The sequence below is a fragment of the Dendrobates tinctorius genome, unplaced genomic scaffold, assembly GCF_039654945.1.
Source record: "Dendrobates tinctorius isolate UK_male_01 unplaced genomic scaffold, ASM3965494v1 ptg000231l, whole genome shotgun sequence".
Taxonomy (NCBI): domain Eukaryota; kingdom Metazoa; phylum Chordata; class Amphibia; order Anura; family Dendrobatidae; genus Dendrobates; species Dendrobates tinctorius.
In genome coordinates this window covers 5862558-6150915 of record NW_027361898.1, presented here as the reverse complement: position 1 = coordinate 6150915, position 288358 = coordinate 5862558, and the positions used below count along the sequence as shown (strand labels likewise).

Sequence of the window (288358 nt, the reverse complement as noted above, 5' to 3'; positions counted from 1 at the left end):
TAACCCACGTCCTCTGTGTTCCCTTTTTCTCCTACGTTCCGTACTTGTCTTTCTGTCATATGGAAGCTCAGGCTTAAGCTCAATGTCTTTCTCCTTCTTTCCTCAGATCACTGAGGCAGCTTCAGCACTCCTTCCTCCATCCCTCTTCCAGGGATCCCCACTCCTCTCCGAGTGGCTTCCTCTCTCCTACTCTCTGACCGGCTGACTGACCTGTAATCCTAAACCATCCCGCTCTCTTATGTGTTCTCAACTCCACCCACCTCCCAGCACGTTTGGTGGTTCCCTGCTTGGAACACTAAAGGTGCTCTGCCTCTCTCTAGGCAAGGAGCCGCAATGTGGTTTTGCTGAACTACTCTGTTGTGTGGGGTGCGAGTGTTGGAGCATGGTAAGGAGCCCCCAACTTACCTGGATGGTGGGGCACCACACCTTAGGAGAAGGTGCAGTACCTCTGTGGCGACTGAGCTTCAGGGACGCCACACTAGCATCAAAAGTCCCAAGAGAAAAAATACTGGCAGATATGTATCTTCTGCATGGGGCAGCATCTTTTTTGACAGACACCTCGGCGGACAGCTAGGGCGGCAGGATTATCAAATGCCGCCAGACTCGCGTTGTTGCTTAAAGGCTGTCCAGGTGACCTACAGTCTAAAGCTAAACTGTGCTCTCTCCCCTACGATGGTCGTTTTTTATTCGGGAAAAATTTAGATGATATCTTGGAGAAAGCAAGCGATAGAAAGAAAGGCTTTCCCAGATTCCCGGAAGATCAGAGAAGGCCGCCCTTTCGGAGAGGAAGATTCAACAGGGGTCATCCTCCGGCGGATAGAAGATGATGGGAAGATAAAAAAAGGAGTCCTGACTTATGTTTGGTGGAGGCACCTCCACTTCAAAAAAATCCCCTCAATGATGCCAGCATTCCGCTAGGGGGGAGTTTGGCACTCTTTTCTCAAGGCTGAGGAAAGATCTCCTCCAATACCTGGATCCTAGGCATCATAAGAGAAGGCCTGAAGATCCCCTTTATTCGCCAGCCAAAAGCAACGTTTGTCGTTACCCATATCAGGAAAGCAATCGAAGAGCAGCTGGCCTTAGAATCAGAAATCCTGAACCTGGTAGACAAGCAGGTCCTTTCCGAAGTCCTGAACATACAGGAGGGAACGGGGTTCTATTCCCCCCTTTTTCTGATAAAAAAAACAGATCAGTCGTTCAGGACAATCATAAACCTCAGTGGCCTCAATCAGTGGATAAAAAAGTCAGACCTTCAAGATGGAATCGGTAGCTACAGCCATAAAACTGCTACATCAAGATTGTTTTATGGCCGTAGTCGATTTAAAGGATGCATACTATCACATCCCCATCCACCCAGGTTAACAAAAATACTTGAGAGTGACTGTAAGAGAATGGTCAGCCATAATATACTGAGCGGCCATGTTGTCTCTAGCAGCCATTTTGTTGAAAGTTGTAAAGGAATCTACTTCTACAAAAGAACTAATAGATGGAGGATGGCAAAATGAGATCATGTCTCCTAGCAACCTCAGCCGATGTGCGTAGAGGAAGATTGGATCAATCAATAGGGTCACAGGTCACCAAATATATGGCCAGTATGCTTATACGTGATAGTGTGGTAGCGAAGTGTAGAGTAGTTAAAATGTCAGGATGTAAGAATTTATGGACATAGATTGGAGACAATGATAAGATTTTAGGACAGTAGCCATAGATACCAATGACTTATGGGTTTTAGTGTTGCTTGGAGAAATGTTAATTAATATCTTCGTATTATGTCATTATATTCTCTTTTCTAAACCACGTTTCTGTAGATTACCATGAAAACTCCTTAGAATTATAATGTTAACGCCCTCTGCGGCAAAATGCAGCTTTCTTTGTTCTGATAATGTATAAGAAGCCCCTGTTACTGTCGATCGGGGCCATTCCATCGCCATCATGCCACTGTGCCTCACCATGGCCAGGGCACAGAGCCTTATCATCGCCAGACTTCCTAGCGAATCTCTGCCTGTCTGTATTCCTGTTTTTGCCCGCATATTCCAACTCCTCTGTTATTCTGTATCTGTTTTGCCGTGTATCTCCGAATAAACCTTCAACCTCAGCTTGATAAGAGATCGTCTGTGGAACTTCTTCCCGACTCTTCCAGCTCTCAATAGAACTTTTTCTTACAAGTGGCGATTGCCAGCCAGGAGGAGCGGCTCCGGAGAGCTGCCTCCAGAAGAACCACCGGAAGAAGCCGCAGATGAGGGCTTGGAGGTGGGAAGAGGGAGAGAAAAAATAAAAGAAACGCGTGTGGCCACACGTGAAACCGATCAAAGTAAGCCAGCCTGAAGGAGAACCTCTCGTGATCGCTCCGAGACCGCCTGCCCGAGTTTTTTATAATAAAACCACGGACAAAAAAAAAGACTATAAAAAGATGAGTAACTAAGAAGAAGCTATCTACAAGGACGTGAGAATTTTTTTGTGTGCCCGGTAGCAAGAAGCTTTAAAAGGGCGTGGGGAGACGCCTGGCAAGCTAACGAGTGAGGCTGGAATCACGGCTGCACCTCTTTTGATATCTGGTCGACCCCCAAACAGCCGGCAGGAGGTCTTCCATTCGAGAGAGGTGTGAGTATCTAACTTTGCTTAAATTGCATTTGTTGATACTAGAACAGAGTAAAACTCGTCCTTGTAGACCACTGTAAATATGGAGTGGTTACGGAAGCAGGCAGAGAAATATGCTGGCACACCCCAGCTGGAGGGGGTTAATGTGGGAACCACGTGGTTAAATTGTATGCGATGGCTTACCACAGAGAACAGGGAACTAGATAGAAAAAATTTGCTAGGTTAAGCTAATAGCCAAGTAGTGGCTTTGTGTAAGACAGTCATAACTTTTGATCAGGCTCTTGATAGGTAGCTTACACAACAATATGTTAACATGATCACCCGGGGAGGGGCAGCGTATAGGGAGAGATTAGAAAGCTGAGTGAGATGCTGGAGCTAGCATGGAAGCACAGAGAGGAGGGGTGCGAGCAGCAGCAGCTGAGAGCAGTTATGTCACAGATGGACACTGCAGCTTCGAGACACAGTGCTGATGTAAATACAGTTGTAGACTGGAGAAGAGAGTTAGGAGAATGAGTGAAGTAGTACATAACAAGATATAGTGTCCCAACAGCTCCAGCTTATGCAGACACAGTTGAGGAAAGATATATTGTCCCGACAGCTCCAGCACATGCAGACCCTAGGTTAGGTGTGATGCTGCTTCAACCCCGAGAGAAAAAATCCCAGGCCAAATGTTCCTGGTCCATCTTAAATTTATTAAAAAAAAATGTTGCCTAATTGGGAGGAAAGTGTTTTGTTAGGACGATGCAATCCGAGGTGAAGGGTGATGAGCCTAATGTTTTTGCGTGCCATTCTCCTCGGGGTGTATCTGCTGATTCCGGGAGGCCAGGAGTTCCGGGGGGGTACGGCCAGCTGCCGAGAATGGGCAGGTCCCGTTCGGCAGAGCCCCCACGGGATCCCATGAGAGGTCCTCCCTTGTGTTATTTTTGTGGACATCTGGGACATGTTAGACGTTTTTGTCCCAGCCTTGTGCCAGGGATTGTTCCCCGAGAACCCCGGGCACTATTTAACCCCCAAAAGACCCGGGAGTTCTCTAGACCACCTTTCGGAGTTAGACCTCCGTATCCAGCAGTGAATGACCCTAGGCAGTATCAGCAGTACAACGTTCTTCAAATGGTTAACCCAGTCTCACAGGAGCCTTCTGCTCCTGCTCCCTCCCCAATAGCTTTCACTCATCCGCGCCCGGAGGTCCATGCTATTCAGGGAGGGGTCACTCCTCCTCGTCCCTATGCTCCGCTGATCACGGAGCTACAGGAACATGAGGACCAGACCCTGACTAAGGATCTCTTTGGGGCGGAGGTGGCGGCTGTTGGACGGAAGCCGTGTTCAGATGGGGATGATAGATTTTTCGGGCTTCCCACGGCAGGTAACACTGATTGATGGAGTGCCCCCCCGTTCCCCTTACCCTCCTCGCCCCCCTTTCCCTGGGCGGGGACGGTAGACCTTATGTCAGAGGGAGAATAGAGGGGCTGCCTTGGGAAGACATCCTCATCGATACAGGAGCCTCAGTTTCAATAACATGACACAAATTGCAGTCACCCCCTGGACTGCCTGAGACTACACTTTTGTAGAATTTGAGGACTCCTGTATTCAAGCAGTAAAAAGTCGTCCAGTAAACCTGAGATTTCAGGACACAGGGGGATCGAAGCAAAGGGGTCTTCAATGCGCTTTTTGGGTAAACCCACAGTTACGGTACACTATTTTGGGAACTGATGTTTTGGGAGCAATGGGAATTGTTGTTGATTTATGTAACAAAGTCTTGTGGCGGAACAAAGAAGCCACTATCTGTTCTGTAATTGTCCCTGTGGAGGAGGAGGAGGAGGAGAGTCATAAATTACCCATTGCTAGTTTCGGATTAGGTGCTAATGAAAATGTTGAAAACACTGACAATGATGCTTTAAAGAATGAATTGAAGCAAAAGTTCCCTGAATTGTGGATCTCAAAGAAAACTGATTGTGGGTTAATGCAAACTCAGGTTAAAATTGATGGTGAAAAACTGCCACCTTTCCAGCGCCAGTATCGTATTCCGGAGGACGCAATCCCTTACATAAGGGTAGCAGTCAGTGAATTGGAGAAACAAGGTGTGGTTGTGAAAGGTAATTCTCCATGTAACAGTCCTATTCTACCTGTAAAAAAGGAAGATGGCAGTTTTCGAATGGTAGTAGACCTGAGACTTGTAAATAAGTACACTCCCTCAGCTGCTCACCTTGTTGCATCTGTCCCTGAAGTTATGTCGCAGCTGAGGAGTGATTGTAAAGTATTTTCTGGTTTGGATATTGCACATGGCTTTTTCTCAGTACCCCTAACACCTGAATCTGCACTCCGCTTCGCATTCACTTTTGAAAATGTGCAATACTTGTTCACGTGGCTGCCCATGGGATTTCACAGTTCTCCTGTGTACTTCCATCAGGCATTAGCTCTGGTGTTAGAACCCCTGGGTTACGGAGACAAAGTCTTACAGTATGCGGATGATCTATTGATTCAAACTGTCGATGAAGGTGAACACAGAGAAACCCCTGAAAATGTTTGTCAGGCTTTACAAGAGGCAGGACTCAAAATGAGTCTAGATAAAGTACAATTGATGAAATCAGAGGTTAAATTTCTGGGTGTGTCTGTCTCAGCAGAAGGAAAGAAGCCCATGCATGATAGGGTTAAAGCTATTCAGGCTGTCCCCATACCAACTAACATTACTGAACTCAGAAAATTTTTGGGTCTTATTAATTTTTCCAGAGAATTCATTGAAGATTTTGCTTATTTGGCTAAACCACTGTATGATTTATTGAAAAATGTTGATAATGACTTTGACCCTGTTAATGTAGAAGGAGCAGCCTTACAGGCTTTTGAGGGATTGAAGCGCGCCCTTACGGCAGCTACTGCGTTGATTAACCCTGACCCTTCCCAGCCTTTCTACATTCAGACTCACACCGGTGATATCTCTATTTCTTCTGTGCTCCTACAAAAATGGCCCAAAGAAAGCCCAGAAGTGTCTAGTCAGTTGTATGCCCTAGGTTATTACTCCAGGTTGCTGACCCCAGTGGAAAAAGGATTCACTCAGTGTATGAAGCACCTACTGGGCGTGCACTGGACTATGAATCAAGTGAGACATATAGAGTGGGATTCGCTCCTTTAATTCTACAAACCCCGCATGTCACCTTAAAAACTTTGCTGAAGGGAAAAGCTTCAGGTATTAATTCACAGAGAATGGCCCAATGGATCATTGATTTTGAGACTAGAGACTTACAAGTCGAAGTGGGTGGGAAATATCACTTAGCCCAGATGATGCAGTATGCAGGAAAAAGTCACGATTGTCAAATTGAACAGGCTGTTACTCCCTCTCCCTTCCGAGCAGACTTTCAAGAGGGAATCCCCTGTGCCTATATTGATGGAGCTCGCTATTGGCATGAGGGGCATTACGTCACAGGCTTCGCTGTGTGGTTTCCAGCTAAGCCATTGCTGCTGCAGTATAAACTCCCAGGTCATTTCTCCGCTCAAAGAGCTGAGTTGGAAGCAGCTTTACAGGTCATTCTCGTGTGTCCAGAACCAATGAATATTTTTAGTGATAGCGCATATGTCGTGTCATCACTCACTCTGTATCTTAATGTATGGGCCCTGAGGGGGATGGTTGATTCTCAAAATAGGCCCTTGCAGCATGCAGAAATTCTTAAACAAATTGAGAAGTGGGGCAAAGAATTCCCAAAATTATGGTTTTTCTGTAAGATTAGAGGACACCAGAGGCTGATTCCTGATCCCCACATCCTTGGCAATGCATATGTAGACCACGCAGACAAGGAGGCTGCACTCACAGGCGATGACAAATATCCTCAAGAAATCATCGCTGCAGTCACAAAACAACCCCGTGAGCCCCCCCTTGTCTTTTCTCCTCTGCAAGATCTCATAAAGGCACAGGAGAAGGATGGAGACTCATCCCTGTTCAATTCCCTCGAGTCCCTGCCCATTGAGGGGGAGTGCTTGTATTACAAACGAGTTAATGATAGATTTGTGCCTTACATCCCAACTACAATGATTAAGTCTTTGCTCAAATTTTCAAGCTAAAAAGGTGACTAAAATGGTTCATATCAATCAGTGTAGACTTCTTAATTATTTTACCGAGATTTCTGGTAAGGACTGATACTCCACTCTTTTTTCTATTTTTCTCCAGGTCCGCTGAAGATTTTCATATTCGACTCCTGGGACCATGAACCTATTGGATGATCAGGAGAAGATGTTTCACACTATACAGTGGGACTCTGATAGTGTGAGAGGGGGAGAAGATCAGGAAAATCCGGAAGACAAAGAATGAGAAGAAAAAGACCAAAAGACTTAACTATTGTGCAGCTTATTTTTTTTCGGGACTATTTGAATTATTTTTTATGTGTTTGTGCTATTTTTAGGGACTTTTGCCTTACACACACGTGCATAAAGTGCTGAATTACCTCAATATTCTTATTTTCAGTAATTCACCCATGAATATTACAGTCCTGTATGTTGTACTCTGAATAGAGTACAAGAGGGGGACTTGTAAGAGAATGGTCAGCCATAATATACTGAGCGGCCATGTTGTCTCTAGCAGCCATTTTGTTGAAAGTTGTAAAGGAATCTACTTCTACAAAAGAACTAATAGATGGAGGATGGCAAAATGAGATCATGTCTCCTAGCAACCTCAGCCGATGTGCGTAGAGGAAGATTGGATCAATCAATAGGGTCACAGGTCACCAAATATATGGCCAGTATGCTTATACGTGATAGTGTGGTAGCGAAGTGTAGAGTAGTTAAAATGTCAGGATGTAAGAATTTATGGACATAGATTGGAGACAATGATAAGATTTTAGGACAGTAGCCATAGATACCAATGACTTATGGGTTTTAGTGTTGCTTGGAGAAATGTTAATTAATATCTTCGTATTATGTCATTATATTCTCTTTTCTAAACCACGTTTCTGTAGATTACCATGAAAACTCCTTAGAATTATAATGTTAACGCCCTCTGCGGCAAAATGCAGCTTTCTTTGTTCTGATAATGTATAAGAAGCCCCTGTTACTGTCGATCGGGGCCATTCCATCGCCATCATGCCACTGTGCCTCACCATGGCCAGGGCACAGAGCCTTATCATCGCCAGACTTCCTAGCGAATCTCTGCCTGTCTGTATTCCTGTTTTTGCCCGCATATTCCAACTCCTCTGTTATTCTGTATCTGTTTTGCCGTGTATCTCCGAATAAACCTTCAACCTCAGCTTGATAAGAGATCGTCTGTGGAACTTCTTCCCGACTCTTCCAGCTCTCAATAGAACTTTTTCTTACAGTGACTCTCTATATCCAGGGCATGCTCAGGCATTTTCAATTCAGGGCTCTTCCATTTGGCATATTTATAGCCCCGAGGGTCTTTACCAAAGTCGTAGCGGAGATGACAGCCTTCCTCCAAATTCACAACACAGTCATAATACCCTATTTGGACGATTTCCTAATAGTGGACAGCTCAGAAGACCACTGTACCGGGTGACCGACACCCTACAGGAACTAGGGTGGATGATAAATTTCAAAAAATCGAGACTACAGTCTGTCATGATCCCAGTGCAGGTTTTTGAGCTGCACGTCAGGGGTTAATGTCTGGAGCTTAGTGCAGGTTTTGACCTGCACACCTGGGGTTAATGATTGTGGCCTCTCTTTTATTCAGGGAGAGCTTCTTAAACCCCTGGGAAGCTCCAATCCCTGTCAGTTATACTTTTGCCTTTGGCCGAGTGTGGTGACCTTTGTGTGCCTGTGCCTGTTCATTGCTATAGCTTGTTTATATGGTTCTGACCCGGTTCTGTTCCCAGTTGTGAGTTTGCCTGTTGATTCTGTACTGCGCTACCCTCTCTGTGTATGACTCATTGCCTGTGACCTGACTACTCTCTGCTCGCCCCTCTTATACCTTCCAGCTATCTCTGTGTATGACTCATTGGCTACGTCCTGACTATCCTCCCTGTCTATGCCCCTTGGTAACTTTGTCCCGCAGTTACCCTGCTAGGAGTTCTCTTGCAGCTCCTAGCTCTCTGGAGTTTAGGCCACGCCCACAGCAGTCACGTGCTTCAGGTCCTGCTGTTCTGAAGTACGCATCTACTCGGCTGCTGCCCGCTCCACAGGTATCTTTGAGCACAGTTCGCTTTACTCAGGACACGCACACTGGCTCAGTGAGCAAGTTCAATGCGGTGTTCTTGACACAGCCCCTGAGAAAACAGACCTTTCTAGGATTTATCCTGGATTCAGAGCAGCAAGCTTGTCTGCTACCGGACACCAAGATAGAAAAGGTTGAGAAGGTGACCTTGGCGGCCCGAGACCAACCTCATATGACACTGAGAAACGCAATGTCTCTACTAGGTACCCTGACGTCCTGTATTCCAGCGGTCAGGTGGGCATAATTTCACACCCGACAGCTTCAGGGGGAGGTTCTGTCAGCACAAAGATCGCTGAGAGGGCATTTAGAAGGAAGACTGGAGCTTTCCTTAGAGGTCAGAGACTCTCTCAACTAGTGGCTAGACAGGACAAACTTGGCTTCAGGAATGCCATGGGACAGACATACAACCGATATAATACTGACAGACGTGAGCTCCTCGGGGTGGGGGGCACACCTAAGGGGTCATGTGGCCCAGGGTTCCTGGAGGCCTCAAGAGATGGGCGCATCTTCCAACCTGAGAGAACTGTGGGCAGTGAACAAAGCCCTGTGCCACTTTATTTCTCTTACTCAGGAGCCGCAATATCCGGATCATGTCGGACAACAAAGTAACAGTGGCGTACATCAATCACCCGGGGGGGTACAAGATCATGCTCCCTAATGAAGGCAGTCAGCGACATTTTGTACAGAGCGTAACAGCACCTACACTCCCTAACAGCATTGCACATAAAGGGGGCAGAAAATATAGAGGCCGATTTCCTGAGCCGCAATACTCTGAGGCAAGGAGAATGGGCTCTATATCGGTCTGTTTTTCATAAAATAATACAGCTTTGAGGGAAACCAGTGATAGACCTCTTTGCCAACAAAAACAGGCAAGTAGAGAGGTTTTGCTCACTAAACCCAAGAGAAAGCCAAGGGCAGCGGACGCATTGCAGATTCCGTGGGACTTCAGACTAGCCTATGCGTTCCCCCCCAGTGGCCCTGATCCCAACAGTAGTCAGAAAGATCAGGAATGATCAAGCCAGGGTGATCCTAATAGCCCCATTTTGGCCAAAAAGGCCCTGGTTCGCTCTGCTACGAATGATGTCCCTCTCAGATCCATGGGTTCTGCCAGAAATACCGGACCTACTAGCTCAAAGTCCAATATTCCACACTCAGGTCAAGGGATTCCATCTAGCGGCATGGAATTTGAAAGGTCGCTTCTAAGGGATAGAGGATTCTCTCCCGGGTTGGTGGCCACCCTGCTAAAGAGTAGGAAGCCGGTGACAACTAATATCTACGGCAGAACATGGAATAAATTCCTGCAATTCCTAGGTAAGCCGTTAGAACAAGAACCCTCGATTAGTGCCATCTTGGAGTTTTTACAATCAGGATTGCAGCTGGGGTTAGCGATAAACACTCTTAAAGTTCAAGTATCTGCACTAGGTGCGCTCTATAACTGCAACTTGGCAGCAAATAGATGGGTAGCCAGATTTATCAAATCCTGCCATAGGTCTAGGCCTATCCCAATACCGAGAATAGCCCCATGGGATTTAAACCTGGTACTAGAGAGCCTATACAACTACCCATAAAATATCTTACCTTAAAAACGATCATTTTAGTGGGCCTTACATCAGCCCGTAGAATAAGCGACTTGCAGGCTCTCTCAGTGAATCCACCCTATACACAAATTTTTCAGGACAGGGTGGTATTAAAAACGGACCCTGCTTATCTACCTAAGGTAGTATCAGATTTCCATCGAAGTCAGGAGATTATCCTTCCATCCTTTTGCGAAAATCCAAAGAATACAGGGGAGGAAAAATTCCATAATTTGGACGTTAAGAGAGCCCTGCTAGAATATATATCTGTCACTAGCCAGTGGAGGAGGTCCCAGTCCGTATTCGTAGCTTTTCAGGGTGCCAGGAAAGGCTATGGGGTTTCAAAAGGGACTATTGCCAGATGGATTAGGGAGGCCATTAGTGTAGCCTACTCAGTTTGTGGTGTTCTGATTCCTGACGGGATCAAGGCTCATTCCACCAGAGCCGTGGCGACCTCCTGGGCTGAAAAGGCAGAGGTATTGATTGAACAAATTTGTAAGGCCGCTACCTGGGCCTCACCTTCAATCTTCTTTAAGCACTATATATTAAACCTATCCTCCTCGGCTGACTTAACCTTTGGTAGAAGGGTGCTACAAGCGGTGGTCCCTCCCTAAGGTGTTTCGAAGTCTCCAAAAATCTCTCAGGTGTGCTGTCATGGGTGAAGGGAAAACCACCATGGTTAGAATCATAGAATAGAATCGTAGAGTTGGAAGGGACCTCCTGGGCCATCTGGTCCAACCCACTGCTCAAAGCAGGATTCGCTAAATCATCCCAGTCAGATGTCTGTCCAGCCTCTGTTTGAAGACTTCCATTGAAGGAGAACTCACCACTTCTCGTGGCAGCCTGTTCCACTCATTGATCACTCTAACTGTCAAAAAGTTTTTTCTAATATCTAATCTGTGTCTCCTCCCATTCAGTTTCATTCCATTGCTTCTAGTCTTTCCTTGTGCAAATGAGAATAAAGTTGATCCTTCTACGTGAAAGCCCTTTAGATATTTGCAGACAGCTATTAAGTCTCCTCTCAGTCTTCTCTTTTGCAAACTAAACATTCCCAAATCCTGCAACCTTTCCTCATAAGACAGGGTTTGCAGACCGGTCACCATTCTGGTCGCTCTTTTCTGAACTTGCTCCAGTTTGTTGATGTCTTTTTTAAAATGTGGTGCCCAAAACTGGACACAATATTCCAGATGAGGTCTGACCAAAGAGGAGTAGAGGGAAATAATGACTTCACGTGATCTAGACTGTATGCTTCTGTTAATACATCCTAGAATTGCATTTGCCTTTTTTGCTGCTGCATCACACTGTTGACTCATATTCAGTCTGTGATCTATTAGTATACCCAAGTCTTTTTCACATGTGCTGTCACTTAGCCCTATTCCTCCCATTTTATATATGCTTTTTTCATTTTTATTGCCCAGATGTAGTACTTTGCATTTCTCCCTGTTAAAAACCATTCTGTAAGTTGCTGCCCACTTCTCCAGTTTATTTAAATCTTTTTGAATCCTCTCTCTCTCTTCTCTAGTATTAGCTATCCCTCCTAGCTTTGTGTCATCAGCAAATTTAATCAGTTTACCCTCAATTCCTTCATCTAAATCGTTGATAAAGATGTTGAACAATACAGGGCCCAGGACAGAGCCCTGTGGTACCCCACTTGAGACATTCTTCCAACTGGATGTGCAGCCATTTACGACCACTCTTTGGGTCCGATCACTAAGCCAGTTATGAATCCACCTAACAGTTGCCTTGTCCATTCCATACTTAGTCATTTTTTCAATAAGGATTGTATGAGATACTTTGTCAAATGCTTTGCTGAAGTCAAGATATACTATATCTACAGCATTTCCTTGATCCACCCAATCAGTGATACCGTCATAGAAGGAAATTAAGTTAGTCTGACATGACTTATTAGTTACAAACCCATGCTGACTCTGTTTAATCACTTCATTCTTATCCAGGTATTGACATACATGTTGTTTAATAATTTGTTCAAAGATCTTTCCTGGTATAGAAGTCAGACTCACCGGCCTATAGTTGCCTGGGTCCACCTTCTTCCCCTTTTTGAAGATAGGAACAACATTTGCTCTTCTCCAGTCTTCTGGCACTTCTCCTGTTCTCCAAGAATTTTCAAAGATTATGGAGAGGGGTTCAAAAATTTCTTCTGCTATCTCCTTCAGTACTCTGGGGTGTAATTCATCTGGACCTGGAGACTTGAATTCATTTAGGTTAGCTAAGTGTTTCCTCACTATCTTTCTGTTTATAGATATCCTGGATTCTTCTATTCCCTTAATAGGACAGTGAATAACAGTTGATGTTACATTTCCTTTCTGAGAGAAAACAGATGCAAAATAGGAATTTAAAAGTTCAGCCTTCTCAACATCCTGTCTTACCATTTCATCATTTTCATCCTGTAAAAATCCTATAGCATCTTTGACTTTTCTTTTACTTTTGACATATCCCCAAAATCCTTTATTATTGCTTTTGACATCTTTTGCAAGCCTCAATTCATTTTCAGCTTTAATAATCTGATTTGTGCCCTGCAGGTTCTGCAGACAGCATTATATTCTTCTTTAGATATGCCTCCCTCTTTCCATTTTATAAACATTTTTTTCTTCCTTTTTAGGATGTGCTTAAGTTCTGTGTTCATCCATCCTGGTTTCCTTAAATGCTTCCTATTCTTCCCTCTTTTCGGAATTGTTAACAACTGTGCTTTGAGAATTTCATTTTTCAAGATTTCCCATCCTTCCTGGACATTTTTGTCTTTAAGGATATCCAGCCATTGGATCCCTCCAATTCTCTTTCTGAATCCTTTAAAATCTGCCTTTCTGAAATCTAACCTTGACGTCTGAGTCTTCACAGGTCTTCCGCCTCTAGTTATCCAAAATTCTAAAATAGCATGGTCGCTACCTCCTAGGGTCCCAGCCACTTTTACCTCCTCAACCATTTCCTCCCTGTTTATAAGGATTAGATCCAAGGTAGCAGTTCCCCTTGTTTTCTCCCTTACCTTTTGGAAGATAAAGTTGTCAGCAAGAGAGGATAAGAATTTCCTTGACCTGTTAGTTTTGCCTGAGAGAGATTCCCAACAAATGTCTGGATAGTTGAAATCTCCCATGACAACTATGTCATATTTTTTGGAGAACTTGGCCATTTGATGCATAAAGAGTTCATCCATATCTTCAGCTTGCACAGGCGGCCTGTAGTAAATGCCTACAATGGTGTCCTTTCCATTGTTCTGTCCTTGTATTCTTACCCAAACAGTTTCTACAGAACTCCCAATCTCTGAAGCTTCAATCTCTGTGCACATATACGCGTTTCTAACATACAATGCGACACCCCCTCCTCGTTTATCAAGTCTGTTTCTTGCAAATATGTTGTATCCTTCTAGTCTTGTATTCCAATCATGTGTATTGTCCCACCAAGTTTCAGTGATTCCAATGACATCATATTTCTTTTCCTGTGTTAGTAGTTCCAATTCTCCTTGTTTGTTGCCCATGCTTTGTGCATTAGTATAGAAACATTTTAGTTTGTGATTGGCTTCTCTTTCTCCAATATTTTTATTAATTAGATTCTTTCGTCTTTGTTCTTCCTTTCCACTTCTAATAGCAGAGTTCTCAATAGCATTTGTCAGGTGTATGGCTTTTTCTGGTCTTTTGCTTCCCTTCCCATGTTGTTCTAGTTTACCGGTAGCCGGTTTTTCCGGAACCCATGACAGCACCCGTATATCCCCCCCTTTTCACCATATGGGTGTGTGTCAAGGGGTCCTTCTCCGATACCACACAATCAACAGAGCGAGGGAAGGGTGAACAATCCCAAGACCTTTATTACAGGCAAAATTAGAAGTTCCATAAACAATCCACCACACTGAGGATACAATAGTCCAGAACAAGAACGTAGTCCAGTAACAGGATAAAATGTCCAGAGAGACGAGATTCCAAAACTCTAGCACCAGAGGATAAAATGGGTCCTTCTCTCTGAAGTGCAGTCTTTACACGATCGTCTCCACACAGGAACTGACTTGACCAGCTCCTGTCCTCCCCACCCCCTTCCTTGTGTCCAGGGGTAGTAAAAGAGGTTGGGGCAGTTTCCAGGCCTCCCAGAGGAGAACAAAGGAGCCTTGGGATTAAAGAACTACAGGGGGTCATCAAGAGACAGATACAGTCAGGCTATAGACATACAAGAAAAACACTCTGAAAATAAGTGAAATAGAAATATACACAAAATGATATCCACATAGCCTATCACACCATCACAGTGTGCACGATTAGTAGGGTGCATTTGTGTGATGTGGTGTTGGATTAACATGTAACTAACTGGGAAGTCCTCTCATGCTCTGTAACCAACTGAAGCGGGGAGAGGTGCCGCCCCTTATATCTCAGTAGGTTCCGGTCCTGGTGGGGCGGATCCCTCTCTCAGGTGTGCTGTCATGGGTTCCGGAAAAACCGGCTACCGGTAAGTAACCATGGTGGTTTTTTATCTTGAGTCACTGTGAAATGCTCAAATACAGCTGACTTCATAAGATGCTTCTTAGACATTTTTTAATTATGTAAATTCCCTCTAAAAATAATCTTGTCCTGTAAAAAAAATAAGGTATATTGAAATTTTTGCAAGAATAGGGAATCATGCACTGTATAATTTAGGATAGAAATAAAAACAATCTTTGCATAAATCAGTAGGACAGATGGTAAGTATAAAGTTTGTAAAGTATGTTGTTAGATAGTTCAGAGTAAAGCTATGTCAGGCACAGCTCACTAAATGCTTCACATCATATTTCTTCACGGTCTATGAAGAGGGGAGGAGGGAGTATGTTTGTGCTGAATCATATTACAGAACACACACACACATATATACAGTCATATGTAAAAGTTTGGGCACCCCTATTAATGTTAACCTTTTTTCTTTATAACAATTTTGTTTTTTGCAACAGCTATTTCAGTTTCATATATCTAATAACTGATGGACTCAGTTATATTTCTGGATTTAAATGAGGTTTATTGTACTAACAGAAAATGTGCAATCTGCATTTAAACAAAATTTGACCGGTGCAAAAGTATGGGCACCCTTATCATTTTCTTGATTTGAACACTCCTAACTACTTTTTACTGACTTCCTGAAGCACTAAATTGGTTTTGTATCCTCATTAAGCTTTGAACTTCATAGCCAGGTATATTTTGCATCGGTCAAATTTTGTTTAAATGCAGATTGCACATTTTCTGTTAGTACAATAAACCTCATTTGAATCCAGAAATATAACTGAGTCCATCAGTTATTAGATATATGAAACTGAAATAGCTGTTGCAAAAACAAAAATTGTTATAAAGAAAAAAGGTTAACATTAATAGGGGTGCCCAAACTTTTACATATGACTGTATGTCCTCATCGATCCTGTTACTGTATTTCTGAATTTGAGATGTTAGAAATCAGTTTTTCCCCTTATATTCTATGTATAGTGTATATAAGTCATCAGAGCAGCTAACTTCTCCAAACAGGCGCTAAGAGGAAAAACAAACTAAAACAAGCATACAGAGACAACACATACTGGACTATTGATTTATGCACAGTTTATTGAAAGTATAGATATGCTGTTGGGGAGTTTTTTGAGTCAAGATCAAGAATTTTTTTTCGAAGGGAATGCTATGTTTAGAAAAGAGATGGACTAAATGTATAGACTTGTTAGGAGACTATGTAGAAAAATAATTTTTTTTTTTACTATATTCATTGTGTTTATTATTGATTATCATTACTTTTGGATCGCCCCTTGTATTTAAGAAGTACTTACCTTAATCCTGCTTTCCTGTTCACTCCAGAAGTTCTGAGATGAATATAGGTTTTCCTTCCCGGCGTGTTTATTTTTTTCCCCTTATCTGTAGAGGAGGAGCTTCACTACTTATGAACATAAACTGTAGTACAGATTCATCTCAGCTAAAAGTCTAGACCTTATATCAGGAATAGGACAGACATTTATAGGACATTTCATAACTTTCCCAAATTCTTATGAAAAAAATATTCCCCACAAACTGCACTGAACTACTGTACCCAATTTATTATATATTTTAGGAGTCGGTCCATTTTATACCGACTCCGAATCCACCAAAATGGACTCCAACTCCGACTCCACAGCCCTGAATTGCCCTCAAGGTACTCAAAACCACATTCAAGAAGTTTATTAATCCATCAGGTGCTTCACAGGAATTCATGGAATATGGAAGGAAACGCTAAACATTAATTAACTTTTTATCACTAATTTTTCTTTGGACCCAATTTTTTTTTTTACTTTTACAATGGACCATACAATTTGTTGTGCAATTTCTCCTGAGCATGCTGATATCCCATATGTATGTGCGTGTGTGTGTGTGTGTGTGTGTGGGGGGGGGGGGGTAAACCACTTTTTAGCACTCGGAAGGTAAGGAGTGCCATTTGACTGTTCAAATGTGAACTTTGCTGGTATAGTTGGCGGATGCCATGTCGTGTTTGGAGAGCCTCTGATATGCCTAAACAAACAATAGAAGTCCCCACAAGTGGCAACATTTTGGAAACTAGACTCCTCAGAGAACTTATCTGGATGTATATTGAGCACCTTGAACCCCCAGGTACTTCACAGAAGTTTATAATGTTGAGCCATGAAAACAAAAATCATGTTTCTCACAATGCTTTTAGCCACAAATTTTGCATTTTCATAAGGGTAACAGGAGAAAATGGACCCCAAAATTTGTTGTGCAATTTATCCTTTGTTCACCGATACCCCATATGTGGTCGAAAACTACTTTTGAAGCATAGTGCAAAGCTCAAAAGGGAAGAAGCACCATATTACAGTGCAGGTTTTGCTGCACATGTTTGAGGGTGCCGTGGCACATTGGCAGAGCCCCTGAGTTGCCAGAACAGCAGACCTGCAAAACCCCCACAACAGACCAAATTTTACAAACTACACCTCTCAATTAATTAATCTAGTGGTGCAGTGATCATATTGACACCACGGGTGTGTCAAGAATTTTATGCCAATGGGCAGTGAAGAAAAAATAACTTACATTTTTACCACCAAGATTGTGTGTTAGTCCCAAATTTTACATTTTCATACTGGGAAATGGGTAAAAATGGCACAAACATTGTCCCACAATTTCTGCTGAATGTAGAAATACCCTATATATAGCTCTACAGTACTGCTTGGCCAAATTGAGACTCGAGAGGAAGGGATGGCCATTTGCCTCCTGAAGCACAAATTTTCCTAAAATAGTTTGCAGACTCTATATACAGAGACCCTAAGTGCTAGAAAACTAGAATTCCCCTAACTTGCCCCGCTCAAGTGACCCCATTTTGGGACTTTATCTACATGTATAGTGACTATTTTGACTCAATGGGTATTTTCCAGAAACCAGTCGTAGTGGAATTTGCTGAGTGACAATTGCAAACTGCTATTGTAGTGATCAGTACTAGGGATGATCTAATAGCTTCGGCTAAGAGCTTATCCGAATAACTATAGCGCTTACCGAATAACTGCCTCAGTGCTCCTGATAATCAGCTGTTCGGCGCCGCAGCTGCATATGTCGTGGCTGTGTGACAGTCACAACACATGGATAGCCTGTTTGTTGGGCTCTTCATGCATGCATGTGTTGTGTCTGTCACAAAACCGCAACACAAGCAGCTGCGTCGCTGAACAGCTGATTATCAGGAGCGCTCCAGGTTACCGAGGCAGCTATTCGGATAAGCGCTTATCCAAAGCTATTCGATCATCCCTAATCAGTACGTTATGCCCAGCTCATGTTTCTGGAGACACACTGCCATAAATTAGGTGGGCTCTCATCGCTATAGAAATGCCAAACGTGGGCGCTAAAGTGTGGTTTAGGAACACTGGGGCTCAGAAGGGAGGAGGGCATTTGGATTTAGGAGCACAGAATTTGCTGAATATCTTTTGAGGGGCGAGGAGCCATTTAGCTTTTCTAGAGCCTTTGTGCTACCAGTAACGTAGAAGCCCCCTATATTTCCGTTAACAGATGAGTGGGGACTTGCTTTTTTTGTGGATTGAGTTGAAGCTTTTATTGGGAACACTTTACATAACATTTAGGATCACATTTATCCGGCACTCTACGCTGAGCACTTACTGTATGATGTGACAGATAAAACCCCAGAGGGATCCATTCAATGAGGCAGCAGAGTTACTCTGGACTCAGGATGGTCTCTGTTCATCGGTTTCCTTCTTTCCAGAAGCGCACAAATCTGTGGTCAACTGCACTTTTATGCTCTCCTAAAAGGACCGACACTGATGAATCACAGGTCCCATGGTGTCCACAGTGCTTCCATCTGCCTCATAGAGAACCTTCCGCCAGGGTTCTATCTGAATTGTGTATTTCAGAGATTTACATGGAAAACCCCGGTGTAAGCGCAGAGTGCAGGATAAATGTGAGCTGAGCCTTACTGCGGTCTTTGGGATGCAGAATGAACAAATCAACAGCAGATGAAGAATTAGTTTTTTTATGCTGTTCCTCCTGCGGTATAAGTGATTAGACAACTTTATTCTTCGGGTTGGTGCCATTACAGGGATACCAGATTTATATCGGGTTTTTATGTTTGGCTGCTGTCACACACTAAAAAACTCTTTTTTATTGCAAAAACTAGTTTTTGCATCCCCGTATTTGACAGCTATAATTTTTCCATATTTCGGCTGAAAGTCATGAGACGACTTCTTTTTTTGCAGTACAAGTTGATGTTTTTATTGGTATCATTTTCGAGCACATGCCATTTTTTGATTGCTTTCTATTCCGATTTTTGGGAGGTAGAATGGAAAAAAAAAACAGCATTCAGGAATTTTTTTGTGGGTTTATTTTATACCGTTCCACATATGGTAAAATTGATAAGGCACCTTTCTTTGGGTCAGTACGATTACACCAGAAGCAACCAGTAATAACCCCTAAAATATAGCTTTTAATCCAATAACTAAAAACATTAGCGGAAATGACTAAAAGAAGGAGGGGTAGAGGACAAAAATGAAGGGTAATAAAGATACTATTTTAGTTCTCTTCAGTTATCACACAGTATGGGCCACCAGCTAAATTGCCCTAGTCAGCCCTAGTTTAACCCTTCCTAGCCGCAGAGGTTGGCACCCTAGTTGTAGACGATATGGCGCCCCCGCTCAACGTCGGTATACCTAATGACCCCTATGCCTCCCTACTAGAGTTGAGCGAAACGGGTCGAAAAAATTCAAAAGTCGCCGACTTTTGGCAAAGTCGGGTTTTATGAAACGAAACCCGACCCTAGGATGAGGTCGGCCACGAGGTCGGTGACTTACGCGCCAAAGTCGCGTTTCAAAAGTTTGTTTTGCGCTCTTTTTCAGCCAATCAGGATCCACGGACACGGTGGGCAACGTGATGACCTAGGCACGGGTCACCACCATCTTTCAGAAGGGCATGCAAGTGATTGGCTTGCTTTGGTGGGCGTCACAGGGGGTATAAAAGGGCGTGCACGCCGACCGCCATCTTACTTCTGCCGATCTTAGTATAGGGAGAGGTTGCTGCTGATTCTGTAGGGAGAGCGTTAGGCAGGGAAGAAGACAAAAAAACTGCTTCTGCTGCTAGCGATTTGGCCTGCACAACACACAAGTCACTGTGTGTGCAGTGCAAGGGGAGGCTATATAGTGGTGTATCAGTGGTGTTGGTTGTTGGGCTGCCTTTTAAGGCTTCCTGACACGCTGGCATTGCTGTTTACCCACTGCTCCGCAAACTGCTTTTTTAAAAGCAATCCAATCTCCCTTATCCTCTAGTCACTTTTGTCACAGCTGTGCCATCGAGCGTGTCACATAGCGCTCAGATATCAGTGGGCCTCACACAATCCACAAGTGTCCAGTGTCCAAAAGTGCGCGCAGAGATTCAAAATCTCCATTATCCTCTCGTCACTTTGGTCACAGGCAGCTGTGCCATCGAGCGTGTCACATAGCACTCAGATATCAGTGGGCCTCACACAATCCACAAGTGTCCAGTGTCCAAAATTGTGCGCAGAGATTCAAAATCTCCATTATCCTCTCGTCACTTTGGTCACAGGCAGCTGTGCCATCGAGCGTGTCACATAGCGCTCAGATATCAGTGGGCCTCACACAATCCACAAGTGTCCAGTGTCCAAAAGTGTGCGCAGAGATTCAAAATCTCCATTATCCTCTCGTCACTTTGGTCACAGGCAGCTGTGCCATCGAGCGTGTCACATAGCGCTCAGATATCAGTGGGCCTCACACAATCCACAAGTGTCCAGTGTCCAAAAGTGTGCGCAGAGATTCAAAATCTCCATTATCCTCTCGTCACTTTGGTCACAGGCAGCTGTGCCATCGAGCCTGTCACATAGCGCTCAGATATCAGTGGGCCTCACACAATCCACAAGTGTCCAGTGTCCAAAAGTGTGCGCAGAGATTCAAAATCTCCATTATCCTCTCGTCACTTTGGTCACAGGCAGCTGTGCCATCGAGCGTGTCACATAGCGCTCAGATATCAGTGGGCCTCACACAATCCACAAGTGTCCAGTGTCCAAAAGTGTGCGCAGAGATTCAAAATCTCCATTATCCTCTCGTCACTTTGGTCACAGGCAGCTGTGCCATTGAGCCTGTCACATAGCGCTCAGATATCAGTGGACCTCACACAATCCACAAGTGTCCAGTGTCCAAAAGTGTGCGCAGAGATTCAAAATCTCCTTTATCCTCTCGTCACTTTGGTCACAGGCAGCTGTGCCATCGAGCCTGTCACATAGCGCTCAGATATCAGTGGGCCTCACACAATCCACAAGTGTCCAGTGTCCAAAAGTGTGCGCAGAGATTCAAAATCTCCATTATCCTCTCGTCACTTTGGTCACAGGCAGCTGTGCCATCGAGCATGTCACATAGCGCTCAGATATCAGTGGGCCTCACACAATCCACAAGTGTCCAGTGTCCAAAAGTGTGCGCAGAGATTCAAAATCTCCATTATCCTCTCGTCACTTTGGTCACAGGCAGCTGTACCATCGAGCGTGTCACATAGCGCTCAGATATCAGTGGGCCTCACACAATCCACAAGTGTCCAGTGTCCAAAAGTGTGCGCAGAGATTCAAAATCTCCATTATCCTCTCGTCACTTTGGTCACAGGCAGCTGTGCCATTGAGCCTGTCACATAGCGCTCAGATATCAGTGGGCCTCACACAATCCACAAGTGTCCAGTGTCCAAAAGTGTGCGCAGAGATTCAAAATCTCCATTATCCTCTCGTCACTTTGGTCACAGGCAGCTGTGCCATCGAGCGTGTCACATAGCGCTCAGATATCAGTGGGCCTCACACAATCCAAAAGTGTCCACTGTCCACAAGTGTGTGCAGAAATTCTAAATCTCCCCTGTCCTATAGACACCTTGTACCTTGTTTTACATTACTATATAGTTTGTTGGATTTTGTCTACATTTCTACCAAAAATGAGGAAGGCTGGTGGAAGAGGCCGTGGAATTGGGCGGGGGTTGGCAGCTGGTAATGATGGTGTTGGTGGTGGATCTGATGGTAGTGGCAAGAGCAAAATAGGACCGAATGCAGGAGGTGCTGACCCTGCGTCATCGTCTGTCTACATAAGGCCTCGAACGCTTAGTTTTCTAGGAGTTGGCAAACCGCTTTTAAAGGCAGAGCATCAGGAAAAAGTTTTGTCTTACATTGCTGACAGCCTCCAGCTCTATCGCCTCCTCTTCTTCAGTTGTAAAAAGTAAAAGCACTGAGTCGTCATTGGAGGCTCATGTTCATGAACCACACCTTTCCTTGTGTCCTTCACCCCAACCAAGATTGAAGGATGACGCAGGCCATACTACTGATTACTCCATGGAGCTGTTTTCACATACCATGCCTGGATTATCAAGTCAAATGGTGAATTACCCAGGCCAAGATGAATCTGACATGGAGTGCACTGATGCACAGCCGCTGATGGATGATTCTGCTGGTACATTCACTCAGAGCACTACATTGTCCTCGCAGTGTACAGAGCCAGATTTTGACCCTGATGAGACTCAGGTGCCCCTTCCCGCACACTATACCACCATACACGGTGACACAGAGAAAGGTGCACATGACATAGAAGAGGAGGTGATGGATGACCCAGTTGTTGACCCAGATTGGCATCCATTGGGGGAAGAGGGTGCTGCTTCCAATAGCTCAGATGAGGAGCATCCACAGCAGACATCGACATCGCAACAGCTGTTATCTGGCAGGCCCGGAGCACTCCAAAGACAGGTTCCAAACATCAAAAGAGTTGCTGGACAGCTTGTCCAGAGGGTCAAAAGATCACAGCGTGCTAGGCCGCAAAATGTCTGCCAAAGTAGGAAGAGTGCAGTGTGGCACTTTTTTGAACAAAATCCTCATGATCAGGCCAAGGTTATCTGTAAGAAGTGCGCAAAGACCTTTAGCCGAGGGAAAAATCTGAAAAATTTGAATACCAGTTGCATGCTTAGACATTTAACCAGCATGCACTTGCAAGCGTGGACACAACACCAAACCTCAAGTGCCACATGTGCAACTGATCACAACGAAGGTAGTCAGCAACGCTACATTGTTTCCCCCACTGTAAGCCCACCGGTTAGCACAGCAGCAAATGTTGAGGTGTCGTTGCAAGGCCACAGCAGTCAGGGAATCCCACTGTTATATCAACGAAAGACTGATTCTAGGCCATCAGAAAGAACACCAACTCCATCACCATCATCAACCCTCTCTCAGTCCGCCCTGTCCACCACTACTTCCTCCATATGCAGCTCTCAAGTCCAGCTCACCCTCGCAGACACTATGAGTAGGTCAAGAAAGTACTCAGTCTCTCATCCGCGTACACTGGGTTTGAACGCCCACATTGCCAAACTAATCTCGTTTGAGATGATGCCCTTTCGGTTGGTGGAAAGCACAGCTTTCCGCGAACTCATGGCCTATGCAGTACCACGCTATGACCCACCCAGTCGCCACTTCTTCTCTCGCAAAGCCATCCCAGCCCTCCACCATCATGTGAAAGACCGCATTGTCCATGCACTCAAGCAGTCAGTGAGCGGAAAGGTGCACCTCACAACTGATGCATGGTCCAGTCGGCATGGCCAGGGCCGTTACGTGTCCATCACTGCGCACTGGGTTAATGTGGTGGATGCAGGGTCCACAGGGGACAGCGGTGGTGGGACAGTGCTGCCTAGCCCACGGTATAGGAAACAGTTGGCTGTAGGCGTTCGACCCTCCTCCTCCTCCTCCTCCAGAAGCGAAAGCTCGTCCACAGAGCGCAGTCGTACGAGCACTCCATCTGCAGCTGCCACTGTTGCACACGATGTGTCCCCCTATCGAGCAGCTAGTGGAAAGCGTCAGCAGGCTGTGTTGCAGATGATGTGTTTGGGCGACAGACACACCGCCGAGGTGCTGGCCGAGTACTTGAAGCGACAAACTGAGTCATGGCTGGGCAGTGTACATCTTGAGGCAGGCAAGGTAGTTAGTGATAACGGGCGTAATTTTGTGGCAGCCATAGCCCTTTCAAAACTCAGCCACATACCTTGCTTGGCTCACACCTTGAACCTGGTGGTGCAGTGCTTCCTCAAAAATTATCCGGAGTTAACAGCCCTGCTCCAGAAGGTGCGAAGACTGTGCGCGCACATCCGCCGGTCGCCTGTACACTCCGTTCGTATGCAGAAGCTGCAGCGATTGCTCCACCTTCCCAACCACCGCCTCATTATCGACATTGCAACAAGGTGGAACTCCACCCTGCACATGGTGGAGCGGCTGTGCGAGCAGAGGCAGGCCATAATGCATTTGTGGGAGGATACACGGCCAGGCACTTTGAGAGCAGACATGGAGTTGACAGGCGTGCAGTGGTCGAAGCTGAAAGACCTTTATAAAGTCCTTCAGTGTTTTGAGGAATGCACACGGCTGGTAAGCGCAGACGACGCCATCCTAAGCATGAGCATCCCACTTATGCGTCTGCTCATGCAAACTTTGACGCACCTTAAGGAGCAGGCGTCTGCAGCCAATGTTGATGAGGAGGAAGAGGAGGAGGGAATCCTTGATGACATTCAGCCATTGTCTGCTCAGGGACCTCTCCTGGACGAGGTGGAGGAAGAAGAGGAGGAGGAGGAGGATGATGGGGATGATTACTTAGGGGAGGAGGATGCATCTCATGGGGCAAGTGAAAATGTTGGCGTGGCAAGGTCTGGTACAGGGTTTGTGCGTGACTGGAGGGATGTGGATTTGCCAGAAAGTGCTCCTCCACCCAGCACTCGCAGTGCATCATTGACACCGGGAACATTGGCCCACATGTCAGATTATGCCTTGCGGATCCTAAAAAGGGACCCCCGCATTGCCAAAATGATGAACGATGACGACTACTGGTTGGCCAGCATCCTGGATCCACGCTATAAAGGCAAATTACAAAACATCATGCCACAGGAGAACCTTGACCTAATATTGGCTAATAAACAAGCAACTCTGGTAAATCGGTTGCTTGAGGCATTCCCAGCACACAGCAGCGGTGATGGTTCTCACACGAGCCGTACGGGCCGGGGGCAGCTTGGCAGAGGTGTTCGTGGTGCACACAGCAGAAGTGGCGTTGGAGACAGGGGTTTCATGACAATGTTGTGGACTGATTTTTCAAATACCGCTCACACAACTGGTAATACTGCATCGACGGAAAGTGACAGGAGACAGCAGTTGTCAACTATGGTTACAAACTACTTTTCCTCCCATATCGATGTTCTCCCACACAGGTCATTCCCCTTTGACTATTGGGCCGCTAAACTGGACACCTGGCCTGAATTGGCCCAATATGCCTTACAGGAGCTCGCTTGCCCAGCTGCAAGTGTGCTATCGGAAAGAGTCTTCAGTGCAGCTGGATCAATCCTGACAGAAAAAAGGACCCGTCTGTCAACCCAAAATGTGGATGATCTAACCTTCATTAAAATGAACCACGCATGGGTTTCCAAGGATTTTGTCCCACCTTCCCCTGATGACACATAGGGTGACAGAAAAATGGCTTGCTTTGGTCCACCTCTTCCTGGTACTTCACCTATTTCGCCTTTTGCATCAGCTGAATGTCCAACATTAACATATGCCACTTTCTAAAACTCCCTAACTGTGCTGCCTCCCCCCCCATGGCCGGGGTCACCACCTAGCGCACGACACCGTGCGAGTGCCGTTGCCCTGGACAGGTGGGTAGGCCGACTCTTGGGCGCGGGCACTGGCACAGGGTCCCTCATAGTGCAATCAAGTGTCTCTGACGGTGGTGGTGCACACCCGCCATCAGACACACCGCTGTACTATGAGGGGCCCAGTGCCAGTACCGACGCCCACGAGTGGGCCCCCCTTGCTTGGGCAGGGCCCCAGCATTTGCAATCTTTACCTCTCCCTGCTCCTCCGCTGTGTAATCTGGGCCGTCAAATCCATACTGTGCCTGACACCGTCTGAGCCTGCCTCCTGAGACATATATTTTGAATGTGTACGCTATCCATACATGTTATCCGGGGATACGGTACCCTTTCTAACCTTTGTGCAATCACGTGCAATCCATACTGGGCCTAACACCGTCTGAGCTTGCCTCCTGAGACATATATTTTGAATGTGTACGCTATCCATACATGTTATCCAGGGATACGGTACCCTTTCTAACCTTTGTGCAATCACGTGCAATCCATACTGGGCCTAACACCGTCTGAGCCTGCCTCCTGAGACATATATTTTGAATGTGTACGCTATCCATACATGTTATCCGGGGATACGGTACCCTTTATAACCTTTGTGCAATCACGTGCAATCCATACTGGGTCTAACACCGTCTGAGCCTGCCTCCTGAGACATATATTTTGAATGTGTACGCTATCCATACATGTTATCCGGGGATACGGTACCCTTTCTAACCTTTGTGCAATCACGTGCAATCCATACTGGGCCTAACACCGTCTGAGCCTGCCTCCTGAGACATATATTTTGAATGTGTACGCTATCCATACATGTTATCCGGGGATACGGTACCCTTTCTAACCTTTGTGCAATCACGTGCAATCCATACTGGGCCTAACACCGTCTGAGCCTGCCTCCTGAGACATTTATTTTGAATGTGTATGCTATCCATACATGTTATCCGGGGATACGGTACCCTTTCTAACCTTTGTGCAATCACGTGCAATCCATACTGGGCATAACACCGTCTGAGCCTGCCTCCTGAGACATATATTTTGAAAGTGTACGCTATCCATACATGTTATCCGGGGATACGGTACCCTTTCTAACCTTTGTGCAATCACGTGCAATCCATACTGGGCCTAACACCGTCTGAGCCTGCCTCCTGAGACATATATTTTGAATGTGTACGCTATCCATACATGTTATCCGGGGATACGGTACCCTTTCTAACCTTTGTGCAATCACGTGCAATCCATACTGTGCCTGACACCGTCTGAGCCTGCCTCCTGAGACATATATTTTGAATGTGTACGCTATCCATACATGTTATCCAGGGATACGGTACCCTTTCTAACCTTTGTGCAATCACGTGCAATCCATACTGGGCCTGACACCGTCTGAGCCTGCCTCCTGAGACATATATTTTGAATGTGTACGCTATCCATACATGTTATCCAGGGATACGGTACCCTTTCTAACCTTTGTGCAATCACGTGCAATCCATACTGGGCGTGAGAACGGCTGGCGAGCTGTTAAGCAAGCTACAGCACCTGTCCAGACAAGTACAGGGATTCCCTAGCGAGGAGACTTATTTGATTGTTTTCAATGTTGGGACAGCAATTTTTGGGGAGCACTATACTCTGGAGAATGATAGATGGGGCCCACCATACACTGGAACATTCCAAAGGTGGACATCAGACACTGGAGCAGCATTTACAGGGCCCATTATACACTAGAGCATTAGAAATGGGGCCCATTATGTTTGGAGCATTATTTGGGCCCATAAGACAGTGGAGCTTCATCCATGGGGACCAACATATACTGTAGCATTATGTGGAGCTCATCATATACTGTTTCAAACATTATATGGGACCAATGATTCTGTATGGAGAAATAGATGGGCCTCGTCATGAGATGTAAAAAGTGAGGTATTTTTCATTGTACTATACCGCTATTTCTCCGCCGTATCGGAGCATGATGAGTTGTGGTATGTGTTAAAGGGGCGCTCTTTCGCCCAGGGCACATGAAAACCTGCAGCCAGCCCCCCCCCCACAACTTTAGCCAAATAACCCCCATTTTTCAGTGCGTAACTTATATTATGAAGTTAATTAAGGTTGACAAGCTTAAGTAAGAAGAATTGATGCTTTTGGCATTCAAATGGGCACTGTAGGTGTGTTTCCTGTCCTCCTCTCACTGCCGACTTTTATTCCCCATTGACTTACATTGGGTTTCGTGTTTCGGGACGACCCCGACTTTTCCCTATAATCGGACGATCTTGCTCGACCCGACTTTTGGAAAAGTCGGGTTTCACGAAACGAAACGCGACCCTAAAAAAACAAAAGTCGCTCAACTCTACTCCCTACATATACAAAAAAGGGGACACAAAAAAGAAAAACACACACACACTTATAATACCGAAAAAATGAAGAGACATAAATGGTCTCATAGATAATACTAGAATGCTATGAACTTATCTCGTAGTAATTCTGATGATATGATATAAAACCCCCCCAAAAAACTTATCTCGTAGTAAAATGAATGATAGATGGGGTTAATATCAAAACGAGCAGCTTAGAGAAGGACTTATCTCGTAGTCACAAAAATACTAATAAGCTGCAAATGGCAGACCCAATTTACCAAATAGCAAAATCAGTAAAAAACCGGCTACAAGAAAACTCAATGAAAAGCATATATGATAATTTATTTGTCCGGATCCCCGGACAAACATTAGAAAATGGTACAAAAATTGCACATTAAAGGCAGTAAAAATGCAGCCTATGTAGCACATGCGGCGGCCGTTACCTTGAAAATAAGGGTAAGAATCACCCTATTTCACAAGAATCCAAAAACCAGCTCAAATCCAATATCTGTGCATAAAGCAAAAAAACACCAAAAATGTGCTACCCAATTCATCTCAGATTATAAAATGTGGTACACCGATGTTCAAGTAGCAATGCATATAGAGTGTAAACCAACAGAGCATAATTGCTCAATAAATTGAATCTAATAGATAGTACCACAGAGGGATCTGCCAAAAATAATGTACAACATTATACTTATCAGCCACTTGATGCATATGGAAACCCGACGCGTTTCCCCCTCTTAGTCCGCTGAGGGTTCATCAGGGGTCAAAAAGTGGGATCTCATTACCCCTGGCCGAGAGAGCAATATAGTGTGCGGCTTACTCCAAGCGCATTCACCGCCATTGTTTAAAGATTCTGCGCTGGTATAGAACGCCCACTTCTGGTCACCGTAATCCAAGATGGTGGTCTAAACCGGAAGGGATCCATATTGAGGACGAACAGTGCTCAGACATGCTGTCCAATGCAGCAGCCACCTGAATGACGTAGACAGCGTGCACCCTACTAAAAGGCACTGACAGAAACAAGAATTAACAAATTAGTGCCTAAAACCAAATAATTAGATAGAATAATACATCCTTCTCGCTGGAGATAACAGATTCCGCAAATAATATGCAGAAAATCTTATAGTCTAAAAAGAGTATAATTAATTATAGGATGAAATGCTAATTAGGTGCGCGTAACCATCCATACGAATTCAAAAAATAACCTCATTGTTCAGAGCACCTAGTTCCTTGACAAAATCGATAGAAAAAATCCTCAATGGCGTGGAGTAGAATTAATGTATCCCTGGATAGAGTAAATAAAAAAATAAATGACAAATAATCACCAGTGGTAATAATATACTGACCCAATCATCAAAAACACTATAAAAAGCAGGCTGGGAAAATGTGAAAACAACTGATTATAGATAACTACTAAAATTTAGCTGTTCATTAAGGCCTTTTGGGCTCTGTGATTCAAGCCAAAAAATCCAGCATGTCTCACGCTGTAGGATTCTATAATCCCAATCTCCCTGTCTGACTGCGGGCTGCACTCTCTATATAACACGAAAATTGATATGTTTATCATCACCTCCATGTACCATATTGACATGACAGGCTAAGGGGGTATCTCTTTTGTGTCTAATATCCCCCAAATGTTCACCTATGCGGACACGTAATTCACGCTTCGTTTTGCCAACATAATCAAGGGGGCAGGTACAAGTACACAAATATACAACTCCAGCGGTTTTGCAATTTGCAAAACTTTTCATTTCATAAAACCTCTTTGTATAGGCACTGCAAAAGGTGTGAGATACACAAATATATTTACAAAAACTGCAGTGTCCACACTTAAAAGTGCCTGTTGCTCTATTCCGCAGCCACGTTTCCTCTCTTTTCTGAGGCTCCAAATGGCTGCCTACCACCCGATCCTTTATCGACCTACCCTTCCTAAATGTAACTGATGGACCCGGAGTGATACAATCACATATGTCATTATCCATTTTCAGGATAGACCAATACTTCTCCAGAATGTTCATGACTTTACCGGATTGATCATCGAAGGTCCCTATCAGTCTAGTGATTGTATTAGAATCCTCCCTTGCCCTCGGAGCCAACAAGGACATCCTGCTTACTTGTTTGGCTTCCTCTTATCGTATATCATTGCTTCTTTGTATAATATTCTAATAAAATTCACTATTTTTGCAAGATATTCCACTTGAGTGTGCGGTGAATCTGAATTCTATTGATTTAGGCCCTTCATGGTCCGTTATGCCAGCACCTCATAAAACTCTTACAGTGTGCCGGCTAATTTCTGTATTTACTGCCTCTATCAGTAGCATTGGAGAGCATGAAGACACATGGTCTAAATTGTTGGTATCACTCGTTTAAGGACAGAAAAACCCACATTGGTGACAGAAATAACTTGAATCTGACAAAAGTAATAATAATAAATAAAAAAATCTATGAAAATTAATGCTTTTCAACCATGCTTCCATAGAATTTTATTTTAAATAAAACTCATGAAATAGGCTTGAACAGAAATGATGGTACCCCTGAAATAATGTGACAAAAGGGACATGTTATACCCAATACTTATACCATACCATTGTAACCATTGTACCTTATTAATATTTCTTCTTTATTAAAATGTGTGAAGAAGAGGTATTAATCAAATGTGATGGTGTAGTCAGGATCAAAAACACATTTCCCCCTTTATACCGAAAAATATCGTTTAATGAAATAATTCATTTATCAAAACCAAAATTAAAAATAATTAATTTATAAATTGTGTAAATTTTATACTTGCTTTATACCATTTATTTGTCTGAAGATGTGTAACCATTAAAATTAATTTGAATATCATAAAATTATCCTTTGGAAAAATTAATTTAAATGTAGATTTTCTTCATAAACCATTTTGATGTGCTATTGCACTTATCCACAATTAACTAAATCAAGAAATAATTACTAAAGAAATATAGAAATATATGTTGTGTAGATAATATTTCATAATGTATCTTAATATTCTAATAATTTAGCTGATCTGAATATTTCTTATAAAGACAAAGTCTTTTTTCCCTAACATACATAGTCTTGAGGCCTCTTTCATACATCAGACGTATCACATTACTCCTTAGCAGCTGCTCATACATGCATCTGTCATCCGTCACTCAGACTATGTCACTTATAAGTTCAAGCCGAATTTCACATACAAAGGTTTGAATACATGAATATAACCCAAAAAATCATTGTCCTAATTATCAATGTGCATTGTAAACTATTAAATTTAGTATCTTAATATTTCTTTGAATATTCCCCAAATACATATAACATACAGTATATGTTGTATTAGCTATACTTGAAACTTTAGGCCTGGGAAAAAAAAATTCCTTTCACTAGTAAAGGCTGGGATCAAAACCAAAAATTATTTTCACTAAGGAACAGGGACATGGTATACCTATTATTAGAACAAGGTTCAGATTTCACATGCTGTGTTTGTCATGTCAAGCCATGCAGTAAAGACATACACACAAAGCACATTTAAGATGCAGTTAGTTATTTTCTTTTAAATGTTAAATACATGAAATCATGCAATTATTGTAACTTCCTGTGTAAATAAAGGCATAAATCCATGTAAGAGAATTTTTCCCGATTAAGTCCTGCTTTGAAATGAAAATTCTAAGGAAAAATAAAGATAAGGATAATATCATATTCATAATTCTAAATATTATTACTGGAGTAGATTTTAATTTTCACTAAAAATACAGTTCAACAATCTCTACGTACTTATACAAACACTCTATATATACTGTATGAATATGTATATCTACAAAACTATAGAACTACAGAATTATACTCTATAAAATAATTACATATAACTGACTAATACATTGTATAACACTTTTACACAACATTTTATTATTATTATTATTATTATTTATTGTTATAGCGCCATTTATTCCATGGCGCTTTACATGTGAGGGGGGTATACATAAAAACAAGTACAATAATCTTAAACAATACAAGTCATAACTGGTACAGGAGGAGAGAGGACCCTGCCCGCGAGGGCTCACAATCTTCAAGGGATGGGTGATAATACAGTAGGCGAGGGTAGAGCTGGTCGTGCAGCGGTTTGGTCGATCGGTGGTTACTGCAGGTTATAGGCTTGTCGGAAGAGGTGGGTCTTCAGGCTCTTTTTGAAGGTTTCGATGGTAGGTGAGAGTCTGATATGTTGTGGTAGAGAGTTCCAGAGTAGGGGTGATGCGCGAGAGAAATCTTGTATGCGATTGTGGGAAGAGGAGATAAGAGGGGAGTAGAGAAGGAGATCTTGTGAGGATCGGAGGTTGCGTGCAGGAAAGTACCGGGAGACGAGGTCACAGATGTATGGAGGAGACAAGTTGTGGATGGCTTTGTATGTCATGGTTAGGGTTTTGTAATGGAGTCTCTGGGCAATTGGGAGCCAGTGAAGGGATTGACAGAGGGGAGAAGCTGGGGAATAGCGGGGGGACAGGTGGATTAGTCGGGCAGCAGAGTTTAGAATAGATTGGAGGGGTGCGAGAGTGTTTGAGGGGAGGCCGCAGAGCATGAGGTTGCAGTAGTCAAGGCGAGAGATGATGAGGGCATGGACTAGGGTTTTTGCAGATTCTTGGGTGAAGAATGAACGGATGCGTGAAATATTTTTGAGTTGAAGTCGGCAGGAAGTGGAAAGGGTTTGGATATGTGGTTTGAAGGAGAGATCAGCATCAAGGATTACTCCGAGGCAGCGAGCTTGTGGGACTGGGGAGAGTGGGCAGTCATTTACTGTAATTGATAGGTTCGTAGGGGGGGTCACGTGAGATGGGGGAAAGATGATGAATTCTGTTTTGTCCATGTTGAGTTTCAGATATCTAGTGGAGAAGAAGGATGAAATAGTGGACAGACATTGAGGGATTCTGGTTAGTAGGGAGGTGATATCTGGTCCAGAGATGTAGATCTGTGTGTCATCAGCATAAAGATGATACTGAAAGCCATGAGATTCTATGAGCTGTCCCAGGCCAAAGGTGTAAATAGAGAACAGCAGGGGCCCTAGGACTGAACCTTGTGGGACTCCGACAGATAGGGGGCGAGGTGAGGAGGTGGTGTGTGAGTGGGAGACGCTGAATGTCCGGTCTGTTAGGTATGATGAGATCCAGGAGAGGGCCAAGTCTGTGATGCCGAGGGATGAGAGGGTCTGTAATAATAGGGAATGGTCCACTGTGTCAAAGGCAGCCGACAGGTCCAGGAGGAGGAGGACAGAGTAGTGTCGCTTGCTCTTGGCAGTTAAGAGGTCATTGGTGACCTTAGTAAGGGCAGTTTCAGTGGAGTGGTGTGACCGGAAGCCAGATTGTAAGCGGTCGAAGAGGGAGCAAGAAGAGAGATGGGAGGACAGTTCAAGGTAGACGTGTTGTTCCAGTAGCTTGGAGGCGTATGGGAGAAGTGATATAGGGCGATAGCTAGATACAGAGGATGGGTCAAGAGAGGGCTTTTTGAGGATAGGTGTGATGGAGGCATGTTTAAAGCTTGAGGGGAAAACACCAGTTGTTAGTGATAGGTTGAAGAGATGGGTTAGGGTTGGGATGAAGACTGTGGTGAGGTTTGGGATGAAGTGGGATGGGATCGGGTCGAGTGCACAGGTGGTGAGATGTGATCTTGAGAGTAGAGTGGAGAGTCGATCTTCTGTAATGGTGGAGAAGTTGGTTTTGAAGGTGGAGGGCTGGGAAGTCGGGAGGAAGGGCTCTGGGGGTTGTTGACCAAAACTGTCCCTGATGTTATCAATTTTCTGCTTGAAAAATGAGGCAAAGTCTTCAGCTGAGATGAGTGGGGAGGGAGGAGGTGCTGGGGGGCGGAGGAGAGAATTGAAGGTGTTGAATAACTGTTTAGGGTTGTGAGACAGGGAGGATATGAGAGATGAGAAGTAGGTTTGTTTAGCTGTGGCGAGTGTGGTCTTGAAAGTAGTGAGGGACTGTTTGAATGCGATGAAATGCTCGTTGGAGTGGGATCTTTTCCATCTGCGCTCAGCAGCCCTGGAAGCTCGCCTCAGCTCTTTGGTCAGGCTGGTGTGCCAGGGCTGTCTGTTGATTTTGCGAGTTTTGGTATGTGTAAGTGGGGCAGCGGATTCCAAAGCTACAGCTATTGTGGTGTTATATAGAGCGGCAGCGTCATCCGCATTGTGTAAGGAACTTATATCTGTAAGAGGGAGGAGGGATTCGGAGAATGAGTGTAGGTCAAGGTGTTTAAGATTCCTGCGAGGGTGTGAAAGTTTGTGGGGTGGGGATTGTAGACATGGAGTGAAGAGGGAAGAGAATGTGAGCAGGTTGTGGTCAGAGAGAGGAAGAGGTGAGTTAGAGAGGTTAGATAGGGAGCAGAGGCGGGTGAAGATGAGGTCCAGTGTGTGGCCATCTTTGTGGGTGGCTGTAGAAGACCATTGAGTGAGGCCGAAGGAGGAAGTGAGAGATAGAAGTTTAGTGGCAGCTGAGAGGGAAGTGTCAATGGGGATGTTGAAGTCGCCCATGATGATAGTAGGGATGTCCGCGGAAAGGAAATGAAGTAACCAGGTGGTGAAGTGGTCAAAGAAGGTGGTGGCTGGCCCTGGGGGGCGGTAGATGACAGCCAGTTGGAGGTTGGAGGGGGAGTAGATGCGCACAGAGTGCACCTCAAAGGAAGGGAGGGTAACAGAGGGTGGCAGTGGGATTGGGGTGAAGGAGCAGGTATCTGACAGGAGAAAACCAACTCCTCCACCATGTTTGCTGCTGGGGCGGGGGGTGTGAGAAAGGTGGAAGCCGCCATACGAAAGTGCAGCAGGAGAGGCTGTGTCAGAAGGGGTGAGCCAGGTTTCGGTGATGGCGAGGAAGGAGAGTTTGGTAGTAACAAAAAGATCATGGATGTAGGAAAGCTTGTTGCAGACAGAGCGAGCGTTCCACAGAGCTCCTGTTAGTGGGACTGGGGAAGCGGGGGCTGGGTGAATGGGTATAAGGTTGGAGAGGTTACGGAAGGTTGTGATAGAGCGTGGATGGGAGGTAGAAATGACTGTGGGAATGTGGTGAGGAGGACCAGGATTTGGAGAGATATCACCAGCAGTGAGAAGGAGCAGAAAAAGTGTTAGCAGGTGGGAGCAGGAGAGGGCATGAGGGGGCTGTCTGTGTTTGGAGACAGAGGATTGTATGTTAAGGAACGATGGGGAGGATTGAAGAAGAGATGAACAGTTCCTTACTAGGAGTAGGGATTAGGGGAATTAGCAGAAAGTGAAGGATTATTGGGGTGAAAGTGAAAACAAACAGAAACATTGTTTACAGTGACTGTGTCCAATTACCTTCAGTTCCCTTCTGGTTCAATTCTGGTTTTAATTCTTAAATTAATCTTCACACTTCTAGCACACACTTATAGCAATCACAATGCAGACTGAAGTCTATGCAGACTTGTACTCTGCAATATATGTACAACTAAGTGCAGTCAGGTGTGAAGCAGAGAGGAGTGGTCTCTGCTCATCTTGGCCAGACAATTAAGAGTGGACCAGATGTATATGATCAAGCCAGAGTAAACAAGGTCATAAATAACACTGGGGTAAGCTGGGGTTAGCTGAAAGGCATACCATGTGAATGCTAGGTGCAGAGGCAAGTCTATGTGCAAAGCTGGGTGACGCACTGTGTGTCCTTCATAGACAGACAGACAGCAGGAGAGCAGGAGAGCTGGGTGGATGGACATACCATGTGAATGCTAGGTGCAGAGGCAAGTCTATGTGCAAAGCTGGGTGACGCACTGTGTGTCCTTCATAGACAGACAGACAGCAGGAGAGCAGGAGAGCTGGGTGGATGGACATACCATGTGAATGCTAGGTGCAGAGGCAAGTCTATGTGCAAAGCTGGGTGACGCACTGTGTGTCCTTCATAGACAGACAGACAGCAGGAGAGCAGGAGAGCTGGGTGGATGGACATACCATGTGAATGCTAGGTGCAGAGGCAAGTCTATGTGCAAAGCTGGGTGACGCACTGTGTGTCCTTCATAGACAGACAGACAGCAGGAGAGCAGGAGAGCTGGGTGGATGGACATACCATGTGAATGCTAGGTGCAGAGGCAAGTCTATGTGCAAAGCTGGGTGACGCACTGTGTGTCCTTCATAGACAGACAGACAGCAGGAGAGCAGGAGAGCTGGGTGGATGGACATACCATGTGAATGCTAGGTGCAGAGGCAAGTCTATGTGCAAAGCTGGGTGACGCACTGTGTGTCCTTCATAGACAGACAGACAGCAGGAGAGCAGGAGAGCTGGGTGGATGGACATACCTGTCGGAAGAATAGAGATGCTTGTTAGAGTGCGATGGTGGCAGGTAGCAGGGCACAGTCTGTATTCATCCTTCTGGTTTTAATTCTTAAATTAATCTTCACACTTCTAGCACACACTTATAGCAATCACAATGCAGACATTTAATTACATTTTTAGCCAATTCTTAAACCCAATCTTATTTCTCTGTAAAAAATGTCCTGAAAAATTCTTGCCATTTTGAAGCTAACGGATTGATTCTCTGAGCAGCTCCGATAATGGAACTTCAGCTTACAGCCCATGATGTCACTCACCACCTGCTTCTGTCTGTCAAATTCCGCCATCTTTTTTACAGAAAGAAGATCAGAACTTTGAATTTTTCTTAACTCAATCTGTGAAGTTTTTTCGGTGGTCTGCATCATTTCATACGGCATAAAGCAAATATGTGATTTTCTTCGTTCTTCAGAGATTTGATTGCGGGGATAACTCCATTTAGAAGACTTTGATACAGGCTTCTGATAAGATTTTACTCTACCTGTCTTTACAAAATTAGCACAATTTATCCTCCTTTCACGATTCTCATGTTTCCTAGCAAAATCAAGGGATTGCGCACATTCAAATAAAGAATCCTTTTGTGACGCAATAACATGAGATGCAGGATTTAGAAACCCAAATTTGTTTACAAAACTCTTTATCATGGACTGTTTTGACATTTTCAAAGAGCATTCTGTACAAGCGATCAAATATGGACATGAATGTAAAAGTACATTCTTTCCAACCAATCCTTAATTTTTGAAGAATATCAATATCTGGATACTTTTCTTTTGATGCACAAAAAATCAGAATTTTTAATCTGTCTTTATCATTTAAGTTCACATGTGTTTCACCAGATATCCTTAAAGATAACCGCCTGGAAAAGGTTACAGGGATCCACATTTTAAACAACTGTTTTTTTTCCTCATTAGTCAAATCAAATTTGTCAACACAGCTTTCAAAAACCTCAGAGTTTCTACAAACATGGATTTTGTTATTGTATGCAGGAATGATTCTGCATAATTTTAACAAATTTTTCCTAACTTTAATTTGGAGTTGGGCCTCTGAGTGGTCTATTTTTAGTGGTACGTCTTTCCCTTGTACGGCATCTACGTCAGTTATGAAGTCTCCTCCTACTTCTCAATCCTGTTCCAAGTCTGCAAGGTCACCTTGAATGGCTGCTACTTCCTGTAACTGTTTCTCCACATTACAGTGAATCTTAGGAACATCAATATTTTCCTTTACACAATCATTTTTGGATTTCTCTGACACAAGTTTGTGAAATACATCAACCATTTGTAAAATATTTTTCAATTTCTCTCTTTCTCTATTAAAGGACACCAGCTTAGAATCTAACTTTAGATTTTCCATTCCACATTCTGCATATAAGCTGAGCCATAAAACGTCTAGATTAGGCTTGTCTACAGACATAAATTTCAGTTTACTCTGTTTAGAAAAAGATGTAATGACATCCATGTTTCTTACCTTGAAATATCTCAGCTTGTAGTTCCTTTGATGGACAACGCTGGGCTCTTGTCTTCACACGTCTACCTTCAGCACGTCTGGCACTTGTAGTACTTCTCAATCCATCTGGCAATTCTTAGTCCTCACTTCTAGGTTCTGCCTGATTCTTGTGACTTGTACATAGTAGTGGAATTCCTGATAACTTGCACATCTGACGTTAGCAAAGCTCTTTAAAATTCCCCCTTGGGCAAGTTGAGGGAAATCTGCAAAAAAAAATACAAAAATTCAGATATGGCTGGCTCTCCAGTGTTAAAAATACATATTCTTGTATATTATTCAGGACTTGTTACCAGATGTGATACTCTAAAATATGACAATGTTCTTATAAAAATGTAGTGGCTTATTTGGATTCTTCCACCAAAAAAGATTATTACAGAAAAACATAAAATTAGGTGAAATGATTATAAAGTGATTGTCCATTTGTTCATAGCTAAGCTTGTATCCTTCTTTTCCTGGAACTCCGAATGGTAAACGGCCTCTGTCTCTGTTAAGAGCTTCTCTCGAAGTCATACATGGTGATTCAGTTACATACCAGCTGTTCATTCAATGTAGTGTCCAAACAGTGATGTCCCTTCTGATGGTAGTGAAGGAGAGCCCCCCCTAGAGTAAGTCCCAACATATACAGTCATATGTAAAAGTTTGGGCACCCCTATTAATGTTAACCTTTTTTCTTTATAACAATTTTGGTTTTTGCAACAGCTATTTCAGTTTTATATATCTAATAACTGATGGACTCAGTTATATTTCTGGATTCAAATGAGGTTTATTGTACTAACAGAAAATGTGCAATCTGCATTTAAACAAAATTTGACCGGTGCAAAAGTATGGGCACCCTTATCATTTTCTTGATTTGAACACTCCTAACTACTTTTTACTGACTTCCTGAAGCACTAAATTGGTTTTGTAACCTCATTGAGCTTTGAACTTCATAGCCAGGTGTATCAAATCATGAGAAAAGGTATTTAAAGTGGCCACTTGCAAGTAGTTCTCCTATTTGATTCTCCTATGAAGAGTGGCATCATGGGCTCCTCAAAACAACTCTCAAATGATCTGAAAACAAAGATTATTCAACATAGCTTTTCAGGGGAAGGATACAAAAAGTTGTCTCAGAGATTTAACCTGTCAGTTTCCACTGTGAGGAACATAGTAAGGAAATGGAAGAACACAGGTACAGTTCTTGTTAAGCCCAGAAGTGGCAGGCCAAGAAAAATATCAGAAAGGCAGAGAAGAAGAATAGTGAGAACAGTCAAGGACAATCCACAGACCACCTCCAAAGACCTGCAGCATCATCTTGCTGCAGATGGTGTCACTGTGCATCGGTCAACAATACAGCGCATGCATAACGCCTTTTTGTATGACCAAACAACTCAATCTTTGTTTCATCAGTCCACAGGACCTTCTTCCAAAATGTAACTGGCTTGTCCAAATGTGCTTTTGCATACCTCAGGCGACTCTGTTTGTGGCGTGCTTGCAGAAACGGCTTCTTTCGCATCACTCTCCGATACAGCTTCTCCTTGTGCAAAGTGCGCTGTATTGTTGACCGATGCACAGTGACACCATCTGCAGCAAGATGATGCTGCAGGTCTTTGGAGGTGGTCTGTGGATTGTCCTTGACTGTTCTCACCATTCTTCTTCTCTGCCTTTCTGATATTTTTCTTGGCCTGCCACTTCTGGGCTTAACAAGAACTGTACCTGTGTTCTTCCATTTCCTATGTTCCTCACAGTGGAAGCTGACAGGTTAAATCTCTGAGACAACTTTTTGTATCCTTCCCCTGAAAAGCTATGTTGAATAATCTTTGTTTTCAGATCATTTGAGAGTTGTTTTGAGGAGCCCATGATGCCACTCTTCATAGGAGATTCAAATAGGAGAACTACTTGCAAGTGGCCACCTTAAATACCTTTTCTCATGATTTGATACACCTGGCTATGAAGATCAAAGCTCAATGAGGTTACAAAACCAATTTAGTGCTTCAGGAAGTCAGTAAAAAGTAGTTAGGAGTGTTCAAATCAAGAAAATGATAAGGGTGCCCATACTTTTGCACCGGTGAAATTTTGTTTAAATGCAGATTGCACATTTTCTGTTAGTACAATAAACCTCATTTGAATCCAGAAATATAACTGAGTCCATCAGTTATTAGATATATGAAACTGAAATACCTGTTGCAAAAACCAAAATTGTTATAAAGAAAAAAGGTTAACATTAATAGGGGTGCCCAAACTTTTACATATGACTGTATATCCGTCTGTTAGAGCACGTGGTCTATATATATATGGAGTTGACATTTACCATGAGCTAAACTTACATATGTAGTGGAGTTGACATTTACCATGAGCTAAACTTACAGAAATAGCATGTAGTGTCAGCGAAAGCAATGCATTCAGTACAGAACTGAGTGTAATAAGAAATTAACAACCGATTAATATTTAACATAGACAAACCGGGTTCAATAGCCAGAGGGAAACGCAGTATCCAAGAGCACAGACTAAAGAATGGTCAAATACAAGCTGAAGTCAGCAAAGCCGAACAGGAACGCAGTAACCAAGGGCACAGATAAGGAGGGCACTAAGAGGGGAAGCAAGAGTTCAGAACTAGAGAAATAGCAGAGGTACAGAATCAGAGCACAGACACAAAATGAGGGACAAGCCAGATTATACACAGGACAAGCACACGGGAACAAGCGGTATACAAAGGTATAACAAGGTCAGCTGCTCAGCCGAGGACATAACTATCACTGACAAAACCCCCACAGGAGAGCGGGTTAATATATCCCTCCCAAACCAAAAGGAGGCCAGCAAAGTTTTCTCCGTAAAGCCCAGGACGGGGAAAGGAATTTGCATCCAGAGCCATGAGACAGGGCCCGCCATCATTGAACTGTAGTGAAGTTCAATGTTTGTTGGTCCAGGGGCCAGATAAATGTCCTTGGCGGGCCGCACGTGGCCCGCGGGCCCTAGTTTGAGGACCCCTGCCCTAGACAGTTCAGCAGGAGTCAACACACTGTCCCAGCCATAAGGGGAGAGGATGTTCTATGCATTTCCACCTTTTCCTCTGGTCCCGAGGGTTCTCGGGAAAGTACAGGAGGAAAGGGCGAAGATTGTTTTGGTGGTGCCCTTCTGGCCGAATAGAAGTTGGTTCCCTCTACTGAGGAAAATGTACAGTCATTGTGCCCATACAAAAGTATTAACCCCCAGTCAGGCAATGATCTCACCTTTGAGTTTCCCATTGTTCTGGGAATCCACCCTCTGAGGGGATTGTGCAAAAATTTCCTGAAGAATGTGGTAAAGGAAAGACATATATATCTTTGTACCGTGTTAGCCAGTAGATAGAAGAATATTTAGAATTGAGAGTCCTCAGTGGTTGATACCTTTTAATGGCTAACTGAAAAGATGGTAACAAATTGCAAGCTTTCAAGACTACTCAGGTCTCTTCATCAGGCTAGACTAATACAAAATCTGAAGAATCACATATTTATACACAACACAGCACAGAAAGAAATAATGCAATAGATGAGACAAGTGACGTGAAGCTGAACTATCATTATGGGAGAGTGATAAACAGTTGTAGTCATAAATATTAGAGCAGTTCATAGATAAGGAGTGTGAAAGTTTTATAGTCCCCTGATTGGGGTCTGGTTCTGTGTGGTGTGATGCGCCCATAAGGTCTGAGGGGCAAATTCCTTAATTGATGTAAAAAGACAAATTCATGCGACACATTCATTCCTGCACTGAGTGTGTCAAAGGTTGTCATCAGTTTATACTCCCAGAACCTTCTGTCTCTCTGAGATTTGAAATCACCTTTCAAAGCAAGTAATTTCATGTCTATGGTGCTGTGATTCGGCATACAAAAGTGTTAGGCCACAGGTAGATCTATTCTTTTTTCTCTTACTGTGTGGTGATGAGAATTCATCCTTGTTCTAAGCTTTTGCCCTGTCTCCCCTACATACAGACCCCCAGTTGGACTTTTAGTACAAATAATTAAGTACACCTCATTAGATGTGATGCAGCTGAACGTGCCTGGGATCTTGTAGTCCTGATGTGAGTTGAGGATCTTTATCTTGTCCGTGGTCATTATAAATGGACAGGTTTTACATTTTTTCTGGTTGCAAGGAAAGGTTCCTGCAGCTGTTGGAGAGGACAGGAAGCTTCTGATAATGATGATTCTTAAATTTGGGGGCTGCCTAAAACACAGTAGTAGGGTGTCTGGAAATATGGATTGCAATCAGGCATCTTTTTGAAGTAAAGGTTGGAACTTCCTTGCAGCTCCCTTAGCACCTTCAGATTTGGACTGTAGGTGACTACTAGAGGCACCTGGTTATTTTCTTCTTTAGCTTTGCAATGTAAAAGGTGATTCTTTGATATTCTAGTGGCTCTTGTAATCTCCTTTTGAATTATTCTTAGATGGTAGCCCTGATTCAAAAAGGTCTTTCTGAGGCGACCAAGGTGTTCATTTCTATCCATGGGGTTGGAACATATACGATTGTATCTGATGGCTTGGCTGTTGACAATAGAGATTTTTATGTGTTTTGGATGGAAACTGTCCCATTTGAGGTATGTTGGACGGTCGATTGGCTTCTGATACAGGGATGTCTCTATTTCATTGTTCTGTAGCTTGATTTTGGTGTCCAAAAAGTTAATTTCAGTGCTCTAGTAGGTGAGTGTTAGGTTGATGGTGGGATGAAATTGATTTAACTGTACATGAAACGTCTTTAGCTGTGGCTCAGGCTCCGTCCACATGACTAAAATATCATCAATGTAGCGGTAGTAAGCCAGAGGCCTGTTGAAAGAACATGAGGACAAAAAGTCACTTTCAAGTTTGGCCATGAAAAGATTTGCATACTGTAGAGGCATTTTACTTCCCATTGCTGTGCCAGTCTCCTGTAGATATATATAGTTGTCAAATTCAAAGTAATTGTGGGTGAGGATGAATTTTATAAATTTCACCATGGATAGAGATGAACACCTTGGTCGCCTCAGAAAGACCTTTTTTAATCAGGGCTACCATCCAAGAACAATTCAAAACCAAATTACATGAGGCACTAGAATATCAAGGAATCACCTGTTACATTACAAAGCTAAAGAAGAAAATAACCGGGTGCTTATAGTAGTCACCTACAATCCAAATTTGGATATGCTAAGGGGAGCTGCACGGAAATTACGACCTTTACTACAAAGAGATGCCCGATTACAATCCAATTTTCCAGACCCCCCAATTGTGTTTTAGGCAGTCCCCTAATGTAAGAAGCATCATTGTCGGAAACTCCTTGTCCTCCCCAACAGCTACAGGAACCTTTCCTTGCAACCAGAAAAAATGTAAAACCTGTCCATTTATAAAGACCACGGACAAGATAAAGAGCCCAACTCACATCAGGACTACAAGATCCCAGGTACTTTCAGCTGCATCACATCTAATGTGGTGTACTTAATTATTTGTACTAAATGTCCAACTGGGGGTCTGTATGTAGGGGACACAGGGCAATGTTATGAATGAGTCACCGAGGAAAAACAAAAACATGCTAAGCCACAGAAAACCAGAGAGGTTGGTAACTAAGCGGATTGCAGACCCCTGATCCTATCCACACAACTAGCAGTAGCCGTGGAGCGTACCTACGATGATCCTAGACGCCTCGTCACAGCCGGAGAACTAAATAAGCCTAAAGCAAGAAAAGGGGAAATCTAAACTGCCCCAGAGCAGACCCCAAAGCAATAGACAGCCCCCAAACATGTATTGTCGGTGAGACAAGATGAAAACACAAACACAGATAGAAAAATAGGCTGAGCAAACGATGGGGCCCACACTAACTAGAAAGGACAGGAAAGGAAAGATGCTGTCTGCAATCACGCACAAAACCCTGCCAAAAAATGTCCAACACTTTCTGATAACAAAATCCCTGAATTCGCTAGACTTCAATTCCCTATATCAGCACTCTGGTATATTCTGAAGACAGAGCAAAAAAGAGACCAATCTGATCAGGGACAAAAAGCAAACTGGCATAAACAGAGACATAAGCATGGAAATTCAGCACAGCCCCAGCAGGGGCTGGCTGACCACAAAACAGAGTAAACCAGACCAAATCTCATGTGAAAAAATAGCAGAGCACACTTAGCTTGAGAAGGCTGGAACAGAACTGGAAACCAGAACCACAAGTCAGGAAAAAATCACCAGCACAAAATTAGGGAGTCGGCTGTCTTAAATCCAGTCAGAGACTCCTGATGTCCACTCACAGTCCTCCTCCTCAGGTGGCAGGTCTCTGCCATTTAGATCAGCTTCATTACCTACTGTCACCACTAGAGGGAGACCGGATGGAGAACTCACAACTTCTCTGTCAACACAGCCAGCTTCACCACCCTCACCAGAAGTAAGCCAGAAAATGAGTTCACAACAGGGCAAAAGCTTAGACCAAGGGATTAATTCTCATCGCCACACAATAAGAGAAAAAAAATGGATCTATCTGTGGCCAAAGACTTTTGTATGCCGGATCACAGCACCATAGACATGAAACTACTTCCTTTGAAAGGTTATTTCAAATCTCAGAGAGACAGAAGGGTCTGGGAGTATAAACTGATGATGACCTTTGACACACTCATGCAGGAATGAACGTGTCACATGGATTTATGTCTTTTTACACCAATTAAGGAATTTGCCCCTCAGACCTTATGGGGGCATCACACGACACAGAACCAGACACCACTCAGGGGATTTTAAAACTTTCACACTCCTTATCTATGAACTGCTCTAATATTTATGGCCACAACTGTTTATCACTCTCCCAAAATGATAGTTCAGCTTCACGTCACTTGTCTTATCTATTGCATTATTTCTTTCTGTGTTGTGTATAAACATGATTCTTCAGATTTTGTATTAGTCTAGCCTGATGAAAAGACCTGAGCAGTCTCGAAAGCTTGCAATTTGTTACCATCTTTTCAGTTGGTCATTAAAAGGTATTAACCACTGAGGACTCTCAATTCTAAATATTCATCTGAAGAATGTGGTTGATTTTTTGGAAGAAATAAGTGGCCAGATTATCAGCGCTGAGGTTGGTTACCAGGGCTTGTAATTTAGGGCTCAGGAACAAGTGGAAGGTTTCAAAGAAGTCGTTTTGAATTGTTAGCTAGTAATGTGGGTGGTAAAGTAGACTTGTTTGGCCAGATGGAGAGCAGAGTTAGGCCGAGGTCAGATTTGCGAGAAACTCGCACTAGTCTCGCATCTCAATACCCGGCACTGCCCCCGGCATTCGGGATGGAGTATGCTGCTGTATGTCTTTCTATGCAGCCACACACTCCGGTCCCGAGTGCTGGCGGCAGTACCGGGAATTGAGATGCGAGACTCGTGCGAGTTTCTCGCAAGTCTGACCCCGGCCTTAAAGAGAATGTCATCAGGTTTGACCGATATGAGATACAGCCACCATTTTTCAGGCCTGATGTACAGCAATCTATAATGCTGTATATCTGCCCACAACCCAACCTGCAAGATCTGTAAGACAAGAAAAAGAGCTCTTATTATACTCAGATGTGGGGCAGTCTCGTCAGAGGGATGGAGCTGGTCCAGAAACCACTGGAGCCATAGGCGGAGGAGGACATGACTTGAGGATGGGTGGACCTTTACTCCTGCAGCTTTTTTGGTATAGTGGTGTAGATTTTAAGCACAAGTGATATTGCTTTCAGAGTAAGAAGCACAGTATGTCTGTGCCTGGTGGGTTACTGTGAGGAGGGTGGGACTTATATAGAAGAGGAAATCTGTGTCTCTCCCTCTTTCTTACACAGGAGGAACAGGAGGAAACATGTCTGCAGTTTCAGGAAGTATAATACTGGGGTTATCACTTCACATTACAGATGATAGGAACACATTCACCTCAGACATCATGCACTAGTGTAGTATCAGCTCCTACATTATGTATGGGATCAATATTACCTCAGCAATTCATGTAGCTGCCATGTCCCTCGTGTGCATGCTACATTTTCCTCACAGACTGTGAGACAACTTCTGTGTGACCTCCCTGCAGACATGTTTGATATGCTACTCTGCATTCACCTCAGACATTGTGTAGCGTGTAGTATCAGCTCCTACATCATATCTGGGATCAAGATTACCTCAGAAATTCATGTAGCTGCTATGTGCCCTCACTTATTGCAGAGGCAGGTTTTGTGTGACCTCCCAGCAGACGTTTCTGATATACCACATTACTGCTGTATTATACAGAGTCTTCATGAATTCTGGGTATATGTATGATAGGACAGAGCAGGGACACATACAGTGTCTGCCATTACTATGGTGGAGCTGAGCAGTCACATGTATTAGAGACACTGGTGAGAGGAGCAGTCGGGGGATGGTATATGTATGATGATGAGAGGCTGCACTTTATGTTAGTGCACTATATACTGACCCTGCTGTGTGATGATTATCCCCCCTTCCCAGTTATGGAGTCTGATGATCTGTATGTGACCTCATCTCTTATGTACTGTGAGGCTGGGTGTACAGATCCAGTGTAACCAGGTTACTCACTATATGTGGTATATGTGTAAAGGCTCTATTCCTGTGCTGTATACTTAACCTGTACCACAGGTCTGTGTACATATCACTCCTCACTATGCTATATGCGGATCATGCTGGGTATAGACATCCTGTGTCTCTAGGTCATTTTCCTGTACATATAATCTGGACATGACGTCCAGCTTAGTGCTTGATTTCTGTAGCTATGGCATTGGCAGCCTTTAGTTCTCTTATGTTACATGCTGTCCTGCCAGATATATCCATTCTGTTTCTGTATATTATCCCCCTCGTATGTTGCATGATCAGAGTATACCCACCAAGAGCTTATTTTATATTACCTAAGTTGGTGGATAGCACAGGCCTGAATGGATTATGTATTATCATGTGTAAAATAAATAAACGGGGAGTAACTCGGCACATTTGAGTGGGCACTAATAACAGCACATGGCATGCAGTGAGTGGGCACTAATAACAGCACATGGCGGGCAGTGAGTGGGCACTCCTAGTGTGAGGCTGTACATTGCTCTGGAGGACACATCATGGGCCCAGTTTTCAGCCCTGTCTCGTCTATTGTAATTGTATGTGGTAGAGTGACTGACTGGGATACAGAACTTGCAGTTTTCTGCACACACACCTATGGCTGCAGGCAGCTTATATTAGACCTACATGTTTCTTACCATTTATGTGCAGCTGGTGATTAGAGTCTGTATGTAACTGCTGTAGAGGAGCAGGCGGCTTCTCATTTATTGTTAAAGCGTATAACACAGCATTGCCCATCTCTATTTCTGGACCTTACAATGGGATATTTTCCATTATTAACCTGTTGTATACATTGGTTGTAAACCTGCATGGTGTTCACCCTCACTTATCCCACATCTTGTGCGGTTGGAGGGGTCCTTGAAGTTGGTTAAATATGGTCTGGGGGATCCAATGGGATATGGTTTCCTCCTTTTGGAATTTAATATGGTTCTGGATCTGGTGAAAGGTGGAGGAGAGTTTCGGCAAGGGTTTGTTGGATCCCCAGGAAATTCAAATGAACATTGGAACCCTTGTGGTTATGGTGCTCCCGAGCTAGTGGGGTAACGGCTGGGAGTAATTGTTGGTACATTTTATGTTCACTTTATGTTTGGTAATCACCGGATTTTGGGAGCTTCAAGGACTCCTACCAGCGTGTTAATATTATTTATGCTTTGATGTTTTATTGTATGTTTGTTTTAATAATGGCGTGAATAATAATTTAAAAAAAAAGGGATTGGTGTATACCCACCAAGTGCTTATTTTATATTACTTAAGATGGTGGATAGCACAGGCCTGAGTGAATTACCTAGAGCCTGTTGGTTGGGGGGTCCTTGAAGTTGGTTAGAAATTGGTCTGGGGGATCCATTGGGATATGGATTCCTCTTTTTGGAAGTTAATATGGATCTGACCTGGTGAAAGGTGGAGGGGAGTTTCGACAAGAGTTTGTCGGATCCCCAGGAAATTCAAGTGAACATTGGAACCCTTGTGGCTATGGTGCTCCCGAGCTAGTGGGGTAACAGCTAGGAGTAATTGTTGGTACATTTTATGTTTGGTAATCACCATATTTGGGAACTTCAAGGACTCCCCCCAGCGTGTTAATATTATTTATGCTTTGATGTTTATTTTATGTTTATTTTAATAAGAACATGAATTAAAAATCAAAAAAAACAAACAGTTATTTGTTTTCTTTTTAGTGGGTCCTTGAAGTTATTTATAAATTGGTCAGTAGGGGTAACCATATTATGTATGGACCTCTGGGCTGGGGTTCTTGGAGTTGACGCTGAATCAGCGAAAAGGAATTGGAAGTTAAAATTCTGGATAGTTAAAAATTGTTTCGGTGGATCTGGCTTTTGGTTACAGCTCTGGACGGGGTTTTACCTGGGAGCTTTTGGTGGTTGGACTTCCCGGAATGGGATGTTTGGTGCCCTCGAGCTGGTGGTTTACGGCTGAGGGTAACGTGGAGTTTTAGGTTCTTGTGTTTTTGCCAAATATTTAGCCAGAATTTTTGGGGCTCCAAGAACCCGCCTCATGTCGTATAAGATTGTTTATTTAATACTTATTGTAAATGTTTATGTTATTTGTTAATAAACTGGCCGCTGACCCCCCTGGGTTTGGAAGGTAACCATTTCAAGTATGGCACCCTGGTTTTGAGGGTAATCATCTCAGGTATGGCCCCCTGGTGTGGAGGGTAACCATCTCGTGTATGGCCCCCTGGTGTGGAGGGGGTAACCATCTCGGGTATGGCCCCCTGGTATGGAGAGGTGACCATCACGGTATGGCCCCCTGGTCTCCAGAAGCATTTATATTTTATAGGACCCTGTTAGGGTAAAGTCCCTGGGGTCATGGCAATCATATTTTGCATGCCTACAGAATAAATTGGCTCCTCTGAGCCAGGAACAGCGGCTGGAGGGGAGAAGAGAACAAGGTTGTCGTCTGGACAATGCAGTTATCTAGTGCATGAAACTGAAGAGCAATGTACCTAATATGTGTGCCCTTGAGTCAGTGGGAGTGACTAAGGGTAAAGTAATCAAGTGCATTAACATGAAGGGCAATATGTCTATTCCTGATGCCCTTGAGCGGGTGGGAGCGGCTAAGGGTATAATCTAGTGCATTAACACAAAGGGCAGTATGCCTATTCCTGATGCCCTTGAGCCAATGGGAGCGGCTAAGGGTATAATCAAGTGCCTTAACACAAAGGGCAGTAAGCCTACTCCCGGTGCCCTTGAGCCAGTGGGAGCGGCTAAGGGTAATCAAGTGCATTAACACGAAGGGCAATATGCCTATTCCCAATGCCTTTGACCCAGTTGGAGAGGTAAACAGTAAATATTATCAAGTGCATGAAAAACAATTAACAATGGCGTGGCAGGGTTATTAATAATGCCTTTGTAGACTTTTTCTGCTTTAGGTTTATTTAAATTACTACTTCCAGATATTCTGAACATTATTTTATGGTCGGTTATAATGTTGATGTTATATTGTGTATAGTTTTTAATTACTCCCTATTTATAATATCTTTCTATTGATATGTTCATCACTTTTCGGGTAGTGATAGTAAGTGGGTTTAAGAAATTTTACTGCACAGCTACTGTAAATAATGGTGGTTTCTAGAACTAAAATCTGTGAATTGGTGAATTATTAGATCTGGCTACAATACATGCGGTATAATAGTTTTTTGAGGCATGACAGATGTCATTATACAGGTATTCAGATTGTGGCTACGACCTTAATTATGGTTTACTTTCCACATTCCCCATTATGGAATCCTCATTGCAGGATGTTTAGCAACTGTTATTTTGCTGTAGTTACCGTATTATTGATCATAACTTGGTAGCATGGCATTGATAAAATTAATCTGTCGGAGCTCTGGAATTTTAATTTTTATTACTTGTGTGCACAGTCTTTCCATAGCATGTAGAAATGGTTGATGACTTTATTAGGCATGGTTGATGGGGGTCGAGTCCATTTAAGTTGTCAAATGGCCTCTCTGGTGGCGGTTTAGGAGTCAGGTGGAAGTTGCAGGGAAGTTAAGGTGGACTCATTTTAACTAATAGAGGATGTAAAACTTCATGGTGGTGACCAGGCTCGGCTTTGGTGGCCAGCCTCAAGGACGTTGTAATGGTAACGTCAATCAGGGGCGGGCACAGTGGTTAAGCACAGGAGTGAGGATAATAGGGTCATTGGTGCCCTGAAAGTTTACTGGCTCTGCTTGAATGGAAAGCCAGTGCGTACCGCCCCTTTACGGCTGTCTGTCCTGGTTCTGTATGTCAGACAGCTGGGGATATTACAGTACTTGTGAATTCCAATGTACTAGCACTTCACCTGACTCCTACTGTGATTGTTTTAATCCTGTGATTTAAATAAAGCTGTGGCCATTTTGACAACCAAAATAATGTGTTGTGTATTTATTCTAGTGCCTAGGTTTACTGTAGTTATGGTGGTTTTAAGATGGAGTGGGGGTCCGTCCCATAGCCACAAGTCATGGTCCAGGCACCTCCTTTCTTCTTGCAATGCCATCCTCCTTCTTGGTTCATGTGGATGACACGTCCCTACGTCATCCACACAGGGTCCCCAACATCGCACTCCTACGCAGGCGTACTTCTCTGCCTTGAGTAGTGCAGAGGAGATTATTGCAGTGCGCATGTGTCGGGGGAGCTTTCACCTTTCCCAGCGCCTGCACACTTCAGTACTTTGCTCTGGTCAGTGCAGAGAAGTATGACTGCGCATGGGCGCAATTCCGTTGAGACTGTGTTGATGACGCAGGGACGTGGCATCCACACAAAGCAAGAATAAGGATTTTGATAGTCAATGGAAAAACTGCAGTAAAAAACACTGAAATAATTCTCATGTTGTATGTTTTTTTTTTTTTTTTAAAGCAAGGAAAGAATGCACCATTTGAACGGGATTTTAGACATTTAATTTATTTTTCTGTTCCTGTAAAATGCTAGGGCGAAGGGGGGAGGCACAAAAAACACACAAAACAAAGGCATTAAAAACGTTACACATGAGAAAATTCTAAAGATATGCATCTCCTAAGCATAAATGGAATGCTGGGAGGTGTAGATTTGTAATTTTTTTTAGGGTATTTCCCTTTATACTTTCCTCAAAGATTTATTTGTGCATAGTAAAAGCTTTCAGCATGGCTTGAGTGATCAGACTGGGTATCCCAGTGTCTCATTGCAGTAATTTTTTAATATCCAGGCTAATTTGCAGGTGACAGCATAATTTAGAATGTTTCAGGCTTCATCAGCATTAACGTGCAGCGTTTGGGTGGATCAGGGTTTGGCCTATTCTGCCCCAGATTTCAGCTTTATCCGAATGAGGTCATCTTGCCACGGAAGACTGGTACTTAAATTTTTATGTGAATGTGCAGGAAAGACCTTTGTTTATTCTGGATATGATTATCCAGTGAGAATGGTGCAACAAAATTTTAAGTGTTGATTTAAAGGGAACAAAAGACAGAATCTGGTGTCTGGTAAGCAGCCAGAATGATATAGAGTAGAAGGAGCTTTAATAAAAAACATCTATTAAACAGATAACTTTTTACACATGGAGTCTATGGATGCCAGAATAGAGAGTATGGCATTCATTACAGGCATACCTAAGGGTATGTGCATACGATCAAGAATTGCTGCCGTTTTGATGCTGTGTATTTATGCAGCATCAAAACCGCAGCAGCCAGATGTTACAGCATAATGGACGGGAATTTTTAGAAATCCCATGTCCACTATGCATGTATGTGCGCCTGTGGATCACCCGCAAAAACTGACATGCAGCGCGTCTTTCAAGACCGCAGCACATCAATTTCTCTTGCAGAGACGCTAGTCTCCGCAACAGTAACTTCATCAATATAATGCTCTGAATACGGTAAATCCCCATGGTTCAGTGAACACACGTGGATTTACCTGCGTTCAACAGTAAGCAGCGAAAATACGCTGCGTCCAAAGCCCTGCTACTTTCGGATCGTGGGCACATAGCCGTAAACCTGTATGTCATGGGCTTTTCATGATGGATCCATTAAACATATGTTATTAAGACTATGGGCGACTAATCCGTTATATGGATTCCTAAGCAGAAGCAGCTTTCAACCAAAGGCTGAAATGGCATCCGCTATACAGAATCATCATGGAAATCCATTCAATGGATCCATATTACATCTATTTTGGACAAATCACAGCTTCCCTGTACCTTATACATCAAGAACTTTTTCCTGGTGTACACATTATAACGAGGCAAGAATGCATGATGTGAATAAACCTTATTCCAAACACAATCCTTCCATGTGTGATTATGCATACAGAGATATCTGTCAAACGTTGAGTAAGACCTCCCACTCAACAGTCTGCTCAGTCCCTCCTCCCCTGCAACATGCTGCCCACAAATAGGGTTAAAATGTAAAATATGTAGAAGTTACTGAAATGTGTACAGTATACTGATGCAGATCTGCCAATGGGGCATCAGGAGTCAACATAGTAATGGCAAAACTTCTACAACCATCCTAATCTTTGATGAAACCTCAGAAAAATAATGACTGATCCAAAAGAAGATGCAGAGGATTAGAAATAATCTTGTGGCTGCTATACTCCAACAGAACTGAATAGGGGGCACAGCAGACTAAAAGGGTACATGCATATGTGATATTACAGCTGCAGCCTTCCTGAAGAGGAAATCTGAAATATTATAGTTAAGAAAATGGTGTGATTAAAGGGAATCTGTCAACTATTTTTTCGTATATAAGCTGCAGCCACCGGCATCAGGGGCTTATCTACAGCATTCTGTAATGCTGTAGATAAGCCCCTGATGTAACCTGAAAGATAAGAAATACAAGTTATATTATACTCACTCGGGGGTCTGGTCCAATGGGAGGCGTGGTCCGGGTCCGGCGCCTCCCATCTTCTAGCGATGACCTCCTCCTCCTTGCTTCTGTCGCTCTCCTGCGCAGGTGTACTTTCTCTGTCCTGTTGAGGGCAGAGCAAAGCACTGCAGTGCGCAGGTGCTGGGTCTCTCTGACCTTTCCCGGCGCCTGCGCACTTCAGTACTTTGCTCTGCCCTTAACAGAGCGTGACCGAAGCAAGGAGGAGGATGTCATCGCTAGAAGATGGGAGGCGCCGGACCCGGACCACGACACCCATTGGACCGGACCGGACCCCCGGGTGAGTATAACATAACTCGTTTTTCTTATCTTTCAGGTTACATCGGGGGCTTATCTACAGCATTACAGAATGCTGTAGATAAGTCCCTGATGCCGGTGGCTGCAGCTTATATACGAAAATATAGGTGACAGATTCCCTTTAAGCAGCAAAAGGTGCATTTCAAGGGGTGAAATCTGCAGCATAAATTCACGCTTTAGATCTTAAATCTGCAGCACTGTGATTTTACGCTGCTGATATCCTTTGCAGCAAGTGCATGATATTCTTTATATCCATTAAACAATGAAGAAAACGCTAGCGTTATTTTAACCCCTTAACGTCCATTGAAGGGCATAGCCCATCATGGCAGGCTATGCCAGTCATTCCTTTGAACTACTACTGCGTGTAAACACGCAGTGGTAGTTCAGTGCCGACAGCTGTCATAGACAGCTGAGAGGCACGGCAAGGGGTGCAGGGACCCTTGCAGTCAGTCCCCGCACCCAGCGCCCTGTGATTGGTCGTCAATATGACTGACCAAACACAGCGCGATCGGGAAGGAGATGCTGAAATTTCAGCATCTCCTGTCCGATAAGTGCAGGAGCTTAGCGCTGCAGTGGCTGAGCTTCCTGCACTTAGAGCCAGGAGCGGCGCCTCCGCTGCCTCTGGCTGTTAACTTCCTGATTGCTGTGATCGAGCGTTCTGGGGGAGGCAGAAGGTTGGGGGCTTCCTCTGCCTCTGATCGGCATCTGTAAACGCGGGGACCGATCTCAGCCATGATGACCCGGGCTTACAGCATGGTCTCAGCAGCTTTCTCCATAGGTATAATACATTGCAATGCTGGAGCATTGCAATGTATTATACCTGCAAATCAAAGTAAAAAAAAGTGAAAGTCCCATAAAGGGACAAAGTAAAAAAAAACAACTTTTTTCCAAAAAAATGTGTAAAAAAATATTAAAATAAAAATATAAAAAAATTCCCTAAAAAATACACATTTTTATGTAAAAAAAAAAAGAAAAGAAAAAAATGCACGTTTGGTATCGCCGCGTCCGTTAAAATACCATCTATAAAAGTGTCACACTAGTTAACCCCTTCAGTGAATGCCGTAAAAAAAAAACACAAAAAGGTAGCAAATTATACTTTTTCCAAGCGGTATCATCATACCGCTTGGAAAAAGTGGAATAAAACATGATAAAAAAAACCAAGTAGTGGTAAATATAGTATCACTGAAAGCGTCATCTTGTCCCGCAAAAAACAAGCCGCCATACAGCTCCATCAGCGGAAAAATAAAAAAGTTATAGCTCTTAGAATAAAGTGATGCAGTAATAATTATTTTTTCTATAAAAGTTTTTGTTTAAAAAAGGCCAAAACATAAAAAAAAAGATATAAATGAGGTATTGTTGTAATCGTAGTGACCTGACGAATAAAGCTGCCTTACTAATTTTACCACACGCGGAACGGAGAAAAAAAAACTATTTCGGAATTGCTGGTTTTTGTTCATTCTGCCTCCACAAAAATTGGAATGGAAAGCGAACAAAAAACATTATGTGCAAGAAAATGGTACCAATAGAAATGTCAGCTCGTCCCGCAAAAAACAAGCCTGCACATGAATCTGTCGGCCGAAATATGGAAAAATTATAGCTTATTAAAGATAATTTTTGTGGAACAAAATATTATTTTTTAATTTTCACAGCTCTACGTCAGGGGTCCCCAACCGCCGGTCCGCGGCCCAGCACCGGGCCACTGCAGTGCCCTTGCCGGTCCGCGGACACAAGGGGAGCCGGGGGCGGTCAGTGGCGTAGCGGGGGCTGGGGCGGCGCGCAGCAATTCTTAAACTGTGTGTAGCGGCGGGCAGGGAGCGATCAAGCAGCTCCGCTGCCTGCAAGAGGGAATAGCAGGAGCGGAGCTGCAAGGACCCGTCCACTGCGTCCAGCTTCCTGCCCGCCGCCCGCGCTTCCTGTCTGACTGACACAGAGAGGAGCGCGGCCGCTGCTGTGTCAGAGCGAGGAAGCGCGGGCGGCGGGCAGGTGAGCGGAGAGAGGTGGTGTGTGTGTGTGTGTGTATAATGTGAGTGTGTATGTAAGTCTCTGTGTGTGTGTGTGTGTGTGTGTGTGTGTATGTGTGTGTCTATGTGTGTTGGTCTGTGTTTGTGTAGCCTGGCCCTGGAGGAGATGGGGACATGAGGAGAAGACCGTGAGGGGAGTGATGGAGAGATGGCAGTGATGGGGTGCAGGCAATGATGGGGAGAGGGGAGTGATGGGGTGAAGGCAATGATGGGGAGAAGGGAGTGATGGGATGAAGGCAATGATGGGGAGAAGGGAGTGATGGGGTGAAGGCAATGATGGGGAGAAGGGAGTGATGGGGTGAAGGCAATGATGGGGAGACAGCAGTGATGGGGTGAAGGCAATGATGGAGAGATGGCAGTGATGGGGTGAAGGCAATGATGGGGAGAAGGGAGTGATGGGGTGAAGGCAATGATGGGGAGAAGGGAGTGATGGGGTGAAGGCAATGATGGAGAGATGGCAGTGATGGGGTGAAGGCAATGATGGGGAGAAGGGAGTGATGGGGTGAAGGCAATGATGGGGAGAAGGGAGTGATGGGGTGAAGGCAATGATGGGGAGAAGGGAGTGATGGGGTGAAGGCAATGATGGGGAGACAGCAGTGATGGGGTGAAGGCAATGATGGGGAGACAGCAGTGATGGGGTGAAGGCAATGATGGAGAGATGGCAGTGATGGGGTGAAGGCAATGATGGGGAGAAGGGAGTGATGGGGGTGAAGGCAATGATGGAGAGATGGCAGTGATGGGGTGAAGGCAATGATGGGGAGAAGGGAGTGATGGGGTGAAGGCAATGATGGAGAGATGGCAGTGATGGGGTGAAGGCAATGATGGAGAGATGGCAGTGATGGGGTGAAGGCAATGATGGGGAGAAGGGAGTGATGGGGTGAAGGCAATGATGGGGAGAAGGGAGTGATGGGGTGAAGGCAATGATGGGGAGAAGGGAGTGATGGGGTGAAGGCAATGATGGGGAGACAGCAGTGATGGGGTGAAGGCAATGATGGAGAGATGGCAGTGATGGGGTGAAGGCAATGATGGGGAGAAGGGAGTGATGGGGTGAAGGCAATGATGGGGAGAAGGGAGTGATGGGGTGAAGGCAATTATGGAGAGATGGCAGTGATGGGGTGAAGACAATGATGGAGAGATGGCAGTGATGGGGTGAAGGCAATGATGGGGAGAAGGGAGTGATGGGGTGAAGGCAATGATGGGGAGAAGGGAGTGATGGGGTGAAGGCAATGATGGGGAGAAGGGAGTGATGGGGTGAAGGCAATGATGGAGAGATGGCAGTGATGGAGTGAAGGCAATGATGGGGAGAAGGGAGTGATGGGGTGAAGGCAATGATGGGGAGAAGGGAGTGATGGGGTGAAGGCAATGATGGGGAGAAGGGAGTGATGGGGTGAAGGCAATGATGGGGAGACAGCAGTGATGGGGTGAAGGCAATGATGGAGAGACGGCAGTGATGGGGTGAAGGCAATGATGGAGAGATGGCAGTGATGGGGTGAAGGCAATGATGGGGAGAAGGGAGTGATGGGGTGAAGGCAATGATGGGGAGAAGGGAGTGATGGGGTGAAGGCAATGATGGAGAGATGGCAGTGATGGGGTGAAGGCAATGATGGGGAGAAGGGAGTCATGGGGTGAAGGCAATGATGGGGAGAAGGGAGTGATGGGGTGAAGGCAATGATGGAGAGATGGCAGTGATGGGGTGAAGGCAATGATGGGGAGAAGGGAGTGATGGGGGTGAAGGCAATGATGGAGAGATGGCAGTGATGGGGAGAAGGGAGTGATGGGGTGAAGGCAATGATGGGGAGATGGCAGTGATGGGGTGAAGGCAATGATGGGGAGAAGGGAGTGATGGGGTGAAGGCAATGATGGGGAGAAGGGAGTGATGGGGTGAAGGCAATGATGGAGAGATGGCAGTGATGGGGTGAAGGCAATGATGGGGAGAAGGGAGTGATGGGGGTGAAGGCAATGATGGAGAGATGGCAGTGATGGGGTGAAGGCAATGATGGGGAGAAGGGAGTGATGGGGTGAAGGCAATGATGGGGAGATGGCAGTGATGGGGTGAAGGCAATGATGGTGAGAAGGGAGTGATGGGGTGAAGGCAATGATGGAGAGATGGCAGTGATGGGGTGAAGGCAATGATGGGGAGAAGGGAATGATGGGGTGAAGGCAATGATGGGGAGAAGGGAGTGATGGGGTGAAGGCAATGATGGGGAGAAGGGAGTGATGGGGTGAAGGCAATGATGGTGAGATGGCAGTGATGGGGTGAAGGCAATGATGGGGAGAAGGGAGTGATGGGGTGAAGGCAATGATGGAGAGATGGCCGTGATGGGGTGAAGGCAATGATGGGGAGATGGCAGTGATGGGGTGAAGGCAATGATGGGGAGAAGGGAGTGATGGGGTGAAGGCAATGATGGGGAGAAGGGAGTGATGGGGTGAAGGCAATGATGGAGAGATGGCAGTGATGGGGTGAAGGCAATGATGGGGAGAAGGGAGTGATGGGGTGAAGGCAATGATGGGGAGAAGGGAGTGATGGGGTGAAGGCAATGATGGGGAGACAGCAGTGATGGGGTGAAGGGAGTGATGGGGTGAAGGCAATGATGGAGAGATGGCAGTGATGGGGCGAAAGGCAATGATGGGGAGAAGGGAGTGATGGGGTGAAGGCAATGATGGAGAGAAGGGAGTGATGGGGTGAAGGCAATGATGGGGAGAAGGGGGTGATGGAGCACTCATTCAAAACCTATGGTGAGTTGAGTCACATTATAAATGTTATTTAATTATAAGTATGCACTGCTACACTACAACCATGTCCATAGCCCCGCCCCCTTATGAAAAAAGCCCCGCCCCTGCCACACCTCCATCCCCGCCCTGCCGGGCCATGGAAGAATGGTCTTGCTTGAAACCGGTCCCTGGTGCAAAAAAGGTTGGGGACCACTGCTCTACGTTATAAACTGTGAAGTGCTTGGGGGTTCAAAGTGTGCTCACCACTAGTGATGAGCGAGTATACTCGCTGCTTTTCCCAAGCATGTTCGGGTGTCCTCCGAGTATTTTGGTGTGCTTGGAGATTTAGTTTTTGTTGTCTCAGCTGCATGATTTGTGACTTGTAGACAGGCTGAATACATGTGGGAATTCCCAAACAAACAGGCATTCCACACATGTATTCAAGCTGTCTAGCATCCTAGGATAGGGCGCTTTTTTTACGGCTGCTTATGCTCTCCATAGGTCTGACCAACCGCAGGTACTATTTAGGACCAATGTAACTTTGTGCATAGGTCTGGGGTGTTTATCATTCCTGGTGGCCAGCATATTGGAAGAGCCCAGGCATCTTACTTTAACTACCCTAATTTTAGGATATATCGGTACTTTTGAATCCTTTTTTGGCCTATAAAGAATTAATTTATATCTGTGACTTTTCACCATATGCCCAACATGTTATAATGTGGAAGCAGGGTGCCCATGTTACGATCTAGGGTATTCCGGTCACCTTATGATGCTCATACACTTTTGTTAATTGTTTCTGCTCACCCGTACTCTATATCTATGTTTCTTGCATATTTATGAATTTTTTTGTCATTTTTGTAATAAATAAAGGTTACTATTTTTCTAAACTGGCATAAACTCCATTCCCTTCTGAGCTCTGCCATGCACCCACTCAGTGGTTTATCCCCACATGGGGTATCAGCGTACTCAGGACAAATTGCACAATAACTTTTGGGGTCTTGTTACCCTTGTGAAAATAAAAATTGGGGGTGAAAAAATCATTTTTGAGTAAAAAATGATTTTTTAATTTTACGGCTCTACGTTATAAACTTCTTTGAAGCACTTGGGGGTTCAAAGTGCTCACCACACATTTAATCAGTTCCTTGGGGGGGGTCGTCTAGTTTCCAAAATGGGCTCACTTATGGGGGGTTTCCACTGTTTAGGTACATCATGGGCTCTCCAGTCCAAACGTGACATGGCGTCCGCTCTCGATTCCAGCCAATTTGACATTCAAAATCTCAAATGATGCTCCTTCCCTTCTGAGCACTGCTGTGCGCCTAAAGATTGGTCTTCCTCCACACAAGGGGTATCGGTGTACTCACGAGAAATTGCACAACAAATATTGTGGTTCATTTTCTCCTGATACCCTTGACAAAATAAAAAAAATTGTGTACTAAGAAAAGTTTTGGGGAAAAAAAGTTAAATGTTCATTTTTTCCTTCCACATTGCTTCAATTCTTGTGAAGTACCTAAAGGGTTAATAAACTTCTTGAATGTGGTTTTGAACACCTTGAATGGTGCAGTTTTTAGATTGGTGTCACTTTTGGGTATTTTCTGTTATATTGACCCCCCAAACTCACTTCAAAAGTGAGGTGGTCCTTAAAAAAAAAATGGTTTTATTCATTTTGTTGTAGAAATGAGAAATCGCTGGTCAACTTTTAACCCTTATAACTTCCTAGCAAGAAAAATTATGTTTTCCAAAATTGTGCTGATATAAAGTTGACAAGTGGGAAATGTTATTTATTAACTATTTTGTGTGACATCACTCTCTGATTTAAGGGTACAAAAATTAAAAGTTTGGAAATTGTAAAATTTGTGAAATTTTTGCCATATTTCCATTTTTTCACAAATAAACACGTCATATCGAAGAAATTTTACCACTAACATGAAGTACAATATGTCATGAAAAAACAGTCTCAAATTCAGCGGGATCTGTTGAAGCGTTCCAGAGTTATAACTTCATAAAGTGACAGTGGTCCGATTTCAAAATTATGGCCTGGTCATTAACCTACAAAGTGGCTTGGTCCTTAAGGGCTTAAGTAAAAACACTAGGAAAATGTCTCACAAGACGCCTGGCATCTTTTTAACTTTATTATTTACTTTTTTTACAATGTATCGAGCGCCTTCCTAGCAGAAAATGGCAGATCTATGGCAAGTAAAATCCCTGAAATATTCAGATCTGTAGAATAAAAATTTTTGGGGAAAACTGTAATGAAAACAATTTGTTGTAAAGCGATAAGATCATATCTAGTCCTGTCCTATGAACAGTATGTTTCCAAGAACTGATAGTCCTTGGCAAGCTTGCCATACAGTAAACATATAAGACCACATCTTCATGATCAGGAATAGCAATGTTTTTGAGGCTGTGTCCAAAACACTGCGTTTTAATTGCCACACTTGTTTGTTATGTGGATTCATGGACTATCGTCTCTGATACAGAAAATCGACATACCTGCACTACAGGTGAGTTTACGCAGCAGTAAATAGAAGCACAGTGGGCATGAGATTTCTATAAGTCCCATCCACTGTGCTTGTAATGTAGAACGCTGCTATTTCTGATCCTGGGCACATAGCCTAATATTGTCATATGGTGTGTTAACACAGTTCCCTACAGTAGTCTGTGCATAGGTGCTGTCCTCATTTTGAAACTAATGTTCATTGCGATAGTGTCGGCTTCTTGCTTAATTTCTAATTGTACTCTGTAACTATCTTGGATATTTGCATATGAAATCACACTCCCCAAATCCAGGATAGCCAATCATCTGAAGAGTAGATTTGTTAAATCTTTATACGATTTACCATTAAAGCTCTTTGGGCCTTGTTTCTGCCAGGAAACTTTTTATGCTTTGCTGAATTTGTGAAACCTTATTATTAAATTAAACATATTTTATTTACTGGTGTAGTTCACATTAGCCCATTACATAATCTCAAGTCTGTTAGACCAGAGGTATCTAAGCTTATGGCCAGGATCACACATGCGATAAACTTGGACAAGTCTTGCATCTTAATACCCGGCACTGCTGCCAGCATTCAGGAGCGGAGCGTGCCACACGCTCCGCTTCCGAGTGAGGGCAGCAGTGCGGGGTATTAACCCCTTAATGACCGCCGATACGCCTTTTAACGGCGGCAGTTAAGGGTGCTTAAACCACAGCACCATTAATTCACGGCGCTGTGGAGAAAGTAAATAGCGCCCCCCAGCGTCGGATTTTCTCCGGGGTCTCGGCTGCCGGAGGTAGTCGAGACCCCAGAGAACATGATTCGGGTCGGTATTAACTGACCCTACTTTTGCTATCGCCGTTATTAACCCTATAACGGCGATCGCAAAAAAAAGCAACAATTTTGCATTTAATTTCTCTCTCCTCTGATATGATTGCACATCAGAGGAGAGAGAAATAGGGTCCCCGATTCCTCCCCGGTACCTCCCCGTGGTCCTGGGTCCCCTCCCGGTGGTCCTGGGTCCCTCCTGCCTCCTCCGGTGGGTGCCGCCATCTTGGTCCAGGAAGAAAATGGCGGGCGCATGCGCAGTGCGCCCGCCGCGAATCTGCCGGCTGGCAGATTACATTCATTAATTTTGATCACTGTGATAGTTTATCACAGTGATCAAAATAAAAAAATTGTAAAAACAAACCCCCGTTTATCACCCCCTTAGTTAGGTACATATAATAAAATATAGAAAATATATTTAGTTTCAATTTTCCAATAGGGTTAGGGTTGAGGTTGGAATTAGGGATAGAATTAGGGTTAGGGTTGGAAATAGGGTTAGGGATTAGCATTAGGGTTAGGGATTAGCATTAGGGTTAGAGCAAGAATTGAGGGGTTTCCACTATTTATCAACTTTGGGGGTCTAATTTCTCCTGTTACCCTTGGGAAAATAAAAAAAATTGGGGGCTAAAAAAAAAATCACTTCTGTGAAAAAAAAGGATTTTTTTATTTTCACGGCTCTGCGTTATAAACTTCTGTGAAGCACTTGGGGGTTCAAAGTGCTCACTTCACATCTAGATAAGCTCCTTGTGGGGTCTAGTTTCCAAAATGGGGTCAATTGTGGGGTTTTTTTTTAACTGTTTAGGCACATTAGGGGCTCTGCAAATGCAACATGATGCCCGCAGAACATTCCATCAAAGTCTGCATTCCAAAATAGCGATCCTTCCCTTCCGTGCTCTCCCATGGGTCCAAACAGTGGTTCCCCCCACATATAGGGTATGGGCATACTCAGAACAACTTTTGTGGTCTAATTTCTCCTGTTACCCTTGTAAAAATAAAAATTTGGGGGCTAAAAAGTCATTTTTGAGGAAAAAAAATGATTTTTTATCGTCATTGCTCTGTGTTATAAACTTCTGTGAAGCACTTGGAGGTTCACCTTAAGGGGTCTAGTTTCCAAAATGGGGTCACTTGTTGGGGAATTCCACTGTTTAGGCACATCAGGGGCTCTCCGAATGCAACATGGTGTCCGATCTCAATTCCAGGCAATTCTGCGTTGAAAAAGTCAAACAGCGCTCCTTCCCTTGTGAGCTCTGCCATGTGCCCAAAAGGTGGTTTACCCCCACATATGGGGTATAGGCGTATTCAGGAGAAATTGCACAACAAATTTTGTGGTTCATTTTCTCTTTCAACACTTGTGAAAATAAAAAAAATTGGTTCTAAAGTAAATTTTTTGCAAAAAAAGGTATTTTTTTTCCTTCCACATTGCTTCAGTTCCTGTGAAGCACGTAAAGGGTTAATAAACTTCTTGAATGTGGTTTTGAACACCTTGAGGGGTCTAGTTTTTAGAATGGTGTCATTTTTGGGTATTTTCTGTCATGTACACCCCTCAAAATGACTTTAAATATCATGTGGTCCCTAAAATAAATGGTTTTGTAAATTTTGTTGTAAAAATGAGAAATCGCTGGTCAACTTTTAACCCTTATAACTTCCTAACAAAATAAAATTTGTTTCCAAAATTGTGCTGATGTAAAGTAGACATGTGGGAAATGTTACTTATTAAGAAATTTGTGTGACATATCTCTGATTTAAGGGCATAAAAATGTAAAGTTTGAAAATTGCAAAATTTTCAACATTTTAGCCATATTTCCATTTTTTTCATAACTAAACACAAGTCATATCGAAGAAATTTTACCACTATCACGAAGTAAAATATGTCACGAAAAAACAGTCTCAGAATCAGCGGGATCCGTTAAAGCGTTCCAGAGTTATAACCTCAAAGTTACAGTGGACAGAATTGTAAAAATTGGCCTGGTCATTAAGCTGCAAAATGGCTCTGACACTAAGGGGTTAAGATGCGAGACTCGTCCGAGTTTCTCGCATGTGTGATCCCGGCCTCTTTGATACTGTGCTGCTGAGCCAGTGTATCTAAACTCATCATGTACAATACAGTCTCAGAGAACCTTACATATCAGTAACTCAACAAACCAAGGACAAATCTTTAAAACCTGTCTGATTCCCAGGGGACAATGGACACATGGTGATGGTCACTATACATAGTAGCTGCTATGAGAACCCAGCAGCAATCGTAATATAGACCCAGTAAACTGTACTCTTATGTTGTCTGCAAGTAGAGCAATCTACACACAGGCTGCACATTACATTGGGTCAATGTTTATTATAAGAAAAACACTGCATTATATTTTATGTTCAACAAAATTCCAAGGCAAAAGTGCATATCAAGAAAAAAATGTGCATGGTATAGCTAAATGTAGTCAACCATGTCAGTGCACAAATGGACAATGGAAGGAAAAAGGACAAATCGGAAATTAAAATAATCCACGACGAAAAAAAAACGAAAGAAAAGTCCAATATTCAAATTAAGACAAATTTTTATTTCAAAATACAAATAACTAAAGGAAGGGGTGGGAACAAAATACCAAAAGTAGGGGCAACACTGGGAATCAATTGCACCAATATATTGCACATAAATATAGTGTGGCTTTAGAAATTTATAAAATATAGTATCATCCGTAAAAATTAGTAGGCCACAAAAATAAATAGATAAAATCTTAATATTCAAATATTATGTGCATATATAAATATAAAGTGCAAATGCAAAACACAATTCGTGAATGGGCTAAGGCACACAGCAATACAAAGTGCAATGCATATGTAAATATAAAGTGCAAATGCAGAAAAAACATTCATGAAAGGGCTAAGGCACACAGCAGTAAAAAGTGTAAATGCAACTAATAGTTCATGAAAGGGCTGAGATATGCAGCAGTACAAAGTAATCAGACATGTATCACAACAAATAGTGAGGACTAGTTCAATTATATATGCTCAATGGCAAGTAATCATGAATGCTGGTATATGTCACTGCAAACAAAATATATTTTCAGACTTTGCCCAAAGTGCACCCAGTCAATACCTTATGCCCGTATGTGCAGGATCCCCAGGATGCGCCCAACCCCGACTCACGTTTCGGCATCTGCATTTGTCAGGGGGTGGTGTCATCCAAGAGAGGATAAGTATGTATGAGATGAGTGGCCAATGGGAGCGGGTGTTGTGCGGCGCACCATGGCATCCGACGTCACAAGGAGGTCCCGCCCAACCGGCCCACGTGATCCCCGAGGCCGCGAACAACTATCGCAGCGCCGAGGGATGTGGATACGGCAGGCAGAGGCTTCTGGAACGCAAACGCCGGCGTGTCTTCCACTCGGCCCTCTGTCATTGCTGGGCCTAAACCACGTGACCTGCAGGTCCTAGAAGATACAAAGAGCAAGAAAAGGAAAGGTCCTAGTGACAAAACTATATATTATATGATTGGAAAAAAGTGGCCATTGATAAAAGGTCCTACATAAACAGGAAAATGATATAAATAATACATAAATATTGCGATATGATGTATAGCATCACAAAACGTGGAAAAATAGTATAAAACAAGGGAAATAAGAAAATAATAAATAAGGCACAGAATAATTAAAGATAATTATAAGTGAGGAAAAAGAAATAACAAAATAGAAAACAAATAAATATAAAATAAAATGAATAATAAAAATAAGAAAATAGACAATGGAAAATAAAAATAAAATTAATAAAAAATTAATAAATAATAATAATAGATATAAATTAAAATAATAAATAATTCAATAATAATATATAAAAAATAATAATAGAAGATAAATAATAATAGCTATGACAGAAATAACCAAACAACATTGTTACATAAAAGGGTGCATCAAAAGCTCATTGCAAGTAAATACAGATAGCATAAAAAATCAGTGAATTCACATAATATATAATAAATTTATATAATAAATATATGTGTAATCCTAAGGTCATACATAAAACATATACAAACATAAAATAAAGTGCATACCAAAAAATTGAAAATCAAGGATTTTATATGGAATAAAGTGCATAGTGCATAATGGTGAATGGTATAAGAAGTGATCAACTTTTCCCTTTCTATTTATTATCTTCAATCCTAAGTGGAATGCTTCCCCAATCGTACTAGAAACCAGGAACAAAGGACCAGAAAGCCTCCTACAGGGCTGCCACTAGGAATTTCAGGGCCCCATACTGGCAAAATTTTCAGGGCCCCCTTTAGACTCCACCCAGGCTCCACCCCGCAAACTGTCCACAGTCCCATCACCCTCTCTTGGAAAAACTCCACTTCTCATCAATCACACATTAACAGTTCCCATCACCAGATCACACATATAGCCAGCAGCTTTTGTTTTGGCCAAAAGATTTTTTAAGCCGCCATCCCAACACTGTAGACACTTTTGGCCAAGCTCTACTCTACGCTAACCTATTAAATATTTGTTAAAATATGCAATACAATTTAGGTATATTTTTAGTTATTTTTCAATTTTTAAAATGAACAATAATATCACATACAAGGGACAAATGCCACCGCATCATGTCCAGACCACATATTACCACCACATAGTGACCTATAATACCACAAACAAGGAACAAATACCGCCACACCATGACCAGACCACATATTACTACCATAGTGTCCGAATAATATCACATACAAGGATCAAATACCACCGCACCATGACCAGACCACATATTACCACCACAAAGTGACCAAATAATAGCACATACAAGGGACAAATACCGCAACACCATGGGATGAATGCTCATCGTCACACAATAAGAGAAAAAAGAATGGATCTACCTGTGGCAAAACATTTTTGTATGATGGACCACAACACCATGGATATGAAATTACTGGTATTGAAAGGTAACTTCACATCTCAGAGAGAGCGACGTGTTTGGGAGTATAAATTTATGACAACCTTTGACACTCTCAGTGCTGGAATGAATGTGTCGCATGGATTTATGTCTTTTTACATCAATTAAGGAATTTGCTTTCAAAACATGGTGGGGGCATCACAACACATTAGGAGACCCCAATCAGAGGACTACAAAACATCCGGACTCCTTATCTATGCACTGGTCCAATATTTATGTTTCTCCCTCTCCCATATTGATAGTTCTGCTTCACGTCACTTGTCTTATCCATTGCATTTTTTCTGTGTTGTATTGTGCATAAATATGTGACTCTTCAGATTTTGTATTAGTCTAGCCTGAAGATGAGACCTGAGTAGTCTCGAAAGCTTGCAATGTGTTACCATCTTTTCAGTTAGCCATTAAAAGGTATCAACCACTGAGGACTCTCAATTCTGAATATTTTTCTATCTACTGGCTAACACGGTACAAAGATATACATCTTTCCTGTACAGTGATCAATGACATACACAGGAGCTCTGTATATAATGTACAGTGATCACTGGTGACATTATACACAGGACCTCCCTATCTAGTATACAGTGTATAGTGTCAGTGTATAGGTAACACACTAACTCACCAGTGACGTCTCTAGGTGAATTCCTTCATCCTTGCTTTTCATCACTTTTTATCCAGCACAGACCGCCATCACGTCTTCCAGCCAGGGCTCGCATCTGCAGGAAATAACACACTTATCTAGAGCTCCGCTTGCAGAACACACTTATTTTTTCCCCAACTTCTACATTACATCACATGAAGAAAAAAAGGCAGCATAATATCACTCTACACAATAACAGGACCACTCCCCCATTTAAAAGAGTATACCGTATTTTCCGGCATATAAGACGTCTTTTTTACCCCTGAAAATCTGCTTAAAAGTCGGGGTCGTCTTATACGCCGGGTGTCGTCTTATACGCCGAGTTCATATGGCGAGGGAGTGGTCCCGATGAAGAAGGGAGGGTGTAGGTGGTGTTTTCATCCCCTTTTACCTCATTGGTGGCAGCGGTGCGGCGGCTCCTCCTTCAGCAGTGTGGCGGCTCTGTGCTAGGGGGTTGTCGTCGGCTGCTCCTGCTTGTCCAGCGTGTGGGCGCTGTGCTGGGGGGCGGCTGCAGCGGCTCTCTGTGCAGCGTCGGGGCTCTTCCGGCATTTCCCCATAGCCACCGGAGCCTGCGCGAGCTCAGATTCAGATCTCGTCCCGAGATCTCGGGAGACGAGATCTGAATCTGAGCTCGCACGGGCTCCGGCGGCCATTTTCCCGGAGGCCACCGCATCGCCGTAATGGAGCTGCCTGGGTCTCCGGGCTATGGGGAAATGCCGGAGCCCCGACGCTGGACAGAGCCGCCGCAGCCGCCCCCCAGCACAGCGCCCTCACGCTGGACAAAGAGGAGCCGCCACCGCCGACACCCAGCACAGAGCCACCACACTACTGCAGATGGAGGAGCCGCCGATCCCCACAGCACAGAGACCCGCAGCACCGCTGCCACCAATGAGGTAAAAGGGGGATGATAACTCCACTTACACCCTCCCTTCATCGGGACCACTCCCCCACCATATGAAGATTGCTCCGCACCCGGCATATAAGATGACCCAATCGTATAAGAAGATCCCCCGACCTTTAAGATGATTTACTATTTTAACTGGAAAAGTTGGGGGGTCGTCTTATACGCCTGGTCGTCTTATACGCCGGAAAATACGGTACCCAAAAAATTAAATAAATACATCACTGCAGTAATAATATCCCTTAAATAGCCTCTATGGTAATAAAATTCCCCATCCTGGCTACCGTGTGTTTCATTCCTGGCTTCAGCTATATGTTCTCCCATCCCGCCCTCATGAGTATCCATTGTGCCCCATATGATCTCCCCATCTGTCTCCATCATATCCATCCTGCCTCATGATCCTGCACCATGTGTGTCCCATCCTGCCCCCTCCTGTCTCACATTCTGCCCCTTCCTGTGTCTTACTGTCACATTCTGCCCCCTCTTGTGTCTCATTGTCACATTCTGCCCCGTGTCCATTCTGCCTCCCCCTGGGTCTCCATGTCACATTCTGCTCCCATGTCTCGCATTCTGCCCCCATTATGTCCTGCATTCTTCCCCCATCATGTCTCGCATTCTGCCCCCATGTCTGCATTCTGCCCCCATCATGTCTTGCATTCTGCCCCCATCACGTCTTGCATTCTGCCCCCATCATGTCTTGCATTCTGCCCCCATCATGTCTTGCATTCTGCCCCCATCATGTCTTGCATTCTGCCCCCATCATGTCTCCCATTCTGCCCCCATCATGTCTCCCATTCTGCCCCCATAATGTCTCCCATTCTGCCCCCATAATATCTGCATTCTGCCCCCATCATGTCTGCATTCTGCCCCATCATGTCTTGCATTCTTCCCCCATCATGTCCAGCATTCTGCCCCCATCATGTCTAGCATTCTGCCCCCATTATGTCTAGCATTCTGCCTCCATCATGTCTAGCATTCTGCCCCCATCATGTCCAGCATTCTGCCCCCATCATGTCTAGCATTCTGCCCCCATCTTGTCCAGCATTCTGCCCCCATCTTGTCCAGCATTCTGCCCCCATCGTGTCCAGCATTCTGCCCTGGCCCCCGGATCGCCGCTTTCAATTAAAAAAAAAAAGTTCTTCTAAGGCTAGTTTCACACTAGCTTTTCCTGAAGCTGCAGAGGGATGCACATCGATCGCACCAAAATGCAACACGGTGCGTTTGGCGCAGGTCGGTGCACCGTCAAAAGGACGCATGCGCCGGCAAACGCATACCTGCGCACGGCCTGCGTACCCAATGATAAAGATAGGGTACGCAGGTCGCATGCAGCAGGGAGGAGGTGTGCCGTGGGCGGAGCTTCACAGCGGCCATGCGCATCTCTCCGCAGCTCCAGGAAACGCTAGTGTGAAACTAGCCTTTCCTGGTCGCGCTCCAGCGGCGACGCTTGCGCTCCCTCCACACTGCTGAAGTGCGCACTGCGGCTGACGTCAGCTGCCAGCCTCCGATTGGCTGGCGGCTGTTAACTATTGACATGAGGGCCGACGGGCCCGCATGTCAATAGCGTTCATCTGCCGCAGCGCAGTGCCACTAAGGGCCCGGTTTACCTACCGGTAGGGGCCCGGTGAGCAGATGAGATGGGGCCCGATGCGGGCCCCCTCTGCCCACCGGGCCCCATACGCCAGTCAGGGCAGTAATGCCCTGATGGCAGCCCTGGCCTCCTATGAAAACTAGAATAAAACGGCTGTACACTTAAGGATATCCATGATGGACCAAGGTAACTACGTACAACGAAAAAAGGAAAATTATGAGACCCATGAAAATAATACATTTTTCCATATAATCTGTAGGGTACACCCAAAGGGAATAAAGAAACATACATGAATAAGTGCAAGAATAAAGTGCATAATAAAATGAAATGATAAAATCAAGTTAGTGATATAAAATATATAAAAGATATTAAATAACTGGATGACAAGGTGGTCATAGGAACGGAACAAAGCTAATATTTTCATTTAGATCAAGGGGGTGAATGGTGTCCAATGTCCATATCCATCTAGTTTCCATTTGTGGCAATCTTTGACTGATGTTACCTCCTCGTATTGTAGGTAGAATTTTATCAATGCTCTCCACCCTTAGACATGATGGATCACAATTGTGGAATTGTTTGAAGTGCTTGGGGGATAGTTTTCAAGAAAGTTCTCATCTTCATTTTTCGCAGCAATGATGCCATTTACGTGTTCTCGTACGCGTATCTTCAACTGACGGGTGGTAAGCCCTACATATCTTTTAGGGCACGGGCATACTGCATAATAAATCACTGCTTTTGTCTCACAATCAATATGATGTTTAACAGTAAAAGTTTCTGGCCTAAGGAATCAGTGAATTTGTCTGTTCCATCAATGTTAGGACAGGCCACACAGTGTCCGCATTGAAACGATCCTTTCCTTTGTTGTATCTGGGAAAGAAAGATTTTGGGTTCACTATGATAGTGTTAGGAGTCAGGTTTCTGCGGTCGCTATGCAGGAATCCAGACCCTCACATTCTGCAGTCTCCTGCTCTTTGTCCACTGCAGAGGAGATTGCCTTGCAGCAAATCTCTCCTGAGGCTAAATCCTTCTTCTCCTCTTACTCAGCATGCTCATGGTACGATCTCCCATTGGAGATCGAGAGTCATGTGCTCAGGTCCTGCTCCAAATCTCATTTGTCCATCTCAGAGATCTGGAGGCGTGTGGAAGGTCCCGGCTGCTATAAAAGGCGCGCATGACTGTTCCGCCATGCGCTAGTATAGACATACTTGCTGCTGAGTGAATGTTTGATGGATGCATGATCTGGTGAATGACTCATTTGAAACTCCTTCCCTTTGATAATACGTTTGTGTGAGGGATTGAGTTACTACCAGTGCCAGCGCGCTATTGCTTCATACTCAGCTGCTAGCGTCCGACATTGCGCCTGTGCCATAGCAGTGTCGTTGAGCGGCAGTATTCACACCGCGCTGCAGTAGCAGCCCACTTGAGCGTCCGCGGCTGCGACGCTATATACTCGGACACACGGTAGGTCTAGAAGGACTTAGTACCGCCATCTTGGGCTATTCCTGTGACCGCTTACCGTGTGTGTTATTGCTCTGAGCTCCTGTGATCCTATCAGGCTCAGTACTTTATGTTTTTGCCATCTCTGTGACTAAACAGCGATTGCTTTGCGCACCAGGGTGAAAGCTAACCCCGTGCGCACCTCCGCCATATTGCTCTGCCACCGTCTAGCAGCAGTTATACCACCTACCGCACGGTGGACCCCGAGCGGCGAACGCACTTTATTTATATTTTTATTTAGTGCTTTCCGCCGTTCCTAACAGATAGTGACTCCTCACCAGTGTATCCCGGATGTTTTTAGACCGACGATATGTAATACTCGGTTCTTTTGGTAGGTATTTGGATAACGTCTTGTATCGGCCATACTTTTGCCAATTCGTTCTTCATTCTCTGATTTTCCGTATGATAATTAGAGATAAAACGAATTTGCGATGTTACAGCAAGTTTGGAAGATGAGTACAGCAAATCTTTCCTTTGAACATGTCTTGCCCTGTTATAGGCCCTTTTGATGCTTCGGCGACTATATCCTCTATCAATAAACCTCCATTTAAGTTCTTCAGCATGTAACTCAAAATTACTCTCTGTCGAACATAGGCGTCTAAATATCAGAAATTGACCCACTGGAATTGATCTTATTAATGATGAGGGATGGGCCGAGGATGCATGCAGGAGTGCATTTTCCTGTAAATATCAGTCTGGAGTATATTCTCAACGTCGCGTTTAACAAGTACATCCAGGAATTCAATTGAGGTCCTGTCACATTGGTATGTCAAATGGATATTTGAATCATTTTGATTAAGTTCCGCAATAAATTGAACCAGGGACTCAACTGAGCCCTGCCAAATGAAAAAAATATCGTCAATGTACCGCATCCAAAAAAGAACACAGCACATTGACTGGTGGTGATCTGATAGAAAGAGGTCCCTCTCCCACAGCCCCAGGAACAGACTGGCGTAAGCCGATGCATATGATGCGCCCATTGCTGTTCCCTGGAGCTGTAAGTAGAAGGACCCCTTGAAGATGACCTTAGGATTACACATATATTATATTTATTATATAAATTTATTATATATATTATGTGAATCCACTAATTTTATATGCTATCTGTATATACTTGCAATGAGATTTTGATGGACCCTTTTATGTAACAATGGTGTTTGGTTATTTCTTTTATCACTATTATTTATCTTCTATTATTTTTTATATATTATTTTCATTCATATAATTTTTATTTGAAATTTGTATTATTAATTTTATTTTTATTATTTTTATTTTATTTTCCATTTTCTTTTTATTAATTTGAATTTGTTATCTATTTTATTATTTCTTTTTCCTCAATTATAATAATCTTTAATTGTTCTGTGCCTTATTATTTTCTTATTTCCCTTGTTTTATATTATTTTTCCACTTTTTGTGATGCTATACACCATATTGCAATATTTATGTATTTTTTTTATTTTTTGTGTTTTTTTTTCATCCTATACATCATGTCATTAACTAGGACGTCTATTTGTATTTTTTATTACATAAGAAAAAGTTGTCTTTTCTGTAGCAATGCTGTTAGTTAATCCACAGTAGCGAATTGGTTAAACCCTTTTTCTGCCACTTTTTTTCCAATCATATAACATATAGTTTTGTCACTAGAACCTTTCCTTTTCTTGCTCTTTGTATCTTCTAGGACCCACAGGTCACCTGATGTATGCCCACCAATGACAGAGGGCCGGGTGGAACGCATGCAGGCGTTTGCGTTCCAGGGGTCTCCGCCTGCCGTATCCACATCCCTCGGCGCTGCAATAGTTGTTCGCGGCCTAGGGGATCACGTGGGCCGGACCTCCTGGTGACATTGGATGCCGTGGTGTGTTGCACAACACTGCTCCGGCTCTCATTGGCCACTCATCTTATAAATACACTCTCCTGGATGACACCACCCCCTGACAAAGGCAGGCACCGAAACGTGCGTCGGGATCAGGCGCATCCTGGGGATCCTGCACTTACGGGCATAAGGTATTGTCTGGGCGCACTTTGGGCAAAATCTGAAAATGTATTTTGTTTGCAGTGACATACACCAGCATTCATGATTAGTTGCCATTGAGCATATATAATTGAACTAGTCCTCACTATTTGTTGTGATACATGTCTGATTACTTTGTACTGCTGCATACCTCAGCCCTTTTATCAACTATTGCATTTTAAATATGCATTGCACTTGTATTGCTGGGGGCATTAGGCCTTTCACAAATTGTTTTTTGCATGTGCACTTTATATGTATATATGCACATAATATTTGAATATTAAGATTTTATCTATTTATTTTTGTGGCGTACTAATTTTTTCGGATGATACTATATTTTATGAATTTCTAAAGCCACACTATATTTATGTGCAATATATTGGTGCAACTGATCCCCAGTGTTGCCCCTTATTTTGGTATTTTGCTCCCACCCCTTCCTTTAGTTATTTGTATTTTGAAATAAATACTTGTCTTAATTTGAATATTGGATGTTTCTTTCGGGTTTTTTTTCGTCGTGCATTATCATTTTAATTGAAGGAGTTAACTGTTAAAACAAAAGTTAGTCCGATAGCTACATATCATGGCCAAGACAGGGTAAATCCCGAGACACATGTGCTGCTCTATTTCATGGACAGAGTGATGAGCACATTTGGTCTAAGCATACTCCGTTGTAACCTCTTTACTTATTAGGCCCTGCATTAACCCCCCCTAGCTCCTTTTAGGGATAGTGAGTGATAGGCAGGTGGGCTTATATTGCATGTGTGTTAGGTTAATTTGGATTTGTGGTATAATGGTGGGTTTTGAATGTGTGGTACTGTTGCAATATTACTGTATTAATTTTGTAGTATCAGTATATATACAGTACAGACCAAAAATTTGGACACACCTTCTCATTCAAAGAGTTTTCTTTATTTTCATGACTATGAAAATTGTAGATTCACTCTGAAGGCATCAAAACTATGAATTAACACATGTGGAATTATATAATTAACAAAAAAGTGTGAAACAACTGAAAATACTGTATGTGTTATATTCTAGGTTCTTCAAAGTAGTCACCTTTTGCTTTGATTACTGCTTTGCGCACTCTTGATGAGCTTCAAGAGGTAGTCACTGGAAATAGTCTTACAACAGTCTTGAAGTAGTTCCCAGAGATGCTTAGCACTTGTTGGTCCTTTTGCCTTCACTCTGCCATCCAGCTCACACCAAACCATCTTGATTGGGTTCAGGTCTGGTGATTGTGGAGGCCAGGTCATCTGGCGTAGCACCCCATCACTCTCCTCCTTGGTCAAATAGCCCTTACACAGCCTGGAGGTGTGTTTGGGGTCATTGTCCTGTTGAAAAATAAATGATGGTCCAACTAAACGCAAACCGGATGGAATAGCATGCCGCTGCAAGATGCTGTGGTAGCCATGCTGGTTTAGTATGCCTTCAATTTTGAATAAATCCCCAACTGTGTCACCAGCAAAGCACCCCCACACCATCACACCTCCTCCTCCATGCTTCACGGTGGTAACCAGGCATGTAGAGTCCATCCGTTCACCTTTTCTGCGTCGCACAAACACACGGTCGTTGGAACCAAAGATCTCAAATGTGGACTCATCAGACCAAAGCACAGATTTCCACTGGTCTAATGTCCATTCCTTGTGTTCTTTAGCCCAAACAAGTCTCTTCTGCTTGTTGCCTGTCCTTAGCAGTGGTTTCCTAGCAGCAATTTTACCATGAAGGCCTGCTGCACAAAGTCTCCTCTTAACAGTTGTTGTAGAGATGTGTCTGCTGCTAGAACTCTGTGTGGCATTGACCTGGTCTCTAATCTGAGCTGCTGTTAACCTGCAATTTCTGAGGCTGGTGACTCGGATGAACTTATCCTCTGCAGCAGAGGTGACTCTTGGTCTTCCTTTCCTGGGACGGTCGGTCCTCATGTGAGCCAGTTTCTTTGTAACGCTTGATGGTTTTTGCCACTGCATTTGAGGACACTTTCAAAGTTTTCCCAATTTTTCGGACTGACTGATCCTCATTTCTTAAAGTAATGATGGCCACTCGTTTTTCTTTACTTAGCTGCTTTTTTCTTACCATAATACAAATTCTAACAGTCTATTCAGTAGGAATATCAGCTGTGTGTCCACCAGACTTCTGCACAATACAACTGATGGTCCCAACCCCTTTTAAGGCAAGAAATCCCACTTATTAAACCTGACAGGGCACACCTGTGAAGTGAAATCCATTTCTGGTGACTACCTCTTGAAGCTCATCAAGAGAATGCCAAGAGTGTGCAAACAGTAATCAAAGCAAAAGGTGGCTACATTGAAGAACCTAGAATATAAGACATACAGTATTTTCAGTTGTCTCACACTTTTTTGTTAATTATATAATTCCACATGTGTTAATTCATAGTTTTGATGCCTTCAGAGTGAATCTACAGTTTTCATAGTCGTGAAAATAAAGAAAACTCTTTGAATGAGAAGGTGTGTCCAAACTTTTGGTCTGTACTGTATATATATATATATATATATATATATATATATATATATATATATATAAAAACACACACACACACACACACATATATATACAGTGGGGAAAAAAAGTATTTAGTCAGTCAGCAATAGTGCAAGTTCCACCACTTAAAAAGATGAGAGGCGTCTGTAATTTACATCATAGGTAGACCTCAACTATGGGAGACAAACTGAGAAAAAAAAATCCAGAAAATCACATTGTCTGTTTTTTTTTTCATTTTATTTGCATATTATGGTGGAAAATAAGTATTTGGTCAGAAACAAAATTTCATCTCAATACTTTGTGATATATCCTTTGTTGGCAATGACAGAGGTCAAACGTTTTCTGTAAGTCTTCACAAGGTTGCCACACACTGTTGTTGGTATGTTGGCCCATTCCTCCATGCAGATCTCCTCTAGAGCAGTGATGTTTTTGGCTTTTCGCTTGGCAACACGGACTTTCAACTCCCTCCAAAGGTTTTCTATAGGGTTGAGATCTGGAGACTGGCTAGGCCACTCCAGGACCTTGAAATGCTTCTTACGAAGCCACTCCTTCGTTGCCCTGGCGGTGTGCTTTGGATCATTGTCATGTTGAAAGACCCAGCCACGTTTCATCTTCAATGCCCTTGCTGATGGAAGGAGGTTTGCACTCAAAATCTCACGATACATGGCCCCATTCATTCTTTCATCTACCCGGATCAGTCGTCCTGGCCCCTTTGCAGAGAAACAGCCCCAAAGCATGATGTTTCCACCACCATGCTTTACAGTAGGTATGGTGTTTGATGGATGCAACTCAGTATTCTTTTTCCTCCAAACACGACAAGTTGTGTTTCTACCAAACAGTTTCAGTTTGGTTTCATCAGACCATAGGACATTCTCCCAAAACTCCTCTGGATCATCCAAATGCTCTCTAGCAAACTTCAGACGGGCCTGGACATGTACAGGCTTAAGCAGTGGGACACGTCTGGCACTGCAGGATCTGAGTCCATGGTGGCGTAGTGTGTTACTTATGGTAGGCCTTGTTACATTGGTCCCAGCTCTCTGCAGTTCATTCACTAGGTCCCCCCCGCGTGGTTCTGGGATTTTTGCTTACCGTTCTTGTGATCATTCTGACCCCACGGGGTGGGATTTTGCGTGGAGCACCAGATCGAGGGAGATTATCAGTGGTCTTGTATGTCTTCCATTTTCTAATTATTGCTCCCACAGTTGATTTCTTCACTCCAAGCTGGTTGGCTATTGCAGATTCAGTCTTCCCAGCCTGGTGCAGGGCTACAATTTTGTTTCTGGTGTCCTTTGACAGCTCTTTGGTCTTCACCATAGTGGAGTTTGGAGTCAGACTGTTTCAGGGTGTGCACAGGTGTCTTTTTATACTGATAACAAGTTTAAACAGGTGCCATTACTACAGGTAATGAGTGGAGGAAAGAGGAGACTCTTAAAGAAGAAGTTACAGGTCTGTGAGAGCCAGAAATCTTGATTGCTTGTTTCTGACCAAATACTTATTTCCACCATAATATGCAAATAAAATGAAAAAAAAACAGACAATGTGATTTTCTGGATTTTTTTTTCTCAGTTTGTCTCCCATAGCTGAGGTCTACCTATGATGTAAATTACAGACGCCTCTCATCTTTTTAAGTGGTGGAACTTGCACTATTGCTGACTGACTAAATACTTTTTTTCCCCACTGTATATACATATTTATAGTCGCCAGTTTGGGTATAAATAGATATGTATGTAATAGACTGTAGACTTGTGTGAGTAATAAATATGCTTTATTGATACATTGGCTCAGTTGGTATATAGCAGTGATGGCAAACCTTTTAGAGACCAAGTGCCCAAAATGCCACCCAAAACCTACTTACTGCAAAGTGCCAACACGGCAATTTAACCCGAATACTGAAGTTTTACTTTAGAAAAAAATAGCTCATACAGAGAGCAGGCAGGGGTAAAAGAGAGTAGATAACAGAGTAAGCAGGCATATCAGAGAGCAGGCAGGGGTAGTAATAATAATAATATAATAATAATAAATTTTATTTTTATAGCGCCGACATATTCCGCAGCACTTTACATTTCAGAGGGGATTTGTACAGACAATAGACATTACAGCATAACAATAATCACATACAGTAGATTATAACAAATACCAAGAGGAAAGAGGGCCCTGCTCGCAAGCTTACAGTCTATGAGGAAAGAGGTAGACACGAAAGGTGGGTGGTAACAATTGCCCTGATTGTATGGACCAGCCATAATGTTAAGTGTGCAACAGTACAGACACAGAGGGCTAATGGATGCATAAAGCATGTGGGAACATGATGCGGGAAATCTGGTTATGGTAAAACTTTTGGCTGTGCCACACAGGGATAGATTAGGTTAATGTGTTGAGGCGATAGGCCAGTCTGAATAAATGCGTTTTCAGGGCACGCTTAAAATTTTGGGGATTGGGGACTAATCGTATTGACCTGGGAAGTACATTCCAAAGAATTGGCGCGGCGCGTGTAAAGTCTTGGAGACGGGAGTGGGAGGTTCTGACTATTGAGGATGCTAACCTCAGGTCATCAGCAGAACGGAGGGCGCGGGTAGGGTGGTATACTGAAACAAGGGAGGAGATGTAGGGTGGTGCTGAGCCATGGAGGGCTTTGTGGGTGAGGGTAATAAGTTTATACTGAATTCTGGAGTGGATGGGTAGCCAGTGTAATGACTGGCACAAGGTAGAGGCATCGGTGTAACGATTGGTGAGGAATATTATCCTGGCTGCAGCATTCAAGACAGATTGGAGAAGGGAGAGTTTGGTAAGAGGGAGACCGATTAGAAGAGAGTTACAATAGTCCAGACGAGAATGAATAAGAGAAACAGTAAGAGTTTTTGCAGAGTCAAAAGTAAGAAAAGGTTGAATTCTAGAAATGTTTTTGAGGTGCAGATGACAAGAGCGAGCCACTGATCGAATGTGGGGGGCAAAGGAAAGCTCGGAATCAAGTATGACCCCAAGACAGCGGGCCTGTTGCTGGGGAGTAATAGTGGAACCACACACAGAAATGGCAATGTCGGGTATAGGTACATTAGTAGAGGGAGGAAACACCAGGAGTTCAGTCTTTGACAGGTTCAGTTTCAGATATAGTGAGGACATGATGTTAGACACAGCCTTTAGACAATCGCCGGTGTTTTCTAGAAAGGCTGGCATGATGTCAGGAGAAGAAGCGTATAATTGGGTGTCATCAGCATAGAGATGGTACTGGAAACCAAATCTACTGATTGTTTGACCAATAGGGGCAGTGTACAAGGAGAAGAGGAGGGGGCCTAGAACTGATCCTTGGGGGACCCCAACAGTAAGGGGAAGGTGAGAGGAGGAGGAACCGGCAAAAGATACAGTAAAGGAGCGGTCGGAGAGATAGGAGGAGAACCAGGAGAGAACGGTGTCCTTGAGGCCAATGGAACGGAGCATAGTGAGGAGGAGCTGATGATCCACAGTGTCGAATGCTGCAGAGAGATCCAAGAGAATTAGCATGGAGTAATGACCATTTGATTTAGCTGTTAGCAGATCATTAGAGACTTTGGTGAGGGCAGTTTCAGTGGAGTGTAAAGAGCGGAAACCGGATTGGAGAGGGTCGAGAACAGAGTTTTCTGAGAGATAGCGGATAAGACGGGAGTGGACCAGACGTTCCAGGAGTTTGGAGATGAAGGGAAGATTAGAGACAGGTCTATAGTTAGCGGCACAGTTTTGATCGAGGGATGGTTTTTTAAGTAGTGGATGTATGATGGCATGCTTAAATGAGGAGGGAAAAATACCAGAAGAGAGAGGTTAAATATTTTAGTTAGGTGAGGGGTGACAGCAGGGGACAGGGACTGGAGGAGATGTGACGGAAATGGGTCACTGGTGCAAGTAGTTGGGCGAGAAGATGCAAGGCGCCTGCTTACTTCTTCTTCTGTGACTGGTTCAAAATCAGAGAGTGAGCTAGATGCAGTGGGGGAGGGAGGACAGTGCATGGTATGAGGTGATTGGGAGATAATTTCCTGTCAAATCTGGTCAATTTTTTCTTTGAAGTAATTGGCCAGATCGTCAGCTCGGAGCTCTGTGGTTGGGGCCTGTACTCTTGGATTGAGTAGAGAATGAAAAGTGTCAAAGAGACGTTTCGAGTTATTGGACAGTGAGGTGATGAGGGTGTTGAAATAGATTTGTTTTGAGAGGTGAAGGGCAGTGTTGTATGTTCTAAGCATAAACTTATAATGGATGAAATCTTTGTGTAGATTGGATTTTCTCCACAGTCGTTCGGCGCACCTGGAGCACCGCTGCAGGAAACGTGTTTGCACCGTGTGCCAGGGCTGTCGCCGTCTGCGTCGTGGTGTTCTATTTATAGGGGGTGCAAATTCATCCAGGGCACTTTGAAGTGTTTCATTGTAATGCTTCAATGCAGAATCAGGACATGAGAGGGAGGAGATAGGGGCCAATGAAGACTGCAAGTTCTGCATAAGTTTCTGGGTGTTAATGGCCTGTATGTTTCTATAAGTCTGGACAGTGTGGGTGACCTGAGCGGCCTGGCAGTTCTTGATAGAGAATGAAAGAAGATTGTGGTCAGAGAGCGGGAGAGGGGAGTTTGCAAAATCATCCACTGCACAAAGCCGAGAGAAGACCAAGTCAAGGGAGTTTCCGTCTTCATGCGTTGGAGAATTAGTAAGCTGCGAAAGGCCAAATGAGGAGGTTAGAGATAAAAGGTGAGTAGCAGATGGGGAGAGGGGAAGAGTAATGGGGATGTTGAAATCTCCCATGATGAGGGTAGGGATGTCACAGGAGAGAAAATGTGGAAGCCAAGTGGCAAAATGATCCAGGAACTGATGAGAGGGGCCGGGAGGACGATACACCACCGCCACTCGCATGGAGAATGGGGTGTAGAGTCTGACGACATGGACCTCAAAAGAAGGGAAGACTAGTGAGGGTACTTGAGGGATAACCTGAAAGGTACATTTTGGTGATAGGAGCAGACCAACGCCTCCACCTGCTCTACTGTCTGATCTTGGGGTATGAGAGAAGTGTAGCCCCCCGTATGAAAGAGCAGCAGCAGCGGTAGTGTCTGACTGCTGGATCCAGGTTTCAGTAAGAGCCAGGAGGTTAAGAGAATTAGAAAGGAAAAAGTCATGGATGAAGGAGAGTTTGTTACACACTGAGCGCGAATTCCAAAGTGCACAATTAAGAGAGACAGATGGCATGCAGGGAATATTAATAAGATTAGAGGGGTTTCTAAGTGTAGCAGACGGGGGGTTTGACTTTCTATAACATGGGGGACCAGGGTTGGGAGCAATGTCTCCTGCGACTAGGAGAAGGAGGATAGAAAGAGTGAGCAGATGGTTAAGTGATTTGTGAGAGCGTCTCTGATGTTGAATGGTTGGACTGACTGGATCTGTGCAATTTAACAATGTGAAAAGAGCGTGAGTGCTATACATAGGAGAGGAAAGGAGCGAGGAGCCGATATGGATGGAGTGTAGAGAGTTCATGCCAGGGCAGTGGATGTGTGTGAATGCAGCGGCCAGGATAAAAATTACACAAATGCATATGGTATATATTTGTTGTACTCCTAATGTACAGGGAGTAGATGTATATAAATGTCTTACCTGTCTCCTGCCCTGTCTAACTGCCATGTTATAACTGCCAGTAGTACTTTGATACATGTACTTCGATCACATGTGCATAAATGCCACCCCTGCATAAATGCTCCCCTTAGCTAGGTCTGAATATATAGGAGGTTAAGGCTAAGATTTTTTTTTTTTTGCTCTCTCTCTTCTCGTTAATCAATCACACTAAATTGAGACACCAGGACCCAATAAAGTGTTGTGGTCAAATAAACACATGTCCAGCACTACATGGATCATAAAGCACTTTGAAAAGTTTCTTGACCTCACAACATAAGGGGACAAGCAGAGTAAGTTGAAAAAAAAAACTATATACCAGATATAAGCTTGCAGAGTTGAAAACACATAGATAGCATTCAGGATTAACTGCTTGCTGACATTGAATGGAGACACAGGAGTGGATTCAGAGCAGAGATTGGAAAAGCTGGGGTAGGAGAGACCTGCTAACAGAGTAAGCAGGTAGGGGCAACAGAGAGCAGGCAGGCGTATCTGAGCAAGCAGGGGCATCAGAGAGCAGAAAGGGGTAAGAGAGTAAGGAGGCATATCAGGAAGCAGGCAGGGGTAAGAGAGCAGATAACAGAGTAAACAGGCAGGGGCAACAGTGAGCAGGCAGGGGTAAGAAACAGCAGGTAACAGAGTAAGCAGGCATGTATGGGAACAGGAAGGGGCAACAGAGAGCATGAAGGGGTAAGAGAGCAGGTAACAGAGTAAGCAGGCATATCAGGGAGCGGGCAGGAGCAACAGAGAGCAGGCAGGGGTAACAGATAGGAAGCAGGCGTATTTGAGCAGGTGGGTGCATCAGAGAGCAGGCGAGGGGCATCAGAGAGCAGGTGGGAGCATCTGAGCAGGCAGGGACAACAGAGAGCAGGCAGAGTCATCTGAGCAGGCAGGGACAACACAGAGCAGGCAGGGGCATCAGAAAACATGCAGGCGTATCAAAGCAGGCAGAGGCAACAGAGAGGAGGCAGGGGCAACAGAGAACCAACAAGTGTAACAGAGAGGAAGAAGGGGCAACAGAGAACCAACAGGGGCAACAGAGAGGAGGCAGGGGCAACGAGCCGGTAGGAGTATTATAACTGGCAGAGGCAACAGAGAGGAGGCAGAGGCAACAATGTACCACCACAGACAGGAGCAGGGGTAGCAGACTGCAGAAATAAAATACAGGCACCAGACTGCAGGCAGAGGAGAGACAGTGGTAAATTGCAGAATTAAGAGCAGAGATAGCAGAAAGCAAAGTAGAGAGTTTGGAGAGGACAGAAGAGCAGAGATAGAGAAGAGCAGAGGGGTAACAGGCAGAACCAAGTACCAGGCAGGGAGAGGGGCTGTTGTGGGATCTCCAGTGCAGATCAAGTCAGGTTGATGCCAAGCAGTGGTTTCTGTGCGCGCTACAGGATGCATTTCCTTGGGCACCTGCTACTTTTCTTGGCCTCGGTGGTCACCACATCCTCCTCAGAGGTCCTGTTTTGCTGCCTGCAGTGCATCCCGGAGCTCCTGCTAGCAGCCTGCTCCCACCCCGCCTGTGTGCAGCTGCTGCGGGCTCCAAGCTGTGGCTGTTACTCCGTGTATGCCTGCCTAGAGGGAGAATCATGTGGGGTCTACGCTGTACACTGCACCCCGGAATTGAGCTGCTACCAATACCCGGCACAAAGAATCACCTGCCCATGCTGAGGAAATGCTGCGTGTGCCCAAAGGAAGGGCTCTGCATGCTCCCTATGGCACGCATGCCATAGGTTCATCACCACTGGTATATAGTATAAGCAACAGATAACGTTAAGGCATTAATAAGTGTGTATTAACTCCTTTCTGCCATCTGACGTACTATACCGTCCATGTGACCTGGGCCTTTCTGACCATGGACGGTATAGGACGTTATATCTTTAATGCGACCGAAATCGCGGTGATCGCATTAAAATTCCATCGCCATCTTACCTCAGAGAAGATGGTGTCGGCATCCCGGGGGGCTGTCTCTGTCCACCCGCACTCACGATCGCTGTGATTGGCTGTTCAATTCTAAACAGCGAATCACAGCCTCTCTCATTGTTTCAGCCAATCAGATAGGCTGAAACGTGATGTCCCAGCCTAGGATCGAGTACCCATGGACTCGATCCTAGGCTGGTGCCTGGCATCGTCGAAAACCCCTCAGATTGGCGCGATCGAAGATCACATCAATCGCGTCAATCGAAGGGCACAACCGCAGTGTCACCACGCTGTGCCCTGCAGGTGACCTGCCTAGGATCAGTACTGTAAGAGCACCAATCATAGGCCAGAGACTAGGAAAGGCCAGGCATGGCCTGCAGCTGCTGATTGGCGCGATCAATGTAATCGTCGATCGCGCCAATCACAGGGCATAGCCGCGGTGTGACGGCGCTGTGCCCTGCCAGTGACCTGCCTAGGATCAGAGCTGTGAGCTCCGATCCTAGGCCGGTGCCTAGCAACAACGGCATCACCAGGGTCAGCTCTGATCTGAATCTCCAGCTGTGCTGGGTCTTGTGGTGCTACAGAAGCCTGTGAAACCACAATCCCTGTTGAAAAAAGAATAAAGAGGACAAGACAGAAGAAAGAAGAGAGACTAAAACCGTGTTTTGATCCCTGCTCGATCTCTCTTCATCCATCCCAGTCCCACTTCCCTTTCACCCTCTTTTTACACCCCTCCACCCCCCTTTGCGCCACCTCTGTGCGCACATTTAGCAGCTGCTGAGCGATTGGTGACGCAGTTCACCGATCAACACTCATGCTCGATTTTCCTTCTCACCCCCCTTTGCGCCACCTCCGTGCGCACATCCAGCAGCCGCCAAACTTTGATAAGTGACGCAGTTCACTTATCAGAGCTCGTGCCTGCTGTTTTCCTTTTTTTTCTCACCCCCCTTGCGCCACCCCCGTAAACACATCCAGCAGCCACCGAACTTTGATAAGTGAAAAAGTTCACTTATCAGAGCTCGTGCCTGCTGTTTTAAGTACTTTTATTTTCGCCACCTCCGTGTGCACATACAGCAGCCGCCGAACTTTGATATGTGAAACAGTTCACTCATAAGAGCTTGTGCCTGCTGTTTTACACTTTACTTTTCACAGGCATTTTTTTATCTCTATTTTCCTTTTTTCTTTTAGCTTTTTCTTTTCAGACAAGTTTGCACCAAACACTATCCCCCCTCACACACACACAAACAGTTAAAAATAAAGTACTTGACACAAGCACCATATTCGTAAAAAAAATGGCCCGCCCATCACGTTCGTCCCAACAGCGTTATTCAGTGAAGGAGGCATATGCTTTTCTTGCTTCTGACACTGATAGCAAGGGAGAGGATCCCACATTTCTTTATTTCTCGGATTCTTCATCCTCATCCTCTTCCTCCTCCTCTGTTACACCCGGTCCCTGTCCTGGCGCGGCGCCCAGGTCTGCCACTGTTACACCTGGTCCCCGTCCTGGCGCTGTGTCCAGGGCTGCGCTGCCCCCCGTTCTGGGCATTCACCTTGAGCCTCGCATGCTGTCCTTAGGCAGCAGCCGGCCTCCTCTGGGTCTCATGCTGCTGCTCTGCATTCAGGCCTTCCTCCTGCCTCCACCTCCTGGCGTCCTGTTGTCGGCAGATCTGTAACTAAAGCTATTAGGGCACGCCTGCCCACTCTCCTGCCTTCTTAAATGGACAGCGTGCATTTTTCAAAAATTGCAAGTAACCAATGGCAGCGCACTGGCTGCTATTTCTGGCCTCTACTCCATAGGGAGAGCGCCGGAACGACTATCAATCATTGCTACATCCGGTTCTCCTGCTAGCCTGTCTGCGCTGCGTCAGCAGTCTCTGTGCATTCTCTAATACTATCTGTCTCCACAGAGTATTAGTATCCTTTGCTCCCTGATTACATCAGCAACCATCTGGGCGAAAGCCATCCCGTTCCGCCAACAGCCATCCGAGTCCGAAGACTGTGTGAAGGTCACTGGAACCAACTACTTACCAACTACCCGGATCCAGGACCCGACTCATTACGGACTCTGCTGTAACTAACTGCTATCCCTTTTGGTCCCGCTGGGACAGCTGCCACGTGTCCGGGGTCTAACTGGAGGTAGCACCTGCGTCCTCCGGGTATTCCATTCTGGCCCTGTGAGGGGCTTTACGACGGGTACCCGGGGCTCACTGGTCACGCCCCCTTTGGAGCCCCCCGGACCGTGGTCCCGAGGTTCCACTTTAAAAATAAAAATGAATGTGAACTTCACCATCTCTGCCTCCGCTTCCATTCGTTACATCCTCATCTTCCTCCTTGGGTCCTGTGGAATCGCCAAACAGATGTCCCGGGACAGAAGATGAGGCCCATCATTCCAGAAAATTAACCAGCGCACTCCATTACGGACCCCACCTCCCAAAAATTACGAGTTACTGATTCCTGATTTTGTGGCAGAATCAGGAATCAAGTTTGACACCATTGACCTCACAGAAATAGACTTTTTCAAAGTATTTTTCTGTGAGGATTTTGTTAACCTCATGGTGGGCCAAACTAATTTATATACTCGTCAATTTTTGGCATTAAACCCCAGTTCTCCTGTAGACGCAGTTGAAATGATGCAGTTTTGGGGCCTGGTCCTTCACATGGGGATCCTGAAGAAGCCAGAACTTCGGCAATCATCACCCTCACGAATCCGTATCAGATTATATGCACCTCTGAGATCCAGTTTGGAAAACCATTAAGCTGATTATATAGATAGGGGATAAGTGGAAGCGGATAAGTATTTTTAACCACGTTTTTGTTTAATTCTCAAAAATAGAGGCAGGGACGGAGACCTACATCTTTCTTTTTTAGCAAAAAAGAATCCGGCAGCTACTGGCGATGAGGAAGGGCGAATATGACCTTTTCATAAACTTTCATTAATGCAAATTTTCATGGCTGACCGCTCAGGGCCAGACATATTATACAAACGAGCCTTGGGTGATTTGGCATTAAGAATGAGATTAATAGCACAGTCATAGAGGCGGTGAGGAGGTACTATCTCAGACTCTTTTTCCGAAAAAACATCTCCAAAGTCTTTCAGGCATTTCGGAAGACTCTCCAGACTAAGGGAGCAAACATGCACAGGTTTGAGACATTTTTCAATACGATAAAGGACCCTATTTGAAAATATCTCTCTGATTCCAGTAAATAATTGGATTATGCATACGCAACCAAGGAATACCCAACACAATTACTGCAGGTAAATTGTCCAAAACAACAGGTGATTAACCCCTTTCCTACAATGGACGTAATTTTCCGTCCATGTGACCTGGGACCTAAGTCCCAATGACGGAATAGTACGTCTAATGCGATCAGCTGCACTCACGGGGGGAGCGCAGATGATCGCGGCCGGGTGTCAGCTAATTATCACAGCTAACACCCGGCATGTGTCAGGGGCGGTCACGGACCGCCCCCGACACGTTAACCCCTGGCACACCGCGATCAAACATGATCGCGGTGTACCGGGGGTTAAAGGAAGCATCGGCAGGGAGGGGGCTCCTTCCGTGCTTCCCTGTGAACCCCACAGCAGCGCAATGTGCAGCGCCGCTGCGGGGGTCGCCTTCCCTGCAGGTTCCCGGATCCAATATGGCGACGGGGACCTTCGAGGGCCTGCAGGAAGCTGGCTTCCTCACTGCCCTCAGAGCGCAGGCATGAGGAAGCCTGCAGCAGTGCCTATGACAGATCGCTGATCTGTCACAGCGATCTGTGATGTGACAGATCAGCAATCTGTCACAGGACAGTGATGTCCCCCATGGGACATTATAATAAAGTAAAAAAAAAAAAAGTGTAGAAATAATTTTAAAAAAATCGCTAATTAAAAAAAAAAATATTCCCTAATAAATTCATTTTTTGAAAATAAAAAAACAAAAAAAAATAAAAGTACACATATTTGGTATCGCCGCGTCCGTAATGACCCGCCCTATAAAACTGTTCCATTAGTTAACCCCTTTAGTGAACCCCTTAAAAAATAAAAATAAAAAAAGCAAAAAATAATGATTATCATACCGCCGAACAAAAAGTGCAATAACGCGCGATCAAAAAGACGCATATAAATATCCATGGTACCGCTGAAAACATCATCTTGTCCCGCAAAAAACGAGCCACCACACAGCATCATCAGTAAAAAAATAAAGTTATAGCTCGCAGAATAAAGCGATGCAAAAATAATTTTTTATATAAAATTGTTTTCATTGCATAAAGCCGCCAAAACGTAAAAAAAATGACAAATGAGGTATCGCTGTAACCGTACTGACCCAAAGAATAAAACCGCTTTATCAATTTTACCGCACGCGGAACAGTGTAAACGCACCCCCCAAAAGAAATTCATGAAAAGCTGTTTTTTGTTCATTCTGCGTCTCAAAAGTCGGAATAAAAAGCTATCAAAAAATGTCACGTGCCCGAAAATGGTACCAATAAAAACGTCAACTCATCCCGCAAAAAATAAGACCTCACATGACTCGGTGGGTCAAAATATGGAAAAATTATAGCTCTCAAAATGTCTTTTAGTGTATGACAGCTGCCAAAAATAAAAACCCGCCATATATAGTAAATCAAACCCCCCGTTATCACCCCCTTAGTTAAGGAAAAATAATAAAATAATTTTTTTTTTAATTTATTTCCATTTTCCCATTAGGGCCAGGGTTAGGATTAGGGCCAGGGTCAGGGCTAGGGTTGAAGTTAGAATTGGGGGATTTCCACTGTTTTGGCACATCAGGGGCTTTCCAAACGCGACATGGCGTCCGATCTCAATTCCAGCCCAAAAAGTTAAGTGGCGCTGCTTCCCTTCCGAGCCATGTGCCCAAATAGTGGTTTACCCCCATATATGGGGTATCAGCATACTCAGGACAAATTGCACAATAACTTTTGGGGTCCTATTACTCTTGGAAAAATAAAAATTGGGGGTGAAAAGATCATTTTTGTGGAAAAAAATATGACTTTTTTTTAATTGTACGGCTGTACGTTATAAACTTCTGTGAAGCCCTTGGGGGTTCAAAGTGCTCACCACATATCTAGATAATTTCCTTGGGGGGGTCTAGTTTCCAAAACGGTGTCACTTGTGGGGGGTTTCACTGTTTAGGCACATCAGGGGCTCTCCAAACGTGGCATGGCCTCCAATCTGAATTCCAGCCAATTTTGCAGTGAAAAAGTCAAACGGCGCTCCTTCCCTTCCAAGCTCTGCCATGCGCCCAAACAGTGGTTCCCACCACATATCAGGTATTGGCGTACTCAGGACAAATTGCACAATAACTTTTGCAGTCAAATTTCTCCTGATACCCTTGGTAACAGGCCCGGATTGGTAATATAACCAACTGGGCATTTTCCCGCTGGGCCGCTGTCATGTCATCTGGCCGCTTGCCAGCTGATGCGGCCACTGGCCAGCTGATGCGGCCACTGGCCTGGCTGTTGCTCCTGCCGCTGGCCCTCTGCAGTCATGGCGGTTATAGTTTCCAACCCTCCCGCACTGCATGGAGATAAGCCGCCACGCACCCCTTCCTCGCCGTAGTATGAGACCTCCCCCCGCAGCCACTCACAGCGTCGCTTGCCTGCTCTCTTCTCTGTTCACAGGACCTGTGATGAGGTCACAGGAGGGGAGGAGTCAGGGGTCACATGATCAGGAGCCTTTATCCAGACCCCTGATCATGTGACCCCCTGACTCCGCCCCTCCTGTGACCTCATCACAGGTCCTCTGCGCTCAGCCTTGTCTCTTGGTGTCTGCAAGACTCTGCTGTGGTGTTGTCATGGTGCTGGATGAGGTATGAGGTAAGTAAGGAGGGGTTTACAGGGTAGATGTAGCGGAGCCGTGTGTGTACGAGGTGTACGGAGCGGAGCCGTGTGTGTACGAGGTGTACGGAGCGGAGCCGTGGGTGTACGAGGTGTACGGAGCGGAGCCGTGGGTGTACGAGGTGTACGGAGCGGAGCCGTGGGTGTACGAGGTGTACGGAGCGGAGCCGTGGGTGTACGAGGTGTACGGAGCGGAGCCGTGCGTGTACGAGGTGTACGGAGCAGAGCCGTGCGTGTACGAGGTGTACGGAGCGGAGCCGTGCGTGTACGAGGTGTGCGGAGCCGTGCGTGTACGAGGTGTACGGAGCGGAGCCGTGCGTGTACGAGGTGTACGGAGCGGAGCCGTGCGTGTACGAGGTGTACGGAGCGGAGCCGCGCGAGTACGAGGTGTACGGAGCGGAGCCGCGCAAGTACGAGGTGTACGGAGCGGAGCCGTGTGTGTGTATGAGGTGTACGGAACGGATCCGCGTGTACGAGGTGTACGGAGCGGAGCCGCGTGTACGAGGTGTACGGAGCGGAGCCGTGTGTGTACGAGGTGTACGGAGCGGAGCCGTGTGTGTACGAGGTGTACGGAGCGGAGCCGTGTGTGTACGAGGTGTACGGAGCGGAGCCGTGTGTGTACGAAGTGTACGGAGCGGAGCCGTGTGTGTATGAGGTGTACGGAACAGAGCCGCGTGTACGAGGTTTACGGAACAGAGCCGCGTGTACGAGGTGTACGGAAAGGAGCCGTGTGTACGAGGTGTACGGAATAGAGCCGCGTGTACGAGGTGTACGGAGCAGAGCCGCACGTGTACTTGGTGTACGGAGCGGAGCCGCGTGTGTATGGGGTATACGGAGCGGAGCCGTGTGTGTACGGAGTGGAGCCATGTGTGTACGGGATGTACGGAGTGGAGCCAAGTGTGTACGAAGCATACAAAGCGGGCTTTTCCCACGGACACAGGAGTACACGGCGGAGCCCCGAGGAGCATTTTAAAACACACACATGATGTTCCACGTGAAGTGATGTGCTGGAAGCTGACTGGAAATTAGATAATTTCTTGAGGAGATTGTGACGGAACCAGGAATGCTTCAGATCCATCACCGTGTCCTCCTCCGACAGCGCAGACAGCAGGATCGCCTTGGAATCGGGGATGCCGGCCATGTGAGCGGATCATGATATGTCCTGCATCGGGAGGTTCGGGTGGGCACTACAATGGGAGCTGGGCTGCTATAGTATCTTTATAGAATCTTTCTTTATTTCTCTTTTTCTTTCTTTCTCATTCTCTGTTCTGTCTTTCCCTAATTTTCTCTCTCTCTGTTCTTTCTCTCTCTAATCTTTCTTTTTTCTCTCTCTCTGTTCTTTCTTTCCCCTCTTTCTTTTTCTTTCCTCTTTCTCTGTTCTTTCTTTTCTTTACTTCTTTCTTTGTCTCATTCTGTTTTCTTTCCCCTCTTTCTTTCCTCTTTCTTTCTCTCTGTTCTTTCTTTTCTTTACTTCTTTCTTTCTTTCTCTGTCTCATTCTGTTCTTTCTTTCTCTGTTCTTTCTTTCTCTCTGTTTTCTCTCTTCCTTAGTGCCAGTCAGTGTGCCCATAATACCAGCCACTGTGCCCTCAGTACCAGTCAGTGTGATCAGCAGTGCTAAATGGATGCGATTAGGCGTGGACATGGGTGTGACTAGTTGCGAAATGAGTGTGGCCGGGCGTGGCCTAAAATTTGCAGCGTCAAGTCCGGCCCTGCTTGGTAAAATAAAAAAAATGAACCTGGAGTAATTTTTTTTGTGAAAAAAGTTAACTGTTCATTTTTTTTTTAAACATTCAAAAAATTCCTGTGAAGCACCTGAAGGGTTAATAAACTTCTTGAATGTGGTTTTGAGCACCTTGAGGGATGCAGTTTTTAGAATGGTCTCACTTTTGGGTACTTTCTATCATATAGACCCCTCAAAGTGACTTCAAATGTGGTGTGGTCCGTAAAAATAAAATGGTGTTGTAAAAATGAGAAATCGCTGGTCAACTTTTAACCCTTATAACTTCCTAACGAAAAATTTTTTTTTTGGAAATGTTACTTAAGTTTTTTGTATGCCATATGCCATTTAAGAGCATAAAAATTCAAAGTTGGAAAATTGCGAAATGTTCAAAATTTTCGCCAAATTTCCATTTTTTTCACAAATAAACACAAGTTATATGAATGAAATTTTACCACTAACATGAAGTACAATATGTCACGAGAAAACAATGTCAGAATCACCGTGATCCATGGAAGTGTTCCAGAGTTATTACCTCATAAAGGGACAGTGGTCAGAATTGAACCCTCATTTAGAATGGTAGTAGGTTCGGTCACATCAAGAGAATCAGCAAAGAAACTCCTAGAGAGGGCGTCCACCTTAACATTCTTAGTGCCCGGAAGAAAGGAGACCACAAAATTAAAATACGTGAAAAACAAGGCCCACCTAGCCTGTCTAGGGTTCAGTCGCTTGGTTGATTCGAGATAGATCAGGTTCTTGCGGTCGGTAAGGACCACAACTTGTTGACTGGCTCCCTCCAACCAATGTCTCCACTCTTCAAAAGCCCACTTCATGGCCAACAATTCCCGATTCCCCACATCATAGGTTCAGATGGGGAAAATTTTCGAAAAAGAAACATATCAGACAGGAACAGAGTGGAGATCGTGACAGAGTTGCAGCATCATTGACCAGAGGTGACATCATCGTAGTTACTGCCGTTCAGTGAGGCTGCATTCCCAGCAGGGCTGAACTGCGGTGACCTGAGCACCGTGGAAAAAAGTCAGTGATGCGGTCACCGCAGTTTAGCTCAGTGAGTTCACAGCAGATCACTGTGACGGTCAGGGAGAAAGAAAAAGCGCTACCGTAAGTATGCACACTACACCATGGTATATGAAACATAAGTGAACATAGCTTTTATTGGCATACAATATAAACAGGTGCAAGCTAAAACATAATTAAAACATGGACTCGGTACTAAGTACCTGCCAGGGTACCTGTGGTGTTTCAAGAGTTCGTCAACGAGATTTTCCGGGACCTCTTGCACTCCTGTGTGGTCGTGTACTTGGACGACATCCTCGTCTTCTCTCCGGAACTGTCATACCACAGAAAGAGTGTCCGTCTGGTGTTACAGCGTCTTCGGGAGAATCGCCTGTATGCTAAGATAGAGAAATGTCTCTTTGAACAGACCTCTCTCAAATGGCCTCGCCCCGTCGGAGTAAGGACGATACAACGGTTTCTCGGATTCGCCAATTATTACCGGTAATTCATCGCTCACCTTTCCGCTATAACCAGACCTATTTCTGCTCTCACCCGTAAAGGGACTACTCCCAATGATTGGACTTCTGAGGCGGAGGAGGCCTTTCAGACCCTAAAACGGGCTTTCTCCACGGCCCCGATGCTGCATCGTTCCGAGAGCAACCGACCCTTTGAACTCGAAGTGGACGCTTCCTCGACCCGTGCCGGGGCAGTATTGTCCCAGAGATCCGCCTCTGGTCATCTGCACCCCTGTGGCTTCTTCTCTAAGGCCTTCTCTCCATCTGAGTGTAACTACTCGATCGGCGACCGGGAACTCCTGGCCATAAAGTTGGCCTTAGAAGAATGGTGTCATCTCCTGGAGGGGGCTGTCCATCCCTTTGTAATCTTCTCGGATCACAAGAATCTGGCCTATCTTCAGTCTGCCCAGAGACTCAACCCTCATCAGGCCAGATGGTCCTTATTTTTTGCCTGATTTGACTTCGAGCCGACTCTCTGTCCAAGGTCTTCCAGCCACACGAAACAGTGGAGGAACCTTCGCATATCATTGACCCCACTAGAATCATCACGGTGGCTCCAGTGAACTGGCTTCCTCCACCTCCTGGCAAGACTCTTGTGCCCGAAAACGACTGGGTTGACATACTCCCCTGGGCAGAGTTCGCCTATAACAACCATGCTGGCGAGTCCTCGGCCAAGTCTCCGTTTTTCATTGTGTTTGGCAGACATCCTGGTGTTCCCCTTTCGATAACCCCTGCCTCCGTGGTACCCGCAGCCAACGCCTTGTCCTCTGAATTTTCCAAGATCTGGGCTGAGACCAACACGTCACTCAAGAGGGCCACTGATCGGATAAAGAATTATGCCGACAAGAAGAGATTGGATTCCCCACCGTATCGTGTCGGGGACAAAGTCTGGCTCTCGTCCAAATTTATCCGGTTGAAACTGCCCTCTTACAAGTTGGGTCCACGTTACATCGGTCCGTTTGAAATTCTTGGATGTATCAACGAAGTCGCCTACAAATTGAGGTTGCCTGCTTCGCTCCGGGTCCCGAACACCTTCCACGTCTCTCTCCTGAAACCTGTGGTACTGATTCGCTTCCATTCCATGTCTGATCCTGGTTCTCAGCCGGTTGGTGCCGATGATGTCTTTGAGGTGGAGGACATCATCGCCATGAAGGTTAGAGGTAGGACTCTTTTTCTTATTGACTGGAAGGGCTTTGGTCCTGAGGAGAGATCCTGGGAACCTCAGGAGAATATCAATGCTCCCCGTATCTTCGAGATTTTTTGCTAATCTCAGGGGAGGGCGATTTAGGGGAGTGGGTACGGTCACACCGCCTTCCGCATACTCACCCGGCCTCCGCTACCACGCCGCAGCCCCCCGCCGCCCGACAGCCACTGCGGTCCCCTCTGACAGGCTCGCGGCCGACGGGGTCTCTGCATGCAATGCGCATGCATTCCAGTCCTGCCTCCAGTGTTCCTGCTCCACCCTGCTATCCTCACTCCAGTCCTTCAGTCCTACTCCAGTCCTGCCTCCGGTGTTCCTGCTCCATTCAGCTATCCACATGCCAGTCCTTCAGTCCTACTCCAGTCCTGCCTCCCGTGTTCCTGCTCCGTCCTGTTCCAATTCCACCAGCGGCTGTTGCGGGCACATGTCAGCTATATATATTAGCTGTCATGTGCCCGGAAAGGTGCGGGCACGGGGGGGGGGGGGGGGGGGGGGGAGTCCGACATTGGTGTACTATAATGCCCAATGTTGGAAATGGGTTAATTATCATGGTCATCTCGTCTACATAGGAAAGACAGCAGGGACAGGAGATAACAAATATAACAAAACTAGATGTGCAGGTGTATTGATGTTTACTAAAAAAAACTTGGTTTTACAGTATATTATTTATAAGGAGAATGAGTCATAACGTATCTCAATAAATAACATTTTATTAGGATAGACATTTACCACATAAATTGAATACAAATACATGTAATTGAATATGGATAAAACAGTGTGATCCTAAAACAGAGTAACAGTCACAGGGTAGATCAGGACTTTGGCACAAATATGCTACAAGATATCAGTACGGAGAGCAATGTATTCCATCAATGTAATACAGAGAGTAGAAGTGCCAGTAAGTCACCCATATGTACTGATCTGATCCACCTATAATCATATCAAAATTGGCATTAAAGCATTGCTATAAAAATTGTAATATACCAAGCATAAATGTAAGGTACGGTATGTCCTCCTGTCTGCGGTGCGACAGCCAACCCGACGCGCGTTTCGCGAGTATAACCACTCGCTTCCTCAAGGGGGCTTCCTTGTAGTTATACTCGCGAAACGCACGTTGGGTTTGCGGTCACACCGCAGACAGAAGGACGTACAAATATGGGTAATTAACCCTTGATTCATTTTCTTACCTTACATTTAACGGCAGCCGGTGGTGTTGGTGTTCGGTGACAGCAGGAGCTGTGGTGGTGCCAACAAGGACTTGTGTGGTATCGTGAGAGACAAACTGTGTGGTGTGAACTGTGGTCTGAGAAGACCGGTATAACGGACATCGGGAAGTCCCGAAAGAGGGCGGTGGCCCAAATTGGGGTGTTATCCCAAAAGGGGGTGGAGTCCCAGAGGGGGGCGGTGACCCAAATTTGGGTGGTGATCCAGAAAGGGGCAGAGTTTGAAGAAATGGCAGCACTGGTTGGCCCAGTGGGTATGTCTGGGAAACCACAGTGTTCGTGTAGATTGTTTTCAGAATGTGGGTTATACTTTCCGGAGTATGACGGACCACAAGTGTGTACCGTGATGCTGCACTGGGAAGGAATGTCGGGACGGTTGGACTCCAAGAGTCAGGTGACTCTGGTAGGAACTCCTCTCACTTTCTGTCTGACCGAGAAAGTGGCCCAGGTTCGCTGTAAACATGGGGTCACTGTGAACGATGTGCTAGACAGAGTGGTGTTTGAGGGGCCCAGAGGCAGTGAGGGCCAAGGTGGAGGGATACCACCAGACTTAGTGTATACCTTATACCTTGGAGGGGAGCCGGGACTTTGTCGTGTTGGATGACCTATGGTACGAGGAAGGAGACGTTCCTACGGTTGGGCTAATAGATATTAAGACGGTGACGGCTCCTGAGGGGGAGAGGACAGAGGTGGAAGTGACCGGAAGAAGGGGTACGGCTGCCCAACGGACGGACCTGACATCTCGTGTCCGGACTGACACTGACCTGGTGGATAAGACGGCTGAAGTCACACGGTTAGTGAGTAACTGGAGGGATGTCTCGGTAGGTCGGGGTGACTCAATCTCTGGGGGTGACTGTGGCTCAGAGAGAAAGGGAGCACAGAATAGAAGGGCTAGAGAAAGAAGTCTCTGAGCTCAAAGGTCACATGGTAACGTGGCAAGGACTGAATAAGGCCCTCAGAGAAGAGGTGGATGAACATGTCAAACGAGAAAGAGTCCTGAGACAAACGGCCAAGCCCAGGGTCGACAAGCTTGAGAAAGAAGTCTTGGAGCTCAGAGGTCACCTGTCCACCTGGCAAAGTGTGAACAAGAGCCTTAAGGAAGAGATGGAAGAACTCAGAGGAGTAGTAAAAGGTTTTCTGCGGGAGAAGTTGGACGAAGACTTACCGCGGGTGAGCGTGAGTGATAATAAGACGGAACTGCCAGTATCCATTGTGGCAAAGGGTCAGGAAGTGATCAAATCGTGTGACGTTTGTGAGTTAAGAACTGAAAAAGACAGTCACCCGGTCGGGTCAACTGTAGTGAGGGAAGTGTCCATGGTAAAGCCAGAGCCTTCGGTCCAGGGAGAAAGCAAGACCACGATCTGTGATTGTTTTCCCAGAGACATTCAAGAAGCCTGTGGTGAGGAAGGTGTGCATGAGGCTTTCAAAGAGGCGGTCAAAGCGTGTAAGGTGCACTGGGCACCTGAGACTTGGCAGTTGGTGATAGTATCAGCCAGAGAAGATACATCAAACCGAGTAAGAGATGCATCTACAATGTCTCCACGCCAAACAGCTGGTCAGGCGGAGTAATGTGAAGGCTGCTCGACGCCTAGAGATAGCAAGGGAGGCTATGGATCGGCTAGGTCTGCGGAAAGATGTGATTCCGGTACCCAAAGCTCTGATTGGGAGAATCATTGGAAGATCCGGGAAGGTAATGCAAGACCTTGTGAATATCTCCGGTGTGGTGAGGGTGAGGATCCCTCCGGATGATGAAGACCAGGCATCCAGTGAAGTGGGTAGGATTCCCATCATGGTGGTTGGCTCCGTGGAGAGCCTGAGAGACTTTAGGATGCTCGTGGAGTATCGAGTGGGGTACCTGCAAGAAATTGAACAGTTGAGGCTGGACCGTCAGCGAAATAATAAAGAGGTACGGAATACCAGGTGGCGGCCGCCTTCAGCCCAAGATGTAAGGACCCGAAGGGTTCCTCCAAGTAGTGACATGGCAGGTGGACGAAGATTGTCAGCAAGTGGCAGTTCGACGGGCCGTGCGAGGCGGAGAGACATTAGTTCCTGTGAGACACTGAATGGGTCAGATTCAGGCCAGACAGTAGGCCCGATTAAGACTGATGACCGTACCAACCGGGAGAAAAGTCAGGTGACAAAGCGCACTGTAGGAGGGTAGTGACTAAACAGTGTGTGATGATGCAGACAGACTGTGACTGGAGGGCCAAGGATCAAGGCCAATATGCTGACCGCTGGGGGAGGAGGAAGCCTAACGCAGAGAGGAGGCCGTATGACAGATGGAGATGGTTCTCTTGACCTGGGGGGCAAGGTGTAGTGAGTACCCGGTTTCGAGATCCTGGGGTTATGCTGTGTGTTCAATCCCTCAGGTTTGAACAGAAGGGGGAGGTATGTGGTGTAATGACCACTGTGTCCGCTAGGGGCGCTGTGTGAATGTCCCAATAGAGAGGATGAGTGGCAGAATATGGAAGGACCGTTATGTATCTCAAGGTGGGTGGCCTTGAGATGGAGACTGATGCAATGTTGTGTCATTGTGTCAGGGAGAAATCTCCAGGTAACTAGGGAGACAGGCGACCCTAGTTACCTACAAACCCACCCAGGGGGTGTGTTTAGTACACTATAGTAAAAGATTGTGAGTGTGTCAAGGTCCTGTGATGAGGTCATAGCCATGTGACCCGGTGGGCGTGGCTATGGACCTTATATGGTGGCCACGGTAGGTCACATGGGGTGAATGCAGGGACCTGGTTGGTCCAGTGTTGAAGGTCCCGCTGGGAGAAGTATCTCCTGGCTAACAGCCTGTGGAGTGGCTGTGTGTCATGGCTGCCAGCGTCTGAGAGTCCCAGAGGAGAGAGTGGATGTCTGCAGCATGGAGAAACAGCCATGAGGAAACCCTGACGTGTGTGAGATAACTGTGAGGCTGAAGAGCCTGAGTACTGGACATTGAGACCCTGTGTGACCACAGGCTTAACAGAGGGAAGCTCTGTAATGGACGCTATGCTGGTGATATGAACTGTATGTTATTGGTCACGGTTTATGCTGCATAATAAACCGCAGGGACTGACATGGTTTTATGGAAAACCTGTGCCGGATGTGATTATGGGGCTGCCAAGCTAGAATCCCCTATCCGAATGACAGCGCTACCTCACAGAAGAAAGAGAGTATGCAGAAAGAACAACACGGGAACATAGCTGATTCTTTTTGGGAGTTAAAACATATCCCTGCCTGTTTATAAAGGGAACCTATTTTGGCCGATAAAAGATGCGGCCACAGCCTTTCAGGGCTTATCTACAGCATTCTATAATGCTGTACATAAGCCCCCGATCCGACCTGAAAGATAAGAAAAATATGCTTTACTATACTCACCCGGGGTCAGTCCGGTCTGATAGGTGTCGCAGGTCTTGGTCTGGCACCTCCCATCTTCTTGCGATGCCGCCCTCGTGCTTGCTTCATGGCTCCTCGGCATCACGCTCCTCCGTAGGCATACTTATTTGCCCTCAATGAGAAGTGAAAAAAGGAGAAATATGCAGCACTCACCGATATAGCTGAAAAACTGTGAGTCTTTATTTCACATAAATTCCATCAATAGATATGTGGACATGCAGGACGTTAGAGGAATGCTAGGGGAGGGAGGTGCCGGACAACGGCCGTTTCGCGATTACTCACTTCTACGGGTCCAGGAAGCGAGTGCTAAATATTTCTCCCTTTTTCGCTTCTCATTGAAATATTCATGTTTTTTCATGCAAGCACCTCCGCTTTTTGACTGAAATATATACCGCAATACTTCAGATAAATAGCTCCGTCTGTTAATGTGGCGATTTGTGTGCCCTAGTATGCCGTTTATCTGTTTGCTCTTTGCTGGGATCATACTTATTTGCCCTGTTGAGGGCAGAGCAAAGTACTGCAGTGCACAGCCGCTGGGCCTCTCTGACCTTTCCCGGCACCTGCGTACTGCAGTACTTTGTTCTGCCCACAACAGGGCAGAGAAGTACGCCTGCACAGGAGCGCAAGGCCGAGAGCCATGAAGCAAGCAGGAGGGCGGCAATCATAAGATGGGAGGCGCCGGACCTGGACTTGCGACAATCATTGGACTGGACCGACCCCCCGGGTGAGTACAATAAGGCTGTGTGCACACGTTGCGGTTTTTTTTGCTTTTTCGCTGCGTTTTTTCCACTGCGGAATCGCCGCGAAAACGCAAAGAAAATGCGTCCCATGCGATTCTGCAATGCTGTGCTAATACTGCGGATTTTTCCGCTGTGGAATCGCATAGAGGAAAAATACGCAGCAGGCTCATTCTTTTTGCGGAATCGCATCGATTCCGCACCCATAGGAATGCATTAATCAGCTTACTTTCCGTATGTGGCTATGCCCACCATGCGCAAGGTAAGCGGATCATGTGCGGATGGTACCCAGGGCCTGGAGGAGAGGAGACTCTCTCCTCCAGGTCCTGGGTACCCTAATCCTGTAAAAAATAGATTAAAAATAAAAAATAGAGATATAATCACCCTCCGGCGGCCCCCGAAGTCTTTCCCGCCTCTCACCACGCTCCCGGCATCTTCCGTTCCTAGCAATGCTTTGAGCGAATGACAGCTGATGACGTCGCACTCGCTCATCTCAGGTCTTCGCGCAAAGCATTACTGAGACCGGAAGATGCCGGGAGCGCCGAGGAGCAGATCGGAGGCCGTCATAAGGTGAGAATAACAATATATATATTTTTTTTATTATTTTTAACATCCTATCACATTTCCAAGCGATGCTTGAAATCTCTTGGAATGCGCAAGCAAAAACGCTTGTTTTTCGCAGGAAAAATGCATGCGAATTCGCATGCGTTTTACCTGCAGAGGGAGTTGCTGAAATGTTGCGGAAATTTCCGCAGCATTTCTGCACGTGTGCACATAGCCTCAAAGTTATTTTTCTTATCTTTCAGGTAGGATCGGGGGGCTTATCTACAGCATTATAGAATGCTGTAAAAAAGCCCGGAAAGGCTGTGGCCGTAAACTTATTTCGGCCAAAACAGCTGACAGGTGCACTTTAAATAATGTTTTACTTCAAAGAAAAAAAAATCATCTGTGATCCTGTGCTGTAATGTCTGTACATAGCTTCCACTGAAGTTGGATCAGCCTGTAATTTGAAATTTTCACTTTGATTTTGAGTATCATTCCAAACCCAGACCGCCATGGGATATTGATTTTGAATTACCGTATATACTCGCATATAAGCCAAGATTTTCAGCCCATTTTTTTGGGCTGAAAGTCCCCCTCTCGGCTTATATGCGAGTCATATATGCCAGGGGGTCGGCGGGGCAGGGGGAACGGGGGCGTCAGATCATATTTACACCCCCCCCGGCACGTCTCTGCAGCCCCCTGCTTCTCCTACGGGTTCCTTCCTTCAGCGGTCACGCTCATTAAGGTCATGAATATGTGCATATTCATGACTAATGAGCGGTACCACGTGACCACTGAAGGAAGGAATAGCTGCCGGAGACCGCACCAGGAGGGGGTGAGTAAATGCGATATTCACCTGTCACCAGTCCACCGCTGCGCGCCGCTCTGTTCTCCACGTCCTCTGGCTGTGATGTTCAGGTCAGAGGGCGCGGTGACGTAGTTAGTGCGCGCCGCGCTCTCTGCTGCCTGAACGTCACTGACAGAGGACCCGGAAGTCAGAGAGGCAGCGGTGGACCAGGGACATGTGAATATCAGAGGTGCCGGGGCCCTGAGCCAGCTGTGACACTGGCACCTGTCCCCCATAGCGCCAGTGTCCCCTCCTGCTCAGGACACTGGCACCTGGCCCCCAGCGATGAGAGGTATGTCATTTTTTTTTAATCTGCAGCATCGACAGCATATGGGGCCTATTCTATGGAGCATCTTATGGGGCAGCATATGGGGCATCTTATAGGGGCATAATCTATGGAGCATTTTATGGGGCAGCATATGGGGCATAGTCTATGGAGCATCATATAGGGGCATAATCTATGGAACATGTTATGGGGCCATAACCTTTATGGAGCAGCATATGGCATATAGCAAATAGATGCAGCCTGGTCTCGTGCCTTTGGTCATCTAACCATCCCCTGGTGTGCTGGCCCCAGCTGCCAAATTATCCCAAACCAGCTCCCACAATCCCTCTCTCCTGACCCTGTAGTGTGGCCTATATATGTAGTAGTTCCTAACGGGAAGCACGCAGTGTGGGGTGCACGCAGGCATCCCATAAGCAAAGCATCACAGAAGCTAAGCATCAAGCAAACGACAGTTATCCATGACAGTTAATCAGGGCAGGAATCAGGTAACCCACACTTTGCATTCCCTTTTACCCATGTGCTTTATTTCTATCCTCCTGTGCTCCTTTGCCATCCACATTCACCACCCCAACCCCCCTCCATCACGACTCTTACACCTCTGCCCCTCTATACTTCCCTCTCCCATGCACAGCTCCCATGCACTTCTCACCTTCCTGAGAAACCTCAGCCCATCTTGCCCAAATTGCAGAAAAAAAACTACTTGCAATTCCAAAAACTATCTGCTCTTTATCTTCCTATTCCTACTGATTTCAGGTGACATCTCCCCCAACCCTGGTCCACCATCCCCCAACCTCAACCCCTACCCCATATCAAAACCATAATAATCTTATTAATATTACTTGCACTCCCTCATCTCCAGCTTTTAATTGTGCCCTTTGGAATCCACGGTCTGTTTGTAACAAGCTTCCTTTCCTGCACAACTACTTTCTAAACAACTCTCTTAATCTGTTGGCCCTCACTGAAACCTGGATTCAGGATTCTGACACTGTCTCTCCTGCTGCTATTTCCTATGGTGGCTTACAATTCTCTCATTCCCCAAGACCCACAAACAGACATGGTGGCATCGACATACTCGTGTCCCCACAATGCACCATCCAGGTCATCCCCCCAGTTCCATCACTCTCATTCCCTTCCTTTGAGGTCCACACCATCAGGCTCTTCCGTCCCCTCTCCCTCAGAGTAGCGGTCATATACCGGCCCCCAGGCTCACCCACCCACTTCCTTGACCACTTTTCTGCCTGGCTGCCGCACTTCATGTCCTCAGAACTACCAACTCTTATCCTGGGAGACTTCAACATCCCCATTAACAGCCCTACTTCCACATCTGCATCCCAGCTTCTATCACTAACCACCTCTCTAGGCCTCTCGCAGCTCTCAGCCTCTGAGACACACAAGGACGGTAACACCCTTGATCTGGTCTTTGTCCGGCTCTGTTCAATCTCCCACCTAAATAACTCACCGCTTCCACTCTCTGACCACAACATACTCTCCTTCACGCTCACAAATCCTCTCCCACCCCAGCTCACTCCTCCTACTCCAATCAGAAATCTACAAGCCATTAACCCTCAGACACTTTCAGACTCCCTACACTCATCACTGTCCCCAGTCTCCTCTTTTTCCTGTCCTGATCTGGCTGTTCATCACTACATCGACACTCTAAGAAGCACCCTTGACCTAGTAGCTCCCCTCACCCTCAGAACCTCCAAGCAAAGAATTAAACAGCCCTGGCTCACACCACAAACTCAACTTCTCCAGCGATGCTCTAGGAGTGCTGAACGCCTATGGAGAAAAACCCGCACACCAGAAGACTTCATCCACTTCAAATTCATGTTAAGAACCTATAATGCTGCCCTTCACCTTGTCAAACAGACCTACTTCACCACCCTGATCTCCTCACTAGCCAACAACCGCAAGAAACTCTTTGACACCTTTCACTCCCTCCTCAGGCCAAAAGCACCGACATTTGTGCTGGTGACCTGGCCTCCCACTTTACAGAAAAAATAGATAATATCCATCAGGAAATCTGCTCCCAACCACCAAGTGCTGTGACTCCCATTCCTTCCTGCATCTTCCCTGGCTCATTTTCCACATTTGATCCCATCACAGAAGAAGAAGTCTCCCGACTCCTCTCTTCCTCTCGTCCGACCACATGCACTGCAGACCCCATTCCCTCACATCTCCTCCAGTCTCTCTCTCCAGTCGTCACAATTCACCTAACTGCAATCTTTAATCTCTCCCTCTCCTCGGGCATTTTCCCATCCTCCTTCAAACACGCCATTGTTACTCCATTATTAAAGAAACCCACTCTCGACCCATTCTGCACAAACAACTACAGACCAGTCTCCAATCTCCCCTTCATCTCTAAACTTTTGGAGCGCCTAGTTTACTCCCGCCTTACCCGTTACCTCTCCACTCTTCTAGACACACCCTTATAGACCCTTCACAGTCCGGCTTCCGCCCCCTACATTCAACTGAAACTGCACTTATCAAAGTGACCAATGACCTTCTGACAGCAAAACGTAACGGTGACCACTCTCTGCTCATTCTTCTTGACCTATCTGCAGCTTTCGACACTGTTGACCACCGTCTCTGTTACACCGCTCCGCTATACTCACCCGGCCTCCGCTCCCACGCCGCAGTCGCCCTCCGCTCCCACGCCGCAGCCTCTCTCCACCCGACGGCCACGGCGGTCACCTGAGACAGACCCGCGACCGATGCCTTCCCTGCATGCTATGCGCATGCGCCATAGGCCGCGGCCGCGCCTCCTTCCTGCTTCTTATGCTCCGGCTGTGCCCTGACCCGGAAGCACATTTGGACCAATGGCTGACCAGACGGGGCCATATCAGGCCGCTTCCCCCTGAGGGAGGCGCCTGATCGTTGTGTTTCCTGACACTCTGGCCTCGCTCCATCGTGCACACTCTGCTCCTGCAGTTCCTGTCTCGGCTGCTCCTCACAGCAGCTTCTCAGTCCTGCTACCCGTGTTCCTGTCGTCCTACTCCAGTCCTGCCTTGTGTTCCTGCCGTCCTACTCCAGTCCTGCCTTGTGTTTCTGTCGTCCTACTCCAGTCCTGCCTTCACTGTTCCTGCCGTCCTACTCCAGTCCTGCCTTGTGTTCCTGCCGTCCTACTCCAGTCCTGCCTTCACTGTTCCTGCCGTCCTACTCCAGTCCTGCCTTGTGTTCCTGCCGTCCTACTCCAGTCCTGTCTTCAGTGCTCCTGCCGTCCTACTCCAGTCTCAGTCTTACTCCGGTCCATCCTGAGCCGCCCCTCTCGGTACCGGCTACCGTGGTACTCGAACCCCTGGGCCTGCTCCTAACGGTCCCTGTATAGGGGTCGGTTCCACCTGGCAGCTCGCCCGGGGTCCCTCGGTGCCACGGTCCAGAGGGTCCACTCTCGGAGCTCCCGCTCCTGACCACCCACGCTAACAGTACGATCAGGCCATGGACTCCGCCGGTACTACGGCTGCTACCCAGAAAGAGTTGCTATTCCTACGGGAGAATCAGGGGCGCATTATGTCAATCATGAAGTCGATGGACACCCGTTTGTCGGCCTTACAGGTGGCCGATCCTGGAAATGCCACTCAGCTGGCCAGTCTCCAACAGGAGCTGGGCCAGCAGCAAGATACTCAAACCCACATTTTGTCCTACATGGCCTCCTTTGATAGTCGCTTGTCGGCCCTCCAGGCTGCCGCTGCAGTGCCGACTCCTCCCCCTGCGTCTGCTGCTCATCCGACGCCCCGCCTCGCCAAGCCGCCTCGTTTCACCGGGGATCCCAAGCTCTGTAGGGGGTTCTTAAATCAGTGTAGTCTCCACTTTGAATGGCTGCCGCAGCAATATCCCTCGGACCGGGCCAAAGTGGCCTTCATCATGTCCCATCTGGAGGGAGAGGCCCTTTCTTGGGTAAACCCGCTCTGGGAACGTGACGACCCGGTCGTTTCGAGTCTCCCGGTTTTCCTGGATACGTTTCGTAAGGTTTTCGATGAGCCGGGCCGGTTAGCCTCTCTCACTGAGTCACTCTTTAACTTACACCAGGGCTCTCTCACGGTCGGACAGTACGCTATTCGCTTTCGCACTATTTCCTCTGAGCTCGGCTGGAATAACGCAGCTTTGGTGGGGGCATTCTGGCGCGGTCTTTCTAGTAAAATAAAGGATGAACTCGCTGGTCGAGATACCCCGTCCACCTTAGAGGACCTTATCTCGCTGGCTACCCGCATTGACCTGCGCTTCCTGGAGCGCGCTCGGGAGTCAGTGAGAGACAGGCGCTCCTCCAGGTCAGTTCCTCCTTTCGCTCAGTCGGCCAGCTCACGTTCAGTCGGATCTTCTTCCCTCTCTTCGGGTGAGCCCATGCAGATCGATCATCTCAGGTTGGCCGAGTTACGTCAGAGAGAGAGACGGGCACAAGGTCTGTGCCTCTATTGCGGTCATTCGTCACACTATATCCGCACCTGTCCTAAGAGACAGGGAAACGACTCCACCTAGGTCAGGTAAGAGAGGCCTTCCTAGGTGATGATGATGATTCCTCTCAACCCCTTACGATTTCTGTGCTTTTGGTTTCAGGAGGGAGGCGTGGTTCCGAGGTGGCCTACGTGGATTCGGGCTCAGCGGGTAACTTCATTCGGCCGGAAGAGGTAGACAAATACCAAATTCCTGTAGTCACTCTATCTAACCCAATTCAGATTGCCACCGTGGATGGCAAACCGCTACAGGTGACCGTCACCTTGGTCACTGAAGAGGTGGAATTGCAAATCGGAGCCTTACATCGAGAGAAGATAGCCTTTTACGTTTTACCTAAGCTCTCTCACGCCATTCTACTCGGTCTTCCATGGTTAAGGACTCATCAGCCTGTTCTCGACTGGTCTTCTGGGGAGATACTCCGCTGGGGGCACCCGTGCCAAGCTCGCTGTCTGACTCCTGTCCGCCTGGCGGCCGCTCCACGGTCACCTCCAGACCTCTCGGGTCTTCCTCCAGCTTACAGCTCCTACGCCGATGTTTTTGATAAGAAGGAAGCAGAGGTCCTCCCTCCACACCGGCCGTTTGACTGCCCAATTGAACTTGTTTCTGGTTCAACCCCCCCAAGGGGCAGAATCTACCCTCTGTCTCCCATGGAGACCACCGCCATGTCCGAGTACGTCCAAGAGAACCTCGCCAAAGGCTTTATACGGAAATCCTCTTCGCCCGCGGGAGCCGGGTTCTTCTTCGTCAAAAAGAAGGACGGGACTCTACGGCCATGCATTGACTATAGGGGCTTGAATGAGATTACCATCAAGAACAGGTACCCTCTTCCACTCATTCCGGAACTGTTTGACCGTCTCAGAGGGGCTCGGGTCTTTACCAAGCTGGACCTCAGAGGAGCCTACAATCTGGTCCGTATCCGTGCAGGTGACGAGTGGAAGACCGCTTTCAACACTCGAGATGGCCATTACGAGTACCTGGTCATGCCCTTCGGTCTTTGCAATGCTCCTGCAGTCTTTCAAGAGTTCGTCAACGAGATCTTCCGGGATCTCTTGTACTCCTGTGTGGTCGTGTACTTAGACGACATCCTCGTCTTCTCGCCGGACCTCTCGTCCCACAGAAAGAGTGTCCGCCTGGTGCTTCAGCGTCTTCGGGAGAACCGTCTGTATGCAAAGATCGAGAAATGTCTCTTCGAACAGACCTCTCTGCCATTTCTGGGATACATTATCTCCGACGCTGGTCTAAGGATGGATCCCGAGAAGTTGTCTGCCATCCTCAAATGGCCTCGCCCCGTCGGATTAAAGGCGATACAACGATTCCTCGGGTTCGCCAACTATTACCGGCAATTTGTCTCCCACTTCTCCGCGATCACAAGACCCATTTCTGTGCTCACCCATAAAGGGTCTACTTCCAAGGATTGGTCTCCTGAGGCAGAGGAGGCCTTTCTGTCCCTAAAACGGGCTTTCTCCACGGCTCCGGTCCTGCATCGCCCTGAGAGCGATCGACCTTTTGTACTCGAGGTGGACGCTTCCTCGACTGGTGCCGGGGCGGTGCTGTCCCAGAGAACCGCCTCCGGTCGCCTGCACCCTTGTGGCTTCTTCTCGAAGGCCTTTTCTCCATCCGAGTGTAACTACTCGATCGGTGACCGGGAACTTTTGGCCATCAAGTTGGCCTTGGAGGAATGGTGCCACCTCCTGGAAGGAGCTGTCCATCCTTTTGTCATCTTCTCGGACCACAAGAATCTGGCCTATCTCCAGTCTGCCCAGAGACTAAACCCTCGCCAGGCCAGATGGTCTTTATTTTTTGCCCGATTTGATTTCGAGCTCCGATTCCGTCCCGGCAGCAAGAATTCCAAAGCCGACGCCCTGTCCAGGGTCTTCCAACCACACGAATCCACGGAGGAACCGTCACATATCATTGATCCCACTAGGATCATCACCGTGGCTCCAGTGAACTGGCTTACTCCTCCGCCTGGCAAGACGCTTGTGCCAGAGAATCTCAAGCAAAAGGTTCTTCTATGGGGGCACTCCTCCAAACTGGCCGGCCATGCCGGAACTAAGAAGACCCTTGATCTTATCAAACGTCACTACTGGTGGCCCTCACTTCGCCAAGATGTACTCGATTTTGTGGCTTCTTGTCCATCCTGTGCAAAGAACAAGGTACCACGGAGATCTCCGTCTGGCTTGTTGCTTCCGTTGCCTGTCCCTACGGTTCCTTGGGAGAACATCGCCATGGATTTCATCACCGACCTACCCTGCTCTGCGGGCTGCTCAGTCATTCTGGTGGTGGTGGATGATCGTTTTTCCAAGATGGCTCACTTCATCCCTCTGCCCGGTCTTCCCTCAGCGCCGGAGCTGGCCGAGATCTTCATTCATCAAGTCTTCAGGCTTCATGGACTACCTCGACGCATTGTGTCTGACCGAGGGGTTCAGTTTACCTCCAAGTTCTGGCGTTCGCTTTGTAAGCTTATGAACGTTTCCCTCGACTTCTCCTCGGCCTACCATCCACAGTCCAACGGACAAGTAGAGCGTACCAACCAGACGCTTACGGGATACTTACGCCACTTCTCTAACGCCCACCAGAACGATTGGGTCAGCTTACTCCCCTGGGCAGAGTTCGCTTATAACAACCATGCTGGTGAGTCTTCGGCCAAGTCTCCGTTTTTCATTGTTTTTGGCAGACATCCTGGTGTCCCTCTTCCGATAACCCCTGCCTCTGAGGTACCCGCGGCCAATGCCTTGTCCTCGGAATTTTCTAAGATTTGGGCTGAGACCAACACATCACTCAAGAGATCCGCTGATCAGATGAAGAACTATGCAGACAAAAAGAGGTTGGATTCTCCTCCGTATCGTGTTGGCGACAAGGTCTGGCTCTCCTCCAAATTCGTCCGACTAAAACTGCCCTCCTACAAGTTGGGTCCACGCTACATCGGTCCGTTTGAAATTCTGGGACGTATTAACGAAGTTGCCTACAAATTGAGGTTGCCTGCTTCGCTCCGGATCCCGAACACCTTTCACGTCTCTCTCCTGAAGCCTGTGGTGCTGAATCGTTTCCATTCCTCGCTTGATCTTGGTCCTCAGCCGGTGGGTGCCGACAACGTTTTTGAAGTGCAGGACATCCTCGCTGTGAAAAGGGTTAGAGGTAGGACTTTCTTTCTCGTTGATTGGAAGGGCTTTGGTCCTGAGGAGAGATCCTGGGAGCCTCGGGAGAATATTAATGCTCCCCGTATCCTCAAGAGGTTTCTTGTTAATCTCCGGGGGGGGCGGCTTAGGGGAGGGGGTACTGTTACACCGCTCCGCCATACTCACCCGGCCTCCGCTCCCACGCCGCAGTCGCCCTCCGCTCCCACGCCGCAGCCTCTCTCCACCCGACGGCCGCGGCGGTCACCTGAGACAGACCCGCGACCGATGCCTTCCCTGCATGCTATGCGCATGCGCCATAGGCCGCGGCCGCGCCTCCTTCCTGCTTCTTATGCTCCGGCTGTGCCCTGACCCGGAAGCACATTTGGACCAATGGCTGACCAGACGGGGCCATATCAGGCCGCTTCCCCCTGAGGGAGGCGCCTGATCGTTGTGTTTCCTGACACTCTGGCCTCGCTCCATCGTGCACACTCTGCTCCTGCAGTTCCTGTCTCGGCTGCTCCTCACAGCAGCTTCTCAGTCCTGCTACCCGTGTTCCTGTCGTCCTACTCCAGTCCTGCCTTGTGTTCCTGCCGTCCTACTCCAGTCCTGCCTTGTGTTCCTGTCGTCCTACTCCAGTCCTGCCTTCACTGTTCCTGCCGTCCTACTCCAGTCCTGCCTTGTGTTCCTGCCGTCCTACTCCAGTCCTGCCTTCACTGTTCCTGCCGTCCTACTCCAGTCCTGCCTTGTGTTCCTGCCGTCCTACTCCAGTCCTGTCTTCAGTGCTCCTGCCGTCCTACTCCAGTCTCAGTCTTACTCCGGTCCATCCTGAGCCGCCCCTCTCGGTACCGGCTACCGTGGTACTCGAACCCCTGGGCCTGCTCCTAACGGTCCCTGTATAGGGGTCGGTTCCACCTGGCAGCTCGCCCGGGGTCCCTCGGTGCCACGGTCCAGAGGGTCCACTCTCGGAGCTCCCGCTCCTGACCACCCACGCTAACAGTCTCCTACTCTCTAGGCTCCAGTCACTAGGCATTAAGGACACTGCTCTCTCCTGATTCTCTTCCTATCTTTCTGACCGCTCCTTCAGTGTTTTGTTCTCTGGCTCCCCGTCATCTCCTCTTCCTCTCGCTGTCGGGGTACCTCAGGGATCAGTCCTTGGCCCCTTTCTCTTCTCTCTCTACACGGCCCCAATTGGACAGACTATCAGCAGATTTGGCTTTCCGTACCATCTTTATGCTGATGACACACAACTATATACGTCATTCCCCGACCTTAGCCCCGCGTACTACAGAACGCCAGTAACTGTCTGTCCGTACTCTCCAACATCATGTCTGCTCTCTATCCGAAACTCAACCTCTCCAAAACTGAACTCCTTCTGCTCCCGCCGTCTACTAACCTCCCTAAATCTGACATTTCCCTCTCCGTGAGTGGCACTATAGTAACACCCTGGCAGCAGGTGCGCTGTCTGGGTGTTATGTTTGACACCAATCTCTCCTTCACATCCCATATACAATCTCTTGCCCACTCTTACCGCTTACACCTAAAGAACATCTCTAGAATCCGCCCTTTTCTCAACATGGAAACAACAAAAACCCTCACTGTAGCATTGATCCACTCCCGCCTGGATTACTGCAACGCTCTATTAATTGGCCTCCCCGTTACTCGACTATCCCCTCTCCAGTCCATACTTAATGCAGCAGCCAGGGTCATCTATCTGGCTAATCGGTACTCGGACGCATCTGCTCTTCGCCAGTCCTTACATTGGCTGCCCATTCATTATAGGATCCAATTCAAAGTACTTGTTCTTACCCACAAAGCTCTCCACAGTGCAGCACCCCCCTACATCTCCTCCCTCATTTCTGTCTATCGGCCTAACCGACCGCTGCGCTCTGCAAACGACTTTCGACTAACCTCTGCACTAATCCGTACCTCCCACTCCCGACTCCAAGACTTCTCCTGCGCTGCGCCAATCCTCTGGAATGCTCTACCCCAAGAAATTAGGACTATCCACAATTTGCATAGTTTTAGGCGCTCCCTCAAGACACATTTGTTCAGAGCGGCCTATCACGTTCACTAATCAAAATCATTATATGTATAAGTGTGCATGAGTAGCCCATTCACTATCTCCATCCATCCCTCAAGATGGCTGGACCATTATTGTAAATACACACCTGTACTTTGTATCTCCCCCACCTCATTGTAGATTGTAAGCTCTCACGAGCAGGGTAGTCTTATTTTGCTTTAATGATTGTATTGTTAATGTTGCTACTTATGACTTGTGTTTTGAAACTGTTAAACTGTAAAGCGCTGCGGAATATGTTGGCGCTATTGTTATTATATGGTGCATATTATTCTATGGAGCATCTTATGGGGCCATTATTAACCTTTGTGCAGCATTATATGGGGTGTATTTTGTATGGAGCATCTTATGGGGCCATCATGAACTGTATGAAGCATTATATGGGGCTCCTGATGCAATATGGATATTCAAAAACATTTAACCTACTGATGTCTCAATTAATTTGACTTTTATTGGTATCTGTTTTTATTTTTGAAATTTACCAGTAGCTGCTGCATTTTCCACCCTAGGCTTATACACGAGTCAATAAGTTTTCTCAGTTTTTTGTAGCAAAATTAGGGGGGTCGGCTTATACTCGGGTCAGCTTATACAGGAGTATATAGGGTAAAAATGATCAATGTACGTTTTATTGTTCTCAACACATTCCACTATATAATGAATAAAGATTTGCAACTGGAATATTTCATGCAGTGATATCTGTGATGTGGTATTTTAGTGTAACCTTTATTTTTTGAGCAGAACATATACACAGGGCCGCAATCAGGGCATTACTGCCCTGACTGGCGTATGGGGCCTGGTTAGCAGAAGGGGCCTGCTTCAGGCCCTGTTTCTTCTGCTGATTGGGCCCCAGCGGCAGGATTCTCCGGTGCAGTAACTGAACCTTTGTCCGAGATGCAGGTTCAGTTACTCTATTGCCTTGCGGGCCCACAAGGTAATAGTTAAAGCCACCAGCCAACCGGAGGCTGGCAGTGATGTCAGCGCGCACGTCGCCGGCGTATGACGTCATTGTCACTCGCCGGTAAGTGTGTGCTTGAAACGCCGGGAGAGATCATTGCCGCAGGAGCATGGCTAGGTAAGGGGACCTTTTTTTTTTTCTATTGAAAGTGGCAACCGCACTATGTTTCACCGGCAGGATGGAGACACGGGGGCAGGATTGGAGACATGGGGCAGAATGGAGACACAGGGGAAGAATGTTGTCACGGAGGTAGAATGGAGACACGGGCAGGATTGGAGACACGGGGGGCAGAATGGAAACATGGGGACAGAATGGAGACACGGGGCAGAATGGAGACAGGATTGGATAAACTAGGGCAGAATGGAGACAAGGGGTGCAGGATTGGAGACACGGGGCAGAATGGAGATACTGGGGAGAATGGAGACAGGAGGCAGGATTGGATACACGAGGGCAGAATGGAGACAAGGGGGCAGGATGGAGATATGGGGCAGAATGGAGACAAAGGGGCAGGATTGGAGACACGGGGAAGAATGGAGACACTGGGGCAGAATGGAGACAGGAAGCAGGATTGGATACATGAGGGCAGAATGGAGACAAGGGGGCAGGATTGGAGACACGGGGCAGAATGGAGATATGGGGCAGAGTGGAGACACGGGGCAGAATGGAGACACAGAGGTAGGATGGGAGACACAGTGCAGGATGGAGACATAGTGCAGGAATATGGGGGGGTGGAGACAGATGGTGCAGGATCATGGGGCAGGATGGAGACAGATGGGACAGGATGGAGACAGATGGGACAGGATGGAGACAGATGGGACAGGATCATGGGGCAGGAAGGGACAGAATGGAGACAGATGGGACAGGATCATGGGGCAGGATGGAGAGAGATGGGGCAGGATGGAGACAGATGGTGCAGGATGGAGACAGATGGGGCAGGATCATGGGACAGATGGGGTAGGATCATGGGGCAGGATGGAGACAGATGGTGTATGATCATGGTGCAGGATGGATATGATGGAGACAGATGGGGCAGGATCATGGGACAGATGGGGCAGGATAGGAGAACATATGGCTGGAGCCAGGAATGAGACACACGGGGTCCAGGATGGGGGATATTATTACCATAGGGGCTAATTAAGGGATATTATTACTGCAGTGATGTATTTATTTTATTGTATATAATGGCACTTATGGTGACGTTAGTATTGTGTTTTTTTTTATTACTGATTATTATTGTAGTATTCAGTCACTATGTGGTGGTAATATGTTGTCCGGCCATGGTCTGGCGGTATTTGTTCCTTGTATGTGCTATTATTTGGTCACTATGTAGTGATAATATGTGATCTGGTCATGGTGTGGTTGTTCTGCCTTTCTACACGTATGGTGCTGTGTGGATTTCAGCATACAGCTAAACCTCATCCACTTTTCAGTAAACAAACTGTATAGATGCTTAAGTCTATATTTATTGAGGTGATGATGTGAACTTGGTAACAGTGAACGATAATGGTGGATGATATTGTGTGACCACAGAGTGGATGGTAACGGAGTGGTAAAAACTACAAGGGAATAAACAGTATCAGTACTGGCAGATAACATAAACAATAGCATGATACAGCGTACAATTAACATCAGTAACTGGGGCTTTACAGAGTTAGCACATAACACACCATAACACAGAGATACAGTTATCACGGCTATCTAAAGCGAGTTCAGGCTGCCAGCATTGTACTACTTATACAGACATGCAACTATCTGCATATAGAGAAAACAACAACATGATACAAAGCACAACATGCATATAAGTACACAGTATGCTACATGGTGGCTGCATAAGGCTACTTTCACACTTCAGTTTTCTGAGGTCAGCCGCAATATGGTAAAGATTAAAAAAATGGATCCGTTTCTGTTTGAGAATAAATGGATGCACTGGATCCTTTGGTTTGACGGATTCGTTTCACTCAGCAATGTTTGAAATTTAAAGTTACAGGACTTTGGAAAGGAGAGAGAGAAAGAGAGAGAGAGTGTTGATCCTTGGATGTGGTATTATAGGTCACTATGTGGTGGTAATATGGTGTATGGACATGGTGTGGTGGTATATGTCCCCTGTATGTGATATTATTGGTCATTTTAAAAATAAATAAAAATTTACCTACATTGTATTGGATGTTTTAAAAAAATGTTTAATAGGTTAGAGTAGAGTAGGGCCCGGCCAAAAGAGTCTACCTTGTTGTGGTGGCGGCTTAAAAAATCTTTTGACTGTGGACAGTTCGAGGGGTGGAGGCGGGGCTGGGGTGTAGCCTGGGCGGAGTCTCAAGGGGGCCCCGAAATTCTTAGTGGCAGCCCTGCATATACAAATGATTACATGGCTCTGACATATGGCGCTGTCATACATAAAATATAGTAGAAAGAATCAGGGCGGCCATCAGGGCATTACTGCCCTGACTGGCGTATGGGGCCCGATCAGCAGAGGGGGCCCTCATCAGGCCCCATCACCTCTACCCATCGGGCCCCACTGCCCCGTCCCCAGCGGCAGGATTCTGCCGATCAAGTAACTGAACCTGCGTCCAGGACGCAGGTTCGGTTATTCTATTGCCGTGTGCGCCCGCACGGCAATAGTTAAAGATCTCCTGTGTATAATGGCACTTATGGTGATAGTATTGTTTTTTTTTTCTATTACTGATCAGTATTGTAGTATTCAGTCATTATGTGGTGGTAATATGTGGTCTGGACATGGTGTGGCGGTATTTGTCCCTTGTATGTGCTATTATTTGGTCACTTTGTGGTGGTAATATGTGGTCTGGACATGGTGTGGTGGTATTTGTTCCTTGTATGTGATATTATTCGGTCACTGTGGTGGTAATATGTGGTCTGGATATGGTGTGGCGATATTTGTTATTACTATTATTATTTATTACTATTATGCATTTATATAGCGCCATTTATTCCATGGCGCTTTACATGTGAAAAGGGGAAATATAGACAAGTATAATAAACGTGTGTAAGACAAGGGACACACAAGTACATAAGGAGAGGGGACCCTGCCCGCGAGGGCTCACAGTCTACAGGGATGGGTGAGGATACAGTAGGAGAGGGTAGAGAAGGTCGTGCGATGGTTCAGTAGACCGAGGATCATTGCAGGCTGTAGGCTTCTCGGAACAGGTGGGTCTTCAGGTTCTTCTTGAAGGTTTCCGTTGATGGTGAGAGTCTGATGTGTTGCGGCAGAGAGTTCCAGAGTATGGGGGAAGCACGGGAGAAGTCTTGTATGCAGTTGTGGGAAGAAGAGATAAGGGGGAGTAGAGAAGGAGATCTTGAGATGATTGAAGGTTGCGTGCGGGTAGGTACCTAGAGACCATGTCACAGATGTATGGAGGAGACAGGTAGTGGATGGCTTTGTATGTCATGGTTAGGGTTCTGAATTGGAGCTTCTGGGCAATAGGAAGCCAGTGAAGGGCCTGGCATAGGGGGGAGGCTGGGGAATAGCAGGGAGACAGGTGGATTAGTCGGGCAGCAGAGTGTAGGATGGACTGGAGCGGAGCCAGAGTGCTAGAGGGGAGGCCAGAGAGTAGGAGGTTGCAGTAGTCAAGGCGGGAGATGATAAGAGCATGCACTAGTGTTTTTGTGGTTTCGTGGTTGAGGAATGAGCGGATCCGGGAAATATTTTTGAGTTTGAGGTGGCAGGAGGAGGCGAGGGCTTAGATATGTGGTTTGAAAGAGAGTGCAGAGTCGAGAATCACCCCAAGGCACCGAGCGTGCGGGACTGGGGAAAGAAAGCAGCCATTGACATTGATGGATAGGTCTGGTGGAGGGGTAGAGTGAGATGGAGGAAAGATGATGAATTCTGTTTTGTCCATGTTCAGTTTGAGAAAGCGAGCAGAGAAGAAGGCTGAGATAGCAGACAGACATTGTGGGATTTCAGTCAGTAAGGAGGCGAGGTTGGGTCCAGATAGGTAGATCTGCGTGTCATCGGCATAGAGGTGATACTGCAAACTGTAGGATTCTATGAGCTGTCCCAAGCCAAAGGTGTAGATGGAGAATAGTAGGGGTCCTAGGACAGAGCCTTGAGGAACACCGACAGGGGGCGAGGTGAGGAGGTGGTGTGTGAGAGGGAGACACTAAATGTTCGGTCTGTTAGGTATGATGAGATCCAGGATAGGGCCAAATCTGTGATGCCAAGAGATGAAAGAGTCTGTAGCAGGAGGGAATGGTCTACGGTGTCGAAGGCAGAGGACAGGTCCAGGAGAAGGAGGACAGAGTAGTGTCGCTTGCTCTTGGCGGTTAGTAAGTCGTTAGTGACTTTAGTTAGGGCAGTTTCAGTTGAGTGATGCGGTCGGAAGCCAGATTGTAACCGGTCAAAGAGGGAACAGGAGGAGAGGTGGGAGGACAGTTCAAGATACACATGCTGTTCCAGTAGTTTTGAGGCGTAAGGGAGAAGAGATATCGGGCGATAGTTAGACACAGAGGATGGATCAAGGGAGGGCTTTTTGAGGATGGGTGTGATTGAGGCATGTTTGAAAGATGAGGGAAAGACACCATTTGTAAGTGAAAGGTTGAAGAGGTGTGTTAGAGATGGGATGAAGACTGTGGCCAAGTTAGGGATGAGGTGAGATGGGAGTGGGTCGAGGGCACAAGTGGTGAGGTGTGATCTTGACAGAGGGGTGGAGAGCTGATCTTCTGCCATGGTGGAGAAGCTGGCTTTTGCAGAACAGGGCTGAGCGGCTAAGAGGGGCGTTGGGGGCTGCGGGCCAAAGTTTTGTCTGATCTTGTCGATCTTCTGCTTAAAGAAGGAGGCAAAGTCTTCAGCAGAAATGAGAGGAGGGGGAGGAGGTGCTGTGGGACGGAGTAGAGAATTGAAAGTGTTGAAGAGTTGTTTAGGGTTGTGAGACAGGGAGGATATGAGAGATGCGAATTAAGTTTGTTTAGCAGCAGAGAGTGTGGACTTAAAGCTGGCAAAGGACTGCTTGTATGCACTGAAGTGCTAAGTAGAATGGGTTCTCTTCCATCTCCGCTCAGCAGCCCTGGAAACCCGTCTCAGTTCTTTGGTCAGGCTGGTCAGCCAGGGCTGCCTGTTGATTGTACGAGTTTTGCTCTGCGTGAGGGGGGCAGCCGAATCAAGTGTTGCTGTTATTGTGGTGTTATAAAAAGTGGCAGCAGCATCTGTGTCATGAAGGGAAGCTATGCCTGTAAGAGGGAGAAGGGACTCAGAGAGTGATTGTAAATTGAGGTGTTTGAGATTCCTGCGAGGGTGAGCGAGTTTATAGAGCGGGTGTTGCGCAGTAGGGGAGGAGAGTGAAGAGAATGTCAGTAGGTTGTGGTCAGACAGGGGGAGGGGTGAGTTATTGAGATTAGTGAGGGAACAGAGACGGGTGAAGATAAGGTCCAGCGTGTGACCATCTTTGTGAGTGGTTGCAGAGGACCATTGAGTGAGGCCAAGGGAAGCCATGAGCGATAGAAGTTTAGAGGCAGCTGGGGTGGAAGTGTCAATGGGGATGTTGAAGTCGCCCATGATGATGGTGGGGATGTCAGCAGAAAGGAAATGGAGTAGTGAAGTGGTCGAGAAAGGTGGAGATGGCTAGTTCTGCGGGGCGATAGATGACAGCCAGTTGGAGGTAATAAAAAAAAAAACACAATACCATCACCATAAGTGCCATTATACACAGGAGTTCTGTACTTAGTATGCAGTGTCTGTGTACAGGTAATACAGTGATCAATGACATTATACACAGGAGCTCTGTATATAATGTACAGGTAATACAGTGATCACTCGTGACATTATACACAGGACCTCTGTATATAGTATACAGTATATAGTGTCAGTGTATAGGTAACACACTAACTCACCAGTGATGTATCTAGGTGAAGTCCTTCATCATTGCTTTTCATCTTTCATCCAGCACAGACCACCATCACGTCTTCCAGCCAGGACTCGTCTCTGCAGGAATAACACAGTTATCTAGAGCTCCGCTTGCAGAACACATTACTTATTTTTTTCCCAACTTCTACATTACATAAAAAAGGCGACATATTGTCACTCTACACAGTAACATGACCATCCCCCCATTTAAAACAGTATACTCAAAAAATAAAATAAAGACATCACTGCAGTAATAATATCCCTTAATTAGCCCCTATGGTAATAATATTCCCCATCCTGGCTCCCGTGTGTTTCATTCCTAGGTTCAGCCATATGTTCTCCCATCCCGCCCTCATGAGTATTCATTGTGCCCCATATGATCTCCCCATCTGTCTCCATTGTTTCCATCCTGCCCCATGATCCTGCACCCTCCTGTGTCTCACATTCTGCCCCTTCCTGTGTCTCACTGTCACATTCTGCCCCCATCATGTCCAGCAATCTGCCCCCATCATGTCCAGCAATCTGCCCCCATCATATTCAGCAATCTGCCCCCATCATGTCCAGCATCTCTGTTCCTTGTATGTGATGCTATTAGTCATTTTAAAAATTGAAAAATGAATAAAAATATACCTAAATTGTATCGGATATTTTAACAAATATTTAATAGGTTACAGTAGAGTAGAGCTCGGCCAAAAGTGTCTACTGTGTTATGGTGGCTACTTAACCCCTTTCTGCCATCAGACGTACTATCCCGTCCATGTGCCCAGGGACTTAATTCCCAGGGACGGGATAGTACGTCATAGCGATCAGCGGCCGGGTGTCAGCTGATTATCACAGCTGACACCCAGCACAATGTGTCAGGGGCGGTCACGGACCGCCCCCGACACATTAACCCCTTGTACCCCGCGATCAAACACGATCGCGGTGTACCGGGGGTTGAAGGGAAGCATTGGCAGGGAGCTTCCCTGAGCCCCCCATGGCAGCGCAATGTGCAGCGCTGCTGCGGGGGGGCTCTTTCCCTACAGGCCCCCAGATCCAAGATGGCGACGGGGACCTTCGGGGGCCTGTAGGGAGCTGACATCCTCACTGCCTGCAAAGCGCAGGCATGAGGAAGTCTGCAGCAGTGCCTGTGACAGATTGCTGATCTGTCACAGTGATCTGTGATGTGACAGATCAGCGATCTGTCACAGGACAGTGATGTCCCACCTGGGACAATGTAATAAAGTTAAAAAAAAGAAAAAAAAGTGTAAAAATAATTTTAAAAAAATCGCTAAATAAATTAGTAGAAAAAAAAAATATTCCCAAATAAATTCATTTTTTGAAAATAAAAAAAAACAATAAAAGTACACATATTTGGTATCGCCGTAACGACCCGCCCTATAAAACTGTCCCATTAGTTATCCCCTTTAGCGAACCCCTTAAAAAATTAAAATAAAAAACGAAGCAAAAAATAATGATTTATTATCATACCACCGAACAAAAAGTGCCATAATGCGCGATCAAAAAGACGCCTATAAATATCCATGGTACCGCTGAAAACGCTGGTTTTTGTTCATTCTGCGTCCCAAAAATCGGAATAAAAAGCGATCAAAAAATATCACATGCCCGAAAATGATACCAATAAAAACGTCAACTCGTCCCGCAAAAATAAGACCTCACATGACTCGGTGGGTCAAAATACGGAAAAAATTATAGCTCTCAATATGTGGTGATGCAAAAACTATTTTTACAATAAAAAGCTACTTTCAGCGTGTGACAGCTGCCAAACATAAAAACCGCCATAAATAGTAAATCAAACCCTCCGTTATCACCCCCTTAGCTAGAGAAAAATAATAAAATTTAAAAAAATGTATTTATTTCCATTTTCCCATTAGGGTTAGGGCTAGGGTTAGGGCTGAGATTAGGCTTAGGGGTGTGTTGGGGTTAGGGTTGGAGTTAGAATTGGGGGGTTTCCACTGTTTGTGCACATCAGGTGCTCTCCAAATGCAACATGGCATCTGATCTCAATTCCAGCCAATTCTGCGTTGAAAAAGTCAAATGGTGCTCCTTCCCTTCCAAGCTCTGCTATGCGCCCAAACAGTGTTTTACCCCCACATATAGAGTATCAGCCTACTCAGGACAAATTGCAAAACAACTTTTGGGGTCCAATTTCTCCTGTTACCCTTAGGAAAATAAAAAATTGGGGGCAAAAATATCATTTTTGTGGAAAAAAATGATTTTTTTTATTTTCACGCCCAGGCGTTATAAACTTCTGTGAAGCACTTGGGGGTTCAAAGTGCTCACCACACATCTAGATAAGTTCTGTGGGGGGGTCTAGTTTCCAAAATGGGGTCACTTGTGGGGAGTTTCAATAGTTTAGGTACATCAGGGGCTCTCCAAACGCACAACACCCGCAGACCAATCCATCAAAGTCTGCATTCCAAAACGTCACTACTTCCCTTCCGAGCCCCGACGTGTGCCCATACAGTAGTTTTCTCCCACATATGAGGTATCAGCACACTCAGGACAAATTGGACAACAACTTTTGGGGTCCAATTTCTCCTGTTACCCTTAGGAAAATAAAAAAATTGGAGACTAATTGATCATGTTTGTGGAAAAAATACTATTTTCTTATTTTCATGCCTGGGCATTATAAACTTCTGTGAAGCCCTTGGGGGTTCAAAGTGCTCACCACAAATCTAGATAAGTTCCTTAGGGGGTCTAGTTTCCAAAATGGGGGCATTTGTGGGGGGTTTCCACTGTTTAGGTACATTAGGGGCTCTCCAAAGGCAACATGACACCTGCAGACCATTCCATCAAAGTCTGCATTCCAAAACATCACTACTTCCCTTCCGAGCCTCGACGTGTGCCCATACAGTAGTTTTCTCCCACATATGGGGTGTCAGCGTACTCAGGACAAATTGGACAACAACTTTTGGGGTCCAATTTCTCCTGTTACCCTTGGGAAAATAAAAAAATGGGGACTAAAAGATGATGTTTGTTGAAAAAATACGATATTTTAATTTTCACACCCGGACGTTATAAACTTCTGTGAAGCACTGGGGGGTTCAAAGTGCTCACCACACATCTAGATAAGTTCCTTAGGGGGTCTAGTTTCCAAAATGGGGTCACTTGTGGGGGGGTTTACACTGTTTTGGTACATCAGGGGCTTTCCAAACGCGACATGGTGTCCGATCTCAATTCCAGCCAAAAACGTCAAATGGCGCAGCTTCCCTTCCGAGCTCTGCCATGCGCCCAAATAGTGGTTTACCCCCACATGTGGGGTATCAGCGCACTCAGGACAAATTGCACAATAACTTTTAGGGTCCTGTTGCCCTTGGAAAAATACAATTTTTTGTGGAAAAAATATGATTTTTTAATTGTACCGCTGTACGTTATAAACTTCTGTGAAGCCCTTGTGGGTTCAAAGTTCTCACCACACATCTAGATAAGTTCCTTGGGGGGTCTAGTTTCCAAAATGGGGTCACTTGTGGGGGGTTTCCACTGTTTAGGTACATCAGGGGCTCTCCAAAAGCGACATGGCGTCCGATCTGAATTCCAGCCAATTTTGCATTGAAAAAGTCAAACAGCGCTCCTTCCCTTCTGAGCTCTGCCATGCGCCAAAACAGTGGTTCCCCCCACATATCAGGTATCAGCGTACTCAGGACAAATTGCACAATAACTTTTGCAGTCCAATTTCTCCTGTTACCCTTGGTAAAATAAAAAAAATTGAACCTGAAGTATTTTTTTTGTGAAAAAAAGTTAGATGTTCATTTTTTTTTAAATATTCAAAAAATTCCTGTGAAGCACCTGAAGGGTTAATAAACTTCTTGAATGTGGTTTTGAGCACCTTGAGGTGTGCAGTTTTTAGAATGGTGTCACTTTTGGGTATTTTCTATCATATAGACCCCTCAAAGTGGCTTCAAATGTGATGTGGTCCGTAAAAATAAAATGGTGTGTAAAAATGAGAAATCGCTGGTCAACTTTTAACCCTTTTAACTTCCTAACAAAAAAAATTTTGGTTCCAAAATTGTGCTAATGTAAACATGTGGGAAATGTTATTTATTAAGTTTTTTATGTGCCATATCTCTGTGATTTAAGGGCATAAAAATTCAAATTTGGAAAATTGCGAAATTTTCAAAATTTTCGCCAAATTTCCGTTTTCTTTCACAAATAAACGCAAGTTATATGAATTAAATTTTACCACTAACATGAAGTACAATATGTCACGAGAAAACAATGTCAGAATCACCGGGATCCATGGAAGCGTTCCAGAGTTATTACCTCATAAAGGTACAGTGGTCAGAATTGTAAAAATTGGCCCAGGAGTTAACGTGCAAACCACCCTTGGGGCTTAAGGGGTTAAAAAATATTTTGGCCAAAACAAGAGCTGCTGTGCACTTACCCTCATAAACCTTCTTGCGTCCATCGCTTTGTTAGCATTAACTCTCTTTTCACTTTTCTTGTTACCTTTAACATTGATATTTTCTATGCTTTTTTAGCAAATGTTTTTGTAGCTTATCCTAAACAATGAGGGCTAATTATAATAACTCCTCCAAAAAATGTACCTGCAGCAATGGCGCATAATAATCTCATTCTCCACAGAATTTACCTCACCGGCTAATTACGACCGCAGCCAGCGACTGCTCCTGAGGTAAATGCGCGCGCCGCGCAGCCAGAGGGAACACAGTGCGCATGCGCACAAGGCGACAGCTCCCTTCCCGTCCTATGCGCGTTCTCGCTTCTTCTGTCAGTCAGTGATTGCTCCGGCCGCGAACACGATGCAACCGCTCCCCGGATTAGTCTGAGACATGGGGGGATATAATGGGTCGGGGATCCCTGTGGGGACCGCCGTGTGCTGCTGTCTGCTGCTCCTGGCGATGTGTTCTGGAAGCCCAGGTATGATGGGAAGGGGGGCAACATGGATGAGGCAGGTGTCACCTCTAATGATTTCCTGAGGTAGCAGGTTTATTTACTGTGCCGTGCACGAGAATAGCTGAGGTATGTCATAATGTTCATACATAATGTGCCTCTGTATACTTGTATTTATCAAAATGTAGTGTGTATACAATGTACAGTGTGTGTCTATGTATATACATCTGTATATGTGTATTTATCCATATGTACAGTGTCTATAATGTACTGTGTGTGTGTATATATGTATTTATCCGTATGTACAGTGTCTATAATGTACTGTGTGTGTGTATATATATATGTATTTATCCGTATGTACAGTATAAATATGTATATCTGTACAGTGTGTATAATATGTGTGTTTATCCATATGTACAGTATAAATGTGTGTGTGCATATTATTTGTCTCCATCTGTTTTTCTACTGTGGACTTTGGTTGCTGTGTTGTGTTTTGACATCTTGCATGCATACTTATTATGGGAGCATGTGACATAATTTTCGCCAAAAATCTGGATTTTGGTTACGTGACTTTGATAGTAAAGTCGCAGACAACCGAGAGTTGCGACACTTGCAAAATGGTCCCATGATCACATGTCTCAGGCAGTTGCACCTGTATAGACCCCCATCAGATTGGCACCCCCCCAGTGCAGCTGTAAAAGATGTCTTCCTCCTATAGCCCTCCCAGGTCTGGTATATAAGATGTCTTCCTCCTCCTATAGACCCCCATCAGATTGGCACCTCCCAGGTCAGGTATATAAGATGTCTTCCTCCTCCTATAGACCCCCATCAGATTGGCACCTCCCAGGTCAGGTATATAAGATGTCTTCCCCCTCCTATAGACCCCCATCAGATTGGCACCTCCCAGGTCAGGTATATAAGATGTCTTCCTCCTCCTATAGACCCCCATCAGATTGGCACCTCCCAGGTCAGGTATATAAGATGTCTTCCTCCTCCTATAGACCCCCATCAGATTGGCACCTCCCAGGTCAGGTATATAAGATGTCTTCCTCCTCCTATAGACCCCCATCAGATTGGCACCTCCCAGGTCAGGTATATAAGATGTCTTCCTCCTCCTATAGACCCCCATCAGATTGGCACCTCCCAGGTCAGGTATATAAGATGTCTTCCTCCTCCTATAGACCCCCATCAGATTGGCACCTCCCAGGTCAGGTATATAAGATGTCTTCCCCCTCCTATAGACCCCCATCAGATTGGCACCTCCCAGGTCAGGTATATAAGATGTCTTCCTCCTCCTATAGACCCCCATCAGATTGGCACCTCCCAGGTCAGGTATATAAGATGTCTTCCTCCTCCTATAGACCCCCATCAGATTGGCACCTCCCAGGTCAGGTATATAAGATGTCTTCCTCCTCCTATAGACCCCCATCAGATTGGCACCTCCCAGGTCAGGTATATAAGATGTCTTCCTCCTCCTATAGACCCCCATCAGATTGGCACCTCCCAGGTCAGGTATATAAGATGTCTTCCTCCTCCTATAGACCCCCATCAGATTGGCACCTCCCAGGTCTGGTATATAAGATGTCTTCCTCCTCCTATAGACCCCCATCAGATTGGCACCTCCCAGGTCTGGTATATAAGATGTCTTCCTCCTCCTATAGACCCCCATCAGATTGGCACCTCCCAGGTCTGGTATATAAGATGTCTTCCTCCTCCTATAGACACCCATCAGATTGGCACCTCCCAGGTCAGGTATATAAGATGTCTTCCTCCTCCTATAGACACCCATCAGATTGGCACCTCCCAGGTCAGGTATATAAGATGTCTTCCTCCTCCTATAGACACCCATCAGATTGGCACCTCCCAGGTCAGGTATATAAGATGTCTTCCTCCTCCTATAGACCCCCATCAGATTGGCACCTCCCAGGTCAGGTATATAAGATGTCTTCCTCCTCCTATAGACCCCCATCAGATTGGCACCTCCCAGGTCAGGTATATAAGATGTCTTCCTCTTCCTATAGACCCCCATCAGATTGGCACCTCCCAGGTCAGGTATATAAGATGTCTTCCTCCTCCTATAGACCCCCATCAGATTGGCACCTCCCAGGTCAGGTATATAAGATGTCTTCCTCCTCCTATAGACCCCCATCAGATTGGCACCTCCCAGGTCAGGTATATAAGATGTCTTCCTCCTCCTATAGACCCCCATCAGATTGGCACCTCCCAGGTCAGGTATATAAGATGTCTTCCTCCTCCTATAGACCCCCATCAGATTGGCACCTCCCAGGTCAGGTATATAAGATGTCTTCCTCCTCCTATAGACCCCCATCAGATTGGCACCTCCCAGGTCAGGTATATAAGATGTCTTCCTCCTCCTATAGACCCCCATCAGATTGGCACCTCCCAGGTCAGGTATATAAGATGTCTTCCTCCTCATACAGGGATTGGGCAAGACAAGAAAAGTTCCAATGTTAGTCTGTAGAGAAGCCTATGGGAAAACTCATGAAAAATTATTTTAATGACAAAAAAAAACAAGAGTGAGTAAAAACACCATGAAAAAGTGTCTTTTAGATTTACCTATTGACTTCCAGCAAACATGGTCTCAACACTCTGAAGGAATTTGTCATCAGGTTTTTACCCCCTAATGTAAGCACAGCATGATGTAGGTGCAGAGACCCCCCCCATTCCTTTAATGTATCACTCACTGAACGGCTTACTGTAATTTAAATAAAACCTGTTTCGTCAACCGGAAATTGACTGACTAGAGGAATAGTAACCCTGCAGCAAGAAGCTCAGAATGTGACACATTAAGGCTGTGTGCCAATGTTGCTTTTTTAAGCGTTTCCGCTGCGCTTTTAGACGCACGTTTCTGCCGCGGAAACGCTTAAGAAAAGCATCCCATGTAATCATAATTGAATCCGCACATGTTGTGCTAATGGTGCGTTTTTTTCCGCTGCGAAAACGCTTAGCAGAAAAAAACGCAGCATGTTCAATAATTTTGCGGAAACGCGTGCGTTTCCGCATACATACAATTGTATTGCAAAAACGCATAGGAAAACGCATGCTACAACGCTTAACAAAAGCGTCAAAAACGCTTACAAAAGCTCTTCATGCAACGCATGCGTTTTCCCGGGAAGAGGGTGTGCGTTTCCGCTCAGGAATATTCTGCTTCAAAAACGCAACGTGGGCACATAGCCTTAGCATTCTGGGTTTCTGCCCCTACATCATGATGCTTTCTGATGGGCCTGCAAAAACTGGTGACAGGTTCTCTGATTTTCCTAAAAACATGCTGCATATGTAGCCACCATTGATGTTCTATTTATGTATGATACATTCTTGCACTAGTGGAGTATGTCATAATCCGCCATCCTCGTCACTAAAGAACAAACGAAAAAATGTAAAACACTTCTGTAAATCATAAACCTCAGTAGAATGTTTTCAGTGCCGTCTAAGGCTATGTGCACACGCTGCGGTTTTGGCCCTGCGGAACCGCAGCAGTTCCGCAGACATGGTACAGTACCATGTAACCCTATGGGTTTTCAAAACCGCTGTGCTCACGCTGCGTTTTTTTCTGCGCGGTTTTCCTGCGTTTTTTTTTCCGCAGCATGTCAATTGTTTCTGCGGATTGCGCTGCGGTTTCACACCTTTAACATAGTAGAGGTGTGAAACCGCAGGCCAAACTGCAGCAAAACCGCAGGTCACTTTACCTGCGGTTTTACCTGTGGTTCCGCGGAAAAAAACCCGCAGGTGAATCTGCAGCGTGTGCACATAGCCTAAGGGGTTTCTTGGAATAAATGCCAGTGGTGGATGAACTATATATGGTGGCAATTGGTGTTCGCTGTGTCTTACATTTGGTGCTTGTCGTTTATGCCACCCATGGTTCACTTACTGTACGTTAAAATTTTTGTTCCAAAATGTTGCGGCATTTCAAGCCACGCCCATCGTATAAGCCACACCTACTTTCTAGACACCCAGTAGTGAGGTGCAAAAAGTGTGTAGATCACAGAATCTGGTGCAGAGCATGTGCACAATGTTTGGAGCAAATTAATCCAGAATTTTCGTGACTTTAGCTTAGTAAATCTCCCCCACAGTGCTACCTCTAGTGATTCCCTTACATTGATAAAGAACTGGATGGTTCTTCATACTGGGAGAGTCTTCATTGCATTGGAGCCAAGATACAACCATGAGAATTCTTTCCATGTGTCCTACACGTTGGTAATAGAGTTGGACATTAGTCTGGACCTCCTCAAGTAGCCAGAATGAAGGGGCTTTATTAAGATATTCCATGGATTTCCATATAATGATCAGTCAGCCAGCAATATCAATTTCCGCTAACTAACTGTGGACCTGACAGCCCCCTTCTGTGATCCGATAGGTGTATGTCATATTTTCGTCCCTTGTTGCTTGTTGGAGAAGGCAGAAGTTGTCTTAAAAATGAAACTTTTCTTTGGTCGTGAGTCACAGAGGAAGACGCAGAACCTGTTCTCAGCGTGTTATTATAAAGCATGTGCCCTGTCTGTTTATTTAGCTTGTGTGGATATGTTACTGAGTTTTCCTTGTCTCAGATCATTTTCTGTGTCAGGAAAATTTTCTTTTTTTTTTTTTTTTTTCTTGCTGCCACCCACTATGGTTTCTGTAGCTTTCCTTGTGGCTTTGTTCTGCATTTATAGGATTATTATAAGGGACATATACTTTTTAAAGGAACTATGCATTTTTGTTTACTTCTTTTGTCCCAAAATGGCATATAGCACTAAAGGGGGTAGTCTTACCCACTAAACTTGCTTGCTATAGGGAATTCAAATATTGGTCCTGTCATAAGGACATGCCATTGGGGGGTCCTTTTAATGTTGTATGGAAGTTAATAAAGTCCCAGTAGTATCAAGTGCTGCAAATAAGAGGGGGTCCTTTTGCTTTTTGGGATCCTCTGAAGCATTTGTGTTTGTGATGTAGTGGATGCATGTAAGGCCGGGGTCACACTGGCGAGGAATACGGTTTGGACCGTGAAGAAGGCGGATTAGGCCGCCGAAACGCATAGTCCCATTTGCGCTTATTTCTGCCATGTACTCTGGTTTCTGGTTCTTGTGGGTCGTTTTTATACCTTGTTGAAGAAATAAAGAAAAGCATCATTTCACTCCAACCCTGGTTTGCTGAGTTCTTGCTGGATTTCCTTTTTGTTCATATAATGTGTATGTATGTGTGTATATATATATATATATATATATATATATATATACACACACACATTATATGTGCCTATATCTATTCTTTGGTTTCTGTTAGAAACCCTGTCATAGGGCTCCTTTATATGTCCATTTTGCAAGCCTGAGAGAAAATCTCGGCATACGGATGCCATACGGATTACATACGGATGCTTACCTGCGCAAAATACGCGACCACACCTTGATTACGGATGACATATGGAGCACTGTTTAGGGGCCATTCATCCGTATTACGCATGTAAACTACGGACCGTATTTTGCGCAGGTTAGTGTGACTCCAGCCTAATTGGAAACATACAGAATCAATAGGGCTTCCATGCAAAAATGGAAGGGAGAGGCAAGTGGTGCAGAGGAGTAGGACTCCCCTCTTTTAGCATCAGAGACAGCCTAATGCAGGGCATAAAATTGGTGTCAAAAACATATGGTCGACAGAGAGCTGGGTGGATAGTGGTCCAATGTTCAATCTGTAAGTATTATGACGTATACACTGCACTTCTCACTTGTGATCCTAGGATTAGGGACTTTCATTCCAAGTTGTTGCATCAGCAGGCATTATTGCGATTGTGATGTGCTATAGAGATGTTCCCGGTGTCAGCTCTCCTCCCAGGATGTCCAGGTCTATTGGGACGTCCTACAGAGGTGTACAAAACCCAAGATAAAGACTTAAAAAGCAAATACCTGCAGTAAAGGCCCTTTTACATTTAGCGATGCAGCAGCGATCCAACCAGCGATCCGACCCGGTCAGGATCGCTGGTGCATCGCTAAATGATCGCTAGTGAGCTTTCATACAGAAAGATCTCACAGCGATGCAGCAGCGACGCAGCGCACGATACTCACCTTTCACACACAGCGATCCTGCGTCCACCCGCCCGCCTCCACGCGTCGCTCGTCGTCACAGCAGGAAGTCTCAGCAGGAAGCGCCCGACGAGAAATGGAGCCGGACATTCTCGCGCGATCAGCGATGAGCAGCGGGGGAGCCGGTCGCTGGTAAGTATCACACATAGCGATATCGCTAGCAATATCGCTATAACGTCACAAAACCAGTGACGTTTTAGCGATATTGCTAGCGATATTGCTTAGTGTAAAACCCCCTTAAGTAAACAGTAATAATCCATGCATGAAAATTATATAGGGTGCTTAGTGCTCTTGCCAGCACGCATGTTACTTGACAAGTGGTAAGGTTTTAATATTCGAGGTTAGGACTGTCTTGAGTAGGGTAGACGTGACGTGGTAGGATGACTTTTTCATTTTTTTTTTTTTTTCTAATCAAAATTATTAGTAAGTAGCTGAAGAGCCCGGCGCTGCCCGGGCATAGTAACGAACTGTGGTTAGTTATAACAAATTATAATTATCCTCCATCCCATAGTCCCGTGCCCATATATCCATCATACTTATCCACCATCCCAAAGGCCCGTTCCCATATACCCATCATACATATTCTCCATCCCATAGTCCCATGCCCATATACCCATCATACATATGCTCCATCCCATAGTCCCATGCCCATATACCCATCATACATATTCGCCATCCCATAGTCGAGTGCCCATATACCCATCACACATCTTTCATCTCATAGTCCCATACCCATAAACCCATCATACATATCCTCCATCCCATAGTCCCGTGCCCATATACCCATCATACATATCCTCCATCCCATAGTCCAGTGCCCATATACCCATCACACATCCGCCATCCCATAATCTCGTGCCCATATACCCATCATACATATCTTCCATCTCATAGTCCCGTGCCCATATACCTATCATACATATCCGCCATCCCATAGTCCCGTGCCCATATACCCATCATACATATCCTCCATCCCATAGTCGAGTGCCCATATACCCGTCACACATCCTCCATCCCATAGTCCAGTGCTCATATACCCATCATACATATCCACGATTCTATAGGTCCGTGCCCATATACCCATCATACATATCCTCCATCCCATAGTTGATTGCCCATATACCCATCACACATCCTCCATCCCATAGTCCCATGCCCATATACCCATCATACATATTCGCCATCCCATAGTCCCTTGCCCATATACCCGTCATACATATCCTCCATTCCATAGTCCAGTGCCCATATACCCATCACACATCCTCCTTCCCATAGTCCACCATTATGACATCATAATGAGCGGCGGGACTTGCAACCTATGATGACATCAGCGTCGCCATGGCAACCATTATGACATCATAATGAGGGGCGGGGCTTGATACACACACACACACACTTTTTCCCCATTATGTAGATAGGGGCAAAATTGTTTGGTGAATTGGAACCCGCAGGGTTAAAATCTCGCCTCACAACATAGCCTAGGACGCTCTCGGGGTCCAGACGTGTGACTGTGCCAAATTTTGTGGCTGTAGCTGCGACGGTGCGGATGCCAATCCCGAACATACATACACACATACATAAACACACACTTGAGCTTTATATATTAGATGAGTGAATGTGCTCTGATGTTATCAGAGTATCTTTGTCATGCTCGGATAATATGTTCAAATCCCCTTGGCTCCAAGTTTGCGGCTGTTAGATAGCTGCAACACATACTGCATGGATTACCTGTTTGTTAGGCAATCCCCGCATGTGTTGCGTCTGTCTAACAGCCGCAGGGACATGAACATATTCAAGCAAGCCCAAAATACTCTAATAACACGTTATCCGAGCACGTTCACTCATCACTAATAATATTGATTAAAAAAAACCTACCACATTACTGTGACCCTACTCGCGACTGTCCTAACCTCTGATGTAACACCGTACCATTTGTCAAGTGACATTCTTGTGGATGAGGGCACTAAACGCCTTATATTATTTTCATGTACTATTGCTGTTTATTTACTGCATAGTATTTGCTTTTATGTTTTTATAATGGGTGTTGTCTGTTTATTGGCCAGTGTGAACATGTTGCATGCACACCAACTTATATTCCAGTTCATCTCTTCAGGTGTTATCCTATAGAGATGTGCCTGGTGTCAGTTCTCCTTCTCCCAGGATATCCAGGTCTATTAGGACATCGTATACAGAGATGCCCAGTGTCATCTCACCTTCTCCCAGGATATGCAGGTCTATTCAGACATCACATAGAGGTGTACCCGGTGTTGTACCCCTTTCTCCCACCTATAGAGGTGTGTCCGATGTTGTTCCCCCACTCTACCCCCCCTTCTACCAGTATATTAAGGTCTGTTAGAACATCCCATAGCGGTATGCCCAGTGTTGCACCCTAACCCCCCCCCCCCCCCTGCTTTTTCATAGAATATCCAGGTCTATTAGGACGTCCTATAGAGATGTGCCTGATGTTGTTTCCCTCTCTTCTAGTATATCGAGTCCTACTAGGTCGTCCTATAGAGGTGTGCACGGTGTTGTTCCCCTCCCCTCTTTCAGGATATCCAGATCAGGTCTATTAGGTTGTCGTATAGAGGTGTGCCCAGTGTTGTTCCCCATCCTTCTTCCATGATACCCAGGTCTATTAGGATGTCCTATATGGGTTTGTCCAGTGTAGTTTCCCCCCCTTTTTTTCCAGGATATTTAGTTCTATTAGAACATCATATAGAGGTGTGCCTGGTGTCTGCACTAGTGATGAGCTAGTATACTCGTTGCTCGGGTGTCCTCCGAGAATTTTGGCGTGCTCGAAGATTTAGTTTCTGTCAACGCAGCTCCATGATTTGTGGTGGCTGGACAGCCTGAATACATATGAGGAATGCCTGTTTGTTAAGGAATGTCCACATGTATTCAGGCTGTCCATCAGCCACAAATCATGCAGCTGCGTTGACAGAAACTAAATCTTCGACTTCGAGCACGCCAAAATACTCGGAGGACACCCGAGCGTGCTCTGGAAAACCCGAACAACGAGTATACTCTCTCATCACTAGTTTACACCTCTTCTTTCAGAATATCCAGCTCTATTAGGACGTCCTATAGAGGTATGCCCTGTGTCTGCACCTCTTCTCTCAGGATATCCAGCTCTATTAGGATGTTCTATAGAGGTGTGCCTGGTGTCTGCACCTCTTCTCCCAGGAAATCCAGGTCTATTAGGACGTCCTATAGAGGTGTGCCTGGTGTCTGCACCTCTTCTCCCAGGATATCCAGCTCTATTAGGACGTCCTATAGAGGTATGCCCTGTGTCTGCACCTCTTCTCTCAGGATATCCAGCTCTATTAGGACGTCCTATAGAGGTATGCCCTGTGTCTGCACCTCTTCTCTCAGGATATCCAGCTCTATTAGGATGTTCTATAGAGGTGTGCCTGGTGTCTGCACCTCTTCTCCCAGGATATCCAGGTCTATTAGGACGTCCTTTAGAGGTGTGCCTGGTGTCTGCACCTCTTCTCCCAGGATATCCAGCTCTATTAGGACGTCCTATAGAGGTGTGCCTGGTGTCTGCACCTCTTCTCCCAGGATATCCAGGTCTATTAGGACGTTCTATAGAGGTGTGCCTGGTGTCTGCACCTCTTCTCCCAGGATATCCATGTCTATTAGGACGTCCTTTAGAGGTGTGCCTGGTGTCTGCACCTCTTCTCCCAGGATATCCAGCTCTATTAGGACGTCCTATAGAGGTGTGCCTGGTGTCTGCACCTCTTCTCCCAGGATATCCATGTCTATTAGGACGTCCTATAGAGGTGTGTCCGATGTTAGCTCCTCTTCTCCCAACATATCCAGGTCTTGATTACATTTCATTGTTCATATCCTGGTGTCAGCTTGGCAAGCTGGTATTGTTATGTTACTCTCTCACGGCTCAGGCTGCAACTGAATGATTAGTCACAGGCTGTCAGGTTTGAGGGATTTTTCTTTTCTATGGCTTTATAAATTAATGCCGGATTCTCACAGTCTCCATGTTCCTTCCTGTTTAACATGAGTCTATTGTTTCACCATAAATTGGCATTTTCCTGTGTTCTTTTGCATGAAGTTATAAATGCTGGCAGAGCCCATGTTATTGGAAGGACGATTCTTCAGTTTCCAAGGAATTGACCTGAAAATCTTCCCACACTTCCAGATTTAAAATTTAGCTTTAAATAAAAGTCCTTAAGTCGTTGTCCACTGAATTTGAGCAAAGCGTTGTATGCTTATCTATGGGAATGCAGGGTGATTGCTAATAATGATTGTCACCTAGCTCTCCTAGCCTTCTAAATGACATATTGACCTAGTAACGCTGTAATCAGTAAACTTAAAGCAATTCTGCAAATCACTGCCTTTTATTTGGTAACTACAGCTCCTATATACCGTAGTTCTGTGTTCCCATGGTTACAAACTACAGATAACCCTTGTGTAGTCTGATTCTGCAGTGGTGTTAGGTTGTGTTCACATATGCGGTTTGGCCTATGTTATTAACAGAAGCTGTGGGGCTGTGCTGGATCTATCATTGACTTATAATAGGTCTTGTTGCGGTTTCCCTCATTTTGTCACAGTCACCGGCTTTGTTATTCTTTATTACTGATGTGATATAACTGCCTACATGGAGCCTACGGCTCAAGTATGAATATACAGTCTGCTCTTTGTGTAAATATCAGGGAATCGTGACCGAAAGGAGGGAACGCCTGGCTATACAGTGTCTGTAACAAGGGAGATGCATAGCTCTGCATGGGAGCTGTACACATTAAATCATAGGAGAGTAAAGGGGTTGTCCACTACTAATGAATTTTATTAAAAAAAAAAATGAGCCAGCCACACTGCAAAAAAAAAAATTGGATGTACTCAGTACATTGTACTGTCCTACAGAACTTCTGTTGTTCCCCACATACATGTATATACGGTATATGTAATTATATTACGGTACTCACAGTAGGGGAAATAATTATTTGATCCCTTGCTGATTTTGTAAGTTCACCTACTACTGACAGACATGAGTAGTCTATAATTTTAAGGGTAGGTTAATTTTAACATTGAGAGAGAGAGAATATCAAAAATAAAATCCAGAAAATCATTGTATAAATTTGCATTTTGCAGTGAGAAATAAGTATTTGATCCCTTTGGCAAACAAGACTTAATACTTGGTGGCAAAACCCTTGTTGGCAAGCACAGCAGTCAGACGTTTTTTGTAGTTGATGATGAGGTTTGCGCACATGTCAGGAGGAATTTTGGTCCACTCTTCTTTGCAGATCATCTCTAACTCATTAAGATTTTGAGGCTGTCGCTTGGCAACTCGAAGCTTCAACTCCCTCCATAAGTTTTCTATGGGATTAAGGTCTGGAGACTGGCTAGGCCACTCTCTGACCTTAATGTGCTTCTTTTTGAGCCACTCCTTTGTTGCCTTGGCTGTATGTTTTGGGTCATTGTCTTGCTGGAAGACCCAGCCACGACCCATTTTTAATGTCCTGGCGGAGGGAAGGAGGTTGTCACTCAGGATTTTATGTTCATGGCTCCATCCATTCTCCAATAGATGCAGTGAAGTATTCATGTGCCCTTAGCAGAGAAACACCCCCAAAACATAATGTTTCCACCTCCGTGCTTGATAGTGGGGATGGTATTCTTTGGGTCATGGGTAGATATGAGCGAATTTGTTCAGTTTTTGTCCCTGAATATGATTTTGACATTCGTGCCCTATTTCAAAACTATTCATGCCGAATGTATGTTTGATGATCGGTTCTGAACATATTCAGTCATTTATACTCCCATTGGTTCTAATGACGGTCGGCTATGTTCCATCAATATTGCAAAAACAATATTCGATGCTGTTCATATTCGTAACTGAATTCGAACAAATTTGCCCATCTGTAGTCATAGGCAGCATTTCTCTTCCTCCAAACACGGAGAGAGTTGAGTTAATGCCAAAGAGCTCAATTTTTGTCTCGTCTGACCTCAGCACCTTCTCCCAATCACTCACAGACCTCACTGTGGCCGCTGTACCATGGTGGCTCCGCTGGCGGCTGGGCACACGCAGGAGACTGACACGAACTCCTGCTCGGGTGCCTGGACCGCTCCACAGAGTTAGAGCAGGGGGAGGCAGCAGGCGAAGTGTTGTCGCGGCGGCTCAGTGAGACTTGTGTGCTCACACAGACAGGTCCTGCTGGCTGCTGCTGCTGCACTGTGCCTCCGCGCTTCTCCCACAGAGGAGAGAAATTGCTGCTGCTGCCGTGCCGCCCCCACACACGTGCCGCCTGGGGCGGACCGCCACCCCCACGCTACGCCACTGGGACAGTCTCCTCTCCTCTGGACCGTGGGTACCATCCGCAAATATTTTGCTTACTTTTCGCATGATGGGCACAGGCACATGAGGAAAGTAAGCAGAACAATGCAATCCTATGTGGGTGGAATTGCCGCGATTCTGCAAATTAATGAGCATGCGATTCCGCTGCGTGAAAATCTGCAGCATTAGCAAAGCATTGCGGAATCCCATAGGATTGCATGGAATGCTGTTTTTTCACGTTTTTGCGGCAAAAACCGCGACGTGTGAACGCAGCCTTAATGGTTGGTAGGGGATCAAATACTTGTTTCTCACTGCAAAATGCAACTAAATTTATGTAATTTATACAATGTGATTTTCTGGATTTTATTTTTTATATTCTATCTATCAATGTTAAAATTACCTACCCTTAACATTATAGACTATTCATGTCTCTATCACTGGCAAACTTAAAATCAGCAAGGGATCAAATATTTATTTCCGCCACTGTTTGGAATTTGGAAGAGCAGCCATATTGGTTGTCACCCAATGTTCCCAGAAGTGGTTGAAGAAAACGTGACAGGAGAGGATGTTGGTGACTTATTTACTGGAGATTAGTGATGGTCGGATTACTGGTCACAGATCAGAGTAAGGTTCTCTTCACACTGATGCTGTGGATTTTGTTTGTACAGGAAGCAATTCATGTAGATAAATGATGGAGGTGATTAAAAGCCAGTGTGGACAGATCTATTGTGCTCAGTGGTCCACGTGGGCTAGATTCAGCACTCTGGTTCTGGATCTGATATCTTTCTTTGGCTTTTGATCACAGATTCCTGGAATTATCCAGCCATATAATAGTCTACATAGATCACCGGCTGCTCTGTATCTGCCATTTAAATTGAGTGTTCATTTTAGATGTTTCTTAACCATCCCCATCTGTTACCCGCCGCATGGACGTACCTTTAGCCAGTTGTGGGCCCTGGTAAAGCCGCTCCCTACAGGGATTCCTCTGTCATACCTCCCAACCAGTCAAACCTGTCAGTCCCCTTGCATCTCTTTACGATTACTGAACTTTTTATTTAGTTTACATGAAATCTCCAAGGACACGTTTCCCTTTACACACAAGGGTTTTATATGTGCCGTTTCTGACATTCCTGTGGGGTCACCGACCACTTTTGCCCCAAGCAAAATACCAATATGTACTGTCCTGTATCCTGAATACATGTCTATATTTCCTCTAATAGTACTATCTGTCGTTCCCTGTTGTCAGATACCTCAAGCAGGGGTATGGAGGGAATGTCGGATAATTGAATGGAAGCCAGTGCTCACTGTTATCAGCCAATAAATGCTGGGATTAGTTTGTAGCAAGGTCTATAGTGTTTTATCTCCTGACAGCTCTGATACACTGTGACAGTTTTGCCACCTCTGGATGTACACCAGAATGTTTCCTTCCACTGACAGCACGCAGAGATCTAAAGAATGGGGAGGTTGAGAATCATACATACATATATACCACCACATGCTGATTACTAGATCTGAGCTATTATGTCAGGAGTGCTGCAGGGGTCACATGAACCTTCAGCTGGATGGACCCCTGGTATCAGGCTTCTGCTTTCCCATGGTATCAGGAAGTTTTATAGCGGAAGTAGTGATGGGGGTAAGAAATCACTGACTGCATATGGCACTGTGGACATGATCAGGAGGTTCATGGGAAGGCTTTACTGTGTGTGTATCTAGATTATGTATATATACCTCTCTCTAGAATAGTATACAACAAGCTCATTTGTCAGTAACTCCATCTAGTGCTCATAAATAGTACTGCAGTAGTTCATGCCATTGTGAGATGGATCAGGTTCATTTTTCCCTAGTAGTCTTTTTAAACACTTGAGAATAGGTCTTGTAACGCGGTCTACCCAGGCTGGGGTACCTCTTTCAGTACCACCCTGTGTTTTCGGAGGTCCGCTCTGCGTTGGCTGGAGTCTGAATGAATGACGCTGGCTGGAATTCCTTGGTTACATGGGCGCATATAAAAGATCACTGCTTCTCCACGTATTTCCAGTCTGACAACACTTTACTCACAGGACACAGAATATATCACACAGATACAGAGGGCAGGCCAATAGAGAAGCGGCAGGCCAGACATGCATTACAAAAGCCGCAGGTGGCCGGAGCCTGCCGATGTTTACTGTGGAAATTACAAAGGTGGGGGGAGGGCGGACAAGAGGAGAATATCGTGTCCCCTCTGCCCAGGGGCGCAGCCTCTGGGCTGATGCATTAGGGACATGCATCTCACATAGAACCTATTATACATACATATAACTGCACAACATATTCTGGGTGCTGAGTGGTTCTGTAGCACGTAACACGGCTCCCCCTTTTCAGCGACGCGATCGGCATACACAGTCTGATCCTCAACGGATCGGTTTGGGGATGACCGAAGTTTATGGGGTTGGTGCAAGTTCCGTTTGTCGACTTAGTCCATCGGCGTTACCATTTTGTTTGCCGGGTCTGTAGTGGATGGTGAAGTCCAGAGGTTGTAGGGCTAAACTCCACCGCAGCAATCTGGCGTTGTCTCCGGAGACCCGATTAAGCCAGACTAGAGGATTATGGTTCATTAGGAGGGAAAACTGTCGTCCATACAAATATGGTTGCAAATTCTTGAGTGCCCATACTACCGCCAGGCACTCCTTCTCGATTGCCGCATAGCTTACTTCACGGGGCAGTAGTTTCCGACTCAGGTAAGCTACCGGGTGTTCTTGGCCGTCCGGCCCGACTTGGCTCAGTACTGCCCCCAATCCAAACATAGAAGCGTCTGTGTGAACCAGGAAGTTGGATCGGGTTCAGCAAATACAGGGGTATTGGTGAGGGTGTCCTTTAGTTGGCGGAAGGCTTCCTCACACTCTGAGGTCCAGGTTACCTGGCGGGGTTGGTTCTTACGGGTCAGGTCAGTGAGGGGCTTGGCTACGCTGCTGTAATTGGAAACGAATTTCCTGTAATACCCCGCTGTCCCTAGAAACGCCATGACCTGGGTTTTAGTGCGTGGGATGGGCCATTCGTCTATGGCCTCAATCTTGGCTGGTTCTGGTCGCTGTTTCCCACTTCCCACCCAATGCCCTAAATACTGAACCTCTGCTTATTCGGTCGTCCATGACAGCACCACCTGAGAGAGGGGATCCGCCCTTCTTAGGAACAGGAAAAACCTACAGATACAAAAAGGGCGGCACCTCTCCCACGCATCAGTTGGTTTCCTGTTCCTAACAAGGACAGAACTCCCTACAGATCGTCCGTCATGGATAACCGAATCCCAGACCAGCGGACCGACTCAGGTAGCGTGGGGTTCTCCTACCTCGGTCTCGCTGGGGGCCATGGATGCGCCACGGTGGGTCCGGGTAGGATTTCCACTGCAGTGGTAAGAGCAGGCGGAGACAGGGTCCGGCGGTCGCCTTCTCCACGGGGCCGGTGAGGTAAGCGGTGCCCCCCTGTGTCTCCTTCCCCCGGGGGTGCGGTCCGTTCGGGCGGGCGCCGCCGGCGGTGTCCCACAAAGGGAGCGGCGGGTCCGAGCCGGCGGCGCAGTGCTAGCCCCTTGCCGCGCGTCCCCGCGGCCTCTATCGCGCGGTGGAAGGGGGCGGGGCCTAGCGCCGAAACCGGAAGTCGGATGCCGGCCGGCTTCCGGTTGTGGTGGACGCGCGCCGATGCGCGCCTGCCGCCTGAGGGGGCCGGGCACCTGAAGGGGGGGATCGCGAGGAGCGGTCCAATGGGGGGCCTGAACACCGGACAGAGTTCCTGCTAATCCGGAGGGGGAGCCTTCTTAAGACAGAAGGCATTGCTGCTGAGGTGCTTCTGGAGGCCCAGCGATGGACACAACAGAAGCCCCCATGGACCCAGAAGAGGTGCAGCCCGTGGCAAAGCGCCCCAGTGACCAACCTAAGAGGCGGAAGGAGGGACGTTCGAGTGGACAGAGCCACAGCAGTTCCTCTAGGTCAAAGGATCCTCCTGCAGCCCCCCATGATCCGGTACCTGTCCTCATCTGCAAGGGTAAGAGATCTACGAGAATGTACCCTGATGCAGTGTCCCTTATGTGTTTGATTCTCAGGGGAAAAAGGCCACAGGGAAGCAGAAGCACAAGGAATGTGCCCTATGTAGTTGCACCTTACCAGATGGCCACCCCAAGAGATTGTGTCAGTCTTGCGTGAGACAGACGGTAGGGACGGAGATGAGGGGTAGAACGTGAGTGGAGTATCAGACTCTTACACTCTTCCCTATTTATGCAGGTAGCGGAAGAAGCTCCAAGCTTCGCTACAGACCTGAGGCAATTAGTCAGGACTGAAATAAAAGCCCTATCAAAAGAAGATTCTTCTAAAAGAAGACGAGCTAGTGTTTCAGGCTCAGAGTCTTCAGTCGGCCCTAGGAAGGAAGATATCTCCTCAGAGTCCTCGGCCTCCTCTTTTTCTTCCGAAGAGGATTCCAGCCGGTTCTGTTTCCCCTTGGACCAAATGGATAAATTAATTAAAACCATAAGGTCAACCATGGGGGTAGAAGGAAAAAAGACAGAACTGTCTGCTCAGGACATTATGTTCGGGGGTCTAGACCCCAGAAAACAAAGGACTTTTCCACTAAACGAAGGAGTCCAGAGCCTGATAGATAGGGAGTGGAAAAAAACGGAAAAAAGGGGTTCGATGCCGCCTGCTTTCAAGCGTAGATACCCCTTTGAGGACCCAATAGTAAGTCGATGGGATAAGGCCCCCAAGCTGGATGCAGCGGTAGCTAAGGCCTCAAAAAAGTCATCTATACCCTTCGACGATATGGCCTCCCTTAAAGACCCCCTAGATAAAAAGGCAGATTCCTTTTTAAAGGGCACATGGGAGATGTCAGCAGGCGCCCTAAGGCCAGCAATAGCAGCCACGTGCGCAGCCAGATCCATGATGGTCTGGCTGGATCAATTGGACTCTCAGCTAAAGGATGGAACCTCGCGAGCCTCCATCCGTAAGTCTCTTCCAATTATCCAGAATGCTGCGGCCTTTCTGGCAGATGCCTCGGCGGACTCAGTAAGAATGGCGGCCAGGTCTGCAAGTTTGTCTAATTCGGCCCGGAGAGCCCTCTGGTTAAAATGCTGGCCGGGAGATATCCAAGCCAGGTCCCGTCTCTGTTCTATCCCCTGTGAGGGTGAATACTTGTTCGGCTCCGTTCTAGACGAACTATTAGAGAAAGCCGGGGATGAGAAAAAGAAATTTCCGAGTCTTCCGAATACATCCTGGAGAAGTCCCTTTTCTAGGAAAGGGTATTCCCGCAGGAGACAGGCCAGAGATCAGAACAGATGGGACAACAAAAAAAACAGAGGTACGGGCTTCATGTATGGAGGAGGGGGGCGCCAAGAAGGTCCATCACGGGATAATAAGAAGCCACCCCAATGACTAGTGGCTCCGGTAGGAGGAAGATTATCTGCCTTCTACCCGGCCTGGGCCAGAATCTCGAATAGCAGCTGGATACTGGGGGTGATAGCTACAGGACTGCACCTAGAGTTCTCCTGCGTTCCCCAAGATCAGTTCAAGGTAACTCCACTCAAATCTTCCCCGCTAGAACAAGCTGCCCTGGAGACCGAGGTCCTCGAGCTACTGGACAAAAAAGTCCTGACGAGAGTTCCAGAGGAAGAGGGGGGGAAAGGTTTCTATTCCCCCCTGTTCTTGGTCCGTAAACCGGACGACTCATTTAGGGCTATATTTAACCTCAAAGCCCTCAATAAATTCCTGGTTGTACGTCCATTTAAAATGGAAACAATTAACACCGCAATAAAAATGCTGTTTCAAAACTGCTTCATGGTGGTTCTAGATCTGAAAGACGCTTACTACCATATACCGGTTTGTCTAGAACACCAATCTTTCCTTAGACTGGCGGTTCAGTTGGATGGGTCAATCCAGCACTTCCAGTACGCGGCCCTACCCTTCGGGGTGGCGGTTGCGCCCCGAGTATTCACCAAAGTGATGGCAGAGGTGATGGCCCATCTGCGCGAGCTAAACATTCTAGTCGTCCCCTATTTAGATGACCTCCTTATAATAGGCAGTTCAGCCGAGCAGTGTTTAGAACAATTACAGAAAACAACGGCGGCTCTAGAGCGGTTGGGATGGATACTTAATATCAAAAAATCCCGTTTGCAGCCATTAAAAATTCAACAATTTCTAGGCCTAACCCTAGATTCAAAAAAGCAGGAATGCCGTCTGCCCCCAGAGAAGCTGCTGCACCTGCATGACCGGGTCCTGAACGCTTCCAACAACCCCTCCATGTCCCTCAGGAAAGCCATGTCCCTATTGGGTTCCCTCTCATCCTGCATTCCCGCAGTCCAGTGGGCCCAAGTTCATACGAGAACTCTACAGGGCGAAGTTTTATGGTATCAGAGAATCCTGGGGGGTAATTTAGAAGGTCGACTGACCTTATCCAGAAACACAATAGAGTCCCTGGAGTGGTGGCTAGAAAGAAGTAACTTGTCTAGAGGGGTCCCTTGGGAGTATAACATTACCCGCGTGGTCACCACGGACGCAAGTCCTTCCGGTTGGGGGGCGCATATGGAGGAAATTCTGGTCCAGGGCCTATGGGAACGAGATCAGTTACAAATGTCTTCTAATTTGAAAGAATTAACAGCGGTAGTACTCGCAGCTAAAGAGCTCCTTATGTATCTACAGGGCCATCACGTACGGGTTCTCTCGGACAATCGAGTAGCCGTGGCCTATATCAACCACCAAGGCAGAACTCGATCCAGAACTCTGATGAATGTGGCAGGACAGTTGTTCCAGCTAGCAGAGCGTCATTTTTTTATCTCTCACGGCTCTTCACATAAGAGGGAAAGAGAACGTCGCGGCAGATTTCCTAAGCCGCAATCTGTTAAAACAAGGAGAGTGGGCCTTGAACACCTCCATTTTCGTTCAGATTGTGCAGAGATGGGGTCAGCCAGAGGTGGATCTATTCGCCACCAAGGAGAACTCAAAAACGACACAGTTTTGTTCCCTAAATCCCAGGGAGACTCCTCTGGCAGTAGATGCGCTACTGATAAAATGGGACTTCAGGCTAGCCTACGCCTTCCCTCCCCTATCTCTACTTCCTCTGGTGTTGAGGAAGATCAGGAAAGACAGGGCAAGGGTCATAGTCATCGCCCCGTTCTGGCCCAGAAGAGCATGGTTCTCGAACCTCAGGATCATGTCGGTAGACGATCCTTGGGTTCTCCCGGACATCCCGGACCTTCTGTCCCAGGGCCCGGTCTTCCACCCTCAGGTGGCTGGCCTACATCTCACGGCGTGGAATTTGAGCGGTCACTGCTAGAAAGTAAAGGCTTCTCCCCAGACCTAATTGACACTCTACTAAAAAGTAGGAAAGTGGTGACAACTAAGATTTACGTCAGAATTTGGAAGAGGTTCCTCGAAAGCTCAAATATAAATACTGATGATTCCGTCCCCATAGGCCAGATCTTGGAATTTTTACAAAAAGGACTGGACTTGGGTCTCTCCACCAGTACCCTTAAAGTACAGGTATCCGCCTTAGGGGCCCTCTTTAGCTGCAAGATCGCGGCTAATTATTGGGTCAATAGATATATCAAAGCAGCGAGTAGATCCAGACCAATAGTAAAAAATAGACTCCCGCCATGGGATTTGAACCTAGTCCTCACAGCTATGACAGAAGCGCCATTTGAACCCATCTCGTCAGCCTCTATTAGGAGCCTGTCCCTCAAAATAGCTTTCCTAATAGCCATAACGTCAGCCCGTAGAGTAAGCGACATTCAGGCATTGTCTAGGCGCCCACCTTTTCTTCAGGTAAAAGAGGATAGGGTAATACTTAGACCCGACCCAGCGTATTTACCAAAAGTAGCCTCCAGCTTTCATAGGTCGCAGGAAATAGTCCTTCCATCCTTCCTCCCTAATCCAACTAATGAGAAAGAGGAGAAGCTACACACTTTAGATGTTAGGAGATGCCTCTTGGAATATCTAGCGGCTACCGATCCCTGGAAGAAAGACAATGCCCTCTTTGTCTCCTACCAAGGCCCTAGGAAAGGTCTTAGAGTGTCCAAAACTACACTAGCCAGGTGGATTAGAGAAGCAATCTCGTTAGCTTATACCTCAAAAGGTAGAGTAGCTCCGGAGAAATTGAAGGCGCATTCCACCAGAGCCGTGGCGACCTCGTGGGCCGAGAGATCGGAAGTCTCCATCGACCAGATTTGTAAGGCGGCCACTTGGTCCTCTCCGAGCACTTTTTATAGTCATTATAGACTAGACTTGGGTGCCTCTGCAGACCTCTCCTTCGGTATCAGGGTTCTGCAGGCTGTAGTCCCCCCCTAAAGTAGTGATTACTCTCTGTAATTCTCTCAGGTGGTGCTGTCATGGACGACCGAATAAAGTCTTAGTTACTCACCGGTTAACGGTATTTTTCGGAGTCCATGACAGCACCCATAGATTCCCTTCCCTTAGTTAATTTGGGTGTGCACGTCTTCCCTTTGTACATATCCACGGGTGATAAAGATTTAAGTATTAATATTGTTGTACATATAATCATGCATTAACCTTGGAGGTCCTCTTTTTATACTCTGTAATCCAACTGATGCGTGGGAGAGGTGCCGCCCTTTTTGTATCTGTAGGTTTTTCCTGTTCCTAAGAAGGGCGGATCCCCTCTCTCAGGTGGTGCTGTCATGGACTCCGAAAAATACCGTTAACCAGTGAGTAACTAAGACTTTTGCCCACGTGACACTTGTTTGGGTTCAGGGTGATTCCTGCCTGGTGGATCCTGTCCAATACTGTCTCTAGGTGATTTAGATGTTCTTCCCATGTCGCACTGTAGATGGCGATGTCGTCCAGGTAGGCACAAGCATAGTCCTGGAGACCATCCAGAAGCCGGTCAGCCAGCCTTTGGAAGGTCGCTGGGGCATTCTTCATCCCGAATGGCATAACTCGAAAATGGAATAAGCCGAACGGGGTGACAAATGCCGACTTGGGAATAGCGTCAGGACTAAGGGGAATCTGCCAGTAGCCTTTGCATAGATTGATAGTGGTCAAATACTTTGCCCCCGCCAGCCGGTCTAACAACTCATCCACACGCGGCATAGGGTATGCATCCGTCACTGTTTTCTCATTGAGCTTACGATAGTCTACACAAAACCGTGTAGTCCCATCCTTCTTGGGCACTAACACTACGGGGGATGCCCAGGGACTATCTCTTGTCACATCCCCTCTTGTACAGACTCAGGGACGCGGAAGGGGTTTTGTCGTAGGTGGGTCTGATCCTGGGTCTCAACCTTGTATTGTGCCAGGCGAGTGTACCCCGGTCTCTCTGAAACCATACTCTGTCGCAGCCTCAACAACGCCTCCGCCTGCTGTCTCTCCTGGGGGCCTAGGTCTTCACCCAAGTGTACCTGGTCCCATGTTTTAAACTGAGTCCTTTCCCCTAAGACATCCGGCAAGGGAAGTCCAGCTAAATCCTCTACTTCAGGTGCACAGATGGCCGCTACCTCTTCAGGGCGCTCCCGGTAGGGCTTCAGCATATTCACGTGGAACATGCGGATAACCCTGGGGTCGTCACAATCGGCGACATTATAGGTTGTGTCGGCTATTTTCCCCACTACCTGGTAGGGCCCCTGCCATGCAGCTTGAAACTTATTCTGCTTAGTGGGCTCTAACACCAGGACCTTCTGTCCTATTTCCAAAGTGCGCTCTCTGGCCCTCCGATCGTACCATACGCGCTGGCGCCGCTGGGTCGCCTGCAGGTTCTCACGTACAACCTGGGTCAGCTCCTGTAGGCAGTCCCGGAATTCCAGCACATAGGGTACAATAGGTACCCCTTCTATGAGGTCCTCCCCCTCCCAGTGTTCCAGCACTAAGTCTAGGGGTCCCCTTACCCGTCTCCCGTATACCAGCTTGAACGGGGAGAACCCCGTGGATTCTTGGAGCACCTCCCGATAGGCAAACAGGAGGTGTGGCAAGAATTTCTCTCAGTCCCTGTAGGTCCTGGTAAAAGTCCCAGTGAGCTGTTTTAATGTCCCGTTAAAGCGTTCACACAACCCATTGGTTTGCGGGTGGTACGGGGCGCTTCTAATGGACTTTACGCCGCACAATTTCCACGGTTGGTCACCTCTGCTGTAAACTGGGTACCCTGGTCCGAGATAATCTCCCGGGGAAATCCAACCCGTGAGAAAACCTGGAGCAGGGCGGCCGCCACCATCTCTGCCAGTATGTTAGGTAACGCAACTGCCTCTGGATACCGTGTGGCATAATCTACCACTGTCAATATATACCTTTTCCTGGACGGACTAGGTTTGGCTAACGGCCCTATCAGATCGACCGCTACTCGGCTAAATGGTTCCTCCACAATGGGGAGGGAGCGTAATTTGGCCTTGCATCGATCCCCCCTCTTGCCAATGCGCTGACAACTGTCACAGGTCTGGCAGTACTGACGAACATCATAGGTTACCCCCGGCCAAAAGAAGTTTTGTGTCAGACGATGCCTGGTGCGACTGACGCCGAAGTGCCCGGCCAAGGGTATATCATGAGAGATTCGCAGTAACTCCTGCCTATACTTCTTGGGAACTACCAGCTGTTGTTTTATAGTGGGGCTCGTCCCTGTGTGGTGCTGCTCTGTGATCCGGTAGAGGAGTCCCTGCTTCCATACAAACTGTTCCTCTTCCAGTACTCCTCTCCCCTCCTGTGCCTTCCCACGATATCCCTCTAATGAAGGATCCTCAAGTAACTCCCTCTTAAATTCATCTGGGGTGGCCCAAGAAATGTGTCTGGCTATGGGAATACTTGTAGGGCTGGGATGTCTTACCTGAGCCTCCTCTCAGTGTGATTCCGCCTCCGCAGCTTGAGCTTGTCTCCGGGTGGTCACAGGATAGGTCTCAGCCAGAGAAGCCACCGAGAATGCAGACAACATGGGCCCCAAGTCATTTCCCAGCAAGACGTCTGCAGGCAAATCCTCCATCAAGCCAACCTCAACAAGGCCATCCCCGACTCCCCAGTTCAGGTGAATCCTGGCAGTGGGCAGTCGATGTATAGCTCCCCCTGCTACACAGACTGCCACTGTCTGGTCCGTCTTCTCTTGGTCCCGGACGAGATGAGGCTTCACAAGGGTCAAAGTTGCCCCAGAATCTCTTAGTCCCTTCATACGTTTCCCATTAACCCACATGACCTGTCAATGCTGTTGTCGATTATCTGCCCGGGCTGCCTGCACGGGGTCTACTTCATGCAGCTCTTCCTCCATCTCTTCCACCCCTTGGTTGGTCCTAGCCCCCAATGCCGGGTCAGCTTCGTCTTGGTAGCAGTGTACAGCAGCCCGGCTGAAGGTAGCTGTTCCCGCCTTTGGCCACAGGGTATGCTGAGTCCGTTTGGGACATTGTCTTTGCAGGTGGCCCAGCTGACGACAGGTGTGGCATCGCGCCCCAGGGGGACTGTGGTAGGCCTGGTTTCTAGCTGGTCCCCCTACAATCTTCAGTGGTTTGGGGCCCTCCAGGTCCATGGGCGGGCCCCTAGTGACCACCTTTGATCCGGACAACTGCGGCATCCTGGCATCATGATGTTCATCGGCCAGACGAGCGGCTTCCTCAAGAGTCGTTGGCCGCCTGTCCCGATGCCATTCCTGTGTCTCGGGGTTTAGTCCATTAAAGAATCGTTCTAACAGGAAGAGCTGGAGGACGTTCTCCTTAGTGGTTGCTTGGCTCCCTTGTACCCACTGTAGCAGTGACCGCGGTAATTTACAGGCCCATTCAGCGTGGATATCGGTTACGTGTTTTATAAGTCCGCGGAACTTTTGGCGGTAGGCCTCTGGTGTCAGCGCATACCGGGCCAAGATCACTTTTTTGATCCGCTCATAGTCCATACAGTCCTCATCAGGTACCGTACGATAGGCGTCCGCTGCCCGGCCAGTCAGCTTGCTGGCCAGAATCTGAACCCGTTCCTCTGGCTTCACTTGATGAAGGGCACACTGCCGCTCAAAGTCCTGCAGAAAGCCATCAATGTCTTCCTCTGCCTCCAACAACTGTCGGAAGGCATTATACTGGATCTTTTTGTGGCTTACTGTTGAAGGTACCTGGTCGAAGGCCAGAGCTCCCCCTGCTCGCTGGCTCTCCTCTCTCCGCTCTGCCATCTCCATCTTGGCCAGCTCCACTTTGGTCCGCTCTGCCATCTCCATCTTGGCTAGCTCTATCCTGGTCCGCTTGGCCATCTTTTCCTTCAGATCAGTACGCACATCAGCCATCACCTCATCGTATGATCTCTACTGCAGGGTTTAGGCCACAGAACACCAGTCTGTTCTTTACCTCCCTCTGGAATTCGGTCTCCTTCACATTCACATTGGGGGGCGCTGCACTGTCGTGTTCCATGATGGCTGCTATCAAATCCGCTTTTGTTTTGTTGTTGGCGATCAACCCTCGGGCTTCCACCAGATCTTTTAATGTAGTCCTCTTTAACTTCTGGTAGTTATTTTCCATTCATTCCTTTCCTCCTGTAGAAGGGATATCAAATCCCGCTGTCTGCCACCAGTGTAACGGGGTCTACCCAGGCTGGAGTACCTCTTTCAGTACCACCCCTTGTTTTCAGAGGTCCTCTCTGCGTTGGATGGAGTCTGAATGAATGACGCTGGCTGGAATTCTTTGGTTACATGGGCGCATATAAAAGATCACTGCTTCTCCACGTATTTCCAGTCTGACAACACTTTACTCAAAGGACACAGAATATATCACACAGATACAGAGGGCAGGCCAATAGAAAAGCGGCAGGCCAGACATGCATTACAAACGCCGCAGGTGGCCGGAGCCTGCCAATGTTTACTGTGGAAATTACAAAGGTGGGGGGAGGGCGGACAAGAGGAGAATATCGTGTCCCCTCTGCCACGGGGCGCAGCCTGTGGGCTGATGAATTAGGGACATGCATCTCACATAGAACCTATTATACATACATATAACTGCACAACATATTCTGGGTGCTGAGTGGTTCTGTAGCACGTAACAGGTCTCACTGCCCGTTCACTCAGAATATAGAGTTTTCTATGGGAGCTTCAAAAAAATAACACAAGCTGATCTCCACTGGGTAGGATAGGTTTTTGAAGCCTTTTTCTTAAAGGGTTATTGCCACTTGGGAAATACCGTATATGGCTTGTATTCATAGTATATATCTATTACTTTTAGGTTTCCCACACACACACACACACACACACACACACACACACACACACACACACACACACACACGAGATGACCTTACCTATGCTGGAAAATGAACATGCCCTTTAGCATACAGGTAGTGTTTGTCATGTATATTACATTTTCTCCATGAAGTGAGCTGTGTACATTTTTTATCTGTTGACTCCCTCGCATTTTTACCCAGTAGGATAAGTGACTCCTTTCCGTAGTCATTATAATGGCAGACAATGTGAATGTTATGTGACGGGATACAATTGGCGCTATAGAGACTTATCTCCACCTGGGCGCTCCTTTGTCTCCATGTAATCCCAGAAACAAGGCACAATATTCACTGTCTCGCTGGTTGCAGCTTATTCTCCAGGAACAATGTCTGCAGCCTTGTGATGGGCTGATTACAGAGTGCAGCTGATAACCTCCCCACTAATTGTAGGGTTCAGCTCGCCGCCCTTATTTATCTCATTAAGAGCTCAGCTTCCAAAGCAAATGTGATCAGGATGGTCCGGTCCAGGGGGAACCCATAGGGAGAATTGGTAAATGATCTAATGTTGCCGTCGAAAATAATGAGATTCTGTGCGTCTGCCTGCAGAGCTGTGGAAATACATGAGGTGTCGGGGTATTGGCCTATATTCCATGAGAGGTGCCTCTTAAAGTGTTAGTGGCATTAACATTATCTGGCGTGAACAGAATAATTAGTTACTGTGATGATCAGTATGGCCGCCATTAGAGACCCCAATAACTTAACTGTCCCAGACGCCTGAATGGAAATTATTGACCAATTATGCAGTGGTTGTGTAGAGGTGACAACCGCTGGGAAAATATAAGATACTGTGGATATTTTTTCTGCTACTGTAGTGTTAATCTTCCATCTGGTGTCCTTTTGGCCCCAAAAACCACAAAGCACTTAGAAACCAGTAAGTGTAAATCCAGTGGCTGAGGCAAAGCAAGGTCATCAAGCCGATAGCGCTGTATGGTTAGTGTGCCATGTGTACCCGAGCATTTAACTGATAAGCCTCTTACAGATCTGTGCTGACAAGCGCTGAGAAGGATTCGACTACTGCAACGTCCTGCCTAATACATGGCAGTATATCACTAGGTACATTACATGATGGGGGCTGTAGTACTGTCTGGTTGTCAATAAAATGCAAGATGAGCTTTAAAGAGAATCTGTCGGCACGATTTTGCAGTATAAAGTGAAGACATGGCCATAATGTCGCTTTATACAGATTGAATTGATACCTTTTGGTAAACAAATTCACTTTTTTGTTCTGAGATTTTGATGCAAAGGACACAGGACTGTGTACTGTGTTTTCGTCTCCTGCTCCGAACCTCTCTGCCTGCCTCCAATGTTTGGATTGACTGGTCACACAGCCCATGATGACATTTTATTGTTGACCAGCCAGGAAATCAATCTCCGTCCACAGCAATGACTGCTCTGACAACAGACTTCATACAAGGTGCAAGTGACAAATAGGTGACCTGTCATTCCAACACCAGAGTCAGGCCGAGTGGCCGGGCAGGAGGAGACGACGCAGTGCACAGTCTCGCCCCCGTGCACCAACATCTCATCACCAGAAAATGTCAAATCCTGATTTAAAAAGAATAAAAAAGTGAATTTCTTCACCAAAGCTATCAAATTATCTGTGTAACAGCGACCATATGGCCATCTGTGTTTTATTTCCACTGCAAAATCATGCTGACAACTTCTCTTTAAAACCCATCCTGCTTTTTATTGACAGATGCCGTATCACATGTAATACTTAGATACACCAGATCCGCAGATAGCAGCAGCATCATTATTCTTTGCCTATATAGCTTGTCATCACTTTACCCATTGGGGCTCACAATCTAAACTATCAGTATGTCTTTGGATCATATAGGATAGGGTTAGATACAGTATCATATGTAACATGCCTAGATACTCAAGATCCGCAGACAATATCACACAGGATACGGTTAGGCCTCTTTCACACTTCTGTTTTTTACAATCAGTCACAATCCGCCAGGTTTTGAAAAAAAACGGATCCTCAAATTTTTTTTGAGGATCCGTTTTTTTCCCATTGACTTGCATTAATGGCGGATTGTGACGGATTGCTGTCCGTTGCATCCGTTTTTTGTGAGGATCCGCCAAAAGTTGCTGTCCGTCACCATCCTCAAAAATTTGAAAACGGAGCTTGTAACGTTTTTTTCTCTGGCGGATCCTGCAAACACTGATTTAACCCGAATGTCTTTCTCGGTGCCGGACAAAAAAAAAAAAAATCTCTCTCTCTCTCTCTCTCTCTCTCTCTCTCTCTCTCTCTCTCTCTCTCTCTCTCTCTCTCTCTCTCTCTCTCTCTCTCTCTCTCTCTCTCTCTCTCTCTCTCTCATTATAACTGATGCAAAAAACTGAAGTGTGAAAGAGGCCTTAGATACACTGCTCCACAAACAGTATCACGCAGGATAGGATTAGATACTGCAGCTCAGCGGACAGAATAACACAATATGGTATTATATACATAAGATTAGATAAACAGCTTGGCACCTGTGATCGGATTAGATACATCACAAAGCATCTCAGTAGGCAGGGTAATATGGATGACCTCAGTTTGCGCCAGAGATTTTACACACTGATAAATGTCATATTTCTAACAATATTTAGTGCCAGAAGGGTTAAGAAACGTCTGTGTTTTGCAGAGATATTTTGGCTATTTTAACTACTTTATTTACTTGTTTTATAGTCCATGAGCCAAGAGCCAATTTTGACGATATCGGTACCACCCGGAGTGACTAATTCTCTTTGGTGTTTTTAGGTAGATGCATGTCTGTAGTTTGTTTTGATATGATAGCCCTTGCACATCAGTAGCTTAACCCCTTCAGGCGTATTTGTACCCAAATGCCTAGGCCATTTTTTTGTAAATCTGACCTGTCACTTCATGCGGTAATAACTTTGGGACGCTATCACCTACCCACACCATTCTGAGACTGTGTTTTCTCGTGACATATTGTACTTCATGGTAGTGCTAATTGTTAGTCAATAGATTTTACCTTTCTGCATAAAAAATTACAAAATACACGAAAATTTGGGAAAAATTCGCTATTTTTGAACTTTGAAATTCTCTACTTTTTACAAAAATGCTGATACCCCCCATAACAGTTATTAGTTTACATTCTCCACATGTCTACTTCACATTGGCATCATTTTGGAAATGAAATTTTATATTTTTCGGATGTGATAAGGCTCATAGTTTTATACGCAATTTTTAAAGTTTACGACTAAATTTCCAAAACCGATTTTTCCAAGGACCAAGTCAGTTCGGACGTCACTTTATGGGTCTTGTATAACAGAACCCACCCATACATTACCCCATTTTGCAAACTACACCCCTCAAGGTGTCCAAAACGGATTTTCAAAACTTTGTTAACCCCTTAGGTGTTGCACAGGAATTCAAGCAAAATGACAGTGAAATATCAAAATTTCAATTTTTTTGGCAGATATTCCATTGTAATCCAATTTTACCTGCAACCCAGCAAGGGTTAACAGCAAACCCAAACCCAAAATTGGTTACCCCAATTCCGCAGTTTATAGAAACACCCCACATGTACACGTAAACTAAATTATGGGCGCGCAAGAGGGCTCAGCACAGAAGGAGAGCTAGGCGGTTTTTGGGATAATAGATTACACTGGAAGAAATCCAGTGGGCCATGTCGTATTGGAGAGACCCTGAGGTACCCCCAGAGTGGAAACCCCCAAAAGGTTACCGCATTTTGGAAACTACACCCCCTAAGGAATGTTTTAGGGGGTATAGTAACCACTTTGACCCAACAAGCGCTCCATTGGAGTTTCATGCACTTGGTTGAGGAAATTGAAAAGTACATTTCTACCGAAAAATGTCCCTTTAGGCCCACATTTTTCATTTTGAAAAGGGGGACCAGGAAAAAGTACACCCCACTTTTTATTCCCCATTGTCTCCCGAACACGGCAATACCACAAGTGTTGTCTAAAACCACAGTATTGGCGCACGGCAGGCTTCGTAAGTGAAGCTGCGGCAAAATTCACTGTAAGAAATCTGTGGGGCCATGTCACATTTGGAGACACACTGAGGTCCCGCACAGTGGAAACCCCAAAAAAGTGACCCCATTTTTGAAACTACACCCCCTAAGGAATGTTTTAGGAGGTACAGTAACCACTTTGCACCGGGAACCGGCTCCCGACCCGCGGCGATCGCCCGGCATATGATCCGGGTACGATTCGCCGTACCGCTACGGCGGCCGGCGCGAAGGGATTAATGGTATTTTTCACCTTTTGAATAGATCCTACCTATATTTCCAAAAAATAATGATTAAAGGTCGATTTAGGGGAAATGCCAAAATGTCAATACAATGCATGTAGTTATGTAAATACACACTGAACATGTCATGGGCTTGTCCATACTAGTGTGTGTGTGTGTGTGTGTGTGTGTGTGTGTGTGTGTGTATATATATATATATATATATATATATATATATTGTATGTATAATTATATAACGTTACTCCATAATATCTTCAACATCAGACTCTGAATCTGACTGTTGTTCTACTGGCTCGTCTTCAATACCCTTGTTCTGGCATGTCTGTAACCTGCACATGTCCGTGCACTTCAGGCCATTGCTGAGGCAAGTACACTGAGGAAGTTCGCATGACCGCACACACTTGCAGGACAGTAGCTGGATAATAGCTTCTGGTGCTGGTGCCCCTCGCATCCACTTGACAACAAGCTTTCCGTCATTATCTATCATCCAACCGCAGTCTGTTGGGTTTGCAACAAATGGCTGGCTCTGCAGACTTCTCCTCCAGATCGCAGCCTGGTAGTTTGCAGGCAGTGCATGCATGAAAAGGCAGTCTTGGCAAGGAGGGAGTTGACTTGACTCTACCACTCCACATCTGGCACAGAACAGCTGATACCGGAGCCTGTTTACCTCAGTTGTTTGGGTAGTTGGCAGGTACATGTGGCAGGTGATTTCCTGTAACTTCTCAAAGAGTTCGGGAGACCCTTCCCATGAACGACCAACTTCCTGAAAGGCATCCTGGTATGTCTTGTTCATCTTCAACTGCTTGAGTGTCGTCATCTTCCCATGGCCAGCGAATGCCCTGACTGTGTCACAGCCTGTAAATGCATGCATACCAATCAATGAATTACACACGCTGCCTCCCAATGTTCTGCTCAGAGTGGTGATATCCAGGAATCTTGTCCGGTTCTGTGTACCGCATTTCTGGAACAGGTGGGATGGGATTTTGTGGCACATGCCCAGACACAGGACCATGACATCAGTATCCTCTGAAGTGATGATGACAGACTTGTAACCAGATTCTGCTGCATGAAGAGCATGGAGAAGGAGGCGTGTGTCTGCTTCTTCTTGACTTGACTTAAGGTCAGCAGCCTCTTCCCACTGTTCTTTGGTGATCTTAAAGCAGAGCTGCTCACATGTGACATACATCTCCTTCTCCTCAAGCTTCTCCCTGTGGTGTTTCGCCTTCCATTCTTCTACCAGAAACTTTGAGACTTGCCTTGTTGGAGGAATTACTTAGTAGCTTTCTCCACTGCTGGATGTTGTGCCCATGTTGAATGTTCTTGAAATGGATCCCTGTGCCTTCATATCTGTTGACTCTTTCTGTATCTTTGATGGATGTCTCCTTGTAGACGTCAAAGACAATATCAATGCGCTTGCTCTTAGCACCCTCATGGATAGCGCGACTCATTGCTGTGCCTGCTAGCTGGGCAAATGTTGCATCGTTTCCCTTCAGTTTCTGAACCAGGCTCATCCCATCAATGATGGTTGCAGAGGGCTCAGGGATCACCTCTGCAGGAGGAGCATTCCTCTCCAACTTCCTTGCTAGGGCAGCCTTGTTGGTCTTGCGGATAGACCCATCACCGTTGGCAAGTGCCCATGGCAATGGCCCCAGGGGATGAGTCAAGACATCACTCATTTGTAGCTTTCTGTTCTCAGCTACAAGTATCATCTGGCCAAATAGGTTCCTGTCAGCCTTCAAAATTACCTCCTTGCCAAGGCCTTGTCTGTGTGTCTTCATTCTGATGTTAGAGAACGTTTTAAAATTGTTCTTCGTCATCTTGTCATGAAACAGTGTAGTTGGCGTATCGGTACCCAAACGCTCATCCTTGAATGTGTGATATGCATCCTCTCCTATACTGTATGCCCCTAGAAGGTCTTTGGCTACATCTGGTGGTGCTGCAGTCGCTGTTGATAAACTGATAAGTTCACCATTATGCTCTTTGAAGGGGTTCAACCAACCAGTCTCCAGCAGTTCAACAAAAGATCGGACATCGGCTTCATCTCTTCTAATCCTGGACACCTGTAGGTCTGAATGACTGAAGTCAGTATATTGTTGGCCTACTAGGGCCCTCAGCTGCCTCAAGTACATGCTGCGGTACTCCGATGTCAGGTAGAATCTGGCGACAGCTTCAACTTTGAGGCTGAAGCCTTTTGTGCCCCCTGGTGTCTGGGTGTCTTTGTTGATTGTTTCTTCGATGGTCTGGTCCACAGGAATCCGTCCAAAAGGATTCTTGCTACCGATCTGGACCGAAAAGCCACCTTTCATGAAGTATTCATGGACCTCTGGTTGGTCTATGGGCAGCCGAGACATCGTAGCATAGTAATAGGTTAGGTATCGGGCATAGTTGACCTTGTCATAGGCAAAACACCACGGTATCATCTGTCGGATTGCTCCTAGGTGAAGCATCCAGTTGCCTTCTCTTGAAGCTCGAACCAGGGCCAGCATGGTCTCGACCATGTCCAAGTATGACATCCAGAATGCTGAGAGTTGTTCATTTCTGAAGGTCTCAAGATAAACTTGAAAGAGCTTCAGGGTAAGTGTGCAAGATTCATTATCCAAGAACTTTTCGAAGGATCCCTGCGACACACTGATGCGAAAGTTTGTGATGTTCTTCAGTGTTTCATCCAGATGGTGAAGGTCCCTTGCATGGTTTTCTTCTAGCCATGGAAGGAAGTTTTTCCATGCAAGCCTCATAAGTGCTTCATAGACCAGCTTGTGTAGTCTCACTGCTCTGTTGTACCTCCGGCCGTCCATCACTCCAGACACTGATCCTTCAGCGATGACACCGGATTCAACACACAGATCTCTAAGGCCTGAATCCTGAAATCTCTTACCTATGATGGAGAGGAGATTACAGATTGTGTGGAAGACACCCATTCTAATTATAATGTTCTTGAACTTCTCCTGTTTCCAGATAACCTCGGCAGCTTTGGCATAGAGTGCTTGATCAAACACGCACACAGTTCTGTTAAGCTTCAGGGTCTGCATGATGGCATGTGTTTGCTCCAAGACTTCATTCACAGTGGACATGGCTGTTGCAGGAGCATTGATAGTGGGCAGGTAGCTTACAGTGTCCTGGGCCACTACAATGTCGCTGCGGATTTGGATGTTGAACCCAGTCCAACTGCTAATGGTCTGATCCTCATGGTCTGACATTCTAGCCAGAAGCCAGATATGGTTCTTGGTTTTTGAATCCTGGACCTCCTCGGTAGTGTTAACATTCGCAGTCTCAATCCTGGGTGGCCCTCCCCGCTGCCCAACATTGTATATTGGTAGCATTAATTCTGTCGGAATTATGCTTCTTTTCTTCGCCTTGGTTACATCTGGCAGGACTTTTGTCACAGAGCATGCAACATTGGACTGAACAGCGATGCCATTGACTCTATGAGATGTACCTGCTCCACTTAGTGTCTCCTCAAGTCTGTCAATGTTATCCCAGGCCAAGGTTGTGAACACACCAGGGTAGATATTTGCTGGCATTGGGATGTCATCCGTTGAACATTCCAACTTCTGGATACAAAGGGCTGTATCGATCTCCTCAGCCGTTGAATATGACACACAGTGGCCAAGACGATTCAGAGTTCGAACCAGTTCTGTATTGCCGGTCAAAGACTTAATTGCAAAGGACAGCAGTACGTGCTTGGGTGGCTTTGTCTTTCCATTGGTAACAGCAAAAAGCAAGTCACTGCCGAAGGATGTGGCAAGACGTTGAGCTCTTTCAGAGGGAGTTTGGCACTCACAATCTCCTGTAAGCAGGGTTTGCAGGAATTGAGTGACTAATGCAGGAACGACATTCTGATCTGTATCGGGAGGCCATGGCTGACTCATATCTTGCTTCTTGATCTCATTCCTCAGCTGCATTGCTGCTTTGGTTACGACATCTCCAGAGTTAGGGGCTCTTGCTTCTTGCAGATCTTTTGTCATGCTGTGTGCTTGCCGGGCAAGGTCGTCCATTGATAGGCTATATGGATAGACTAGAAGCTTACCTTTCTCATCGTAGAGAAAGCGGAGTGATTCACCAAACTCTGTTTCAAGTTTTCGGCGAACATGTTTCTTTGTCGATGGTTTCAGTTTGATGATACCACGGGACATCATGCATCTCTGAAGCCTAGATGTGAGGTTTATCATAGGCAGTACTTCTGGGTTTGGGAACAATTCAGTCCTTGTATACAAGAAGAGTTCCTCAAGGGCTTCTCTCTCTGCCTCTCCGTAGCGTACTTCCTTGCTTTCTTCCTGATTTTCTGCTGCACCAGACCTACAGGCCACTTGGGAATCATCTTTTGTGAATAATTTGTAGCACGACTTGTGGTAGTGCCCCTCTGAAGCAACAAGGTCTCTGCTAAGTAAACCAAGGATTCTCTGTGTGCCTTTCCTTATTGCTGCTCTGCGGATCGTCTCATCTGCTCGTAGCTCAACACACTGGACGATTGGCTCCCTTGTTTTTTCTCCTTTGAGATACTTGCTTGACTTCTCGCAGAACATACATACTTTGGCATACACCCTGCTATCACTGGGGGTACCCCTCGGTAGCCTCCTCCTGGGGATTTCGCTTGCTGTTTCGACATTGACACCCTTGGCAAGGATAGAATCCAGTGACTTCTTCATTGTAAAGAGACTACGACATTTACGGTGATATTGTATGTGTGGTATTTCTCGTTCTTCAAGGCCCTTAGCTGCTTCCAGGACGGATTCATGCTGTCTGATCTCTGCAGCCTTAAGCAATGTTTTCCAGGAGTCCAAATCCTGTAGGGACGCCAGATCATCACTGTCATCATTAGAGCAGTGTATGATACAGTCGATCCGTGATTTCTTCCTCGCTGGTACTTCCATCATGCCATTAGATATGTCAGTAAACACCTGCAAACACAAAGAAAAACATTAAAACCCTTGGCACCGAGCGCCGTACGAGTACTGCTCTCTCGTCCTGGACCAAAGGACAAGAGCAGTACTAGTACGGCACAACCCCTTTAGCGTCCCCGCCGCTAATCGCGCGGGGATCGGGGGTAGATGGCCGCACTTACCGGCAGCAGGGCTTGTCCCCTCGCCGTGTGTGGCCATCGCGCCGACCCCCTGCAGCTAGAATCACTGTGATTCGCTGGGCTATATAGCCCAGCGAATCGCAGCATGCCTTGTAAAACATGGCGTGATTCGCTGCAGGGGTTCGTGCCTGTGGAGCGATTGGTGCATTTACCAGTCACTCCACAGGCCAGGGGGAGGATGTCAGTGTCTGATCTCCTCCCCCTGTGCTGCGATTGGCTAGAACATCGTTCTAGCCATAGCAGCGGTGTAGCAGGGCCGACACAGTGTCGCCTCTGCCTGTATGAGATCCTGTCAGCACAGGGTCTCATACAGGGACGATCGCTGCACTGTGCAGGCTGGCCGGACCTGCCTGCACTCGCTGGAACTTGTGGTACCACAAGTCCCAGCAAGTCTGGGCAGGCAGGCAAAAAGTGTAAAAGAAAGTTAAAAAAAACACTACACTACACATCCCCCCTCCCCCTCCCATATTCGCCAATACTGTGGTTTTAGACAACACTTGTGGTATTGCCGTGTTCGGGAGACAATGGGGAATAAAAAGTGGGGTGTACTTTTTCCTGGTCCCCCTTTTCAAAATGAAAAATGTGGGACTAAAGCGACTTTTTCCGGTAAAAAAACGTACTTTTCAATTTCCTCAACCAAGTGCATGAAACTCCAATGGAGCGCTTGTTGGGTCAAAGTGGTTACTATACCTCCTAAAACATTCCTTAGGGGGTGTAGTTTCCAAAATGCGGTAACCTTTTGGGGGTTTCCACTCTGGGGGTACCTCAGGGTCTCTCCAATACGACATGGCCCACTGGATTTCTTCCAGTGTAATCTATTATCCCAGAAACCGCCTAGCTCTCCTTCTGTGCTGAGCCCTCTTGCGCGCCCATAATTTAGTTTACGTGTACATGTGGGGTGTTTCTATAAACTGCGGAATTGGGGTAACCAATTTTGGGTTTGGGTTTGCTGTTAACCCTTGCTGGGTTGCAGGTAAAATTGGATTACAATGGAATATCTGCCAAAAAATTGAAATTTTGATATTTCACTGTCATTTTGCTTGAATTCCTGTGCAGCACCTAAGGGGTTAACAAAGTTTTGAAAATCCGTTTTGGACACCTTGAGGGGTGTAGTTTGCAAAATGGGGTAATGTATGGGTGGGTTCTGTTATACAAGACCCATAAAGTGACATCCGAACTGACTTGGTCCTTGGAAAAATGGGTTTTGGAAATTTAGTCGTAAACTTTAAAAATTGTGTATAAAACTATGAGCCTTATCACATCCGAAAAATATAAAATTTCATTTCCAAAATGATGCCAATGTGAAGTAGACATGAGGAGAATGTAAACTAATAACTGTTATGGGGGGTATCAGCATTTTTGTAAAAAGTAGAGAATTTCAAAGTTCAAAAATAGCGAATTTTTCCCAAATTTTCGTGTATTTTGTAATTTTTTATGCAGAAAGGTAAAATCTATTGATTCACAATTATCACTACCATGAAGTACAATATGTCACGAGAAAACAATCTCAGAATGGCGTGGGTAGGTGATAGCGTCCCAAAGTTATTACCGCATGAAGTGACAGGTCAGATTTACAAAAAATGGCCTAGGCATTTGGGTACAAATAGGCCTGAAGGGGTTAAGCTACTGATGTGCAAGGGCTATCATATCAAAACATAAACTACAGACATGCATCTACCTAAAAACACCAAAGAGAATTAGTCACTCCGGGTGGTGCCGATATCTGGCCCGGCTCATGGACTATTACAAACATTTGTAACTTGTGCCTTATTGAAGTGGAAAACTGAAAATTGTTACATAATGCAAAAAAAATTTACAAAATGAGCAGAATGTTGTTACTTATTGACATTTTGCCTTCATACCTGCTTGACTCTTTTCACTTGGGGTACAAAAACCCTTTTCTGTCCTTTTGGCCTCCTTCACACCATGGCTGTGGTGTCTGAGTCGGGGTCCATTTTGGTGGAGTCAGAGTAGGTATAAAATGGACAGACTCCTAAAATATATAGTAAATTGGGTACAGTAGTACAATGCATGATGTGCTGTAATTTTTCTCATAACAATTTGGGAAATTTATGAAATGTCCTGTTCCTGATGTAAGGATCATGGCTTTTAGTGGAGATGAATCTGTGCTGCACTTTATGTACATGTCAATAGTGACCGGAGCTGTGTGGTCGGACTCGGAGAAATTGAGGAGTCAGAGGTTTGGCTTACCAACTTCACAGCCCTGCTTCACACGTCTGTTTAAAATCGGTTCCGGTGTCATTGTTTTTTATTTTTTTTTCTGGTATGGCAAAAGATAAAGACATGACAACGTTTCTACTGTACCTTGCAATATTAAACATAGATTGCACACGGATGTCATCCATGTGCTCAGGGCCGGACTGGAACTTAAATTCAGCCCTGGCATTTGAAGTTACACAGGCCCACTAGCCACATGGTGACTATATAATATCTTTGTACACTTGTAGGTTACAAGAAGTGAGAGGAGATTAACACGACTATATAACATGTAGTCACAGCTGTGCCCAGGATTTCATCTCAGTCCTATTTATTGGTTTTAGTTGCAGTACTCCTCCCAAAGCTCTCTCCCCTTTTGTACGCATGGTGACAGAATTCCTGGCAGAACTGCTATCCATTGGGCAACCAGACCCCCTGGTCATAGCCGGGGCTATCATACCTCCCAACCTTTGAAGAAGGGAAAGAGGGTCAAAGACTGCGGCGAGCGCTCAGCGCGGCGAGCGCTCAGCACGCCTCTGCAAATTTTAGGCCACGCCCCGTCACACCCATTTCACAACTAGTCACACCCATGTCCATGCCCAACCGCACCCATTTAGCACTGCTGATCACACTGACTGTTACTGAGGGCACAGTGGCTGGCATTATGGGCACATTTTCTGGTACTGTGGGCACACTGACTGGTACTAAGGAAGAGAGAGAGAGAAAAAAGAAAACCGAGAAAGAAAGGAGAGAAAGAACAGAGAGTGAAAGAGGGGAAAGAAAACAGAGAGAAAAGAAAGAGAGGAAAAAGAGGGGAAAGAACAGAGAGAGAGAAAAAAGAAAGATTAGAGAGAGAACAGAGAAAGAAACAGAGAAAGAAGTAAAGAAACATTCTATAAAGATACTATAGCAGCCCAGCTCCCATTGTAGTGCCCACCTGAGCCTCCCGGTGCAGGACATATCATGATCTGCTCACAAGGCCGGCATCCCCGATTCCAAGGCGATCCTGCTGTCTGCGCTGTCGGAGGACATGGTGATGGATCTGAAGCATTCCTAGTTCCGTCACAATCTCCTCATGAAATTATCTCATTTCCGGTCAGCTTCCAGCACATCACTTCTGGTGGAACGTCATGTGCGAGTTTCAAAATGCTCCTCGGGGCTCTGCCGTGTACTCCTGTGTCCGTGGGAAAAGCCCGCTTTGTATGTCTCGTACACATATGGCTCCGCTCGCGACAATGCGCGGCTCCGCTCCCGACCACGCGCGGCTCCGCTACATCCACCCTGTAAACCCCTCCTGACCCCACTCAGAAACTTACCCGCATCCAGCAGTGCACCATGACAACCAGCATGGCAGAGTCCTGCATACACATGGAGGCTCCTGATCATGTGACCCCTGACTCCTCCCCTCCTGTGACCACATTACAGGTCCTGTGCGCACAGAGCAGCCAATTGCAGCCTGAGAACGGAGCTGCCTGCGGGGGGGTCAGAAGTGCCGTGCATTGTCTCATCCTGTCATTGCAGGAGGGGGACCCTGCATTTGCGTGCAGTGCCCTGGAAGCCGGAACAGATCAAGCAGCCCACTACAGGCATCGGCCCTCCTGGCATTTGCCAGAAGTGCCCGATGGTCAGTCCGGCCCTGCATGTGCTGTTCGTATTTTACACCGACCCATAGACTTGTATTGGCCCTTGGCATCTGTGCTGCCAATTAAAAAAAAAAAAAAAAAAAATCAGACATGTTTGTGTGGTTTTCACTGACACACGGTCCATGTAAAGACACGAATATGTGCACGGCAACATACGGTAAGTTATAATGGGTACGTGTGGTATCTGTGGAAGGAAGCACGTACTGCAAACGTGGACATGTGAAGGGGAACTGTTGTGAACTCATTTTCTGGTTTACCTCTGGCTTCTGGTGAGGGTGGTGGAGCTGGCTGTGTTGACAGAGGAGTCGTGAGTTCTCCATCCGGGATCCCTCTAGTGGTGACAGTAGGTAATGAAGCTGATCTAAATGGCAGAGACCTGCCACCTGAGGAGGAGGACTGTGAGTGGACATCAGGAGTCTCTGACTGGATTTAAGACAGCCGACTCCCTAATTTTGTGCTGGTGATTTTTTTCCTGCCCTGAGGTTCTGGTTTCCAGTTCTGTTCCTGCCTTCTCAAGCTAAGTGTGCTCTGCTATTTTTTCACATGAGATTTCGTCTGGTTTACTCTGTTTTTGTGTTCAGCCAGCCCCTGCTGGAGCTGTGCTGAATTTCCATGCTTATGTCTCTGTTTATGCCCGTTTGCTTTTTGTCCCTGATCAGATTGGTCTCTTTTTGCTCTGTCTTCAGAATATTATATTCTGAATATAATATATTCAGTGCTGATATAGGGAATTGAAGTCTAGCGACTTCAGGGTTTTTGTTATCAGAAAGTGTTGGACTGTTTTTTTGGCAGGGTTTTGTGCGTGATTGCAGACAGCATCTTTCCTTTCCTGTCCTTTCTAGTTAGTGTGGGCCCCATCATTTGCTCAGCCTATTTTTCTATCTGTGTTTGTGTTTTCATCTTGTCTCACCGACAATACATGTTTGGGGGCTGTCTATTGCTTTGGGGTCTGCTCTGGGGCAGTTTAGATTTCCGCTTTTCTTGCTTTAGGCTTATTTAGTTCTCCGGCTGTGACGAGGCGTCTAGGATCATCATAGGTACGCTCCACTGCTACTGCTAGTTGTGTGGATAGGATCAGGGTTCTGCAATCCGCTTAGTTACCAACCTCTCTGGTTTTCTGTGGCTTAGCTTGTTTTTGTTTTTCCTCCTCGGTTACTCATTCATAACAGAAACTCGGTGTGGAGTTTGTAGCCTCATTAGTTCTGAGAAAAAGGGACTTTGCTACTTGGAGCTCTTCTTCAGTGTCAGGATTTCTGGTTATGGAAGGGGTATATGATCTGGACTAGAGGGCTGCAGTTTTAATTCTGGACTCCTATTCACTTTTATTCTTTTTTGGATTTTAGGGGGTCAGACTCCTCCTGGCTGGTCATACAGATGCTGTAGGACAGAAGGAGTGAGATTGTGTCATAATAATAATATTATTAGGGAGTCAGACTCTTCCTGGCTGGTCATACAGATGTGCAGGACAGGAAGATGGCGATTGTGTCTTATTTTGTCTTTTGTGATATGGCTAAGGGTCCCGTCTCACATAGCGATGCATGTGGCAGCGAGAGATCAGCGATGCTGGACGCTGGTTTCTAATGTAAACGTCGGGTATCCAGGAGCCGCGGCTCCTGGATACCCGCTGTTGACCTTGGAAACCGGCGTACACACTGGTTTCCAAGGTAAACATCGGGTATCCAGGAGTCGCGCGGCTCCTAGATACCCGATGTTTACATTAGAAACCAGCGTCCAGCGTCGCTGGTCCTGATCGCTGGGGCTGTCTAACGATGTCCCAGCGATCCCATCATGTAGGATCGCTGGGGCATTGTTTAGTGTAACGGGGGTTTAAATCCTAGAAGAAGTTACTCTCATCCCCTTCATTTGCTCTGGTCTAGCTCTGCCCTCTTCTATATTACCGTACTTCTTTGTAATGCTGAAAGCCCCATGGCCACAGGTGTTTGTCTATTTCAGACTAGTGCTATTTCTCCTAAATATTTGTTCCCTCATTGCTAAACTGTAGAGCACTTAGTTATTATCCATAGAGTGGCAATGCCCATACTCAGATGCCCCTCCATGCAAACTAGTTAGTCTTTGCTGTAGTCCGGAAGGTGGGGGATCAGCGATAAATGATAGTCTAGGCATTGAGTAGGTGCTAAACATATCACTAGATAATTTTGTCTGCACGCAAGCCCTAGTTGCCATTCTGGAATTTAATAAAACCTAGTTTTTACCTAATCCCAAGGGGGATGGCGGTGGGCTCTACGGCATATCTAGGCAGATCTACCATTGTGGATTATGAAGGCACCTGCAAGTAGCACAATTTCCAGCATTTAGTCTTGGCATTTTCACAGCACGGACACAGCATCCTGGAACATTTCCAATCCCAGACCTCATTACTAATTCCGAGAAAATTCCTGCTATGTGTCATTATTAGTCTTTAGCCAAAATTTACTGGCATTCATTAGTGAACCTGATTCTCCCATTATCACTGGTGTGGCAGAGGGGGCATAGTAAGGAGGGGTAGTCCTGACCGTGTGTGCAGGCGCTGTTCAGTCCCAGGTGCCATGGCGTTTGTTGCGGATTGTCCCCCACTTGAGTTGATTGGTTTGCATCCATGTGACTCTTCCCCCGTTACAGATCTGTGAGCGTTGTTGTAATCTGTTGCCCAGATATGATTCTGACATCCAGTCTTATTTGGGTGTGGAAAGATGCAGGATCTGGTTAGACAATTAACACCTTGCTAATTGCTCAGTATCAGTTTGCAGTCCCAGGATCTGCTACGTTTCTCTGCCAGGAGGGGGGATATTCCCTGGATATTGCAGTCGATCGTATTAGTCTATCGCAGCCTAATTATCCCCAAACAGTGACGGAGTATCTGCAGCGGGCTTCGGGTGTTCAGCATGGATCCTGCAATTCTTCCTTTCCTTGCTGGGCTCTGCAGGCAAAACCTCTCATGAAAAATGTTTGAATGGTCTATTACTTAATATTTTATCCTTAGCTTGTATTATGTAGAGAAGCACAGTTTCGACTAATCAAAGGAGAACGCTGATAAAAAAATAATAATAAACTGCAGAATTTCTCTACATTATAATTTTTTTTCTGACCTGCAGTCGGTCTTCCTTTCAGATGCTTTGTTCAGTCATGTGGCTCCTTGTTTGCCTCCATTTAACGTATATGCCAGGAGAAGCTCCCGAATTACTGTACAAGCTGGATGGATGTCAAACAGTGGCACCTGTCACCAACATGCTATTATGGCAGTCGCTTTATGCTGTATGATGGTAGCTGCATGATACTGTGTTTCATCTCATCACTCTATCTGCTAATGTGGCATTCTTTCAATAGGTATCTCCTAGGGCAGTGTTCCCCCCAACTCCAGTCCTCAAGATGCCCCTCCCCCCCCCCCCCCCCAACACCTCATGTTTTCAGGATTTCCTTAGTATTGCTCCAGATGATGAAAGTGTCTCAGCAGGTACTGTAATTATCACCTGGGCAATACTAAGGAAATCCTGAAAACATGACCTGGTGGTAGCTCTTGAGGACCGGAGTTGGGGAGCACTGATCTAAGGAATAGCATAGTCTCTCTTTTTTGGGGTACTGCTCTAACTTGCATTGAGCAAAAAGTTTTCAGGACCCTGGTCCAGTGGCCACATCAGTAGTCAATGACCACCAGACAAGAGCCCTGGGAACTTTCTCCTACCTGCTGGCATTCCTGGTACCTCTTCTGATTAGTAGGCCTGGCACAACGTCTTTATTGTGGCAAGATACATACATGACATACCAAGCCTAGCATTCAGAAGTGGCACCCTGGATGCCAACAGGTAGGAGAAGGTTTGCAGAGCTCTTGTCCTTCTGTCACGACTACCAACATGGCTACTGGACCAGGATCCTTTCAGATCTTTTGCTCAACTCTAATACTAATGTACACCGGCTCAATGGAGACCAAAATGACACACAATTGGATTTATCCTTGGCTATTGTCACCCTATGGACGTGTTTAGCATGTACACTGGAAAGTTTCCTGGCTTGTACATTAAAAGGGCCTTTGATTGGAGCGGTACGATGGCTTGTACTGTGATTAGGAACACACTGTGGGGGTATGTGGCTGATACCCAGTGCCAGAGCATGATATTAATATATATGTAATTACTGTAAGCACAGAACTAGATCATGGCTCTCTTTGTAAGTATGGTGGTCTTTCCTGGTGCATCTACACCTAATGTCCACGGCCGCTATATGCAAACTGATCAGCTTTTTTTTTTTTTTTTTTTTTCATGTTTAAACAAATCGATCGGTAATGCGATATCATCATTATCTGCAGCACACGACCTGTTGGCACGGAATGAAGTGCTGCCGAAAACAGGGGATTTCAATGCCAGCAAAAGCGATCATTTGTCGGGTGATTGCTGGCATTTAGTAATGTGCAGACTGACAATAGTGGGCAAATTTCTCCAGATGTTTTAGTGATATCCCAGTCTGCATGTAGCTGGACATTTCAGGGTTCTGTGTAATTAATGGCCCCTCCGTCTCCTCCGCGTGGCATGCTTAAGAGGTTGCACTTACCACCACCTGGAGTGCTGTTTTCTCTGTCTGTAATGTTTAACATTTTATTCAAGTGGATCCAGAGTTTATCAGCAATTGCTCTAGTAAACACCTAGGATAAGTGGAGCACTCTACACTAGGAAATACTCTATGATATGCTTCTCCGCAAACCCAAGGCCTGCGAAGTGGACAGTGATCACTATGTCCTCAGGGATATCCACCTGTAGAGCATCTTATACCCGTACAGTGGTGACCTGGGCTGATGCAGGATACAGTATCATGGAGAGTTGATGCAATATATATATGGTATTAGTGACCACAGGTGACATTGATGGCTGGGGATGTAGTCACTCACAGGTGTAATGCCGCAGTTGTCTACAAATTTAGCCAAATACTAAGCATTTTGTACAGGTCGTGTTCAGGGTGCAGGCATCTTTTTACGTTTTTCTCTGTGGCCTCCTCCTACTGTTCACATCATACATTTTCTCCCTGTGACTTCAGCAGCAAAGTGTTTCCTGTCCAAATTGTGTTGCTCTGTTCACCTCGCCCTCTTCATATATGAGGACTACACCCTGCAATTCACAGGCTTACACCCAGATGTTACTGAATTATGTCAGACCTGTGCTGGATCCTGCACTTGGGTGAGAGAGGTTCACCTGATTCTCCTCCTAACTAGTGTCCTCCACGTGTTATATTGTATAGGATTCTTACCTGCGAAAACAATCAAGTGCAGTAACATTCCTTTTATACAATGTATTAAGGTTCATAAACTCTGCTTATTCTGCATTTTAGAGCAGAAATGTACCCAATAGTCCAATTACCCAATGGTTTGCTGAAATGCTGTGGTGGCACTGCTGGGCTGATACTAATGCCCTGGCTGAGATGGCATCAGCACCAACAATAATGAGCATGTCAGCATTTCTTAGACTAGATCAATATATACACACTGCATTGTTTAAAGACCAAATGTCTAATAGTTAGCAAATTTCCAGTCCTTACAGAACTGTGCAAATGCTTTAGGCTGGTATGGAGAAAATGCTGCAAAATAAGAAGCTTTCCAAAATAGAAGTGTTTAATATATTCATTAAAAAAGAAAAAGCAAAGTGAATGAACAAAACTGAAATTTAAATCCCATCAGTATCTGCTGACTGCCTGTCGCTCCATCGTCAATATCTGGTGACCACCTTTCGCCTCAATCATCAGTATCTGGTAACTGCCCGTCATCTCCATCACTGGTATCCGGTTATCATCTGTCGGCTTCGTCATCACTTCTTCCCATCTCTTGCACCCAGTTTATGAATGAACTCTGCAGTAGCTTGTTCCAAACATCTTGGAGAATTGACACCAGATCATCTGTGCATGAGGCTTGTGCAGATCCTTCCATGTCTTTATGTGACCCCGTTAGACTGGATGATGTAACATCAGGGCTGTGGGACCGGATCATCACTTCCAGGAGTCCTTGTTCTTAAGTACTTTAGCTGGGTGTTTGGGGTCATTCTGCGGCAGCATAAATTTAGAGACCGTCAGACTGCCTCACTGATGGTATTTCATGATGGGTACCGTATTTTTCGGACTAGAAGACGCACTTTTTTCCCAGGAAAATGGAGGGGTACGTCTTAGGCTATGTGCACACGTTGCGGAATTGCCACGGGAATTCCGGAATTCCATTCCGTGGGAAATATGCGAGAAAACCGCATTTTAATTACCGCCTATTTCCAGTGGAAAAACTAGCGATTTGCAAGCGTAATTAGCTTGCAGAATGCTAGCGTTTTCCAAGCGATCTGTAGCATCGCTTGGAAAACTGATTGACAGGTTGGTCACACTCGTCAAACACAGTTTTTGACGAGTGTGACCAACTTTTTACTATTGAGGCTGCCTATGCAGCATCAGTAGTAAAAAGATCTAATATTTAAAAAAAAAATAAAGGTGTTTTTCTCACCTTCCGGCGTCTCGCGCAGCGTTCCCGATCATCGCAATGCTCCCGGCAGGTCCCGTTCCCAGTGATGCATTGCGATAATGACGTCGCAGTCTCGCGAGACCGCGACGTCATCAAAGGTCATTGTCACAATGCATCACTGGGAACAGGAGTTGCCGGGAGCATCGCTGAGGCCTGGTGATGCTGCGAGGGACATCAGAATGTGAGAATATGATGTTTTTTTTTATTTTAATTCTATTTTTTACAGGGATATGGTACCCAGAGCCTGGAGGAGAATCTCCTCTCCTCCAGACCGTGGGTACCATCCGCAAATGTTCTGCTTACTTTTCGCATGGTGGGCACAGCCACATGCGGAAAGTAAGCAGAACAATGCATTCCTATGTGTGCGGTTTTTCCCGCGATTCCGCACAAAGAATGAGCATGCTACGTATTTTTCCGCGATGCAATTTTGCGGCGAGGAAAAATCCGCAGCATTAGCACAGCATGTGCGGAATGCCATAGGATTGCATGGGATGCTTTTTTTTTTAGGCGTTTTCGCGGCAAAATCGCGCGTTTAAAATCGCTGCGAAAACGCAAAAAAACCCCGCTACGTGTGAACACAGCCTTATACTGCAAATGCAGGCTTACCGGGGGGTTGTAGCAGCAGAACCGGAGGCGGCAGAGGTGTGGCGGTGCGGAGTGCATGTGAGCAGGGTCCCTTCCTCAGGATGTCGGCCACATATGTGTGTCCCCACCGCAGCCCGGTATTCATGCAGAGCCAAGCCAAGTGCATCACCGGTCTCCCTGTGGCCATCTTCCTGAAGCCGTGGGCCGCCTGAGGCTTCAGGAAAATGGCTGCCGGAGGCTGCGTGTACGCAGATTTAGATATCGACGGCCCATAGCTTCAGCAAGTTGGTCGCAGAGAGAGCGGTGATGCACTCGGTTCTGCTCGGCGTGGACACCGGGCTGTGGCGGAGAAACATTTCTGTCGCCCGCATCCTGAGGATGGGACCCTGCTCCATGCTCTGCCTCACTGCCTACACCAGACCCGCAGCATCACATCCTGGGACTGCAGCATTGCCCCACTTCTGCCGCTGCCGGCTTCCTGAGGAAGATACCATGCCTTCTGTGACCCCACTGTACCACTGCCGACCCTCAGGTAAGATACGGTACCTTAAATTTGGACAATAAGACGGACCCCCCCCTCTTATAAAAATCTTTTTTTTCTGCTATTTTCCACCCCAAAAAATTTGGGGTGCGTCTTAGGCTATGTGCACACATAGTTTGGAGAGCTGCGGATTTGTCCCCGTGGATTTGTAAAAATCCGCAGATCAAAAGTCCTGCGGTTTCACACCTCCCAATGGATAAGGTGTGAAACCGCAGCGGATTCCGCACAAAGAATTGACATTCTGCGGATTGTAACCCGCAGCAAATCCGCGCTGAAAAATCCACAGCATTTGCACAGCGTGTTTGGTTTGACCATTGGAAACAATGGTACTGTACAACGCAGCAGAAACTGCTGCGGACCCGCAGGGCCAGAAACGCTGCGGATCCGCAGCAGAATCCACAGCATGTGCACATAGCCTCATGGTACAGTGCGTGTTAGGCCTGTTTCACACACAGGTTTTTTACATCAGCTGCAATCCGCGAAAATGGCGGGACACAGATCCGCAACCGTTTTCAAAGAAACGTGTGCCAACGGATCTTTGCTTTGACGGATCCGGGGAAGGGAGAAATTTAAAGCGAGAGATTTACCAGGCGCCAGAAAGGGATTTAGGGTTAAATTTCCGGCAAAGGCAATGCTTCAGGACAAATGCGGATCCAGCCAGCCTAAAAAACGTTTCATTGTCCGTCCTGTCATGTCAGCGGACGCCAAAATTTTGGCAGATCCGTACAAAAATGGATCCGACGGATGACCAAGATCCGCCGATAATGCAAGTCAATGGGAATAAAAACGGTTCCGCCAAGAAAAATGGCAGATCCGTTTTTTTTGCAAAACTGTGGATTTAGACTGATGGAGACAAATGGATGTGTGAAAGAGGCCTTATAGTCCGAAAAATACGGTAAGTATCTGCCTGTATTTCTCGGCATTGAGGACACCATTAGTCCTGAACAAATTCACAACTCCATTTGCAGAAAGGCAGCCTTAAATTTGCAGGAGCTTCCTCAATTGGTCGTCACTGTTCATACTGATCCTCGTTGTGCCTTGCTCCAGCTTTTCATTAAAAAAAACAGCTTCTGCTATAGCGGAATTGTTCATTTTACTCCTCCATCCAGAGAACCTGCTGACATTTTCTGCACCACAGTTCCTATGTTTTCATGTGTGGTTGGGTCACTTAGACTTGTTTCCATTTGTAGGTGGAAAAAGATGACTTTTCCGAACAGTGGATGGGTGTAGCTGAGTCCCACTGTTTGCTGCAAGTTCTTACCTGATGGACATTCTCTTGATGTCTTTCATCCGCTTAGGCTACTTTCACACTTGTGTTTTTTTGCTGCGCTTTTTTTGCGCACACACATGCATGAAAAAAACGCATCATGCGTTTGTGTGCGTTTTTTTTGCGGGTTTTGGTGCTTTTTTTAAAAAAAAAGCATGCGTTTTTTTGCGCATACATGCACATTACAATGCGCACGTATGCGCACCCATAGAGTTTAATGGGTGTTTTGCTGTAAAAAACCACATTGCGTGCGCATGCTTTTTTGGGGGCAAGTCGGACGTACAAAAAATGCAACAGGATGCATTTTGTGCGCCCGAGCGCACATTGCAAAAAAACGCATGCGCATACAAACGCGTACGTGCGCATATGTATGCGCACCCATGTTAAAGTATAGGGGAAAAAATGCATGCGTTTTTTTGCACTAAAAAGCAACGCAAAAATCGTAAGTGTGAAACCAGCCTTAACTAAGTTTCCTTGGCTGACCACTGTGTCTAATGTCCTAACCATTGCCCATTTGTTACTGTCCTTAATACTGAAATTTAGAAAGAGAATTATCCATCATATAATATAACCAGGGAGGCATCTATTTGGCTCCCAATTTATTCTTCAGAAGAACGAGGAGTCCTGGAAGTGATGATGTGGCCCCCACAGAGTCTTGATCTCCACAAAATTGAGGTTGTGTGGAATTGTATGAAGAGACAGAAGTATTTGGCCAAATCTAAAATCATAAGTTATTTTTGGAGAGCTAAAAAAAATCTTTTATTGTAAATTATTAAAAAGACCTATAATAATCATCAGTGTCACAATAGATCAACACAAATTGGAGAAAGAAATGCAGGAAACAAATAAGTGGGTACACCTGTGTAGTATAGCGTATAATACACCATATAGTCCATATTAAATCAGTAAAATGCAAAAAAGGATTATGCCAGAAAAAATATGGAAAGTAAAAAGAAGTGATGCATAAATAAGTCACAGTGACAATCCTCCATAGCACAAATCTATCGGCGTATAGACCACAGACATAGCACTATTAGCAAAGGTAACGTTGCCTGCATTGTTGACCCCTGGACAGAGTATTTAATTGCGAAACGTGTGTCGGGTGTGGTGGGTCCCTGGTTTCATACCCTGCAGGTAACGTTACCTTTACTAATAGTGCTATATTTGTGGTCTATATGCTGTTAGATTTGATAAATTCCTGATATCCTTGATGCGAAAATCTAGATCTTATTTGGGAAGGTGGAGAAGTTTGCTTCCAGTGATAGGCAATCAAACAGCGTGCTGCTTTCAGGATATGTAAAAGCAATTGAATGTTCTCTGTCGTTCTTAAGGTTTCAATAAATGCTTTATTTGGGGGCAGTTTTACAAGTGGCAATGTCCTTGCTCATAAAGCCTTTTGATGCAGAGCAATGACGACTGCACGTGTTTCCTTTGGAGGCAACCATGGTTAACAGAAGAAGACAATGATTTCAAACACCATTACCCCTATTTGAATCAACCAGTCTGCTTTTATAATTAATCAAAGATCACTGAGATGATGTAAGCGTGTCATTATGTGGCAGAGCTGAAAATCCGTGGGAATGGGAGTTTTTAGATTAAGTTAATTTTCATAGGAAAAAATGATTTTTTTATTCAATTTTTTTTTACATTCCATCTGATCACTCTTTATTATAATCTAGAGTTACTGAAAATTGCATCTATAAAGGCGTAAACAGCTGTCTTTGTGTCAGTGTCAAAATTTTTGACAATGTCGAAGATCTGTAGTCGGATCTCCAAGATATTTGGAACAACCCCCTGCCAAGTTCTTTCAAAAACTGTTTATAATAAGTGACTGAGGAGAAGTGATGCAGGTGACCAGTTGTCACCAAACTTGATGGGATTTGCATTTCTCTTTTGTTCATTCACTTTGTGTTATGGTAATTGATAAAAAAAAAAACAACACTTCTACATCTGAAGCTTGCAGCATGTTTTTTCACACCTGCCGAAAACATACCCGCCATAAGGTACTGTAAGAGCAGTGAGACTATGGAATTGTGCGAAGATTGGTATTTTCATGCGTTCAGCTCTTTTGGATAGTGAAATCATTACAAGCCTGATTTGTCACTCATTACAAGCCTGAATTGTCACTCTGCTACCAGCATAGCCTGGGTGGTAAAGACGTCCTAGTGGTACTTGAGGATCAGGAAAAGGATCCAGCAGCCACATGACAGGATTCAGCAATGCTTCTCGCACATCACAAGGCTACAAGTGCAACTGATCAGGCGCTGATGCCGCCGTTACTAAGGACTTGCACTCGCAAGGTGCAATGGTAGACTGTCAATCTGTCTAAAACATCTGGATCGGCAAAGTTGTTGAGGCGGGGACCTGAAAAAAGACAACTAAAAAAGTGATGCTAAACGTATATAGAATAAGGCGCAATTACTAAATCCACTAATGAGCCAAGAGCCAAGACAGCGATAATGAATACAGGCCTTTTATGTTCCTGGTTTACATGTGAAAAATCTGGAGCGGTATACGATAGCAGAACAAGTCAATGTGATTCTATAAAGTGTCATCCCTACGCTGTAGGTATTACTCTTCTGGGGATTCACTAGTAATGCAAATGTTTTCATCTGTAGCTTGTATGGCTGATGTTTGTGATACAGAAAAAGGATCTGTTGCAGATTTTGACTTTCTTAATAAACTTAATGGTAAAATCTACCCCCCCCCCCCCCCCCCCCCCCAATTTTGGGAGGTTTAATCTGTACATTACCCCAGGATGCGGGACCTTTAAGTGAATAAAGTGATTTAAAAAAAAATCCAACCCTCACTTTCCCAGGTCTTGGTTTCTTGTGATTTTTCATTGCATGTGGGCTGAGATGTCAGTGCAGGAGGCCAGGCTGTATGAGGCCCGCAGGTTGTAGTATATTAAAGGCAAATAATGTGACCAGTTTATTCATGCATCACAGTTGTCAGAAAATTGTGCCAAAAACTGCAACATGCTCAGTCACATTAGGGTTATTTCTATTTACAAGCTTATTATTGGAATCAATCAAATAGCTAAATAGTGCTCTGATACTGCACTCCATTCAATCGTGGGTGGGTCACAGTGGGCGTCACATTACATAGGACATGTACATGTTTGATGACACACCATTTTCGGGTTGAAAACAGCAAACAAATATGTTTCAATTCCCCTGTTGAAAAAGCCACTTGCTGTCAGTGAAGGGGCTGGAAACCTACTTTTGATGTGCAGGCCTCGTGCTTCCAGCACGCTCTCCTATGAGCCCCCCTGTAAAGATCATGTCAGGGTGGTGTTTTGTATTTATGCAGAATCCAGGCTGCATTTTTATTTGGAGGCCATTGTTTTGATAATAAAGCGATGGGCATTGAATGTCATAAAATCTGCCTGCAGAAGGATTTGGCATTTAATTCTGCTCCAAAAACTATTTAAGGAAAACTCCATGTGGACATGCACTTAAGATATAGTAACATAGTTATTAAGGCTGGAGGAAGACTTTAAGTCCATCTAGCTTATTTATTTATTATAACTAATTTATATAGCACCAATAATTCCACAGCGCTTTACAGACAATATCGGCACTGTGCCCGATGGGGCTCACAATCTAGAATCCCTATCAGTATGTCTTTGGAATGTGGGAGGAAACCCACGCAAACACGGGGAGGACATACAAACTCCTTGCAGATGTTGTCCTTGGTGGGATTTGAACACAGGACCCCAGTACTGCAAAGCTGCAGTGCTAACCACTGAGCCACCGTGCTGCCCATTCAATCCATATTCTATCCGAACCTGCCCTAACATGTTGATCCAGAGGAAGGAAAAAAAAACTCTACATACGGCAATGAGACTAGTTGTTAGGATTGGCGGAAGGCACTAAATAAAAATATAATTAAAGTGCCTTCGCCACTCAGGGTCCACCGTTGCGGAATCTGGAAAAACCGCAGCTAAGTGAAGGCAGAGCAATCTGGCTGCAGTGTGCAAAGGGTTAAACTGCACCCGATTGCACTAAGCAAGCTCTGTTACAATCACAGAGGCTGCAAGCAAAAACCAAACACAGAAACACTGAATCTGTTTAAGGTCACAGAATCTCAGCGATGCACACGCGGTATTTATGGTCACAGGAGTAGCCTTAGACAGCAGGACTACTCCGTCTAGACCTACCGTAGAGACACATGTGCGTGGCGTCACAACTGCGAACGCCCGGCAGGACTGCAATCTCAGTGCGGCGATAACTGCGCCGTTGGCAAAACGCCGCTGGCGCAGTGCAGACGCTAAGCTGCTGAGATAGATGGAGCAAATGCGCGCTGGCGCTAGTGCTGTTACTGGCAGAACTCAAACACTCACACAGACGTAGTATCAGAGGAATGGGGGTTTCAAATGAGTCATTCCCATCCAAGCATCCATCAAAAAACATACAGCAGCAAGTATGAATATACTAGTGCATGGCGGAACAGCCATGCGCGCTTTTTATAGCGAACGGGACCTTCCGGAAATCTCCAAGGCTCCAGGAAGAGCCAATGGGATTCGACACAGGACCTGAGCACCTGACTCCCGAACTCCAATGGGAGTTCGTCCCGTGAGCATGCTCAGATGAGTGGACAAAGGACTTAGCCTCTGGAGAGAGTTGCCGCAGGGCAATCTCCTCTGCAATCTCCTCTGCAGCAGGAAAAGCGTAGGAGACTGCAGAATGTGAGGGTCTAGATTTCAGCAAAGGAGAGGCAGAAATCTGACTCCTAACACTAGTTCCCTGGATCAGTGCAATATCAAGGAAACTATTGTATATAACCTGTAATATTATACTTTTCAAGAAAAGCATCCAGACCCTTATTAAATTTTAGTAGGAAATCACTCATTACAACATCATATGGCAGAGAGTTCCATAGTCTCACTGCTCTTACAGTAAAGAATCTGCGTCTGTGAGTATGCTTAAGCCTTCTTTCCTCCAGACGTAGAGGATGCCCCCTTGTCCCCGTCACAGGTCTGAGTATAAAGATCATTAGAAAAGTCTTTGTACTGTCCCCGCATATATTTATACATTGTAATAAGATCACCCCTAAGCCTTCGATTCTCCAAACTAAATAACCCCAAGTGTAATAACCTGTCTTGGTATTGCAGACCCCCCCCAGTTCCCTAATAACCTTGGTCGCTCTTCTCTGCACCCCCTCCAGTTCAGCTATGTCTTTCTTATACACCGGAGACCAGAACTGTACACAGTATTCTAAGTGTGGTCGCACTAGTGACTTATATAGAGGTAAAATGATGTTCTCCTCATGAGCATCTATGCCTCTTTTAATGCATCCCATTATTTTATTTGCCTTTGCAGCAGCTGCCTGACACTGGCCATTAAATGTGAGTTTGTCGTCCACCCATACACCCAGGTCTTTTTCAATGACAGTTTTGCCTAGTTTTTACAATTAAGCACATAATTATACATCTTGTTTGTTCTACCCAAGTGCATGATCTTACATTTATCCCCATTAAAGCTCATTTGCCATTTATCAGCCCAAGCTTCTAGCTTACATAAATCCATAACATAAATCCATTACATAAATGAAGCCCTAAGATAAAGGGGGAAATATGGTGGTTATGGACATAACACAGTATAAGTCCATGTGTACTCGAATACTGGACGATTGTGATAATTATGAAGTAGTATCAAGTAACCTCACTAGTAAAATTGTCCACAATCTTATGAGTTTGATTAATGAAGGTTTTTATGCCAGGGTAATTGACATGAATGAAAGGGAATTTCTTATCCCAACCCACCCTGTTATGGCAACATTTTGTCTCCCTAAAATCCACAAAGGGGTTAATCCCCTAAAGGGAAGACCAATTGTGGCAGGCATAAACAGTGTAACACAGAATTTGGGTCTTTACCTTGATCAGGTACTTAGACCATTTGTTCTTTCTCTAAATTCGTATGTGCATGACACTACCGACTTTCTTCGAAAACTGGATAGTATTTGTCTAGAAACCGACATGATAATGGGGAGTATAGATGTGGAAGCACTATACTCCTCAATTCCCCATGAAGCAGGCCTAAAAGCCGTGGATAGCTATTTATAAACGAGGGGTCGACAATACCATAGACACAATGACTTCGTGATTAAGGCTCTGGAATTTTGCCTAAACAATGTTTTCTTGTTTGACAACAAGTTCTTCCACCAGCTCAGGGGTACAGCAATGGGGAGCCCTTATGCCCCCACTTATGTTTGCTCCTGGGCTGGTGGGAGGAGAACATCGTCTTTCATGACACATCAAATGACCTAAGCGATAGAATAGCGCTGTGGTTACGTTACATTGATGACGTGTTCATCATATGGAGAGGCACAGAAGTGGATTTTGAGATGTTTGTGAGAAGACTGAATGACAACCAAATAGGACTGCATTTCACTCATGAGGCTAACAAATGTAGCCTGGCATTCCTTGACATCCTAGGCCAAAAAGGCGAGAATGGCAAGATAACAACTAAAAATTATCGCAAACCGACTGCCACAAACTCCCTTCTTAGATGGGAAAGTGGTCATCCTGGATCTTTAAAAAGAGGCATTCCGAAGGAACAATACTTAAAATCCGCCGGAATTTCTCAAACATGATCAATTATAAAGAGCAGGCAGATGATTTAAAACCAAGGTTCCTGGATAGAGGATATCCAAATAACGTCTTAGCAGAAGCCTATAAGACCTCCCTGATTAAAAATCGCAGGGATTTATTAAACCCCACACCACCAAAACAGAGAATGTGTCAAGGTTTATCACAAAATTCTCAAATGGAGCAAGAGAAATCAGAAAAATTCTAGAGCGCCATTGGTCGATTCTACGCATGGACATGGATGTCAGAGATACCGTTGGCCCTGCCCCTCAGGTCACCTTCCGCAGAGGTAGATCACTGAGGGACAGATTGGTCCATAGTCACTTTCAGAATCCACAAAATCGAACATGGTTGGGATCACCTCCGACAGGATGCTATAGATGCGGTAAATGTAAAGCTTGTGCATCTATCTCACCAGGGAAAACCTTCACAAATAATACTGGAAAAGTATACTCGATTAGACAGTTCATCAATTGTCAGAGTGCAGGTGTGGTATACAAAGCGACATGCGAATGCGGTATGTAGTACGTAGGAAAAACAAAGAGAGAGTTCTGAAGAAGAATAGGGGTACATATACGTGGTATCGCGAATGAAAGGGACACATCTATAGCCAACCATGTGAATAAACACCATCAGGGTAACTCCAAGATAATCACATTCATAGGTATTGATAAAATCAACCCACCTATACGTGGCGGTAATTGGGACCAAATGATCCTTCAAAAAGAGACAAAATGGATCTTTTGGTTGCAAACTATACATCCCAAAGGGCCTTAATGACCAACTATCCTGTGTTTCCTTTGTCTAATATAGGGTGTTAACAGGGCCATTAGTGAGGGACAGCCGCCGTTGAGTGGGGACGCCATCTGCGCAGGTCTCTAGGGTGCCAGTCTCCGCGAAAGGTAGGAAGCAGATAGAATAGTGGCAACCCTAGGGTCAATGTAGTACTATCCTCTCTCACCCTTCAGTGGTTTTCAGGCCCATCCTGTCCAAGAAAGTTAGCATTTCGAAACACATTACAATCCATAAGAAACTGTCCTTGATTTTGCTACAATTTCTTTGATTTGCATAATATAATCAATTTTAATCGTTTTTGAGGGAGTGTGTCATTTTCAAAGAACGCATATATTGAAAATCCCTAAGAGAAATCCTAAAAAAATCTCCTGTGTCTAGGTACTTGCATATGGTCTAAATAGTGGTGAATAATCCATTAGGCAAGTTGTATGGATTTTTCGAATATTAAAATTAATATAGGAAGGATTAAAGTAGGAAATTTGAAACAAGCAATTATGTATATTCCTGCTATGCTAGCAGTAGTACTGAGCGCTTATACTTTTGAGAATGTTCCGCTATGTTAGTGTGTTATACGTCCTAAGAAATGAGCACTGCAATGACGTGTGACGTCATGCTTCCTTCCAATCCGGGCAGCGCTTGTTGGCGCATGCCCGGTGACTGTCTGGCGCGCTCCCAGCACGTGATGCGCTCCACAGAGCGAACGCGCTGATGACGTATGAGACCCAGTCACAGGATGTGAGATAAACAAGGAACCGGAAGTGTCGACTTCCCTGGACGGCAAGGCGCGAACATATAAATGGAGGTAACGCGCTACTATATGCACACATGATGTCAGTCTGGATATGAAACGGCCACCTGTGATGCACAGTAACTATGGCCCCAATCGACTCCCTTGATGAGATATAACGAAACGCGTCAGGAGAAAGGGGTATCGTGTTCACCACTTATGGGGATGGTAACATACCTGAACACAACCCTGCTAATTTGGTGATACCGTTCCTTTTTGTATGCATGTCACGAGATCTGTGTCAAAAAACACCTAAATTATAAGCAGGAGATGTATAATGGAATAATGAGGTTGCAATATTCTGTATCAAGGTATAGTGGTGATTCTGGGTAACATTCGTGTGTTTATACCTTGTGCCTGAGGGCGGTCTATTTATACAGGATCAATTTACAGCATCCAATCAAGGTCTACATGACTAAAAGGATGCAACGGAATTGGTGATTGATGCTGTATTTACCAGCTTTTCTTTGTTTTATTTGTTCGTTATTCACTTGAGCACCTTGCACTTTTTCAGATTTTATATTTGTGAAATAAAAGTTGTATTTTATAATTATTCCTATCCATTAATAACCACCCTTTGTTTCCTATCCCTGAGCCAGCTCTTACCCTGCGTACACATATTTTCCCCTATCCCCATTGTTCTCATTTTATGTATCAACCTTTTGTGTGGCACCGTTTCAAAAGCTTTTGAAAAGTCCATGTACACCACGTCCACTGCATTCCCTTGGTCCAGTCCGGAACTTACCTCTTCAGAAAACCTTATCAGATTAGTCTGACAGTAATGGTCCCTTGTAAACCCATGTTGATATTGGGTCATGAGGTTATTCTTCTTCAGATACTCTAGTATCTCTTAGAAAACCCTCCAGGATTTTACCCACAGTTGAAGTTAATCTCACTGGCCTATAGTTTTCAAGTTCAGAATTCGTCCCCTTTTTTGAATATTGGCACCACATTTGCTATACGCCAGTCCTGTGGTACAGACCCTATTATTATGGAATCTTTAAAGATTAAAAACAATGCTCTATCAATGACTGTACTTAATTCCTGCAGTACTCGGGGGTGTATCCCATCCGGGCCCAGGGATTTGTCAATTTTAGTGATTTTTAGACGCCGCCGTACTTCCTGCTGAGTTAAGCAGGTGACATTTAATGGAGATTTTTTTTTTTATCACTGTTCATGTTGTTGTCTCGGATTTTCTGGTGTAAATACTGTTAAAAAAAGGAATTTAGCATATTGGCTTTTTCCTCATCCACCATTTCACCCAGACTATTTTTAAGGGGACCAACACTATCATTTTTTAGTTTCTTACTATTTATGTGGTTAAAGAATATTTTGGGATTATTTTTACTTTCTCTGGCAATGAGTCTCTCTGTCTCAATCTTTGCTGCCTTGATTTGCTTTTTACAGAATTTATTTAATCTTCTGTATTTAGTTAATGCCTCATCACTACCTACTTGCTTTAATTCTCCAAATGCTTTATTTTTATCTCTTATTGCGCCCCTTACAGCTCTATTTAGCCATAGTGGTTTCCTCCTATTTCTCGCATGTTTATTCCCATACGGTATATATTGTGCACAGGTCCTATTCAGGATGCTAATAAACGTCTCCCATTTTCTTTGTGTATTTTTATGTCTCAGGATATCGTCCCAGTTTATTGCACTAAGATCATCTCTCATCCGTTGGAAATTTGCACAAAGTTTTTTTTTTTTTCTGAGAATTTTACAGCACATTCTGTTCTGACATCCACCTCAAATATTCTGAGATACGCTTTGATTTCAATGAGATGCCTATAGTGCTAGACAGTTTGTTTGGTTTTTTTTCCCTGTTATTTTTTCCAAGCTGAAAAAAAGTAAATTCTTAAGGATTTTATGCATGACAAAAATGCTAAAAAATGTTTCTATTGAATAAATAGCAGGAAAAGCATCCCATAGGCAAAAATAGCCAAAACACAATTTTATTTTTTTTTTTAGATTTTTGGCATGGATTCTTCAGTCAGAACAAAAATTGCACAAAAAATAAAACCCTCAGTGTGAACATACCCGTAAATCTTTGGATCCTAGCAATAGTTCATGGAGTTGCTTTGTAAACTCTTTCCTACTATATTAGGGAAGGAGCTACTCCTTCTAGTTTGATCCTGGATTATCTTTTCTGATAACACCATGTGACTTTAGTAGATGACTTTCCTTCTGTGCAGTCCTGATGTTGTATGCCCTGGCATCGGGACCTGCTGCCACGTCAGCTAAGCAAAGACTGATCTACCGACCCGCCCTGCACAAACACTGCCGGATCACCTGTACGGTCTCCTCCAGCGCCCGCTATTCCCTGTTGGGGAAAGCAACTCCACAGAAATAAGTGCAGGGCATTAGCAGAAATTAAGATTGCATGATTTATGTATAAAAGGGGCAGAATTTGCTGATTATGTTGGATTACGGCGGTGCTTAATACAATTTGATGATACCAGTAAGCTTCTCCTCATTACGATTAGTTGCGATCCAGAAGTTTGGAAAGTTTTTGCTATCCCAGGTTTAATCCCCTTATACTCCTCCCTGACAATATGCCCCTGTGCTTTCACATCTGCCATGTCTTCTAAACACAGTGAAGCCTCAGGTGTCTGCAGCTACTGCTGCTTCGCTGTGCAGCTTCAGTGTGTATGCAGCTGGCGTCTTTTCAGATCTGTATGATTCACATCTCCATAATGTCAGCTATACTAAGGACCCCTGATTCATCCAGGCCGAGGTGTTCTCATATGTCAGCTCATCTCCAAGGGGATAGCGTCAATAGAAGATGTGCATGATTGGGGTTGTAGTAGCATCCAGAGACACAATGACTTTTCATGGTCTGACTGGGCACCCTGAACCTTGTAGTACATACAGCTAGGTCCATATATATTTGGACAGAGACAAAATTTTTCTAATTTTGGTTCTAGACATTACCACAATGAATTTTAAACAAAACAATTCAGATGCAGTTGAAGTTCAGACTTTCAGCTTTCATTTGAGGGTATCCACATTAAAACTGGATGAAGGGTTTAGGAGTTTCAGCTCCTTAACATGTGCCACCCTGTTTTTAAAGGGACCAAAAGTAATTGGACAATTGACTCCAAGGCTATTTCATGCACAGGTGTGGGCAATCCCTTCGTTATGTCATTCTCAATTAAGCAGATAAAAGGCCTGGAGTTGATATTTGAGGTGTGGTGCTTGCATTTGGAAGGTTTTGCTGTGAAGGAAACAAGCGGTCAAAGGAGCTCTCCATGCAGGTGAAACAAGCCATCCTTAAGCTGCAAAAACAGAAAAAACCCATCCGAGAAATTCCTACAACATTAGGAGTGGCAAAATCTACAGTTTGGTACATCCTGAGAAAGAAAGAAAAAGCACTGGTGAACTCATCAATGCAAAAAGACCTGTGCGCCCACGGAAGACAACAGTGGTGGATGATTGCAGAATAATCTCCATGGTGAAGAGAAACCCCTTCACGACAGCCAACCAAGTGAACAACACTCTCCAGGAGGTAGGCGTATCAATATCCAAATCTACCATAAAGAGAAGACTGCATGAAAGTAAACACAGAGGGTTCACTGCACGGTGCAAGCCACTTATAAGCATCAAGAATAAAAAGTCTAGACTGGACTTTGCTAAAAAACATCTAAAAAAGCCAGCACAGTTCTGGAAGAACATTCTTTGAACAGATGAAACCAAGATCAACCTCTACCAGAATGATGGAAAGAGAAAAGTATGGCGAAGGCGTGGTACAGCTCATGATCCAAAGCATACCACATCTGTAAAACACGGCGGAGGCAGTGTGATGGCTTGGGCATGCATGGCTGCCAGTGGCACTGGGTCACTAGTGTTTATTGATGATGTGACACAGGACAGAAGCAGCCGAATGAATTCTGAGGTATTCAGAGCCATACTGTGTGCTCAGATCCAGCCAAATGCAGCCAAACTGATTGGTCGTCGTTTCATACTACAGATGGACAATGACCCCAAACATAAAGCCAAAGCAACCCAGGAGTTTATTAAAGCAAAGAAGTGGAATATTCTTGAATGGCCAAGTCAGTCACCTGATCTCAACCCAATTGAGCATGCATTTCACTTGTTAAAGACTACACTTCAGTCAGAAAGGCCCACAAACAAACAGCAACTGAAAACCACCGCAGTGAAGGCCTGGCAGAGCATCAAAAAGGAGGAAACACAGCGTCTGGTGATGTTCAAGACTTCAGGCAGTCATTGCCAACAAAGGGTTTTCAACCAAGTACTAGAAATGAACATTTTATTTACAGTTATTTAATCTGTCCAATTACTTTTGGTCCCTTTAAAAACAGGGTGGCACATGTTAAGGAGCTGAAACTCCTAAACCCTTCATCCAGTTTTAATGTGGATACCCTCAAATGAAAGCTGAAAGTCTGAACTTCAACGGAATCTGGATTGTTTTGTTTAAAATTCATTGCGGTAATGTCTAGAACCAAAACTAGAAAAATGTTGTCTCTGTCCAAATATATATGGACCTAACTGTAACAACTGACTCGAGGCAAGATCATAAGCAGTATTGAGTGCTGTGTACATATCAAGTTATGCTGATAATTGTGGTCCTACAGCACCTGTGCTGGTAAAATTCATCCCTGTTTGCTATCTATTCTGTCCCTAGTAGATTGGATGGCGTAGGGTTAACCCAACATACGAAAGCCAGGATAGTGCAGTGCAACGTTTTATGAATAGCAACCAACATATCCGCTGGTGTTACCATGGTTTCATTGATCTTTGGTGTTATTGAGGGGTGAAGTCAGGTATCCTGTTCTGTTTCTCACAGTGCTCCTTTCTGTGCACTTGGGTATGCAGTCAAATATACAAAAACTTAGTTTTCTGTGAGGCTACCCATAATGAACAGCCCTTTAGGCTGTGGGCCCACGATCAGTAATACTAGTGTTTTTGGAAGCCGCGTATTTTCGCTGGGCCCAAAACGCTGCGTTGTACAGTGCAAGCATAGCGGATGGGATTAATAGATCTCCCATGCCCACTGTTCTTCATTTTTTACACTGCATAAACTCCCCTGCGGTGCGGGTTTCCATTCCGCAGCATGTCAATTTATCTTGCGGCACCACTATCCTCTGTGCGGAATTTCCCAATAGACTTGCATTAGATGCGGTAAATCCTCAGCTTAAAGAAAGAACACAAGCGATGTAAGTGCGTTTGCGCAGGTGTTTTTAGCCTGGATTAAACAAATAATTTAAACTGACGCACAATTCCCCCCCCCCCCCTCCATATTTGTGATAACCAGCCAGGAAGCTGGGAAGGTCCATGGTTATTGGGCCCTTCCCAGCCTAAAAATGCAAGCCTCCAGCCACCCCAGAAATGGCACATCACATTACATGCGTCAATTCTGGCCTTGTGCTCGGCTTTTCCCAATTGTCCTGGTACGGTGGCAGTCAGGGTAATGGTGTTTGGGTTTGATGACAGCTGTGATTTGTCAAAAATCATAGCTGTCGTCAAGCCCTGGGGTTAGTAACGGAGAGGTATCTATGAGACACCCCCATTACTAACTCGGTAATAGAAAATAAAAAAACACACGAAAAAAATACTTTATATGAATAAAGACTTCCCCACACTGTCTCTCGTTCACCAATTTATATAAATATATATATAATATACAAAAAAACCTGACCAGCACCTTCCAAGTGTTAATAGGTGCAAGCTGTAGTGACTACAAAACATATACAAAAAAAGCACAGCAGCACCCTGTGAATGCCAAGACATATGATGTCAATGGAAATAAAAACTTCCAAACGCTCTGTCCCTCAGCAAGATGTACTTACAAAAGCAAAGGTTCTTAGCGCATGATTTGGCCAAATCATGTGTGCCTGTCAACCGCGGCAAGGTGACACTTCTCTGATGGGTCCTGTCTGAACCCTACCATATCCTACTATATATGCCACTTTCAGGTTAAAAAAACTACTATAATTGACAAACATGTCTCTCCTGGGCTGCAAGCCTACAAGTGAATGGGCTAGTAGAACTGGTTGAGAACACCTGCAGGTTAACGGGAGGAGTGCAAGGGTCAAGCAGAGGGAGCCCAGGAGAGACATAATATAATAAATAATCTATCTACGGTATCCATCATGCAGGTCTGAAGTAATCCATCGAATCCAAAGTAGTCCAGAAAAGAATACCTGAAAAACATAAAAGGACAGAAACAATAACAAGACAGTCCCATTTTCACCAATTTATTACCCAAAATGTTCCCTGAATGTTGCTTTGGTGCTATTCACCGGTACTGACGACGACGCTCATCATCGATGCTGGCTCCCACTGCAGTCAGTGAGATCCGTTGCTCCGATGAGCGTTGTCGTTGGCACCTGTGAATAGTTTTAACTTTACTGCTATTCAGCCGGACCAGGATTTGAGGAATATGGAGTACGGTGAAACTTCATGAGAACATTTTGTATAATTAGTGAACGAGGGACAGTCTCTTGTTTGTTTTCTGTCTATTTATGTTTTTCAGGTATTTTTTTCAGGACAACTTCTTATTCGGTGGATTACTTCGACCCCCAACTACATTACCGTGATTGCCACCGAACCAGGGCACTCGGGAAGAGCCAAGCACAACGCCAGAATTTAAAGTGATGCGCCAATTCTGGGGTGACTGCGGGCTGACATTTTTAGGCTGGGAAGGGCCCAATAACCAGGGACTTTCTCAGCCTGATAATATGCAGTGGGTACACAAAGTATTGAGATCCGTTTAAATTTTTACACTCTGCACCCCATCTTGACTGAAAAAAAAAAAAAAACAAATGTAGAAATTTTTGCACATTAAAAAAGAAAATCTGAAATATCACATGATCATAAGTATTCACACCCTTTGCTCAGTATTGCATAAAAGCACTCGTTTAAACTAGTACAGCCATGAGTCGTCTTGGGAATGATGCAACACGTTTTTCACACCTGGATTTGGGGATCCTCTGCCATTCTTCCTTTCAGATCCTCTCCAGTTCCATCAGGTTGGATGGTGAACTTTGGTGTACAGCCATTTTCTTGTCTCTCCAGAGATGCTCAATTTAGTTTAGGTCAAGGCTCTGGCTGTGTCAGTCAAGAATGTTGTGAGTTGTTCTGAAGCCATTCCTTTGTTATTTTAGCTGTGTGCTTAGGGTTCATTGTCTTGTTGGAAGGTGAACCTTCAGCCAAGTCTGAGGTCCAGAGCACTCTGGAAGAGGTTTTCATCCAGGATATCTCTGTATTTGGCTGCATTCATGTTTCCTTCAATTGCAACCAGTCGTCCTTTCCCTGCAGCTGAAAAACAACCCCATAGCATGATGCTGCCACCACCATGTTTCATTGTTGGGATTGTATTGGGCAGGTGATGAGCAGTGCCTGGTTTTCTCCACATATACCGCTTAGAATTATCACCAAAAAGTTCTATCTTCATCTCATCAGACCAGAGAATTTTATTTATCATAGTCTGGGAGTCCTTCATGTGTTTTTTAGCAAATTCTATGTGGGCTTTCATATGTCTTGCACTGAGGAGAGTCTTCCTTCGGGCCACTCGGCCATAAAGGCCTGACTGGTAGAGAGCTGCAGTGATAGTTGACTTTGTGGAACTTTCGCTCATCTCCCTACTGAATCTGTGGAGCTCAGCCACCGTGATCTTGGGGTTCTGGAGTTGACGTACTGCAGAAATTCTTTTGTAACCTTTGCCTGATCTGTGCCTTGCCACAGTTCTGTCTCTGAGCTCCTTGGACAGTTCCTTTTGACCTCATGATTCTCATTTTGTCTGACATGCACTGTGAGCTGTGAGGTCAGGACAGGTGTGTGCCTTTACAAATCAAGTCTTATCAGTTTAATTAAACACAGTTGGACTCCAATGAAGGAGTAGAACCATCTCAAGGTGGATCACAAGGAAATGGACATCATGTGACTTAAATAGGAGTGTCTGAGCAAAGGGTCCGAATACTTATGACCATGTAATATTTCAGTTTTTCTTTTTTAATACATTTTCACCCCATGTTGACTGAAAAGAAACCCAGAAATGTAGACCTTTTTGCATTGTACATTAATGAGAAAAAAATGACCTTTTTTGAATTTACCAAATGGCTGCAATGAAACAGAGTGAAAAATATAAAGGGGTCTGAATACTTTCCGTACTCCCTGTAAACCCGCAGTTGTCTGCTTAACTTTTGCTGGTAATCAAAAATAGGTGGGGATCCAACATCTTCTTTTTTTTTTTTTTTTTTTTAATATATATTATTTATGATAATTCATGTACAGTAAACTGCGCACGCATGGCACTAATTATATATCTCACCGATATCCATCAACTCCATATCCATCTATCTTTGAAAATCTAACATACCAAAGGGAGACAAAAACGCAAAAAAATGCATGCGGCAAAAACTCAGGTGAGCTGAGGTGCGGGATTCATGTGGAAATTCATCTACGTGAAAGCCTGAACAAACACTGATCGTGGGAACGTACCCTTAGGCTGGAGTCACACTAGCGATTTTAAAATTGATACGATTTTACTCCTGTAAAGTAGGACGAGTGTAATGCAAGAGACTTGCATTTTTCATGCAAGTACATTTAACAGCTAGCATCCGATTTACATCTGAATGCTGTGTAATTGTTATCCGACTGCAATGCGATTTTAACATGAGGTTTTACATAGAGAAATTCTCTGTCATTAACACATCATTTTCAAAGGAAATTTTCTTCAAAACACACACTATAATATAATGTGTAGCGGTGGCAAGTGGGGTGATAGTTGGGGGGGGTTGATGTCACCTTTGTATTGTCAGGTGATATCAAGCCCCTAGGTTAGTAATGGAGAGGCATTAGTAAGACGCCCCCATTACTAACCCCATAGCAAGAGTTAAAATAGAAAGCAACAATATTCCTCACCTTTCTGCAGAGAAGATGATGATCCATTTGTCCCACCACGGGTCTAACTCTGCTACATCTAGATGGCAGGTTGCATGATGCAACCATACTGTACAGCAGAGACACTGAGCAGCATGTGATCAGTGTCTCCCTGTGAACTCCTATTACCTGTCTGAAGACATCACGAGCGTGAGAATGTTCTCCTTTTCGTGGTGCCATTAGACAGGTCCTGGGAGTTCACAGCCAATTAACTCAACCTATCTGACGTCAGAGGGAGCGCCGTGGGAAAATGTCATCATCTTCTGAAAAGTGAGGAATATTATTTTTTTATTTAAATTCTTTTGCAGAAGACAATGGCGTCGGTGGAATGGGTAAGGTCATAAGTATGGTTTAATTAAGATTTATTAAAGTAGTTGGTGTCCTTTCAATTAAAGGACTTTATTCTGGGTGTCTGTGTTTTTATACCACTTTTTTCCGAAAAATAAAATAATCTTTTAATTAAATGTACAGTAAGCTGCACACACACACTGTACTAATTGTATATGTCACTTTTGGCTATATAGCTATTTATTCTGTGTATTTACTGTATGTAGTCCATCTCTTCTATCCTGTCGGGTCCTGCTGTGATTGTACAGTACGTGGCTGCTGAATTGCAGGCTTTTCTATTTTTATCTATGTAATATACACTGCTCAAAAAAATAAAGGGAACACTTAAACAGAATATAGCTCCAAGTAAATCAAACTGTGAAATCAAACTGTCCACTTAGGAAGCAACACTGATTGACAATCAATTTCACATGCTGTTGTGCAAATGCAATAGACAACAGATGGAAATTATTAGCAATTATCAAGACACCCACAATAAAGGAGTGGTTCTGCAGGTGGGGACCACAGACCACATCTCAGTACCAATGCTTTCTGGCTGATGTTTTGGTCACTTTTGAATGTTGGTTGTGCTTTCACACTCGTAGCATGAGACGGACCCTACAACCCACACAAGTGGCTTAGGTAGTACAGCTCGTCCAGGATGGCACATCAATGCGAGCTGTGGCAAGAAGGTTTGCTGTGTCTGTCAGCGTAGTGTCCAGAAGCTGGAGGAGCTACCAGGAAGACAGGCCAGTACACCAGGAGACGTGGAGGGGGCCATAGGAGGGCAACAACCCAGCATCAGGACCGCTATCTATGCCTTTGTGCAAGTAGGAACAGGAGGAGCACTGCCAGAGCCCTGCAAAATGACCTCCAGCAGGCCACAAATGTGCATGTGTCTGCACAAACAGTTAGAAACCGACTCCATGAGGATGATGTGAGTGCCTGACGTCTACAGATGGGGGTTGTGCTCACAGCCCAACACCGTGCAGGACGCTTGGCATTTGCCACAGAACACGAGGATTGTCAAATTTGCCACTGTTGCCGTGTGCTTTTCACAGATGAAAGCAGGTTTACACTGAGCACATGTGACAGACGTGACAGAGTCTGGAGATGCTGTGGAGAGCGATCTGCTGCCTGCAACATCCTTCAGCATGACTTATTTGGCAGTGGGTATGTGATGGTGTGAGGTGGCATTTCTTTGGAGGGCCGCACGGTGTTGGGCTGTGAGCATAACCCACATCTGTGGACGTTGGGCACTCAGACCATCCTCATGGAGTCGGTTGTGCAGAAACCTGCACATTTGACACGGCCCCCCGAGGAAGCCAACGCAAAACGTGTGTTGGGGCTGCGTGTTCCGGAATCCTTAAGCCCCCGTTACACTACAGTGTGTCCCAGCGATCCCACCAACGATCCGACACGATGGGATCGCTGGGACATCGTTAGGCTGATCGCTGGTGAGCTGTCACATAGACAGTCCCAGCGATCAGGACCAGCGACGCTGAAAGCTGGTTTCTAATGTAAACGTCGGTTATCCAGGAGCATAGTGACTTCTGGATACCCGCTGTTTACCTTGGAAACTGGCGTACACGCTGGTTTCCAAGGTAAACATCGGGTATCTAGGAGCCTCGCGACTCCTGGATACCCGACGTTTACCTTGGAAACCAGCGTGTATGCCGGTTTCCAAGGTAAACAGCGGGTATCCAGGAGCCGCGCTGCTCCTGGATACCTGATGTTTACATTAGTAACCAGCATCGCTGGTCTCTCGCTGCCACATGCAGCGATGCGCACTGGGCAGCGGGAGACAAGCGATCAAAAACGCTCAAGCACGAGCAGCGATAACCGGCAGGGGGGCCGGTCGCTGATCCCCGTCACACACAGCGATCTCGCTGGCGAGATCGCTGATGTGTCACAAAATCAGCGATCTCGCTAGTGAGATCGCTGTGTATGACGGGACCCTTAGTGAGGGACTATGGGTAAGAGTGGTTATTTGTCACGGTTGTTGATTTGTCTTTACAGTATCTATTACTGATGTGTGGGCAGCTAGTAGGGATCTGCTGGGAGATCCTGTGTATGATGTGGCTAATTAGTCAAACCATTATTTATAGTTTACATTGAGGCACTTGCACTTTAGGCTGTGTACTACATATATATATATATATATATATATATATATATATATATATATATATATATATATATATATATATATATACACTCACTGGCCACTTTATTAGGTACACCTGTCCAACTGTGTGTTAAGACTTAATTTCTAATCTGCCAATCACATGGCGGCAACTCAGTGCATTTAGGCATGTAGACATGGTCAAGACAATCTCCTGCAGTTCAAACCGAGCATCAGTATGGGGAAGAAAGGTGATTTGAGTGCCTTTGAACGTGGCATGATTGTTGGTGCCAGAAGGGCTGGTCTGAGAATTTCAGAAACTGCTGATCTACTGGGATTTTCACGCACAACCATCTCTAGGGTTTACAGAGAATGGTCCGAAAAAGAAAAAAAATCCAGTGAGCGGCAGTTCTGTGGCCGGAAATGCCATGTTGATGCCAGAGGTCAGAGGAGAATGGGCAGACTGGTTCGAGCTGATAGAAAGGCAACAGTGACTCAAATTGCCACCCGTTACAACCAAGGTAGGCAGAAGAGCATCTCTGAACGCACAGTGCGTCGAACTTTGAGGCAGATGGGCTACAGCAGCAGAAGACCACACTGGGTACCACTCCTCTCAGCTAAGAACAGGAAACTGAGGCTACAATTTGCACAAGCTCATCGAAATTGGACAGTAGAAGATTGGAAAAACGTTGCCTGGTCTGATGAGTCTCGATTTCTGCTGCGACATTCGGATGGTAGGGTCAGAATTTGGCGTAAACAACATGAAAGCATGGATCCATCCTGCCTTGTATCAACGGTTCAGGCTGGTGGTGGTGGTGTCATGGTGTGGGGAATTTTTTCTGGGCACTCTTTGGGCCCCTTGGTACCAATTGAGCATCGTTGCAACGCCACAGCCTACCTGAGTATTGTTGCTGACCATGTCCATCCCTTTATGACCACAATGTACCCAACATCTGATGGCTACTTTCAGCAGGATAATGCGCCATGTCATAAAGCTCGAATCATCTCAGATTGGTTTCTTGAACATGACAATGAGTTTACTGTACTCAAATGGCCTCCTCAGTCACCAGATCTCAATCCAATAGAGCATCTTTGGGATGTGGTGGAACGGGAGATTCGCATCAGGGATGTGCAGCCGACAAATCTGCGCCAACTGTGTGATGCCATCATGTCAATATGGTCCAAAATCTCTGAGGAATGCTTCCAGCACCTTGTTGAATCTCTGCCACGAAGAATTGAGGCAGTTCTGAAGGCAAAAGGGGGTCCAACCCCTTACTAGCATGGTGTACCTAATAAAGTGGCCAGTGAGTGTATATATATATATATATATATATATATATATATATATATATATATATATATATATATATATATATATATATATATAGTGTGTGTGTGTATATATATATATATATATATATATATATATATGTGTGTATGTATATATTATAATGTTAATTTAAACCACCTTCCCACCTCTTGACGTTTTTCTGAGGCCCGGTTTACATATTTGCTTGTTTGTCCCTTCCCTGATTTGAACCTTGTTTTTTGTCTGTATGTATACTTATATGTATTTTGTGTAATATATTGTCTACTTGAATTAAGTTTGGATTTTATATCATAATTGGATTTACACTCAGTTTTTCTGTATATCATTTCTGAGCGAGTGGACCATTTGAGATATTCCCTTGGTCCTTTATATAATTTGATTCAATTGAGGATCAACTGTTATACATTTATAATGTTCTCTGTTCTAATTTGCATATATGGTTTCACGTTTGCGTTTGGAGGCGCAGCGGATGCTCGCTGTGAAGCTCCGCCCCCTGCCGCACCTCCTCCGGTCAGCTCCGCCTATGGGCGCATGCTGCTGCATGCGGCCTGCGTACCCTATCTTTAGCATTGGGTATACACGCAGTGCGCAGGTATGCTTTTGCTGCCGAATGTGTCATTTTGACGGTGCGGTGACCTGCGCCAAACGCAACGTGTTGCATTTTGGTACGCTCGCCGCACCGTCAAAAGGACGCATGCGGCGGCAAAAGCATACCTGCGCACTGCCTGCGTACCCAATGCTAAAGATAGGGTACGCAGGCCGCATGCTGCAGCATTCGCCCATAGGCGGAGCTGACCGGAGGAGGCACGGCAGGGAGCAGAGCTTCACAGGGAGTGTCCGCTGCGCCTCCAAACGCCAATGTGAAACTAGCCTAACAGAACAGCAGATTGCATTTACCTGCAGTGCAATTACAGAGCCTTTAGAGGCTGTGTTGCTTTATGAGGAATGCTAGTTTTTATGGTCATTGTGTTAGGTGTTTATATACTGGTTGTACTGGAAATGGAGCTTTTATCACCTTTTTTTTATTACACAATTGTATTTCTGAGAGAAAGATCTTATAGGCAGAGGCCTCGGAGATCAGAACAGCGAGGGAAATAGTTGATATAAGCTCTTTGCCTAAGTACTGCTGTGGGATCCCTTGTGAAAGTTCATATACAGGTTTTTATGGTGGTTTTGTGATCACCATGCTGTTGCTGCTTTGGAACTGAGCTTCACACATCATTTATGTGCTAATTCATGTCCTAGATGTAGCGGCTCTTGTACATGATGTAGGACACAGGTACATGGCTGTCACTGATGAATGTGAGCATCATATGGCTGCTCCCTGTCATTTATACATCTGACTGCAGAGATCACTGCATGACTCCCTCCTCCTATATACAGTGCATGGACTAGGCAAGAGAACCTGGTTCTGTATCCATCCAGTTTCCTCATACGCTTCATATATCCTCTCTTTGGTCTGCCGTTATAGTAGCATTTTATCAGAACCAGGTTCTCTACTATAACGGCAGACCAAAGAGTGAGGATATATGAAGCGTATGAGGAAACTCTGGATGGATACAAGACCTGCATGTCCACTGACTGAGAATCAACTTGTCACTCAATGTTTCTGTGTCGTACAGAGAAAGCTATTATCACAACTTGAGATGGATCAACTACACTGCAGATCCACCCCACATGAAGACCTGGAAGAACAACATGTGCAACCCCATGAAATCCAGATCCAATCCTGCAACTAGAGAGCACTGCAGCTGATCTGAAACAGAAGATCTTAGGTAAACTAAATACCATCAATACCAGATATCGACTGCCAAGGCTCAGCAAAGAAAAACCACCAGACGGTATGCTAGAAGATGGCAATAGAGAAATTGCATCAATACCTACCACCACCATAACTCAAACTAAGGCTGGTTTCACACTTGCGTTTTTTTGCGCAAAAAAAGCATGTGTTTTTTCCCCCTATCTTTTACATGGGTGCACATAGGTGCGCATACACATGCGTTTGTACGCGTTTGTATGTGCATGTGTTTTTTTGTAGTGTGCGCTCGGGCACACAAAATGCATCATGTTGCATTTTTTGTGCGTCCGACTTGCCCCCAAAAAATGCATACGCACGCAATGCGTTTTTTTTACACCCAAACACCCATTATAGTCTATGGGTGCGCATGCGTTTTTTAAAAAAATGCACCTAAACCCGCCAAAAATGCACACAAACACATGATGCGTTTTTTATGTGCGTTTGCACTGCGCCAAAAAAATGCAAGTGTGAAAGTAGCCTTAAAAACTGATCTATGCTACTGCCTCAGCAATCATGGAAATGCTTGGCTATACAGCCAGCAAGAACAACTGAAGTACTTGTCCCCCTTGTAAAAGAAGACTGGAGACAAAGATCAAGGTGACGCGAAGGGAAGTCAACCAACTATCAGCAATACAGAAGGGTGTAACGATCAACAATAGGACCAAACTGGACAAGTACAAAGACCTGACCCCAACTGAAGCCCTAGACACTGCTAAGCAAAGGCTCACATCAGTCGCTGCAAGACTAGGTACACTAGAGAAGCTGAGGCCAAGAAGATAAATGCCCTGTTCTCCAAAGACCCATCCAAGGTGTATTCACAACTACAGAGTAACAGCACGAAGACAGCAACCCCACCAATAGCAGAGACTGAACAATACTGGAGGAACATATGGAAGAAGGAAAAACACACAACACCAGTGCCATTTGGCTGCAAGATCTGAGAATGGTACACAGCAACCACCTAGAGCAAGAACCAGTCACCATTACAGAAGCAGACATCCAACAGCGTTCAAAAACATGAAGACAGCACATAGCCCAGACATGATCCACACCTATTGACTAAACAAATTAATAGCGGTACATGAATGCATGGCAACAGATGAACCAACTGCTAGAAGCAAACCACCATCGACCTTGGCTAACGCAAGGAAGAATAGTGCTGATCATAAAAGATCCTCAAAAAGGGATAGTTCCATCCAACTACCGCCCAATAAACTTGCCTTACAACAACATGGAAACTCCTGTCAGGCATCATAGCCACCAAGCTGCAGAACCATATGAACCAGTACATGAATCCAGCTCAGAAAGGCATTGGGACCATCACCAGAGGCTCTAAGCACCAGCTCCTAGTAGATGATAGAGCAGTCGCTCAAGACTCTAGATCCAGAAAGACCAATCTCAGCACAGCCTGGATTGACTACAGGAAAGCCTATGACTCAATGCCACACACATGGATATGTGAAAGCTTGGCTCTCTACAATGTCAACAGGAAATTAAGAACATTCCTCAGAAACTCAATGGGGCTATGGAGAACAACACTGAAAGTCAACTCAAGACAACTAGCACAAGTGACCATCAAATGCAGCATATACCAAGGTGATGCACTGTCCCCATTGCTCTTCTGCATAGGCTTGAACCCCTTCAGTCAGATAATTACAGAGTCTGGCTATGAATACAAGTTTAAGAGTGGAAGCACCATCAGCCACCTACTCTACATGGATAACATCAAGCTGTATGCGAAAAACCAATGAGACATCAATTCACTGATCCACCTGACCAGGATCTACAGTGAAGACTTCGGAATGTCCTTCGGACTGGAGAAGTGCGGCCCGTTGGTAATAAAGAGAGGCAAGGTAATCAAGACTGATGGAATGTAATTACCAGCAGGGCACAAAGCAGATGTACAGACATGCTACAAGTACCTCGGCATCCCACAGGGATATGGTAACCATGATGAGGCAAGGAAAGCCGCAACATCCAAATACCATCATAGGATAAGACAGGTCCTGAAGCGCCAGCTCAATGGGAAGAATAAAATCTGTGCCGTCAATACATATGCCCTGCCAGTTATCAGATACCCTGCTGGCATAGTGTGATAGCCAAAAGAAGAGATGGAAGCTGCAGATGTGAAGACAAGAAAGCTTCATGGCTGAGAGGGGAGTGATCAGATTTAAATTTGGGAAGCAGGAAGAAAAAATATCATTGAATGCCGACGACATCCTGTTGTTTTTGGAAAGTGCAGGAGAGACACTGGGGTGCACGATGGATGTAATTAAACAATTTGGAAGCATTTCGGGACTGGAGATAAATTGGCACAAGTCTTACGTCATGGCTGTGGATAGAGCAATAGAAGCGGAGGAGATAGATGAGAGGGGGAAACAACTCCAGCTAGTTTCACAGTTTAGATACCTAGGGATATGGGTAGCTCTTCCACTGTCCCGATTCACGGATCTCAACTTGGTTCCTCTGCTATAGAAATTTAAAGGGAAAATAGGTGCATGGTGCAAATTGGCTTTAACGGTAACGGGTAGAACTAACCTGATTAAGATGGTCCTTATGCCACAACTAATGTACGTTTATTCGGTCGTCCATGACAGCACCACCTGAGAGAGGGGATCCGCCCTTCAGGAACAGGAAACCTACAGATACAAAAGGGCGGCACCTCTCCCACGCATCAGTTGGTTTCCTGTTCCTATAGGACGGGACTTCCTACAGATGGTCCATCATGGAGTCGTCGAGGGATTCCCAGGCCGGCTGACCGACCCAGGTAGCGGGGGGGTCTCCTACCTCAGTCAAGCTCGGGTCCCTGGATGCGCCACGGTGGGGCCGGGTAGGTCACCACGACAGTGGTTGGAGCAGGCGGAGCAGAGGGTCCGGTGGACAGCCGTCTCCATAGGGCCGGCACAAGGTATGTATGACCCCTGGAACCCCTCCTGTTGCATTCACCCGGTCTCCGCTTGCTCCTCTCTCTCGCCGGGGGCTGGCGGTCGCGCCTGTGCGGCGGGCGCAGGTCGGCGCATGTGGGGGCGGCAGGCATTCCGGAGCCGGGGGCGCCGTGCCGGCTCCTTTCCGGGATGCGCCGCCAGTGCTCGGCGGTCTGGGGCGGCGCGCGGTACCCGGGGGGGGGGGACGGAGCATGTGGGGGGGGGAGTCGTGGGGGGGGGGGAAGGACCCGGGGGGAGGTGCCGTGCCAGAGCCCTGCTGACCCGGACACTGTGGGAGGCATTAAAAGCACAGGAGGTGACGCTGCTGGGGTGCTTCTGAAGGCCCAGCAATAGATTCGACAGAAGCCCCCACAGAGCAGCAGGACGAGGCGCAGGAGCGCCCAGAGAAACAGGCCACAGTGAATTTACATGCGAGTGGCCAGCAGAAGAAGAAACGGACGGGCGAACAAAGCCACAGAAGTTCCTCCAGGCTAAAGGACCCTCCTGCCTCCCTCCGTGACCCGGTACCTGCCTCATCTGCATGGGTAAGAGATCTCCGTGAATGTACCCTGATGCAGCGTTTTATTTTGTTCTTTCGCAGGCAAGGAAAGCTACGGGGAAGCAGAAGCACAGGGAATGTGCCCTCTGTAATTGCCCTTTGCCAGACGGACACCCTAAAAAGTTGTGTCAGTCATGCGTGCGACAAACGGTAGGGGTTGGATAGGGGTACCCTAGGGGTAGATTGACAGGCCCTTACACTCTTCCCCGTCCATACAGGTGGCGGAAGAAACACCGGACTTCACCACAAGCCTGAGGGAGATAATCAGGACAGAAATGAAGGCCCTATCTAAAAAAGACTCCTCTAAGGGAAGAGATGTTAACCTCTCTGGTTCAGAGTCCTCGGCCGCACCTGGAATCGATATCTCCTCAGATTCCCCGGCCTCCACTTCATCATCTTCAGAGGAAGACTCGAGCCGTTTCTGCTTTCCCTTAGACCAGATGGATAAGTTAGTTAAAGCAGTAAGGTCCACCATGGGGGTAGCAGACACAAAACCGGAACTTTCGGCACAGGACGTGATGTTCGGAGGCCTAGATCCCAGAAAGCGCAGATCTTTCCCGTTGAATGACAAAGTCCAGAACCTAATAGATAGAGAATGGAAAAAGCCTGAAAAAAGAGGTTCTTTGCCACCTGCCTTCAAACGAAGGTACCCGTTTGATGACCCAGTGGTAACCAAATGGGACAAGGCCCCTAAGCTGGACGCGGCAGTGGCCAAAGCCTCCAAAAAATCCTCCATACCTTTCGATGACATGGCCTCCTTAAAAGACCCGCTAGATAAAAAAGCGGATTCTTTTCTGAAAGGAACATGGGAGATGTCAGCGGGTGCCTTGAGACCAGCGGTAGCGGCCACATGTACGGCCAGATCCTTGATGGTCTGGCTGGATCAGCTGGATTCCCAATTGAAGGATGGAACCTCAAGAGCATACATTCGAAAAGCTTTACCAGTTATCCAAAGTGCTGCTGCTTTTCTGGCTGATGCGTCAGCAGATTCTGCGAGGATGGCGGCTAGGACCGCAGGTTTATCCAACGCAGCTCGAAGGGCTCTCTGGTTAAAATGCTGGCCAGGAGACATCCAGGCCAGATCTCGACTCTGTTCCATTCCTTGTGAGGGCGAATACCTATTTGGGCCCGTCCTGGATGAACTTTTAGAAAAGGCCGGGGACGATAAAAAGAAGTTCCCCAGTCTGCCGAACCCCTCTTTTAGACGCCCCTTTACCAGGAAAGGATATTTCCGTAGGAGGCCGTCCAGGGATCAGGGCAGATGGGACGACAAAAGAAGGAGAGGTACTGGATTCATGTTCGGAGGAGGGGGGCGCCAGGAAGGTCCAGCACGGGACACTAAAAAGCCGCCCCAATGACTAGTTGCTCCGGTAGGGGGGAGACTAGCTGCCTTCTACCCGGCCTGGGCATTAATCTCTAATAGCAACTGGATACTGGGGGTGGTAACTGCGGGCCTGCATCTAGAATTCTCCCGGGTTCCCCAAGATCGTTTTAAGGTCACTCCTCTTAGGTCATCCTCATCAGAACAGTCTGCCCTGGAAGCTGAAGTTCGGGATCTTTGCCATAAAAAGGTCCTAACTAAAGTTCCAGAGGAAGAAAGGGGGAAAGGTTTCTACTCCCCTTTGTTCCTGGTCCGCAAGCCAGACAGTTCCTTTAGGACCATAATAAATCTTAAATCCCTCAATGAATTCCTGGTCACACGTCCATTTAAGATGGAAACAATTAATTCAACAATAAAATTACTGTTTCAAAACTGCTTCATGGTGGTGTTAGATTTGAAAGATGCCTACTACCATATACCCATTCATGCAGATCATCAGAGTTTTCTCAGAGTGGCAGTGCAGTTAGATGGGTCAGTTCAACATTTCCAGTATGCGGCCCTCCCCTTTGGGGTGGCAGTCGCTCCCCGTGTGTTTACTAAAGTAGTAGCGGAAGTTATGGCCCATCTACGTGAATCAGACATTTTAGTAGTTCCCTACTTAGATGACTTCTTGATTGTAGGGAAAACGGCTAACCATTGTTTGCAACAGCTACAAAGGGCAAGGTCTGCCCTAGATGGCTGCTTAACATTAAAAAATCTCGGTTACAGCCGATGAGAATCCAACAATTCTTGGGCCTCATCCTAGATTCCGAAAAACAGGAATGCCGTCTGCCCCCGGAGAAGCTGGTTCGCCTACACTATCAGGTCCTGAACGCTTCCAATAACCCGACCATGTCCCTCAGGAAAGCCATGTCCCTTCTAGGTTCACTTTCCTCCTGTATCCCGGCGGTCCAGTGGGCCCAGTTTCATTCAAGAACTCTACAGGGCGAGGTCTTAAGGCATCAAAAAATGCTTGGGGGTTACTTAGAGGGCCAGCTAACCTTGTCCCGAAACACAAGGGAGTCCCTAGAATGGTGGCTAGACGAGAATAAATTATCCAGAGGGGTTCCCTGGGAATATGACATATCCCGCATAATCACCACGGATGCTAGCCCTTCCGGTTGGGGGGCTCATATGGGGGAAATTCTGGTCCAGGGCCTATGGGAGCATAATCAGATAGAGATGTCATCCAACTTGAAAGAATTGACAGCAGTAGAGCTGGCGGCTAAAGAACTGCTTGTGTATCTACAGGGCCATCATGTGCGAGTGTTCTCCGACAATCTGGTCACCGTAGCGTATATCAACCACCAAGGCGGGACCCGTTCCAAATCCCTGATGAATGTAGCAGAACGGCTGTTCCAGCTAGCAGAGCAGCATTTCCTATCATTAACAGCTCTACATATAAAGGGGAAAGAAAACACCACGGCAGATTTCCTGAGCCGCAATCTCTTAAGGCAAGGAGAATGGTCCCTAAAAAACTCTATCTTCGACCTGATTGTACAGAAGTGGGGACTGCCAGAGATAGATCTCTTCGCCACCAAGGAAAACAGGAAAGTAAGGCAATTTTGATCACTAAATCCCAGAGAAGACCCCCTGGCGGTAGACTCCTTGCTGATAAAGTGGGATTTCGGGCTATCCTATGCCTTCCCTCCCCTATCGCTATTACCTCTAGTGGTGAGGAAAATCAGGAGAGACAGAGCGAAAGTTATAGTGATCGCTCCGTTTTGGCCCAGGAGGGCTTGGTTCTCATGCCTCAGGACCATGTCAGTGTCCGATCCTTGGGTCCTGCCGGAGATCCCGGATCTCCTATCCCAGGGCCCAGTCTTTCATCCTCAGGTGGCTGGCCTACATCTGACGGCGTAGAGTTTGAACAGACACTGCTGAAAGATAAAGGCTTCTCCCCAAACCTGGTTGACACTCTACTTAAAAGTAGAAAGATCACTACTACCAAGATCTATGTCAGAATTTGGAAGAGATTCCTAAAGAACTCTAGAGTAGTCGCTGGGGGTTCGGCTCCTATAAATCAAATCTTAGAATTTCTTCAGAAAGGTCTAGAAATGGGGCTCTCCACTAGTACCCTCAAAGTACAAGCTTCAGCCTTGGGGGCCCTCTTTAGCTGCAACATCGCGGGTAATTACTGGGTCAGTAGATTCATCAAGGCAGCAGATAGATTCATGCCATGGGACTTGAACCTAGTCCTCACAGCCATGACAGAAGCTCCATTCGAACCCATCTCATCAGCCTCTATAAAAAACCTGTCCCTCAAGGTAGCCTTCCTGGTAGCTCTAACCTCAGCTCGTAGAGTAAGCGACATCCAGGCATTATCTAGGCGTCCTCCTTATTTACAGTTTAAGGACGATATGGTAATACTCAGACCTGACCCGGCGTACTTACCGAAGGTAGTTTCTAGCTTTCATAGAACACAGGAAATAGTCCTTCCATCCTTCCTCCCTAATCCAGCTAATGAGAAGGAAGAGAAATTACACACCTTAGATGTTAGAGAATGCCTTAAAGAATATCTGGCGGTTACTGACCCCTGGAAAAAGGAGAATGCCCTATTTATCTCCCATCAAGGTCCCAGGAAAGGCTGTAGAGTGTCAAAAAATACACTAGCTAGGTGGATTAGAGAGGCTATTTCAATTGCATACACCTCAAAGGGCAGACCGGCACCTGCAAAACTGAGGGCGCATTCCACCAGAGCCATGGCGTCCTCGTGGGCCGAGAGATCAGAAGTCTCCATTGACCAGATATGTAAGGCGGCTACTTGGTCCTCTCCGAGCACCTTTTATAATCATTATAGGCTAGACTTGGGTGCTTCCACAGACCTCTCCTTTGGTATAAGGGTACTGCAGGCTGTAGTCCCTCCCTAAAATAGTTATTACTCTCTGTAAATCTCTCAGGTGGTGCTGTCATGGACGACCGAATAAAGTCTTAGTTACTCACCGGTTAACGGTATTTTTTGGAGTCCATGACAGCACCCGTATATTCCCCCCCCTTTTTGTAGTTTAAATTTGGATATGCACTTCTTTCTCTTATATGTACACTAGTAAGGAATAGTTGTATAAAAAACACTGTGTATAAATTTTGCTATTAACCATTGTGGTCCTCTTGTGCTCTGTAATCCAACTGATGCGTGGGAGAGGTGCCGCCCTTTTGTATCTGTAGGTTTCCTGTTCCTGAAGGGCGGATCCCCTCTCTCAGGTGGTGCTGTCATGGACTCCGAAAAATACCGTTAACCGGTGAGTAACTAAGACTTTTGCACAATTCGCCGATATGGCTACCAAAAAAACAGAATCAATGCCCCGAAACCATCTTCAGATCCTTGATATGGGGCAAGAGGCAGGCACGGATTAAATTTGGAACTCTGCAAAAATGGAAGGAAGAGGGAGGATTGGCCGCACCAAGTCCATGGGTCTATTTCTTGGCAGTACAGGGCGAGCATGTCAGGGTATGGAGAGAGCTCGATTGTGGAGGAGCAGCTCACCGGGTGCTGGTACATGTGACGGGGAGACGCCCACTTATCCAGGGTCTAGAGGATGGTACCTTTAAGAAACTGGGAGCACCATATCCTACCATAGGCATGATTCAGAAGGTATGGGACACCATTAAAAGAATCAGAGGGGTGGATGAGCTGACTAGGTACTCAACGGTGTGGGACAATGAGCATCTGCCGGAACTTAATAAGCTGCGTCAAATGGGCAATTGGAAGGCGAAAGGAGTGAGATATGTGTGCCAGCTGCAGAGTGGAACGGACCTGAAGACCTTTGAGACATTGAGAGAGGAATTTGATTTGCCTTCCGTATGGGGGTTTCAATACTATATGCTTCGACATGCTTGGAGGGCACAGTGTAGATTGGGAGCCATGACGGTTCAAGGCGACATTGTACTAGACTTTGTGTGTATGAAGGGAGGGAAAAGGGGAGTTATATCGAGCATATATCATGATCTACTACACTCTTATCTGGGGGACAATCACCTCACTGCAAAGAGTAAATGGGAAAGGGAGGTGGGTACCCTCACAACAAAACAATGGGAGGCTATTCTTGAATATGTCCCGAAGATCTCTCTAAGCGAGCAGGCACGGCTCTCCCAATTATATGTAATACATAGAACATACAAAACACCGCTGGTCCTATTCAAGGCGGGCTTGAGGGGAGACTCTAGCTGCCCTAGATGTGGCACAGACCAGGCCGGACTGTTACATATGTTATGGTCGTGTCTGCGGCTGGTGGCATACTGGCTGGTCGTTATCAACAAAATTGAGAGAGCTTATGCATGTACGCTCGACAGGAATCCAGTGCTGTGTGTTTTGGGGGAGGTGGATGGGATACCTGTCTCAGAACATTACAAGGTGGCAATAGCGAGGTTGCTGTATGTGGCACGCAAACTAATAGCACGAAAATGGAAGGATTCGGAACCCCCTACTAGGAGGGAATTTATTGCTCAGTCACGTATGGTAATGCATTTAGAGGAAAGCATTTACAAGTGAAGGCATGGTGAAAGAACTTTCGAAAAAATATGGGCCGCCTGGATGGCGGTGACATGATTGCTAAAACTCTCAAGTATGCCCGGCATAAGGAGTATTGGGGGAGGGGGGGATGGCTTTGATTGTATTATTACAAAATATGTGAATTGTTACATGTATATTGATATCCACTGTTTATTGTTTAAAATCTTTTGAAACCTAAATAAAAATAACTGGTTTAAAAAAAAAAAGAAGACACGAAAGCTCCTCAGAATGCATGGAGGTCTCCACCCCAAGTCTAGCACCCAAAGATTGTATACCAACAGAAAGGAGGGTGGTCAAGGCTTGATAAGCATCTAAGCCACCATCACGGATGAAACAAGAATTATCCAGGAATACATTAGAAAAATGGCTCCAAAAGATGAGATACTGAGAGAAAAGCCTAAGGAAACAACAACAGATCTGGAAGGCAGAACCAGAACATGAAGCGCCATGGCAATACAAGCCTCTGCATGGGATGTACCATTGACAGATAATGGAGGTGGCTGACATGGAGAAATCCTACCAATGGCTGGAGAAAGCTGGTCTCTGAGACAGCACAGAGACACTAATCATAGCGGCACAAGAGCAAGCACTTAGTACCAGATGCATAGAAGCAGGAATCTACCACACAAGACAAGACACAAGGTACAGTCTATGCAAAGAAACCTTAAACAGTCCAACACATAGTGGCAGGATGCAAAACAGCATTTACTGAACGCCACAACCAAGTAGCGGGAATTGTATACAGGAACATCTGTACAGCATATGTGCTGACTCCCCCCTAAGTTCAGGTGGGAGACCCGAGGAAAAAGTGGTGGAGAATGAAAGGGCTAAAATCCTGTGGGACTTCAAGATCCAAAACGATAAGCAGGTGTTGGCTAACCAACCAGACATTTTGATAGTAGACAAGGATTAGAAGACAGCAATGATAATAGATGTGGCAGTGCCAAGTGACAGCAACATCAGCAAGAAGGAATATGAGAAGCTAGAGAAATACCAGGGCCTCAAAGGAGAACTGGAGAAGATGTGGAAGGTGAAGGCTACAGTGATTCCAGTGGTGATAGGAGCCCTTGGAGCAGTGACCCCCTAAGTTGGGAAAATGGCTACAACAGATCCCAGGAACAACATCTGAGCTCTGTCCAGAAAAGCGCAATGCTGGGAACAACCAAGATCCTGCGCAGAACCCTCAAGCTTCCAGGCCTCTGGTATAGAGGACCCGAGAATGAGAAAGGACAAAAAAAAAATTATATATATATATATATTCCACTGCCATTCATCCTGCTCTATCCCACTCAGAAAAAAGATGGCCGAACCCAGGGAAAGGATACTACTAGTCATTCCTTCATTCTGCTGTCTCTCCCAATCTCTCTCTTCTCCATTTGTTGTTGTGTCTTTTGTATTCTCCTCCCCCTCATTTTTTTTTCAATCCCTCTTTCCCCTCTAACTCCCTGTGGGTTTTTGTTTTCACTTGGCTCTCAACCCTTATCCATATTCATCTCTTTCCTCTTAGTATTCTCCATATTTCTCTCCATTCTTTTTCTATTTTTCTCACTCAGCATTTCCCTTTCCCTCCTACTTGTAGATCTTTTTTCCCCATGTATTATACACTCTCTTCATCCCTTTCTTGCCATTTTATCCTTGCTTCTGTCCCCTTTTTTTCTTTCCTGCCTTCCTTCCTTCCTCCTTGTCTGCCTTCCTTCCTTCCTCATTGTCTGCCTTCCTTTCTTCCTCATTGTCTGCCTTTCTTCCTTCCTCATTGTCTGCCTTTCTTCCTTCCTCATTGTCTGCCTTTCTTCCTTCCTAAATGTCTGCCTTTCTTTCTTCCTCCTTGTCTGCCTTTCTTCCTTCCTCCTTGTCTGCCTTTCTTTCTTCCTCCTTGTCTTTCTTTTTTGCTTCCTCTTTCTTTGGCCTTTTTTTTTTTTCTTATCTCCTTCCTCCTTATCTTCCTTCTTCTTTTCCTTTTTCTTCCCTGTCTTCCTCACTCTCCTGGATCTCTTTCCTTCTCCTTCGCCCCAGGTCTCTTTTTTTTCTCTCTTCTTATGAGGATGTGATGGCGGCTGCCATTCTGCATGACATTCCCCCTATCTGGTCTCTGTTGTGTGGGTATGAAATTCAATATTTCAGAACCTTTCTGTCTGTAACCTGAGCTCCTCGTCAGCCTCAGGAATCCCTATAAATCCCCCTGTAAGACCGAGCAGCGGACCTGGAGCAGAGGGCGGCCATGTCTCTGTGACTGTGGGCCTGACATGTATGACGGGGTCTGCACGTGCCCTGACAATGTGGAGCGTGATGTGATGTCACGTGTCTTTGGGAATATGACAGGAATACAGATGACATTGTGATAAATGCGGCATATGGGTAGTTCAGGACCTGGACAGCTCTGCTAATGGGCTAATTAAATGTCTGGGGAGGCTTCTCGTTACTGCAGCGTGGAGCGCCAGCGCCTCATGGTTAATGGTGTCCATGAGAGACGTGCGCACAAATACAACACAGTAATCCCATTATTACTGCACGTGTCGCTGCATTCCCACCTCTGATATCCTCTCATTTACATGACATTTTCGGGTGGACCATAAAAGCACAGTTGGATTTGTGATAATGGCCGCCTGCACATCAGGGTCTTCTTTTGGTCCCTGAGCTTACCAAAGTTGTCAATGGGTTACATACATGAAGCCTAATCCTTAGATAATGACATGTTCTGCTGCTTGCTGTCAGTGAATGGAAACCTGGAGCTGAATATACTAATGGTTACAGTTGTATCCAGTGTAGGATGAGCAGATATTTTCCCTTCACTCAAACATTGTAGCAAACAGTCAAAATGGAGAGATTAGTGCCGCTGACACCTCCAGCCTGGAATTGGGGCCCGTCATGCTATTTACAGTGATCTCTGTGGTCCGGCGGCAGCAGAGATGTATCCGACTCTGTGCTAATGTAAGTGGAGTGAATTGACAGCGCAGTAAATGAGGCTCCGCTGCTGACTGGTAACCAAGTCACCGAGCTCTGTGCCCATTGCTGCATAATATGCAAGCAGCAGAGAATCCGGTACAGTGTGGCGCTGGGGTTTTATCCCCCCTCGCAGTGTTGGCAGATTATGACACCCTGGATAAATGATCTGATTGATTCCTTTCTAAAGTAAGTTAGTAAAAACTTAGGCAAAATTAACACCTTTCCTGATATTTCCATCTCTGATTCCTGGTAGTCGCAGTGGATTCCCAGGAAGGATGTTGTTCCCTTATTTACTCATCTATTCATCGCCCATTTCATAAACAAGCGGGTTGTTTACATCTGTTATTCCTGAAGGTGTTGTGCACCCTGGTGGTCATAGTGGGACATTACAGGGTAAGGAGTACTTCATTGCTAGACTATGTTCATAGTTTGGTGGGCAGACGTGTCACGATGGAATGGATGTTGGATAGTGAGTAGTATTTTGGGAAAACAGAGCCCTGATCTTGGGGTGGGGTGGCGATTTGGTCCAGGCGTGTGGTGCAGAAAGAGCTGCATATAACCCCCCAAGTGTCCGCACGTCGTCAACCAGCAACCCTTAGTGTCGGCGCATCTTCACCGGCGCCCCCCGAGTGTAGGCACGTCGTCATCCTGCGCCCCGAGTGTCGGCGCGGTGAATGATTACACTGAATTAGATGGTGAGCTAACAGTTAACAGTCAGCTGTGCTGTCTGTAATATCACCGCTGTCAATAACTGCTGATTCGCCCGCATTGAAGTATTAAGCCTGGTGCTGATAGAAAGCCATCATCGAGACACAAGACAGATGTTCGCTGTGGACCAGGGGCTAATTTCATTGAGCCGGCTGTGTGTCTGCATAGAGCAAAATATTGCTGCAGGCGTGGGTGGAAAAATGGCGTCAGGGAGTGATCTGTGCTTGAATGACTAAAAACAGCACAGAAACTGGAAACCTGGTATCTGCGCCTGACTATATCTACATTTTTGGGGGTCCACTCCTGTATGTTTGTCAATTTTGGATCCATAAGTCCCTTGGTTTGAATGTCTAACATTACTAACTCCTTGAGATGAGAAAAAAGTGGCTTGACCTTCAAAATGGTGGTGTTTGCTTTAACCTCATCGTCCCTTCCGTTTGTGTTTTTCAGCTTCTCAATGCCGTAACAGTTTAAACTGTCCCCTGCACAACAGGGAGGTTTGCCCCCCAGGCTCCGCAGAGTGCGGCCCTTGTATTCGCGGCTTCAAAGAAGACGGCGAAGGAAAATGCGAGAAGGCAAAGTCAGGTAAGTGTGTAGAAATGGCGCCATCAATTATGAGGGCTGTCTTCTATTTGTTGTCTTGTATGAATGGAGCAGATATTAACCCCTTCCATTAGTAGGACACAATAGCAGGTCTTCTGTCAGGTCTGCATGTATGGAGCGAATCAGGACCTGTATTGAGATGAAGATGGGGAAAATTTAAACGTATGTGGGATTTATGTATGGCTTCAAAACCTGACGCTATGCCGTGCATATAATGTATCCACATAGCAAAATCTGACCGTGATGGTAAAGAAAAACGGACAGTTGGTGAAAATTATGGAGGGAAAAAACGACCATAAAAGCCAAGATATATCAAAATGTGTGAAACACAATAAATCTTTATTATTAATCATGTGATAAAAGTTTACAGACTAATAACCACGTAAAAGCAAGGGACGCACAACCTGGATGATAAAAAAACATGTGTCTTGAGGGAGTCAAATAATCCTATAAAGATATAATATTAGTTACTATACACTATACAGAGGTACATTGTATCACATAAGTAATATCTTGTGTGTAGAGCTTAAAGTTGTATACAGTGCTAGTGCAAAGTGACAGGTATAGGTGCAGGCAATAATCGCTGCTCCATGTAATCGGCAACATTCTGCCCAACAGAATTAGCTGGGATGAAAGGCAAAATGGGCAATTGTAAGCACACAGTGCTACATACTATGATAACTGCAGGATAAACACTTTGATTAAAAAATGTATCATGATGATCAAAATAACTTGTTATCATGTCTTTTTTATCGCAAACTAAATGCCATAGAAACAAAGGTGTCAATTCTTTTTTTGTTTGCGTCTTTTTTCCTCTCACCATTTCACCGCTCTTTAAAAAAAAAAAAAAATTCCAGTTTTTCACTAGATGGTAAAATGATTGTTGTGCTGTAGATAACAAGCCTCATAAGCTATCAAGAAGATAAACACTTTCTCATCGCTCCATCCATGTGCCATAAAGTGCAGGGAACAAGGGACAGGATAAAAGTGGCAATACGGCTTCATATAACAATCTTAATAATAATCTTTATATAGCGCCAACATATTCTGCAGCGCTTTACAGTTTAACAGTTTTAAAACACAAGTCATAAGTAACATCGTTAACAATACAATAATTAAAGCAAAATAAGATGACCCTGCTCGTGAGAGCTTCCAATCTACAATGAGGTGGGGGAGATACAATGTACTGGTGTGTATTTACAATGGTGTATTTACAATGATGGTCCAGCCATCTTGAGGGAGTGAGGGATAGATGGAGATAGTGAATGGGCTACACACGCACCCTTACACATAAAATGACTTTGATTAGTGAACGTGATAGGCCGCCCTGGACAAATGCGTTTTGAGGGAGCGCCGAAAATTGTGGATAGTCCTAATTTCTTGGGGTAGAGCATTCTAGGGGATTGGCACAGCGCGGTAGAAGTCTTGGAGTCAGGAGTGGGAGGTGCGGATTAGTGCAGAGGTTAGTCGAAAGTTGTTTGCAGAGCACAGCGGTCGGTTAGGCCGAAAGACAGAAATAGAGAAGGAAATGTAGGGGGGTGCCGCACTGTGGAGAGCTTTGTGGGTGAGAACAAGTACTTTGAATTGGATCCTATAATGAATGGGCAGCCAGTGTAACAATGGGTGAAGATCGGACACGTCCGATTACCGATTAGCCAGATGGATGACCCTGGCTGCTGCATTAAGTATGGCCTGGGGAGGGGAAAGTTGAGTAACGGGAAGGCCAATTAATAGAGCGTTGCAGTAGTCCAGGCGGGAGTGGATCAATGCGACAGTGTGGGTTTTTGTTTCCATGGTGAGAAAAGGGCGGATTCTGGAGAGGTTCTTTAGGTGTAAGCGTCAAGATCGGGCAAGAGATTGTATATGGGATGTGAAGGAGAGATTGGTGTCACACATAACACCCAGACAGCGCACTCCTGCTGCTGGGGCGTTATTATGGTGCCACCCACGGAGAAGGAATTGTCAGCTTTAGAGAGATTAGTAGATGGCGGGAGCAGAAGTTCAGTTTTTTGAGAGGTTATGTTTCAGATAGAGAGCAGACATGATGTTGAAGACTGCGGACAGACAGTCACTGGTGTTCTGTAGTACCACGGGGGTAAGGTCGGGGGATGACGTGTATAGTTGTGTCATCAGCATAAAGATGGTACTGAAAGCCAAATCTGCTGATGGTCTGTCCAATTGGGGCTGTGTAGAGAGAGAAGAGAAGGGGGTCAAGGACTGAGCCCTGAGGTACTTTGACAGCGAGAGGAAGAGGAGATGACGTGGAGCCAGCGAACAAAACGCTGAAGGACCGGTCAGAAAGATAGAACAGTGTAGAAAGCTGCAGAAAGGTCGAGAAGAATGAGCAGAGAGTCGTCACCATTACATTTTACTGTCAGAAGGTCATTGGTAACTTTGAGTGCAGTTTCAGTCGAATATAGGGGACGGAAGCCGGACTGTGAAGGGTGTAGGAGGGAGTGAGTGGAGTGGTAACGGGTAAGGCGGGAGTAGACTAGGCGCTCCAAAAGTTTAGCGATGAAGGGGAGATTGGAGACTGGTCTGTAGTTGTTTGTGCAGGATGGGTCGAGAGCGGGTTTCTTTAGTAATGGAGTAACAATAGTGCTTGAAGAAGGATGGGAAAATGCCCGAGGGAGAGATTAAAGATTGTAGTTAGGAGAGTTGTGACGACTGGGGAGAGAGACTGGAGGAGATGTGAGGGAATGGGGTCGATAGTGCATGTAGTCGAACGAGAAGAAGAGAGGAGTCTGGAGATTTCTTCTGTGATGGGATCAAATGTGGAAAATGAGCCAGGGGAAATGCAGGGAGGGATGGGAGTCACAGAACTTGGTGGTTGGGAGCCGATATCCTGCTGGATATTATCTGTTTTGTCTATAAAATGGGAGGCCAGGTCATCCGCACAAATGTCTGTGATGGGGGCTTTTGTTTTTGGCGTAAGGAGGGAGTGAAGGGTGTCAAAAAATTTTTTGGGGTTGTTGACTAATGAGGAGATCAGGGTGGTGAGGTAGGTCTGTTTGGCGAGGTGAAGGTCAGAGTTATAGGTTCTTAACATAAAATTGAAGAGGATGAAGTCTTCTGGTGTGCGGTAGGGATGGGCGAATCTACTCGTTAGGACACGTTACTCTGCGAGTAGTAGGGGACTCGCAGGAGTTGGTAATCTGCGAGTTTCCAAGCGATTACTCGCACAGTAACGAGTCCAATGCAAATCAATGGCAATCCTAGTTTTTTCGGCTAAGTGCACACGTACCGGAACTCTCGCGGAAATTACCGCGAGAATTCCGGAATTCCATTCCGCGGGAAAATCGCATTTTAAATTCCCGCGATTTTCCCGCGGAAAAACTAGCATTTTGCAAGCGTAATTAGCTTGCAAAATGCCAGCGTTTTCCAAGCGATCTGTAGCATCGCTTGGAGAACTGATTGACAGGTTGGTCACACTCGTCAAACATAGTGTTTGACAAGTGTGACCAACTTTTTACTACTGAGGCCGCCTATGCAGCATCAGTAGTAAAAGATAAAATGCAAAAAAAAATAAAAAATATTGTTATTCTCACCCTCCGACGTCCCGCGCAGCCTTCCCGCCTCTCCACGCATCCGTTCCTGTTCTGTGGCAAATGCCAAGTGTCCTGCACGGTGTTGGGCTGTGAGCACTACCAGAGCCCTGCAAAATGACCTCCAGCAGGCCACAAATGTGCATGTGTCTGCACAAACGGTTAGAAACCTACTCCATGAGGATGGTCTGAGTGCCCGACGTCCACAGATGGGGGTTGTGCTCACAGCCCAACACCGTGCAAGACACTTGGCATTTGCCAAAGAACACCAGGATTGGCAAACTCGCCACTGGCGCCCTGTGCTCTTTATAGATGAAAGCAGGTTCACACTGAGCACATGTGACAGACATGACTGAGTCTATAGACGCTGTGGAGAGTGATCTGCTGCCTGAAACATCCTTCAGTGTGACCGGTTTGGCAGTGTGTCAGTAATGGTGTGGGGTGGCTTTTCTTTGGAGGGCCGCACAGTGTTGGGCTGTGAGCACAACCCACATCTCTGGATGTCGGGCACTCAGACCATCCTCATGGAGTCGGTTTCTAACAGTTTGTGCGCACACATGCAAATTTGTGGCCTGCTGGAGGTCATTTTGCAGGGCTCTGGTAGTGCTCCTCCTTGCACAAAGGTGGAGATAGCGGTCCTGCTGCTGGGTTGTTGCCCTCCTACGGCCCCCTCCACGTCTCCTGGTGTACTGGCCTGTCTCCTGGTAGCGCCTCCAGCCTCTGGACACTACGCTGACAGACAGAGCAAACCTTCTTGCCACAGCTCACATTGATGTGCCATCCTGGATGAGCTGCACTATCTGAGTCACTTGTGTGGGTTGTACACAACCAAGATACCAAAGTGACCAAAACATAAGCCAGAAAGCATTGGTACTGAAATGTGGTCTGTGGTCCCCACCTGCAAAACCACTCATTTATTGCGGGTGTCTTGATAATTGCCAATAATTTCCATCTGTTGTCTATTCCATATGCACAACAGCATGTGAAATTGACTGTCAATCCGTGTTGCTTCCTAAGTGGACAGTTTGAGTTCACTGAAGTTTGATTTACTTGGAGTTATAGTCTGTTGTTTAAGTGTTCCCTTATTTTTTTTGAGCAGTGTATATTAACCCATTCACTAATTTTTACAGGAGATCTTTCCCCCATATTCCAGTGCTGTATGGGGTGTTGCGTTCAGTTTGCTTTCTCCACTCAGTTCTGTTCCATCTGTACTCTGTGTTTGCTGCCAGCTTTGTTTTTCCTTTTTCCTTCACTAATCCATCCGCTCTATGAATATGATGAACCGTCCCCACCTGTCCGCTGATTAATAGACATTGTTGTTCTGTTATTGGGAATATTCATTGTGCAGAGCAGATGACTGGTAATCCCTACAAATTGTGTCCAACCAGGGGCGGCTACTTTCGGCTGTCCACACAGGGGTGATAGAAGTTCCAGTTCGACCTGGATACGATCACAATCCTACAGCACAAGGATCTCATAGTTCAAAACCAAAGTGGCCAGTAGCATAGCCAGAAGTCAGTGTATCATAAAAGCTGCTATGAGGCCCTCTGTAACAGGGGGCCCAGTCCTTGTATCCAGCACCTTTTTGAATGGTGAGAACTTGTGCAAAGTATGTGGTGGAGAGAAAAAACAATGAAGCCTCTTCTTGGAGACCCTTTCTGCCTGTCCTCAATTTAATGAGCTGTCTTGATGTAATATTTTGAGTTCCCCAGCAGTAGTTTGGGATCACACCTACTAGAGGTTGAGGAATTGCTACTTCAGCATTTTCTTCCTTGTGTAACGAGTCATTTTCTCATTATTCTCTTCTTTCTTGTCTGACATGATTCCCTTGGTTTACCGGTTCAGGGACAGTGCAGGGAGCAGGACAGATCTGGTTCTGCTGTCTCCCCGTGCGGACGGATCATGTGCCTATATCTGGCCAAGGATGAGTCACTTTGTGGGTGGCCGGCCAGACACCTCAGATGTATAATATGCTGCTCATTGTCATCACGTGGCGGCTGGGATCACCTTCACCCAGGGGGCTTCTTGTACAGATTCATTAGGTGCCATCATGCTAGAGAATTATTGTTACAGTCTGTGTGACGGAGCCCCATAGCCTCACACTACTGTTGTAGGGCCCTTAGTTATACAGACATGAGACTTCCCCTTGCAGCTTGTACCCTTGAGCACGGGCTCTTTCCGTCCTTGGATGACACCAGTATTAGCAGGAGGGACTCCATCGTACAAGGCCGGACGGCTTTGGTGGCTGAGACTCCATGTAACCCAATGCTTTTTGTCTCTGAGGCCACAGGGACCTTTCTGGATCGATAACGCTCGCATGTACTAAAATAGATGCGGCATGAATCCTGGATTAATCCTCCTTTACCAAAGAATGCTAGATCTGCAGCCTGTCTTATCTCCTTTGCTGTATTTCTGAGGGCAGCCTATTGCTCCCTGTTATCAGCCGTTTCAGGCTGGAAAGGATTTTATTGATTTCAATCCTTTTAGATTGATTTCATGTGTCCTCTGCAGTGCCACCTTGTGGCAGATTGTCCTCCATGCGGCTCCCTGGGACGTGCTGTGTATTCTCAATTGCCGGATGATCTGAATTATTCAGGCTGCTGACTGCACAGCAGGTGGAAAATTTACCAACAAGAACACTCAATTTCCCTTCATATAACACATCACTGTTGTTACCAGTGAATGGAGGACTAGATATCCCAGCAAACCCCTTGCATGCTGCTTACTTAGCATATGACTCCACAGATGGCAAGCTGTAAATTACCTAAACCTGCAGTAATGGATTGACTGGCCTCGTGGCTGTCATATTTTCCTTGATGTGGAAGATTCCACGTAATAGATTATGGATAATGACATTGTAGTTTTACCTGGATCAGGAGACTGCGGCATTAAACATTCATGGAAAGCATCTTTATTGTTGTGGTCGTTCTGATGCCCGGGGGCACACACCAGCTCTAATTGCTCTCATCCAGTGCTACAGACAGAAGACAGCACCCTCCTAACTGGATCTCCGTTCTGGTGATTATCTTGTCAAGAAAATGGAATAAACCATTAAAACTGATGCCCTCTATGACGCAACACAGTGGGGGAAATAAGTATTTGATCCCTTGCTAATTTTGTAAGTTTGCCCACTGACAAAGACATGAACAGTCTATAATTTTTATGCTAGGTTAATTTTAACATTGAGAGATAAAGTATCAAAAATAAAATCCAGAAAATCACATTATATAAATTTATTTGCTTTTTGCAGTGAGAAATAAGTATTTGATCCCTCTGGCAAACAAGACTGAATACTTGGTGGCAAAACCCTTGTTGACAAGCACAGCAGTCAGACGTTTTTGTAGTTGATGATGAGGTTTGCGCACATGTCATGAGGAATTTTGGTCTACTCCTCTTTGCAGATCATCTCAAAATCATTAATATTTTGAGGCTGTCGCTTGGTAACTCAGAGCTTCAACTCCCTCCATAAGTTTTCTATGGGATTAAGGTCTGGAGACTGGCTAGACCACTCCATGACCTTAATGTGCTGCTTTTTGATTTTGAGCCACTCCTTTGTTGCTTTGGCTGTATGTTTTGGGTCATGGTCTTGCTGGAATACCCAGCCACGACCCATTTTTAATGTCCTGGTGGAAGGAAGGAGGTTGTCACTCAGGATTTTACGGTACATGGCTCCATCCATTCTCCCATTGATGCGGAGACGTAGTCCTGTGCCTTTAGCAGAGAAACACCCCCAAAACCTAATGATTCCACCTCCATGCTTGACAGTGAGGATGGTGTTCTTTGGGGTCATATGCAGCATTTCTCTTCCACCAAACATGGCAAGTTGAGTTAATGTCAAAGAGCTCAGTTTTTGTCTCATCTGACCACAGCACCTTCTCCCAATCACTCACTGAATCATCCAGGTGTTCATTGGCAAACTTCAGACGGGCCTGCACATGTGCCTTCTTGAGCAGGGGGACCTTGTGGGCACTGCAGGATTGTAAACCTTTACGGCGTAATGTGTTACCAATCGTTTTCTTGGTGACTGTGGTCCCAGCTGCCTTAAGATCATAACAAGTTTCCCTCGTGTAGTTTTAGGCTGATCTCTCTCCTTCCTCATAATGGATAGCCCATGAGGTGAGATTTTGCATGGTGCTTCAGATCGATGTCAATTGACTGTCATTTTGTATTTCTTCCATTTTCGTACTATTCATGATTTTGTCCACAAAACAATAAATTTGGACTGAGAACCCAAAAATTATACAGAACACAAAACAACCAAACTAGTGTATAATCCAAAAAGCATTAATTTTTATTGAAAAAACAGTAATAAAATCCATAATAAAACAGAGGCTACTAATCACAGAAGGACAAAGCACTGGCAGAATAATACTATAACTACTCAAAAAATGCACAGTGCCCCTTAGTAAATACATATATGCAAATTTATTAAGGCACTAGTGCAAATAAATGAAGTACCAAATCTCTTGCAAGTTGAATCTCACTGCATATAAGCTAAATGTAGGAGTATCTCTGAATAATCATAGATAAATACAAGAAAGCCCATTGTATCTAATATAAAGCAAAAAAATGCAGCAGGAATTTATATGCCAAGTAATATATAAATGTGCAAAAATGCAAGGGACAAGTGCAAAAAGATATCATGTGCAAAAGACAGCATACAAATCCCCCTGCAAAGTAAACTGCATATGGACTAAATCCGATGACGTGAGACACGAAACATGCGTTGGGGCGACTGGACATCCACTGGCTTTTTGTAAGTTTTCCCTGCATATTTTGCTTGATATTACTATACTTGATACATCATGGAGCCCCTCTTTTATCTATGATCACTTGGTGATATTCTTAGATTTAGTCCGTCTGCATTTTACTTTGCAGGGGATTTGTATGCTGTCTTTTGCACATGATATCTTTTTGCATTTGTGCCTTGCATTTTTGCACATTTATATATTTATTACTTGGCATATAAATTATTCTTATATTGTGTTTTTGTATTTATCTATGATTATTCGGAGATACGCCTACATTTAGCTTATATGCAGTAAGATTCAACTTGCAAGAGATATTGGTACTTAATTTATTTGCACTAGTGCCTTAATAAATTTGCACATTTGCATATATGTATTTACTAATGGGGCACTGTGCATTTTTTGAGTAGTTATAGTATTATTCTGCCAGTGCTTTGTCCTTCTGTGTGGATTAGTAGCCTCTGTTTTATTATGGATTTTATGACTGTTTTTTGAATAAAAATTGATGCTTTTTGGATTATACTCTAGTTTGGTTGTTTTGTATTCTATATTTTCTTATTATTGCACCAACAGTTGTCTCCATCTCACCCAGCGTCTTACTTATGGTTTTGTAGCCCATTCCAGCTTTGTGCAGGTGTATGATCTTGTCCCTGACATTCTTATAAAGCTCTTTGGTCTTGCCCATGTTGTAGAGGTTAGAGTCTGACTGAGTCTGTGCACAGGAGTCTTTTATAAAGGTGACTATGTAAGACAGCTGTATTTAATGCAGGTAACAAGTTGATTAGGAGCGTCTAACTGGTCTGTAGGAGCCAGAACTCTTAGGGTGTGTGCAGACGCTGCAGAATCCGCTGCGGATTAATCCGCACGGATTTTGCAAAAACCGCAGATAAACCGCAGGTCAAAAGACCTGCGGATTATCTGCGGTTTTGCCTGCGGTTTGGTCCTGCGGATTCACCATCTCCACAATGGTGGAGATAGGAACCCGCTGCGGATTCCGCAGAAAGAATTGGCATGTCAATTCTTTCTGCGGTTTCAAAACCGCAGCAAATCCGCGCGGATTTTTCCGCAACGTCAGCACAGCGTTTTTTTTTTTACCATTCATTTGAATGGTACTGTACACCGCAGCTAAAACTGCTGCGGGTCCACAGCGGCCAAAACCGCTGCGGAAACGCAGCGGAATCCGCAGCGTGTGCACGTAGCCTTAGGCTATGTGCACACGTATGCAGGAAATTGCTGCATGAAAACCTGACTCCTTCCCAGAAAATGCACCTTTTTTTTTCTGCGAGTTTTCTGCCCGGTTTTTGAGCAAAGAACGTGTTTTTAATGCGTTTTTTTCAGGAGCAGTCCCAGTCACATAGAAAATAGCTAGAAATGCGGAATTTTCCGCGAAATTAAAGCGTATGCTGCAGTTTTTTCCGCGATGCGTTTTTTTTTTCGCGGAAAAAAACGCATCAATGTACACAAAGTGCGGAATTCATTAAAATAAATGGGAAGCTTCTTTTAAGCGTTTTATTTGGTAAAAATGCGAAAAAAACGCAACGTGTGAACTCAGCCTTAATGGTTGCTAGTGGATCAAACAATTATTTCTCACTGCAAAATACAAAAAAAATTATATAATTTATACAATGTGATTTTTCTAGATTTTATTTTTGATTTTCTCTCAATGTTAAAATTAACCTAACCTTAAAATTATAGACTGTTCATGTCTTTGTCAGTGGGCAAACTTACAAAATCAGCAAGGGATCAAATACTTATTTCCCCCACTGTATTTGTTGTACGGACTAACCCTTACTTTGCCTTACTCTAATCACTTCCAAAGCTGCATTCACAATATATCACAATCACTTGGCCTGTAATACCTGGGCTTCTATGTGTGGTACTACATTACTGCATCCCCTAGTGGCAGGGCAGCGACTCTCTTCCTCTATTTCAGAGTTGTCCAGCAGTATCACTGAAGCCTTAGTGAGATGGCGCGGTTGGCATTGTTGGCCCGTTATGAGCCTGTGATGTCTGTGGCAGTAAACATGCAATGTAAATGTTGTGTTATAGTCAGCCCGTACCATAAAGGCATCTTGCTTCCCGTCATCTCCCCCTGGGCCTTATATTAGAGCTTGGCATCTTTTTCTGCTGCATACGTGTTGGGTGATTCTGTACATCTGGAGAGATGCCACCTTCTTCCATTATTAGGCAGTGGAGCTGTGCCCGGATTCCTCCATCAGTGGTCTTTCATGTTGCCCCATGGGCATCACAATCCTCCGTATGTGCAGTGACTAATTCTCGGGGCCTGCACTCTCTCATGTATGCGGCATCGTAGGTAGCGACGATTCCAGGGATGAAGAAGGCACTCCTGGGTGTGAAGATCTGCGGCAGCCTGCAGAGCCAGAATACCAGGGTCTGATTTAGCAGTAAATATGACAGATGTGAACATATGTTTTGTATAATGATCTGCATTACTGACCATGTTGCGGTATTACGGCATTTTTGGCATGGCAGACTGAGCTAGACATGCTGCTGTGGCTGGGTGTTAGCTGGCCGGACAGACAGTACTCTGGTGGCTGCTACTGCTTCCACGTACTGGTTCCCAAAAGGGGCTGCAGAATGGCCTCCTGCTACACCTCTGCTAATGGTGCCATGTTGCTTAGTCTGCGATGCAATCCCGAATACGGTAAAGTGGGTGCTGGTCATGGTGGCCGTATGACAGGTACTTAGATGGTCGACTGTCCAGGGCCATCACATGATGATTAATGCCAGGATCAATTCGGTGATATAACGAGCATCCCACTAATAATTTGGGTGTGTATGGTAACAGTGGTGTCAAATCCATGGGAATCCAGTGGTTAAATAGCAACTCTACTTTGCGTATCAGTGACCACCCAGTGGGTTGTACGCGATTGTTCTTCGTTTTCTACGCCGGCGACTGACCCCTGACTATCGGCCTTTTTTGCATCCCTGTAAAGCAAATTATTAAGCGTGCACTTAGGAATTGTTACTCATGCAGTTGCCTGCATGTAGCAGTGCTGGTTCTGGCGCAGCCCGTGATCACTTGTACACAGACACAGCGTTGGGACCTCTCGGTCTATTCATATATTAATTGTTGCCCACAGAGATGTTTCCCGAGCTGCGCGCTGTGATTGGCTGATGCCGCTGTGTTGCAGTGTGCGTGGGATGAGAGGAGAGTTCCCTGCTTCTCCCACACAGTCTGAGCTCAGTGAGCACTTGTCCGGCTGAGCCACTGCTTTATCCCTGCTGTCACCTTAGCTGTTCCCACAGGCGGCATGAAATCCACGTACCTGCTGCTTACAGAGTGGCTGTGCGCCCTGTGGTCACTGGGCACCGGCTACCACCTGCACCACAGAGAGCCGGGGCAGCGGCACCATGGAGGTGAGTGCACGGCGCACAACTGCTACAGCCATCCTCACACCAAGGACTACGGAGACATTGGTTGTGTTTTGTTTTTGTTTTTTTAAAGAGAGAAAAAAGTATAGTGACATTTTCTATTCTAAGATTTTTTTTTTTGCTTTATATAATCTTTCGCAAGTGCAATTTGAAAGCAATTTAGCTCTTTTTTTATTAATATTCATCAGTTATTCTTTGCATTTTCTAATGGCATCTAATTTTTCAGCTTTTTTTTTTTGTTTCAATCTGTCTGCCAAATGTCATAAGTTTTTCGATTTTTCCATTTGTACGTGGGCTTGTTTTTAATAGGATGAGTCGCACTTATTTTTTTTTCTATTATTATTATTTTTAGAGCACTATTGATTCCATGGTGCGGTACGTGAGAGGATTTCATACAGACGGGGAGGACCCTTTTATAGAGGGCACCACATAATACACTGAAGAAGGCACATGTTACCTATACTGCTGGCTCTGATCCCTGCTGCTCACAGCAAGTGCTGGCCGAATGCCGTAATTTTGCCCACATTTTATAGCGTGGCTCCGCTCTGGATGCCGCTCTATACACCTGACGTGTTGGGAAGGGGTTAAGATATGTGCTGGGCCCTCCAGCCCCATGTGTAATTTGTCTTATCGGAGTTAAGCGTCTTGTGTGACCCACCATAGGGTACTATGTATCACTCTTTTAGAATCATAGAAACGTAGAGTTGGAAGGGACCTCCTGGGCCATCTAGTCCAACCCCCTGCTCAAAGCAGGATTCACTAAATAATCCCATGTCTGTCCAACCTCTGTTTGAAGATTTGTATTGAAGGGGAACTCACTACCTCTCCTGGCAGCCTGTTCCACTCATTGATCACTCTAACTGTCAAAAAGTTTTTTCTAATATCTAAGGCTAGTTTCACACTAGCGTTACCGGCCGGGCACAGCGCACAGCCGCCGCTAAGCTCCACCCTGGCCGTGCCCCCTCCGGTCAGCTCCTCCTCTGATCGCATGACGCTGCATGCAATCAGCGTACCCTATATTTAGTGTTGGGTACGCTGGTCGTGCACTGGTATACTTTTGCCAGTGCTTGCGCCCTTTCGGCGCTGCGCCGAGCGCACAAAAATGCAACACAGTGCGTTTTTGTGCGCTTGGCGCAGCGCCGGCAAAATCATACCAGCGCACGACCAGCGTACCCAACGCTAAACATAGGGTACGCTGATTGCATGCAGCGTCATGCGATCAGAGAAGGAGCTGACTGGAGGAGGCACGGCCAGGGGCGGAGTTTTTGTATATGCTTTTTTCATTTTTATTGCCCAGATGTAGTACTTTGCATTTTTCCCTGTTAAAAACCATTCTATTAGTTGCTGCCCACTTCTCCAGTTTATTTATACCTTTTTGAATCCTCTCTCTCTCTTCTCTAGTATTAGCTATCCCTCCTAGCTTTGTGTCATCAGCAAATTTAATCAGTTTACCCTCAATTCCTTCATCTAAATCGTTGATAAAGATGTTGAACAATACAGGGCCCAGGACAGAGCCCTGTGGTACCCCACTTGAGACATTCTTCCAACTGGATGTGCAGCCATTTACGACCACTCTTTGGGTCCGATCACTAAGCCAGTTATGAATCCACCTAACAGTTGCCTTGTCCATTCCATACTTAGTCATTTTTTCAAAATGGATTGTATGAGATACTTTGTCAAATACTTTGCTGAAGTCAAGATATACTATATCTACAGCATTTCCTTGATCCACCCAATCAGTGATTCCAGAAGGAAATTAAGTTAGTCTGACATGACTTATTAGCTACAAACCCATGCTGACTCTGTTTAATCACTTCATTCTTATCCAGGTACTTACATACATATAGGGTAGACCTATGCATAGCAGATAAGTATGCCCCTCACCTCCTCCCAGCGACCCCCTCAAATGCTTATATTTTCTGCAGTTTTATTATTAAGCTGACTAGTCAACCCTTTCCCTCCTGAAGAGAGCTGATACAAGAGAACACTAGCGTGCTTTCAAAAAGTCTGTTTTCTCATTGTAATTTTGCCACATTCAAGGTTGACTCTGACTCTTGTAATTTTTCTGTTGACCAGTAGGGTGTGCTGCAACGCTGCGGCTGAAGTGGCGGGGGGGGGGTGGCTCTGCCTCACTGTGCGGTCCAGACCCTACTCACACCTTAGGCACTGAAAAATTGAAAAGTTCGGTGACTTTATAATATACTTTTTATTCTAGGCCGATCGGACCTATTTTTTCAGATTGATGGTACTAATGTGTTTATTCTCGTAGAAGAGTGCGTAACTAAACAGCTCAACTATGAGAGGCGCAAGTCTAGCTTTCAGCTTCTGAACGTAAAGAAATATTTGTATTCTCTTACAGCAAGCAGAAATCTTAAAAGTTGTGAAAGGATGAGAAGCAGAAGGGTTAATTACATAAAATCGTCCCTATAAATAACCCCCACAATCACATTAATATTTGTAAGACTGTCCCAAAAGTGATAAATATCTAATTTAGTATCCTGTAAATGTATTTAGTATGGAATTTTGCTTCCTTTAGTTACTATTAACCCCTAATCCTGCTGCAGTTTCACCAAAAACTAGTAAAGTTGCTTTTTGGGGAGGGGGTGTTTGCCCCCACATGGACACCTTTTTTTTTTTTTTTTTCATGCAAGCAGCTACGTGAGGTCTTATCTTGAAAAAAATTTGCAGGAAAATTTTATTTAGCATTCAATTGACTTTAAGAGGAAAACGGATCAAATCACTTTCCTCTTCCTTCCAAGACATTTTTTTTTTTTTATTTTGTCTTTAACTGATGATCATCTATTTGCATCTTTATTCAGCGGGTAATTTTGTAGATAGTAAATCATATGTGTATCAGTTTCAGAATAGCCTCGATAGTTCTTGTCTCACCAATCTAGTAATATACTGTTAAAAGGTTTGCCCAACTTTGTGGGAAACTATTTTTTATTTTTAAGGGAATATGTCACCGTTCAATCTATGTGTTCCTGAGTGTCTCTTGCAAAGACAAGACCAGCCATACTGTTAAATAGACAGTCTGTTCAGTTCTTTTGTTACCTAGAATCTGAACCTACGATATATACAAACGAAGGTGAAGTTCTTTCAGCATGTGGAAGCACTTCCCAAACCTTTGTCAGTCCAGCTCTATTCTCCGTCCAGGGCTGCCTTCTGCTTGAAGCCACACTTCAGCTGAGCTGTCAGTCAAGCAGAAGGCAGCACTGGCTGGAGAATAGATCCAGACTGACAGAGGCTTACAAAGTATCTGACGACAGTTTACCGACTCAGTAGTGACGGCCGAATGTGCTCTGATAAGGTGTTATACGAGCATGCTTGTGTGCTAACAGAGTGTCTTTGGCGTGCTTGAATAATATGTTTGGATACCCGTGGCTGCATGTTCGTGGATTGTAATCCTGCATGTTGTGGCTCTCAAACAGCCTTGAGACATGCAGCCGCAGGGTCTCAAACATATTTTTCGAGCACGCTGAAGTCACTCGGTTAGCTCACAAAGCGTGATCCGATAACTCCTTATCCAAGCACTTTCGCTCATCACTATTCACTAGCTCACCGACTATCTATTATGTATAGTAGCCATGTATTCCATAGCCTTCTACCAGAGATGTTTGGGCAGCCTGTCTGTTTGGTCATCAAATACTGATTGTGTTCTAATGTCTGCAGAGAGGTGAGAACTGCTTATCCTTTGATCACAAGTAAATGACAAGACACACATCTCACTTGAGGACACGTCCATTGTGTCATCTGATAGAAATCTTATCTGAACCAAACCTTTACTTAAAAACTCCATCCTTATCCAAATATTCTGCATGTGAGGGGCCAGATCATCATGGCAGCTTTATCATTACATGTCCAGTAGGATCCAGTACCAATCCGTTAGTCACTTTTTAAATAACTGATCTCTGTTGGATCCAGAAAGCAAAAAACGTTCTTTACAAATGAAAGGTTAACAGATGGCTAATTAACTGATCGCTTTTCCATAGACGTCAATGTTCAAAAAGCAGAGTTCAGTTAATTTAAAGTGGACAAAAAGCTGTGTCTGCACAACTTTTTTTGCTGAGAAATTGCTGCTGGATCCATTCTAAGTGATGATTACCGGATATGTGAACATAGCCTTACATCTGATTCTGGCAAGTGTCAAATCCCTCTACAGTCCTCTTCATACAGTGCTTGTGCCAGTTACACCAGCGGCTCAACCTCTTATGTGCCAGCAGCATGGAAATGGGGCAGTGTGTCCCAATTGTACCTCCCTAATGTGATTGCTTGGTGCCCATAGCCTTGTCATGGCAGCCAGGGGCCCAAGAAGGCCCTTTGTGTTTACTCTTGTATACAATACTATAGTATTGTACAAGCGATTAAAGACCCCCTAGAGGCACTAATTTAATAATAATCTTTTTATATAGCGCTAACATTTCGCAGCGCTTTACAGTTTGCACACATTATCATCACTGTCCCCAATGGGGCTCACTATCTTAATTCCCTTATTATGTCTTTGGAATGTGGGAGGAAACCGGAGTACACGGAGGAAACCCACGCAAACACGGGGAGAACATACAAATTCCTTGCAGATGTTGTGAGATTTGAACCCAGGACCCCTGCGCTGCAAGGCTGCAGTGCTAACCACTGAGCCACCATGCTATCACCCTTTTCTGGAGCGTAACTAACAAATAAAATAACTTCAGTTTTTCCCTCGCATGTACTTATTCAAACTATTAAAACATGTTCCTATTTATCACGTTTGAAGGTCGAAACCAAAATTGAAAAAAAATCTTAATTGTAAAATTACTGTTTGAAGTCAATTTTGTCTCAAAAATGGAACGTGGTATGTTGGCTAGGCTTGGAGTGTTCCTTTAAATATGGATACAGGAAAAATATTTCTTTGTATCGTGTTGGCCAATATCTAAAAAAAATTAAAAAGGTATCATCCACTGACCACTCTCAAATTTTAATATTTTCCTTTTAAATGCGATCTTTCTTCCACTTGGCCACTAGAGGCAGCGTTCACTAGGATCAGCAGCATGTTCCTCCATTGCTTTCTTGGCTCTTTCTATTGTGTTTAGGTGAATAGATCTGTGTCACATCCCCCGAGTTGCACTCTATTGGTAAAACATGTTTGCTAAACACAGCTATGAGCCAGAAATGTTACACCCCCTGTATTCATCCCAGAGGGGGGCACTGGTAGTGCCTTTCTCAAACCATTTGCCTAGTTGTTGAGCCAACATTTTGCAAAACTCGTTACCATCTGTACAGGTCTTGTACACCTATTGAGCTCCTGGAAGGAGGGTTGTTTGCTTAGTATTGTGGATGCAGGTGTGATGTGTTAATGAAAACAGACCCCCACAGACTCCAGCTCTTCAGCCAGATACCATTATTTTGACAAATACACAAAACTAATTGGCTCACGGCACCAATATTGTATTCCTGTGTCTTCTGAAATTACATTACCTTTTCAGTGCAATCAGGTCTAGGTGATACTGAAAGAAGTGATGGGAGCGAGCTTTACTTGCCCCAAGGGTTGTTTAGTCAATGGAATTGGGCTAGGAAGACTTTTCATGTGGGGAAACATGGCTATACTTGGAAGTGGGGGACTTAACTAGAGGAGAAAAGCAATTTTTGGGGAAGCAAGTTTTTTTTTGCGTGGGGAATTGCATGGTGATACTAGTGAGGGTATTGAGCTGAGCTACAGTTAGGTCCATATATATTTGGACAGACAACATTTTTCTAATTTTGGTTCTAGACATTACCGCAATGAATTTTAAACAAAACAATTCAGATGCAGTTGAAGTTCAGACTTTCAGCTTTCATTTGAGGGTATCCACATTAAAATTGGATGAAGGGTTTAGGAGTTTCAGCTCCTTAACATGTGCCACCCTGTTTTTAAAGGGATCGAAAGTAATTGGACAGATTAAATAATTGTAAATAAAATGTTGATTTCTAGTACTTGGTTGAAAACCCTTTGTTGGCAATGACTGCCTGAAGTCTTGAACTCATGGACATCACCAGACGCTGTGTTTCCTCCTTTTTCATCCAAATAGACAAAGGAAGCCATATTCAAAATATAAAAATAGACAATCTTTATTGAGATATAATTAAAATTACATATGAAGAACAATGAAAATATATAAAAAGTGGGTACTGTAAAAATCACCACAACAAGAGGTAAAATAGAATAAGGTAACAAGATAATATATAACTTTCTTGAAAAATACTGATCCAAATATAGATGAATGAACATTTACTCATTCAAAGACATGCCAAGGTTTTTAATATAAACAGTGAATGCAAAAGTGCATATGTGCAAGAAATAGCATGAAGGGCATGGTAAAGAATGAAATATCAAATGGCCAATGTGTGCCTGTGCAAGATATGGCGGAATGAGATAAAGTGGTCAGTATATATTACCTCAAGTGGTGGGCAGGAGAGTCCCCGACGCGCGTTTCGCGGCTGCTTTCTCAAGGGGCGACGGACCCTATTGAAAGGGTCCGATCTCCCCAAACAAACAACGGGCGATCACGTGCGAGTGTCGCCTTCACATTTCCTCTCCCGCAACGGGGATTTTTTCCGGACGTTCCTTTTTTACATGAAGATGAGATAGGGGCGACGGATCCTATTGAAAGGGTCTGATCTCCCCAAACGAACAACAGGCCAGCACGTGTGAGTGTCCCTCCACGTATCCTCTCCCGCAACGTGGGATATTGCCAGACCACGGAGGTGAGATACGGGCGACGGACCCAATTGAAAGGGTCCGATCTCCCCAAACCTACAACGGGCGAGCACGTGCGAGTGTCCCTCCACATATCCTCTCCTGCACCGTGGGACATGAAACCTTAGGCTGCACAGAGGCACAAGTGTAGTCCGTGCAGCCCCCACTGCCCCACCAATGCTAAGACTGCTGTGTGGCAAGGCGGCGGACTGTCCCTCTCCATACCCCTGCAAGTGGTTAGATGGAGTTAGGGTGCCTGCACCGTCCGCTTTCATATGGGCCCCCCCTCCCCTCTACCTGAGCTGGATGAAGGAGGATGGCCTTGGAGGCCTACTGCAGCGGTGCAGGGCTGGAGCCCATAACTCCTCCCAGGCGGCAGCAGAGATGGGCGCGTTTGGCAGCGGCGGATCCGGTTCCTGGCCTTGGTTCTCGGGTCTGGCGGTTCCACCCGCCAAAGCCCCCCCCCCCCCCCGGGCGGATGGTAAAAATCGAGGCCGCGGCTTCAGCCGTCGCTAGGCCGCGGCCGGAAGTCCCAGCCCCTGAGGGCGGACGCCAAACAAATTTAGGCCCTGGCTTCAGGCCGAAGCTAGGCCGCATACGGAAGTACCACACCCAGGATCTCTTTTTTTTTTTCTCTTCTTCCGGGGGCCTGCTCGCAGTTGTGGCGCGCAGAATGAAGCGACGCCTCGCACACTAGGACACAGGACTAGGGTAAGTGCTGCCCCCTAGCCCCACTGAGCATGCATCTCCTGTCGTTCCGCTTTTCTGTAGGCACAGACCAAGCGAGTATGCGAAGCCTGCGAGATCGAACGCACCCAGGAGCCCTCCCCTGCGACCGAGCCCAGTGTACCAAGTCCCCCGGAATGGGCGTTATCACTGTCGCAATCTATGGCGTCACGAGAGCAATCGAATCCCTAGGGGCAGGGACAGTGGCTCGCCTGTTTTAGAGGGGTCCTCTAACTCACAGGAGCCTACGGCCTGCAGGGGCCGCTCTCACTCCAGGCAGACCCGGGGGAAACAAACCCACACGGCATCTCCTGGTCCATCCGGTGCCTCGGCATCCGTGAGCTCTTCTTGCTCCCCATCACCAGCAGTCGATAGCGAGCAAGGCTCGGACTACGACTCGGACGAACCCCCTTGACCTAGATACGCCGGGTGGTCAGGAAACGTTTGACAGTCTCATAGAAGCCGTCAACCAGACTGGGGATTGAGGATGATTCCACTCTGGCTTTGGGCCATAAGGTGTCATTTAAGCGAGTCAAGCGTCTCCATAGAGTATTTGCACTCACCCTGAATTTGAGGACATAGTGCAACGACACAGAGAATGGCCGGACAGGCGTTTCTCGGGCCAGAAGGCACTCGAGGCAAAGTATTCTTTTGCCCCGGATCTCCGTAAAAAGTGGACGGAATCCCCAACGGTGGATCCACCTGTGTCATGCTTGGCTACAAAAACTCTACTATCTGTACCTAGTGGTTCTTCTATTAAGGATCCCACTGATCGTCTCATAGAGAACTTGGCTCGCTCAGTGTTTGAGGCATCGGGATCAGCACTCGCTCCCTCGTTTGCAGAAACGTGGGTAGCCAAGGCCATGATTTCTTGGTCAGAATCATTGAATAGAGCCTTGCAAGACATAGACCTACCAGCTGAAGTATCAGAAATCACAAATCAGATAGCCATGGCGGGGGACTACTTGATCAATGCATCTTTAGATGCGGCCAACTGCGCGGCACTTGCGGCTGGAAATGCAATCTCCATTAGGAGAGCTCTATGGTTATGGACATGGCGGGCCGATTCAGCCTCAAAAAAGTCCTTGAAAGCGCTACCATACCAGTGTGGCCGCCTGATCGGAGAGAAGTTAGATCAGCTCATCTCCGACTCCACAGGAGGTAAGAGCGGTTTTCTTCCTCAACAAAAGGTCAAACCGCCGTTTCGTCAACAGTTTCAGGCGCGTTTTCGGGCCTTTCGCAACCCCGGGTGGACGACAGCGGCTAATTCCGCCGCGTCAGGGCGCCCCAACCAGAATAGGAACCGACAGGTCTCATATAGAGCCAACCCATGGGCAGGACTATGGGCTAACCAGTCCATGGTCAAGAGGATCCAGGTCCCAAAGATCTGCAGCCATATGACTCGGGGCATCTGCTAGGTGACGCCAACAAGGTAGGCAGCCGCCTACTCTGGTTTCACCACGTCTGGCTCAATGTCGCACACGACACATGGGTGAGAGAGCTGGTGTCCACAGGGTACAAGATAATTTGTCAGGTACCCCCCCCCCGAGACGATTTTTTCTTTCCAGTCTTCCCAAAGTGGATATCCGGGCAAAGGCTCTACTAAGAGCCATCAATTTGCTCAGCCACAACGGAGTCATCATTCCAGTACCGGAAAACGAGAAGACTCAGGGCTTCTATTCCAACCTGTTTGCAGTCTCAAAAAAGGACGGGACTGTCAGGCCCGTTTTGGACCTAAAGCGCCTGAACAAATTTATCAGGATCAGACATTTCCAGATGGAGTGTCTCCGTTCAGTCATATCGGCAATGGGGCAGGGAGAGTACTTGGCCTCTATCGATATCCAGGATGCCTATCTACATATCCCCATTTTCCCTCCGCATCAAAGGTTTCTACACTTCGCCATTAACGGTCTACATTTTCAGTTTGCAGCGCTGTCCTTTGGGCTAGCCACTGCTTCCAGAGTGTTCACAAAGGTCATGGCAGTCCCCATGGCCATCCTGCACTCCCAGGGACTAGTCGTATTTCCCTACTTAAACGACTTCTTAGTCAAGGGCCCTTCAAGGCGGGCATGCGAGGAAAGTGTCAGCATCATGCTAGCTACTCTTGCCCGCTTAGGGTGGTTGGTCAATGTAAAGAAGTCATCCCTTGTTCCAGCTCAGAGAATTTCCTTTTTAGGGATGATCTTCGACACTTGCCGAGGGTTGGTAATTCTCCCTCGAGACAAGGCCCTATCCCTCCGGTAGGGAGTGCGGGTACTGCGCCAACCAGTCCCTCACACCATCCGTTTCTGCATGAGGATTCTAGGAAAAATGGTGGCAGCGATGGACGCGATCCCGTTTGCCCAGTTCCATCTTCGCCCCCTGCAGCACGCCCTCTTGTCATCCTGGGACAAGAACCCGTTCACGCTCGATCATCGGTGCCGGTTATCCTCTCAGGTCAGACAGTCACTAGAGTTGTGGACAATCAGTTCCTCCCATCTTCAGGGAAAACCCTTTCCCCCAGATCAGTGGCTGGTGGTCACAACCGACGCCAGCCTCCTTGGCTGGGGAGCGGTTTGTCGCCACCACACGACACAGGGACGGTGGTCACCGCAGGAGGCCCGCCTCCCGGTCAACTTGTTGGAGATACGGGCGATCCGGCTGACTCTGCAACGGTTTCATCACCTTCTAGCAGGCCACCCCGTCCGGATTCAGTCTGACAGCGCCACGGCGGTGGCTTACATAAATGACCAAGGGGGCACCCGCAGCAGGGCAACCATGCGCGAGGTAGGGCACGTGCTTCGCTGGGCCGAGAGGAACCTCACGGTGATATCGGCGGTCCACATCCCAGGACTGGAGAACTGGGCGGCAAACTTCCTCAGCCGGCAGGGGCTTGCGTCTGGGGAATGGTCACTACACCCAGAGGTCTTTCAGCAGATTGCCAACGGTGGGGAACACAGGATGTGTATCTGATGGCCTCCAGGGTGAACGCCAAGGTGTCCGTGTTTGTCGCGCGGTCCCGTGACCCGCAGGCAATCGCCGTGGATGCGCTGGTTCTGCCATGGAATCAGTTTCGCCTCCCATACCTCTTTCTCCTACTGCCACTACTTCCGAGGGTCATCAAGAAGATCAAGGCAGAAGGGGTACCAGTGATTCTGCTGGCCTCGTCGGGCGTGGTACGCAGATCTAGTGCAGCTGCTCGTCGACGTGCCATGGCGACTGCCAGATCTCCCAGATCTACTTTCTCAGGGGCCGATCTGCCACCCGAACTCAGGGGCCCTGTGTTTGACGGCTTGGCCATTGAATCTTGGATTCTGACGCAGGCGGGGTTTGGGCGCAAAGTGGTTGCTACGATGGTTAGCGCCCGGAAGCCTATCTCAGCACGAATTTACCACCACACCTGGAAGGTTTTCTTTGCATGGTGTCGAGGCATCGGTTGTTCTCCACTGAGATTCTCCATCCCTAATATCTTGGCTTTTCTCCAGTCTGGCCTAGACTCAGGCTTGGCCCCCAGTTCTCTCAAGAGACAGATATCAGCTTTATCCGTCCTTTTTCAGTCCAGGATTATTGCTACCAACTTGCAGGTAAAGACTTTCATCCAGGGGGTCTCACACTTGGTACTTCCCTATAAGGCACCTATGGCTGCCTGGAACCATAACCTGGTCCTAAGTGTTCTGCAAGAAGCTCCATTTCAGCCGCTACAGGATGTCTCTTTGTCATACCTTTCCTGGAAGGTGGTGTTCCTGGTAGCTATAACATCAATCAGTGATTCTGCAAGAAGCTCCATTTCAGCTGCTACAGGATGTCTCTTTGTCATACCTTTCCTGGAAGGTGGTGTTCCTGGTAGCTATAACATCAATCAGGCGCGTCTCTGAGCTGGCAGCACTATCTTGTCGAGCCCCGTTTCTGACGTTTCACAAAGACAAGGTGGTTCTTAAACCAACGCCTCCCTTTTTGCCAAAAGTCGTTTCCTCGTTTCACATTAATGAGGATATTGTCTTGCCCTCTTTCTGTCCAGCACCAGTACACCGTGTGGAAAAGGCCCTGCATACGTTAGACCTGGTGAGAGCACTCAGGAGGTACGTGTTGCGGACGGCACTCTTTCGTCAGTCAGACGCGCTGTTCGTGCTCCCGGAAGGTCGCAGGAAGGGGCTCGCTGCCTCACAATCGACCATAGCCAGATGGATTCGTTTGGCTATTCAGGAGTCCTACCGCATCAGAGGCGTGCCGATTCCAGCAGGGATCAGAGCACACTCTACTCGGGCAGTGGGCGCCTCTTGGGCGCTTCGGCACCTGGCTTCGACGGAACAGGTTTGGAAGGCAGCAACCTGGTCCAGCCTGCACACATTTACTAAACATTACAATATCCATACTCCGGATTCAGCGGATGCGAGCCTGGGTAAAAGGATTCTCCAAGCAGCGGTGGCGCACCTTTAGACAGGAGGTGCATGTAGCTTGGATTGGTGAATCAACTTCCCACCCAGGGACTGCTTTAGGACGTCTCACAGTACCTGTGTCCCCCAATGAGGCGAAGGAGAAACATGGGTTTTTGTGAGAACTCACCGGAAAATCCTTTTCTCCGAGACGCTCATTGGGGGACACAGCACCCACTCTGCTAGCCAAGTTGGCTTCTGTTTGTTTAAATAATATGCTCTCTGTATGATATTAGGGTGGTTACTTTCTAGACATGTTGTTACCTGCATTAAGGTTGATGTTGTCTGATTTTTGTTTGATCTACTGCTTTTTGCACCAAACTGGTTTCCGCCCGCAATCGGGGCGAGGGTGTATACGGTGGAGGAGGAGCTAACCTCTTTTTTTCACTTAGTGTCGGCCTCCAGGCGGCAGTAGCATACACCCACAGTACCTGTGTCCCCAAATGAGCGTGTCGGAGAAAAGGATTTTACGGTGAGTTATCACAAAAATCCATGTTTCACCTTCAGAAGTATCCCAGGGAGTAGGGCAAGCTAGGGTGCCCCCTAGTGGTAGGAACAGGGAAGGAGCCTCTGGTCACCTGACAGCTGGATCGTGACATTAGCTCTTACCTTAACCATTTTCTTATCCATTATAGATCCTATTACTGCTCTGACGTGGCAACTGTAGCAGCTCAGTCTGGAAGTGGCAGGTTTACGCAAAGTTGTTTTGCAGCAACCTAATACATCTGGTGTAGGAATCGCGTCTCCCTAGGCAAACCGTAGTGGAGCCCAAGATCGCTTTGCCTGACAAGTTTGCTATTTTCAGGGAGGCCTGTAAACTATACTTTAAGTTACGTCCTGTTTCCTCAGGTACAGATGAGCAACGTGTGGGCATAATATCACTCCTTCAGGGGAATCCCCAAGCATGGGCATTTTCTCCCCCATCTGACTCCCCAGTAGCTTCAGACGATGGAGGAATTTTTTCAGATGCTGGGCCTTACATACGACGACCCCGACCGTGTCTCCCTGGCTGAGTCCACACTGCGCCAACTTCGGCAAGGAGACAGGCTGGCGGAGGAGTATTGCTCTGAGTTTCGGAGCTGGGTCACAGACACTGTGGAATGATCCCGCACTCCGTAGCCTGTTCTTTGAGGGGCTAACAGTAAGGGCGATGGATGCCTTAGCTCTGTATGAGACTCCAGTCTCCCTTGAGGCGGTCATGTCTCTGGCAATTCGGGTTGATTGCCATCTTCGCCAGAGACATAGGGAGACACTCCAAGATGCAGGAGGTACGAGGCCAAGGGATATCGGGACTGAGTAATCTGAGGAACCCATGCCGGTGGGTGCGGCAACTCACTCTGGAGAACGGTCTGTTGTTCCGTGCAAAGGAGGAGTGTGTTTTTATTGTGGTAAAAAGGGCCACTTCGTGGGCACGTTCCCTTCCCGATCTCGCAGTAAACAGCCACCAGGAAAACTAAGAGGCCCGGTTTGCGGGAGGTCAGAAACCCGGGTGTACTCATCACCTCCGAGGGTACTGGGTAGGGCACAGTTTTGAACTTCACCCAGGTGAAATTAAGGTTGATGTGTCTGCATTTCTGGACAGTGGGGCGGGGTTTAACTTGATCAACGCTTGGTTCCTCCAGGTCCGAGGCCTCAAGCCACATACACTGTCTAGACCCGATACCCATAATCACCACTGACTCCACACCCTTGATGTTGTGTTTTCTTTTTTTTTTTTTTTTTTTTTTACTGAAGTCATCCGAAATTTACATCTTCAGGCAGGCAGGGGCCATGCACTCTGACTATTGTGTGCTAGAAGGTCTGCCCTCACCTGTGGTTCTTGGGACTTCCTTGGCTCACTCTGCACAACCCTGTAGTAGATTGGCAGACTCAGGAAGTGGTAAAGTGTAGTGAGTATTGTGAAGGACACTGCTTGGGTACCCGGCTGTTTAGGGTGGATACCCAGGCTGTGCTGATATACCTGTCTGATTTTGAGGATGTGTTCTCGGAGCAGTGATGTCAAGAACTTCCTCCCCATCGTCCTTATGATTGCGCCACTAATCCTGCTCCTACTGCCAAGCTGTCTAAAGGCCCCTTCTCACGTGGTGAGATCGCTAGCGAGATCGCTGATGTGTCACCGATTTTGTGACGCAACAGCGATCTCGCTACATGTGACACATAGCAGCGACCGCAAAACCCCCCCCACCCCCACCCCCCACGCTGGATATCTCTGATCGTGCTCAAATGTCCTGGGCCATTTTTTCATCGTCTGCGTCCCGCTGGCCAGCATGCATCGCTGTGTTTGACGCCGACAAGCGACCTCGTTGGCGACGCAGGGACACAGGCTGGAATCGTTCAGAATAGCTGCTGTGTGACAACGCACCAGCGATCCTTACCAGGTCATATCGTTGTCGGGATCGCTGGTGCATCGTTGAAGAGATCTGCCTGTTTGCCAGCTTACTAGCGATCATCTAGCAACGCACCAGCGATCGTTGTCGGAATCGCTGGTGTGTCGCTATGCGAAGCGGGATCCTAAGAGCAGACTGTATAATATCTCTGGCCCAGAAAGGCAGGCCATGAAGAACTATATTGCAGAAAGTTTGGCAAAGCGTCATATCAGACCATCCTCAACCCCCATTTCCGCTGGGTTCTTTTTTGTACGTTACGCCCATGCCTATATTTCTGTGAACTCAATCTGATCATGGTCCGGGATCCATATCCACTCCCTCTCATCCCTGACTAGTGGGGTCTCTTCTTTGTGGGGGAGAATGCGTGGGTTTGTCTTTTTTTTTTTTTTTTTTTTTTTTTTTTTTTATTAGGATGTAATGATTTACTCTGGACATGAGCTAGAAGGTGCCTATGCAGCCGTTTTCTCATGTTAAGCCACTGTTGAACCCGTTTCTGATTCCTCAGTGATATATCTGGGGAGGTGAGAGTCTCTGTACAGAATATCTGGGGGGGCACTGTGCCCAGTCGCCATTGACGCTGCACCAGTGCGTAGAGGTATTTACCATCAGCACCTTGTGCTGTATAATGTTTTATGGCTCCTTCCTCACCACAGATGGTCCTTTCTCTGCTTCTCTCAGATTTATTACCTTGCACTTCCTTTGCTCTGGTGACAACAGCTTCTCCCATCCACCTGCAGCCTACCGTGGCTATGATATGATGCTCAGGGAGCAGGGAAGTGACAACTATCCTATGCACTTATGGAGAATGCTGTCATCCCACCCTTTCCCCAGCCTATTGCAGCTAGTGCAGTTAGGTCACTTGCTGGAGAGACACCCCCCCCCCATATCAGGCCCATATTTAGCAACACTGTCTTGTCCAGCTGATTCATAAAATGGAGACCTCACTCCAGAAGACGAGGTAACATAATGGGTGTAGTAGGATTGGTACAGGTTCGGGAGCAGTGCTATGCAGGTGTATACAGGCTCCCATAGGTCTTATCCAACATACTTGAAGAACCCCCTTTTCCTTGCTGACTTGTTAGACTGGGTTTTTTAGGAGCACATTTCTCACCTATTGATCATCCCTGCTTCTGTCTCCTCTACCATCCTTTAATAATTACTGGGGGTTTGAGGTGAGCTATGGAGAGGTAGAAGACCCATCCTTAATTTTTATCCACACATCTTCTGCATGTGGGACATTTTACAAGTCGCATGAGAGGTGCTCACCTCAAGGCTTTTAATGAGTAATTGAAGGCTGGAGGTGGCCCTTTCATTTACAGCTTTAATCAGACAATTCATCTTCGACAGGGAGAACACGAGCAGCATACAGACCTCAATGAAAGGGTTAAGTCACTGACTCCTAATCCATAGTAATTGCCTATAAGATCCTGCTGGTCAAGTGTTCGCCTAATGATGTGTGACGGACATCCATAGTATTCATGTCCCTCTACCCTCACAAATCCAACAAATTCAGCTAAGCCACCAGTTGTAATGACACCATAAAGGAAGCCATTAGCCCTAGTAACTGATGCTACCAGGGGGGACGAGGCACTTTACTCCTCACACCTCAGCATACATCAGAGTCCCACTGTTCTGTTGCAGCCTGTATCTCTTCAGTCTCCCGCTGCCGTCCCCTCACTGATATCTCTTCCATCTCCTGCTGCCGTCCCCTCGCCGGTAGGTCTTTCATCTCCCGCTGCCATCCCCTCGCCGGTAGCTCTTTCATCTCCTGCTGCCCTCCTGTCGCCGATAGCTATTTCATTTCCCTCTGCCGTCCCCTCGCCGGTAGCGCTTTCATTTCCCTCTGCCGTCCCGTCGCTGGTAGCTCTTTCATTTCCCTCTGCCGTCCCCTCGCTGGTAGCTCTTTCATTTCCCTCTGCCGTCCCCTCGCCTGTATCTTTAATTTCCCTCTGCTGTCCCCTCGCCGGTAGCTCTTTCATTTCCCTCTGCCGTCCCCTCGCTGGTAGCTCTTTCATTTCCCTCTGCCGTCCCCTCGCTGGTAGCTCTTTCATTTCCCTCTGCCGTCCCCTCGCTGGTAGCTCTTTCATTTCCCTCTGCCGTCCCCTCGCTGGTAGCTCTTTCATTTCCCTCTGCCGTCCCCTCGCTGGTAGCTCTTTCATTTCCCTCTGCCGTCCCCTCGCCGGTATCTTTCATTTCCCTCTGCCGTCCCCTCGCCGGTAGCCCTTTCATTTCCCTCTGCCGTCCCCTCGCCGGTAGCCCTTTCATTTCCCTCGGCCGTCCCCTCGCCGGTATCTTTCATTTCCCTCGGCCGTCCCCTCGCCGGTATCTCTTTCAACTCCTGCTGCCGTACCCTCGCCGGTATCTTTCATCTCCCGCTGCCGTCCCCTCGTAGGTATCGCTTGCATTTCCCTCTGCCGTCCCCTCGCCGGTATCTCTGCCATCTCCCGCTGCCGTCCCCTCGTCGGTATCGCTTCCATTTCCCTCTGCCGTCCCCTCGCCGGTTTCGCTTTCATTTCCCTTTGCCATCCCCTCGCCGGTTTCTCTTTCATTTCCCTCTGCCGTCCCCTCGCCGATATCTCTTTCATCTCCCGCTGCCGTACCCTCGCCGGTATCGCTTCCATCTCACGCTGCCGTCCCCTCGCAGCTCTGGGAGAAAGAGGGCAGAGGCTTAACGGGACTCATCTGATCTTCATCAGCAACTTCAAAGTATACTTTCTCTGAAATGCCAGAGGGTTGCAGTGAAAAAAATATATACCTGGCTGCAATTGGGCACCAGGCTCTGATTTTGGCAGCGTGAATCAGATGACCGCTTCTCTTTACATGGTGTTATTGCCTGTGCATGCAAGCCCTGGCTCAGCTCACTCTCACCCTGCAGAAAGGCCCTATGGTCACATCTTAGGGCCCCATCGCACATAGCGACGCACCAGCGATCCCGACAACGATATGACCTTGTCAGGATCGCTGGTGTGTCACTACATGATCGCTGGTGAGCTGCCAAACAGGCAGATCTCAGCAGCGATCAGGACAGCGACACGCGGGTAACAAACGACGCACGTCGATTAGTTACCTGCAGTGTACCTAGATACCAGCGCGCTGGTGCAGGGAGCTGGTAACCAAGGAAAACAGCGGGTTTCTAAGCGCCGCACGGCGCTTAGAAACTCGCTGTTTACCTTGGTTTCCAGATCGCTGGTCTCCCGCCTGCCACACGCAGCGATGCGTGCTGGCCAGCAGGAGACCAACGATAAAAAAAAATGTCCAGGGCATTCCACAACCATCAGTGATACCAGGCAGGGGGGCCGGTCGCTGATACCTGCCACACAGCGATATCGCTGCTGAGATCGCTGTTGCGTCAGAAAACTTGTGACTCAGCAGCGATCTCGCTAGCGATCTTGCTGTGTGTGACGGGGGCTTTACTGTGGTACTGATATATCTTTATCTTTTATTGTTTTCAAATATATACTGTATGTGTGTATTGTTTTTTCAAAATGAGAATAACATATAAAAATCACCCCCTTTTTTACCAGTTGAAAAATAAGCAGATTTGGTACCATTGCATCTGTGCTAGTGCGCAATATCACAAATTGATTAGACTATATAGTAAACAGTATATTGAAGAAGGAAAGGGAAATGCCAAAGTTGCAGTTTTTTTTAGTTACCTCTTCTAACAAAAAATTGCATTAGTTAGATGTACCCCAAAATATTACCAATAAAACTGTTTTGGGCATGCAAAAGGAAAAAAAAAAATAAGGCCCACCAAAGGCTCCATAAACTGGGGAAAAAAACTTACTGATCTCAAATGACAACACAAACCAAATTTATTTGTTTGTGACTACACTTTCGTTAGTTGCCGAAATTGTTCCGTTCATTTCTACCACGCAATGGACGCCATTAAAACAAAACCAAAATACAATGGCTAAGTTGCATCCTTTTTTTTTTTCACTTTTTCACAGCACTTGGAATTTTTTCCAAGTGCTGTGAAAAAGAAGGGGAGGGAAAAGGAGTGCAAAAGTGAAAATAAGTTACCGTAAGTGGATATTTCCATCTGCGTTTGTAATTACTTGACTTTTCTTTTACGGTCTGTGTCTTTCAGTGAAGATGAGCAGCCCAGAAGATGTCATCGACTACCTGGCGTCCATGCTGGAGAAGCAGAACCCGCGTCTCCCAGAATATGCACAGCAAGGTTAGCGATGCGCAGGCAGACAGCTTGCTGTGGTTGCACCAAGTGAAGCATTTTGCTTTTTGCAATTTTTTTTTTTTGTCACTCTTGTATACCACCTCAATTTCTCGCTTGCTGTCTGTGAATTTGAACATGGGAGTTTGCTACAAATGTGTCCGGTCATTCATCATCGTCATTTTCACTTCTGTCCATTATATCAGCCCCTTCTTTTATCACATTGCTGATCTTTAGGGTTAGTGGCTCTTTAAAGTCATCATCCTCTGCATGGCTGTGGGCAATCAACAGAGGGGATGTTGTAATATACAGATTGTTCTCTTATTAATCAGTCACTGAGCCCCTAATTATCTGCTTGTGCGCAGCCACTCAGGATAAATGGAGCATGACCGCAGGAACACAGACTGTGTAAACGCTGTCAGCAGCACCGTGTCTCTTCCAGCCTGTGGAGGGTACTGTGCTGTCCTGTATCCACACGTCCAAATACGGATTTCCATAATAAACACCCAATCACTACAGGCCCTTCTACAAGGGAAAATGAAATGTTGTAAACTAGGATTGAGTCAGATCAGTTCTCATTTTCTTAGATGATACAATAATCATATGGAAACTGTTGTCGGCAGCACACCCCGTTCACAAAAGGTGGATTTGCTGCTGTCCGACAAGGATTTTTTTTTTTAGGTTGGCATTAAATGAATGATTAGCAATAATCAAGTGAATTATCACTGACCTGGTTTACATGGGGCCATGATCAGGACCACTTGATCTGACTAATGATCATTCAGACGATCATCACCCTGTATTTAATTCTGGTACAATAAGGAATTATGTCAAGTAAGTAAATCTTAATTATGGACTCAGAACAGTGACGGCTTTGGCGCTTGTCTAACTATTTATTTCTTTTAATCCCGTCAGTAAACATCACACCGTCCCAGCCTCCATCTCCTCCAGGCCCAAATCCGCCAGCGGAAGGACCGTCGGGACGAAGTGACGTACCGGGGTCCCCTAGAACACCCAGACGACCTCCTAATGATGCTGTGCTGCTAGGTACTACACGTGGTTTTGGCTAAATGTCATCGTTTATTATGCGTCCGCTAATATTGCTAGATGACAGGGGCTATCATCCAGCTGGTCCAAACTCCTGAGTAGCAAATGCATCTATAGCAATAAGTTGATATTGCCATTCAGGACTCTGTTGCAACCTGAGGAGTGCATCTCTGTTCTTAGGAGGCTGCCAGTAAATTGTTAGTTTTCAAGACCCCCGTTGTCCTCCTCTTCCGTCTAACAAGTGTTGAGCTTGCTGGATGAAGAGCTCTGGGAAGTGTTTAGGTGTAATGTTACCCTTTATGCTCTTTTCATGAGACATTATAAAGGGCTTGTTAATCAGTATTCAAAAATACATATACATAGCCTTGCCTGTTTTGTGCACCATTCCAGTCAAAGGCGCAGACCCCCAGGAAGGGATGGGGAGGATGCTGAGTGTTACGATAGAGTAATTTTTAACTCTGAGAAGAGCCAAAATGACCGCCTGAGCGGGAATACAATAGCCCCAGCGGAGAGCACAGTGCCCAATCACTGCAGGGCCTTACAAGACCCTTCTTCTTATCTGAACATCCAACTCAGTGTTAACCCCTTAGTGACAGAGCCAACTTGCACCTTAATGACCAGGCCAATTTTTACAGTTCTGACCACTGTCACTTTATGAGGCTATAACTCTGGAACGCTTTAACGCATCCCGCTGATTCTGAGACTGTTTTTTTCGTGACATATTGTACTTCATGCTAGTGGTAAAATTTATTCGATATGACTTGTGTTTATTTATGAAAAAAAGGCAAATATGGGGAAATTTTTTAAAATTTTGCAATTTTTAAACTTTAAATTTTTATGCCCTTAAATCAGATGTGTCACACAAATTACTTAATAAATAACATTTCCCACATGTCTACTTTACATCAGTATAATTTTGAAAACAAAATTTTTTTTGTTGGGACGTTGTAAGGGTTAAAAGTTGACCAGCGGTTTCTCATTTTTACAACAAAATTTACAAAACCATTTTTTTAGGGCCCACATCACATTTAAAGTCACTTTTTAGGGGTGTACATGACAGAAAATACCCAAAAGTGACACCATTCTAAAAACTGGACCGCTCAAGGTGCTCAAAACCACATTCAAGAAGTTAATTAACCCTTTACGTGCTTCACAGGAACTGAAGCAATGTGGAAGGAAAAAAAATTAACTTTTTTTTTTTACAAAAAAATTACTTCAGAACCATTTTTTTTTATTTTCACAAGTGTTAAAAGAGAAAATAAACCACAAAATTTGTTGTGCAATTTCTCCTACATACACCGATACCCCATATGTTGGGGTAAACCACTGTTTGGGCGCATGGCAGAGCTTGGAAGGGAAGGAGCGCCATTTGACTTTTTCAATGCAGAATTGGCTGGAATTGAGATCGGATGCCATGTTGCGTTTGGAGAACCCCTGATGTGCCTAGACAGTGGAAACCCCCACAAGTGACACCATTTTGCAAACTAGATCTCCTAAGGAACTTCTTCTCTAGATGTGTTGTGAGAACTTTGAACCTCCAAGTATTTCACTTATGTTTATAATGCAGAGCTGTGAAAATAAAAAATCATATTTTTTTTTCCACAAAAATGATTTTTTAGCCCGCAATTTTTTATTTTCACAAGGGTAAAAGGAGAAATTGGACCCCAAGACTTGTTTTCCAATTTGTCCTGAGTACGCTGGTACACCATATGTGGGGGGGGGACCACTGTGTGGGCACACGTCGGGGCTCGAAAGGGAAGTAGTGACTTTTGGAATGCAGACTTTGATGGAATGGTCTGCGGGCATCATGTTGTGTTTGGATAGCCCCTGATGTGCCTAAACAGTAGAAACCCATTTTGGAAACTAGACCCACTAAGGAGCTTATCTAGATGTGTGGTGAGCACTTTGAACCCCCAAGTGCTTCACAGAAGTTTTTAACGCAGAGCTGTGAAAATAAAAAAATCATTTTTTTCCACAAAAATAATTTTTTAGCCCCCAATTTTTTATTTACCTAAGTGTAACAGGAGAACTTGGACCCCCAAAGCTGTTGTGCAATTTGCCCTGAGCATGCTGATGCCCCATATGTGGGGGAAACCACTATTTGGGCGCACGGCAGAGCTCAGAAGGGAGCACCGTTTGACTTTTTGAACGCAAAATTGGCTGGAATCAATGATGGCGCCATGTCGCGTTTGGAGACCCCCTGATGTGCCTAAACAGTAGAAACCCCCCCAATTCTAACTCCAACCCTAACACATCCCTCACCCTAATCCCAACCCTAAGGGTATGTTTTCACGCTGCGTGCTTGCAGCTCTTTGGACGCAGCGGATACCCGGCTCCACCCAGAACGCTGCAGGCTTTTGTACGCGTGGTGATTCCGGATGTGTTCATTGAACACATGTGAAATCACTGCATCCTATCCATAGACTTTGTTATTTATCTTGCGGAGACGGAGAGTCTCCACAAGATAAGTAGACATGTTGCGGTCTAGAAAGACGCGCCGCATGTCTGTAATTTCAGGTGTGACACCTGCGTCCCTGCACGCATAGTGAAGACGGGATTTCATAAAATCCCCTCCACTATGCTGTAACATCTGGACGCTGCGGATTGAACGCTGCGGCTGTATGCAGCGTTCAATCCGCAGCATATCCTTACAACATACGCTACGTGGAAACATACCCTAACTTTAGCCCAATTGTAACCTAAATGGAAAAATGGAAATAAATATATATTTTTTATTTTATTATATTTCCCTAACTAAGGAGGTGATAAAGGAGGGTTTTATTTATTTTTATTTTGATTACTGTGATAGACCCTATCACAGTGATCAAATTGTACCTGGAATGAATGAATGAAATCTGCCGGGTGCTGGCCGGCAGATCTCGGCGGACGCACTGCGCATGCCCCCGCCATTTTCTTTACAGGAAGAAGACGCCAGGAGCCGTGGGGGACACTGGGAGGTATCGGGGGACCTGGGGACTCTATTTCTCTCCCCTCTGATGTGCGATCACATCAGAGGAGAGTGAAATTAAATGCGAAATTGCTCTGTTTTTTTTTTTGGTTGCGGTCGCCGTTATACGGGTAATAACGGCAATCGCAACAACGGGGTCGTTATTTACAGAATCATGTTCGACCACGGGGGGAGATATATACACGTTTTCCACAGCTGTGGCTTAACTACCCTTAGCGGCCGCCGATAAAAGGCGTATCAGCAGTCGTTAAGGGGTTAAGACTCCTGAATTCATTATCTAATGACAGATGCTGAAGGGCAGAGTGCTTGGTCAGAGAGCTAATACACAATGACAAAAAGACTGAGTGGCACTTCTAAGCTAATGTGAACAGGTGCCAACTAGGAGCAGCTACCTCTATATACAATATACAAAAGAAATTGCACTCTGTCGTATGAAATATGAATAACAATACTGCTTCTGGATACTAGGTAAAAATGAGAAGCTTAGCACTTAATTTGGCTAACTCATGCATACCCAGCTGCCAACAACAAGGCAGTCTCAAATATGCTAGGTCCTAACGTTGTATTCACACTAGATACATTAGGACTGAGGAGAACAATAGTAAGTGCCACAAAATCATGTCCCCAACACATCTGCTAAAATAAATATAATGTGGCCACCCGTTACCTGATTCTGCAGCCGATGATGGTGTAAGGCTACTTTCACATTTCAGTTTTTTGCTATCTGGCAAGATGCGGCAAAATATGTAAAAGCCGGATCCGGGGCCTGTTGCGACCGGATCCGGCTTTTTGCCCGTACACTTTCATTGTCGCCACATTGCGCCGGATGGCAATGCGGCGCGTCCGGCTTTTGCCGGATACGGCAAGAATTGCCGGTCCGGCGTCTGGAAAAAACGTTGCATGCAACGTTTTTTCCAAACGCCGGACCGGTTTTTCGCACTGCGCATACCCGGAAGACCTTCTCTGCCAGGAATATATCCGTCAGAAAGAAGGATCCGATGTCAGCGTTTGCGGCCGGATCCGGTAGTCTGGTATTTCACCGCATTCTGCCGGATAAAGAAAACTGATGTCTGAAAGTAGCCTAATACAGCAGCTATAGGAGGCAAACTTTGAAAAATTATTAGTGACACCACATAACAAAATGATTTGTAGTCCCAATTGCATGTGTTTAAGTAAGAAAAAAAATGTCTCCAAAGGTGGACAACCCCTTTAAGAGGTGTTGTGTTTGCACTTTGGCACCCTGCAATGATCACTTTTGCAGAATAGCTTACCATATCTACCTTCTGTATCCCTACAGGTGTGGTTGTGGCCTGTGCAATCGCTGGACTCCTGGCTTTGATTGTCGCTGGCGCATGTTGGTGCAGGTAATGTATACTGTGCTGATGTAGGCAATGTGCCAGACACTGCAATATGGAAATATTGCATCAAATCATTCTGCAATTCTACTATGAAGTGATTGTTTGTCTAGCAATTCCCTAGTATACTCCCGATCTAAGTAATGCAGAAATTTTAGGGGATTGATATACATGCATTACCCTAATAACTGTGTATGTTCATCTGACCATCAGCTTTGTCACTCTGGTTTGTCAGATTGTCCAAAGAGTCTTTTCATAGTTGAATGTCTTGGGGTGTGATCTGATGTTGCCCTTGTCTGGACTGGAACCCGTGCTCTAGCATTCATTTGTGTTCCTGCTCTGTCGGTCACTTCATAGGATGCGCAAGGAGATGAAGCTGGCAGAACGGACAGATTACCCTGCATACAAACAGTCGCCACCGCCGCCATATGAGAAGACATCGGTATGTGGCAGATCAACAATTTTTTTTTTTCTTTCATTTTATTAAAAACAGTTGCACAACATTACATGTATTCCAAAAGACTCATTCAGGAGTAGGAAACTAAAGTACAGCAATATGCATTGTTCTTCAAAAGGTATATAGGAGTTGCTCAGGTACACGTATCATTGCATAGCCTGTGTTGTATTGAAGAAGCATAGAAACAATATACACATTACTCTTCTATCATAAACCTGAAGTACAAGCTGAGAATCTAAACTGTTCAGATCTAATACTAACAGTAAATCCTTTTGCTGCCCACTGTAAGAGACCCACCTAAATTTCCAAACTATTTACAACCTTTAGCTGGTAACAGGGCCGGGACAAAGTAGTTTGGTGCCCTAGGCAGTTGAAGCCAATGGCATCCACCCCAAAGAAAAGGAATGGTTCAGACACTAAGGGAACAGGACCCTTTATGCACATCCCCACCTTCTCTTCTGATGGGTTGGCTAGCAACTCTGATAACCAATTCCACTAGGCTTGTTACCTTTTTCACAAAAAATGCCATCAAAAGTAAAAATAAAAGTGTTGTTCTTTAGGAATGTGACCTAACAGGGAGCAATTTCAAAGTTAGATACAGAATCGATCATTTTTTGCGGACCATTTACATAATGCAGGGGAAAAAATTAGTGACAATCATCCCTAACGTCATACATTTACACTTTAAATGTAGAACCAAAAGATAATTATTGAAACTAATAAAATATAACTATAATCAGGACCGTTTGGTGTCAGTTAAGGTGTCCAGCACTTGGCAAATACCCTAATGAAAAATAAACAGACCCCCATTATAAACAAAGGGATACGTCTAATGTTTTTTTGCATCCATCATTCGACAAATGCAGCTTACACAAAACTGATGGTGGTTCTGGTGATACATTCCTGTATTGGTGACATACACATGTAGTGATGGTTGTTCTGGTGCTGTGTTTTTGTAGTGATTCCTATTCTGGTGATGTATTCATCATTCATAATTGGTACATGAATGTGAAGCCAAAACTCCCAGTATGTCCTTAACAATGGTGAGGAGATCTGGGAGAATTTATTAGCAGCCATCATCAGACTGCAGACCATACAGGAACCACAGTACTGATGATAATTGGTCAGTATCACAAATGAAAATGTACATCTTACAGTCTTCTGTTTGTTTTCATCCCCATTTTGTCTAGATTCCACAATGACTTTACACATCCAGTGTTTGTTCTCTGCAGACCAGACTAAATAAACCTTCTATGGTATATGACCTCCACATTGTCTACCATTATCAGCAATAACTGCCACACCATCCGCCTTTATGAATCACGGCCTATTCCATGGCTGTCCCCTCTCTAATTTTCCATTTCACTTTCTATATTTCCACTGCCCCCCCCCCCACCATACTAACCTCTGTCCATATTGTGCCTCCATTCACCCTGTTCCCTCACCATACCATTTCTGTACTCCTTTTCACACTAAGCTCTCATAATTCCCACCATGCTGCCCTCTTCAAATTGTAATCACTCCTCACACTTTCCCCCTACATAGTATGATGGTCACCACAGGCGCCTATTATTATATCCACAACAACCTCACATTATATAGTATGTTCACCACCACAGCCCCCCATATATAGTTTGATGTTCATCACCACCACAGACCTCCATAAATGGTATGATGTCCAAAACAACCCCCATATATGCTATGATGGTCCCCCATCACCCCATACAGTATTATGGCCCACAAACATCAATCCAAACAGTATGATATTCACCACAGCCCCCAGTATAATGACCTCCACAACCCCATATACATTTATGGTCTGCACAGCTCCTCATTTACTTTGTTGGTCCCCTCTTCACAGACCCTCATTTCATGCCCCACTGCACAGACCCTCATTTTATCCCCCCCTCCACAGCCCCTCAGTTTATTCCCTTTATCTGCACAGCACCTCATTATTGTCTAATCTGCACAGCCTCTCCTTTTATCCCCCCTATTAGCACAGCCCCTCACCTCATTTTATTCTTCCCCATTAGCACAGCCCCTCATCTCATTTATCCTGTCTTTCGTCTGTGCAACCCCTCATTTTATGCCCTCTTGCACAGTAATATATGAATTAAAAAAAAAAAAATCATACTCGCAATAGTCCCGGCTTTCGGTTCGTCGTCTCCTCTTCTGTGAAGTGCAGCAAAGGACGCTGGACGGTGCAATGATGTCACTGCACCTCGCCATCCATGTCCCCTGCGTGTGCCTTCTCCAACAAGACGCAGGCCGGATGTGGCCTGTGTCCTGCTGGAGATCCTGGCAGAGCAGGGGAGTTACAGCTCCTCTGCTCCTGTCCTGGGCGGCACAATTGCATTCTTGTCTGATAAACGCAAATGCAATTGAGAGCAGGGAGGGAGCGAAAGCAGGGGCGCAGGACGGAGAGGGGTGAAGTGGTGTCAGTGACCTACATTCGTCTCCTCTGTGCCTGTGCCCTAGCCCTCACTGTGCTGAATGTCTGTGGCCGTAAGAAGATGCTGTGCGTTGCAGTCATTCAGCATTTTTTTTTTATCTCCAAGTGCTTCCTCCTCCAATAGGCAGGAGGTTGCACCTAGGCAGGTGCCTACCCCTCATCCAGACCCTGGCTGGTAATATATACACGTGGTCAAAATTGTTGGTACCCCTCGTTTAATGACAGAAAAACTCACAATGGTCACAGAAATAACTTGAATCTGACAAAAGTAATAATAAATAAAAAAAAATCTATGAAAATGAAAGTCAGACATTGCTTTTCAACCATGCTTCCACAGAATTAAAAAAATAAATAAATAAAACTCATGAAATATGCCTGGACAGAAATTATGGTACCCTTAGCTTAATATTTTGTTGCACAACCTTTTGAGGCAATCACTGCGATCAAACGATTCCTGTAACTGTCAATGAGACTTCTGCACCTCTCGACAGGTATTTTGGCCCACTCCTCAAGAGCAAACTGCTCCAGTTGTCTTGTTTTTCAAGGTTGCCTTTTCCAGATGGCATGTTTAAGCCCTTTCCATAGATGCTCAATAGAATTTAGGTCAGAAATCATAGAAGGCCACTTCAGAATAGTCCAAGGTTTTCCTCTTAGGCATTCTTGGATGTTTTTTAGCTGTGTGTTTTGGGTCATTATTCTGTTGCAAGACCCATGACCTGCGACTGAGACCAAGCTGTCTGACACTGGGCAGCACATTTCTCTCTAGAATCCCTTCATGGTCTTGAGATTTCATTGTACCCTGCACAGATTCTAGACACCCTGTGCCAGATGCAGCAAAGCAGCCCCAGAACATAACAGAACCTCCTCCATGTTTCACAGTAGGTACAGTGTTCTTTTCTTGATATGCTTGATTTTTCCATCTGTGAAAATAGAGCTGATGTGCCTTGCCAAAAAGTTGCATTTTTGTCTCATCTGTCCATAGGACATTCTCCCAGAAGCTTTGTGGCTTGTCAACATGTAGTTTGGCAAACTCCAGTCGGGATTTTTTATGATTTTTTTTCTTTTTTCAACAATGGTATCCTCCTTGGTCTTGTCCCATGTTGTCCACTTTGGCTTACACAACGACTGATGGTGCAACCTGACACTGATGTTCCTTGAGCTTGAATTTCACCTTTTATCTGTTTAGAAGTTTTTCTGGGCTCTTTTGTTACCATTTGTATTTTCCGTCTCTTTGATTTGCCATCACTTTTCCTCCTGCGGTCACATCCAGGGAGGATGGCTACAGTCCCATGGATCTTAAATTTCTGAATAATATGTGCAACTGTAGTCACAGGAACATCAAGCTGCTTGGAGATGGTCTTATAACTTTTACCTTTAACATCTTGTCTATAATTTTCTTTCTAATCTCCTGAGACAACGCTTTCCTTCGCTTCCTCTGGTCCATGTTGAGTGTGATACACACCATGTCACCAAACAGCCCTCTATACAGGCCACTCACTGATTACAAGATTGTAGACACCTGTGATGCTAATTAGTGAACACAACTTGATTTAACATGTCCCTTTTGTCACATTATTTTCAGGGGTACCATCATTTCTGTCCAGGCCTATTTCATGAGTTTTATTTTTGTTAAATTTCTGTGGAAGCATGGTTGAAAAGCAATGTCTGACTTTCATTTGTTCATTTTCATAGATTTTTATTATTACTTTTGAAAGAATCAAGTTATTTCTGTCACCATTGTGGGGTTTTCGGTCATTAAGCGAGGGGTACCAACAATTTTGACCATGTGTGTAAATAACACCTCAGTTGTGAAAGACTATATGTTCTCTTGAATTCTATATGTCCCATACAGTGGCTTGCTAAAGTATCCCCCCCACCCCGACCTTTTACCTATTTTGTTATATTACAACCTGTGTTTTAAATATTTTTGTAATTCAATTTATGTGTGATGCATCAGCACTAAATAGACTAAGCTGGTGAAGTGAAAAAAATATAAGCATAAATTAAATTTGCATAGGTATTCATCCCTTTTGCTATGAAACCCCTAGAAATTTCTGGTGCAAGCAATTACCTTCATAAGTCCCATGCTTAGTGACAGGACATCCCCATGTGGAATCTGTGTCAGTATATACACTTTACATTTTCTGAAAGGCCACAGAGGCTGCAATACTATTAACAAGAGGCACCACTAACCAAACAACACCATGAAAACCAAGGAGATCTCCAAAAAAGTCAGGGACAAAGTGGTTGAGAAGTACAAGTCAGGATTGGGTTATGAAAAGATATTCCAAACTCGGGTGATCCTTCGGAGCACCATCAAATCCATTATCGTCAAATGTAAAGAACATGATACCACAACAAACCTGCCAAGAGAGGGGCCACCCACCAAAACTCTCAGCCAGGGTAAGGAGATCATTAATCAGAGAGGCAGCACAGAGACCAAAGGTAACCGTGAAGGAGCTGTAGAGTTCCCAAGCAGAGTCTGGAGTATCTGTCCGTACGACCACAATAAGCCACACACTCCATAGAGGTGGCCTCTATGGAAGAGTGGGTATAAAAAGCCTTTACATACACACATACATACACACATTATAAGGTTAATTTTGAGTTTGCTAAAAGACATGTGGGAGACTCGCCAAACGTATGGAGGAAGGTGTTGTCAGTTAAGACAAATACAGCTCATCACCCCAAGAACACCATCCCCATAGTGAAAAGTGGTGGCAGCATTATGCTCTGGGGGTGTTTTTCAGCTGCAGGGCAAGGGAAAATGGTCAGAGTCAAGAGGAAAATGGATGGGGTGAATACTTCTGCAAGCCACTGTACCTTCTCAAACTTCTGAGGACAGCCTGTATTATGATACATTTCATATGTGTTTATTGTGGTTACTGAATCAACCCAGGCACTTAAAGTTGGGTGAGAATTACCCATCCAGATAGCTTTCGATTTCCTGGCAAAAAAAAAAAGATAGTTTCGATAAGGCCAGATCACACATGTGAGAAATACGGCAGAATCTCGCATGTTAATACCCGGCACTCAGGAGCGGAGCGTGCGGATCCATGTATTTCAATGTGGCTGCACGCTCCGCTCCTGAGTGCCGGCGACAGTGCCGGGTATTAACATGCGAGACTCGGCCGTATTCCTCGCATGTGTGATCCCGGCCTAAGAAAGATTTTGGTATGATGACTCAATATTTCCTCCTCTAGTAGCCCTAATAAATATGTTTTAGGATCTAGTAGAACAGGAATGGAAATCAAGGAAGATAGGAAGGTGACTATACTTTGCTAGAACTTCGCTTCCGCCAAGTGACTCTCTGAATTTGGGAATTGAGAACCTGGCATCCAACTACTTAGTGCCTTTAGCTGGCCTGCTATGTTATTAATAAAAAATATCTGGCCAATTTGTACCCCTGAGCTTTTTTGGGTCTTTGAAGGGTAGATAATTTAAGTTTGGGCCGAGAACCACTCCACACAAACAAAGACATTAGGGATGGGGATTGCACTGTGCTGCAAGGTATAACTGAATTTTGGCAATAATATTATCTTAGGTTTATGCGTCCCGACACTGATGAAGGTAGTATCCCCAGAGATTATCATCTAATAGAGGCAGAATGTTAGAGGAGAGATCTCTTTTTACTGTCTTGATTAATTTTCATCCCCATATGTATTTAAATTGTGACCACTGGTAAAAGTGACAGAATCTAAATGGGTAGCGGGCCTGAACATGAGGCATTAACACTGATTTGTTCTAGTTTATAGAAAGGCTCAACTCTGCCAATTGTATCTACATATGAAAGGAAACACACGAACACCGGATATGGATAATATATCTGCACAAATTATCTGAACAATAATCCTAACAATAATTTGTTTAATTCATTTATATACACTACCACCAGTATTCAATGAAAGTAAGTGGTTTACCCACTGGTTACGAAAAACCAACCCCAAACCACCGAAATGGACCTGTGGACAGGAAAGACCAAGCAAGATATAATCTTCAATAAATACCTTTATTAGTATTATATAAGTAGTGGTACAAAACACCATAAAATTTATAAAAAAACAGTAAGCACAAGTGGGAAAACTTTACCACAATTGTAAAGAATTATATTTCTTAGACCCAATTTTATCCTGATGAAGGATTAACTCCGAAACGTGCGTCGGGGAGCACATTTGTGGGACGTGACAGACCTTAAAGGTATATCATCTAATTTTTGCCTTCCTTTTTGAGGCACGGCACTTTATATATAGTGTTATGGCTTTGCTTGCACAGCAATGAATTGTACCTTTTTTTCGCACAGGCACTGTCATGATCCCAGTGCGGGTTTTTGAGCTGCACACCGGGGGTTAATGTCTGGAGCTCTGTGCAGGTTTTGACCTGCACACTTGGGGTTAATGATTGTGGCCTCTTTCTGGTTCTGGGAGAGCTTCATAAACCCCTGGGTAGCTTCAATCCCTGCCAGTTATACTTTTGCCATTGGCCTAGAGTGCTGACCCCCGTGTGCCTGTTTGTTGCTATAGCTTGTTTATATGGTTCTGACCCGATTCTGTTTCCCGTTGTGAGTTTGCCTGTTGATTTTGTACTGCGTTATTATCTGTGTATGACTCATTGCATGTGACCTGACTACTCTCTGCTCGCCCCCTTTGGTACCCTACAGCTATCTCTGTGTGTGACTCATTGGCTACGTCCTGACTATTCTCACTGTCTATTCTCCTTGGTAACTTTGTCTCACAGTTACTCTGCTAGGAATTGTCTTGCAGCTCCTAGCTCTGTGGAGTGTAGGCCACGCCTCTAGCAGTCACGTGCTTCAGGTCCTGCAGCTCTGAAGTACACATCTATTCGGTTGCTGCCCGCTCCACAGGTAGCTTTGAGCACTGTTCGCTTTACTCAGGACACGCGCACTGGCTCAGTGAGCAAGTTCAGTGCGGTGTCTCTGACAGGCACACTGCACTTTAGTAAGCAGTGGTTTTATAATTTAAACGTTCATTCATATTGCACAATTGCACTGTTATTGCAATTGATTATGAGATTTATTATTTGACACACATATTCACTTCAGTATATTACACATTTTTTTAAAAAAATTTCACATTTTATTTTTTATTTTTTTAGGAATGCATATGTAAATACTATATAATTGGGTCTAAGAAATATAATTCTTTACAATTGTGGTAAAGTTGTCCCACTTGTGCTTACTGTTTTTTATAAATTTTATGGTGTTTTGTACCACTACTTATATAATACTAATAAAGGTATTTATTGAAGATTATATCTTGCTTGGTCTTTCCTGTCCACGGGTCCATTTCGGTGGTTTGGGGTTGGTCAGTTGTATCTACAGTAGAGATAACCAGAGGTAAAGTGTTCCCAACCTGGTCCATAAAAATGATAATGTCCTTAGCATATAACCCAGTGGTATCCGTCCCATTAAATAGTGGCGTGGAGAGTATTCTAATAGCCAATGCTTCGATATCGAGAGCAAATAATGCGGAGAGCAGACAACCCTGACCAGCTTCTCTTCAAGATGGATGCAGATGGCAGGCCGTTCACTACCACCTTAGCTTTAGGGGCCACTTATACAGAATTGTGGGCCAAATACAATTTTTTGTAGACTTGCCGCCAGAAATGGCCATCCTACTGAGTCACATGCCTTCATAGTATCAGGTCAGCCATTTTTATAGTTAAATCTGTACTTGGGAAAGCTCAGTCACCATTCCAGTTTACAGATAGGTTGTCGCTCATCTTTTGAGACTTCTGAATTGCAGATCTGCCCAGTCCCATGTCTGTGGCCAAATCACCATTTACCTAGACAGATCTGCATTCAGGGGATTTATGTATGGGACTGGTATTGACAGAAGAGAGTAGTTTGTTGGGGATTTTTTTTCCCTAATTCCACCTTGTTTTTGCTTTCAGCCTGGTGATAAGAAATTGGCCCAAAATGCCCAAATGTATCATTACCAGCACCAGAAGCAGCAGATGATCTCAATGGAGAAGTGAGTGTTGTTCTGGCCTCAGTGTTCGTTGCTCCCAGTCAGAATGTGAAAAGACTAATATCTTGTTTTTATTTTTTGTAAATTATTTTTAAAGAAATAAAGATGACCTGAAACACCCGGATTCTGCCGTCACGTCGGACGAGGAGAACGAGGATGGAGACTTTACAGTGTACGAGTGTCCAGGATTAGCCCCAGTAAGTGTGATTCCTGGTGATTAAAAGGCTGTGCATTATAAAATATCTGCAGTGGTTGCAATGTTCTTACTGTGGGACCCCCACCCGATGAGACAGATTAGTCATTGACTTCTAAGTAGCTGATAACAACTTAAGCCCTTCCCAACATATGACGTACAGTTACATAATATGTTGGGTTCCTGATTTTGATGATCTGCGTCATTCCCGTGATGTGATCATGGGGCACCGATGGGTTGCCATGACAGCCGGGGTTGGCTGAAGACCCACGCACTTGTCATTAGGATTCTCCTGATGTGTTGATGCTCAGCTATGTACTGTATAACACAAGAGATCAGATGACTAACAAATGCAGTAAAAAGAAAAAAAAAAAGAAAGTTCAAATTGCGCCCACTTTTTGCCCCATTAACAATAAAAGAAAAATAAACACATTTGGTTTCCCTGCGTTTGTAAAAGTCTGTTCTAACAAAATATAAATTAAATATATAAACAGCGTAACGAGAAAAAAAAAAAGTCTAACCGACAATAGCAGCACAAGAATTTATTTATTTTTTTTTCAAATTAAGATTTTTTACTTTTTTTGTTTTCCATCGGGAAAAATAAAGAACGTTTATTATCTGCATGATCATACTGACCTGGAGAGTCATATTTCTTGGTCGATTTTTACCACATAGTGAACATGGTAAATAAAATCACATGATAAAATGATTGGGGGCATTCAAAAGCACAACTCGTCCCACAAAAAATGTCTTTGTACGGTTATGTGCAGATAGAAAAATAAAAAATGTTACAGCTCTTGAAAGAAGGGGAGTAAAAAATGGAAATTGGCCGTGGCATGAAGGGTTTAAATTCTTAAAGTGAAGAAACTAAGAAAAAGAGCCATAGAAGTGCTCTGAGGGAAGAGAGCATACAGAGACTTTTTACTTATTTTTATATATATATATATATACACTCACTGGCCACTTTATTAGGTACACCTGTCCAACTGTGTGTTAAGACTTAATTTCTAATCAGCCAATCACATGGCGGCAACTCAGTGCATTTAGGCATGTAGACATGGTCAAGACAATCTCCTGCAGTTCAAACCGAGCATCAGTATGGGGAAGAAAGGTGATTTGAGTGCCTTTGAACGTGGCATGATTGTTGGTGCCAGAAGGGCTGGTCTGAGTATTTCAGAAACTGCTGATCTACTGGGATTTTCACGCACAACCATCTCTAGGGTTTACAGAGAATGGTCCGAAAAAGAAAAAAAATCCAGTGAGCGGCAGTTCTGTGGCCGGAAATGCCTTGTTGATGCCAGAGGTCAGAGGAGAATGGGCAGACTGGTTCGAGCTGATAGAAAGGCAACAGTGACTCAAATTGCCACCCGTTACAACCAAGGTAGGCAGAAGAGCATCTCTGAACGCACAGTGCGTCGAACTTTGAGGCAGATGGGCTACAGCAGCAGAAGACCACACTGGGTACCACTCCTCTCAGCTAAGAACAGAAAACTGAGGCTACAATTTGCACAAGCTCATCGAAATTGGACAGTAGAAGATTGGAAAAACGTTGCCTGGTCTGATGAGTCTCGATTTCTGCTGCGACATTCGGATGGTAGGGTCAGAATTTGGCGTAAACAACATGAAAGCATGGATCCATCCTGCCTTGTATCAACGGTTCAGGCTGGTGGTGGTGGTGTCATGGTGTGGGGAATTTTTTCTTGGCACTCTTTGGGCCCCTTGGTACCAATTGAGCATCGTTGCAACGCCACAGCCTACCTGAGTATTGTTGCTGACCATGTCCATCCCTTTATGACCACAATGTACCCAACATCTGATGGCTACTTTCAGCAGGATAATGCGCCATGTCATAAAGCTCGAATCATCTCAGATTGGTTTCTTGAACATGACAATGAGTTTACTGTACTCAAATGGCCTCCTCAGTCACCAGATCTCAATCCAATAGAGCATCTTTGGGATGTGGTGGAACGGGAGATTCGCATCAGGGATGTGCAGCCGACAAATCTGCGCCAACTGTGTGATGCCATCATGTCAATATGGTCCAAAATCTCTGAGGAATGCTTCCAGCACCTTGTTGAATCTCTGCCACGAAGAATTGAGGCAGTTCTGAAGGCAAAAGGGGGTCCAACCCCTTACTAGCATGGTGTACCTAATAAAGTGGCCAGTGAGTGTGTGTGTATATATATATATATATATATATATATATATATATATATATATATATATATATATATATTTATTATATTTTTTCATCTCCAAACATTGAGTTTAAATTTTTTTCCTGGGCAGTTGCAAATTGTTTTCTGCTGATATTTAGTCCTCGTCATCCATGTTTTCCACTCCTCCAGTAAAGGCTACCTGTCAGGGGAGTCATACTGCCCATAAAGAATTGCAGCCTGGCTGGGTGATTGAGGCAGGTAAATCATTCTCTGAATCTCTCCAGGTTTTCAGATAACTTTGAAGAGCCATCCGGGGTCCAGACGAGTCGTCTCTGCTCCCAGTGGACTCTTCCAGGTGATTGTACAAGCGAAAGAGACCTGTCAATCACCTGCACCTGGTACTAGCAAGAGTCGGCCGGGCCGCGACGCTGGGCTCGCCTGATCTCCGCGTGCGGTCCCAGGACGGATCTTTAATTTTCTCTGAAAGTGTTGTAGAGAATAATATACCTGGCTTTCATTCTTGCTGCTCACAATTTGACCCAGACAGGTGCCTTTAAGCTCAGTGGGGAAATTTTGTGGCATACCTGGACGCTATGAATATAAAAACTGCCAATTCCTTATGATTTTTTTTTCCACAGAATTTTGATGAAATGTGGTCATCTTTGCTGGTGGAAGTCCAAATAGAGGAATCTGCAGCGTATGTGCACAATAGGAGTACGTTCACATGCAGCAGATTTTTCTTGTTACTGAATATCTCTTCCATTTATCGGAATGAGGTTGCTTTGGTGGTAGGCACAGACATTTCTTCAGACTCTATTGCTCATGAAATGTTTGCAACCAACCTGCCACGTGTGAATGTACCCTTACCATTAATAATGCTACTGATACAATATGGCTGTCATTGCACAAAGCAGCTTGCCTAGATCACCCTGAATTTTTAATTGCAGATCATCCTAATTACCGTAGATATTTTTTTTTTTAAATTAGGTTGTTGGGTATAAAAACTTAGTTTTGTTTTTTAAACCCCTTTCACACATCGGACATTCATGGACCAAGTACAGACCACAGCCTGTGGGTGTTTGACATATATGAGGCCATCAAGACCAAGTCAGGAGACCCGTGGCCAGTCTGTATCCAGACCATGAATATTGGATATCCTGGGGGCAGGAGTTTAAAATCTTTGCCCCTAAAGCCTCCAGCAGGCTATATGTATGCGATTTGAGCATGTAGTACAGGAAGTCCAGCAGGGAAAGCTTGTTAATAGGGCCTTGTAATCCTGTTTGGGATGCTGCATTGGTGTCAGGTCATCCTTTCAGTGCGGTGGAAGCACGTTCCTTCACATAGGTGGTCATCCTTTGCTGAAACATATGTATGTAATCCCTTCTGCACGAGATCAGCCGTTGCTATAGTGCCTTTTATCAAGAGGGCATCGGCTACCTTTCTCTATGGGCAGTAGTTAACATTTAGGAAAAATAGGGGGCAAAGCATGCTTCCTATATATAATAAATCCTTTACACCTGTTTTTTGCAGTCACTCCTATGATGCCAAAGTCACTGATGCTACGTTTTGGCTGGCCTGCAGTCCGCGTGGTGTAGCCATGCAGCCGCCGGATAATCATATAACTTGCTGGTGTCCATGTGCACTAACATTTTGGGATAAAAGCAGCAGCTAGCTCCATCCTCCCTGTTGGCTTGCAGGTTGTATGATAGTATGATCCTCTCAGAGAACAATGATGCTATTCATTAACCTTGTTACAGTACAGCCACAAAGACTCGGCAGGGGTCTGTTTAATTGAAATGAGATTTTGTTATCTGGATCAGCTGGTGATTCCCTTTCTTACCAGTCTGTGTAACATGTAGTGAGTGACAGAATCGTGCTGCTGAAATTTCCAGTGCAAAAGCTAAAGAAGTTATGGTCAAAAAAAGTCCATGCGACACACACTCATAGAGGATCATATCCCACAACTCTGCAACCCTTAGTAATTGGTAATTTTGACCCTATTGAAGTCCCTTAGTGTCCCCATACACTAAGATAATTTATGGGAGACTTGAAAGGAGTCTAAATACAGTAAGGTAACCCAACAATGAATTCCTCCACACGCACATTATGATGACCCTACAGTACTCCAACACCGTATGAAGGCCCTACACAGCCCTCCATCTAGTATAGTGGCCTCCACACTGTATCATGGCCCACATAGACACATTATAATTAGCGATGAGCAAATATGTTTGGAAAACCATCGCCAAACATAAATTTGTCACGAATATGGTACATTCGGATTTGTGATCGGTAACACAAGCATTTTTCTTAAAATTGGAAAAAGTCTGTAACATTTGGTAAAAGTGCAGGAAAATAATTGTGTTGCCACTAAAGTATTTTAACCCCTTTCTGCCATATGACGTACTATTCCGTCCATGTGACCTGGGACTTAATTCCCATGGACAGAATAGTACATCATGCAAACAGCCGCGCTCATGGGGGGAGTGTGGCTGATCGCAGCCGGGTGTCAGCTGATTCTCACAGCTGACACCCGGGGGTCACGGACCGCTCCCGGCCCTTTAACCCCCGGTACCTGAGATCAAACATGATCGCAGTGTTTCCAGAGCAGGCAGAGGGGCTGTCAGCTGTGACAGCCCCCCTCTGCCTTTGGATCGATCGCTGTCATGGAGACCCGATGTCGTCATGATGACATCCGAGTCTCCAGGCCTGAGAGACTTCCTGTCATGTGCAGTGATAACCAGGAAGTCTCTCAGGACAGTGTATTGAAGCTGCAGCGCTGACAGCATCTATAGCATGCAGATCTGCATGCTATAGAAACGATCAGCCTGCACAAAATGAGTGTCGAATAGTGGGAGGCTGATGGAAGTATTCACCGCCTGTGCTAAATAAATAAATGGAAAAAAAAACGATGTGGGTTCCCCTCTATTTTTGATAACCAACCAGGCAAAACTCAAAGCTGGGGCTGGGACCCTCCGCTGTCAGCTTCAAGAATAGAGGGGTCTCCACACCTTATTTTTAAGTAAATAATTTTAAAAAAGCGCATGGGGTCCCATCATTTTTGACAACAGGTACCAACTAGGATCGGCTACCTCCATATACAATAAACAAAAAAGTTGCACTCTGCAGTGCTAAAGCACGTCAATGTGAAATATATTTGATTAATTTATGCATGCCTATCAACCAACGACAGGTTGGTCTTAAAACTGATGGGTCAAAACGTGTCTAATGTGAATACCTCTCTAACACTGAAATCTGAATTCCTAGGTAAAAAAAAAAAGGTAAATTAGAGCAGCACAAATAGATGAACATAGAGTCCGGGTGCAAAAAGCTCCCACAGGCAAATGCCAAACCTTGAAATGCAGGAATCCCAAAAAAACAGGAGCAGCACACAGTTTTAGAGTGAATTAGAGCTATTTTATTTAGCCCATGATTGCGACGTTTCGGTCCAAAAAGTGAGAAAGGTTCACTTTTTTGGACCAAAACATCGCAATCATGGGTTAAATAAAATATCTCTAATTCACTCTAAAACAGTGTGCTGCTCCTTTTTTGGGATTCCTGAATTCCTAGGTAGATATGAATACCTCTCTTCCACGTCTGATTTTATGGGTAGGTAGGACCCTATTGCAAATAAAATCTGCCACATGCTGAAGGGCGGAGTGCTCGGTCGGAAAGCTAATATACAATGACAAAGAGACTGACTGCCACTTCAAAACTAATGTGAACAGGTGCCAACTAGGAGCAGCTACCTCCATATACAATAAACAAAAATGAATTGCACTCTGTTGTCAATGTGAAATATGAATAGCAATACTGTTTCTGGATACTAGGAAAAAATGAGACGCTTGGCACATAATTTGACCAATTCATGCATGCCCAGCAAACAACGACAAGGTGGTCTCAAAGCTCATGGGTCGACTCCTAACCTGTCTAATGTGATTATCTTTCTAAGACTGAAGTCTGAATTTCTGGGTAGATATGAGTACCTCTCTTCCAAGTCTGATTTTAGTCCTTTAGCACTACAGAGTGCAACTTTTTTGTTTATTGTATATGGAGGTAGCTGCTCCTAATTGGCACCTGTTCACATTAGCTTGGAAGTGCCAGTCAATCTTTGTCATTGTATATTATCTTTCTGACCGAGCACTCCGCCCACTAGCATGTGGTGGATTTTAATGGCAGCAGGGTCCTACCTACCCATAAAATCAGACTTGGAAGAAAGGTATTCATATCTACCCAGGATTTCAGACTTCAGTCTTAGGGCTCATACTCACTTGCAAGAGACTCGCACAATTCTCGTGCGAGTCTCTTGCATGAAAACCCGGCACTCGGACCAGAGCGTGCAACGGCATAGAAATACATGTAGCCTTGCGCTCCGGTCCGAGTGCCGGCGGCAGTGCCTGGCTTTCATGCGAGAGACTCGCACGAGAATTGTGCGAGTCTCTCGCAAGTGAGTATGAGCCCTTAGAGAGATATTCACATTAGAAACGTTAGGACCCATCAGTTTTAAGACCACCTTGTCGTTGATTGATGGGCATGCATGAATTGGCCCAATTATGTGCCTAGTGTCTCATTTTTTCCTAGTATCCAGAAGCAGTATTGCTATTTATATCTAATTATATAATTGCCTTGTAATGTTTTAATTTCCTGTTCTGTCCAGATGTCCCCATATCCCAGAATTCTAAGCGGAGGAAATTCATCGACAGCCATATTGGGACACCCAAGTGATTGGTGTCTCAATATGGAAACTGCTGCTGATACCAACCTATTGTGCGGTACCACCAGCGGAACACCGTCGCACCACACACACTCTATACGCCGTACGCACCACACACACACTCTCACGCAGCCTCTTGCGCGGTACCACCAGCGGAACACAGTCACACAAACACTCAGCCTCTTGCGCGGTACCACCAGCGGAAACTGTTGCACTGCGTCTGCGCGAATTACGCACAGGTGCAGTGAATCATTAGGCTATTCCTGGCGGCAGATGCGCGACGCGTCTACAGGCAGAGGAAGCTGGTCACATTAAAGGGGGATAGCACATGGAGTAGACAGGTCAAAGAAGAGAGCACAGATGGGAGAAGTCAGCACATGGGGAAAGAGAGAAGTGGATAGGTGGGTGAGCACATGGGGGGAGAGATTCTCAACATCGCAAAGCCTGCCCCCATCTTGACATTACAGCCTCCATCTAGTTTTATATATTTCATATTGATATGCTTTAGCACTACAGAGTGCAACTTTTTTTTGTCTGCTTTAGCAAGGCTGATTGTCAAAAATGGGAGGGACCTCATGCCTTTATTTTAAGTAATTAGAAAATACAGCGTGGGGACCCCCTGTATTCTTGATAACCTGCCTTGCTGAAGCTGACCTTTGAGGGTTGCAGCCCCCAGCACTGAGTGTTGCCTGGTTGGTTGTTAAAAAAAAAAAAAAAATACATGGGAACCCACACAGGTTGTTTTTTTTTTTTTAATTATTTATTTACAGCGTAGGAGCGGCTGTTGAATACTCCCATCCACTACTCCTGTTCTCACTGTTAGCAACAGTAGGTGTCAGCTGATGGGAGCAGTCGATCCATAAGCTGACACCAGTGACCAGAAGTAAACAACGGTATATACTTGTGATCACAGCTGAGCGCTCATGCTGTCTTTTGACAGCGTGAGAACCGTGGCTCTGTGACCGGTGGGGATGATTTCACCGCCGATCAGAAGCGCCACGCCAGTGTTTCCCATGCTGTCACACAGTGTGGGAAACATCGACTTCTGTGCTGTGTATGTTCAGTTATATTCGGCAATTAAATCGGCGAAACATTGCAAATTCGACGATCGTGAGCCGAGCCAAATATTGAAATATTCGCTCATTTTTAATCATAATGAACCCACTATCCCTCCAAACAGTATAATTACACCTGCACACCCCTCCAAATAATGGGCCCCCAAGTAACTGTCCAGACAGAATGATGGACCCCCCATAAAGCCTTCCAAATATTATGATTGACCCCCAAGTAGTTGTCCAAATAATATGATGGTCCCCACAAATTACTCATTGATTAAATGAAATACTCCTCTCTCCCCAGTCCCCCACTGCCTGCTCTCTGCATTGTGTTCTGAAGCTCCGCACCAACGTGTGGTCTGAAGCAGGCACCATGTTTTGATGTCATAGTGCCCACTGTGCTGAGATGTTGGATGCACAGGGAGAATGATGGAGCAAGGAGCTGACTGCTCCCTTTTCCATCATTGCTTACAACTATATCTGCATCCAGGATGCTGATACATTTGAATGTGTGATCACGGATCGGGGGCCAGTGCTAGAACCTACCCCCCTCAGCTCACGGCCACAGTTTGCAGCTATTAAGGGGTACACCACTGAACTAGACCCCATTATGTCTTGAGAAACCCACTTTCCAGAAATGGTGCTATAGGGTCGAGACCTAAACAGAACATCGCCGTGAAGTGCCAGAGGCATAGTTAAAGGGGTGCAGAGGTTTGTGTTGCTGGTTGGTCAAGGTTCTTAACCCCTCCCCAACATGTGGTGTTTGTTACTCAGCCTCATCTGCCTGTAATGGCAACGACCACAGCTAGCTCTGATTGCTTCTGTTCACCCAATAAAAATACTTCTATCGCTCACTTAAAGCCAGATTTAGATGGTGCGATTGTTGATGTACGTGCGCATCAGCCCCTTATCCTTCACAACCAGAAGGCGATGGCTGCATTGCGCAGTTTTTATTATTCTCCAGTTCATCGCACTTGGGATTTTTTTTTTCCATTCTTCACTACCTTAGGCGATAAAGTGAATGGTGTCATTCAGCAAAAAAACAAATATAATGGGGAAAAAAAAAAAACAACAACAAAAATTGGATTTTGGAAGAAGCTTTAAAAATTAAAGTGCAAAAATGAATATCAATAACAGCGGAAAGGGCTTATTCCAGCAAGTGTTATATATGGCGCTGCTATTCCCTTATATAATATGACTTCTTAGTGACTGTATGGGGTTGTGACTACCACCTTTTTTATATTTATTTTTCAGACCGGAGAAATGGAGGTAAAAAATCCTCTCTTTGACGACTCTTCTCTCCACCACCCGATCCACAGCCATCATTAGCCGACTCTGCTTGCAGACTCATATTTAAACCAAAACCCAACTCCAGAAAAAAAATCAGCTCAAGACATGAATCAATCCGGAAACTTTGTTCCAGAGTTTGATCAACGTGTTTACTTTTCTTTTTTTAATTTGCAAAAAAAAAAAAGATTTTTCCAGTGGTGTTGAAAGCAAGACTGTTAAACAAGCGTCGTCCGGGTTCTCCAGCCTCTGTCTGCTTTCACTTTACACTTCTGTGAGGAAGATGGGATCATCACCGCAGCGAGCAAGAAGACCACTTCAGACTAGAACTACGTGTTCCTATGAGTGCACAGAGTCAGTCTGCAGTGCAACAGCTTGTCATTTCTATCAGTTCATTCGTCCGAAGCTAAAGAAGATGATTGTTACTTCCTGAAACATTTGCACTTTTATAGACTTACTATTGTTCTGTAACCCCCATAGATATATATGTATATTATGTATCCGTTACTCACCTGGCATTTCCAGCCATACTCCCTTCTGGTTTATGCTGTTTGTTTTGTACAAACCTTACAGGTTGGACATATATCCTGAAAAAAATGATTCACTTTGTTTCAGAAAGAGAACATAGTTCTAGGCCTTAAAGGGTATCTGTCACCCTTTTTTTGGACTATCAGCTGCCGGCATTGACATCAGGGGCTTATCTACAGCATTCTGTAATGCTGTAGATAAGCCCCCGATGTAACCTGGAAGATAAGAAAAACACATTAAATTATACTCACCGGAGGGGGCGTTCTGGTCCAATGGGTGTCGCGGTCCGGTCCGACGCCTCCAATCTTCATACGATGCCGTCCTCTTCTTCCCTTCCTGTACTGGCTCCGGCGCACTGCTCTGCCCTGTTCAGAGCAGAGCAGAGTCCTCCAGTGCGCAGGCGTTGGGAGGGGTCTGGCAGTATGCCCTCAACAGGGCAGAGCAATGCGCCTGCGCCGGAGCCACTACAGGAAGGGAAGAAGAGGACGGCATCGTATGAAGATGGGAGGCGCCGGACCGGACCGCGACACCCATTGGACCGGACCGCCCCCTCCGGTGAGTATAATCTAACGTGTGTTTCTTATCTTTCAGGTTACAACGGGGGGGGGGGGGGGGGGGCTTATCTACAGCTTTACAGAATGATGTCAATGCCGGCAGCTGATAGTCCAAACAAAGGGTGACAGATTCCCTCTAATGGTGTAGCTCCACTTTGTCTGGTCTCCCTTGGAGATGTTCAGTGCAGATATGCCATAATGTAAAGGTACTGTCACACTTAGCGATATGACGCGGTCAGGATCGCTGGTACATCGCTAAGTGGTCGCTAGTGAGCTGCCACACAGGCAGATCTCACCAGCGACATCGCCGGGGACGGGGATCGCTACTTACCTGTCACACCAGGCGATCCTGCGTCCTCCCGCCCGGCTCCACGCGTCACTCGTCCTCACAGCAGGAAGCAGACGACGAGAAACAGTCCTGAACGTTCTCGCGCGATCAGCGATAACCAGCGGGGGAGCCGGTCGTAGGTAAGTATCACACATAGCGATATCGCTAGCAATATCGCTATAACGTCACTAGTTATAGCGATATTGCTAGCGATATCTCTTAGTGTGACATGCCCTTAACAGTGCAGAAATAGTTGCCCTGTATTAGCGGACCAGCACATATCTGCATGGGATATGTGCTGAGTTAACCCTTACACTAGAGTGTAGCAAAAAAAGTATACAGTGCATGGTCCAGTGACCATGTTGGTAGGTCATGGACACCCATCCAGATTCCTATGACCCATCTACCTACCAGCATCTGCAACGCCTCACGCAGCATGCTGTCATCATGGTGGCATGACATAGCCCTGGACATGCCGACAGATAGGTTTGCAGGTCTCTAGTCCTGTGGCCGGCGAAAATCAACATGGCTACCCAACTATGGTCCTGCAAATCTTTTTTTCTCACCTTTAGCTCAGGCGGGGATAGAACCATCATAATGTTGCTCTACCCCTTTCAAGGTTAAAGAACAAAATTTGAATGAACTGTCAAGCTAAAGGGGACCTGAATAATTTAAGGGTTGTCCAGTGCTACCCACTTTCACATTGGGAGATGAGGTGCTGTCAAGATGTGCATACAATCGATGGGTATAATGCATGGAGTGATCAACCCCTTTTCATTGGCTACACACGCTGTGATCGAGATGGAGATAGTCGCTTGGAAGATGGTCATAATTAATGCTGGCCACAAATTAGATGGTTGCCGGCCCTATCATATTTCAAGTCCGTAGCACTGTGCTGCCATCATACAGCAATCCTATACTGATTCACTGGGTTTTTCCTATTCTTCTCTTTGGAAAATGGTGGGAAATCATAACCCTATTTTAGCTCCTTATTTGCCAGTAGTGATGACTCCAACATAAGTGTCACCTTTTGGGTCATTTTCAATTTCTATGACTCCACAGAAAAAAATCCTGAATCCAGCTGAATCACAGTATTGGGTGCTCTAGCCCATACTTATCCCTCTCCCTATAGATGCATGCTGCTCAGCTCAGATTCTGAGGTCATCACTTCCAAAATCTGACAATGTCGATAAGATTGCGTCCAGCTTCACTGAAATCTCCCATATTCTCGGCTCCAACCACAGGAGGATAGTGGCAGTACCATAAATAAAAGAAATGCAAACATTGTGGATGATGAGAGGCTGAACCTCAGTCCATATCTATCCATGTGTGGCCACCTGAAACGGGCATTCCAAATTCATCATGAACATGATAGACAGCTGTGACGCCCGTCCCAGCGCTCAATTCTGTGGAGAGATGTTGGGTCGTCTCTATTAATATTGGGGGCATCGGTGGAAGCCGCAGATCCTAGCTCTGCTGTGATTGGAAATGTTAAAGACCTCACTTCGCCCTGGTCACAGACCAATACCATTCATCCGTTACCGTATGAATGGACGTCCACTGAATCTAGTGCTGGTGACGAGGCCTCCTGATGAGTATAAGGTCGCTCTGAATGGGGCGCTGTTTCCTATCTGTATTGCACTACTCATAGAGTCCACAAATTACAGTTCAGATGATGCAATGATTATTTTTTTTGTTTGCACAAATTGTAATTGTAAAATATCAGAGAAATACTGCGTGTCTGTCCGTGTCTTTCCTCTCGCAGATGCTGTTCCGCTCCTTTTTCTTCACTAATATAATTACATTTTATTTATCTCAGTCCGTTGTTTCTGTTTCTTGGTGTAAATGTCGCTAAGTTTCGGGGTCATATCCTAGGGTCCCTTATTTAACCTGCTCATGGGTTGTCACCAGTGCAACAGCATTTGGTTGTTTTCCTCTAGCAGTTTAGCCCCTTATTTCTGGGGAAAGGTCTCAATTCACGGACCTTTTTATCAGATCACGACTAAATATAGGACAGCGCCCCGTTTTTAACAGCCCTCAAATGGCATATACCTCTGCGCTGCCTGTGTTGGTGTCGTTCTTCACTGCCATTTTAGTATTCTGCTCAGACTCAGGATGAAAAGATCCCACCCAGAGGAGATCAATATGAAGCCTCCCTGCCAGGCACACATTCCTGAACTATTGGAATAGAGTTTATATACCAATATAGTTCCTTTTATCTGGAATCTGATAATCCAGAAATTCTGATTTAAAAAGAAATTTCTCTAATTTAGCATTAAAAGAGTGCAGATTTCACATGATGCGGTTAAGCCCCCGAAGTCTAGCGTTTTACAAGTCGCTTCCCTCCACTGGTATACATTATAGCACAATCAGAAATTACAATAGAACAAAATCTATGTGTGAATATAAAGTGACCATGTCCCCACTATAGTTGGGGTAGGCCATTTAATTAAGAAAAGCCACTCTAGAGTCCTCTGTATGTGAGACGTTCAATACCACCTCCCCCCCAAGCTCTACATGGACTCATTTCAATTGACTTTTAACACTGAAAGTTAAAGTTTTTTGTTTTTTTTCTTTAGTGTTAAACTTTTTGTTTCCCCCAGGATTCCTATAGGATGAAACCACCTGTTGGTTCTCGCATCTGTATAGGTTTTTCACCTGATTCTCCTCCCTCTTCAGACCTTCCCACTTCTTTCACCAATGGCTTTTCAGTCCCAGTGAATATTCTTTCACATGCGTAATGCTCTTCCCTCTCCCCCAAGGGCAAAGCTCACAAATGTATTCACCTTGATCACAACCCCCCCTCATCCCAATCTTTTTGATGAGCCCTTTAAAAGCATTTCTAGGGAAGACTGGAGGAGTGTTTCTGACTTTGGACACCGAGATCAGATAATTAGATCTACAGTAAAATATAAGAAAAACTGAATGAACACCTTAAGCCCCCGTCACACACAGCGATCTTGCTAGCGAGATCGCTGCTGAGTCACAAGTTTTGTGACGTAACAGCGATCTCACCAGCGAGATCGCTGTGTGTGACACCAGCGACCGGCCCCCCTGCCGGGTATCGCTGATCGTGCTGGAATGGCCAGGACATTTTTTTATCGCTGATCTCCCGCTGGTCAGCACGCATCGCTGCGTGTGACAGGCGGGAGACCAGCGAGCTGGAGCTGGTAACTAAGGTACACATCGGGTTTCTAAGCGGCACGCGCCGCTTAGAAACCCAATGTGTACCTTAGTTACCAGCGCGCTGGTGCAGGGAGCTGGTAGCCAAGGTACACATCAGGTTTCTAAGTGCCGCGCGCCTCTTAGAAACCTGATGTGTACCTTGGTTACCAGCTCCCTGCACCAGCGCGCTGGTAACTAAGGTACACAGTGGGTAACTAAGCGACGTGCGTCGCTTGTTACCCACGTGTCGCTGGTGCTGATCGCTGGTGAAGCTGTCTGTTTGGCAGCTCACCAGCGATCATGTAGCGACACACCAGCGATCCTGACAAGGTCATATCGTTGTTGGGATCGCTGGTGCGTCGCTATGTGTGACGGCACCCTTAGGGTATGTTTTCAGGATTTGCGTATTGAACGCTGCGTACAGCCGCAACGTCCAGATGTTACAGCATAGTGGAGGGGATTTTATGAAATCCCGTCTCCACTATGCGTGCAGGGATGCGGGTGACACCCGAAATTACGGACATGCGGCGCGTCTTTCTAGACTGCAGCATGTCTGTTTATCTTGCGGAGACACTCCGTCTCCGCAAGATAAATAAGCCAGTCTATGTATAGGCGCTTGGACAGCGGGGTTTCTGCTGCGTCCAAAGCGCTGCAAGTACGCAGCGTGGAAACATACCCTTAAAGGGTTTTTCCAGGTGCCTAGTAGTTTTCCTTTAATGTTCCTATTAAGAGATATTTAGACTACAATGAGTCATGTGAATAGAATTGTGGGTGTGCAACAATCAACTTGGCCTCCATTGCAAAAATTGTTCAGCTCTCATTGGGACCTGGAGAGGGAGCAACGATAATTATGAATGAGAATGAATTTGTTAGAGATGTTGCTGACCCTATTTGGCCCCTGTCCATACAAAAAAAAGTTGCACAAAATTGGCCATGATAAATTCTTTGCACAAAACTTTTTTTTTTCCCTCCCATAAGCTTATGCTTGGTGGAGTTTGACACAAGTCATAAAGCATTGACCACTACCTAACCAAAAAAAACTGATAATTTTGGCAGGAAAATTTCCCTTTTTGGTTGTAAGAAATATCCATATCCACCTCTCTTCACTGTTCTTGTAGATGTTGTTGGTGAACTCTCCAAAATCCTACACATCAGATCCACAGTGCTTCGATGAAAGGTGCAGTGCGGTCCAATTCAGGCTCAGGAGGTTATTTTGACCCTTGCATAGGACAAGGCCTAAAAGCCTATGGAGATACAACTGGCCCATTAAAGTCAGATATTGTGTGGTCATTGGGTGTCATAATAACTGAGCTTTATTGATTTCCACCGTTCACTCATAGTCTAAGTAAAGCAAATGGTAACGTCCCAAATCTTTCCAGTTGCCTGGTCTATGCCATGGTGATTAGGTTAATATGGAGAACATTTAATTTTATCCTTGTGGAGATTATATGACCTGGGACGGGCCCTAAATTTCTAATGCAAATAACCCTAAAGGGGGCAAGGTATTTCTTGAACTGGTATATCGCGAGATAGCTCCCCAGGCTACCATCAATTCATGGCTCATAAGCAAGCTATGGGTGTATAAAATAAATCATGCGCACAACATATGTCCCCTCACTCCCAAAATGTTTCACCAACATATCGGTGTCATCAGGGGATGGGACATAAGCTTGAAAATAAAAACAAAACTAAAGTAATGTCATTGCATAAGTGTGAACACCCTGTTATATTTGGGGATGTGGTTGTGTCCAGAATCAGCCAATCACATTTTCATGTTTCACAGTAGTCCGTGCACAGACGCCGTCATTTACAGGGATTGTGATTAACTTCAGAGAAGTTTGCTGTTGCAGTAGGATTTTTCTTATATTTTTCTGGTCCATGAACAGCTGACAACACAGCAAAAGATCTCTGTGTGGAAAGTTGTCAGGAGAACGTAAAAAAAAAACATTTTTCAAGGCATTAAACCTACACTATGAAGATCATCAACAAGGGGTTGAAATTTGGCACAACAGTAACTTTACCTAGAAACCAACATCCCTCAAATGTGAAAAGGCAAGAAGAATATTGATCCATGAGTTTGTCAAGAGGCTGACAGTAACATTAAAGGAGCTGCAGGATTTTCATCATAGGTCTGGCTTGAGAATTAAATGCGTGTAAATAACGGTTTTACTGAATTAGAATAAAGGCTAAGGTTTATTGGCATTGCCTTTTTAGGGTTATTTGTATATTATGACAGATAATTTGCTATCGGACACCACTAATTAGGCCAAGGGAGCTGCTGGAAAAAAACTCAGAACAGTCCCATAGTCACAAAAAGAGATCTGGGGGTTTGCAGCATAATGTGTATGCACAAAAAGTGGAGTATTTTTTATTTTATTTTTTTGAGGGCCTATTCGTGTAATCCAATTTCTCCCATAAAATTACGGCAAATTGGATGCAATTGGAAGCTGGGAATTAACTGATAAGAATCACAAAGCACCTAGTCAACGGCCCAGCAGGTTCAAAGTCACTGGTTTGGGGGTTGGCCTCTCGTGCTTTTCATTGAGCTCCCAGAATGTGGACAATCCAGTTTTCCCCAGTGGGGTATCTAAGGAAGAGGAATCAGCTGGCTTGGGGGATGGACCCAGGTCCTGCTAACAATCAACGCCCTGGAGGCATCGGCCACTCGCAGGCTCCTTATCCTGCTTATTCCCTGGGCTGAGCGGGGGCCAGCCACAGGTTTGGATCCTACACAAGATAATTGCAGGTTTTAATTTGGCAGCTCAGCTGGACACACACATCACCAACTGGTTGTCCATCGTTATTTTAGGATGACATTACATTACTATGCACAAAAACATCCAAATACATGTATGTACATATATGAAAGAAAGTGATGGCTAAACGGTCGACCATCCAAGTCGTATATTTGGGAAAATTATTTAGACTTTGACATAAGATAACATTTTGTCGTCATCCTAAGACATTCAATATAGCAGTTCTGTCCAAAAATGGACACCCGTTGGGGACTGTCGGGATGAATGACTATAAACCCTCCGCTGTATGTATGTATGGTCCCTCCAGATAATGTGACTAGGAAGCTTCACAGCACCTAGTAAGGTTAGCTGATCACAATGAGCAAAGAATACCTGTAATTAATCTATTAACCTCCATATGATTATTATATGACTGCTAAAGAAGAGCTATGGCCTTCACAAATACTGCTCCAAACTGTATGAAGTCAAATTACACCCCTTGTCTTATCTCAACCCAGGCTGTCTGACCCCAGAGACGAGCAAATACTCGGCCATGGGGATCTATTTAGGTCCCTGTATGGTGTTATCAGCACATAACAAGATTTTCTACGTCAAGGCCTTGCCAAGACTTGGTGGCAGGGGGTCTTCATTAACCTGATGGCAGGAATGATAAAGAACATTGCCTGGGACTATAGGTGATGGTGGAGGGGTGACAACATTTGTGGGACGCCCATTCAACAGATCAATGACTGTCACAAGAGTAAACTATTTCTATTGACTCCCACTGTGTAGCAGCAAAGAATCCATCTATCTCCTATCTATGTATCTATCTATCATATAAAAAGAGAAACAGCACTCCAATAAAGATGCAAAAAAGGGTGGACTTTATCAGCCCTGGTGGCAACGTCTTGGTTCTATCCCATATCTATCTATCTGTTATCTATCCATCCATCCCATATCTATCTATCCCATATCTATCTATCTATGCCATATCTATCTATCTGTTATCTATCCATCCATCCCATGTCTATCCCATATCTATCTATCATCTATCTATCCATCATCCCATATCTATCCCATATCTATCTATCCCATATCTATCTGTCTGTTATCTATCCATCCCATATCTATCCCATATCTATCTATCCATTCATCCCATATCTATCTATCCATCCATCCCATATCTATCTATCTGTTATCTATCCATCCATCCCATATCTATATCCATCCCATATCTATCTATCTGTTATCTATCTATCCATCATCCCATATCTATCTGTTATCTATCTATCCATCCCATATCTATCCCATATCTATCTATCCAGCCATCCCATATCTATCTATCTATCCTATCTGTTATCTATCCATCATCCCATATCTATCCCATATCTATCTATCCCATATCTATCTATCTATCCCATATCTATCTGTTATCTATCCATCCATCCCATATCTATCTATCTGTTATCTATCTATCCATCCCATATCTATCTATCTATCTATCCCATATCTATCTATCTGTTATCTATCCATCCATCCCATATCTATCTATCTGTTATCTATCTATCTATCCCATATCTATCTATCTGTTATCTATCCATCCATCCCATACCTATCTATCTATCTGTCTGTCTATCTATCCCATATCTGCTTATTATCTATCCATCCATCCCATATCTATCTATCCATCATCACATATCTATCTATCTATCCCATATCTGCCTATTTATCTATCCATCCCATATCTATCTATCCCATATCAATCTATCTATCTATCTATCCATCCCATATCTAGCTATCCCATATCTATCTATCTATCTATCTATCCCATATCTATCTATCTATCCCATATCTATCTATCTATCCATCCCATATCTATCTATCCCATATCTATCTATCTATCTATCCCATATCTGCCTTCTATCTATCTATCTATCCCATATCTATCTATCCCATATCTGCCTTCTATCTATCTATCTATCTATCTATCTAGCTATCATCTTCAGCCCAATATCATTTAATATAAATTCCAAATTCGAGGCCGGCAAAAGTGACCACCATGTACATGATGGGTGAATAAACCGTCCACTTTTTTCACAAGTAACTTTTGGAGCGCTGCTTTTTTATTTATTGATTTGTATATCTATCAACAGAAATATTGAAGCAGCACAAGCATCAGAGTAAAGGATAGGTGCCAACTCGCTGGTTGTAGCCAAACCAAATAATAGAGCAACTGCACAAAGTCTTTGAGGCTCCGTGGAGCCGAAATTATGCCTGTTGTACATACGACTTAATAAAAGTTTAACAATAATGTGGATTCCAGCTCAACATTGGCGTTCACCCCATCCACCCAGAGCTTGGACAATCGCTCCACAGCAGTCCAAATAAGCGATAAGAGAAGAAATAGTCCAGCGTCACAAATAGATTTTTTTTTTTTAGTTAGTGTAACGCTCGCATCAACGCATGTCAGGTGAACACTCACCCTTAATCATGAATACAAGGGTGAGTGCCGCCAGCTTTTTTTAATTTTATATCTATCCATCCACACATCCAATAATCCATAAATCCAATAATCCACCCATCCATCCACCCATACATGCATCCATCCAAGAATCCACCCACTAATCCATCCACCCAGCTCTCTTATCTGTCTGCCCTGTCCTGACATTAGCACACCTTTGTGACTCTTTGGGCATAGGCGACATCTCTCTGGGTGATTACTGGCAGTAAATGGGTTTATTACAGATAATGTTTGGTTCTGAAGTTTGTAAAGTCCTGATCTGCTGAATATTAATTTTCTTCTTTTTGTGAACACCAATATACCAGACAGACAGCTTACAATAGGTGTTTGCAGATACAAAATGTTGACTACAGGTATGGGGGGCATAAAACAATGGGGGCGTAACCTCCAGATGATCACACTCAAAGACCACAAACACTGCTTTCCAATCAGCTGGCTCCTTTTGTCCCATCTTCATGGTCTTTGGAAGGGGAATTATTTATTTTGTAAGAGGGCCAATTACCTGTGAGGTCTAGTTTTATAGGAGGGTCTTCAGTTATGTAAATAGCCCCCTTCTTACTGAATTAGATTATTGCTAGGACAGCTTTCCTTTCAAGCAAAGTTGTCTCTACTGTGGAGCTTCTGGAAGAGGAGCCTTACAACTATCCCAGCAATACCAAGAACTTTATGGAACTTTTCTGATTTTCAGGTGGACATCTGTCACCTCATCCACTCCGAGATCAATCAGGACTTTCTGTATAGTAATATACAGACACATTTACCACCTGTAACGGCTTGAAGAAGATGTTTTTAGGTCCTTCAGGGTCAACTCAACATCCTAATTCTATCGATATGAGCACAGCGTTGGTCTTTCAGTTGGATTCAGCAATGGATCAGCAGCAAGCCTTCCAAGCTTATGCAAACGGCATTGGCTTTGTGCAAGACGAATGGGAATTTAGCGCTGGCCTAACTTACCAGCAGAATTATAATTACCTGCCAATGAAATCGGAGTATGAGTACGGAGACCTTGAAGTACAATCGGTACTTCAGTTGAATACTCTGCCACAATTTGATTATGCTAGCCAGACCCTCAGCCTCCCTGTTGGAGAACACCAAAATTATTGTGAAGAGCAGATGCCAAACCTTGCGGACAAAGGGAACCAGGATGAAGAGCAGGAATCGGTAATTATGGCTAATTGTTGCCCCCCAATCTCCCTTCCACACTCTATTATCGCTAGGCGTGGGGTGCTGCTGCCTGCTGGCCAATTACCCCAATTGGTGGCAATACAGCAGCTACCATCAAGATCACTGATTATATCAAGTTCCTAACCCCAGACCAGGTTGCATACAAACAAAGCCCCAGTGTGGCCTTAGATAGTGATCTGTCCAGCATGGAGATCAGCCCATGTAGCAGTGCCAAGAGTAATTAATCTAGAACTTTGCATGATATTATAGGGAACTATTAAGCATATTTTAAGCTTGTACTGTGTAGTTTTAGATATGTAATATTGAGGAGGCCCCAAGAGATAATTAGTTCGTGTAGTCGCAATATGTATTGACCTTTTAATTGTCATATCGAGGTGACCCTATACAGTCCTAAACTCTTGGTCTTGTTATTTTGAGGTAATCCTATATACTACTGAATGCTTGGTTTTGTTGTACTGAGGAGACCTAATTCTTAAATAACTCCCATCTTGTTTTCAGCTCTTGGTCTTACTGTAATGAGTAGACTCCACCTTGTATCATGGCCCTCTGCCATCCTGTTCGCTTAACCCCACCTTCCACTTAACCTTTGATCTGCTCCGATTGTGACTAGGGGTTAAGTAAAAGGTGAAGTTACTGCTGTCTGAACTCCTGAACTTGTTGTTCTCTGAATGACATGTACTGCTGATATTGGTTGAATCCCACCTTGTGCTCATGAAATTGTCCTATTTAAGAACTTGATCTTGTAGTTTTGTGGCCTCTAATTTTTGTCACCCCCTGCAGTTGTAAAACTACAGCTCCCATATCTATAGCTTTGAATTAGCTGGAGAGTTGCAGGTTAAAGACCACTGTTCCAGACCGATGGGTGAAGCACACTATGTTTAGCTCCTTATTACACAAGTCTGTACTAAAGATGTCTACAAAAAGAATGGACATCTAGAACTGTTCATCTAGCAATCCCTGTCTTGTTCTCTTCTGTAAATTTGAACATTGGATATATCTGTTAATTTGTCCCAATATCTTTTGTTTTAGCCACAGCAGGAAGGTCCAACTTCTGAAATGGAGGAGTTTACAAAGACTCTTAAATCGAAGCGTGTGAGCCTAGGGTACACTCAGGCAGATGTTGGCTATGCACTGGGAGTGCTGTATGGTAAGGTCTCATGTAGAGCTTTGTAATGGACAACTGGTTGGAGATCATTGATTAGGATTTTGAGGATCTGACATTTTCTATCTTCATTTTCCAGGTAAGTCGTTCAGCCAGACGACGATCTGCCGCTTTGAGTCGCTACAGCTGAGCTTCAAAAACATGTGCAAGCTTAAGCCAATTCTAGCAGATTGGTTAAATGACTTGGAGAAAACAGACAAGCTGGAGAAGGTGAGTAAAGATATGAAAGTAGAGATTCCATGTGGCAATCATTGACTTTAAGCAATCTTTCATGATAAGAACCTCTTTCTGCTTATCCATGGAACAATCTTTTGAAGCTGCTCTGGGGCTCATGATCAATTTGACTCTATTTGCCCTTCCAATGGATGATCTGAACCTAATTATGGCTCATTTAAAGTAGATAAATCACAATTTAGAGGGATGGGGGCGTGAAAGCCATCATTAGGGTTGTATAGTTCACAACTACAAAAAATTGGAAGGGAGGGTCATAGAACAACAAGACCTCCCACACCAACATTAGTTGGTATGAACTGGCATCAGAAAGGGGCTATCGGATCAGGGTTGTAAGTTTACTCGAAATGTACTAAAAAAATTTCTGTATTTTTCTCACCAAAAAGCTAATTAATAACGGTCAGGAACAACCACCACCGCAGAAAAGGAAGCACCGCACAAGTATCGAGACTAATGTGAAAGAGAGACTGGAGAATTATTTTATGAACTGCACCAAGCCGGGTGCACAGGAGATCGCCCAAATTGCCAGAGAGCTGGGAATGGATAAATCCGTAAGTAGTCTGCATATGTAGAGTCTGAGCTGTTACACACTGATTGGGAGTTAAAGGAAATTGTGACCGTCATTGCTCTGCTTTTTTATTTTGATATTTTCTGGTTGTTGGGCTACAACCAGTGAGCTGGCACCTATCTCTAATTTTGGAGCTGGTGCTGAGAAAATTCTTCCAAATAGATAAATATTAATAAAGAAAGGCATCCACCCAAGATTAGGGTGATTAAAAGTGCAATACATTGGTAATCAGCCCTGTCCTGCAGTGAAATATTGGCCTGCATATAGGGGCTGATGGAAAATGTAGTGCACTTCTGATCCTCCTAATCTTGTGTGGTTGTTTGGCTGTAATGGCTGGCACCATCTATTTATTCAAATTTGAGGCTTGTGCTCCTTTTAATCTAGATAGATAGATTTTAGCTGTAACCCTTTCCCATTTTTCATGAGTTTAATCTATTCCAGGTCATTAGAGTATGGTTTTGTAACCGCCGACAGAAAGGAAAGCGTCAGTTGAACCCGTACCTGAGGGAGAACATTGGTGAACACCCCGACGTTGTCAATTCACTGTCACCGCCCATTGAACAGCACTTCTCCCTGCCGCAATTTCCGACCACTCAAGGGTTCACTGCGTCCGAAATTCAATATAACCACCCAGTTTATATGCCTGGCTTCCATACAAATGAGGTGTACCCACAAAACATACCTTATGGCATGCCCATGGCCCACTATACTAATTAGATCTCTGCCCTTTGTTGTCATGACATGTAAAATGTTTATGTATGCAGAGTATAATCTTTTGTTTGGGGCGGGTGGGGGGTGGTCACAGGGAATTCAGAATTACTTTTTGTTTCCCTTTATATGTTTTTCCATGTAGTGCTGTAACTTACACAGTACCAAATCTCATTAATCCTCCAGGTAAGAATTGACTAATATCTGGTTTAAACATGACTACCTTTACCTCCAGCTGCCTGGCATTGATAGAGAATTTTATCTTTACCTTCTGTTACCCTGTATTGCTAAACTCCATATAATTTGGCTTAGGGTGCTTACCTACTGCGTTTCAGTGTTCAGTGGCTTCGTCAGGGCTTATGTCCGAACCCCCTGCAAAATGGGATTTGGGCGTTTTCACTGCCGGGGCCATAGACTATAATAGTGGCGACAGAGGGAACATGTGCTTTGACATGCATCATTTTCGGACATGTATGCCAACTGGAGCTGGACACCCAAATGTCTGAGTGTCTGCATAAAGTAGGCATACACGCTCAAAAATGATGCACGGCAGAGCATGTTCCCTCTGTCGGCGTCATTATAGTCAATGGCCCCGTCAGCACATACATTACCAATGTTCTAGCCCCAATGTGAGCCACTGAACAGGTACCTAAACGCAATGTGAAAGCACTCTAAGTATTAACCATACAATGACCAGCTTTACCTCCAGCTGCTTGGCATTGGTAGTTAATCACTTAAGAGGGTTATAATCTCCTCTGATAATCTTTTACAAAAAATAACAATAACTCACCTCTTCATCAGCCAAAGCTTGACTTAACCATGCAATGCCCATCTTTACCTTCAGCTGCCTGGTATTGGTAAACTTCACTTAACCAGCCAAACCTTGGTGTAACTGTACAATACCCAGCTCTACCTTCATCTGCCTACCTTCATCTGCCTGACATTAATAACATCGGAACCAGTCATGGCATGGCTTAGTTGTGCAAAACCTCCATTTCCTTCATCTGTCCTCCTCTTTCAACAGTCAAGGTATAGCTTAGTCATGCAATACCTACTTTCCCTTCAGCTGCCTGGCATTAGTGAATTATCCACTTCACTGAGCTTTGGTTAGTTGAACAATTCCCAGCTTTACCCACAGCTGCCTGGCATTGTTTCCACAGTCAAGGCTTGGCTATACACTATCTGGTCCATCTTTGTCTTAGTAAATTGTTTGTCCTTTAGAGAAGACTATATTAATTGTCCTGAAGTAAAAATTAGACATTAGATTTTAATTGTATTTTCTTCCCCGGGATTTTTCTCCAAGAGAAGATCTTGTGTCCGTAAGTCACTTTAATCACTAACTACTTTTTACTTTATTACTAATTGCACTAAACAAGCCGCCATGATTACTTGTTCTGTCACCTGAGGAGTGGGGGGGTCTAGAACTGGGTTTTGACATTTTGACACTTTAATTTACAGTGTTGGATTTATTAGGGACATTCATGAAATATGATTCTATAATGGAAGGCTCTGCTACCAATCAGACCAACCTAAGAAAAATAAAATGCCCATTGGCGGCTATGGATTTCGTCCTTCCACCAACTTTCATACATGTCCCTCATACCTATCGACAACTCAATCACAACAATGTAATTCGATGAGGAAATTTCTCTAATCATGCATAGAAAAAAATCTGCCTTTTTTCACTGTGCGCACCACCAGCTGTGGACAGTGTGCTCCCACATAAAATTACAATCTATGCATTTCATTACACGCTGAGAAGTTTTTTTGTTTTTGTATTTTTTTTTCTTAGGAGGTTTTGGAGCAGAAACTGAGCGGAAACTCCACAAAGCTTCTCCAAAAACTCCCCCCTCAAAAAAGACTCTTGTGTACACTTATCCTTAGTTTGGACGTGTTCACATTCACAAGTTCTTCACTATTGTGGTTAAACACAGAAAAAAAAAATAAATTTGTATGTGTTGGGGTACAAGAGGGTGGTGGGAGGGAGGGAGGGAAGGGTACTGGGGGAAACCAAGAAATGTGCAGGAGTTGGGGAGATTTGCATCAATCAATATTAAGAAACAGTCGTTGATTTTTTTTTTTCCTTTTCTTAAACTGTGAGATGGAAATTTTTGTTTTACACTTAATTGTTCAAATAAAACTTTAACTCTCAACTTTGTCTTGTTTTTTTTTTTCTAAGGGGCTTATTTAAAAAAAAGTTTAATATACTCTAGAGCAGTGGTTCTCAACCTTTCTAATGCCGTGACCCCGCAATACAGTTCCTCATGTTGCGGTGACCCCAAACCAAAAAATTATTTTGGTGGCTACTTTAAAACTGTAATTTTGCTACAGTTATGATTTGGAATGTAAATACCTGATATGCATTATGTATTCTCATTGCTACAAATCAAACATATAGAACAGTGTGAACTACGTCATAGGATACACTGCAGTTTCTGCACAGCATGGCATCTTTTATATGTGAATGTGACTCAACTCACCATAGGTTTTGAATGAGTGGGAGCACTGGGCTTGTTTCCCTGCAACAAGATGGTCCCATATTTGACAAACATTCAAAAGGTGTACCACACATATAATCCCCCATGTATAGAAAGATGGTCCCACACATATAATACTCCCATGTATAGCAAGAAGGCACCACACATGTAATCCCCCATATATATGATGGTCCCACACATGTAATCCCATCCTTGTATACATGGCTCTGCTCCCACCCTTTCATCCTGTATACATGGCTCTGCTCCCACCCTCCCATCCTGTATACATGGCTCTGCTCCCACTCTCCCATCCTGTATACATGGCTCTGCTCCCATCCTGTATACATGGCTCTGCTCCCATCCTGTATACATGGCTCTGCTCCCACCCTCCCATCCTGTATACATGGCTCCGCTCCTACTCTCCCATCCTGTATACATGGCTCTGCTCCCACCCTCCCATCCTGTATACATGGCTCCGCTCCCACTCCCATCCTGTATACATGGCTCTGCTCCCACTTTCCCATCCTGTATACATGGCTCTGCTCCCATCCTGTATACATGGCTCCGCTCCCACTCTCCCATCCTGTATACATGGCTCCGCTCCCACTCTCCCATCCTGTATACATGACTCTGCTCCCATCCTGTATACATGGCACCACACATGTAATCCCCCATATATATGATGGTCCCACACATGTAATCCCCCATATATATGATGGCCCCACACATGTAATCCCATCCTTTTATACATGGCTCTGCTCCCACCCTTCCATCCTGTATACATGGCTCTGCTCCCACCCTCCCATCCTGTATACATGGCTCTGCTCCCACTCTCCCATCCTGTATACATGGCTCTGCTCCCATCCTGTATACATGGCTCTGCTCCCATCCTGTATACATGGCTCTGCTCCCACCCTCTCATCCTGTATACATGGCTCCGCTCCTACTCTCCCATCCTGTATACATGGCTCTGCTCCCACCCTCCCATCCTGTATACATGGCTCCGCTCCCACTCCCATCCTGTATACATGGCTCTGCTCCCACTTTCCCATCCTGTATACATGGCTCTGCTCCCATCCTGTATACATGGCTCCGCTCCCACTCTCCCATCCTGTATACATGGCTCCGCTCCCACTCTCCCATCCTGTATACATGGCTCTGCTCCCATCCTGTATACATGGCTCTGCTCCCACTCTTCCATCCTGTATACATGGCTCTGCTCCCACTCTCCCATCCTGTATGCATGGCTCTGCTCCCATCCTGTATGCATGGCTCTGCTCCCATCCTGTATACATGGCTCTGCTCCCATCCTGTATGCATGGCTCTGCTCCCACTCTCCCATCTTGTATACATGGCTCTGCTCCCACCCTTCCATCCTGTATACATGGCTCTGCTTCCATCCTGTAGACATGGCTCTGCTCCCACCCTCCCATTCTGTATACATGGCTCCGCTACCACTCTCCCATCCTGTATACATGGCTCTGCTCCCACCCTCCCATCCTGTATACATGGCTCTGCTCCCACCCTCCCATCCTGTATACATGGCTCCGCTCCCACTCTCCCATCCTGTATACATGGCTCCACTCCCACTCTCCCATCCTGTATACATGGCTCTGCTCCCATCCTGTATACATGGCTCTGCTTCCACTCTCCCATCCTGTATACATGGCTCTGCTCCCACTCCCATCCTGTATGCATGGCTCTGCTCCCATCCTGTATACATGGCTCTGCTCCCATCCTGTATACATGGCTCTGCTCCCACCCTTCCATCCTGTATACATGGCTCTGCTCCCACCCTCCCATCCTGTATACATGGCTCTGCTCCCATCCTACATACATGGCTCCGCTCCCACCATCCCACGTTTGCATATATGGCTCCGCAAGCACCCTCCCACCCTTGTATATATGGCTCCGCTCCCACCCTCCCTCCCTTATATATATATGGCTCCGCTCCTACCTGTGTATGCATGGCTGGGCTCCCCTGTCCTCCCCCATCATACTTACCCTCATGTCGCTGAATTTCCCTGCATCTCGCGGAGCGTCAGCTTCTTCCTGTGCAAAGAGGTCACATGGTACCGCTCATTTAAGGTCATGAATATGGATGCCACGCCTATGGGAGAGGAGTGGCATCCATATTCATAACCTTAAATGAGCGGTACCACTTGACTGTTCAATGCTGGATGAAGCCGCCGTGCCGACAGGGATGCAGGGTGAGTATCCAAATGGAGCTACAGCCGCCGGCTCCCCTTGTGTCTGCGGACTGGCAAGAGCACTGCAACGGCCCGGTCCTGGGCCGCGGACCGGTGGTTGGGGACCCCTGCTTTAGGCGACCCCTGTGTTTTGTTTGTTCGACCCCCGCCGGGGTCGCGACCCACAGGTTGAGAACCGCTGCTCTAGAGTATATTAAAGACAAACCTTTACTGTTCCACCACCCCAACCACTCCACATACCAGACCTCTGCCCTTCCCTAATAACCTCCCTCCAACATCACTGAAGGAAAGCTTACTCCTCTCCTTTCCAAATCACACCTCACTAACATGATCATTCCAGCCCTAACCCATCTCTTCAACCTATCCCTATCTTCTGGTACCTTCCCCTCTGCCTTCAAACATGCCACCATAACACCCATCCTCAAAAAATCAAACCTTGACCCAACTGCTATGTCCAGCTATCGCCCCATATCACTGCTCCCGTTTGCTTCCAAACTCCTTGAACAGCATGTCCATGCTCAACTTTCCTCCCACCTCTCATCTAACTCCCTCCTTGACATCCTCCAATCTGGCTTCCGCCCCCACCATTCCACTGAAACTGCTCTGACCAACATTACTAATGACTTACTCACAGCCAAAGCTAACAGACAGTTCTCCATCCTCCTCCTCGACCTATCCTCTGCCTTCGACACAGTCGACCACTGCCTACTGCTACAAATTCTTTCTTCCCTTGGCATCAAAGACCTTGCCCTGTCCTGGATTGCCTCATACCTGTCTGACTGCACATTCAGCGTTTCCCACTCCCACACTACCTCCTCATCCTGCCCTCTATCTGTTGGAGTCCCCCAAGGCTCTGTCCTGGGCCCTCTACTTTTTTCCCATCTATACTCTTGGCCTAGGACAACTCATAAAGTCCCATGGCTTCCAGTACCACCTGTACGCAGACGACACTCAGATCTACCTCTCTGGCCCAGATGTCACCTCTCTGCTGTCCAGAATCCCGGAGTGTCTATCAGACATATCCTCCTTTTTCACCTCTTGCTTCCTAAAACTCAATGTAGACAAAACTGAACTCATTATCTTTCCTCCATCTCACATGTCTTCCCTACCTGATCTATCTATTATGGCAAGTGGCATCACGGTCTCTCCTGCACCGGATATCCGCTGCCTCGGAGTAATTCTTGACTCTGCCCTGTCCTTCAAACCAAACGTCCAAACTCTTGTCACCTCCTGTCGCCTCCAACTCAAAAATATTTCCAGAATCCGTCCCTTCCTCAGCCCTCAATCTACTAAAACTCTTGTACATGCCCTCATTATCTCCCGCCTTGACTATTACAACACTCTCTTCTGTGGCCTCACTGCTAACTCTCTTGCACCACTCCAGTCTGTCCTCAACTCTGCTGCCCGACTAATCCACCTCTCTCCTCGCTACTCCCCTGTCTCCCCTCTGCAAATCCCTCCACTGGCTCCCAATTCACCAGCGCATCCAGTTCAAACTCTAACACTGACCTACAAAGCCATCCACAACCTATCCCTCCCTATATCTCTGAATTAATCTCCCAATATCTTCCCTCACGTAATCGTCGATCCTCCCAAGACCTCCTACTCTCCTCCACACTTATTCGTTCCTCACACAACCGCCTCCAAGATTTCTCCCGAATATCCCCTATCCTCTGGAATTCCATGCTTCAACACGTACGATTATCCACCACCCTCGGATCCTTCAAACGGAACCCGAAAACCCATTTTTTCAGGAAATCTTACAGCCTGCAATAACCATTCTGCCGCATCACCACCAGAGCTGCTGCACCCCCGACCTTCTGTCTCTTTGCCACTATCCCATAGAATGTAAGTCCGCAAGGACAGGGTCCTCTCCTCTGTACTAGTCTGTTAACAATATCTATAACTTTGTATTTAACCCCCCTTCTTATGTACAGCACCATGGAATTAATGGCGCTATATAAATAAATAATAATAATAATAGAGGGGAAGGGAGGTAGCTCTACATATAAAAATCTACATGGGTAGGCTATTTATATGGATACATCTGCATAAAATGGGAATGGTTCGTGATATCAACTCCCTGTTTATGGCTCATTAATATATGGGAGGGGGGAAACTTTTCAAGATGGGTGGTGACCATGGAGGCCGTTTTGAAGTCTGCCATTTTGGATCCAACTTTATTTTTTCCAATGGGAAGAGGGTCATGTGACACATCAAACTTATTAAGAATTTTACAAGAAAAACAATAGTGTGCTTGGTTTTAACGTAACTTTATTTCATGCGTTATTTGCAAGTTTATGACCACTTAAAGAATATGTTCAAAGTGCTGCCCATTGTGTTGGATTGTCAATGCAACCCTCTTCTCCCACTTCTTGTGAAATTCTCAATAAGTTTGATGTGTCACATGACCCACTTCCCATTGAAAAACAATAAATTGGATCCAAAATGGCGAACTTCAAAATGGCCACCATGGTCACCACCCATCATGAAAACTTTCCCCCTTCCCATATACTAATGTGCCACAAACAGGAAGTTGATCTCACCATCCATTCCCATTTTATTTAGGTGGATCCATATAAATGGCCCACCCTGTATTATTTGCAACTCCCATATTGGGACAGCAGTGTGGCTCCTCCACATTTGGTATATCAGAGGATGCAGCCCTTGCTACCAAGTTTACCCAGTGAAACGGGCATCAATGAACCCCCTTCCACTTACTAGTCTGGCTGTGCCCACTATGAATATTCGAGGCTACTTATTTTCGCTGCATCAAAACCGCAGAATCTTCCAGTTCCAGCAACATGGATGGTATTTATAGAGATCTCCTGCCCTCTGTGCTATTATTTTACTCTGCGTAAACTGACCTCCTATTTAAAATACACAGCATGTCAATTTCTCTTACAGATACGCTGAGTTTTCTGTGCAGATTTTTCCCAAAGACTCGCATTAGATGCAGAAAATACACATGTAAAAAAACTGCAAATGAGTTGACCTGGCATTAGTAACCTTGGTGCAATGCATAGAACAACATGAAGTATTTGAAGGAATATCAATAGGGGACATGAAGCTTAGGGCCTCTTACTTTGCCGATAATATAATACTCTACATGGCTGAGGTGGCAAGAGATCTGCCAGGGGTCCAAGAACTTATGGAAAATTTTATTATGTTTTCGGGATTTATCTGTTAAATTCTCCACTTAACAGATAAAGACAGAAGTAATATGGTAGAAAAGGAAATATGCGGTATTCCGATATCCAAAACACATATAACATATTTGGGTATGAAGCTGGGTAGAAAACCAGAGATAATATATAATTTAAACTTTCCTCCAGTTATCTTCAAAGTCCAACAGGACTTTAGTTGCCTTATTACACATGCCACAAAGGCTAATGCCTAAAAAAAATTAAAAATTCAATGGTTACCGAGACACAATAGCGACATGGAAGGAACTTTGGAGAAAATTCAAATTGTCATGGAAAATCTTGAGAGAGTTACCCATATGGGGAAACCCAGTGTTACAACAAATAGCAGAGAACAAACTATTTTAGGAATGGAGGGTGAATAGGATCCACAAAATTGCTAATCTACCACATGAAGAAGAAAATGGGTGGCTGAGTAGGGAAGAAAAAATATCAAAATTCAAGCTATGTGAACAGCAATTCCTTCAATTTGGACAAATAAAAGGAACGATTATAACACATTTGATAAATGTGAGGGAAGAAATGAGAAGGAATATGATGAATAATCTATTATTTGACTGAGCAGGCACACACAATATATCCACAATATACAGAGGTTTAAAAGAAATCCTTGGGAAAATGGATATAGAGCAAACATTTAGATCCTGGGCTAAACAAATAGAGGGTGAGGAAAAAATACTAGCAGGTTGGCAGGCAGTATGGAAAAATATTTTGAGTGAAGTTTGGAGAGACACACAATTTAGGATTATGCATAGAGCCTGACTGGCATTCAACATACCAGTATCTAGAACAATGAGAGATCGCCCGGTACATTATCCAAAATGTCAGCTAAAGGCCCCGTTATACATAACGATGTCCCAGGGATCTCACCAATGATCCGACATGGATGGGATCGCTGGGACATCGTTAGGCTAATCGCTGATGAGCTGTCACATAGACAGCCCCTCCAGCGATCAGCCCCTCCAGCGATTGCTGGTCTCTCACTGCCACACGCAGCGATGCATGCTAGCCAGCGGGAGACCAGCGCTCAAAAAATGGCCCAGGACGATCGAGCACGATCAGCGATACCCGGCAGGGGGGCCGGTCGCTGATCCCCGTCACACACGGCGATCTTGCTGGCGAGATCGCTGTGGCGTCACAAAATCAGCGATCTCGCTAGCGACGGGGCCTTTAGAGAGTCTAATTTACTACACGGACTCTGGGGCAGCCCTAAAGTACAAGAATTCTGAAAAGACAAAAAGCATATGATGGAAAACTTGGGCATTGGGAATATATCATTGGACCCATCCCGTTCCTTTTCAATTACTGGAAGGGAGATGGAGCCACACAACAAAAATTGATGGAAACATTGACTCCAATGTTCCACTTAATTTGTCTGATAGCCAAAAGAAGCTTATTAAAGCACTGGTTGAGTGATTCCATTCCACATCAGAAACCTATAATAGGTCAAATTAAGACTTTATTTCACTTAGAATGGCTGAAAGCAGAATGTAACAAGAAAGAGAGTATAAAATCACTCATTACAAAGTGGAAAAGCTTTTTACTTAAACATTATGGTAAACACCACAAGAAAAAACACACATAATGAACATGCCACTAAAGGCCAACCTGCCAGGAATCCCTAGTATGGCATCATACCTTATCGAGACACATACTATTGGATCAAGCCTTCTGATGAGCCAGGAGGGGCAAAACGCGTTGAGGCGGGGAGTATGCTAGGCGGGCAGCAAATATCGAGAGGAGTATTATATAAAGTGTCATATGATGGTGGATGGGGCAGTTGTTTTGGTTATCTAATATCGAGAGATGCCATTCATGATTGGCTGGATTATCAGTTACATCCCTTCTCCACTACAGACACGTTGGGAAATTGTTTGGATTATGTCTTTGTCTCTGTGATTATCTAGACTATTTGTGGGCATTTTGATCTGGTATTTATTGCATAAGGATTATTGAATGGGCCGCATTTGTGGTATCATATATCAAGATAAATCTCGTCCACATTGATAGTGTTTATATATATTTTTGTGTATCCTCTGATTTATATCCTGATACTTGAGGTGGTATAACCATCCTCTGTTTAGCAGCCGTTACAAAAATGGAGACCTTTATCTAAAAATCATATGCAACCTTTTCTCTTTTTTTGCTGCACCAGCTATATGTGTTCTCCAATTGCTTTTATTTTCACTTTGGGGGCTAGGAATTCCCTAGACATAGTTGATCTCTTTATAGTATCTGTGGTCCCTTTAGCTTAATGTTTGGGCAGGGGGTATCCAATTAGACTTAAGGGTTTATCTAGGGATAGCCATCGTTGAGCGGGGGTGCCAAAATCGATCCCCCCTAGGGTGCCAACCTCCGCAGTCAGGTAGGTGCTAGCACAGACACCATATTAGGGATTTCGGGCAGGTTGGCCTTTAGTGGCATGTTCACTATGTGTGTTTTTCTTGTGGTGTTTACCATGGTGGTTTTTAATGTATTTACTGTAATAAAAGATAATTTTTACGAGGATTTTCTATGATTTTTCCATACAAACAATATCCTATCTGTGAAATTGGTTTACAAAAATTACTTAAAGATTATACAAAGAACTTCAGGGAATTGTGAAACCCTTTGAACAGACCATTTGGTATATATTGGAGGACATGGTGAAACATTGGGTAAGTTGAAAATAACTGATCTGAATGTTGATGGAATAGATGGTAGGGGACACTGGTTAAGAAGTAATATAAATTATGGATGCAAACTAAATATTCTATAACGATTTGGGATTAAGAAGATGTATGTAAAGAAAGGAGAGGTGCACACAAGAAATACACATGATATTCTATTCATTTAGTACGGTTCTATACAAGATCTAGATAATCACATGGTGGGGTTGAATCGTAACGGGTCGATTATCAGACTCACTTACACGTATGATCCTAGAGTGGTCTCATTTCTAGATATGGAAATCAGGGTGCGTGATGATGGTTACATCGAGACCGATTTGTATCGGAAAAAGACATCCGTCAACTCTCTGTTACACGCATCATCTGCGCACCCTTCGTCCACCATTAACGCAATTCCTCCGGGCCAATTATTGCGGGCTCGGAGGATCTGCACCACAGACGTGTTATTCGAGGGACAGGCCAGGGATCTTGGGCGGAGGTTCAGGGAGCGGGGCTATAGTAACAGGAGTATTAAGGCCCCGTCACACACGGCGATCTCACTATCGAGAGCGCTGATTTTGTGACGCCACAGCGATCTCGCCATCGAGATCGCTGTGTGTGACGGGGATCAGCCACGGCCCCCCTGCCGGGTATCGCTGATTGTGCATGATCGTCCTGGGCCATTTTTTGATCGCTGGTCTCCCGCTGGCCAGCACGCATCGCTGCGTGTGGCAGCGAGAGACCAGCAATCAGCGACGCTGGACGCTGGTTTCTAATGTAAACATAGGGTATTCAGGAGCCGCCGCTCTTGGATACACGCTGTTTACCTTGGAAACCGGCGTGTACGCCGGTTTCCAAGGTAAACAGCGAGTATCCAAGAGCCCTGGCTCCTGGATACCAGATGTTTACATTAGAAACCAGCTTGCTCGCTGGTCCTGATTGCTGGAGGGGCTGTCTATGTGACAGCTCACCAGCGATCAGCCTAACGATATCCCAGCAATCCCATCCATGTCGGATCATTGGTGGGATCTCTTGGACATCATTATGTGTAACGGGGCCTTTAGAAAGGGTTATATAAGAGCGAAAAATACAAGGAGAGTGGACCTTTTGGCTGTACAGAAAAACTGTAACCAGAAAAAGGATAAGGAGATATGGTATATCTCCACATTTAACCAACAATGGAACACAATGCGACCTGTGCTACAAAAACACTGGCCAGTATTAGTGGCTGACCCCCACCTTGGACAGTGACTGTCTCGTATTCACTAATGACAGCAAGATGGGGAAAGAATTTAAGAGACACTTTAGTCTCTAGCCATTACATTTCTAAATCTTGCTTTCTTTTTAATGGGAGGGGAGAATGACTGGATTCTTTCCATGTGGAAAATACCTTGCCTGCAGGAACTATGTAAGAGCCACGTCATTGGCGTCGTCGGACGGCCTCAAGGTATTTGATATAAGGGAGTACATCACATGCTCTACCACGCATGTGTTATACTATGCAACATTTAGCTGTAATCTTATCAACATAGGCCTTACTTCACGAGAGTTACTCGGACATTGAGGCCGCCCGCGACGTTGATGATGTGGGATCCCTGAAGACAATTCCTAGACATTTTAGGTTAAAATATAAATCTAATTCGAGTGAACTGAAAATTAAGGGAATAGATCACGTAAGTATGGGGATCCGCGGAGGCGATAGTATCCGTATTTTGACACAGAAGGAGTGCCGCTGGATCGTGACTTTGGAAACCATGGTTCCTGCAGGTCTCAATGAGCAGCTCAGCTTTGTGTCCTTCTTATAAACTAGGTACATCATCTCTGCACCTATGATCACTATTTTACGTTTTTAATTGTCTGTGCCTCTCTTTTGTTTTTTTATATGAAACATTAAGGAATTATTATATACATCTGGCCATGAATACTCCACCACTTGACATACATTCAATAAGGATCATCCGCTGAATCTCTGGGATTTCATCGCTATATAGCGTTAATGCCTTAATACTCGAATATTACCGGAGAGCCTTATATCTGGTTGTGATCTAGACCTATCTTTTATCTTAATGGATAGCCCGATTACTTTTGGGTCTGTTATATCAGGTTATTTGTTATTGCAATGCTTTTGTTTGCACATTGGCACTTATTGAGTTAATCCTGGGGTGATAAGGGAATATTTGCCCATATGCATCATGGCGCTGCTGGTTCCACTTTATGTTGCTCACCATTGCGCATGTCTTGGGTGCTGGCCTCGCAGGGTATTTAAATGGCTGTGAGGGGCACCTGTGACAGCAAGGCCCCCCGAGGAAGAGACTGTGAAACGCGAGTAGGGGCGTGTTCCTGCATGTGGTCTCAGACATGGGTAAGAAAAACTCCTAGTCACATTTTCCTTTGACTCTCTGCTAATCTTCTACCTCTGGGTCTAATGACTTGGCATACTGGTGGGGCTCGCTATGACTCGCTACAGGGGGCATAATTGTTAGGAGACTCTAGGGGATCTCCCTACGACACTGTGCCTTAAGGCCCCGTTACACACAGCGAGATCGCTAGATCGCTGATTTTGTGACGTCACAGCGATCTTGCCAGCGACATCGCTGTGTGTGACACACATCAGCGACCGCCCCCCCCCCCCCACCGGGTATCGCTGATCATGCAGGATCGTCCTGGGCCGTTTTTTGATCGTTGATCTCACGCTGGCCAGCACGCATCGCTGTGTGTGGCAGCAAGAGACCAACGATCAGCGACGCCGCACGCTGGTATCCAAGGTATACAGGGGGTTTCTAAGAGCCGCGCGGCTCTTGGATACCCGCTGTTAACCCTGGAAACCAGCGTGCACGCTGGTATCTAAGGTGAACAGCAGGTAACTAAGAGCAGTGCGGCTCTTGGATACCCGCTGTTTACCCTGGAAACCAGCGTGCACGCTTGTTTCCAGGGTAAACAGCGGGTATCCAAGAGCCGCGCGGCTCTTAGTTACCCACTGTTTACACTAGATACCAGCTTGCTCGCTGGTCCTGATCGCTGGTGAGTCTGTCTATGTGACAGGTCACCAGCGATCAGCCTAACGATGTCCAAGCGATCCCATCCACATCGGATTGTTGGTGGGATCGCTGGGACATCGTTTTGTGTAACTGGGCCTTTAGATGTGGGGATGTGATTATAACCTGGAAGTTTATTTACACTATACATTTTCTATCCAATGTGTATCTGCCCCACTGTGCATTGTTTTTTGTAATCTGGCATTCCTGGCCCGGGTACAAATATTTCTATGTTTCGTACTTATTATGCACTATATGATATACTTTATGTCTGTATTTTAACATTTGTATGGCTAAATTAAAAACTTCTTTAACACTGATAATTTTTGGCATTATGGTGTTGTTTGCTCCAAATTTTTTGGTGGTATTACGTGTTCAAAATTGTTGGTACCCCTCGTTTAATGTGTAGAACAACCCACAATGGTGACAGAAATAACTTGAATCTGACAAAAGTAATAATAAATAAAAAATCTATGAAAATGAACAAATGAAAGTCAGACATTGCTGACTTTCATTTGTTAATTTTCATAGATTTTTTTATTTATTATTACTTTTGTCAGATTCACGTTATTTCTGTGACCATTGTGAGTGAAACATGGAGGAGGCTCTGTTATGTTCTGGGGCTGCTTTGCTGCAGCTGGCACAGGGTGTCTAGAATCTGTGCAGGGTACAATGAAATCTCAAGACTATCAAGGGATTCTAGAGAAATGTGCTGCCCAGTGTCAGAAAGCTTGGTCTCAGTCACAGGCCATGCGTTTTGCAACAGTATAATGATCCAAAACACACAGCTAAAAACACCCACGAATGGCTAAGAGGAAAACATTGGACTATTCTGAAGTGGCCTTCTATGAGCCCTGACCTAAATCCTATTGAGCATCTTTGGAAAGAGATGAAACATGCCGTCTGGTAAAGGCAACCTTCAAACACGAGACAACTGGAGCAGTTTGCTCTTGCGGAGTGGGCCAGAATACCTGTAGAGAGGGGCAGAAGTCTCATTGACAGTTACAGGAATCGTTTCATGAGTTTTATTTTTTTTTGGTTGAAAAGCAATGTCTGACTTTCATGTGTTCATTTTCATAGATTTTGGATTTATTATTACTTTTGTCAGATTCAAGTTATTTCTGTCACCATTGTGGGTTTATCTGTTATTAAACAAGGGGTACCAACAATTTTGACCACGTGTGTATGCAACTATTTCCTGCAAGTCTGGGAAGAGAGATGGTAGGGGGGAGTTTATGTGTTGTTTGTTTTGTATTTTGACCTTACAAATTGTAATGTGATAATCAAAAACTGAAATTAAGAATCTGTATGCTAAGAAAATGCTTTTGAATGTACATTTACATATACAGTATATGTTAAAAATCAATAAAAATTATTGTTTAATAAAAAAAGCAAATGTGTTTTTAGTGTGTTTCCATGGCGGAAACATATCGAAAATGCATGTAATCCGCACATGCACATTACTATATCAATAAAATAAAATACTAAGGAAGCATAAAAAAAACAAATCCGCTTTATTTAAAAATATGACAAACCAACAAAAGACAGAAAAATGCAGCGATAGAAAGGCAAGAAGCTTAATAAATGCAGAAATGGTTCAGAAAATCTGCAACGTTAGACGCTCACTAAAAGCTCATCATGGGAATGCAGCCTTAAGGTTCTAAAGATGAGACCCTCCACTTGCCCAACCAGTAGAGTAATGGGGTCTAAATCCATCCCTCCTGATGGCTGAGAAGCTCTCACAACCATATACAGGTGCATCTCACAAAATTAGAATATCATCAAAAAGTTAATTTACTTCAGTTCTTCAATGCAAAAAGTGAAACTTATATATTAGATAGAGTTATTACAAACAGAGTGATCTATTTCACGTGTTTATTTCTGTTAATGTTGATGATTATGGCTTACAGCCACTGAAAACCCAAAAAGTCATTATCTCAGTAAATTAGAATACTTTATAACACCAGCTTGAAAAATGATTTTAAAAACCGGATTGTTGGCCTACTGAAATGTATGTTCAGTAAATGCACTCAATACTTGGTCGGGGCTCCTTTTCCATCAATTACTGCATCAATGTGGCGTGGCATGGAGGCGATCAGCCTGTGGCACTGCTGAGGTGTTATGGAAGCCCAGGTTGCTTTGATAGCAGCCTTCAACTCATCTTCATTGTTGGGTCTGGTTTCTCTCATCTTCCTCTTGACAATACCCCATAGATTCTCTATGGGGTTAAGGTCAGATGAGTTTGCTGGCCAATAAAGCACTGTGATGCTGTTGTTTGTAAACCAGGTATTGGTACTTTTGGTAGTGTGGACAGGTGCGAAGTCCTGCTGGAGAATGAAATTTCCATCTCCAAAAAGTTTGTCGGCAGAGGGAAGCATGAAGTGCTCTAAAATTTCCTGGTAGACGGCTGCGCTGACTTTGGTCTTCATAAAACACAGTGGACCTACACCAAGAGATGACATGGCTCCCCAAACCATCACTGATTGTGGAT

The 288358-nt window shown here is 45.4% G+C and overlaps 2 protein-coding genes and 1 long non-coding RNA gene across 8 annotated transcripts; 2 read left to right on the top strand and 1 right to left on the bottom strand.

Annotated features, from left to right (window-relative positions):
* Window positions 1-63332: 63332 nt before the first annotated feature.
* LOC141059863 (uncharacterized) lies at window positions 63333-120813 on the bottom strand. Of its 4 annotated transcripts, none has more exons than XR_012222615.1 (4): window positions 120697-120813; window positions 116137-116227; window positions 66350-66443; window positions 63333-64226 (listed from the first exon to the last, which is right to left on the bottom strand). It is a non-coding gene; the product is annotated as an uncharacterized lncRNA (long non-coding RNA). The 4 variants fall into 4 exon arrangements; XR_012222612.1 differs by having other exon boundaries at window positions 120534-120790; XR_012222613.1 differs by lacking the exon at window positions 66350-66443 and having other exon boundaries at window positions 120534-120790.
* Window positions 120814-120829: 16 nt separating this feature from the next.
* On the top strand, window positions 120830-259363 carry NPDC1 (neural proliferation, differentiation and control 1). Of its 3 annotated transcripts, XM_073556033.1 has the most exons (9): window positions 120831-121027; window positions 204686-204820; window positions 234855-234944; window positions 235851-235982; window positions 240248-240314; window positions 240663-240747; window positions 249125-249204; window positions 249299-249398; window positions 258577-259360. In XM_073556033.1, the coding sequence occupies exons 1-9, from the start codon at window positions 120940-120942 to the stop codon at window positions 258649-258651; spliced, it is 852 nt and encodes a 283-aa protein (XP_073412134.1). In that variant the 5' UTR covers window positions 120831-120939; the 3' UTR covers window positions 258652-259360. The 3 variants fall into 3 exon arrangements, with proteins under 3 accessions (XP_073412136.1, XP_073412134.1, XP_073412135.1); XM_073556035.1 differs by lacking the exon at window positions 204686-204820 and having other exon boundaries at window positions 120830-121027; window positions 258577-259363; XM_073556034.1 differs by lacking the exons at window positions 120831-121027; window positions 204686-204820 and adding an exon at window positions 216363-216512 and having other exon boundaries at window positions 258577-259363.
* Window positions 259364-269271: 9908 nt separating this feature from the next.
* On the top strand, window positions 269272-274447 carry LOC141059783 (POU domain, class 5, transcription factor 1.2-like). Its single transcript, XM_073555902.1, has 5 exons — window positions 269272-269601; window positions 270655-270777; window positions 270872-270997; window positions 271405-271569; window positions 272028-274447. The coding sequence occupies exons 1-5, from the start codon at window positions 269272-269274 to the stop codon at window positions 272301-272303; spliced, it is 1020 nt and encodes a 339-aa protein (XP_073412003.1). The 3' UTR covers window positions 272304-274447.
* The last annotated feature ends 13911 nt before the right edge of the window (window positions 274448-288358 follow it).

Bases quoted from the DNA above. Each gene is read 5' to 3' on its own strand.
- NPDC1 (XM_073556033.1), top strand. From the start codon at position 120,940: ATGGGGGGATATAATGGGTCGGGGATCCCTGTGGGGACCGCCGTGTGC. The intron at 204,821-234,854 runs GTAAGTGTGTAG...TGTGTCTTTCAG, and splicing joins ATGCGAGAAGGCAAAGTCAG to TGAAGATGAGCAGCCCAGAA. The intron at 234,945-235,850 runs GTTAGCGATGCG...TAATCCCGTCAG, and splicing joins CCCAGAATATGCACAGCAAG to TAAACATCACACCGTCCCAG.
- LOC141059783 (XM_073555902.1), top strand. From the start codon at position 269,272: ATGAGCACAGCGTTGGTCTTTCAGTTGGATTCAGCAATGGATCAGCAG. The intron at 270,778-270,871 runs GTCTCATGTAGA...TTTCCAGGTAAG, and splicing joins TGGGAGTGCTGTATGGTAAG to TCGTTCAGCCAGACGACGAT. The intron at 270,998-271,404 runs GTGAGTAAAGAT...CTCACCAAAAAG, and splicing joins AAACAGACAAGCTGGAGAAG to CTAATTAATAACGGTCAGGA.